The 269,627-nt window shown below is 50.0% G+C and overlaps 89 protein-coding genes across 89 annotated transcripts in view; 42 read left to right on the top strand and 47 right to left on the bottom strand.

Moving 5' to 3' along the window:
* Window positions 1–1,447, top strand: part of ABOM_001864 (bZIP transcription factor) — a gene marked incomplete at both ends in the record, with an annotated part of 1,590 nt that extends 143 nt beyond the window's left edge. The window contains 3 exons of the mRNA XM_022528994.1: window positions 1–67; window positions 130–1,294; window positions 1,347–1,447. The exon at window positions 1–67 is cut by the window's left edge and continues 143 nt beyond it. Of these exons, the coding sequence (XP_022393462.1) occupies window positions 1–67; window positions 130–1,294; window positions 1,347–1,447 (1,333 nt within the window). The remainder of the gene's footprint in view (window positions 68–129; window positions 1,295–1,346) is intronic.
* A 711-nt stretch (window positions 1,448–2,158) lies between these two features.
* ABOM_001863 (short-chain dehydrogenase/reductase) lies at window positions 2,159–3,221 on the top strand (the record flags this gene model as incomplete). The annotated part of the gene is made up of 2 exons (XM_022528993.1): window positions 2,159–2,489; window positions 2,566–3,221. The coding sequence occupies 2 exons, from the start codon at window positions 2,159–2,161 to the stop codon at window positions 3,219–3,221; spliced, it is 987 nt and encodes a 328-aa protein (XP_022393457.1).
* Window positions 3,222–3,652: 431 nt separating this feature from the next.
* On the top strand, window positions 3,653–4,015 carry ABOM_001862 (uncharacterized protein; the record flags this gene model as incomplete). Its single annotated transcript, XM_022528992.1, has 1 exon — window positions 3,653–4,015. The coding sequence occupies one exon, from the start codon at window positions 3,653–3,655 to the stop codon at window positions 4,013–4,015; it is 363 nt and encodes a 120-aa protein (XP_022393456.1).
* A 2,020-nt stretch (window positions 4,016–6,035) lies between these two features.
* Window positions 6,036–7,112, bottom strand: ABOM_001861 (uncharacterized protein; the record flags this gene model as incomplete). Its single annotated transcript, XM_022528991.1, has 3 exons — window positions 6,036–6,217; window positions 6,266–6,706; window positions 6,761–7,112. The coding sequence occupies 3 exons, from the start codon at window positions 7,110–7,112 to the stop codon at window positions 6,036–6,038; spliced, it is 975 nt and encodes a 324-aa protein (XP_022393459.1).
* Window positions 7,113–7,513: 401 nt separating this feature from the next.
* On the top strand, window positions 7,514–9,165 carry ABOM_001860 (uncharacterized protein; the record flags this gene model as incomplete). The annotated part of the gene is made up of 5 exons (XM_022528990.1): window positions 7,514–7,538; window positions 7,813–8,256; window positions 8,307–8,723; window positions 8,781–8,987; window positions 9,035–9,165. The coding sequence occupies 5 exons, from the start codon at window positions 7,514–7,516 to the stop codon at window positions 9,163–9,165; spliced, it is 1,224 nt and encodes a 407-aa protein (XP_022393458.1).
* A 2,194-nt stretch (window positions 9,166–11,359) lies between these two features.
* Window positions 11,360–12,124, top strand: ABOM_001859 (uncharacterized protein; the record flags this gene model as incomplete). Its single annotated transcript, XM_022528989.1, has 1 exon — window positions 11,360–12,124. The coding sequence occupies one exon, from the start codon at window positions 11,360–11,362 to the stop codon at window positions 12,122–12,124; it is 765 nt and encodes a 254-aa protein (XP_022393362.1).
* Window positions 12,125–12,810: 686 nt separating this feature from the next.
* Window positions 12,811–14,585, top strand: ABOM_001858 (uncharacterized protein; the record flags this gene model as incomplete). Its single annotated transcript, XM_022528988.1, has 4 exons — window positions 12,811–13,313; window positions 13,369–13,426; window positions 13,571–13,970; window positions 14,089–14,585. The coding sequence occupies 4 exons, from the start codon at window positions 12,811–12,813 to the stop codon at window positions 14,583–14,585; spliced, it is 1,458 nt and encodes a 485-aa protein (XP_022393363.1).
* Window positions 14,586–15,383: 798 nt separating this feature from the next.
* Window positions 15,384–17,142, bottom strand: ABOM_001857 (arylsulfotransferase family protein; the record flags this gene model as incomplete). Its single annotated transcript, XM_022528987.1, has 2 exons — window positions 15,384–16,417; window positions 16,470–17,142. 2 exons carry the CDS (start codon window positions 17,140–17,142, stop codon window positions 15,384–15,386), a joined length of 1,707 nt encoding a protein of 568 aa, XP_022393358.1.
* Window positions 17,143–19,712: 2,570 nt separating this feature from the next.
* Window positions 19,713–20,747, top strand: ABOM_001856 (period circadian protein; the record flags this gene model as incomplete). Its single annotated transcript, XM_022528986.1, has 3 exons — window positions 19,713–19,884; window positions 19,949–20,266; window positions 20,326–20,747. 3 exons carry the CDS (start codon window positions 19,713–19,715, stop codon window positions 20,745–20,747), a joined length of 912 nt encoding a protein of 303 aa, XP_022393359.1.
* Window positions 20,748–21,856: 1,109 nt separating this feature from the next.
* ABOM_001855 (uncharacterized protein) lies at window positions 21,857–22,108 on the bottom strand (the record flags this gene model as incomplete). Its single annotated transcript, XM_022528985.1, has 1 exon — window positions 21,857–22,108. The coding sequence occupies one exon, from the start codon at window positions 22,106–22,108 to the stop codon at window positions 21,857–21,859; it is 252 nt and encodes an 83-aa protein (XP_022393360.1).
* Window positions 22,109–23,077: 969 nt separating this feature from the next.
* On the top strand, window positions 23,078–23,829 carry ABOM_001854 (uncharacterized protein; the record flags this gene model as incomplete). Its single annotated transcript, XM_022528984.1, has 2 exons — window positions 23,078–23,088; window positions 23,148–23,829. The coding sequence occupies 2 exons, from the start codon at window positions 23,078–23,080 to the stop codon at window positions 23,827–23,829; spliced, it is 693 nt and encodes a 230-aa protein (XP_022393361.1).
* Window positions 23,830–24,228: 399 nt separating this feature from the next.
* ABOM_001853 (uncharacterized protein) lies at window positions 24,229–25,011 on the bottom strand (the record flags this gene model as incomplete). Its single annotated transcript, XM_022528983.1, has 1 exon — window positions 24,229–25,011. One exon carries the CDS (start codon window positions 25,009–25,011, stop codon window positions 24,229–24,231), a length of 783 nt encoding a protein of 260 aa, XP_022393354.1.
* Window positions 25,012–25,416: 405 nt separating this feature from the next.
* On the bottom strand, window positions 25,417–27,042 carry ABOM_001852 (uncharacterized protein; the record flags this gene model as incomplete). The annotated part of the gene is made up of 4 exons (XM_022528982.1): window positions 25,417–25,570; window positions 25,639–26,075; window positions 26,129–26,522; window positions 26,624–27,042. The coding sequence occupies 4 exons, from the start codon at window positions 27,040–27,042 to the stop codon at window positions 25,417–25,419; spliced, it is 1,404 nt and encodes a 467-aa protein (XP_022393355.1).
* A 297-nt stretch (window positions 27,043–27,339) lies between these two features.
* On the top strand, window positions 27,340–28,974 carry ABOM_001851 (carotenoid oxygenase family protein; the record flags this gene model as incomplete). Its single annotated transcript, XM_022528981.1, has 1 exon — window positions 27,340–28,974. One exon carries the CDS (start codon window positions 27,340–27,342, stop codon window positions 28,972–28,974), a length of 1,635 nt encoding a protein of 544 aa, XP_022393356.1.
* Window positions 28,975–30,180: 1,206 nt separating this feature from the next.
* Window positions 30,181–32,534, bottom strand: ABOM_001850 (flavin-containing monooxygenase; the record flags this gene model as incomplete). The annotated part of the gene is made up of 10 exons (XM_022528980.1): window positions 30,181–30,314; window positions 30,391–30,619; window positions 30,679–30,929; window positions 30,985–31,023; window positions 31,099–31,170; window positions 31,229–31,325; window positions 31,410–31,580; window positions 31,636–31,742; window positions 31,813–31,833; window positions 31,889–32,534. 10 exons carry the CDS (start codon window positions 32,532–32,534, stop codon window positions 30,181–30,183), a joined length of 1,767 nt encoding a protein of 588 aa, XP_022393357.1.
* A 4,607-nt stretch (window positions 32,535–37,141) lies between these two features.
* Window positions 37,142–37,590, top strand: ABOM_001849 (alpha/beta hydrolase; the record flags this gene model as incomplete). Its single annotated transcript, XM_022528979.1, has 2 exons — window positions 37,142–37,219; window positions 37,264–37,590. 2 exons carry the CDS (start codon window positions 37,142–37,144, stop codon window positions 37,588–37,590), a joined length of 405 nt encoding a protein of 134 aa, XP_022393453.1.
* Window positions 37,591–37,679: 89 nt separating this feature from the next.
* ABOM_001848 (uncharacterized protein) lies at window positions 37,680–39,597 on the top strand (the record flags this gene model as incomplete). The annotated part of the gene is made up of 2 exons (XM_022528978.1): window positions 37,680–38,227; window positions 39,171–39,597. Coding segments are annotated over 2 exons (975 nt in total), but the record flags the coding sequence as incomplete, so codon positions are not given.
* Window positions 39,598–40,551: 954 nt separating this feature from the next.
* ABOM_001847 (ceramidase) lies at window positions 40,552–41,733 on the bottom strand (the record flags this gene model as incomplete). The annotated part of the gene is made up of 7 exons (XM_022528977.1): window positions 40,552–40,720; window positions 40,787–40,904; window positions 40,955–41,236; window positions 41,299–41,439; window positions 41,492–41,552; window positions 41,608–41,620; window positions 41,681–41,733. 7 exons carry the CDS (start codon window positions 41,731–41,733, stop codon window positions 40,552–40,554), a joined length of 837 nt encoding a protein of 278 aa, XP_022393451.1.
* A 1,828-nt stretch (window positions 41,734–43,561) lies between these two features.
* ABOM_001846 (amino acid transporter) lies at window positions 43,562–44,020 on the top strand (the record flags this gene model as incomplete). Its single annotated transcript, XM_022528976.1, has 4 exons — window positions 43,562–43,721; window positions 43,774–43,839; window positions 43,894–43,940; window positions 43,997–44,020. The coding sequence occupies 4 exons, from the start codon at window positions 43,562–43,564 to the stop codon at window positions 44,018–44,020; spliced, it is 297 nt and encodes a 98-aa protein (XP_022393450.1).
* A 2,387-nt stretch (window positions 44,021–46,407) lies between these two features.
* On the top strand, window positions 46,408–48,155 carry ABOM_001845 (putative amino acid transporter; the record flags this gene model as incomplete). Its single annotated transcript, XM_022528975.1, has 6 exons — window positions 46,408–46,601; window positions 46,742–46,831; window positions 46,888–46,970; window positions 47,043–47,286; window positions 47,343–47,496; window positions 47,547–48,155. 6 exons carry the CDS (start codon window positions 46,408–46,410, stop codon window positions 48,153–48,155), a joined length of 1,374 nt encoding a protein of 457 aa, XP_022393426.1.
* Window positions 48,156–49,166: 1,011 nt separating this feature from the next.
* ABOM_001844 (MFS transporter) lies at window positions 49,167–50,759 on the top strand (the record flags this gene model as incomplete). The annotated part of the gene is made up of 1 exon (XM_022528974.1): window positions 49,167–50,759. One exon carries the CDS (start codon window positions 49,167–49,169, stop codon window positions 50,757–50,759), a length of 1,593 nt encoding a protein of 530 aa, XP_022393449.1.
* A 3,503-nt stretch (window positions 50,760–54,262) lies between these two features.
* Window positions 54,263–55,954, bottom strand: ABOM_001843 (cytochrome P450; the record flags this gene model as incomplete). The annotated part of the gene is made up of 5 exons (XM_022528973.1): window positions 54,263–54,681; window positions 54,738–55,275; window positions 55,337–55,518; window positions 55,566–55,811; window positions 55,867–55,954. 5 exons carry the CDS (start codon window positions 55,952–55,954, stop codon window positions 54,263–54,265), a joined length of 1,473 nt encoding a protein of 490 aa, XP_022393448.1.
* Window positions 55,955–56,826: 872 nt separating this feature from the next.
* Window positions 56,827–58,763, bottom strand: ABOM_001842 (fungal specific transcription factor domain-containing protein; the record flags this gene model as incomplete). Its single annotated transcript, XM_022528972.1, has 4 exons — window positions 56,827–57,072; window positions 57,131–57,479; window positions 57,538–58,004; window positions 58,053–58,763. 4 exons carry the CDS (start codon window positions 58,761–58,763, stop codon window positions 56,827–56,829), a joined length of 1,773 nt encoding a protein of 590 aa, XP_022393447.1.
* Window positions 58,764–60,501: 1,738 nt separating this feature from the next.
* On the top strand, window positions 60,502–62,931 carry ABOM_001841 (O-methyltransferase; the record flags this gene model as incomplete). The annotated part of the gene is made up of 6 exons (XM_022528971.1): window positions 60,502–61,492; window positions 61,875–61,970; window positions 62,028–62,291; window positions 62,344–62,507; window positions 62,566–62,800; window positions 62,849–62,931. 6 exons carry the CDS (start codon window positions 60,502–60,504, stop codon window positions 62,929–62,931), a joined length of 1,833 nt encoding a protein of 610 aa, XP_022393446.1.
* A 1,162-nt stretch (window positions 62,932–64,093) lies between these two features.
* Window positions 64,094–66,514, top strand: ABOM_001840 (S53 family peptidase; the record flags this gene model as incomplete). The annotated part of the gene is made up of 9 exons (XM_022528970.1): window positions 64,094–64,305; window positions 64,368–64,631; window positions 64,691–65,249; window positions 65,312–65,502; window positions 65,562–65,702; window positions 65,754–65,921; window positions 65,972–66,147; window positions 66,207–66,381; window positions 66,442–66,514. The coding sequence occupies 9 exons, from the start codon at window positions 64,094–64,096 to the stop codon at window positions 66,512–66,514; spliced, it is 1,959 nt and encodes a 652-aa protein (XP_022393445.1).
* A 2,855-nt stretch (window positions 66,515–69,369) lies between these two features.
* ABOM_001839 (putative integral membrane protein Pth11-like) lies at window positions 69,370–70,682 on the top strand (the record flags this gene model as incomplete). Its single annotated transcript, XM_022528969.1, has 6 exons — window positions 69,370–69,567; window positions 69,630–69,666; window positions 69,735–69,802; window positions 69,855–70,228; window positions 70,283–70,353; window positions 70,420–70,682. 6 exons carry the CDS (start codon window positions 69,370–69,372, stop codon window positions 70,680–70,682), a joined length of 1,011 nt encoding a protein of 336 aa, XP_022393443.1.
* A 565-nt stretch (window positions 70,683–71,247) lies between these two features.
* Window positions 71,248–73,175, top strand: ABOM_001838 (enoyl-CoA hydratase; the record flags this gene model as incomplete). Its single annotated transcript, XM_022528968.1, has 3 exons — window positions 71,248–71,400; window positions 71,533–71,946; window positions 72,264–73,175. 3 exons carry the CDS (start codon window positions 71,248–71,250, stop codon window positions 73,173–73,175), a joined length of 1,479 nt encoding a protein of 492 aa, XP_022393444.1.
* Window positions 73,176–73,395: 220 nt separating this feature from the next.
* On the bottom strand, window positions 73,396–74,301 carry ABOM_001837 (acyl-CoA thioesterase; the record flags this gene model as incomplete). The annotated part of the gene is made up of 1 exon (XM_022528967.1): window positions 73,396–74,301. One exon carries the CDS (start codon window positions 74,299–74,301, stop codon window positions 73,396–73,398), a length of 906 nt encoding a protein of 301 aa, XP_022393388.1.
* A 932-nt stretch (window positions 74,302–75,233) lies between these two features.
* Window positions 75,234–75,665, bottom strand: ABOM_001836 (uncharacterized protein; the record flags this gene model as incomplete). Its single annotated transcript, XM_022528966.1, has 1 exon — window positions 75,234–75,665. The coding sequence occupies one exon, from the start codon at window positions 75,663–75,665 to the stop codon at window positions 75,234–75,236; it is 432 nt and encodes a 143-aa protein (XP_022393389.1).
* A 984-nt stretch (window positions 75,666–76,649) lies between these two features.
* On the top strand, window positions 76,650–77,476 carry ABOM_001835 (uncharacterized protein; the record flags this gene model as incomplete). The annotated part of the gene is made up of 2 exons (XM_022528965.1): window positions 76,650–76,860; window positions 76,920–77,476. 2 exons carry the CDS (start codon window positions 76,650–76,652, stop codon window positions 77,474–77,476), a joined length of 768 nt encoding a protein of 255 aa, XP_022393386.1.
* Window positions 77,477–79,260: 1,784 nt separating this feature from the next.
* On the top strand, window positions 79,261–81,567 carry ABOM_001834 (uncharacterized protein; the record flags this gene model as incomplete). The annotated part of the gene is made up of 3 exons (XM_022528964.1): window positions 79,261–79,683; window positions 79,755–80,413; window positions 80,469–81,567. 3 exons carry the CDS (start codon window positions 79,261–79,263, stop codon window positions 81,565–81,567), a joined length of 2,181 nt encoding a protein of 726 aa, XP_022393387.1.
* A 341-nt stretch (window positions 81,568–81,908) lies between these two features.
* ABOM_001833 (uncharacterized protein) lies at window positions 81,909–83,868 on the bottom strand (the record flags this gene model as incomplete). Its single annotated transcript, XM_022528963.1, has 3 exons — window positions 81,909–82,525; window positions 82,593–82,732; window positions 82,799–83,868. 3 exons carry the CDS (start codon window positions 83,866–83,868, stop codon window positions 81,909–81,911), a joined length of 1,827 nt encoding a protein of 608 aa, XP_022393384.1.
* Window positions 83,869–84,691: 823 nt separating this feature from the next.
* On the top strand, window positions 84,692–86,746 carry ABOM_001832 (cytochrome P450; the record flags this gene model as incomplete). The annotated part of the gene is made up of 9 exons (XM_022528962.1): window positions 84,692–84,724; window positions 84,816–84,898; window positions 84,961–85,094; window positions 85,166–85,211; window positions 85,290–85,566; window positions 85,640–85,822; window positions 85,900–85,968; window positions 86,043–86,274; window positions 86,355–86,746. 9 exons carry the CDS (start codon window positions 84,692–84,694, stop codon window positions 86,744–86,746), a joined length of 1,449 nt encoding a protein of 482 aa, XP_022393385.1.
* A 1,137-nt stretch (window positions 86,747–87,883) lies between these two features.
* On the bottom strand, window positions 87,884–89,489 carry ABOM_001831 (putative MFS monocarboxylate transporter; the record flags this gene model as incomplete). Its single annotated transcript, XM_022528961.1, has 5 exons — window positions 87,884–88,037; window positions 88,125–88,222; window positions 88,283–89,086; window positions 89,162–89,378; window positions 89,443–89,489. 5 exons carry the CDS (start codon window positions 89,487–89,489, stop codon window positions 87,884–87,886), a joined length of 1,320 nt encoding a protein of 439 aa, XP_022393441.1.
* A 499-nt stretch (window positions 89,490–89,988) lies between these two features.
* ABOM_001830 (Zn(II)2Cys6 transcription factor domain-containing protein) lies at window positions 89,989–91,455 on the bottom strand (the record flags this gene model as incomplete). The annotated part of the gene is made up of 1 exon (XM_022528960.1): window positions 89,989–91,455. The coding sequence occupies one exon, from the start codon at window positions 91,453–91,455 to the stop codon at window positions 89,989–89,991; it is 1,467 nt and encodes a 488-aa protein (XP_022393442.1).
* A 3,672-nt stretch (window positions 91,456–95,127) lies between these two features.
* On the bottom strand, window positions 95,128–96,490 carry ABOM_001829 (metallophosphoesterase family protein; the record flags this gene model as incomplete). The annotated part of the gene is made up of 4 exons (XM_022528959.1): window positions 95,128–95,389; window positions 95,449–95,759; window positions 95,817–96,283; window positions 96,334–96,490. The coding sequence occupies 4 exons, from the start codon at window positions 96,488–96,490 to the stop codon at window positions 95,128–95,130; spliced, it is 1,197 nt and encodes a 398-aa protein (XP_022393470.1).
* A 2,488-nt stretch (window positions 96,491–98,978) lies between these two features.
* Window positions 98,979–100,316, bottom strand: ABOM_001828 (GIY-YIG nuclease family protein; the record flags this gene model as incomplete). Its single annotated transcript, XM_022528958.1, has 1 exon — window positions 98,979–100,316. One exon carries the CDS (start codon window positions 100,314–100,316, stop codon window positions 98,979–98,981), a length of 1,338 nt encoding a protein of 445 aa, XP_022393469.1.
* Window positions 100,317–103,529: 3,213 nt separating this feature from the next.
* Window positions 103,530–105,094, top strand: ABOM_001827 (MFS transporter; the record flags this gene model as incomplete). The annotated part of the gene is made up of 4 exons (XM_022528957.1): window positions 103,530–103,784; window positions 103,854–104,397; window positions 104,446–104,946; window positions 105,030–105,094. The coding sequence occupies 4 exons, from the start codon at window positions 103,530–103,532 to the stop codon at window positions 105,092–105,094; spliced, it is 1,365 nt and encodes a 454-aa protein (XP_022393474.1).
* Window positions 105,095–105,278: 184 nt separating this feature from the next.
* ABOM_001826 (choline transport protein) lies at window positions 105,279–107,337 on the bottom strand (the record flags this gene model as incomplete). Its single annotated transcript, XM_022528956.1, has 8 exons — window positions 105,279–105,764; window positions 105,811–106,140; window positions 106,239–106,636; window positions 106,705–106,787; window positions 106,834–106,923; window positions 106,982–107,005; window positions 107,076–107,146; window positions 107,218–107,337. The coding sequence occupies 8 exons, from the start codon at window positions 107,335–107,337 to the stop codon at window positions 105,279–105,281; spliced, it is 1,602 nt and encodes a 533-aa protein (XP_022393473.1).
* An 801-nt stretch (window positions 107,338–108,138) lies between these two features.
* ABOM_001825 (uncharacterized protein) lies at window positions 108,139–109,386 on the top strand (the record flags this gene model as incomplete). Its single annotated transcript, XM_022528955.1, has 4 exons — window positions 108,139–108,402; window positions 108,453–108,677; window positions 108,736–108,878; window positions 108,942–109,386. The coding sequence occupies 4 exons, from the start codon at window positions 108,139–108,141 to the stop codon at window positions 109,384–109,386; spliced, it is 1,077 nt and encodes a 358-aa protein (XP_022393476.1).
* Window positions 109,387–111,282: 1,896 nt separating this feature from the next.
* ABOM_001824 (S-(hydroxymethyl)glutathione synthase) lies at window positions 111,283–112,026 on the bottom strand (the record flags this gene model as incomplete). The annotated part of the gene is made up of 1 exon (XM_022528954.1): window positions 111,283–112,026. The coding sequence occupies one exon, from the start codon at window positions 112,024–112,026 to the stop codon at window positions 111,283–111,285; it is 744 nt and encodes a 247-aa protein (XP_022393475.1).
* Window positions 112,027–112,988: 962 nt separating this feature from the next.
* On the bottom strand, window positions 112,989–114,128 carry ABOM_001823 (putative esterase; the record flags this gene model as incomplete). Its single annotated transcript, XM_022528953.1, has 4 exons — window positions 112,989–113,171; window positions 113,234–113,425; window positions 113,527–113,747; window positions 113,780–114,128. The coding sequence occupies 4 exons, from the start codon at window positions 114,126–114,128 to the stop codon at window positions 112,989–112,991; spliced, it is 945 nt and encodes a 314-aa protein (XP_022393468.1).
* A 1,548-nt stretch (window positions 114,129–115,676) lies between these two features.
* ABOM_001822 (alcohol dehydrogenase) lies at window positions 115,677–121,587 on the top strand (the record flags this gene model as incomplete). Its single annotated transcript, XM_022528952.1, has 5 exons — window positions 115,677–115,797; window positions 115,870–115,965; window positions 116,015–116,823; window positions 116,873–117,074; window positions 118,091–121,587. The coding sequence occupies 5 exons, from the start codon at window positions 115,677–115,679 to the stop codon at window positions 121,585–121,587; spliced, it is 4,725 nt and encodes a 1,574-aa protein (XP_022393467.1).
* A 1,145-nt stretch (window positions 121,588–122,732) lies between these two features.
* Window positions 122,733–124,313, top strand: ABOM_001821 (MIP/aquaporin family protein; the record flags this gene model as incomplete). Its single annotated transcript, XM_022528951.1, has 3 exons — window positions 122,733–123,455; window positions 123,523–124,064; window positions 124,127–124,313. Coding segments are annotated over 3 exons (1,452 nt in total), but the record flags the coding sequence as incomplete, so codon positions are not given.
* Window positions 124,314–125,179: 866 nt separating this feature from the next.
* On the top strand, window positions 125,180–126,700 carry ABOM_001820 (putative pentachlorophenol 4-monooxygenase; the record flags this gene model as incomplete). The annotated part of the gene is made up of 1 exon (XM_022528950.1): window positions 125,180–126,700. The coding sequence occupies one exon, from the start codon at window positions 125,180–125,182 to the stop codon at window positions 126,698–126,700; it is 1,521 nt and encodes a 506-aa protein (XP_022393477.1).
* Window positions 126,701–127,316: 616 nt separating this feature from the next.
* Window positions 127,317–129,167, bottom strand: ABOM_001819 (Cys-Gly metallodipeptidase dug1; the record flags this gene model as incomplete). The annotated part of the gene is made up of 5 exons (XM_022528949.1): window positions 127,317–127,506; window positions 127,715–128,835; window positions 128,915–128,982; window positions 129,049–129,080; window positions 129,136–129,167. 5 exons carry the CDS (start codon window positions 129,165–129,167, stop codon window positions 127,317–127,319), a joined length of 1,443 nt encoding a protein of 480 aa, XP_022393374.1.
* Window positions 129,168–131,768: 2,601 nt separating this feature from the next.
* ABOM_001818 (GPI anchored serine-threonine rich family protein) lies at window positions 131,769–132,269 on the top strand (the record flags this gene model as incomplete). Its single annotated transcript, XM_022528948.1, has 3 exons — window positions 131,769–131,896; window positions 131,969–132,103; window positions 132,158–132,269. The coding sequence occupies 3 exons, from the start codon at window positions 131,769–131,771 to the stop codon at window positions 132,267–132,269; spliced, it is 375 nt and encodes a 124-aa protein (XP_022393375.1).
* Window positions 132,270–133,960: 1,691 nt separating this feature from the next.
* ABOM_001817 (uncharacterized protein) lies at window positions 133,961–135,146 on the bottom strand (the record flags this gene model as incomplete). The annotated part of the gene is made up of 3 exons (XM_022528947.1): window positions 133,961–134,923; window positions 135,008–135,036; window positions 135,119–135,146. 3 exons carry the CDS (start codon window positions 135,144–135,146, stop codon window positions 133,961–133,963), a joined length of 1,020 nt encoding a protein of 339 aa, XP_022393376.1.
* Window positions 135,147–135,969: 823 nt separating this feature from the next.
* On the top strand, window positions 135,970–137,739 carry ABOM_001816 (putative choline transport protein; the record flags this gene model as incomplete). The annotated part of the gene is made up of 3 exons (XM_022528946.1): window positions 135,970–136,121; window positions 136,205–136,836; window positions 136,937–137,739. 3 exons carry the CDS (start codon window positions 135,970–135,972, stop codon window positions 137,737–137,739), a joined length of 1,587 nt encoding a protein of 528 aa, XP_022393377.1.
* A 793-nt stretch (window positions 137,740–138,532) lies between these two features.
* Window positions 138,533–140,415, bottom strand: ABOM_001815 (putative AMP dependent ligase/synthetase; the record flags this gene model as incomplete). The annotated part of the gene is made up of 3 exons (XM_022528945.1): window positions 138,533–139,704; window positions 139,764–140,031; window positions 140,092–140,415. 3 exons carry the CDS (start codon window positions 140,413–140,415, stop codon window positions 138,533–138,535), a joined length of 1,764 nt encoding a protein of 587 aa, XP_022393378.1.
* Window positions 140,416–141,527: 1,112 nt separating this feature from the next.
* On the bottom strand, window positions 141,528–142,202 carry ABOM_001814 (GMC family oxidoreductase; the record flags this gene model as incomplete). The annotated part of the gene is made up of 1 exon (XM_022528944.1): window positions 141,528–142,202. One exon carries the CDS (start codon window positions 142,200–142,202, stop codon window positions 141,528–141,530), a length of 675 nt encoding a protein of 224 aa, XP_022393379.1.
* A 1,024-nt stretch (window positions 142,203–143,226) lies between these two features.
* Window positions 143,227–143,599, bottom strand: ABOM_001813 (uncharacterized protein; the record flags this gene model as incomplete). Its single annotated transcript, XM_022528943.1, has 2 exons — window positions 143,227–143,475; window positions 143,537–143,599. 2 exons carry the CDS (start codon window positions 143,597–143,599, stop codon window positions 143,227–143,229), a joined length of 312 nt encoding a protein of 103 aa, XP_022393380.1.
* Window positions 143,600–145,129: 1,530 nt separating this feature from the next.
* Window positions 145,130–147,202, bottom strand: ABOM_001812 (ADP-ribosylation factor; the record flags this gene model as incomplete). Its single annotated transcript, XM_022528942.1, has 4 exons — window positions 145,130–146,045; window positions 146,122–146,833; window positions 146,938–147,147; window positions 147,196–147,202. The coding sequence occupies 4 exons, from the start codon at window positions 147,200–147,202 to the stop codon at window positions 145,130–145,132; spliced, it is 1,845 nt and encodes a 614-aa protein (XP_022393381.1).
* Window positions 147,203–147,951: 749 nt separating this feature from the next.
* ABOM_001811 (hydantoinase/oxoprolinase) lies at window positions 147,952–151,071 on the bottom strand (the record flags this gene model as incomplete). Its single annotated transcript, XM_022528941.1, has 3 exons — window positions 147,952–150,338; window positions 150,406–150,972; window positions 151,035–151,071. 3 exons carry the CDS (start codon window positions 151,069–151,071, stop codon window positions 147,952–147,954), a joined length of 2,991 nt encoding a protein of 996 aa, XP_022393382.1.
* A 428-nt stretch (window positions 151,072–151,499) lies between these two features.
* Window positions 151,500–151,939, bottom strand: ABOM_001810 (thioredoxin family protein; the record flags this gene model as incomplete). The annotated part of the gene is made up of 3 exons (XM_022528940.1): window positions 151,500–151,676; window positions 151,729–151,788; window positions 151,838–151,939. 3 exons carry the CDS (start codon window positions 151,937–151,939, stop codon window positions 151,500–151,502), a joined length of 339 nt encoding a protein of 112 aa, XP_022393383.1.
* A 543-nt stretch (window positions 151,940–152,482) lies between these two features.
* Window positions 152,483–156,589, bottom strand: ABOM_001809 (allantoin permease; the record flags this gene model as incomplete). The annotated part of the gene is made up of 5 exons (XM_022528939.1): window positions 152,483–152,904; window positions 152,963–153,634; window positions 153,691–154,125; window positions 154,186–154,296; window positions 154,852–156,589. 5 exons carry the CDS (start codon window positions 156,587–156,589, stop codon window positions 152,483–152,485), a joined length of 3,378 nt encoding a protein of 1,125 aa, XP_022393464.1.
* A 1,121-nt stretch (window positions 156,590–157,710) lies between these two features.
* On the top strand, window positions 157,711–158,615 carry ABOM_001808 (peroxidase family protein; the record flags this gene model as incomplete). Its single annotated transcript, XM_022528938.1, has 4 exons — window positions 157,711–157,798; window positions 157,849–158,086; window positions 158,157–158,428; window positions 158,485–158,615. 4 exons carry the CDS (start codon window positions 157,711–157,713, stop codon window positions 158,613–158,615), a joined length of 729 nt encoding a protein of 242 aa, XP_022393463.1.
* A 474-nt stretch (window positions 158,616–159,089) lies between these two features.
* ABOM_001807 (SGNH/GDSL hydrolase family protein) lies at window positions 159,090–159,740 on the bottom strand (the record flags this gene model as incomplete). The annotated part of the gene is made up of 1 exon (XM_022528937.1): window positions 159,090–159,740. One exon carries the CDS (start codon window positions 159,738–159,740, stop codon window positions 159,090–159,092), a length of 651 nt encoding a protein of 216 aa, XP_022393406.1.
* A 457-nt stretch (window positions 159,741–160,197) lies between these two features.
* Window positions 160,198–162,502, bottom strand: ABOM_001806 (uncharacterized protein; the record flags this gene model as incomplete). The annotated part of the gene is made up of 5 exons (XM_022528936.1): window positions 160,198–160,812; window positions 160,866–161,384; window positions 161,445–162,171; window positions 162,233–162,361; window positions 162,423–162,502. 5 exons carry the CDS (start codon window positions 162,500–162,502, stop codon window positions 160,198–160,200), a joined length of 2,070 nt encoding a protein of 689 aa, XP_022393397.1.
* Window positions 162,503–162,767: 265 nt separating this feature from the next.
* ABOM_001805 (uncharacterized protein) lies at window positions 162,768–164,012 on the top strand (the record flags this gene model as incomplete). The annotated part of the gene is made up of 1 exon (XM_022528935.1): window positions 162,768–164,012. One exon carries the CDS (start codon window positions 162,768–162,770, stop codon window positions 164,010–164,012), a length of 1,245 nt encoding a protein of 414 aa, XP_022393405.1.
* A 1,344-nt stretch (window positions 164,013–165,356) lies between these two features.
* Window positions 165,357–166,825, bottom strand: ABOM_001804 (uncharacterized protein; the record flags this gene model as incomplete). Its single annotated transcript, XM_022528934.1, has 2 exons — window positions 165,357–166,087; window positions 166,141–166,825. The coding sequence occupies 2 exons, from the start codon at window positions 166,823–166,825 to the stop codon at window positions 165,357–165,359; spliced, it is 1,416 nt and encodes a 471-aa protein (XP_022393404.1).
* A 2,827-nt stretch (window positions 166,826–169,652) lies between these two features.
* Window positions 169,653–170,606, bottom strand: ABOM_001803 (uncharacterized protein; the record flags this gene model as incomplete). Its single annotated transcript, XM_022528933.1, has 1 exon — window positions 169,653–170,606. The coding sequence occupies one exon, from the start codon at window positions 170,604–170,606 to the stop codon at window positions 169,653–169,655; it is 954 nt and encodes a 317-aa protein (XP_022393430.1).
* Window positions 170,607–173,703: 3,097 nt separating this feature from the next.
* Window positions 173,704–176,035, top strand: ABOM_001802 (facilitated glucose transporter; the record flags this gene model as incomplete). Its single annotated transcript, XM_022528932.1, has 10 exons — window positions 173,704–173,835; window positions 173,900–174,276; window positions 174,332–174,588; window positions 174,640–175,020; window positions 175,068–175,225; window positions 175,280–175,374; window positions 175,432–175,565; window positions 175,621–175,680; window positions 175,736–175,828; window positions 175,881–176,035. The coding sequence occupies 10 exons, from the start codon at window positions 173,704–173,706 to the stop codon at window positions 176,033–176,035; spliced, it is 1,842 nt and encodes a 613-aa protein (XP_022393429.1).
* Window positions 176,036–176,965: 930 nt separating this feature from the next.
* Window positions 176,966–178,135, top strand: ABOM_001801 (glycoside hydrolase family 16 protein; the record flags this gene model as incomplete). Its single annotated transcript, XM_022528931.1, has 2 exons — window positions 176,966–177,768; window positions 177,835–178,135. The coding sequence occupies 2 exons, from the start codon at window positions 176,966–176,968 to the stop codon at window positions 178,133–178,135; spliced, it is 1,104 nt and encodes a 367-aa protein (XP_022393428.1).
* A 958-nt stretch (window positions 178,136–179,093) lies between these two features.
* Window positions 179,094–179,588, top strand: ABOM_001800 (uncharacterized protein; the record flags this gene model as incomplete). The annotated part of the gene is made up of 1 exon (XM_022528930.1): window positions 179,094–179,588. The coding sequence occupies one exon, from the start codon at window positions 179,094–179,096 to the stop codon at window positions 179,586–179,588; it is 495 nt and encodes a 164-aa protein (XP_022393427.1).
* Window positions 179,589–184,880: 5,292 nt separating this feature from the next.
* Window positions 184,881–185,939, top strand: ABOM_001799 (sterol desaturase family protein; the record flags this gene model as incomplete). The annotated part of the gene is made up of 1 exon (XM_022528929.1): window positions 184,881–185,939. One exon carries the CDS (start codon window positions 184,881–184,883, stop codon window positions 185,937–185,939), a length of 1,059 nt encoding a protein of 352 aa, XP_022393480.1.
* Window positions 185,940–187,288: 1,349 nt separating this feature from the next.
* ABOM_001798 (uncharacterized protein) lies at window positions 187,289–189,297 on the top strand (the record flags this gene model as incomplete). The annotated part of the gene is made up of 4 exons (XM_022528928.1): window positions 187,289–187,383; window positions 187,468–187,873; window positions 187,931–188,312; window positions 188,363–189,297. The coding sequence occupies 4 exons, from the start codon at window positions 187,289–187,291 to the stop codon at window positions 189,295–189,297; spliced, it is 1,818 nt and encodes a 605-aa protein (XP_022393479.1).
* A 637-nt stretch (window positions 189,298–189,934) lies between these two features.
* ABOM_001797 (allantoin catabolism protein) lies at window positions 189,935–190,771 on the bottom strand (the record flags this gene model as incomplete). The annotated part of the gene is made up of 1 exon (XM_022528927.1): window positions 189,935–190,771. The coding sequence occupies one exon, from the start codon at window positions 190,769–190,771 to the stop codon at window positions 189,935–189,937; it is 837 nt and encodes a 278-aa protein (XP_022393487.1).
* A 497-nt stretch (window positions 190,772–191,268) lies between these two features.
* Window positions 191,269–193,212, bottom strand: ABOM_001796 (siderophore iron transporter; the record flags this gene model as incomplete). Its single annotated transcript, XM_022528926.1, has 1 exon — window positions 191,269–193,212. One exon carries the CDS (start codon window positions 193,210–193,212, stop codon window positions 191,269–191,271), a length of 1,944 nt encoding a protein of 647 aa, XP_022393486.1.
* Window positions 193,213–194,141: 929 nt separating this feature from the next.
* On the bottom strand, window positions 194,142–194,561 carry ABOM_001795 (uncharacterized protein; the record flags this gene model as incomplete). The annotated part of the gene is made up of 1 exon (XM_022528925.1): window positions 194,142–194,561. The coding sequence occupies one exon, from the start codon at window positions 194,559–194,561 to the stop codon at window positions 194,142–194,144; it is 420 nt and encodes a 139-aa protein (XP_022393403.1).
* Window positions 194,562–195,412: 851 nt separating this feature from the next.
* ABOM_001794 (uncharacterized protein) lies at window positions 195,413–195,901 on the bottom strand (the record flags this gene model as incomplete). Its single annotated transcript, XM_022528924.1, has 1 exon — window positions 195,413–195,901. The coding sequence occupies one exon, from the start codon at window positions 195,899–195,901 to the stop codon at window positions 195,413–195,415; it is 489 nt and encodes a 162-aa protein (XP_022393402.1).
* A 1,565-nt stretch (window positions 195,902–197,466) lies between these two features.
* Window positions 197,467–199,002, bottom strand: ABOM_001793 (sugar transporter; the record flags this gene model as incomplete). Its single annotated transcript, XM_022528923.1, has 1 exon — window positions 197,467–199,002. One exon carries the CDS (start codon window positions 199,000–199,002, stop codon window positions 197,467–197,469), a length of 1,536 nt encoding a protein of 511 aa, XP_022393401.1.
* Window positions 199,003–201,051: 2,049 nt separating this feature from the next.
* ABOM_001792 (metallophosphoesterase family protein) lies at window positions 201,052–202,056 on the bottom strand (the record flags this gene model as incomplete). The annotated part of the gene is made up of 1 exon (XM_022528922.1): window positions 201,052–202,056. The coding sequence occupies one exon, from the start codon at window positions 202,054–202,056 to the stop codon at window positions 201,052–201,054; it is 1,005 nt and encodes a 334-aa protein (XP_022393485.1).
* Window positions 202,057–202,777: 721 nt separating this feature from the next.
* Window positions 202,778–204,356, bottom strand: ABOM_001791 (class I SAM-dependent methyltransferase; the record flags this gene model as incomplete). Its single annotated transcript, XM_022528921.1, has 4 exons — window positions 202,778–203,104; window positions 203,157–204,044; window positions 204,099–204,239; window positions 204,315–204,356. 4 exons carry the CDS (start codon window positions 204,354–204,356, stop codon window positions 202,778–202,780), a joined length of 1,398 nt encoding a protein of 465 aa, XP_022393400.1.
* A 375-nt stretch (window positions 204,357–204,731) lies between these two features.
* ABOM_001790 (cytochrome P450) lies at window positions 204,732–206,413 on the top strand (the record flags this gene model as incomplete). Its single annotated transcript, XM_022528920.1, has 3 exons — window positions 204,732–204,848; window positions 204,907–205,380; window positions 205,442–206,413. The coding sequence occupies 3 exons, from the start codon at window positions 204,732–204,734 to the stop codon at window positions 206,411–206,413; spliced, it is 1,563 nt and encodes a 520-aa protein (XP_022393399.1).
* A 1,097-nt stretch (window positions 206,414–207,510) lies between these two features.
* On the top strand, window positions 207,511–208,875 carry ABOM_001789 (FAD dependent oxidoreductase; the record flags this gene model as incomplete). Its single annotated transcript, XM_022528919.1, has 1 exon — window positions 207,511–208,875. The coding sequence occupies one exon, from the start codon at window positions 207,511–207,513 to the stop codon at window positions 208,873–208,875; it is 1,365 nt and encodes a 454-aa protein (XP_022393483.1).
* Window positions 208,876–209,730: 855 nt separating this feature from the next.
* Window positions 209,731–211,106, bottom strand: ABOM_001788 (tryptophan dimethylallyltransferase; the record flags this gene model as incomplete). The annotated part of the gene is made up of 2 exons (XM_022528918.1): window positions 209,731–209,896; window positions 209,953–211,106. 2 exons carry the CDS (start codon window positions 211,104–211,106, stop codon window positions 209,731–209,733), a joined length of 1,320 nt encoding a protein of 439 aa, XP_022393484.1.
* A 970-nt stretch (window positions 211,107–212,076) lies between these two features.
* Window positions 212,077–223,796, top strand: ABOM_001787 (polyketide synthase-nonribosomal peptide synthetase hybrid; the record flags this gene model as incomplete). The annotated part of the gene is made up of 2 exons (XM_022528917.1): window positions 212,077–212,971; window positions 213,031–223,796. The coding sequence occupies 2 exons, from the start codon at window positions 212,077–212,079 to the stop codon at window positions 223,794–223,796; spliced, it is 11,661 nt and encodes a 3,886-aa protein (XP_022393481.1).
* A 588-nt stretch (window positions 223,797–224,384) lies between these two features.
* Window positions 224,385–225,823, bottom strand: ABOM_001786 (uncharacterized protein; the record flags this gene model as incomplete). The annotated part of the gene is made up of 5 exons (XM_022528916.1): window positions 224,385–224,486; window positions 224,570–224,870; window positions 224,948–225,017; window positions 225,081–225,471; window positions 225,533–225,823. 5 exons carry the CDS (start codon window positions 225,821–225,823, stop codon window positions 224,385–224,387), a joined length of 1,155 nt encoding a protein of 384 aa, XP_022393482.1.
* Window positions 225,824–227,087: 1,264 nt separating this feature from the next.
* Window positions 227,088–228,514, bottom strand: ABOM_001785 (MCT family MFS transporter; the record flags this gene model as incomplete). The annotated part of the gene is made up of 3 exons (XM_022528915.1): window positions 227,088–227,848; window positions 227,904–228,277; window positions 228,333–228,514. The coding sequence occupies 3 exons, from the start codon at window positions 228,512–228,514 to the stop codon at window positions 227,088–227,090; spliced, it is 1,317 nt and encodes a 438-aa protein (XP_022393395.1).
* Window positions 228,515–229,768: 1,254 nt separating this feature from the next.
* Window positions 229,769–230,847, bottom strand: ABOM_001784 (MDR family NADPH-dependent oxidoreductase; the record flags this gene model as incomplete). Its single annotated transcript, XM_022528914.1, has 2 exons — window positions 229,769–230,532; window positions 230,592–230,847. 2 exons carry the CDS (start codon window positions 230,845–230,847, stop codon window positions 229,769–229,771), a joined length of 1,020 nt encoding a protein of 339 aa, XP_022393396.1.
* A 1,430-nt stretch (window positions 230,848–232,277) lies between these two features.
* On the top strand, window positions 232,278–238,613 carry sidE (nonribosomal peptide synthase SidE; the record flags this gene model as incomplete). Its single annotated transcript, XM_022528913.1, has 1 exon — window positions 232,278–238,613. One exon carries the CDS (start codon window positions 232,278–232,280, stop codon window positions 238,611–238,613), a length of 6,336 nt encoding a protein of 2,111 aa, XP_022393391.1.
* Window positions 238,614–239,483: 870 nt separating this feature from the next.
* ABOM_001782 (transient receptor potential ion channel family protein) lies at window positions 239,484–241,463 on the top strand (the record flags this gene model as incomplete). The annotated part of the gene is made up of 2 exons (XM_022528912.1): window positions 239,484–239,859; window positions 239,932–241,463. 2 exons carry the CDS (start codon window positions 239,484–239,486, stop codon window positions 241,461–241,463), a joined length of 1,908 nt encoding a protein of 635 aa, XP_022393392.1.
* Window positions 241,464–242,807: 1,344 nt separating this feature from the next.
* On the bottom strand, window positions 242,808–248,045 carry ABOM_001781 (uncharacterized protein; the record flags this gene model as incomplete). Its single annotated transcript, XM_022528911.1, has 18 exons — window positions 242,808–242,957; window positions 243,013–243,321; window positions 243,384–244,176; window positions 244,225–244,371; window positions 244,438–244,551; window positions 244,609–244,790; window positions 244,842–244,916; window positions 244,966–245,111; window positions 245,170–245,288; window positions 245,345–245,377; window positions 245,436–245,614; window positions 245,686–245,829; window positions 245,885–245,934; window positions 246,010–246,458; window positions 246,508–246,712; window positions 246,774–247,501; window positions 247,561–247,652; window positions 247,719–248,045. The coding sequence occupies 18 exons, from the start codon at window positions 248,043–248,045 to the stop codon at window positions 242,808–242,810; spliced, it is 4,242 nt and encodes a 1,413-aa protein (XP_022393393.1).
* A 3,700-nt stretch (window positions 248,046–251,745) lies between these two features.
* Window positions 251,746–252,279, top strand: ABOM_001780 (cupin domain-containing protein; the record flags this gene model as incomplete). Its single annotated transcript, XM_022528910.1, has 1 exon — window positions 251,746–252,279. One exon carries the CDS (start codon window positions 251,746–251,748, stop codon window positions 252,277–252,279), a length of 534 nt encoding a protein of 177 aa, XP_022393394.1.
* A 1,997-nt stretch (window positions 252,280–254,276) lies between these two features.
* Window positions 254,277–256,445, top strand: ABOM_001779 (fungal specific transcription factor domain-containing protein; the record flags this gene model as incomplete). The annotated part of the gene is made up of 5 exons (XM_022528909.1): window positions 254,277–254,341; window positions 254,404–254,767; window positions 255,374–255,859; window positions 255,924–256,138; window positions 256,202–256,445. 5 exons carry the CDS (start codon window positions 254,277–254,279, stop codon window positions 256,443–256,445), a joined length of 1,374 nt encoding a protein of 457 aa, XP_022393472.1.
* An 857-nt stretch (window positions 256,446–257,302) lies between these two features.
* ABOM_001778 (uncharacterized protein) lies at window positions 257,303–259,124 on the bottom strand (the record flags this gene model as incomplete). The annotated part of the gene is made up of 3 exons (XM_022528908.1): window positions 257,303–258,313; window positions 258,410–258,798; window positions 259,004–259,124. 3 exons carry the CDS (start codon window positions 259,122–259,124, stop codon window positions 257,303–257,305), a joined length of 1,521 nt encoding a protein of 506 aa, XP_022393471.1.
* Window positions 259,125–259,298: 174 nt separating this feature from the next.
* ABOM_001777 (uncharacterized protein) lies at window positions 259,299–260,814 on the bottom strand (the record flags this gene model as incomplete). Its single annotated transcript, XM_022528907.1, has 4 exons — window positions 259,299–259,386; window positions 259,439–259,764; window positions 259,818–260,537; window positions 260,620–260,814. The coding sequence occupies 4 exons, from the start codon at window positions 260,812–260,814 to the stop codon at window positions 259,299–259,301; spliced, it is 1,329 nt and encodes a 442-aa protein (XP_022393466.1).
* Window positions 260,815–262,958: 2,144 nt separating this feature from the next.
* On the bottom strand, window positions 262,959–266,054 carry ABOM_001776 (uncharacterized protein; the record flags this gene model as incomplete). Its single annotated transcript, XM_022528906.1, has 3 exons — window positions 262,959–265,078; window positions 265,133–265,675; window positions 265,739–266,054. Coding segments are annotated over 3 exons (2,979 nt in total), but the record flags the coding sequence as incomplete, so codon positions are not given.
* Window positions 266,055–269,627: the final 3,573 nt, after the last annotated feature.

The following is a 269,627-nucleotide window of genomic DNA, read 5'->3' as shown; positions in this document are numbered from 1 at the left end:
ACAGTCGGCGAACCGAGTGAGAAAACGCGGTAGACCGAGGATAGCCTCTGGCAATACCTCTCCTAGTGTAATAAATACTCTTGCTCTGTGGCGAATCATTCTTTGGGGCAATGGCTAATACTAGAGTAGGACCGTCGGGCTCAGATCCGGGCCGCACAAAGGACTTACCGACTGAAGAAAGAAGCCATGTTTCAGGACCTGAAAACACGGGTGTCGGAACTTGAAGAAAGCATGGCCAGGATATCTCAATCGCTATCCACATTCTACCACATGGCCATTCAGTCTGATCTCAATCTCACTCATCCTTATCTCTTCCAGCAACTCAACTGCACCGTCTCCCAGGTAAAGCGTGAAGGCAAATCATCAAGTGATAGCGCGTTATCACTTCATCATATAGAACTCGCTGCTTTATCATCGGCAAAGGCAGCCAACGACGCGTGTACCTTTGGATACACGATGAATATGAACCCCGGGGGCAGTGGAGCGTTCTACAAGCCACCAGGAAGTGACCGCATTCGAGTATCACCTTCTGCCAGATATGCGAATCGCTCATATTTGGGAAATCTCCCGAGAGACATCGAAAGACCATTAAACGGCAGCGCTAGTTTCACATACAGTTATAACGAATCGACCTTCGCTCGTCGACTCCACCGATACTGCATAGAGTACGCCTACCAATTGTTCACCGATCCGCGAACGGACCCCCAGGACATCTATCGTGTCTTCCGCCTCGTGACTTGCCTGCGTCAAGAGGATAAAATGGCCCGCTGTCTTGCTTCCCTCCTCAGTGCAGGCCCAAAGGATCCCCTGGAAAGACCAAAGGTGCCTTTCTACTGCATTGGTGGTGCCGGCACGCATTACCCACAGATGCAGCCTGATGGAAAGCCTCTGTATCCCGAGAATATGAGACTTCCGGGCCGAGTCCTTGGCTCGATTCCGGGCAGCGCTCAGGAGATGGACAATAAGCCGTCATCGGAGAAGAGACAGGAACTTCTTAAGATATATGGGCTGGATGGTACCTGGCTTGATTGCCGTGATGTCCAGGGCTATCTCGAAGAAAAGGGGTTCTGTCTCGATGATTCTCCGTGTATCTTCGCCACTCCGACGTCTGAGAATCGGGAGAATACTCCAAAGGCTGCACCGAATCAATCGAAGGACATTCCTATGGACTTGGATGATCATCGTGAGCTCAAATCGCCTCCCCTACGCAATTTCGATGAGCGCAATTCTGAGAAAACAGCCAGCGCGACAGGACAAGCGACCTGGGTCCTCAACATTGAAGAATTCGTCCAGGGTAAGTGCTCCGAATCATAATATTCGAAGCTTGAGATGCTAATATGTACTAGCGCTTTTGAAGAAGATGGTTATTCTGGGACGAGCCCCCGGCTTCCGACTGACTGACGTCGAAGCAGCCTTCAAATCAGCAGCAAATGTATCGTCGAGCTAAGCTTGCTTAGCTTGCGATCTAAAAGCCCGGGATTTTCAGGACACAATTGTCCATTTTTGGTGTTCTTTTCTCTCGCCCTTATTTTTGATCACCAATTTTCACATGTCTGGGGATAGGCTTTCTTATCAACGCCCGTGATAACAAGGCGAAAATCTCCAATGGCTGAGGAAGAAGCATCTTTTTAATCATAATGCTAATTCAATTTAACGGTATCATGTATGAATGATTGAATGAAATGGATGACGGGGTTTACAAGCATGGGTTCCCAGAATGAAAGTGTATTCTTGCTTCACAGTGCCAATCGTCCCTCTGACAACCAAATTGTTCGGCAACAAGCTAAATTGGCAGCAATCCGTTGCTTATATCAATGGCTGGAGCTGACAGGGAAAATCAGATCGTCTTCTCAGTAATGCCTGGCCTGAATGAAGAATAATTGTTCACTAGGGTATGAGAGTCGTGTGACTCGTCGGCACGGGCTCCCATTGGCTGACTCGACCTGCAGACTACTACTAGTATGATGCAATGCCGCAGTCCCAATGCGGCATTCGGACTTCAACGTCACCGAACGCCGACCTGTCGCCATTCTTCCTATTTAATCACAGCTGGATTACTGCGGTCATCATCAGCCGGAAGAATTTCTCAGGGTTCACTCGGGTTGTTATACTCGTCGTATCGGCGCTTCCACTCCAGACTCTTGAGCTCTCAGCCACCATGGTGGGCATCAACGACGTCCGCAAATCCAACGCTGCTCTCCACGCCCGCGATGGAGACTTCGTCGCGGTTTTCGTGGGAGGAACCAGTGGAATCGGAGAAGCAACAGCCAAGGAGCTAGCTAAGGCGATCAAAAAGCCGACAATCCACCTCGTGGGACGGAATCAAGCCGCCGGATCGAAGATATTGGAGGAACTTAAAGCAGCCAATCCCGATGGGACCTTCCACTTTATCCAGTCGGACGTATCACTTCTCCGGAACGTAGACGAAGTGTGTTCGGAAATCAAGCAGAAGGAAAAGGCGATCGATCTATTATTCCTCTCGACGGGACGTCTGGCAACCTCGAAACAAAGCAAGTAGAACCACGCATTCCATCATCGGAGGACCTAGCACTGACTGTGAAGTAGACACCACCGAGGGCCTCGAGAACAACCATGCCCTCCGCTACTACTCCCGGATGCGCTTCGTCCACAACCTCATCCCGCTGCTTGGCGCATCCAATGGCCCAGCCCGCGTCGTGAGCGTCCTAGCCGCCGGCCAGGAAGGCAAAATTGAAGAAGATAACTTCGACCTTCAGAAGTCGTGGTCCTTCATGAAATCCAACACGTATGCCGCCACCATGAATTCCCTCGCGGTAGAGCACCTGGCCACCCTGTACCCGTCCATCAGCTTCGTTCACGTATTCCCCGGCATCGTCCGCACCCCTCTCATGAACAAGACCCTCGGCTGGATCGCAGGCCCCATCGTTACCTTCCTATCGCGACCGATGTCGATTTCTCCGCAGGAGAGTGGTGAGCGGCACGTGTTCATCTCAACCTCCGCTGCCTACCCACCCGCGACGCCTGAGGACCCGGCCCATGCGGGCGTGCCGCTTGTGGAGGGGGTGAAGACAAGCGTCGCGTCGACTGGGAAAATCGGCGGAGGATCGTATATCCTCAACTATGATGGGGCCAATGCAGCACAAGAGAAGATCATGAGCGGATATCGAGCGGAGGACTTCCCGAAGAAGCTCTGGGCTCATACTCTGGAGACGTTCAAGAAGGTGTTTGATCCGGCGCAGTAAATGTTCATATTCATGGTTCAATACTTAATTAAGTACATAATGTTTTGTCTACCAGACTGTCCAGAAAACCAAAGGGGGCACGATTAGTAACCCAAGTCTTCCTACCCGCAATCAACACTATCATCTATGCAAACAGCCTCCGGCTTCATTCCGCCGGGACCCAAATAGACCCGCCAAGAGGATCGACATATACTCACGGAACGGAAGGTCCTTCGCCCAGGTGGAGTAGAATGACGTCATTTCCCATGCCCAGTGGAGGCTTCATCTTTCTGGAACACTGCCACATTAGTACACATATAACTCAACAGACGCCAAATTTCTTCAGAAATATACAAACCTCTACAAAGGTCCTCCTAAAGGAATTCCATCTAATGCCCTCAAACATAACCAAGGCCCTCTAAATCTACATCCCAGATCACAGACCAAGAAAAATGGGCTGGAACCTAGATTACAGCGCTATAACCCCAGGCCCAGGGGGCACAGTCATGCTGGGCGAGAAAGGCGGTGCCGAGGCCGTTGCGCGCCGGGTGAACGAGCGTCGAGCCCGAGAACGGGAGCTCGCCTTGCAGGAAGGCAGATTGGCGGACGATGCCATGTCGGAGACGACGCTTGTTCCTCAGCCAGAGTCCATCGGTAGTGGTGTGAAACTGGGGTCTAGCGGCCACGAAATGGTGCCGGGTGGCGAGGAAATGGCAAAGACTGTGACTGAGGGCGGTGCTGGGGAGGTTGGCGGCGAGAAGAAGAGTGGGTTTCGGGCCAGGTGGAGGGAGTTTAGGGAGAGGAATTTGCCGTGAGGGTTGGCTTTTGTTGGTTGAATTGTTCTTTGGTAATATCGTACTTTGCTTATTGGGTTGGTTGGGCTTTTTGTTTAGGCTGTTATTGCTAGGTATATTACTTGTATCGGATTATTCTGTGGAATTATGCTCTTTGATAACGGAGGAAGCCAGATGGGTTAGGAGGGCAGGATTAGTGGGATAATACCAACAAAGGTTACCGGTAGTCGCTCGGGCAAGTATGAGAAGGAAGTCGGATCGAGTTGACAACAAGGTATGAGCCTGACGGTGAGACTACCTTGCGAGATGCGAAGCCAAGTAATCCGGAAAGCAACGTAAACACCAGTTCGGAGTACCTTTACAAAGCCAATAATGCTAGACAGGCTGGAACTTACCTTTTCCATTGTGATACTAACAAAGCCAGCAGATCAAGTGTGGATGTTTCCACTTACTATCAAAGAAGCACTTTAATAGACAACGGTATAACCCGTTAACATGAAACGTTCCCTTCGGCTTCTGGTCTCAAACATGGACTGTTCCCAATGATCCCATTACAGGATGTATGCATATACTACATATGCCAGATAAACTGCCTCAGGAGCCAATTGCTATAAATGGAGGGATAGCTGTCACTTTCTTCATTCACATCTGTCTTCTCTATCACATCAGATTGACTTCTTTGGTGGTCTTTCCTACTATTGCATATCAAAGACAACAACCGCATTACCTTTCCAAGACCTAGACTAACTACAGACAGGCATGGCGGCGCATTCACAAATACCATTGTTCCCCGCATGTTTTCCAAATTCGATACCATCTGATTCCGCCCTGGCAGAAACATTTTGGGCCGTGCAATATCTCAATAATTGGTTTTCAAGCATCTCTGCGGCAGAGATTCTGAATTCAGCAGAGGATCCCAATACACTACGGTGGGACACTGTATACCATCTGTGTGTCAATTCCAGTAAGGAGGTGGTATTACGACTTCTGAGACTCGGGCTTCCCTATTCCGTGCCCTGGGATGCAAGAACTCTATTTCATGCCGCTGTCCGGAGACAAGATAACGACCCCGAGATACTAGATCACCTACTAGCCTACCTACCCCAGGACCAATATCTTCTGGCTTTTCGGCCGGATGAAAATGGACAAACGCCTCTACAATTCGCCTTGAACCAGCCCCACCTTGGTGAAAAGGAGGAGAGGCTCTTGAGGTGGGCACTCCATGCTAGGAGCCTGGGGTGGGATATGGACTACACTAGAACACTCACTATTGCTGCGCGGAATGGGCACATTGTGGCCGTCAAACTTCTCCTCGACAGTTTGCCTCATAGCAGGGATGGTATGAACAAAGATCCATTAATTTCGGGTTTTCAATACATGACAGAAGTGATTGACAACGACGCACATTTTGCAAATGGATGCGAGATAGTCAAACTGCTCGTCCGGTATGAACGTGCATTACGCTTGAACTGGACAGTGGCATAGGCCTTCGAGATGCAAGTTGTTAGTCTTTCAAGCTATGTATATAGGTAGACTTACTGTTTGACTCGGTGCTATAAATACAAATACCATAGACTTGACTGATGCAGTTGTCCAATGCGCTCTTTTATCTAGGATAATACTGCTTTCGCATATACGCTATATGCTTCAGACCCAACAGCTATTGGGTGAGTAACTGGTTCATATCTAATCACAGCTTTTCTGCGTATTGATCTATATCTAACCGCCAAACAGCGATAGAGGCTATAGACGATGTACCATATTATGTCTGTGGTGATTTGTTATGCTCTTCGACAGCCAATGAGATACGGCAATTTCCATTTTATTGTTATGACGCCAGGAGTGTGGGTCCATTACAGCATTTCTTAGCATATGGCAACTTGACATAAGAGAGGATGTGGATCTAGCCGCGGGGGCGACCATATTGGCATTGCATTGTTCATAAGTTGAATATATCAGAAAACTCGAGCAATAGAACATCGTATATCTTACTACATTGTCTACTCTGGTTTCCCCCACCGTGAAGCAGCTATGGAGCCGCCTACGGCCGCTGACTGAAATCATACGAGTTTCCAAATCCCCTATTCAAATACCGCGACATCGCCTCCGACTCCGCAACCCAGTCAACAGGAGTCTCAAGGCCCGTTTCATTCTCCACCAGGGACTTCAAATCCTCTGCAAATTCCAACCGCATGGGGTTTCGATACCACGGCGCGAAATGAACTACGATCATTAGCCACGATCGCTCTTCAATGGACATGTGAGACTTACTCATCGCCAACATGACCCTAACCTCATCAGTTTGATTTCCTATTCCCGCATGCCACAGCCTCAAGTCCCTCAGGACCAACGCACCCTTAGGAACAACAGGCTGACACGGCGGCCGGATCATCCTTCGCTTCTCTAGGATATCCAGTTGAATTCGCCCGCTTGCTCGCTCACCGTGCGTCCCTTCCTGGACGTGCAGTCCCGAATCGGTGTGTGTTCCCAGCCATATCTCTGTCGACCCATTTTCGGGAGTCATAGTTATCAGTGGGATGTTTACGACGTAGGCGAACGGGTGCGTGGGGTGGGCGAAATCCGCGTCAGAGTGGACTGGCTGAGACATGGGCGGGTTTTCAGCTGTAGGTGGCATAGCTGAGTTTCCAGAACAGAAGGTCCATTTTGGACGGGGCCCTAGTGCCGTTGAGGTTATTTGGGTAGCAATGGGATCTGGGCCTTCATTAGTACGCATTGTCCATTCAGTAGAGCATCGGGCACACGTACTGAGGAAGATATCAGAGTCAAGGTATTTCCGAATAGGCGGAGGATCCTGCTGGATATTCCCGGGATTGTAGTTGAAGGGGCTGTTTTCTTTATTCCGCAGTGTCCATGCATCCTCGACCATTTTGTGGTTTAGTCGGTCTAGGGCATCGTGGGGCACGACGTTCTCCACTACAACTAAGCCGTCGTGGTGGAGACTTCGGATTGCGATCTCCAAATTCTGCGGAGAAAGCTGGCGGTTCTTGATTTCTGTCTGTGAGGGGGAGATGCTCGTTGGGAAACCTGATGTGTTGCGATGTTGAGTGCAGAACCTCGCAGGCCTGCACACTCTAGTGATTGGGGTGATGCGTTGCATGTTCGTATGACGAAGGGGCTAGTATGGTGTGTTGTTAATTAGATGTGGTCTATTGTATGGCTGAGTAGATAAGTACAGTGGAATATATTCTCGTTGCATCTTTCAGGGCTAGAGAGTGTTTTTTATACTCTTGTCTACCAGGGTGTTCCGATGCATTGTCGACGATCAACGCTCGGCTTTCGCACTTCGCATTTCGTTTTTGGGTGGGTCTGGAGTTCCGTGTACCCCGGATGGTAGTGCGTGAGCTTATTTTAGTTTACGTGCGGCCGGCCCATCAGCACAGTGGTTATAAAGGTCCTGTGGCAATAGGAAGATCCACTTCGTGACGCATTTAGCGATGGGCTTGCATTCCGGCGAGGACTCGAGGATAATGCGAGCTCCAACCAGTTCGCTACTCCATCATGCCCCGACCCTTTCTAACAAACAGTAGGTCTAGCCCATTCTCTCGGAGCTGCCCCAGTACGCTAATGCAGTGCCACAATTCCTCCTTTGCTAGGATGGTACACTAGACCCCACTTGGATCCAATCTGGCTCTGATAAAGCTTTCTATTAACATAAGATAGTCAGCAATGCAGATCCAGAAAGATTAAATGTGAGCCTGACGAATCAGTTCCAATAGATCTGCAGGTTAATCTACATAACAGGTGATGGACATCGACCTGTGTGTTTTCGCTGCCAAAAAGCTTCTCGAGATTGCCAGTGGAGCAACCGCTCCGCAAGAGAACAACAGTCCAGATCGCCCACTACCCCAGATCAAAGCTTAACCACCAGTCGCGATCCGCCGAGTACATATCGACGAAAGATCCTGGAAAGGCACTCCGAGATCCCCAAATTGCCGCAATATTCCGTTACTACATCGAGCATCTGGCCGGATGGTATGACCTCAACGACGTAAAAAGACATTTCGGTGACATAGTCCCTTCTTGTGCGCGCAAAAACTCGCTCCTTCTCAGCGCCATTCTAGCCTTTGCCGCGGCGAGTCAGAGTTCGAGCTTCCTTAAGAAAGACCTCTGGGACGTGGCAGAGTCATATCACCTTGAGAGTGTCCAGGCCCTGCTACAGCTTACGGAAGATCCAGATGAATTCCGGACCGGCGAGACACTTGCCGCTATTTGTCTTCTGCGATCTTATGAGATCATATCCCGTGCGCATCTCCCCGGTCTTGTTTGTAGTGTGTGTGCTAACATGGAGTAGAAAATGTCAGCTGTCAGAATCATCTTCAGGGGTCATACTCCTTGTTAGCAAGTCGGCCTGCTGGGCTTGAAACGGGGTTACTCGGTGCCGGCTTCTGGAGTTACCTGCGAGAAGATATTACCGTGGCGCTTATAGAGAAGCGAAGTCTTATGATAGAGCTCTCTCAGGAACAGCTCCCTCCATCAATCGAGGGTGAGGATGACCTTGCTAACAGGATAACGTACTTACTGGGCAAAGTTATCAACCGATGCCTCGATCAAGATGCGTCGCCGTTAGAGCAGCACGAGTGGCGCTCGCTCAGCGACGACCTCGATACATGGCGTGCATCTCTACCTGCTTCATTCGAGCCTATTAGTAGTCCGGGGCTATACGGACAAAGCAGCTTCCCGGGTATATGGACCGTCAGTGGATGGCATGGTATAGACACTTGATGATACTCGTTCAGGTATGGAATATGTGAGCTGACAATATCAGCCTCGAGCCTGCAATACTACCACACGGCCCTGGCCATCCTGAGCGTTGCTGAGCCGATGCAGACAACAATGAATACACTCCAACAAATTGACCGAATGAATGACTTTGAGAAGAAGCTCGACCATCATGCAGTCCAAGTCTCCGCTCTTGCGATATTCAGCAATTCCGCGCCCGTGTGGGTCAATTCGTTTGGCCCGATTTCGTTCTGTTAGTCCTGTGCACAGAACCGCTGAGGTTATTACTAACTGGAACAGGCGGACCGTGGTTGAGAGATTCACAGAGAGTTCACGAATTAATCGAGGAGACACGAAAATGGGGAAGCAAGACCGGCTGGCCTGTGATGAGTATAGTAAAGTCGCTCGCGCGATCGAGGACTCGAGGGTGAAGATATGGCATTAGTAACCATGGGTCGTGTAGGGCTTATCCGAAAATGGAACCAATAAAAAGGGCTTGTGGTTTAGTGGTATAACGCTCCATTCGCATTGGAGAGGTCCCGGTTTCGATTACCGGCGAGTCCACGATTTTTGCTTCCGACTCTGTATGTCTTTTTGTCTTTTTTCGAATTATACATATATGAGCAGGTCAATTATTCATGCTTAGCTTTTTATTTTAACATTTTAACGACTATTTATAGTAGGATCTTTATCGAAATTCTAGCTCGAGGGCTTGGAGTGTTGGTATGGCTGGATACCATCGGTCTTGTACGCAGGAATCTATTCGTATTACCCGTCAGAAATATATAACCACAAGCTGCAGTCATGATGAGCTCTCAACTCACCAATTGGTCGACAACATTCTCTATAATGTCCACGCAGACTCTGGACACAATGTATTCCAGTTCGTTCTGGTACCCTAATTAATAATAGTAGTAAAGAAATGTGCACTAATTTCCGACCGATTTGGTCGAAGGTTGAAGTACCTGCTGGTGATTCTCTGCATGAGTCTGCGGCTTTTAGCCCAAGCCTCATGTAGCCATTATTGCGTCCGTTTCACAACAAGTGGTCCCGTAACTCAGTCGGTTAGAGTGCTGAGCTAATAACTCAGAAGTCGAGAGTTCGAGCCTCTCCGGGACCAGCTTTTTTTGTGTGTATTACACCACTGTAATCATTGGGCAATTCTTTTTGCTAGGTGGGGCCAATATCCCTTGCGAAATATCCACCGCCATAGTCATCGTGCTGAGCATCCAAGAATGGGGGGATCTACAATCTCTGTACGGAGACTAGAGTGTATATTATCATAGGACTTGCACCCATGGATCACTCACTATCCCAACTAATGGCATGTTCAAAAGCAACTGTAGTGTTTCTTATGTTGTTGCACTCTCTGCAGGCTTGGATCCTGAGTCACCCGCATCACTGCCAGTCTAAAGGGATCTAGTATGTACTGTACCCATGTCCGCAGGCTGACAGTGCCTTCATGCTCTTCATTGTCCCTACACCGGCCTTCCATACTTACACTTGTTTATTCTTGGAATCATGGCGAAGCACATCTAATCACTTGCCAGTGCCGTAAGTTGTAACAGGACTTGCTGCCAGTAGTAGTTGACACGACAAAGTTGGGTCACGTGTGCTTCTTACTAGGCATGATTTAGCTACGTGGCATTCGAAACAACGAGATCGAGTAATAATAGAGAATACAGAGTTGTAATGCCGTGATCTCACGATGCGTCTTTGACTGCATTCAGACATTCCAAAAACCCCTACTCTAACCTTTCAAGAGAGTGATGTTGAAGCGAATCTCCGATTAGCTGTACATTGAGCCCAGTGGTTGATAAAATAAAATAGAAATGAATTATTTCATCAAGGGCGCGTGGTTTAGTGGTATAACGCCTGATTTGCATTCAGGAGGTCCCGGTTTCGATTACCGGCGTGTCCATTTTTTGATATTTTTATATCCGCCTCCTGATAAGGAGATAACCGTTCTTGCAACCCAAAGGATTGCATCTTTTTGCTTTTGCTGGATTTTGTGCCGAAGAAAACAGCACAAACATTTATACATTGAATTAACAATAGAAATCATCGCAAAGAAGCAAAACAAATAATGAATAAGTCGTAGCTATGTATGGACCTACTCCATAGCCTCATGTTTCGCCTAGATCTTTTTGAACAATACACCCGAAACTCGAATCTAATGCACCCCTGTCAAACCGATGTCGTTGGACCAGTAACCGCAGAGCCAATTCGAGCCAGGCGGGATTATAGTGGGCTATATATCTGACCGTGCTGTCGCTATAGGGCCACTGAAGGTCCTTGCATTATCTTACGCTACCAAGAAAACCAAACAAAGACAGAGCTTCGTCAAAGTAGTGTTGGCGGTTACCGAGTATACCAAGTACGTGGTGTGACGATTTGGCCTTTGTTCAAGCCAACCCCATGAATTGGTTTGTGAAAATGGGTGAGCTTTTGCACAAGGGCTTGGTCTTATAAAGGGCTCTTTACTAGAGCATCTTGCTTGCTGTCGATAACATGCACAAACCGAAAGACGTGAAGCAAAGCAACATAACAAATAGCACAATTTCCCCTTGAGAAAAAGTTTTGAAACTAACCCTTCGACGAAAAGAATTGCATCCCAACACCAAAATGCCAGCCAAGCGCATGTTGAGGGCCCCTTTCGTCTCAAGTCACGAGGCTACTCTAGGCAGCCTGATCACCAGCATCAAGGAGCCTAAACTGGGCGCTCAAGTGTGTCCCTGGCCTCTGGGAAAAATCGAGGACTACGCCGTCAGATCTGTACCCGACATGTATGCCGTTACTCAGCCCGCAAAAGAACCAGGTCTCTCTGCTTCGATTTCCCGTCTATTCAAGACCGGCGGCTCTGCAGGTAGCAATGATATGCCTCCAACCGGCGGGAAGATATACACGCTCAAAAAGCCGAGGGAGCTTTTTCACAATCTCAGCGGAGAAAAGGTCGTGCGAAAATGGCTGCAACATCGGATTGCCGAAAAAGTGGATGTGTACATGCTGGAGGGGCTTGCTACGTTAGAAGGATGTTCTTCGGTCTGCTACATGAATAGTGAGAATAGCTATCCCGCGCAGGGAGAACTGATCTGCGCAATACGTGTTTTGAAGGTTGTTTTCAAGCCTTTCAGGACGAAAAGTATTGATTATGCGCGGTTGGAGAAGGACAGCACTTGGGTGGTGTTCTCGGACGGCAAGCCGTTGCGGCCTCCAGCAGCGGAATGGGTCGAAGTGTCGTCGGACGGAAAGCAGAGCAGCCTAGGGGACCAGAATCAACAGGCTGTGGGAGAAAATGGGCACGGTGGGGTGTTTACCTTCGATGAGGTCCGTATTGAGCAGGCCAGGGGTCCGCGTGACGAGGTGAGTTGGTTCTCGGATGATTCTTAATAGTCTTTTCATCTTCAGTTTCGTGACGGGCTTTGTTTAATGCATACGCTGGGATTTCTCTTGTCTCAAGCCATGGCTGTCCCCTCCTTTATGATGTAGTGCACAGGGATGGCTTATCCCCTATTCTTCCAGTTGACTCAATCAATCTGAATATGCCCCAGGAAGTCTAACTTGATCATTAAGTCGGGTTTAGTACGTCTCATAGTTACCTTAGGAGTGCTTGAGGCAGAATTCTTTAGCAGGTCTAGTCGTCTAGGTTTAGGAGGCAAGTGAAGTCTATAGGATGCAGTCGCTGGAAATCGAAATAGAGTATACATTTTTCTCTTTTCACAAGGATCTGCAGCAATTGAGGCGATGAGATAAGACTAGAGAAGACGGAAGTATTACCCCGGCGATCGTCACCAACGAGCTAGCGGCAAGACCAAGACTTCTCTGCACACCAAATGTGAGCTACCCGGTTTAGTACCAGAGGGGCGATGAGTCAGGAAGAACAGTGCCTACTGCTCCACAGACAACGAAGCCCGAGCGTCCCTATTGGCACAGCAGCACGAGGCTGAGCTTCAGCTAGCCACAGCCTCGTCGCTCCGCGGCCAGCACCCCAATATATCGACCCGCACAACGGCATCTGGCAAACCATCACGGTTGCTTTTAACTGTTTCTTTTTACGATCAAGTCGTCAATAAAAGATGGAAGGGATTGGAACCGCATCTGCGATCTTACAACTATCCGGGACAGCAGCCAAGGCGTCTTTGCAGCTTTACGAAATCATCGTGACAATTCGAGATGCCCCGCGCGAGCTTTGTGTCCTTGGAGATGATGTGGAGGCCCTGAGCACTCTTCTGTCCAACCTGCAACGATCTTTGGAGTCTCCTCAGACGCAAAGCGCCGTGGACCAAGACCCTGAAATTCGGAAGGGCATGGATAGCCTTCAAGGCCTCATTAAAAGATGTGAGAAGACGTGCCAACAAGTAAAAGAATATCTGGGCTCGTGCATTCGGAATGAAAAACCCGACAAAGCCTCAATTAAGGGTAAGGATGGAGATGGTAGTGCAATTGCTGAGCCTCTACCCTCGATGGGATCGATTAACAGGGTTGCGTGGCTCTTCAAGCGAAAGGATGTCTTCATCCGGGTGTCTGAGCTACAACGCACAAAACAGCTTTTTTCTGACGCCATGGGCACCCTCACATTGTACGTCTTTCAGTCGCATCGTTCACTATACGAGTTTCAGCCTGACAGTTGATAGGCTTGTTACTCTGAGGATATCAGGGATATCTGCCGGCCCTGATGATTCAGCCCTTCCTGTTTGTTCAAATAGATGTCCATTCGATGACGACGCAGGATCAGCAATAGTCCGCTGGGCGACAACGGTCCAAACTCCGCGGCTGTAAATAGACAGCACAAGCACTTCCCCGACTCACACTCTATCGCGACCGGCGACGCCCAAGCCGGTCGATCCTGAGCTCGCGCAGGAGCTCTTCGAAGTAGTTAAACGCGGGTCCATTCGCCTTGTGGAGCTCCTACTGGATCGGGTTGATATTAACACTCGGCGGCCTCGGGATGGCCGTACCGCACTCTCATTCGCCGCCGAGCTGGGAAATGTAAAGATGACGAAGTTTCTGCTGGACCACGGTGCCCGAGTCGACATTCGCCAGTACACTCGTAGCTGTGCAGACAGCAAGGGCCCGACTTTCGTTGGCGGGCGCACCCCACTACACTGGGCAGCGGACTCGGGGACCTCGGCAAAGGGCGAGATCATTAAGCTCTTGCTGGACCATGGGGCCAATCCAAACGCCGCCACTAGTGCAGGCCGACCGGCACTGCAATTTGTGTGCATACAAGGTGATTGTAAGTCAGCCAGAATCCTCCTGGATAGAGGCGCGGATGTAAACTTCAGAAGCTTCCATCATGTACGTTACTCGTACCCCCCCCCCAGAAAAGTTTGATGCATCTGACCTCCTTATAGGTTGGTGCGCTGTGAATGAAGCTGCACATCATAATCACACTGAACTACTGAAGGTCCTCCTGGAGTACAAGCCGTTGCTTGACGTCAATGTTGATCTCAAAGGCGATCGAAAGGCGCCTCTACACAGTGCTGTCTCCAACCGCAATGCTGAGTTGATGAAACTGCTACTCCAGAATGGCGCTGATCCAGATATCGGCATGTTCGAAGATAACACCCCTTTGCATCTTGCTGCCGCTATGGGCTGGTTGGAAGGTATCAATATACTCCTGGATTGGAACGCCTCAGTCGATGTTCAGGATGCCTTTCTCTTTGAAACGCCTCTACACAAGGCGGCACGAAACCGGAAGGTGAAAATATGCCAAGTTCTGTGTCAACGTGGTGCCAACCCAGCAGTTGAGAATATCGACGGGTTGGATTATCAGGCTATTTTGAACTGCACGCAGCGGTACCCTGACGACTGGAAGGTGAACCCGGACAAGGTTTATTTCATGTCTTGATGGACATGTCCTGTTGTGAGCCGAAGGTGCATCTTTGAATATGAGAACCCTATATTGGTTCATCGTACTATTCACATTGCATGATGTGACTCGTATGGAAGAACTGGCCCCCTTTAGGTATGAACCTAGGCGGATTCCTTGTATCTCATTTGTCAGGTAATATCGACAACTGAACTTTCAAGAAGGAAGACCAAGAAAAGGCACGGAAGTATAGCTACATTGATGAAGTGGCCAATCGGAGTGACGGGTATACACGGTGGTTCTGTGATACTGATAGGCCGAAGCTGGCTCAGGCTCTGCCCGAGGACTATGCAAAACAGGGGCTATCTGGATATGCTACGAGTCATGTAAACGCCGCCGGGCATAAGTCCATCCTTTGTGGTCGTCATGGCAGGCGAGCCACCAAGCCGACCTGGATGCCAGGGGACTTGAGGAATCTGAGAGAAGATGAGAGAAGGTCAGGGGGGGCCTCACTTTTCCGGCACGACTCTCACCTTTGTGCTTTAAGGCTAGTTGCAATTATTAGAAACAAGTACTTGACCCCTTGACAGCCTATTGCGGAGTCTTGGGGCCTGCTTGGAATGGGAATTATTTGCGGGGTTTGCCAAAGACCCCATTACTGATTCTACTTAATAAGTGACATGGTACATAGTAAAAGCTTGTTTTATACCTATGAGATAGCGACTAGGTACTGGAAGCATGAGTATGCCTTTATCGGACAGCAAGAACTATGACGTATGGCAGATGGAGAATCATGTTCCCGAAGAGTCACTTAAGGGAACGTTATGGAGTGGTGGTTTAATCCAGATGAAAGCGATCGACCTTCAGGATCATGTACTCCTCCCAGCGACTCGTTTGACCCAAGTAGACCTGAGGCTGCATCTTGTCCAGAAGCGAAACTGGCGAGGATGCATCAGATCCTTTGACTGGAGGCAAAATCTCAGCCTGTGTCTTTACAATACCGGTGGAAGTCAGGATCCGACCGTTAGCTCCGATGGCTTCCGCAGACACCGTATGAACAGTGCCGGCCTTGAGGGAAAAGGAGGTCTCGAAACCAGTACGCTTGGCTTCACCAAGGTATTGCCGCGAGCCATAGTCATCTGTAACTTGGTAAAAGCGCCAGACCTTGGTTTCGGTATCTCCATTCCAAGAAACGTACACAGTAGTACCCTGATCATTCTCGAGAGAAACAATGGCAGGCGTTTCGTTCGGAAGACCGGTCCAGTTATACCGGAAGCCACGGTAGTTCTCAACGCCCAAGCCCAGGAAACCCGAGTCCATGTAGGTATGGAAGATAGGGGTACCGTCAGGACGAAACTCGGTGAGAGCACCTTCGGAGCCCCAGTTAACGAGAACGTTGCCGTTGGGGAGGAGTTGAGTACTCCCCTGAGACTTGGACAAGAGGCCATCGGGAGGCTGGAATGCTTGGACAATCGTAGCCTTCCAGGTAGCGGTGTTGACCTCGATGATTTTGCCCTGGGAGAAGGGATGGGTGTGGACTTCGCTACCACGGCCGTTCTCAGTCCCGTGCGCAGAGTTGTCATACAGTGAGATGACCTCTTTATCACCGTCCCGAGAGACAAAGCGCGCGTGATGCTGGAAGCAGAATTTTACATTGGGCCCAAGATCGAAGTCGGACTTGACACCACCAAGGCGCCAGATAACCTCGCCAGTGGAGCCGTTGATTTTGTGGACTGCGCAGGCATCGCGGGCGGAAATGAGATAGTTGCCCTCCACATCTTTGTCGACGGAGTTGATGTGGAAGTAATCCCACGCATCCGACGAGTTGTAACCGGAGCCGGCTTGCCCGGGATTGATGGGGAGGATGGCCTCTGTAGTAATTTAGTTACTTGTCGCTGCTCGGAAGACAGACATAGCACTCACCGTCAGGAAGCACATGATCCAAACTAGACCACTCGAAGAGAAGCTCCCCAGTTTCTATGTCGAGCTCTATGCCAACTTTAGTTTCACGCTCAACGGATATGGGATACTGGTGGTTACCTTGGATGATAGCATCGACAATCCACTGTTGCTCAGGGCTTGCACCCCATCGAGTGAGATCCTTTGGGACGGGCTGGTAAATCTGAATGAGAGCGGTTTCCTCATTGATGATGTGGAATTCGTGCTTGTCAGTCAGCTTGTGGTTCCCGGCACGCAGCTCACGAATGGTCTCGTAATGCTGATCCAAGATAGTAGTATGGCCATGACCATGGCCGTAGCCCGCATTGTGATCTCCCTCAAAGCTGAAGAGGATATCTTTGCCCTTCCAGCGGGCCTTTTGGAAGTTCGTCGCCCAGATAGAGTAATACCCATAACCCGACCAAATCAACTCCCCGTCATCACGAAAGATGTAGGGAGCTGCCTGACGAGGGCCATGCATTTCCCCGGCCTCATCCGCGAAGCCTGCGAAGGGAGCAATAAAGAGATATCCCTGTTCCACATCGGGTGCTGCCGGAATGGTGATGTTTAGTCTGGGAGGCGCCAGATCAGGACGCGACTTGAATTGCCAGTCGGCAGCCGCAAGGGGCAGCAACGCAGTAAGCCAGAGCGAGCGCATGATGCGTGCTGAGAGCACAATGATCAGCCTCGGGTCGATTCATTTTGCTCAAGGATGGGTACATTAACCTTTGCTAAAGCCTCTGCACTGAGTAAATGTCTAGATCCAATATCCTGATATTGTGACCAGTTCTAGGGTTGTCCGTGTGTGAGCTGTTACAAAGAAAAGGAAGTTGATGTGGTCTGGGTGTACAGCGTTCTTTATACTGTGTAGTGGCGATTGATGATGGCACTGTTGTCGGTTCTTGCGTGATCCTGCCCCGCACCCGTCCCAACGGCCATGTAGAATACGTTGACTTCCTGCAATATCATTTCGGTTACGACCGCAGAAGCTCAGTCCTTACAGGCCAATTTAACGAGATTCTGTCGATTCTTACCCGATTCGGTGCCCGCCGTCTGCCAAGTGAACACAATTCACCGTCTAACTTTGTTCTCGCCCTGGGCTTTCTGATCGCTCGATTTACCAGGCATAGTAAACCTATGCCAATTCTATGAGCAATATGTATGAAGCTTGAATTAAGAATATGTTAAACCGATTGCGTGATCCTAAAAGTGTCTGTGCTTGATGGGGTGGAAACTGGATACGAGGCACTACCAAGATTCGTACTTTAGAAGAGGGTTGAACAGATACTTCATGAGTTCAGCGCTTCATGTGGCTGTCGCTGAAGCAGCTTCGCTCAATTGAGAGAATGGGTATGCCAAGCGTACTTGGAGTTAACCTTGTATGATGGCACTAGCCATTTATCTGATCTTTTCACTCACGCGTAGCACATACAACCATATGGCGTGGGGTTAGGCTCCCCACCAGCCCAAGGGACTCATAATTGTGGGACCGACCAGAAGTCAACCTGTGCTAGGGGAATGTTGTCAATCTATAGGTGGGAATCTTTTGTTTCAAGATGTGTAGGTGAAATTGTGAGGCCATACCATACTCGTTAAAGAGCATTCCAGTGTTTTATATATCAATAACCCCGAGGAGTTATCCATTGGTCTGAGATGACAGCATGCGCGCTCAACAAGCGGGTAAGGGGATTGCCCAAGCTCCCAAGGAGGGCTTGAGGGATCTTCTTCACTGTCTTAAACGCGGGTCTGGAGTCTGATCCAGGACGGTTTGAACGGGAAGCTGATATTTTTTTGTCATGGGATTGATGGTAGATAGTAGTTGTGTTGAATTGATTTGCGTACCTCGCTCTCAAATCGACCCAAGCACAGATCACAAGACGGGCATTCTTAAATGACAATACGTTTTCAGCTTTAAGCTCTACAGGTAGCAAGGCTGAGGCTATTCAACTATTTTATTATGCAGAACGGTCAAATGTGAGAACAGAGGTGAGTACTTGGACCGACATAGGCATTGGCGAATTGAGTAAAGCTCCATATAATTGCTTTTACAGTTAAGTTTTCAGCATAGCTATTGTGGGGGTCATACTATAACATCCATCTACTCTACTGCGTATGGAGTTATGGCTGAGAAAGCTTTCAGCCACTCGTGGCATATGACATCATACCTCGCGGTCTTGATACCCGGAACATAGCTATCCCGGAGCCCAGATAACAATATAGCCCTTCAATTGATAAGTGCTAAGTATAGATACGTGCGCAAACGGTTGGAAAATCGCCTGAGGGAATCGGGTTTTAGAAAACATAAACGGCTAAAGCTCAAAGCCTCGACCATTCTGTGATGATTGTGGCGTCAATGGGGATGGTAAGTGCATACTGATATGGACTGAGGTCATGATCAGCAGTTGATCGACCAGGATTACGACAGGATGACCTTCAGAAGGGTGTTTGACTGCGTTTGAGAGGCTAATAATAGCCATTGATAACCTTCGAGGACTCGGAAGTAACGACTCACGAGCTACTCCTGTCACGGTTCATGAGAGCTTTGAGAAGGTATGCGAACCATGACGATTGGTGTGCAACCTGTTCCCGACATGTTGACATTCTTTCACTTTCAATAGGACAGTGAAGCTCGACGGTACACACGGTACGGACTCGAGGAGGACGTGCACAGCCTGTCAAATCCATCACTAGTAGTCTAGAATAGTGCTGCCTGATTGGACATGCTCTCCATGTTGTAATTCCACTGGCGGCTGAAGAACCCAGCACTTTCCTTGAGATATGCTGAACCAAGGTCCCCGAAAGCCAATGACCTCAGCCATGCGCTGCGCAAAACCTGTTGGGGACGAAGAAGCTCCGTGGGATGAATACGTGGAAAAGCGGGATGGCGTCATAGGGCGGCCCCACCAGCCACAGAGCAGCGCGAGCGCCACACGCGCCCCACATCCAAGACGGTATGATCTAATCAAGTATCCTTTTAACAATGCCCTAGATTCACCTTATTCATGGCTACCCCAGACCAGCTACCATCATCCTACGTCATATGGATGTATAAACCGCCTCCAGGAACAAAGAAGAGAAGGTATATAAGCTACTACTCAACCCAGCCTGACTGAGTTTGATCAGAGATACCCCAACAGACTACAATCATCTTGACAATACTCCAACACAACACAACATCACAGCGGACACTCGTCTTTCAATCCCAATACCATTACCAAATCACACACAATGTCTGGAATGTTGCACAAAGTTAAGGAGGCTGTTACTGGCCATCACGACTCGACCTCCAACACCACCCATACCAGCACCGGCACCACCGAGAACTACAAATCCTCCAACCACGGCCCTCACAGCTCCAACATCGCCAACAAGCTTGACCCTCGTGTCGATAGCGACCGTGGTAAGTCAATTTTAGCTCTTCAACATAGCTGTATTTCCATAGAAGACTGACCGCCTTTTCATAGACAACCGTGCTGGTCATCACACTACTACAACTACTGGCCCCGGTGGCACGGCTACCACCCACTCCAGCACCCATGGTCCTCAGCAAGCTCCCGTTGGCGCTGCTGGCGGCGTAGATGCTCCATTCGGCACAACTGGACATACTGGTTCCCACTCTACCAATGCTGGCCCCCACAGCTCCAACATCGCCAATAAAGTTGATCCCCGCGTCGACTCCGACAGAGACAACCGCGCTCGTCACGAAGCTCTGGGCGGTGCTCATGGCCCTCATTCGTCCAACATGGCCAACAAGGTCGACCCCCTTGTTGACAGTGACCGAGGTAAGTGACTTCTCTCTCTCCCACGGGATTATCATATATCTAGACTAAAACATCATCAGACAACCGCGCCGCCGGTCTTGGAGCTACTGGCACCATGGGTACTCCTGGTGCCTACACCTCTGGAGCCAACCACGGTTACGGCACTGGCACTGGCACTGGCACTGGCGCTGGTATTGGCACTGGCACTGGTATTGGCACTGGCACTGGTATTGGCACTGGCACCGGCCTTGGCCACCATGGTACTACTACCTCCACCGCTGGTCCTCACAGTTCCAACCTCGCCAACAAGGCCGATCCCCGTGTTGATTCCGACATGGACAACCGTGCCCGCCACCAGGGTCTTGCCAGCAGCAGCTACAACACCCCTGGCGGTAGCGCCACTGCGGGGCCCCATAGTTCCAACCTTGCCAACAAGCTTGACCCTCGCGTCGACTCCGACTTGGATAACCGCCACAACGTTGGTACCCAGCGCCATATCTAAGATGGTAGCACGGGCTTTGTCACGAGAGATGTTTATGATTCGAGCGAAATAGTACCCTTCCTGTCCCTTTCGAGATAAATTTGCTCTGGCGACGTTTTCATGTGATGTACTTTTATTCAAGTTGCTATGATCGTAATATGATCAACATTGATATGATATCTAATGCACCTCCACTCAAACTCGTAGTAATTCTTAGTGAAATGAGTATGCGACAGACCAGTATCCAGGGATGGGATGTAGACTATGGATCATCCCTAAATGGAGTTCAGGAAATGTCTTGGCTCTGAAATTACCAACAGCACTATACTGCACGAGGAGCAGTGCCGTGGCGTGTCTAGTGACCGTTGTACGAAAACGAATGGCCACGCCTAGGCCGTGTGATAGCATTGCTGCTGTCAGATTCCCCACCATCACCTGGTCCCACTGGTTCTGAGCTCGGCGCTTATATTGTCCAATCCAAACAACGATACCACCAATGGGGCACTGTTGGTAAGCATAAGGGGACTGGGATGGATGATTCCATTGATGGGCATTATCCCGAAGTCCCCTCTTAGCTGCAGTGAGCACGTAGTATTTGCTGCATGAGGCACAGTGGAACGCAGAGCAATCACATATGTGATCGTCTAATTCTAAGCACACTTTCCTAGGTGGGTACCACCAAGTGCTTTCTGATTGTCCACTGCGAAAATCATTTCTTACTTCGAGACTTGGGCTACAGGTGGTGGCTTTGCCATATCATTTACCTCCTACTGTTATCTATGGTTTACTCTATTTTATTACTGGGCGGCATCATAGGTTGAGACGAGGGCGAATCTTGAGCTGCCTGTTTCTACCCGTGTCGTTACTAACTCATCAGCTTGCCTTTAAAGGCAGCGTAGTACAGTACATAGTTCCCGAGCCCGTATCTCAACTAAAATCATGAATGTAGACAGCAAGCCTCATTCTTAACAAACCCGGACCCCGTAGTTACGTAGTCTGTAAGTTACACACATGAGCAAATCCGAGCCAAAACAACAGCGATACAACCGGGGCACGAACAGCCCTAAGTGTAACAAGGCCCATGCAAGAAACTGGCCCTCAAAAGTGGATATTGCACTCACCAGAACTTCCTATTCCTCAGCGGGTGGCGCGGGAACACCCTTCACGGGGATCCTGATAGCTCCGTCGTCCCGCTTCTCCGGCTCAGGGACACCCTTTACGGGAATACGGATGGCACCGTCACCGCGTTTCTCAGGTTCCGGAACACCCTTCACGGGGATTCTGATCGAGCCGTCGTCTGGTGAGCGGGCAGACAGAGGGATCGCCGATGCGAAGGCGGCGAAGATAGTGATGCCTTGGAGGATAGTAGAAGAGAGCTTCATTGTGTTCGCCCCGAGAGATATAGCAATGGTAAATGACTTGGAGAGAAATGGAGATCGGGTTGGAGACTTTCAAGGAATAGCGAGGACTATGTATATACTCTAGCTTTCGCCGTCCCAGTATCCGATATCCCTGTTTAGCGTAGTTACTCGGATGGAAATCCGGACCTTCCGGGCCTCTTCGTGCAGCGAGTCTGGCGGAACTGCTGTATGTCTTAGATGAATCAGAGATTATTCTCAATGCCCCTCCTTCTTGGAAAATGAGGGGTAGTACTGTAGAATGGTACAATCCCTGATAGGCATAGCCTTTGAGAAGAATGTGATCCAGTATGCCTGTGATAATGTACCTTTACCAAAAAGGATATACGTACACTTGTACTAGGTGGGAACTAGTAAATAATCTCACAAAGAGGATATGCATGCATCTCAAAAAGGAGCTTGTATAGCGACCAAGACCAGATATACTGAGACGCAAATGCGGGTGTACGAAAAAGGGATATGTTCTTGTACCAAAATGGATGCGGCGCAGATAGAGTACAGATTCTGGGCTCATCTAAACCAATAATGACGTGCTCCATACCTCTTCTAGCGCGTATCTCTAATTCCAAATATATTGTTAGGGTGGGATTGACAAGGATCTCGGACTCATGAATGGTGGATGATAAAACCAACGGGCGAGTCATCGAGAGTAACGGAAGAGAGCGCTTACGATGCCAAAGAGGGAAAGGAGGATGCACTGCACAGAGGGGAAGCCCTTCTGTCCGGTTTGGCTTATCTGTCGGCTGATGTCGGTGTGGAGTACGGTTCTCTACTGTTGCAGTCCGGAGGAAGTAGCCTGTAGAGCAGTGTGTCTTTAAAACAGATCGGGCGTTCTTTGCCTTCGCCTTCTTTCTTGGTTGTATAGGAACTTTGAGACATATCGGAAAATCCCCATACTTCATTCCTCTTCAGCGAAGACTGTGGCATTGGAAAATGGGCTTCGAGTACGAAAGGTAATAAGCCCTCAACAGCTGCATATTCAAATGCTTATGTCCTAGAAAAGGATCGACAGCAACGGCTCAGATCCTGAGCTCTCCACATCCAAAGATGCCCACGAGGACGAGACCTTGTTGCAAAGTAGCAATAAAGAACAACCCAAAGCTAGTCAAAATATCTTCGTCAGAGGAATCAAGCGACTACTATCATCTCCTAAAACTCGTATCGCTCGAGATGTCCTCATCGGCCTGCTCGCTCTATGGGGTTTAATCAGCATCGCTCACAGTATCGCGCTTGCAGCACGCCGTCACGCGCCACGAAAGCACTGTTATTGCGGCAACTCCACGGCGGAAGCGATGTCCCTTGGCTGCAAATTTGACTCGCTAGCAGCAGCCTGGTTGCCCCCCTACTGCCGCGATGACGAATTAACAGCCGAGTTCGAGAGATCGGGCCCTGGGCCGAATGGAAGCTGGGATTATTTTGCCGACGACTATCACAAGATACCTATGACCATCAAGGAGGTCGCGGCCCTTGGAGATAACCAGAGTGCGAAGGTGATGATGACACGGGAGTGGCATGTGGTACATTGTCTTTTCTACTGGAGAAAGCAGTTCCGGGTGCGGTTTAGGGAGGCGCAAGGCGGCATTATAGAGCCGAGCTTTGATAGCGAGACTCATATTAATCATTGTATTTCGGTTATCTTGGAGGATAGTTGGGGGACTGAGGCGAGGATTGCGCTGGATTCTTGAGCATCATTTATCTTGAGTCGGATAGCGAGACTAGCGATAGCCAAGTCACATCGGATTGATGCAGTAGGTATTCGCATGCTATGGGGGTGGAGAACGAAGACCCAAGGTGTTTTTTTCTTACTTTTGCATATCTCTAGACAGGGTAGTCCTATGAGAACAGGAATATAAACTAGTCCGTGAATATAAAAATGATTCCAAAAGTTGAATTGGAAGTTTCCCTCACAACCTGGCCGCGTCTCACACCTTGCACACCTTGCACACCTCCGTCAACATTCAAGTACCATCCAATCAGTCTCTCCAAACCTTGAACCGTAACTCGCCTAATGTAAAACCCCTATCTCAATGCCAACAATCGTCTATCTGTACACTGTACCCCCCGTAAAGTCCCGTCCACAGGGCCTATTCTATGACCATCTTTCGGGGACGGCGTTGAATCCACCACTCTACAAACACCAGGTTCGGAATCCAACAAGTAAAAGCTGTCGCAGTGAGCGCACCGGCCGCCGAATTTCCCAGGAAGATATACAAGGGCAGTTGCCAGCGGAGCATGACCGCCGCATAAGTGAGGGCGAAATTGCGCAGCATCCATTCTTGATGCGCCACCCACTTCCTCTCTCTGGCGGCCTGCAGCCCGAATGCGGCCGTCACCAGCCATACAATGGCCAGGACAGCGAAACCGTAGTCGCCAACTGGATAGGCGAGCGAATCCAAAGACACGGACAGGCCTCCGATTCCGCCGGCTGCGATGGCCGCCACGTAGACACGGCCCACCCATCTGTGGACAATTTTGGGCTGTTTGTTGTATAGAATGAGGAACTGGAACGGGCCCGTGGCCATCGATACTAGACCGCCAATGATGTGAGACCAACCAGAGAGGCTGGAGAGAATACGTTGTTTCACCAGGGGGTTTCCTGGTGGGGTGCCGACGATGAAATAGAATGCGTACGCGGCGGTTAGAATAGCAGCAACGGCCATGATCCGCCACTGACGAGAGGGAAGAGAAGTAGTGACACGCTGTTGCTGGGAGGCTTGATAGTCTCTGCTGGCCGCGTTATCAGGCACATCATGATTGACCTTATGTGGAGGACGATATCGCAACACGGAGGTATGGGAGGCGGCAGGTTGAGCAGTCTCGTAAGTGGACACCGTCGATGATGCTGGTTTCAGATCGATGGATGGCATTGTGAACTGACAGAGCTCATATGATTGAGGGATTCAAGAAAAATGGCCTCAATTTGAGGTGGATTATTTAAACTAATTCCGGCTGAGCAGAGCTTGACTTCGGGTTCCGACAGCGGCGGCACTCCGGGTTCCGTCTTCGTTGCAGTGGATTCGATCATATTTTCGCCATGCATATCTGCATAACTCGTCCACCGCTACTGGACGTTCAATTACGGCACCCGACGCAGCCGTACCCATGATCTTTTGCGGCTGTTGTACTATCCGGCGATTTTACACTATGAGGGCTGAATAGAATCGTATCACGGCTGAAGCAAGGGGACTAAAAGTTTCGGGTCTTGGTCCAATACCTGGAGGCTGGGAAGCCGACCTCTGATATCAGAGATTGCCCGAAGCCGCGCGAGAAGTTCAACGCCAGGATTCCTTCCAAGTAATAGTGCGAGTCTGCAGGAACTCATTGAATCCGTCACTTCCACCAAACCGACCATACCCACTCTTCTTCCATCCACCATGAGGCAGTGTCAGTTCATCGTGTACCGTCATCGAGTTGATATGAACAGCTCTGTTCCCATACAACACTCATGTCAGCAGAGAAACAATCAACGGGTGGGTGATCGAGCAATGACGAACCCTGACTCAATGGATCGTGCAATATTCATCCAACGGGCCCAGTTTCCCGTAAATACGGCTCCTGTCAACCCATATTCCGTATCATTGGCAAGAGTAATAGCATCTTCGTCCGTGTCGACAACTGTGAGCGTCGCAATAGGACCGAATGACTCTGTAGCGTACAGGTCGGCACTTTCAGGGATATTTTCAAGGATGAAAACGGGCATGGCTGAGAGAGCAGGCTGAATGGAGTTCACGTCGCCGACAAGTGCGGTGGCTCCCTTGGCGAGTGCATCAGAAACAAGGCCGTGGCATCGATTCACGGCCTCTGGTGCGACCAGGGTGATCGTATCCGTTCCGTACATCTCCGCTGCGGTGCGCTTGAGAACAGAGCGGAAGCGATCAATGACAGATCGCTGCACGATAATGCGCTCGGATGACATGCAAATTTGTCCGGACTGATCAATGTGAGACGGTGCCCGAGGGAGGAATATAGAGGGGAAGGACGCACATTCATAAAAGCCCCCAAAACACAGTTCCTAGCCGCATCTTCCAAGTCCGCGTCATCGAGAATAATCACTGGCGCTTTCCCGCCCAACTCTAGTAGAACGGGTTTGATATATCGTGCAGCAGTAGCAGCCAGGAGGCTGCCAACGTGTGTGCTCCCCGTGAAGGTAATCTTTCCAACAGCAGGGTCTGCAATGAGCTTCTCTGTCACCACGGAAGCATCCTGCCGGCGATGAAAGAGTGTATTCAAGCAGCCTGCGGGCAGACCAGCTTGGCGATAAATATCCGTAATTGCCCAAAAACATTTTGGAGAGAGTTCCGAGCCTTTGAGGATCACCGAGTTTCCGGCTGCCAGAGGTAGAGCGATTGCCCGGTTGGCGAGATGAAATGGTGCATTCCTGGTTGTTATGCATCGGTTAGCCCTCTGGCACAAAGCTTGTGACAGGGGAGGAAGGAAAGGTTACCATGGCACAACAGACAGTATAACCCCATACGGGACCTTCTCAATAAGGCTGCGCCAGCCGGGTCTAGTACCGTCGGAGACACATTTTCGATCGTTGTGACCCGTCCAGCAACGCCGCGGAGGAAGTCCACCGTCCCGGACAAGGCCATCTCTGCAAAAGAACGTGCCGCGCCGGTTTCCTCCATCTGGTAGCCCAGCAGCTCTTCCTTTCGGGAGTGCAGCAAGTCGGCAGCTTTGAACAGCAATTTCTGCCGATCGTACGCCGTCCAGCCCTTCCATTTTAGATATGCAAGCCGTGCGGATGTGGTGGCCTTGTCCACATCCTGAAGGGATGCGCTACTGCATTCGTACAGCTTCTCTCCCGTTCCCGGATTCGTGACTGGGAAGGTCGTGGAAGTTTGGATGTCCTCATTGTTGATGACGAGTGGAATAACCTGGCGAGTAGCGGAAGACATCGTGTAGGGCTCCCTGCGTTCGATGATACCTCAGGCTGGCAACCACGCTGATGGGTCCTTTGTATGCACCATGGAACCCGATTCAATCGAGTGTTCGGTCCCCCTCATCGATCTGGTTCAACGGGCTAACCGAGGCAGAGTGAAAGACCGATGAGTGGCCCGTTCCGTATCACATCGGGTTCCGATATGAGTCCCATTGTCATGTCTATAACCCAGCGACAATCATCCAGTCTCGCTGCTACCATTTCCAATACGATCAGCGCACCTCCACAAGTGATCTCCACAATCAGCACAATCATGGCTCACTCCAGTTTGAGAGGCGAGCCCGTCTATACGAATGGGGTCAAGGTAGGAGACCGGATCGAGTTCCCCAAGACCCCTGCATTCAGCAACTTCGCCGCTCCAGCCCGGTTCGAGGGTCAGATCATGGAGCTCGAGGTCGAGGGGACCATCCCCGGCGCCGTGGAGGGAACGTATTACCACGTCTCGATGGACCATCGCTTCCCACCCAAGTTCCAAGACGACATTCTCTTCAATGGTGACGGCTGCGTAGCGGCATTCCGCATCAGCGAAGGCCACTGTGACTGGAAGCGACGGTTTGTTCAGACAGACCGCTACCATGTCGAGACTGCTGCCCGCAAGAGTCTTTTTGGGCGGTACCGAAACCCGTATACGGACGATGAATCCGTGCAGGGCGTCATCCGGACAGCTGCAAATACAAACGTGGTCTTCTGGCGCGGCGTAATCCTGGCTTGTAAAGAGGACGGACCACCCTTTGCGTTAGACCCGGAGACGTTGGAGACGATCGGCCGGTATGACTTCGACGGCCAGGTCCTTGCGCCGACCTTTACGGCACACCCGAAGATCGACCCCAAGACGCAGTCAATGCTCACCTTCGCATACGAGGCCGGTGGTAATGGCAATGATGGGTCGAGGGAGATTGCTTTCTACGAGATCGACGCAGATGGTCGGAAGACGGAGGAGGTCTGGTTCGAGGCCCCTTACTGCGGTTTTATCCATGATTTTGGCTTTACCGACAACTTTATTATCCTGCCTCTCACCCCGCTTAAAATGGATCTCGACCGACTGAAGAAGGGTGGTGCCCACTGGGCCTGGGATCCGTCCGAGTACCATTATTTCGGGATCGCTCCTCGCCATGGGGCCAAGAAGGAGGATATGGTCTGGATCCGCCACCCGAATGCCTTCCAGGGCCATGTCGCCGGCCACTACGAGAAGGACGGGAAGTTGATCTTCGACCTGACCATGGCCAACGGCAACCTGTTCTGGTGGTTCCCCCCCGAGGGGAAAGACCCTGAGCCGCCGAGCGCTCGCAGCGCCGTGTCCTCACCTATGACGCGGTATATCTTCGACATCAAAGATATGTACAACATCACTGAGATCATGCCTGCGTTCCAATGCCCGACTTCGGCTGAGTTTTCCCGAATCGACGATCGGTTTCTAGGCCAGTACTACAAGAATTTCTGGGTCTTGGGGATCGATATGGCAAGATCGTACGATTTAGAGAGATGCGGACTTACTCCTTCCGGCCGTTTTAACCTCCTCGTGCACTACAATTGGGAGACCGCGAAGGAAACCATCTTCTGGCCTGGCCCTACCACTGTGTTCCAAGAACCCTGTTTTGTGCCAGAGTCAGACGATGCCCCGGAAGGAGAAGGGTACCTGGTTGTCGTGGTGAATCGGATGGACGTTAAGTTGAACGAACTATGGATTTTCGAGGCCCAGGCAATTCAAAAGGGCCCTATTGCGAAGGTCAAATTGCCCCTTCGGCCTGGAGTTGCGTTTCATGGGAACTTCGTCGACGCTCGTGATATCAAGGAATTTGCACGGCGAAGAGCTGCTGGAGGGGATCTCGGCCCAGCCACTGCGGCTCGACAGCCTCTTCCATGGCAAACTCTTGCTGGCCAGCCGTAGTGGATATATGAAGGGGATCTGCTTGCACGATTTCGGACACATTCACCCTATCTATTACAAGGCAGATGCATCTCATATCTCTAACCACGAATGAATAATATTTCTTTTTGTTGAACCACTGACCATACCACTTCGTAGTCACTGGTTAACCGAGAGACTAGCAAGACCATTCTGGTACCTGGTACAAAGAATGCTTAACCTGCAGGGTAGTCTTGCCACGGAATAAACATTTGGCTATCTTACGTGTTTCATGTATCCCATGGAGAGCAGTAATGCAGAAGATTAATCGGTCACTTTTCTAGATTTTGTATTAAACCCCAACGGGGATTGCAGAGTTGGTGATTCGACTATTCTTACCCTAGTAGTGGTTGCTATACGTATATGAGGAGATTTTGCTAAAAGATAGGTGGCACTAAATTGACTATATAACAATAGTTGGACCTGCCCGAGCAGCTTCAATCGACCGAATCTGCCGATTCTCATCCAACAAATAGAGGATGATATACTCCCCACGGAGCTTCTGTCCAATCTTGACTGGAGGCATGCTGAGGTAACCCTGTATTCAACCATCCAAATAGTTAGTTATTTTCAGATGAATGACGGCGATGCGAATCCCCAGTGAAGCGGCACTACTTACATCATTGAGATCATGCAGGGGGCTGAACTCTGCAGTTGCGCGAATTGCGAATCCCTCCTCACTGAGGATGATGTTGCTGGCAACTACCGTTTCAGTGACGTTCTGCCGCTGAACATGAAACCAATCCACAATACTCTTGGGAGACTTGATCTGGATTTCCTTGTTGAGGACCATCGTTATGTTCGGGGAGTAGAACGAAGAGAAGTTTTCATAGTCAGTGTTGCTGAAGAACTGGAGGTATTGGGCGACATCATCTTTGGAGTCAATGGATCGTGACATGTTTGTTAGGTTGGGAATGATGGGGAGGCTCGTGAATGGGCTCGTTTGAGGTCGAGAAGAAGGAACTAAGTAGAGGGGTTTCTTATTAGGGCTGTAGATTCCCAGGTCAGTGGGCATATGGGATTTATTTATCCTCCTCACTTCCCCGGTCATATCTAGGCCTATAGGTTACAGTCTATATCTTCGGGTTCCGAAAATCAACCGAGGTTATCAGTTTGTAAATGACTTGAATTCCATGTAGGTAACATACGCCCCACCACGAAGAAGGCTGTAGGTAAAAAAGTTTACAGTTAGACATTCAGACGTGATTGAGAATAAATCTCGAATGGCGCTCCCACAGCTGCCGCTTTGATCTGCAACGCGATGAAGCGAGAGTAATAGCGTGCTACGGCCAGAGTACCACCATGAAACCAGAGAGTGGGATCTACACGGTTAAATCCAATTTATCAAAAAAAAAGCTCACTAGGCCACCGGTGTAAAAGAGGTAAGGGAAAACTTACGACCACATAATTTGAAGGCACCCCGGACTTCCCCCTCATCATCAAAGCCCCAGAAATCCTCCAGCTTGTCGACAATCGCGGAACCGAAGACATCCTTCATCTGGACTTTCAAGTTGCTTTGGAACCCAGTGGCGAATACAATCACGTCTGCGTCGAGTTGTGTCCCGTCGTTGAATAAAAGGCCGGTCTCAGTATAACTCACTGGCAGTGCGTCGGATTTAACCTTGATCTATTCCAAAAATAGGGTGAGCTGGAGCCATCCAGATAGGAAGGGGGAGAGAGACATACAAGACCACGGGCAATTTTCTCCGAACACCCGACATCCATGTAGTGCCCCCCAAACCGTTCAAAGAGCTGGTAAACGATATCACCGTAACGGATGGTCCTGAATCCAGCCCGCTCAAGTGCATCAAACCGCTCCGGCTCTTGTTGAGCAGCCGCGTGGAGCACCTTTTGGTTGATGAGCCGGCTCACGGCAAATGGTTGGGAGCTTCCAACCATGTCGGCCAAATCAGTCGGGGTCGAAGCGTTATATGTTCCTGGCGAGGTTAGTAAGGTAAGCTCCGTTTACCTTGAAGTAGGAGTGATGCGTACGATTTAGAATCTTCGTGTAGTATTCCGCGGGCAAGACGTCTATTTGTGACATGCTTGAGCGCTTGTGCCTATACATCTATAGGACTCGGTGTTTTCTGGAGTAAACGAACTTACACGTAGGAGACCTCTGTAGCATTGTCACAGACGCCAACTTTGCGTCTACCATATCCTCTGCGACGTCATGGCCTGCAGGATGTTAGGGGGTTGCGATGATCCTCTTCGGTTCCAGATCAAGGGCTTGTACCGGTATTTGCAGTGCCAATAACTACACCCTTGAGCCCGGTCCATTCTTTTGAATCGGCATATGCTCCAGAATGAACGGTGATCCCTTGGAATTTGTCCTACAGTGGTGTGTAAGCAGGACAATAAACCGACTCGGGAGGAACGTATGAGGTTAAACAAAAGGGACCATAGGAGCAACACACTCGATTCGAATAAGTGGGGATAAATGGCTGCTGGCATCCAGCTCCAATGGCGACCACCAGAAATCGACTGCGTAAGATCAACTCCTGGTTCGAATGTTCCAGTGCCAGGCTCCAGAGCTGTTCCTGTTCATCCCATGATGCCGAAACGAGCTTGGTAGATAGCCATATATCCTATGGATCCAGGGTTAATTTGAATAGCAGATATTAGCGTGTCCAGCCAACGTACGATCCCAAACCTGGCGGTCCATTCTCGATATCCACCCGCTAGATCATCCTTTGTTAGGAACTCTGGATATCTATCTCCAGGGAATGTGCGGTCGAACGGGAGATGGGCTATCTAGTGTAAGCACGAACACAAGATGTCTGACATCTGGAGTCCTGCAGATGCTTGTAGTTATCATACCGTATTCTCTCGTTGTATGCACTAAAAATGCTTAGCAAGGTGATGCGCAGTATGAATTGGAAGGGGCGATAAATACGTTTCGCGGAATTATACCGAGATTTCCAGTTCTGCCCTACCTCGGCATTCTGTTCAACCACGACGCAGCGAACGCCTAACGCTTTGAGTCTCCCCGCTGTACTCAGACCGGCTTGGCCAGCTCCTATCACGGCACATTCGATCGTCGTAGAAAATGGGGAAGTTGCCTGATACATGGTAGGATCCGCAGGTTCCAAGAAATCCACATTTCTTTCCCCGGATAGTTGGTCGAGTACCGTACGAATCGCCCATATTTTCCACTCACCGTTGGTGTTGGGAACAAGAGATAGAATCGCAATACACGAAGAGGCAGGAACCGCATCGGTCTGAAACGAGTAGAAAGTGTCTACCCACTGTGTATCGCTCTCAATTCGGACCACGCGGCAGAGCTCCGGTTTCGCTTTGAAGGAGTGGGCGCGGGCCCTGGAGATATTGTCCTTCCAGGCCAGTAAGACATTCGAGGTATAGAAGGTACGAAGCGTGCCGGTTAACGCTAGCAAATCCCTCCATACCGGCTTCGCGGCGAGGTCATCATGCATCAAAATCGGTAGCCGACTCTCGAATTGAATGGCGATTGCTGCAGGATTGACAGAGCTCTCCACAGTGCTCTGTGGTAGCTCACATGGGAGTTCTTCCAGTCTTGACATTGTTGTATTAGTTTTCGATGTGACTCACGAGCCATAGCCTGAAGCCGTGGCGTATAAAGCCACACAAGCTGACACTACCCAACCTGTCCCATGTGTAGTGGGCCGCGAGCGGGTTCCGACGCCCAACCTGTCCCTTGAATAGAGGAAAAGGGGCGGGCTACGAGGCCCACTTTTGAGGGCTTGGCCCGACCGAGGGAAATCACCACCAGAGAAATCCTTGCCATCGGGTGCCGCGGGTGTTAGGGACTCCTTGGACAAGTGGTCACGGAAGACATCTTGTTCCGAGTCAAAGTATATAACCATGTAGAGGCTTGCCGGGGCTATGGAGTGAGATACAATTCCACAGAAAGCTCATCCCTCATCCCGCTGAGCACGAGTAGCAGATCTCACGACCAACCGCGAAATGGCATACATTCCTCTCGGAACAAAAGCGATTCGCTCGCTCAAGGACTTTGAAGACTATATCGAAGGCTTCAACACGGATGATTTCGAACGTTACTGTGCCTACTATTCTAAGGATGTCGAGGTAAATCAAAGATCCCAGCATGGATTCTTATTAGGAAACTTGCTCAACACCAAGATGTTCAGATGAGATTAAAAGCCCTGAAAGATCAGACTTTCATGGGATACTACACCTGGGTCAGACCGCTCCATGAGAAGGTCAACGAGACGCTTGTTCTCCAAAAGGTTGCGCTTGATGTCGACGGGGGATATGTGGCTGCTGAGTATTATACTCAGTTCTATGGCAAGTCTGGATTCCAGTCGGAGAATTTTCTGGGCAGATGGGGCCCTATATCTGAGACCTCTGGTCCTGTGGTGAAGATGGTGGCCTGGTATAAGCTGGATGCAAGCGGCAATATCTGCGCGCTCGAGGTGGATTCGAATCTCCTCCATGCGGCCCCAGGGACTTCGGAGAGAGCCAATGTTCATTAGATGTAGTAGCTAGGCTTTCAGTTCAGAGAGCCTGTCAAGCACCATAAGATCAGTTGATGGAGACTCCCCGGTTCCCAAAGTGGAGGTTTCCAGGGCCGACGCCGTGTGCAGTTTACTTCGCAGCCCTCGGCCTCTAAAAAGCCTCCTCTGCCCGTTCTTGCTCCTTCCTTGGAGACCTATAGAAAGATTAAAGTAATGTCTATATATTCTTCTTGATTCCTACTTCCTCTGCGTACACGTTGTCTCGTCTTAGGTATACGCAGTCAAACAGTAGAGACGCAGCTCTTCAGTTTAAGTCAGTATTAAAGTGACCTGGAATGTGATTATGTGTACCTAGAGACACTATCGTATCAGAGATGCCGTGATCCCTGTATGGTATCATGATAGAACAGGGTACATTAACATGCAATGGATATATCGAAGGGGTGGAGGAGAATTACATCATGATCTACATTTCCTTGTGTTCTGTGTGGTTCAAGCTACAATAATGCGGGGAGTCACATGATTGCTCGGGTTCCGACTGGAATCGCCTCTGCAGAATATCACACAATCTCAAGCATGCGAACGCATTTCGTAGACCATACCATCGTTACAACCCCTACAGCCCTTACGTCCCTTATGGCCCTTACCACGCCTACAGCACGCCCAGCACTGTCAGTCCAATCAACAAAAGTAACACCCGGACAACAACAACCATCCCTTGTGGGTGCCATATCCAATGCCCCCGGAGCCACGAAAACGACAGTTGCTCAGCTGTGATACTTGTCGCTCCAGTAAGACACGAGTACGATTTGTTGGAGGCCGAAGAATCCAAGAGATACCGTTCTAATTGGACATGGCTAGTGTATCCGACTCAGCCTCGATGAGAGCTGTGAACGATGCAGCCGAGTGGGTCACCGTTGTAGGACAACTGGAGAAAAGTCTGGGCGACCGTATTATCAGACCTCCAAAGAACAGTACGAATTGATGACAGCGATCGTCCGACATTTTTTCCCGGAGACCTCGCTGGATACGGAGGGCTTACGAGACGTCGTTGCAAACCTGAACCACCAACCGGCCCCCAGCCAGGAGAGGAGTCAACTTCAAATTCCCCCTACAGACCATGATGACTCGGTCCCCGACGCGCAATTGACGCCAGTCACTTTGACTCAAGATGACCACCGGTCACCAGACTCGCCGAGAGCACACAATGATACTGAAGCTCAACCTGAAGGTAAGAGCCTTGATCCCTTCGGACTTCACGTACTGCACAAGCGACAACCCTCTCTCGTCTTCAACATGATAAACATTTATCCCACACGTCTTATGGATCATGTTGACATCTCTGTTGCACAGCTTATTCTAGACCCCGGTCCAACTGGGCCAGCTTTTATATACAGATTCGATCCAGACTGGCAGATTCGCGCCGAGAATTTCACTGTATCCAGTATGCAATGACATATAACCCCGAACAACACGCATCGCTACTCGGATGTCTTGATGGGCTTCCAACTCGTCAAGAGGCGGAGCAGGTCATGTTGAAGTTCTTCACAGAAATCAACTGTGTTACTTACATTTTAAATATTGACCAAATGCGCGGTTATCTAGATCTTCTCTATACACGACGCTCTAACCCTAGAACCGTGGAAGTTACCATTACATATCTGGTACTATTTTTAGGAACCGACAAAGCCGGGTATTTGGAAAAAGCTATGGCTCTATATGAGCGGGCATCCGAGGAAGATGGGCTCGAACCGGTTCAGGCTGCAATGCTAATGGTTTGAAACCCTTACATCTCTTCTCCTCCCCACCCCGGTTAATTGAAAATGAGTAGGCTTTCAGTCAGCAACGATCGGGCCGCCGTGTTAGTGCATGGTTAGCTGCCGGCAACGCCATCCGCCTCGCATTTGCCCTGGGCCTTCATCACGATGAATCGATAATCCCGGAAGCCTCCCTCTTCGAGGTTGAAAACCGGCGGCGGACTCTGTGGTCTCTCATCGAGGTCGAGAGTTTGTTATCTGGTTCCCTTGGAAAGGCCCCTTTTGTGGAGGCCCAGTTGATCAAGTCTCCATTACCATCTACGACGGTAGGGTTCCTCTATCATCTCACACAGTTTCATTCAAGACTAAAGATAAACTTACACCACCTGCAGGTCTTGTGCTTTGATCCTGCTAGCCCCCCAGGCTATGCTGCGGTGTCGTCGCATCTTGGAAGCATCGCAAATAAAGTAATGCACCACGTCTCTATGGAGACGAGACGTTGTAATCAAGCCAATTCTGGATGCGATCTGCTGTTAGAACAGCTCCACAGCTGGATGGCTTTATGCCCTCGCCATCTTCTAGTCACCGCTTCCACACCACCGCAACATCTTCGCGCACTATATCTCCTTGCTATTCGCTACAATTATCTCATTCTTCTTCTTACACGCCAACATCTTCTCTTGCATACTCCACCCTCTCATCCTCCATGTGAAGTCTCGGCCTCCCTAAGTGAGTGCGACCGCGCAAATAAAGAGTGCATTAAACTACTCCAAGAGATGGCTCGACACCAACTTATATGTGTGAACGTCTGGCTTGATCATCTTTACATTCTCTCCACCGGTCTGATTCTACTCCTACGCGGACTCAGGGACCCCTCCTTGCAGCTTATAAGCGAGGTAGAGGCATTTCTGCCGATTATATCCATGGTTATAGGTACCGAGATGGGAAGCCATGGTCTCCAGTCCATGCAGATGCTGTTGCAGGATCTGAAGAATTTGAACGTGCCACGCTTGTAAGTGTTATAGAGCTCACACATTGCATCTGTGAAGGCTAAACCTGGTTCCAGGAACGGCGAGCATGGTGATACAACACACCGTCACGTATCCGATAGTCAGTTTGACGCCGCTTTGGCGAGTCTCGTCAATGATGTGTGGCCGATGGACTTGTTGCTGCAGGCAAGCGGTCTGGATTAGGGGCTGGACAGTATAATGCGGAGCAACTACTCGCTTCTCAAGCTCCTGACACCGTTTCAGGTGTCGGACTCGCCTTTTTTATAATAGTTCCGAATGTTAGCCTGTATAAAAGTCAACGCGTGGAACGTGTATCTATTCAAACAGCCACCATATCATCAAAATGATCTACATCTTGCCAAAAAGTTAATATGTATCTCCACAAAGACCTTGACTCACTATCTTCGCGTGTAGAAAACAGATAAAAATTAAAGAAAGAAGTAGACAAGGTGATACTCACAGGATCTACTGATCCTGGCAGTGCCTCAATCATTAGAGGCACCAGATTATGCTCCACTAATATAACTAAATTGTCATTTCCAGGTTCGTATAAGGACGAGGTGTCTTACACACCTCGATCGATAGATTCAATCGAACAGACCGGGTTTTGGCGGATGGTGATTGCTTCCAAGTTCAATCGGGTGAACGGAGGAGTAATGAATTATGGCATGTGGTTCGCATACTGCGTAGGACCTTGACTGCCGCGGTCTAGTCAAATAGCAATCTAGTACGGAGTACTTCGAGTCGTAATCTCCACTAGCTCCGGCGTGACGGGTTCCGTATAGTCCTGGGATCGGAACCCAGTTCGGAATGCGGGCAGTGTCTTAACATTGGCACATATTGAATTGTCACCGTCTTGATTCCTGCTTGGACCACATGCCCAAGAAGTATTGCACAATGAGGAAGTCCGAATTTATTTTCAAAAATGACCCGAGTGGGCAACCGATTAGATGTGATGTGTTTGATTCTCATCCTGAGCAGCACCAAGGCCAACGGCCACTGGGTAAGTGTAGCCCGCCATCAACCGTGACACCAAACTGTAAATAGAGAAGGAAAACCGCTAATGTAGCTATCACCTTCTTGATAGCTCTTATGATCCATGGCGGCGGCTTCGTGATAGGGTCCAAGGCTTTAATTCCTCCCTTTCAGATCGGAAAATTAGTCGATGAAGGCTTTGTTGTCGTTTGCCCAGACTATCGACTGTGTCCAACAATCAATGTGCATGATGGCCCCCTGGCCGACGTGAGAGATGCATATAGCTGGATTCAGGAGGAACTTCCACGTCTCGTCCCCGACGTGCTGATCGACCGTCAGCGAATTGTCGCGATAGGGTATTCCGCTGGGGGTACCCTGGCGTTGTTACTAGTCAGTTGAGACGGCTCTCCCCTCGCCCGTCATGAATGTATACATAAATAAAAGGACTGACGAGCGTACCCGGAGTATTTGCATCTTCCAAGGCAACTATGCCCATACCCCCCATTGCCATTGTCGACTTCTACGCTCCGCTCGACTTACTCCATCCATTCTGGCATAGCCCCCTTCCCATGTTAGCCAAGTTGCCAGAATTCGATACTGAGTTCCTCTCTACCATCTACAACCAGGATCCCCCACCCTCTGCCACCCTCTTCTCCTTAGAGAATGGAGATAAATCAGCAAACACCGGCCTCCTGCCCTTCGACTTCTCGCAGGTCCGAAATGCATGGCTTTTCCACTCGCTAAAGCATGGGTCTCACATGAAAGCCGTGGTAGGGGATGGTGACTATACGCGAGTGGATCCATTGAGACTTCTAAGTCCGTCCTTTCCGCCCACCTGCTTCGTACATGGGACGGCGGACACGATGGTCGATGTACAGTTCTCGGAGCAGGCCTTCAGTACGTTGAAGACACTAGGGGTGGCGACAGAGATCCACATTGCAAACGGCGAGAATCATGGGTTTGATAAGAGGGTTGATGAAACGCATGCGAGCTACCTGCCAGTCGCAGCGGCGATTCGTTTTGCTGTGGATTATGCGTACGCGCGCCGATAGACTACATACTGGCGAGAGGGAATTGAATAAAACCTGCTCGAAGCATCTTATGTGACTCACGTGGCAACTTAAGGAATAATAAGGGCATTGCTGTGAAAGGCAAGGCTAGGACTATTCTCTGAGATGATTCAGTAATATTTGCAGGGCCTAATATGGGCCATGCTCTTAAAGAATGTATTCATAAGCACTAACGAACATGTTGCCCTAGTGTCGCATCTAGAAGCTAGTTGAGTGGCTAGGGGAGGGGCGGGAATGCCTTCAAGCAAAGACTATGAGCGAATTTGACTTGCCCCAGTGAGTTTGTGCGTGCCTGTCTCACCCAAAATATGGTCTCCACCACTTAGAATTTGGATTTTGGAGTAGTCCATGAACTTGACATAGCACATGAAGAAATGCCCAACAAACCACGCTTAGAAGATTCAGTGCAATAGCGCAGCACTAGATCACCTTGGGTCATTACCACTAGTACCTTAGTCTCTATTTTACTTCATAGCCCCCGTACACTTGTATGCTGGGATAGACAAGTGTTTATCAGAAAACTAGTGAACTATACACAGGAACTATGCGCCATTTTCTCCAAACCCTCACAGTCCAGTGATATCAAAACAGCCGAAGAGATTATGCTTATCAATAGTTATCACACCAGCTAGCATCTGTCAGTGAAAAATCACTCAATAGTCTGTGAAATACTTACGTTGGCTGAACGTCCTTTCCCGTGGATCATTCATACCAGGACTCTGCTCTCTTGGTGGGGTCTTTTGGCAAAGACAAGTAATCAAGAAAGACCCCAAATCCCCAGTTTTGTAGTATTCACAGCTATGACAACCTCCATTTGTTATTCCTTGCCCACTAAGGATTGTCAGTTGTCGTCGGACGGAACTAACCGGCCGCAGCGAAGAACGATACATACTACTTTTGAGCGATTAGGGACCCTCCGTTCCGTGAATCCCACCCAAGACAAAAGTCCAAAGCAATTGTTGTATGGCGTCCGCCGCACTGTCCCGATAAGTATGGTTTTGGAGACCCTGGTCTTGGGCTGCGTCGTCGGGGACTGCGTAGTGTAGGCGTTCCTGGTGATCCTGGCGTCCATGGTCCTCCTGGCGTCGGTGGTGTCCCTGTCTGTGGTGATCCTGGCATCCATGGTGATCCCGGCGTCTGTGGTCCTCCTGGTGTTTGTGGCGATCCTGGCGTCCATTCTAATCCTGGTGTCTGTGGCGATCCTGGCGTCCAAGGTCCTCCTGGTGTCTGTGGTGTCCCTGGTGCTTCCGAGAGTTGGAGATTCACAGTGCCAGGCGTTCCCTGTCTCATTTGTGGTCTGACTACTATCGTATCTTGGGAACCGATTGAAGATCCCCGGTCAGAATAAGATTGATAGGGGGGCTGCTGGTTGGAGGGAGGAACCGTGCGGCGGTCGTCGTTGATTATCTTAAGCGAATTGCATCTTACGTGGATATCCTCTGTATCGAATTTCTTTGGATCAGGCTGGGGTAGGCCTTGGCTAGAAGCTAAGGCTGAGAGGTGCAAAAGCACAATCAAAATCAAATACATTTTTCAGGGTAAAGAACGAAAAATGGAAGCCAAACCAACAGGGGAAAAATACCATGGGAATCATCCTTCCCGGGACCCGCGCATGCTATTTATGAAATCAGATATAGTATCATTATATTAATAGATAGGAGGAGCACCCCACTCGACGCTTGCGTCTTTTCCCTCGGATACTATCATAAATGAAGATCTGCCTCTCTTCTTTGTCCAACCGCCCTGGGGCGCTGGGCAACGGTTTAGTGTCCAAGAAATACTCAAGTGCGATGGAACGCCAAGAAGAGTCCAAGGCTCAAACAATGGATCACTATCCTAAAAGGTAACGTTACATAGCAGGGGAAGATATAGGATGGCGTAATTCTCTTTGTCGGGGCGTGGTCGGGTGTATGAACAGGCTTCATAGAGCTATCAAAACGCACCCTCTAGTTATAGTACCGACTTTATAGTTCAGTAACACCTAAGTAACTTTACCAAAGTGAGTAGCATGTTACATAAATCGGAAACTCGCTAGGTATGTGGTTGTCACTGTACACGTACGTAGTACATATCAAGCGCCGTTGCACAAAGAGCAACCTTTTCAAACCCTTACTTCTCTCTTGAACTGTGGTTATAGTACATTCCGTTAATCCAACTTATCAATGCCTGGACCGTCTAAGTAATATAGTTCTCGGTTGGCTGTACCCTCTCCTCACCATCAGACGTGCTTATCTTATTCTCCTTCGGCAGCCGTCCATAACCTCGTCTAACACGGGTAGCTTCTAACCGACTAATTGCCCTTCTTCCCGGTTGAGCCCGCTCTTGCTGCCACCACCCTCGCGACAACAGGAAGGGGCCAGGCCAGGTGTTCTGTGGAGTCCTTGCGCACTTCTCCAGATGTCAAGAGGTCGATAATCGCAACAGCAATATAGCCGCCAATGGCAGTGAAGACGTGCCACCTGTACTCTTACTGTCAGCGGTGCGAGTAGTAGAGCGAGGACAAGAATGTTAAAGTATGTGCATACCATCCATGCAATTCGAACAAAAACGCCAAAGGCAAACCAACAGCTTGCCTTGTGCTGGTCAGAATCCGACAGGCCCAATCATCAATCAACCACACCAGGTAACCGAAGATGAAACTCGCTGGAATGGGTCAACAGTTGCCCAAAGGTCTCGCTGGTCGAACGACTTACCGCATCCAAAGAGCGCCACGCTTTGAAAGTTCTTCCGGGTTACCGGATCGGGGATTTGTCGCGGAATAATCTTGAGCGTACGTGTCGCGATCAAATAGACTGCCGTGCCGAAGGTGACAGCGTGGAGAAGGAATTCATCCATCACCATGTGGACGACCATCACGACGGTGAATAGAATAGAGAGAATAATGCCCACCATGCGGGTGTGCTCCGGGCTGGTCTGGAAAGAGAGGATGCGATACAGGAGGGGCGTTGTCAACAGATGCATGGACAATTCATCCGCTGGGGGTTCAGCCACGTGAGAAACACTATCGGAGCAATGGAGGATATGGAGCGACACATACACATTTGGGTGTGATATTTCAGGGTCATATGGTAGCCGGCCGAGCAGACTCCTACTCCCATCAACCCGAAATACGGAATCGAGCGGGAACCGGCGTGCGGCTTCTGACGGAGCTTGGATAGGCCATAGATCCCATAAACAACTGGAGAAAGAGGTCAATTACAGGCTTTACGGCTAGGCCTTGACGAACGCACTGTATACGAAGCTGCTCAGGGTATTGATAAACTCCGCGATGTACCGGGTGATTACATAGTCCTATGAAGAACCGGCGGTTAGACCGGTTTTACTGGGATTGCTTTGCAGTACGTACTTCTTCGCAAAAGCTGGAATTGATGATAAGTCACTGGCACTCTCGACACATCACAATGAAATTCAAAACATACTTGAGGTAAGAGGTTTGGGGGCCCCAGAACGGTGCCAGGGTTGAGTGCTCCATCGTGGAAAAGTATGTTGACGAGTTGGAAGTTGCGGAACGAAGGGGCGAAATAAGTGGAACTTGGTTGCAGTCGGAGATAACTGGATTTAATGGATTTAATGGATTAAATTATTTATCCGAGACCCACCAGAGATATGACCCGCTTTAGCCAGGGAGAATGGAATGAGATGCGCATCTTGGTACGTGGGAAGAGCCATGAGGAGGTAGCACCTTTATCTACTATCATCATTCATATATAAGAAGTTGGTTAATGTTAGGGTAGGTAGCATGTCAGCTGATCACGGTGGAGACGATCGTCAATCCATCATGTAGGTCGGTTATGGCCCCTCTTAGGGACTTTGATGCTGGTCAACGTTGTACTCTTGCCCTATGTTAGCAGACAAACGTTTGGGAGATACTTCAATAACAGCCTTGGGAGCATAACCAGCAATTTCAAAATTCGAGACGAACCCTTCGGCCGTTGGGAGGTGGATCTATGTATCTCACGAATATTAACTGGGTGCAAGAACACGATCAAAGCGATGAAACCGAGAGAAGTCAACGGGCAACTAGTGGATGTTGTCTCCTGTGACCTCCTAACGAACAATTGTGCTGATAATTGTTGGCCTTTCACAATGAGCAAGTGAAAGTTCTAAACCGAGCATGAAACTGCTTAAATGGAACGATGAGGGCCCGGGAGGTAGAAGTAGAGAGAGGTGTTTGGATTCACTCCTGCTTAGAATAGAGGGAAATGGGTATTCTTAGAAACTTGTCAGGGAACGTTGTCGCTAAAATGCCGATCTTACCTGCTGCTGGCGTTGTTCGCCGTTGTTCCTGCTACGGAGTGGGTCCCGCCCCTTCGTAAAGATGTAGCGTCAGACGCCGGGTGAGATGATCCAACAGCTACCTCAAATTTGCCGAGGGGCTTTGGTGATCTTGACAGGAAAGCTTAGTTAGTGCTTATTGCTTATTCGCAGGGCGCAGTCTCGCGTGTAAGCATGTCCATTCTTCTGTCGCGGCACAATTCCCACGTGGTATCTTTCTATGTCTCATCGCTCTTCTACTCGGATTGGAACGTTATTTTCCGATTCTGGTTGTAAGTTCTGAGGAAGATACCAAGCTTGTCTCGGCGCATTCGGGGCAAGCTCTTGGACTGTGAGTAATTATAACAGATAGTACTATACTAGACTGTGTACAACTGTAGCTTCGCAGTGAAACGTAGCATGATACTCAGCTCCACATAAACGTGAGATACTAAGTGCCTTTCACGCGAAAAGCAATCCTAGCCCCCAAGAACCGGCGCAGCTAGCTAAGCTGCCCAACATGTTGGAAAGTACAATGACCGCGAAGTGTCAGAGTGATGGCTATGTTCGCGGCAGCACGAACCTCGTAGCTCGAACATTCTCGTAGAGTATGGCTTGATACACCAATTAGTCTGCTCAGACTGAGAGCCCTAGCCCCAGAGATCCCTTGACTTGCTACATTCTATAACCGCCAAGAATAAGCTGACAGGGGACAGGGGCGAAACATCTTATTGAGATAGACTATCATGCAAGGTGAGATTCTGCAATCCAAAATTAACATGGCCAGTATACAGAATCTCACATTGCAGGACATACAACGTTCATTGACTCTGGAAGAAGTACAATCTTCATACATCCTGCAAGGCACGAAAAGTCTATATAAGGACCTTAATCGTCGTCTCTAATCACATCTTCATCAGCACAACAACACAACAACACAACACAACAAAGCAAACAACGCTACAGCACTACAGCCTCCAAACAACAACAACAACACCACCATTCAAACAATCTCTTTAAACCAACTCTTCTACTTCACTATCAAAATGCAGTTCCTCATTGTCGCCGCTTCTTTCCTCGCTGTTGCCACCGCCATCCCGGCTTCCAACGGCATCTCTGCCACCAACATCCAGAGCGCTGCTGATATCAACAACATCGCCTCTGCCTGGACCAAGGCCAAGGAAGATGATGGATGCAGCTGGCTCGGTAAGTAACTCTTGAAGGCTTCACTAAGACACCTAACTGACTCTTTCCAAAGCTTGCATCAGCTCCGTCGTTGGACAGAGCGCCACTTGCGCCGCTGCCGCTGCCGAGCTTGCTCTCAGTAAGACTCTTTGCATCCAATACCTTGGGATTCTTCACTGACTGGATACTCTAGACCCCATTGCCGATGTTGCCTGTGTCGCAGGACTTGGCACCATGACTGTAAGTTTTACATCATTCTTCTATCCAATGATGATTCCATACTAATCATGGAACAGGTTGCTTGCAAGCCTTGTGTCTAAGCTACTGCTGGTCAGTGCTTTGGCAATGCCACCATCAAGCTAAGGGAGAGGATTGTGAAGGGGGACGTACAGAACGATGGGAAAACAATTATATCAATTTGCTGTTTATTTTCCTTTGTTTGCTACTTAGACCATCTGCTTTTCAATTTCCTTGTCTATTTCCTTATATATCTGCATGTATGTTTGTTTGTTGACTCTCTTGTTTGCATATCAATTGAAGAATTTCAGGCCTGAAACACTCATTACAACCGTAGCTGATTGAGCTTAGAGTAAAATATGCAAAGTAACCAAAAGAATCAGTTTAATCGTGGAATGTTTGGCGTTCTTCTCTATATTTATATACTGATGGTTTGGCACAGTATCAGTGTGTTGATGAATCAGCGTGATGTATCTATAAAATTGAGATTCCAACTCTGTAGACTATGTGCAGATTCCTTCATGCTTATAAATAGCGTCAAGATATGTACTCATTGAAAGCCCGCTTTTAATACGATCTCTATTCAACCTTTCAATGATCCCATGGCAAATCGAATAACAATCGGTTGAACTGTCATGCCTCGCTCGAGCCATTTGCCGAAAAAACCTCGAACCCTCTAAGAAACAGCGCTACTATCCACATAGTTTATATTGTAAGTACCTTTCCACATATAATACTACGTATAAAACCCCCCAAAAATATTAGAAAAATAGTCCACTGCAATAAATATTATTAGTAGTTTTTAAGAAAATGTCGAGAGGCTTTTGCGTGGATTCCAAATCCAAAATAAACTAACCGATCGAAAAGTTGCTGTGGAAATATATATACACATCGAATAGCATCCCTACCACACACGAACTATTATACGCAGTTGCCACGTAGGCATTATTGATAGCTTTAAAATTCTCAGAAAATTCCCAAAGATACAAGAGCCATCCGGATATTATTCAAAAATTTCTATAAGATTTTATATTCGATCGTTAGCAAGTTAGGGGACTCTGCTGCTCTACAATCTAGAAGAGACCGATTCGACCGAAAGGCTGTCCCCCAGGGGGTTGAACCCCAAATATTATTAACCATCGTCGGCCCTAAGCCCTAAGCCAACCTAGCCTATATAAGCCTACGTAGTATAGACTCTTTTCAATTCTTGGCGCCAAGTTTGAAGTGGACGCTTGCTAGGTAATCTCTCATTAGTGCTACGCCCCTCGAAACGGGTGGAGTGACCGAGTGTGATTCAATCGGTCACGTCGCCTGATGCTATGATTCCATTGTGAGCAATACAGCTCTTTCCTGGCTAGTAACAGATAAACGAAGGCTGAAAATGAGAAAGGAAAGGAAAGAAAGAAAGAAAATTTAAGACAAGGAAAATGGTAGGAAAAAGGGGACATTCAAATACCAGGAAAACCAGAAGACCTGGAGGATTGGGTTGAGATGATTATCCTAAGCTAAGACCTACCTGCGAATAAAACCTGCCATTGATCCTCTATCCATGACTGGTGTGTCAGCACTATGCATAAACATGAACGGACTTCAGAGGGAAATTATTCCAGGCTGGAATGGCAGGGATGCTGAAATGTCAATGCGACCCTGCCCCCGTTTCGGAGATTGACATGAGAGCCCATGTGAGATTAATCTATTGTTTCGATTATACCCCTCAACCAGAGCCTGGGTGACCCAAAACGGGAAACGTACAGATGATATAGAGCTTCCTATTTGTCAATTCGTGTAGAGCATAATTCAAGTGGCTTGAAATAACCGACATACAAGGTTTAGCGGTTGGAAATGTGTAAGGAAGCGACTGCGTCCTTTCAGTTTCAATTATTTAATATCGCTGCCGATCATGTATAATAAAGGTTAGGCCTAGAGTCTGGGATCGGGATTTACTTCAAAAAGCCCTATACTGGGCCAAATATAAGTGATGAGTAACCCATATGAAAGAATAAAATTACTTCGGAGGGCCATGCATATTGGTGCATTCCTTGTGGATCTACTGGATAAGCCGTTGTAGATGGCCTTGCCAGGATTGATAAAGACGGACTCTGCCCCGACCGCAAGGTTTCATCGTCCACACTGGATCCCTGATACCATGCGTCAATCTAAGAGTACTCTCTCCAGGGATAGACTCCCCAGTCGGTTTAACTATCGAGTTGGGTTACAATAGGTCTCAATGTGGGACGAAAGCGGAGGGAGTGCACAGAGGGCTTCTTCCTTGTTGTTGATTTTTTGTACGACAGGGAATCTTCTTGAACACCTGAAATCATCTATCTTCCTCCGCTACAGACTCCTGTACTTATATGTGTCTCAAACTCTGACTTGGAGCGTTTTTTAATTGAATCAAGCCCCCTTCGTATATGCATATTTGCAAGTTGCAGCTCTTCATTTCGGAGCCACTGGAACTGCTTCCATCGCCATGACGTCCTATGACTTGAAGCAATTAACACGTCCCCGGTCATATGAGCTTGAGGAACGCTCATCATATCAAAATGCGGATGACATCCATTTGACCCGTTTAGGAAAGCGTCCAGTCTTGAAGCGAAACTTTGGGGTGATGTCGATGCTGGGATTCAGCTGCACCATTCTGATCACATGGGAGTCTGTAACGACGTAGGGTTCTACCACATCACCTGCCTTTTGTGGTTCTATCAGCTGAAAGATCGTGCCCTGAATAGGCTATTTCTCCAAAATTTCCAAAAGTAAATGAGATCCTGTCTATCAAGCTACAGCCCAGACTGATCAAAAGTTAGCGGTGGTCCTGCTGGCAGTGTCTATGGGTACATATTCGTCTGGGTTGGTATCGCTGCGACATTTGTAGTAATCTCGGAGCTTGTGTCGATGTAAGGAGTTATGGAATGACATTAGAGAAACATCCTGCTAAAGGAGAACCGATCAGGGCACCAACATCAGGAGGACAGTACCACTGGTGCTCAATGCTCGCACCTCAATCCGCAATGAGAATTTTCAGCTACATCACAGGTGAGTGGAATTGTGGATGGTCACGAAATTATTTCTACGCGAATCAGTGGCTTTAACTAAAGATACCCCAAGGCTGGCTTACGGTAATCGGCTGGCAGGCAACTTATGCGACCGTCTGCTACCTGGGTGGCAACTATATCGAGACGCTGGTGACGCTCACTAATCCATCCTACGAGCCTAAAATATGGCGGCAGGTGTTGATCGGTTATGCGATTGCACTTTTCGGTTTCATCATCAACATTGCTGGAGGAAAGGTATTGCCGCGATTTGAAGGTGCAATTCTAGTCCTCCATATTTTGGGCTTCTTTGCTATTCTGTAAGTAGAAATCCCCCACCCCATCAATAAGTCAGGCTTTCTGCTTATCCAGGAAGAATTCCGATGGTCTACATGGCCAACCATAATACCGCCGAGCTAGTTTTCACCCAGTTTCTGAATGAAGGTCAATGGCCCTCTCAGGGTCTTTCGTTCTTTGTTGGCCTGATTGGACCTGTCTTTGCTTTTGCAGGGGGTGATGCTGCAGTACATGTACGAACAGGGTCTAAACATCGACGGATCCGAGAGTTAACACGTTCCAGCTATCTGAAGAAATCACTAATGCCACAGTGGCTGTGCCCTTGTCGTTAATGCTCACGGTGCTAATCAATGGCACCCTTGGCTTCAGCATGCTAATCGCATTGCTCTTTTGCGTCGAGGATATCACGGGAGCTCTCGAGGCCCGAGTCCCCTTCCTGACTATATTCCACCAGGCCACGGGGTCGGTAGCGGGCACGGCCGCTGCAGGCGCCATTATCGTTGCAATGGGTAGTTGCTCCTCGGCCGGTATGCTGGCCTCGACATCACGGCAATTCTGGTCCTTTGCGCGTGACCGGGGTATCCCTGGATGGCGAGTGTGGACGAAGGTCACTGCTCGTACCGCAATTCCAGCATACGCAGTCACACTAACCACCGCCATTACCTGGCTTCTGAGCCTTATTGGTATTGGCTCTGACCTGGCATTCAATGACTTGATGTCCTTATCCACCTCGGGCTTGTTCTCATCATATCTGGTTGTGGCCGGCCTTTTGCTCTGGCGACGCTGTACGGGTGGAATCAGTGGGTCCACGAGTGAACATACTATGATCAATACAGCCGGAGCCAGCTTGTCTGGGGTCCTTTTCATGTCCCGGGGGTTTGGGGCATCCTGATCAACATCTTTGCCGTGGTCTTTATGACCATTGCAGTCTTCTTCAGCTTCTGGCCACCCATGAATAATGTATCGGCCGAATCAATGAACTACAGTGTCGTGGGGATTGGGGGTGTTATTCTGTTGAGTCTGTTCTATTATCTTGTCCGAGCGAGGAAGGTATACAAGGGACCCGTGGTGGAGCTTCAAATCGGTCGATAGTTGTACTCGACGTGTCAATGATGATATCATAACCAAAGAAACTGGTTCGTACGGATCTAATTTCCGTAGAGGGGAGCGGAAATGTGAACCGCCTTGCGTCTTTCTATTCACCTCATCGGGGTTTCTTTCGCTCTCCTAGTCATAGCTACGGATCATTCTATAGCTAGCTACACGTGAACCCTAGTTGAGTTGATGAGCGGTCGAGAACCGGAAAAACAAAATGAAAAAAAGAATTGGATACACGGTTTTCCACGTACGAGAGAAAAGGTAACATACATGAAATATATCGATGCAAGCTTTAAGCAGATGTATCATGCTCGAACGCGTTGTTGAATTACTATTAGTAATAGGTATGTACGGAGTGTGCTCGTAGTGTTTGGTGTGATATATCAATCCCTGTTCTGGGATGATGTAGCCAATATGTTTGGAATGATTTATTCGTCACTGCATCCCCAGACCGCCCCGTGCGCACGGTCCATTGCTGGTCTGCTTTTGAGTAAAGAAAAGAGCACTCGGGATTGTGTGCCGAGTGCTGACGGAACCACGGAGTTAAGGTGATTTGATGACACGACCATCCTTGCCATATACGACGAGAAGACGTCTATGAATATCGGCCGTAGGGCGCGAGTTCGGTCCTCTGGCCAATGATAGACGATAGGGCAAGTCGAGGGCCCCTCCCTGATGGCTGCCTTGGCAGATTACCTGGATGTAATGCTCGCTATATAACCAACATGATTTCCACCGTGGTTCTTCGGTGTGGCATCAGGAGGGTTTGCAACAGAGTGCATTCATTTGGCTAATTGCACAGACCATGGGAATGGACCCAGAGAACCAGTCGGAATGGGCCAAGCCAGATTGTGAACGACACATACCATTTTGGCGCCAAGTGGTAGATCAAGGGGCCATTACTCGGGATGTTCTGCATCACACTTACCCTGGATCAGGCACGGAAACAGATCCCTTCCTGGTCTCCTGGCTGCCGAATGATCCCAGAAACCCCATGCTCTTTACTACCTTCAAGAAAGTCAGCATTACGGTCGTCGTCTCTACAGCAACATTGGCCGTTGCCCTCGCTTCCTCAGCATATTCCGGATCAACGCCACAAGTGATGGAAGGGTTGGGTGTCGGCACGGAAGTTGCAACGCTTGGACTATCGCTTTTTGTGATCGGCTTTGCACTCGGGCCACTGGTCTGGGCCCCGCTCAGCGAGTTCATTGGTCGACAATATCCTTTTATCGTCTCATTTGGCGCGATGACGGCCTTTCTGGCGGGATGTGCCGGTGCACAGAATATACAGACTTTGTTGGTCCTGCGTTTTCTAGCCGGCACCGCGGGATCATCGCCCCTGACGAACGCGGGGGGTGTGATTAGCGATATGTTTCGAGCTGAGCAACGGGGGCTGGCTCTATGCCTCTTTGCTGCAGCGCCCTTCATGGGGCCTGCCCTTGGACCGGTGATTGGCGGTTTTCTGGGCATGAATGCTGGATGGAAATGGGTGGAAGGCCTCCTGGCTGCCCTCTCAGGAGTCTTGTGGATTCTGATGACTTGCTTCGTTCCTGAAACCTACGCGCCGGTTCTTCTGCGCCAACGAGCAAAGCGTCTTTCACAGAAAACCGGCATGGTTTATCGATCAAAGCTGGACGTCGAGAATGAAGGCGCCGTGTCGTTGAAACGCATGTTTGCCACCTCGTTATTGCGACCGTGGGTCCTACTATTTCGAGAACCCATTGTATTTATGTTATCTATATACATTGCTATCATTTATGGCGCGCTCTTCATGATGTTCGCCGCGTTTCCTATTGTGTACCAACGTGGCCGGGGATGGAACCAAGGCGTGGGAGGACTCGCCTTCATGGGCATTGCCGTGGGTATGATTGTCGGAACGAGCTACGCAATTCCCGACAATAAGCGATACATGAGAACAGTCCAAAGACATGGAGGGTTCGCGCCTCCCGAGTCACGCCTGCCGCCGGTGATGTTATCTGCCGTGTGCATTCCTGTCAGCCTCTTCTGGTTCGCGTGGACCAACTCTCCCTCCATTCACTGGATGGCCAGTATAGCAGCCGGCGTTCCGTTCGGCGCTGGGATCGTTCTCTTATACCTAGGCATCATGGGCTATCTTATCGATTCATATACCATTTCCGCGGCATCGGTCTTGGCGGCTAATGCTGTGCTGCGATCTCTGTTTGGAGGAATATTTCCGCTCTTCACGACTTATATGTATGAAGGGTTAGGGATCCATTGGGCGTCCTCAATCCCCGCCTTTCTTACGGTCGCATGCATGCCTTTTCCATTTATTTTCTACCGGTATGGGAAAGCGATTCGCAAGCGATGTCCATATGCAGCGCAGTCGGAAGCATACATGCGCAAGTTACAGGAGGCGGCGCAACAAAGCGACCAGTAGAGTCGGCACTTGGACCTTATAGACCGGGACATTCCAGCCAATAGCCGAAATATGACGACGCCTGGGGAGAAAATGGGCACGGCCATGGCACTATCATAAATTAAAAGTCGGGGTTCCTGATCAACCCCACAGGAGTGAAGAAACGCCATGCGGGGCTCCGACACAGGAGACCAAATTATAGATTATAGACCACATTATAGATTATAGACCAACTTAGCGCAAGCCGATTGTCCTCTGATCGGCACATTCATAACCACTCGGGGTAATTTACCGTGAGAACCATCCTGAACTAGAACGGACGTCGTCTGATGCGTGCTCTCCCCACCGGAGAGCCAAGAACCGCAGGGAAGCTATAAATGCCCCCCCCCCGGGTCTTCGGTATAGAGCATGATGCGCAGGGACAACTAGCAAAAATGAACTGTGTGAAAGGCCTGGCTTGGGCCAGCTTGTTTTTGCAGGCCGCAGGGCTGGATGCAGATGCCATTACCGCTCAGTATTTCGGCAATGATGCACCGTGGTATCGCGACCGGATCCCGCTCTTCGAGTCCAGTGCGTCCGACATCCAGGATGTTTATTATTACCGGTGGAATATCTTCCGTGCCCACCAGCGTGATTTGGGTGCCGATGGGTACATCTCAACCGAGTTTCTGAATGATGTCAGCTGGCAGACTCAGCCCTCAGCGTTGCTGATTGATGCCGCGAATTTCCATCTGCGTGAAGGCCGTTGGTGCCGTGATCGTCGCTTTAAGAGCGATTATGCAAGCTTTCTCTATGGCCCGTACAGGAACCCGTACCAGTTCTCCGAGAGTATGGCCGACGGTGTGTGGCAGGGCTATCTGGTCGACGGAGTCGCAGACGATGCTACCACCCACTTGGATACCATGCAGGAGGTCTTCAAGGGATGGAATACCACCACCATGACAACGGGAGGATACGACACCTCTAAAGCCCTGTACTGGATACAACCACTCACCGATGCGACGGAGTACACGATTGCTAGCATCGACGCATCCGGCGGCGCGGATGGCTTCACAGGAGGGAATGCCTTCCGGCCCAGCATCAATAGCTACCAATATGCAAACGCGTTGGCCATTGCCAGCCTGGCGACCTTACTGGGCCAGGAGGATGTGTCCAACGAGTATCAGCAGCAGGCCACCGACATCAAGAACACCGTACAGGACACATTGTGGAATAGCACCTTCGAGCACTTCATCGATAGGTACAAAGTGGACAATGAGTATGTGACATACTGGGACTTCATTCGAGGCCGTGAGCTGGTGGGCTATGTTCCCTGGGCGCACGACCTGCCAGACGACACCGAGGATTTCGCTCAAGCATGGAAGCATCTCTTGGATAGCGAAAAGTTCGCGGGCGCGCACGGCCTACGCACCAACGAGCCGAGCTATGAATACTACATGAAACAATACCGTTATGAAGGCGATCAACGCGAGTGCCAGTGGAACGGACCTGCCTGGCCTTACCAGACCACCCAGGTCCTATCGGCCCTTGCTAACTTGCTCGACCACTACAACACGTCCGCTGCTGCCAACCTTGTGACAAAGACCGACTACACCAACCTGCTCCAACAGTATGCTCAATTACATTACAACCCCGATCAAGGTGGTGTCCTAAACCTGGAAGAAGACTATGATGCCGATACAGGCAGTCCGATCGTCGGATTAGCGCGCTCCCCGCACTACTTCCATTCTGGCTATGTTGACCTCGTCCTCTCCGGACTTGTTGGCATCCGTCCTCGCGCTGACGACGTGCTTGAGGTGAACCCGCTGGCGGACCCAGCAGTCGTGTCATACTTCCGCGCCGAGCGCATTCTCTACCATGGCCACGAGATCGCCGTCCAGTGGGATGCCAGTGGAGATCACTACGGCACCTCCGGGTTAGTGGTCGAGGTTGACGGCAAAGTTGTCTCCACGGCGCCAAGCTTGACCCGTATTACTACAAGCATCACCCGAGAAACTCCGCCGGCAATCAACCGCCCTATAGCTGTCTCCGTGCAACAGAATTCAACTCTATATCCCCTAGGCAGTGTCTCGGTCACCGATGCAGACACCGATGCCGTCCACGCCGCTATCGACGGTAGAGTGTGGTTCTTCCCAGAGTCTGACGTCGCCAACGGTTGGGATACACCCGCTGGAGATGGCAGCGAGCTATGGTACCAGATCAGCTTCGAATCCTCAACCCAGACTGCCAGCGCAGAGATTGCCTTTTTTGCTAATAGCACGCAAGGCTTTGATGCTCCTGAGACATACAGCATTCAGGTGAATATCTCCGGCGAGTGGTCGGAGGTGTCTGGTGCGAATTATAGTTCCCCGGTTGCGAACGGAATTACCCGGGCTACCTGGGACGGTGTCGACACGGACCAGATCCGACTTGTTTTTGTGCCACCAGAGGAGCAGAAGGTTCGACTGGTGGAGTTCAAGGTTTTCGGTGAGGTTGTCAGCGATAATTAGGTGTCCAGCTTGGTCTCGCTTTGTGTGTCCTCCTCTTCGTTAGCATATTATATGTCCTGTGTTTTAGTAATCTGTGTTTGTATCCATTGGTATTCTGAGAGAGCAAGATCCTGTATAATTTGTAGTTATTTGTATGCAGTACTTTTGTCTGGAGTCGAGTAGTCGCTTATAGATTGCCTTAATGGGCCATATCTCCAGGTGATAGCTGACTGTACTGGAGATGTAGCGTGGCTGTCAACTTCCCAAATGTTACTGCGTATATTCGGCCGGCCTATACAACCATAGAAAAACTTCCGGAAATCTTTCCTTTTGGTTAACGGCAAGCCGATAGTCCGTCATTGGTCTCTCTACAGGGTAAAGAATAACCCCGGATATTGGAAAGATGGCTACGATCAATGGTCCAGGCACGGTCTTGTCATCTGCCGTAAACTTCATCCGGCCCCATTACTGGACCAAGTGCGAGTCATGTTTCCATCACCCCAATGTCTGTGCTACATTTCATTGCAGTCTGCAGCATGATAAGACCAAAACCCATTCCCCGCTGTGGAGCTGGTACCCAGTGTTAGATTGTCAATCACTCAATTAGGGCATCATCGGGATGCCGAAACCCGACCGAAAACAGCCCAGGGCCGTGATATCAACTCGCATCAACTCCACAGCTCCACAGCTCCATCCTCGTAGCCCTAGCACATCTAGATCGCCATGTATAGTGCTAGTTTTTCGAATTAAACATCCGTCGAATGAACGGGATCTCTCGGCTTTGCTTGTGTTAAGCTTTGTGCCAAGTGATCTTTCCCTGGGACAGGCCTCGAGAGGCTGAACTACTTGCGGCAGGGAGCAAGGTGCCAGGATCATGTGCGACTGCTATCTATGATGAGGGTAGAATTGTAAATAGCTCCTATAGTTTTCTGGAGTTTATGTTCATGTGTAGATCATGATCTGCATTTGGTCTTGAATGCACCTTTTCTTGCTGCGTGGACTTGTCTACCTCCCTTGCAGTATTCGATATTAAAGTAAAGAACCACAGAAAATAGTTTAAACAGGCACCATGGCCACCTTCGTTCCATGCTTACTTGCCAATGTAAGTGCGAGACGTTCCTGCCACGGCTCCGGGTCCCGATTGGTGATCTCCTTGAACGACTGCACAATTCTTACGATCGTGTAAGAGGCCTCAGTCAGGGCGAACTGCTGTCCGAGGCAAATGCGAGGGCCCCCGTTAAAAGGTACAAAAGCCCAACCGGGTCGTATGGTCTCCCATCGTTCCGGCCGGAACTCCTCTGCGTCGGGGCCGAATATATCATGGCGTCGATGCATCACGTATACGTCGTAGGCGACTCTTTGGCCTTTGGCGACAAACACGGGCGATTTCCCGTCTGGTCCTCCGCCGACGGGGAGGAAGGTGTCTTCGTTCGCTGTGCGGCTGTTGGATGGGACCACGGGGTACAGGCGTAACGCTATAGGTTGTCAGTATTGTCAGGATCCGGGGAGTATTGCACAGTACTGCACATACTCTCATTAATGATCCAGGAGAGGTATTTCAACTGTTTCAGCTCCTCAAATGATGGGTATTTCCCGTCGAGTGTCGCCACCTCGCTCCGCAGGATTTCCCAGATATCGGGACGCCGTGCGAGGTGATAGAATACCATGCTTAGGAGACTGGCGGTCGTGTCTCTCCCTGCGAGGAGGATATTCAAGACCTGGTCGGTGATGTCGGTAGGATTGTCTGTTTCCTTGGCGAGCTCTTGGAGAAATACATATCGCGATGGTGAGTTAGTTGTATCGCCCGCATGTTTCTCGGCGTCAAGCGAGCGTCGGTATTCTATGGCTTTTTTCACAAAGTTACCGACATATGCTCTCGCTTCTCTGGCAGACTCCCTGAGCTGGGGTCTGAAAACCAGTCGGTCGAAAGGCGCGATAGCCACGCTGAAGGCTATTCCATCTTGGGCGACGTTGAAGTGGTAGGCAAAACTAGTCGATTCTGCGGAAGATCCAGGGCGTAGAGACTCAACAGACTCTCCGAACAGAAACTCGGTCGCTGTATCAAGTGTCTAGAGGATGTACTATTAGACATGGCACTGGGGCATTCTTAACGCGGGTATCCTTCCATACCAGCTTGAAAAAGAGGTCCTGAAGGTCCACCGTTGAACCATCTCGAGGAATCTGACTGATCAGCCTCTGAATGTGTCTCTCATATAAATCGGTCGCCGCGATCTGCGTCCGAGTGAAACTGGGTCTCAGCAGAGTCCGCGAATGTTCCCACTGTGGCCCATCGGATGCGAAAATACCATCGCCTAAGAGCGGATGGAACGTTCTCCGTCTTTTCTCCCCCAGGTCGAACTGCTTAACTTCACCGCCAGGATCGTTTTGATGTTTTCCGGCTCAACGGTGCATATGTTATCGTCACCCAGAACTGAGCTCGCGAAGGTGTTCCCATAACGTCGATATTTCTCTAACGCCCATTCCAGAAAGCAGTCCTCACGAAACACTCGAAGCATAGATCGCACTTCATCCAGACCCAGCACCGGATCTTTATGGTACTCTCGTGCGGGGGGCAAGCAACCGTGTAGTTGTTTGAATCGTCGCACTATGGAAGTGCTGGCATCAGCGGGGTCTTACATGGTCAGCGGGGCTGTACAAACCTTGGACGAGTCTAGCGATCTTGCGGGCAAGATAGAAGCCCGCAAGTAATAGGGAGAGATATGTAACAAAACCCAGGGAAACGGCCATGGTGAATCTCCTGGTTTCCGTGGATTTGGGTCGCACAATGTTGGACCCGGATTACCTAGAAGCAAGACAAGGCACCAGCGTTATATATCGACGATGGCTTACGTGCTGAGATAAGCTCCCCGTGGGGGCCCTTACATGGCGCAACTTGCATTCTCGTACGTATGAGAGCAGTGCGTGATGACGCTTACCCCCGACCTCCGAAGCGTTGTAGACCACCAAGAGCCAAGCCGGGATCTCCAGGATTACTTCCTTTTGGAATTATGGGGATTAAATGACTGGCTGTGTCCTTTTAAAGGTGGGGCTCAGAGGACCGGAGATCGGTACCTAACACATCTAGACACATCATCACAACCAATGTTGGTGGTTAAGATTCGACACTCAAGGTTGATGGTGGCGCAGGAGCGGGAAGTTGACGCCTAAGGCAATTAGGATGCACGATGACTGGTGGGATTCTGCCGGTGAAATCCTTCAACAGGCAGGCGGAGGCGGCTGGGAGCAGAGACGGTGAGGACTTGTGGGTTTTGTCCAAGGCCGAACCCCGACAGCAAAATGGACGCCTGAGGCATCGACGTGGAACAAGCAGCCGTGACATGAACGGTGTTCGTGGATCTACATCAATACACAATCACGATGTCTGCCTTCGACTTGATTCCCATAAAATATCCATTATATGTCGACAGCTCGGAGCTAACTAGGCCAATCCATATACAGATCACATATCGTGAAAGCCATTGCAGTAGGCAACTCTACGCCATGTCGAAGCGGAGCTTCGTGGTGAGTCGTAGTCTCGGGGTGTAGACCCAGCCAGCAAACGCCAGTACAGTGCCCAACCTCTCGGGCCGGGCCAGCCAGCTGATATCACGTCGCCGATATTATGTTGGAGGTGTCGGCATGATCCCACCAAAAGTAGAGGCATCGTCAGGAGAATCAAAGCCGGTCGAGATAACCGACCCGAACAACGTCCGCAGATCAATACCGGGCAACAGAGGGTCGCTACCAAAGTCGAAACTGGCATCCATTGCAGGATAGTATAGAAGGTCTGCTGGCTCACCGGCGCTCTCTGTGTGCTTGTACGGTTCGAGCTCCCCGCTGAGTTCAACATTAGGTCGATGATCATCCTAGATGGGTCCAATGGTCACCAGATTAGATCAATTAATGAGGAAGGTAGGTACTTACAGAAATGTTCCCTTCCATTACGACTGGCATTTGCGTGTCCCTCGCGGCGTCTGATCCTGTCCTGATATGACCACGGTAAGTTCTTTGCGTCGGGGTAAGCGGGGCCTCCATCATGTCTCCGGGACCGCGTCCACCGTTGACATCTTTGACGTGCTGTCGTGCTATATGGGCAAACTCCGAGACCAATGAGCAGGGTAATGAGCCATTTGATGCATGCTCGACAAGAGCGAAGTGCCCCGAAACAATATCAAGCATTGCCAAATTGGTCTTTGTCTCCGAGTGTGTGGGGTTGTGGACTACAAAGTCGAAAAGGATGAAGAGGGCTACAAGTGGCATTATGGCAAGGATACTGTATCAATTGTCAGATTTGGCAAAGGACCATAGAACGACGGAGGCTATTCACTTACAACAGTGGTGTATGGGGTGCCTTGTCAATATACTGAGTCAGCTCAATTATCCGTCGGGCAGAAGCCATCAAACTTCGTCTGCTGTGTTCTTGTCGCTCACTGTCGTCGGAGCCGATCTGCAAAGTGAGCCGCGCCAAAGCAATAGCCATACTGTGGTAGGAGTAGTGGGTCTGGAGAGCGACCGTTTTAGACACAGGATCGACGAAGGTCTGTGGAGGACAAGATTCTCCCGGTCGAAACCCGTCCGGCACGGTCAGTCGCCATTTCTCCAGGCGCCCCTGGACATAATCAATCATTGTGTGGTATGTTTCTGTGGAATTCTGAGTGGCACTAATGGAGAACAGAAGCTCATATGCTTGTGACGTTATCCTGGCAAACCGGATGCTGGACAAAAACCAGTTATAGCTCCCAAAGCTTGCCTCTGGTGTTTCTGGGATTGAACACCCTACGTTATAATCTGCGATCAACTATCGCAGCGTTAGAGCTGGTTCCTGCCTAGTGAATTGTAGGCTTACCGAGTTCTCCCTGTTTAGAAATGCTAACTGCTTTTCCATACCGTAGATGACCCAAAATGTTCGTAGACACCACACTTGCTGCTCGGTGCTGCAGATGGCTCGGTGATATCGGAGGGCATGCGCCATCCGCGCCGCTTCCATGATTAGAATTTCGTCAATCTGCAAACAACAGGTGTTCATGGCAAAGATGGACATAGCGGTCAACGCTTGTAGGTTAAGCAACGATTCTCGTGGCACGAGGATGTCGGCCATCAGACCTAGTGACATTTGGAAGAACTTCCATGCTTTGCCCTTTCCGGGGTCAAAGGATCCACCATCATGGTACTGACATCCCAATGCAAGTACTGCGTGATACAGAGCAGAGAATGCGGGAGTTGTTTCCAACGTCTGTGCGAGGTGCGTCGAGAACGCTGTCTCCTCGAAACTTTGTCGGTCAAGGAACGGGTACATGGGATGGATACGCATGAAGTAAACTATCAAGATGTTAGACTGGGTCTGGACATAAAGAATTCCTGGATCACAACCATCCACATAGACCCGCGTCAATTCCCCCGAGATACGTGTGGAGCTCAGTGGCTTTTTGAATGTAACCGGGGAAATGGATGTTGCTCCGCGTGCTGTAACACGGTCCTCAATGATTGCTTCAATACAATCGACTAATTCTTTCAGGCGAGAATTCCCCAGTTTCTGTGTCAGCGATTGGATCTTCATATCGGAAAAGAAAGCCAGATTCGAGCTGCACACTATAATTTCGGTCAGGTTTGTCTTCACAAAAAACAGCTTGTTGTTTGAGTCATGCCTTCATTTTCCTGCGACTACACGCTTAGGGCTCAGTTACGATCATGATATCCCGGTTGAAGATTTCTTACCCTTAGCACATGGATTTCATCTTGAGACACACCCCGGAGGGGTTGGCTATCCAATAGCTGGTCCACAAATAATGGTGCTAAGACTGGTTTAGTCTGTCCATCATTGTGTTCCCTGCTACCATGGGCCAGATTTAGTAGCGACGGCTCGCCTACTCCACCATTCATTAGACAGACTATCACGCGCCCGGCATGCTATGGAACCTACGGGCTGCTGTTTGGAGCCGAGACTTGAACCTGCGCCTGGCTTGTTTGAACTCACAACGTTCATCGCGCTTCTAGAAGCCAGGTGATCCGATTAGTACGTTTTAGCAGGGGCATAATGACTAGGATCCTGCCTACAATGCAATGCATGCATCTGGAAGGGTCCTCCGGGGAGGCTTCCACGGTGTCAGTTCTAGGTCTAGGTGTCGTAGAACTGGACAGAAGGCTCACCGATGCACCGTACTTTACGAGCCCTGCACGGTTCGCAGGACTTACAGACCCGGTTCTGATACATCATCGCCTGCTGGTTGGTTCACCTGTTACGCCTTTGACGAGAAGCAAAAGAGACTATTCGGTGCACCACTGAAGAATCACCGAGATATTCTTAAGGTCAAAAATGAGGAGTCCCGTCGGTAGCATTATGCCCAGAACAATTCGGTGTTCGAAGGTCAGCTTCTCGGCTCTCGGTGCTTGGCGGTGGGGACGCGAAAATCCTCGATTGGAAAGGCATCACTCCATTGACCGCCTCCTTGTTCCGCCTTCCTGTATAAGTGATTGACCGGCAGAATGGAGACAGTTATCGTTAGAATTGGGCTTTATCACTAGGACTTCAAGTCTGGCAGAAACCTCCTTGAGCGCGATTTCGATAGACTGCGAAGGGCCCCTATCTGACACCCTAATCACTGAAGCATAAAAAGTGATTTTCTAAATCAAAAAGCGTTATTCTTCTTTTCTTACTTTGTCCTTGTCGTATGGTGGGTGCCAACAACGTCATTGACAATACATATAGTTGGAATGAAAGCAGTCATTGATTCCATGGTATATTGCCTCCCCAAATTCCAAAGAAACTTCGCTAGAATTATTCTACCGAGGGAAACAGGGAAATGCACCCTTGAACATTACTCAGCGTCGTATACCGTCACTGCGTTCCGAATCTCACTCGATTCCATGGACAAGGCCAACTTACTTTTGCATGTCCGTCAACGCGATTTGCGGGACGCACTCTGGATCAACCACTCGCTTGTGACGATCGAACCTAACCGGGTCCGCGAGGCCTGGATTGAAGGTCCACTTGATCAGGCGATTAGTACCAAAGATAGCACATCCTGCTGTGACCTCTAGGATGTGTCGATCGTGAATCAGTCCACATGAATTCAAATCAGACATCTAGCCCTGGGACCCAGAAGCATTTGGCGTCGGGCCAAATTCCCACAGGCAAAGAACACCTTATGGGCCTAGACCAAGACGGATAGATATAAGTAGGTATGGCTCTCCCATCCTTTCAGATAGGGTTCAGGTTCCCCGATGTATCTTGGATCTCTGACCTAGCAAACTTTCACATTCAATAAAGCCCTCCAAAACCATCGACTCCTCTGACAATGCCCGTCGAGAACTACGGCGTATGGAAGGCAAAGCCTGTCCGCTTCACTTACGAAACCGATGCAGATGACCATGTGTCTCCTCATCTCTCGCTGTTCTTTACTACCAGTGACAATAGTCGGGGGGAAGGCCGCGCAGCAATCAACATCAAGTCTGGGGACAAAAGTGACTCTCGGTTAGTGTTTTGGTTGGTCAAAAACTTCGAGAACTTTCAAAATGAACGACTTCGGGAATTGAAACCCGGCTTTCATCAGCTGGAAGGCACCATGGAGCAAGCCCCCAACGGCCTCGCCTTGGACTATATTAGAGGTAATCTGTTCCACCGAGAAACAGGCAGACTCCTGCCCCATGACGTTCCTGGACCCGATAATGATATATTGGATGAACTGATCCCGGTGCTGGATAGTGCGGTCGACCACGACAGCGTGATTTACATGTTTGGATCGCATTTCAGCAATGGCAACGGGATCCACAATATTCACATGAACCAGGGAAGCCCGAGGAAGTGGAAAGGTGACAATGGGATCTATCAGGATGGGGGGATCCTGCTGGACTTTGGGGATTACTGGATGGGGGTATTCATCGGGTTCGCGTCTCAGGCCGTGCATACCGATGCCGAAGGTCAACCTACTCCTGCACGTGGGTATCTTAGCTGGAACGAGCTCTTAAACCCTGAAATCCCAGGGGAGCAACGACAAAGGCGCGATGTCCATGACCGGACCGTGACCATCAGCGAGGCCATGATCCGTCATCATGGTTCAGACCCGAAAACCAAATCCGACTCGATCGTCACTCTCACGAACCGCGCGGACGCGCCCGTGATCCTGAATGGCTGGAGCGTTCGGAATCACAAGGGCGAAAATGAATACCTGCCTGACGGTGCCGTCTTGCGTCGCAGGCGTCGCCAGAGTTTCCAGCTGCACAACTGTGCGCTTTCCGACGAGGGCGGTACAATCACGCTGCTGAATGAGCAGGGACTCAAGGTGGATGGTGTGCGATATACGGCCGCACAAACCAGACCTGGCCATGTTGTGTCATTTTAGGTCGACGGGTATGTAGGCAGATGCTATTTTCTTTAGTTTTCCTTGCTTTTATTTGATTTTGATTTTTATTTTTTTTGATTTTTATTTTTTGTTTTCTTCCCTGACATAGCAATATTGCATGGCTGTTGTTTGAGGCACAGAATGTAGGCCCGGTTGGTTTTTTTTTTTTTTTTTTTTTTTTCAGTGGACATGCTATAGTTGTATTAGCCTCATTGTTATAAATTATTATCTCAGATATGATCTTCCTTTGCTGCGAACACATTCGCCCTAAGGCTTAGCGTTCCTAGTACACTCAGGTTGCCGTGGTCTTCACTGAACCCCAAGCCAAGATGGTCCGATATGGAAATCCAACCATCCGAGAGATTATGTTCGGGATCCGCGGAATCCGGGGAGGGTTTTCCGTCCAGGAGCCACACATATAAGAAGTAATAGCAGACAACCTATAGGAGAAGAAGCGTAGTACTAATTATTATACGCGGGAGATCCGATTGGTGTGCCTGAACCCCCATCTTTACGCTCTCTCTATCAAGGCCGCATTAGTCGCGTCACCATGGTCCCGCACCGGTATTATCCCACCGGGATACATCTACCACACTTTGCCGCCAATGAGACTCCGGTTCTCTCCTTAATCGCCCAATTTGGCTTCCTATGGGCCGCAGTCTTGGGGATAGCCTTTCTCATCATACGACGGGTGCGACCGAAGGCAAGTCGGGCCGATCGATTGGCCTTTGTGTGGATGTGCTTGAGTAGGTTCCATGGCCCTCTTATTGAGATGTCCAACTAAAACAATCTATGTAGCGGGGTTCATTCACTTATTCTTTGAGTCCTATTTTGTCGTTCATCATGAGACCCTGGCCGGCTCACAGGAACTGTTCGGTCAGCTCTGGAAGGAGTACTCTCTGTCGGACTCCCGCTATCTGACTTCGGACGCATTCCTCGTCACTATGGAGGCCGTCACTGCTGTAAGTGACCTGGTTCTGCCAATGGCAATGAGCAGATGCTAACAGTCCCGCCAAACAGTTCTGCTGGGGGCCCCTGGCCTTCTTTATTGCCTACTGCATCGCAGTGCAGCATCCTGCACGTCATGCCCTCCAGCTACTGCTCTCCGTCGGCCAGGTGTACGGCGACGTCCTCTACTACGCCACGAGTCTGTTTGACCTTTACTTCCGCGGAGAAAGCTTCTGTCGGCCCGAGGGTTACTACTTCTGGTTTTATTACTTTTTCTTCAACTTCATCTGGATGGTTGTTGGCTCTTGTGAGTAGAGGTCCAGTGGGTGAACAGGATATGGCTGACTCCTCCTAGATTACGTGAAACAAAGTGTGGGGGAGATATACAGAGCGTGCAAGAAAGTGCAGGAGTTGGATTCATCGCGCAAAAGAAATTAATTCGGGGCGACGATATTTAATCCGTCGATCTTCTCCGGAACAGGAAGACCCTGTGGTTGGATCCGTGAAGAGTATACCCTAGAGTTTCTCCACCAAAAGGTTGTTCGGATTACTATGTATGATGGTAGATCATTTATCACCTTAGATTTCAGTGGCATAATGCATGTTTATTCGTTAGGTCTTGCCAATCTATTGGTTCTTCGAATATCCAAGCACCCGGACTCCGGAGAGTGCATAAAATGATGGACGGTTAATCGTCCCGCTTCAATCCTCCGGTCTTCTGCCGACAGAATCGGACAACATCCCCGGGGGATAGAGCACGTATAGGACGCTGGGAGATTCCGATCCCCAGCCGTCATGAGACGATCTGCTGGTCTGTCTTTCAGGGGAAGATGATATTTCAGAAACGGTGATCGGCCCGACCGGAGCCAGGCTATTGTAACCGGGCTATGCTATCAGGCTGAAATTATGCGGAGCTTGTGCCGGTTAAGCTTGGAATGCCTAGAAAAACAAGCTCTTAATGGTTGAAGATAGCGATCCAGGATGTCCGCGCTATGCCATTCAAGTGGGGCCTTTCATGATATGCCACCATTCATCGGCCTGGGACGTCGACGAGCCAATTTATGGCTTCCCGTCTTGCACATGTTTTTCTGCTGCAGCCTACAGCGAGGACAGGTCTCGATGGATAACAACTGTCTCATGGATCATGGAATCACTAGTCGGATAGGGACGCATTCCTCGCTCTCCAATCTTTCTCGCCCCGAAACCGTTTGGATCGTCAGGGGCGGTGCAAAGAAGCAATTTGAGATTGCCAATCGTAGACTAGAGCTCAGCACCGACTGTCAGCGAGGGAGTCCCGTTGGCTTCACTGAGCATGTCACTGGCCGAGAGGGGAAAAGCGACTCAGCGTCTTCAGCTTTCGATGGGAGCATGGATCCTCCTCTGCCACTGAGACAAGCCTCGCAAGCAGCGACTCCACAAGGCGGAGCTCCGTCGGGGAATCGCACTAAACTAGCCGTAAGCTATATCGGGGGCCATCATGGTAGCATTACTATACACAAGGGAGTGAGGAATCTATAAAGGTATGCACCCGCCATGATGTCTCCGAGATCATTCTTCAGGCTTCTCTGGCTGTAGAAACATCGGATATCAGGTCGACACAATGCGGCCCTTGTCTCATCTTTCTTTGTTCAACGGGCTCCTGCTCGGCCTGTCCGCCCTCTCGGCTGCGACCTCAGTAGTCCACGAGAGACGCGAAGTAACATCCTCGCACTGGGTCAAGCGGGCGCGTGTGAGCCCATCTGACAAACATGTGGTCCGCATCGGCTTGGCCCAGAGTAGCCTCGAAGAGGCTCACGACCTGCTGATGGATGTGTGAGTGAACGGCTGGGCTCTCGCTTGTTAATGTTCTACTCTCCTCTGACGCGCGATTTTAGCTCAAACCCCAGCTCTCCCAACTATGCCAGGTTCTACTCGGCAGATGAAGTCGCTGCCAAGTTCGCGCCGTCGACAGAAACAGTCAACGAGGTCCAGAACTGGCTCACCGAAAAGGGAATCAATGCCAGCCGCATCGCTCAAACCAAGAACCACGGCTGGCTCGTGTTCCACGCGACGTCCAAGGAGATCGAGGACTTGTTCGACACCACCTACTATGAGTACCACAATAAGAAAACTGGAAAGAAAGTAATTGCTTGTGAGAAGTAAGATTTACACTTCGGAAAGCCGTCCCAAGAAGTCGTGACTAACACACAGTATGCAGGTACCATGTCCCAGCGTCAGTGCAAAAGCATATCGACTATGTGCATCCTGGTGTCAATCTGAACCCATCTTCGGGCAAATCCTCTAGTATCCGTAGAAGGGGTTCGGCCGATAGAAAGACAAAGCTCCCTGCTCATGGAGGACGCCCTATTCACCAACGCGATCTCAAAGGCCTCAATGTCACTCACTGCGATCAGTCAATTACGCCAGACTGCATTCGGGCATTGTATAAGATTCCCTCAGCGCGTGCGGCACCTCATCCAAATAACTCTTTGGGCATTTTCGAGGAAGGGGACTACTATGCGCAGGAGGACCTTGACCTGTTCTTCAAGACATTTGCCACAAATATCCCTGGAGGCACCCACCCGATCCCCGCGTTCATCGATGGCGCGGAGGCACCGGTCCCCGTCGGGAGGGCCGGTGGGGAGTCTGATCTCGACTTCGAACTGGCATATCCCATCGTGCATCCGCAAAGTATCACATTATACCAGACCGATGATGCAAACTGGGCTAGCAATACCACGGGATTCCTCAATACTTTCTTGGACGCACTTGATGGCGTGAGTTGAAGCTGAGCCACCGTATGACCCGAACAGCACCGCTAATGTGACGAAATATATAGTCTTACTGCACCTACTGCGCGTACGGTGAATGTGGCAATGACCCATCTCTGGACCCTGTTTATCCCGACCCCGGTGGCTACGATGGACAGCTTATGTGTGGCGTGTTCAAGCCCACTAATGTCATCAGTGTTTCGTACGGCGAACAGGAGAATGACCTTCCCGCAAATTACCAGCAGAGGCAATGCATGGAGTAAGTCATAAATACTGCTTTCGACGCAGGTGCTCTATTGAACGCTAACCATCCCCCAGGTTCCTGAAGCTGGGCCTGCAAGGAGTCTCAGTGCTCTTTGCCTCTGGTGATAACGGGGTTGCAGGGCCTCCGGGCGATGGTGGCAGCTTGAATGGCTGCCTGAACAACGGAACAGTTTTCAGCCCTGCATTCCCTAACAGGTAAACAGACATCGACTGCCGCTTGCAGGCTTCATGCACTAACGAATCCAGCTGTCCTTATATCACCAACGTTGGTGCTACCAAGGTCTACCCGGGATACACTGTTTCCCAGCCCGAGAGCGCTGTATACGATCCGGATGGTTTGTACAGTTATGCTTCAGGTGGTGGTTTCAGTAACATCTATCCCATCCCGGACTACCAAGCGGACGCCGTAGCCACGTGCGTTGTCTGAACCATGATAGCATGTCTTTCACTGACGTTGAATGCAGGTACTTCAAGGACCACAATCCTCCCTATCCGTACTACGAAGGCGCCGAAAACCTGGGCAAGAATGGGGGTCTGTACAATCGTGTGGGCAGAGGCTATCCGGATGTAGCCGCTAATGGCGACAACATTGCCGTATTCAATGGCGGCGAGTTAGGTTCGTCGGGCGGAACCAGTGCTAGTATGTTCCCTTTTATCCCCTCACTCCTGCAGCTACTCACCAGACGTCTGTTCTCCTAGGCACTCCGATCTTTGCTGCCATCGTCAACCGCATTATCGACGAGCGTCTTGCCGTCGGCAAGGGTCCGGTCGGCTTTATCAATCCGGTCCTCTACAAGAATCCCTCCGTGCTGAATGATATCACCAATGGTACCAATCCCGGATGTGGAACAGACGGTTTCGCCACTGCACCTGGGTAAGTAGTTCCATCCCTGACTCTGTTCCATTGCCAGCTTGCTGACACAGAACGTCTCAGATGGGATCCTGCCACTGGTCTGGGAACACCCAACTATCCAAAGATGTTGAAGTTATGGCTTGATCTCCCTTAGGTGATAGATTGAACACTTACCTCCACGATATCGCCAGAGCTGGAACGATAAAGTGATGTTTGGGAAGGCCCTCTGAAAGAGATCCAGATTGATTTGTGTTTATGCTTCTATCTGTTAATATTGATAACGTTAACGCGAAAACCCACGGACCACCGGTTCAAGCGGCATGTTACTACCTCGTAGCATGAGGAGAATTTGTGGGCTTGTCAGTCATACCCCCCGTAGGAAGTCTTCGCTACACATCTATCACCGCTTGAGGAGTAGCAAATAGCGACCGAGTGCACCCTGTCAGACCAAGAATTGGAATCAGCAGATATGATCATTGTCTAGTGGTTGGTAGAACACCGCACACGCTAGATTCAATTGTATTCAGTAGTTCATTTGACGCATGGTCCATGATGGACCATTAAAGGAACCCACCGACGTCCACGACGCATATTTCGCAACCCTGTACCCGTTTCCAGCACACCCAAACCTATTAATAGTCGAAAGGTTCATTATTCCCTAAACACATTCCCTGTTTACCGCTTTCGCTACTTGGTAAGTCGATATGACAGCCCCTGAGCAGCAGAGCACCGCCCAGAACCAGGAACGCCATTGCTAGTTACCGAGTCGATCAAGACCAATGTCAGAGAGGTCTGAAACCCTGCCACCTCAGCTGGGTCGATCGCAAATCCTTCCCAGGCATTAGACTCATTTCGGTTTGACACCAATCAGTCTTACACGTTATACAAGTGCAATGATTGGGCATACGAGTAATGCGACTGTGTACTGTATCTCAGTCGACTGGAGAACTCACCCGTCACAATGTCTTTGATCGTCGGGAAGCATCTCACTCGCACAATCACACCGTTTCGGTACTGATCACCTCCTATGTTGGTGGGCAGTGGCTCAGCAACAGTCCCATCGAAGCGATATTTGGAATTCACGGGAGTCATGAGAGAAGACATACCTATTACTGATAACGGGGGGCGTCGTGAGAGTGAAGAGCAAGATACATTGCCAGTGGAGGCAAGCATGAGTCGGTAGGAGCCTAGCTACCTGGAGACAGAACGAGGAAACCAAAGATGTATTCCGGTTCCTAGGCATCTCCCACGGGGGTGTCACGCAGTGTGTGCCTGAAGTTGTGCAGGAAGTTCCTGGTGACATGCGACCTCTCAGATTGAAGACTAGGCCTGCTGCCAAGGGATAGCCTCCCTGTCGGTACTGCCTCCTAGCGGTCTAGCCGATGCGAGCGTCACTAGAAAGGAGAGTGTCTCAGAGCAACCCTTGCCAGTTTTGGTAGTGTTTAGGATTTCATTGCCCAGGCTGGTAACAAATAAGGTCGGTAAGGGACGATATCTCATCCAATGGCCGCCATTATTGGCACTGAAACCAATGGTGCCCAAGGGCCCTGCAATTGAGTGTGCTTGAGCGGGAACCTGCGCATCAACGGCGCAGGGGGCAGCCTCCACCTACTAGCTCTATTTCCTTTGATAGTTCGGTCGGTTATGTCTCTGACCCCTTGAGCGATTGCCGAGCCCATATCGACTGGTTTCCCGTAGTGGGGGCTTGGCGCATCCCGGTACCATGTCTTGGAGCTGAGGCCAATTCAGATATCATGAACCCTGGATATTCTGGAGGGGTTGAACACAATATGGTACCTATCCTGGGCCCACACAGCAAAATGGACAGTGAAATAAGGAATGAAGACGATCAATGGTGCTCCAGTGGACTAAAGTTCACAGGGATGTGTCCCTGACTCGATGTTTCCTATTCCACAACAGCATCGCGTGAGATAGACCATTGACTTAAGGGGGAACAAGGCTGGAGGAAGTGAGCAGATGTTCTCTCGTTCCTAGTGTCAAACCTAGGGACGCAAGGGGGAAAGTCAAAGATTCGTATGCGCATGCGAAAGATGCGATCTGTCAGTTAGACGCAAAATTTCCCGACCGAAAACAAAAGGACATTGTTTTGCCATTTCGGAATTAGGTTACCGTCCGCCTTCCTGCGGCGCTCTGATTGGCGGGTATGCGTATCTGACGTAAGGGGATTCTTGAGGTCTGACCCCCAGCCCTAATCCCCATCCCTGCTGAAACGAACTTCAGCACATTCTCTATTGCGATCTGTCGAAGACCGCTCACATCAACGGATACATGGAGCGAACATCCAGGGACGTCTGCGGCAGCTTTGGACAGAGCGCACCGTTTCACAACGCTGCGCAGTGGGTTTTACGCGTGTTGGTGGACACCGAGGATAAGACCAACGGGATCTATCTGGTGGGAAAAAGTTGATGTATCCAACCGCCGCCGTTCTTTGCTCAAAGCTTATCGGGGATATAACTCCATCCAACGCAAGGTTGATACCTGTCAAGGCTGGAAGGGCCTTGGAAGGCATTCGATACCTTTGATCCTTGTCTCTGATTCCCTCCGCTGCGCTGGACGCCCCACCGCGCTCGTCCTCGCGAGGGATGTCTGCCACTGTCTGGACATGGATACCCCTCATGAGAACCACATGGCCAGTAAACGATGTTGATCGATGCACGTAAATGGATCCTGCTGGGCTCGGCCTATCTATTGTTCACGCTATTTATTCGGCGTTCAATGTGATGAATCGGCGCTCCCTCCCCACATTGATCTTTTGACTTTTATTTTTGGACGCCCTGGACGTGAAGAACCTGACACATACGGGGAGTCGATGCGCGAACTCCCTGTCCCACTGCGAACGCAGGTAGTATTTATTAACCCTTCGGCTGGCCGCGCGAGACGGTGATTCCAAATACTCGAAGCCACAACCTTCATCCTCCTGCCGTTGGGATTGCTGCCAGCGTATGCTTTGCTTGGGCTCCTATTGCAGTCTTGGACAGATTACCTGTCATGTCTCAGCAGCCAATGTCCGATGATGGCGTGCCAGGGGATTTCGAACACCCCAATCAGAATCTACGCCGGTCCATCATTATCACACTTTACTTTGCCTTCATCCTGTCCACAGCTGCCGTCGCTCTCCGGCTGCTAGCGAGGAAGATGAATGGCACCCGGTTGTACCTGGATGATTATCTGATTCTCATCGCTCTTGTATGCAGAAGGACCTTCTAGAAGCTGCTTTACCAGGCTCCTCGCTAATCGTTTTTTCGTAGCTTTTCAAATATGGATGCTCCATTGGCGTTGCGATCCGTAGGTGGCCCCGTTGATGCCATCCCTTCCTCGATCTGCACGTGTTTAGGTGGCTAATGCGATGCCAGTGCTTTTCAACGGGCTGGGATCCCACATCACAATGATTCCCCAGAAGAATCTCACCGTCTATCTGAAGGTTTGCGGCTCCAGTTTTCTTTGCATCCTGATCCACTTACTCATTCCATCAGATTGGATGGTCCAATCCCTTGGTGTATACCAGCTGCATCGCCTTTATTAAATTATCCATCCTCGCACTTTACAAGCGTTTATTCTCCACTCCGCGTATGATCCTGGCCGCCAATATCGTCGCCGGGTTTGTCATCCTATGGGCCCTGAGTGTTTGTGTGGTGGGGGTCATGTTGTGCCTTCCGGTCAACAAGTTTTGGGATCCAACGGTGCCAGGATCCTGTCTCGACTCCGCCCAGTATTACTATGGCCAGCAAATCCCCAACATTCTGACCGATGCCGTTCTTCTCGTGATGCCTTTGAAATTCGTGTGGGCACTGCCGATCTCCAAGACCCAGAGACTGCTGCTCTCAGGAGTGTTTGTCACTGGCGGCTTGTAAGTACTCTTTGCCCTGCCCAGAAATCAACAGCTAACTCTCATATTGCTCAGAACCCTGATTTTTGATATCGTCCGTCTTGTTGCCATGATCAACCTGACACGCTCTGGTCCTGACGTTACTTGTGAGTATCCGCCGCGATACCAGTGGTCTTGTCTACCTGGACCCTTGCTAACCGCTCGAGCGCTAGATAACCAAGTCCCGGTCGTGGTGTGGACATGCATTGAAGCAACGGTCGGGATTATCGCCGCCTGTCTTCCTAACATGAGGCCGCTCTTCAAACTCAGTCGCGGCAGTTTCTGGTCCCAGCTGCGATCTGGCACGGGCCATTCGAAGCAGCCGCTCAACCCGTCCCAGGAACTGTCGATGCAAAGCAGCAACTATGACCCTTACTTTACCCAGACTAACATCTATGCTCGACACAGTGTCTCCATTCACTATAGCAAGCCTTGAGTGTAACTGTCTTTCATATCTTTCTTTTGTTCGTCATTTTGACTGCAACAGCCCTTTGCCAGTCAGGCAATAGCCTTTTACAAAACCCTGAACATAACGTTTTTTAATTGTGTATAAATTCGTTGTCGCGAGACACAACCCCAGGAAGGATCTCTCTTGTATGTACATAGCCATAGTGAGCCACATATATTCCTTTCTTTGTCAACACTCTTGTGTCTGGGCTCGTTTTCTCCGCTGGTAGTTTCCACGGCTGGGAAACCCTACATGACCATATGAACCGGTGGTTCCCAGGAGCTCACAGGAGAAACACGACGATGTCATGCAGGATAAAAATAGACTGCTTGTTGCATAAAATAGCAAACGCCACGAACCCCGGAGATTATTTATTACGTGTCATTTTGTTGAGGCGGATCGCGTACGTCTTGCCATGTCACTTGAATGTCAATTAAGTAGCAGAAGATATAAAAAAGCTAGAAAACGAGGAGATCCCAAGCGAAGATCATTAAGGGAATTCACCCTATTTATTTACCACTGTCTAATTGCTTGTAGCATACACCACTAAAACATGGCCGCCAAAAAAAGTCCCCATAATGCTGAGCGACGCCGACTCCATCCCGCTCAACTAAACCAGCGGCCAAGAAGCTGGCAAGATAGTCGACCAACCCTCGGGCTTCTTCATGGAACTCGCCAAATCACTCCAGAGGCTGCGCGACGCCGGGTACGAAGTTACTTTCGCGTCGCCCAAGGGCCAAGACCCCAAGCCCGACCCCAACAGTGAATCAAATCTCTCGTGTTCGCGGGCAACTTCTACGAACGCCGGCGCGAGAACTAACTGATTGATCGCATGAAGCGGGAGAACAGATTCAGCCATCCGCGGACCTTCAGCTTTATCAGCGATGCGGAGTTGGATTCCTTTGCGGGCGTGTCCATCCCCGGTAGACATGCGCCGCTGAGAGATCTCGGTCAGGATCTGCATCTTGATTGCATCTTGCGATACTTCCATGCCAGGAGTCGTCCCGCAGCTGCTATTTGTCATGGGCCGTTTGCGTTCTTGAGTGCCACGTTTGCTGGCGAGGGCGACTTTGCATGTAAGGGGTACCGGATCACCTCCTGGAGTGATGTCGAGGAGATGATGGAGACCATGATGGGTGGGGAGATTGAGAAGGTGGAGTGTGATCTTTGGAATGAAGGCGCCATTTTGGTCGAAGGCGCGAATCCTACGGCTGCGAACGCTTTAGGAGACCAGCTTCTGCAAATGTTGAGTGTACATTGAGTCGCCGAGTGGCAGTAATGGTAGAGAGAGCTGTATAACAGTATGATGGAATGAATTACGCTGATATTTATGTGATCTAACCCGTCGATTCCCGTCTCAAATGGAACTCAAGGAACAGGGGTCCGAATAGCCCGACGGAACATATAATAGCTTCAATAGATTTATCCTTGTAATTTCCGCTTGACTTCGCTCCACCTTGACCTTGACCTGCGGGGTGGTCGACAACCGGGCCGAGGTTGAAGGCATCCACACGTGGGCTTATATTATAATCTTCCGCCTGTATATTCCCACTGGCTAGACTTGGATAGCCCTGCGATCAACATCCTTCAACAATGCAAGCAAAATCCTTCAAGACGATATTCTACCAGAAGTCCCCGGACGGTAAGATCGCATACATAACCCTGAACCGTCCCGACCGATTCAATGCAATTGACCAGCACCTGCCAAGAGATCTCCGGGATGCAGTCAGACGGGCCAACGCAGACCCTACCGTACACTGTATCATCCTCAAAGGGAACGGGCCCGGATTCTGCGGGGGCTATGATCTCGACATCTACGCGCAAAATGCGCAGCGTGGCGAGACGCATGGCTCACAGGATCTGTCGAAGGGATACGACCCATTAGTTGACTACGCGATGATGAAGGAGAACACCGACTGTTTCTCGGAACTGTTCCATAGCCACAAACCGACCATCGCCCAGGTGCACGGCGCTGCGGTGGCGGGCGGGAGTGATATCGCCCTGTGCTGTGACCTGGTCATCATGGCGACTAATGCGCGCATCGGGTATCCGCCGAGTCGCGTCTGGGGTTGCCCAACTACTGCCATGTGGGCGTACCGCATCGGAGTCGAGAAGGCCAAGCGGATGCTCTTCACCGGTGACTTGGTCAGCGGCGCTGAAGCGGCGGAGATGGGCCTGGTCCTGAAAGCGGTGCCTGAGGAGCAGTTGGAGGAAACAGTACTGTTGCTGGCAAACCGCATTGCGTCGGTCCCGCAAAACCAACTCTGGATGCAGAAACAGGTCATCAATGGCCTTATCGATGGTCCTCTTCTCAGAAGCCAGAAACTGGCTACGATATTCGATGGCATCACCCGCAACTCCCCGGAAGGTGTTGCGTTCCAGGAACTGAGCAAAGATAAAGGATTCAAGGCTGCCATAAAGGAACGCGATAGCCCGGCGAGGTCGGAAAGGTATCAGAAGGTGTGGAAGAGTGTGCTATAGCGAGCCTGATGAGTATAGTGCAGTATGTTGGAACTAAATCTGTGTTATATTGTGGGTCACTGCTTTGTCATTTTGATGTCTGAGCTAGGAGCAACCTGAGTCTTTCTATTTCCCTGCGGTGTCTATATACAGCAAAACTATTCTATGAATAAAGTTCATAAAATCTCAAAAGATAACAAAGCTAGACCTAGAGAGCTGATGATCGACGGTGAGTCTGCCGTTAAATGCGTGGATGGAAATCAGCCTTCGGGCGAAGAAGAGTTTGCTGCGTCATGCTGGCAATCAGACGACCATTCTCATCCCATACGCGTCCTTCGCTAAAGGCTCGAGCATTCCCAGCCACTGATGTTGTTGCTTCCGTCAGATGCCATTGTCGCATATCGATGTCATGCGTGAACAATCGAAGAGAAAAGTCCAGAGTCGCGCAAGCACTGGCATCGGTGAGCGCATAACCACTGTGATTTGCGGGTATATAAGCCAGGCCTTTGTCCATGTAAAACGCCAATGCTGATACATGTTCAGCTTCACTCCCCAGCGGCGCCTGTGTGCGGAACCTTTCCGCCGAAAACCTAGAGGGTGCAGAGGAAGGGCCTTTGTGCCCGTCTTCCTTGTGCTTGCTGGCCGCAGCGGTAGCCGGTTGCATATCCAGAAAGCGCTCGAGGTTCCGGTATAGCCCATGTTCCTTTGGCGTCTGCGGAGATATGGTTGAGATACCGGTGTTGGTAAGTGGCAGCTTTGTCTGTGGAAGTGTAGAATAGGTCACCATGGATCGTGGCTCTTCAATATGGAAATCCGCGGAAGCAATGAAGCACAACTGGATCGATGCACCGTCTCCTTCCTGGCTCACTCGGATAACGCGGGTCTGAAAGGTACGCGTATCCCTGACTCTTTCCACCTGGCAAATGAGCCTGCGATCTGTCCTCGCGGCGCGGATGAAGTGCCCACAGATTGAGTATAAGTGGAATAAAGGTTGCACCGTTTGATAAGCGGCATTGACCGCCACAGCCAGTGTATTTCCTCCGTATGCATATGAAGCCAGAGCGCCCATTCTAGTTGGGGGCATTACCGACCCATACGAGTCAGTCCCCAGTGGCTCTACGGCTACTTGCCGATCTAGAGTGACCATTGCGGTGTTAATTGGTAGGGAATAAAAGGCAAGAATCAGGCGACAAGATATAAGGGGGTACAAGGAGGGATTAGGCCGGTGGAAACGTTAGTCAGAGCGGTTATTCTAGTATGAGCTCCGGGTGCATGTTTTATAATGTCACAGTGGATAACAGGCTCGATATCCCGAGGTAAGGGCCCAGGTAGACCCATAAATTCTTGGCTCCCATCTTCGATATGGACCTCTAAGCCAATATGGTACGCCACCGTCTCATTTACATGGACGCAATTGTGGTCAGACTTGGTCAGATCCAACTCATCGCATTAGGAATCTGTACAGCTACAGCTCTGGGCTACTGCCTTCGTGAACAGAACGTGTCGACATATGAAACCCATATGTACCTGGGCAAATATAGTCTTGGTTTACTTTCAAGGAGTGCAGAAGCAGGTATTGTATCTATTCTTCTCTTGCCGAGGACACGTGTGGGGCATTCATCCCCGGCAGCGACCGAGATATTGTAATCTGGGGTCGAATGCTCGTGCAAATTCCCCGTGAAGTTCAATCTGCCCCTATGGCCCGATGGTAAGATTCGGGAAACCGAAACAGTAGCCTACAGGTAGGGGATGGGTTATAATATATACTGACTGTGGAACTGCAGCGTGCCATGTTATTGAAGGTGGTGGCGACCAGACAACTGATCATGAATTAGTTTCCTATGCCTAGTTGTATGCTGGAGATGACGGGATGTGTAGTTCCATTCCTATAGAAAACTAAAATAATGTAACACCATCGACGTTGGTTATCGTGTCGTAGCTATTACTCGATCCAACGCCTGACAATTTGGATAACCTCCGCAATATTGCCTTGACCACACGAATCCAGTAGGTTTACCCTCCATTCAACAGACCAATAGACCCATGACAAGAGCTGCATACTGCCTGCTTGTCCATTACTCAAAAAGATCCTTCCGATCTGCCACCAGCATATGCCTGATAGCTGAAAACCGCCAACGCAACCCCGGCAAAGAAATCCGTGAAAATGGTTATAAACCAGAACCATGGAATCTGGGGTACGCCGCCAACGAAGTGGCCTGGTGTGCGAATGCCAAGCGTTGCATGGCAAGCTAAGTATGGAATAGAGCTGCGAACGTGGCCAGCTTGATACAGGTAGTAGCCACGGATGCCGCAGAGAGTCTGCAAGGGAAAGAGAATTGCGATGCCGATGCGATATGCGTCGGGTGTGGGATAGATACCCGGCACGGGAGGGTAGTCTTCGGCGCGAATGTAGTTGTGGGCGTAGTGGATGGTGGTCGTGAGAATGAGGCAGCTCAGGAGTATTCTCAACTGGCGGAGTTGAGCCGGCGGAGGTGGGCGTTGAGTTCTCATGGTTATACTAGGCTTTCGTCCACGTCTACTAGAACGCATGACACTGGGGACAGCAGTGTATTTATATACCCTTGATGACCCCATTAGAAAATGCTAACAATTCGTGATAATGTAATCATTGTCTGCTTGATGAAGCGATACAATCGCCATATGCAAAGTTGCTATACAACTACCACCCGAGGTTTGAGTCAGTGATTACATTATGAAGCAGCAATCGAGCTGGCGATGAGTACCGGATCGTGTACATAAGAGGCTGATCATTTCAAGCCTGAAGCCCGAATACGATTACTTTCGTGAGAACGCTATCCCTCTTCTCTTTACCGAACGGTCCTTTATACTGGCTTGAACCCGTAGACGATCATGTTGATGCCATAACAATGAAAAAGATTATGTCAGATACCGCTAGGCCGTGGCCCAAGGCTTCTAGAATCTCATTTCAATGAGCACCTGCACTGGGTCGTCAATGCCATATCCACCACTCCTCGGTGTACTGCGATGGATAACCGTCCACGACAGACAGCGTCAGCCCTTGGCTGCATAAGTCTAGACCTCGCCCAATGATATACTGAGGCACTCGAAGCCCTTCAAATTGCAACCTATCATGGTGGGTCCACTAATTAAGATCATCACCGATCTAACTATATGAAGAATAGGTTTGTTCATGGCAACAGCCTCCAAGTGCCGCTACGGTTGGGCCGATAACCCTGACTTGACCATTAGGCTGCGGTTCCTTACCTTTTCCAGCATAGCATCATGGTCCATCGTTGAATCCTCAAGCCTCAGAGGTGAGCATTGATCCCTCAGGGTCCACTCCATTGCCCTGAGCAATTGCAGAATGAATTTTGGCCCCCAATTCATGCTCGAGCCTCAGCCTCTCCGACGGTAAATACTTCTCAGCCGCAGTCCCGCTCTGTCAATCAGAAAAGCTCTCCCGCAAAGCAAAACGCAGACCCATCCGTGCGAAGACAGGACCGATTCTCCACCATGGCTTCAGATACAAGGCGGTGCTACTTCCCGGACGGAAGCGACGCGCCTGGTAACGTTCCCTGCAAATCCGACACAAACACCCACTGCTGTGGACAGTCAGACATCTGTCTGGACAACGGGCTGTGCCTTAATGTGGGCCACCAGCCCTACGTGCTCTCTCGTGGAGCCTGCACAAATGAAAATTGGAACGGATGTAGCCCCATTTGCAGTAAGTAGTTTTTCCTCCATGGCCAACGACATGTTGGTTGACGGGTATGATTCTTGTAGCAAAAGCCACCCCCTCTATAGGCGCCTCCATTACCAACGTCGGCTTCTCATCCGGTAAGGCTACATATTGCTGCGGTAGCCCAAGGACAAATGGATCCACGGTCGTTTGTCTCGCCAGTGAGTCGGACAATAATAGCAACGTCCCATTCTCTATCCAAGACGGCAATCCCATCCTGAGCGCTGGAATGCTCCAAAACATCACGACACTAGACGCCCCCGACTCGTCTTCATCAGACCACAACTCCAACTCCAATTCCTCTACGGCCACACCTGCGACCTGTCCATCTTCCCATGACACCGCGATCGGAGCGGGGGTGGGTGTCCCACTGGGTGCGATCGCTATACTGTTGCTGATTTGGGCACTGCTGGAGCGGAGGAGGGCCAACCGAGCCTTACAGCACATGCAACCGGTGGCATTTGAAGGGGGTCACAGTGCCTTTGGACACGCTCCTGCTGCTCCATATATGAACATCACCGACATGACTGGGCCTCCGCCGGTGGAGTTGGAACACCGTCAACCGGTCTCTGAGCTGATGGGCAAGGATGCGCGGAGATGAATAGGGACAGGTCGTTCGTGGATGAAGATGTACATCAAGATACCCATATACACTAGTGTTTTGTTCCATAGCCAGAGGGCAATTAATATCATAATATGTCACTATGCCTGCGAATATCGGGCCCAGTACCGTTTGAGAACTATATGAGACCATTGTGCATCATCCCATGGGTTTATTAATGGGAACTCACCTACGAAACGGGGCTCGATCAAGAATCAGAGAGTGGTTGACAGTTCCGGATCCAATGGCCACTGGTAGGCCGATCAGGCATGAAGGGGTAGTCGGCACGGGTTCTGTGCATTTCGTGCATTCTTGGCTTTTGGAATCAGCATGCTATCTGCCTATTATCGAGGGTAGAAAGCCAGACGTCGTCGCTTCAACTGCAGGTTTCGCGCAAACTTGTCCCTCTCGGCTGTGGTGTGCACGATCTCAACCACGCCAGCAGATACCATGGGAAGTCTAGAAGCAAGTCCCGAGGTTCGAGTATAGCGGCGCGACTTTTTGTCGATCATTCAAATTTATCCTCTGGCTGCTCGGGAACCTCTGCCGGTGTGGTTATTATTATTTCTCTGCCAATAGCGTCGTTAGTCACCACGCTTGAATATTATGTGAAACGCATGATGGCCCTTGGTTTCAACGTTTCAGGCTCTCGATAAGAGACGGGGTTCCAAGCCAACTAGCGCATGAGGCTACACAGTCATCATACACTTGCATAGGCGGCCAACAGGCGTAAGATTCCTGGAGGTATGCTGAGATTCGTATTAATTGGCACATATATACCTGCTCATGAAACAAGCCAGTACATACGACCACAGGGTGTGGAGACCAGGGCTTCCCGTCCGCTCAGCCGTACTTAAGCCATATATTGAACGCGGCCGACTGGAAAACAAGCCCTTTAGAAGTTGCTGCTTTATAGATAAGTGTTGCTAAGTCGCAGAGTAAGTATAGATAATTTAAATAAAACTGTCCAGACCGCGGGTAAGATAAACCGGATAAATAAATAGATAAGCTAGACAATCCAATAGAATTTTATAAAGTTAAATAGAGATACTTTATCTAGTTATCTTATGTCTTTTTATTTGTTCTTCTCTTCGAGATACTCACTCCTAAGAAACAGCTTCAAGTATAATTCTATACAGAAAATGAACTATATTATATAATAAAGACTCAGTACTATCTGAGGAAAGGCAGAGAAAGATGAATCAGCTCTGTAAATTTAATAAATTATATAGTTTTATCAGAGAGTATCAGCAAAAATACAAAAAAGGAGAATACAATATACCAATAATACTATAAAAGAGAGCTTTAGCTACCAATAAAAGATATAACAGAGCTATTGAAAATTGAAAAATATAAATAGTAAAAATATTCTGTTACCGTATCTAAGAGATATTTCTAATTTAAATTGAGATAGAGAATAATCTAACATAAATCTGAAGATAGATATTTTTTACAACTGCTGTTGCTTATGTCAGTTCGATCAAGGAATAACAAGGGTTTTGGCAAACTGAAGGAGTCTGTTATAGGACGCAAGTCATTTTTGGGAATCTTATTTTTGCGTTTTTAAGTGAGTATTCCTTTTAGATATTTCGAAGGCTTCAAATGTTGCGTGAGGTGGTAGGTACATAAATACTACTCCGTACATGCCACCGAGATTCTTGTTCCGCCTCCCTGATCGGGTTAGTGGTTAGTGGGAATCAGGAATCGCGTCTTTCAGGGAATACGGACTCGTGCCCATCTCGTTGCTGTGCCAAAGAGGTATTTCATCCACAGAACTGCCCCCGATGGATCCAATTCAGCCCAATGGTCATCAAGCTCGCCGCAAACGCCAGAACCCGGTATCGTGTCGTTTGTGCCGGCTGAAGAAGCTCAAGTGTAACCGCCAACGACCTTGTTCCAACTGCTCCGCCCGTGGCGTCGGCTGTGAATATTTTGCACGAAACCCTGGTTCCACATCCACGGACTGCACGGACCGAAGAGAAGCTGTACCCGCAGCAGCTGAAAGCGCGGGGTTACAAGCTCGCCTGGAAAGGCTTGAGGAGGCGGTGTTTGGCAAGCAGGATGACAGACCCTCTGTGCCTACTGCAATGGTACCATCAACTCGTGGCGCATTGACTACCACGGTTATACCAGGGTTCGCTTTCAACGAGGAGCATGAAGTGACATCTAGATGGCTTGAAGGCATCGGCACGCTTGAGAACCCGATTGTAAGATTATCTACAACTGTTAAGACAGTCAATGCCTACTGCGCTGACCCTGCATCTAATCCGGCCGCCAGTTTAGAGCGTATGTAGTCAACATACCATTCAAAGTTGGACCTATAAGCCAGCTACTTGAGAATGTGTCAGCGACGCGGAATGAGGCAGCACCTTGGCCACCCAGTGTTCAGCTGCCTACCAAAGATGAGGCCATGACACTGTCCCAATACTTTCTGGACAATGTCCAGTACCTCCATCCCGTCTTCCAGCCTCATTCCCTGCAGCATGTGATAGACGCTGTGTATATGCACCCGGATACACCGGTTCAAAGCAAAGTGGCAGATGTCGCGCTGCTGCTCAGCATACTTGCTAGTGCCAGCCATCTATGGAGACCACAGAGAAGCAAATGCCTGGTCTTCTTATCTGCGACAGAAGCTGCATCCATGTCCTTGATCTGGAGCAATGCAGCGCTGGATATTCTGGAGTACTCGAAGCGAACTACTGCTGCCTCGATTGAAGTTCTCCAGGCCACGATCGTTATCTCCTACGTTATCTACAATTCCCAAGGGTTCTCCCCCATGTTCCGTTCACTTCATAGCAACATGATTATGATGGCCCGAGATCTTTCTTTACACAAGACTGATAGTCCCCGAAGAAAAGGAGAGACAGATCCACCGCCAAGTCAGATTGAAGCTGACGTAAAGAGAAGGTTATGGTGGCACATTGCTGCCACAGACTGGTAAGGTGCAGTCGTTACTGATCAGCTTTTCTGCTAATGCTAAAGCGCGAGAAAGGTTACTGGCATTCACCCCCGGCCCACAGGAGGGCACCTATTCAATTCAGCTATCACAGATGCATGTGGATCAGCCGCATTATCCCGAGAGCTGTGATCATGATGCTGGGAATGTTTCACTACTATCTACCTCCTACTTCCTTCAGCGTGTTCGGCTAGCAGAAATCTGTCGTGCGGTGGTTGACTCCTTGTCCCCCTTTAAAATGATCGAGAATGCGAACTACGAGCAGATTATCTTCTTGGACGGCAAATTCGAGGACTTGATCAGAAGCCTGCCGGCCTTTTTTCGGCTAGACCAGGGGAGCGAACTCTTGTATACCGCGCCCCAGCTTACCCTCCAGCGCTATCTGATCCACCTTGGGATCTATACCAGACGCAGCAGACTTCACCAGCATTTCGTGGTAGCGGGGTTCACCGATCCCAAATATACGTTTTCCAGAAATGCTTGCCTAAACTCCTCCCGCGCGGTTCTGCAGATCTGCTACAAGCTGGAGGAAAAGAAGGATGACCTCGAGTTGATCCCCGCCAGGCTGGCAACCGTGGTGCACCACGTCTTCATGGCCACTGTTGTGCTGGTGATGGACCTCTGCTCCAACAAAGTGGAAGGTTTCGAGGAACAGCGGCAAGCCGAAGTCACCCGAGCATGCAGGATGCTCGACAGCTTGAAACAAGACTCCGCCATGGCCGCGAAACTGGCCCACCTCCTCATGGAAATCCTGCAGAAACACAAAGAAAGGCTACAACAAAGCCAGTCCTCGACTGTGCCTCTCACGGTGGTGGTACCACCTACTGACAGCAGAATCAGTCAAGTATCCCCGGATCCGTCAAGCGACTTCCATAGGTCTTTGTCTAACACTATCGGCCAATATACATCAGCAACTACTGCCAGTGGTGGCGGCCAACAGCCAGCAGCCCGAACGGAACACCACCACCAACAACAACAACAACAACTATATGTCGAGGACTGGGAATTTGATGCCATGATGCAGCAATACATCGATTTGGGCCAAAACATAGATGGGCCTTCTTGGGGTTCTCTTTTCGATGATCTGGATTCTCACCATATGACGGATGCCGGGGGCACTGTTTTTTATGGCTAATTGGGAAGGCTCTTGTTTGCAAAGGGGGGCCTGGTTGCTAAAGCAAAGAGGAGACAATCCCAGTGGATGGCTTGTAGTCATCGTGTTCCAAGTTCGGTGGTACACTGGTAAGAACTGAGTATTGCTCTATTGTTGCATTTTTTTCACTGTCTTCACTTGGTCTGTTCAGATCAACTGAAAATATCTTTGGTTCTTTGAGTCTGGAACCTCCAAACCATAAAAAGAGCAAAGGCTCTAAATAAGATGGCTTTAGATCATAGCACAAACGTGCTCTCTATATATAATTTCACTATGTACAGGTTCCCCACGCATAACTAATGGTTCCTGCTTCTGGGACCATATCAGTGAATCCTTTCCAATGGGGCCGAAATCGGCAGCGTGTCCTTTGCCGTCGAAACCAATTCTGCAATCCGGCCCTTGGTCTCCGTGAAAGCATGCTGCCAGGCAAACATGTGCAATGAATCGCCTGCAGTACCCATCGCGTCTGCTTCTTGGTCGGAAATGCTCCACTGCTCTGCTAACCCAGGGAAGACCCGTTCCATCTGCGCTGCAACCTCGTCCCGCTCATCGGCAACGTTAATACTATTTTTGGAACTGTTCAGATCAAACGTATAGTGCCTGTGTCTCGCAAAAAAGGACAGTGTTAGTCGATCGTGATCATGAACCAAAAATTTGGCAATGTGCGCGTCGTTGTCGTCGCAGTCGTGTTCCTCATGTCGCTGGCGAGTGCTTGAGGCCGTCATGTAATCATCATAGGAGCCCTCTATGCTGTTTCCCATGATGATGACGTGCGGAAGGTGTTGATCTTCATGCTGCTGGAGCCACTCCTTGCTGATCCTCTCAATTTTCCATGTCACTTTCTGCTTGAGGGGTAGGCGCTGTGGTGGGAATCCATCTCGGTCCGTTGCATTCGTGCTTTTGAGCCTGAGCGTGGCGAAGAAAAAGTTGGAGTGGTAACCTGAAAGTCATCAGCTTTCTTCTTGATTCCCTTTACTTCTTGGATCAACTTTGCTGGAAATTTTTACCGCTATCACAGAAATGCCGATCAACCAGAATTAAAGGATCGCCGTCTTTCCCCCATAGCTCTCTCATGGCCAAATAACCGACATATGTCGGGATGCAGGTTAGGTTGGTTGAAGAGGTCCGGATGGTACGCATCATCAAACTATAAGGATATTAGTTTCTTTAGCCTTTCCTGCCATGCAATGGGGCTTTGTATCGGGAGGCTTACCTATCAATTCCAGGTGAGGCTGATGATGCCTTTGCAATATCATACAGCCATGCACAACTCAATTTCGATACCCAGCTCTGCAAGAGCCCAAACTCCAGCTCGATTCGGCGAGTGGCTTTGGAATACTTGTAGTGGAAGAGACTATAGTCCCACACATCGCGCACCATTTCGTCACCTGCCTGGGTCGCTGCTTCAGGGTCGATGCGCGCCCCCACGACGTGCTGGAACCGACGAAAGCCCTTGTACTTGGAAAGAACAAAACAGTAGGTGATGAATCGGACCATCGTCCATGCGTCTAGTGGATTCCATTCAATCCCATCCACTCCGTCGTTGGACGATGCTGTGGATGCACATGACGGTGGGACCCTTTCCGCTGTTGGTCTGACGTCGGTATCATCCACAATCACTATGTCCATGTCTTCGTGGTGAGCAATAGAGCTGTTCAGTACTGCTGGATCATTGCAAATTTGCCACAAGGCATTCTCCTGGCACTTAGTGACCAGCTGCTCCTGCTGCCCCTCCTCGATCAAATCCCAGCCGTTTAGACAGCCTTTGTGAGTCCGTGGCTTTTTTACCTGGGATATTGGATAGATAGCCGTAATGGAACTCAAGATTTCCTGTTCATCCCATCCCAAGTGGCGGAGTAACCCGTCTGGACTATCCTTCTTGGGACCAATGCCCAGTTTCTCCGGGTGAATGCGCTCGATCGTGAGCTTGGCCAGCATCTCCCGTGCTCCATCACGCACGTCGGTGAGCCGTTCGATGTATTTATCGAGCCAGGACGCTTCTTTGTCACTGCTGCTCAAGGCCCAGTACCTATGCTTCTTGGTCAAGTCGAGGAGCATTCCAGCTCGCAGCTGGCAGGAGGTGTCACCGACATGAGCGTCAAACGCGGTGAACCCAGCGTTATCAACATATGCATCCTCGGCAAATATTAGACGGCGATAAAGCGTCAAGGCGTCGATGGCGTCGGAGGATGCGCGAACTATGTCCGTGTACATTGTCCCATAACAATTTCGCGGGCGAAGGCCTTTGGGTGCCGCTGTTGCAGGAAAGAGAAAACATGCCATTTTCTTTTAATAGAGAAGTTGTGCTTCGAAGAATTTTCGTAATAAATTTACTTTGAGCGGATTGCTTCAGATGAGTTGCTTTGACTGATTCTATATGGAACCTAGTGCTGGACCTCCTGCCTCGATATATAGACAGAAGCATCAACCGGACTCCCTTCATTTTATTCCTTTTTCACCAGATCTATTGGAGTAATCGGATACTACATCTGGAGATAATTGTGCCTGTACTGGGTCAGCGACGGACCGACCCATCATCCCCGCCATTGCCACCAACTGATCCCCACTAAACAAGGCACGGACGGTGTAACTATCAAGACCGACAAGATCACCGAGGTCAACCGAGTATACCAGTTTAGTGGATAACAACTGCGCGCGGAATTCTTCGGAATTTTTCGGTGGTGTGTGCACACTCCGAATTCACTCGCGGTGAGGGAGCCATCAAAATCTACCCCAACGTGTAGAATTCCATATGAAACTCGGAAAACATTGTTCTCGAGTGGAGTCATGTAGAGATGTGATACTCAGCTCTAAGGTCTTTACGCGCGTCTTCTTGATGGCGAATTCCCATAGTATCGTACTGCTGTATATGCGGGAAAACTCGGAGATTAGGGCAGCGTGAGTATGCTCCGATGGGGAGTATGAAAATATTCTTTGAGAAAATCTCTCTCTCTCTCTTTGGTAGTAAAATCAGCCCAATAAAAGAGACCCGGAATTCCGCGGTATATATCGAGTCTTTGAACTCACTTGGGTTATACACGCTTACAGCGCCCCCCTTCGTGAAAAAACTTTTCCTTGCAGAAATTTCCTTCATTAGCTCCAGACAATGGGTTCTATGTTCAGCGCGACGGTTTTTGTTGTATTGCTCGCTATTTACACAAGATATTGTAGAAATGCAAGTGGTTCGAACTGCTCCTCAAGAAAGCGGGCACTGACTCGCGCCAATACAGATCAGCAATGACTTCAAAGACAGTCAAGGTCTCAAAATCAAGCAACTGAAGAAGGATACTCGGTATCGACGGTTCTCGCATGGGTAGGTAATTAAACGCAGAAAAGACGATTTGAGATTCGACATTAAGGAAGAACCTCATGCAGTCATCAACTGTCCCAGGAAGGCCGCAAACTCGCGGGCGAAGAGCCATACTTAATCCAGAATGGATGGTGGACTCGCGAGCTGGTAATTACACACCCGGATCACTTGCGAGAGTTCTATCGAAAGGATGCCAAAGGTATTTCTTGCTTCCCACTCGAACAATCCTCTTGTATGTAAATATCCATCCTAATCTGCTATTTTTCCCAGATCACAAGAAGCCAATCAACATGAATCTCGGCGATTATTTTGGACGGTGAATATAGCCACCCCCAGTCTTGAAAACCTCTTTATTTGTGGGCAATGGCAGCTGACAACTATCCATCTTCAAAAGACTTCTTGGTCAATGCCTGGGTCTTCAAGGAGGGCAACAATGGGCCGTGATGCGCGCTCACTTCGAGCCCGAATTCTCCCATCTGGCAAGCGTGAACATGGCAGATATATTCGCGATGGAGATCGAGAGGTGGGCCCTTGGGCTGTCAAAGGGCCGTGATCTTCATCAACAAGAGGCCACCCTGGGATCATTTCATCGGAATCCCACTGACGCTTGTCGGTATCTGCCTTTTCGCTTGACGGGGTTGACAGTATATGGAGACGCGCTCGACGCGGAGGTGGGTATATTCCCTACCTAGGATAGAACCAAAAGGATGGACGTTGTTGCAGCTGACTGACTCGCACTACTAGACATACCAAGATCTTGTGCATTTGAATGATCTCCATGAACAGGTGATGCTTGATGCTTTCTTCGGCAGACTCACCGTCTCGAAAATCTTTAATATCCTTCCCACGCAGTCGAGACGTCGTCTGGACACATTCAAAGCGACGTGGGAAAAGCTGAATCTCGATATTATTGCGAAAGCAAGAACGGTATGGGAGAGACGGAGCCCTGGTAGTTGTTGTCATGAAGAGAGAGAGAGAATGTGTAGCTCACATCGAGCATATAGAAGAAGCTTCACTGCCCGGCTGAGCGTATTTACAAAGGTGTTGAGTCTGGAAAGATGTCAAAATTTGAGGTTCGTTTTTCTAGCAACACCCCCACCTTTTCTTTCGGGTATGTGTGGCTGAACCAAAAATGAATACACCGCAGTTCCTAGAAACGATGAACGAGTTGTTATTTACAAACATCGATGTGACCTCGACTGTTATTGCATGTCTCCTCATCAACATCGCGGCCAATCAATCGTTCCAGTCATCCCTGAGAGAGGAAATCACCGCAAAGCAAAGCCAACCATCCTATAATCTAAGCGATTATGTGTTGGAGAAGGATACCCTTCTTCATTATGCCGCAATGGAATCTGTTCGCATGAGTCCGGCGCTATGTAAGTTCAACGCCCCTAAATCGCTTTTATTCGTGGCAAGCAATTCCTTTCCACTAACAAACAAACCTCTGGGACGAAAGGGTTTTCCCTGCCCGAAAAGACAGCAGCCGAAAAGATCATTGGAGGCTATCGAATCCCCGCCCAGACGCCCGCGGTCATCGACTGGAAACGCCTCAACACCACGCCGGCCATCTGGGGCTCCGATGGGGAACGCTTTCGCCCCGAGCGTTTCGCCGACGTCTCGCCCATGGCATATCGATACGGCTTGCTGCGCTTCGGGATCGGCCGCGGGCGGTGTCTCGGGAAGAACATTGCTGACATGATGCTCAAGATGGTGACCGTGGCCATCGTGCAGCGGTATTTCATGACTCCTGCTGGTAAAGAGAAAGGCACCAGACAGGACCGGTTCACGGTGACATCGGAGGGGGAGATTGAGTTTACTCCGATTCGCTCTCCAACTGCGTGTGCATGATTGATGTTCTAGTTGCTTTGTTGAGCAGAATAGATTTCATGGATGTAAATCATCAGTAATTCCGGGATGTCCTTGATGTCTAGAAGATACAGCTACTCCCTGCATGGGAAGTTCGGTGGCTAGGAATCTAGTATATGCTGATTTCGTGGCTGGTCACCGAAGAAGTGGATAGAGACTGGCATATCTACCTAGCTGGACTCAAAGTTTGCCATGAGTTCTTCAGCTCACGTAGCTTTTGTTGACACGAAAGGAGTGGTAGCTACAGGAGAAAGTATGAGGCTAAAGTATTGCTTGAATTATTACTATCTAGGCTATGTGGTTGGAGGTGACTAAGGGGAAGTAAACGTTGTGTATAGTAACTTAATGTGGTCTGCTCATGTAGGCATGCCTACTAGGAGTAGGTGCTCTAACAGTTTTCTATGCCGGTATTTTAAATACCTATCCCGATAGCTCCATATCACTCCATGACAATACTATTACAAGCTTGCTGCCTGTTGCTTCCTTTGTGTCTCTAATGGTCAAAACATAGTCTATAATCGGATATGGGAGAACACGGAAAAACACGGAAGAACGGGCCACAGCAGGCCGGCCCGATATTGATCTTCTCAGATCAAACAGGAAGACTAACCTCATACAACTGGGAGGGGGGGGGGTGGCGATATTTAGTATGACGTGATATAATTGACCTCATTCCGCTTCAGACAAACCTTCCAATATCGATACTGCTTGGTATACCAGTCCAAGATGATGCTGGGAGATACATAATTAGTGGGTTCAGGTTACTTTGATATCATTCTAACATACTAACCTGAGCCCCACATTAAGTTTACGCCCGGTCATTTTCAAGACAACCAAGTACACATGATTAAGCATGAAACGGAAAACTGGAGCCATTGATTTACTGGATCTGGTTGTGATCGTCTCCTTGAATATTCTATACGTTTAAGGGAAGAAAGAAAAACAAGATGAGAAAACAAAAGGAAGAATGGGAGAGAAAGAGAGGGGGCCGGCTGAACAGTCTCTTTCCAGGGTCATTAGACTTTTTGGCCCTAAAGAAAAGGCGGCAGAAAGGCAACTAAAACAGTTTGGAAGCATTTGAGTTCTGAGCTGGACTGGTGTGAGGGGAGCGAAGAAAAATCATTGCCGTGCAAATACTCTCCTCTCCATCTTGAACCGTGCCACAAAGATGAGAATGCCGCCCACAACAAGGGATGCCCCGGCATACATTGACAAGGCAAGATATCCGTAAGATTCGACCAGCTGGCCACTAATGGGGGTACCAAACAAAGCTCTGTGATTTTAGAAATGGGTGTAATTTAGCAATAGGACTGTTGAAAGAAGGAATTACAGGTAGAAGAGGAGAAGCAGCGAAACTCACGTCAAAGCAACTGATCCCATGAGAAGTCCTACTGCTGTACCATGGAGCTCGTGTGGTGCCAGGTGAGCTGCACAAGCGGATTGCAGACTCATAATAGCCTGCGAGTTAGGATTAGCAAAATTCGAAGCGTTGTGGTTTGGGGGAGAGGGGATGCGTACACCGGACGTAAGTCCATATGCTAGACACCATACAACAAGCCCCCCGGAGCTCTTTGCTGCGGTCCAGCAAAGCGCAGTGGCTCCAGATAGCAGAGCTGCTGTACCACAGAGATTGAAATGCCCATAGCGATCTGCCAAAATCCCCGGGAGAATTCTGCCAAAGAGGGATGCCGCATTGACAATAGAAACTAAGTAAAACGCGAAACTGGTGGAATGGCCCAGGCTCTGCGCGTAGGAGGTTGCATAGAAGAATGGACTGAACATACCCAGGTAGGAAATGGAAAGCCCCGAGCAGAGCACCATGAAGGTGGTGTTTTTAAGAAGCGAAACGAGACCCTGTTTGTGTGCATTGGCTTCCTCTTGTAGGACCTCGTGAGTTCCATCTACCTCGTGTCTTTTATTCCTTTCCTCTTCGTCAGTCAACATATGATGATGGTGATCATCATCGGCTTTCTTCGCTGGTGGGGTGACGGTCAAGACCGCGAGAACGAGGAGTGGGAGCATAATAAACCCGACGATGCGAATCGTCCAGCCAAAGGTCACACCATCCTTATTAAGGAGCTCATTCAGCACAATCGGCCAGACCACACCCCCGGCGGACGATCCTCCTACTGTCACCCCCATGGCTAGCCCTTTGTTCTTGTGAAAATACCGAGAGACCGTCGCGATCGCCGGACAGAAGAGACAAGACATACTGGTGCCCAGAAGCACGGCCTGCGCAAGAAAGAATTGATAATACTGCTGACAAAGTGAAGTCATGAAGACGGCCACAAGCATTGCCAGGCCGCCGAATATGAGAAGTACCTAGAGTCCATCTCCTTTAGCCGTCGTCTGTTTTATCTGTTTTCGGAGGATAAATGCGTAGGTGGTTTTACATACTGTCGGTCCAACACGATCAACCAAAACACCAGCGATAGGAGCACCAGAAAAGAGCGCAAAAGTAGAGAAGGAACCGATCCATGAGATGTCGAAGCTAGAGTGGCTACTCAGTTGATGTGATTCATAGTAGTCCTGGAAAACACCAAAGGCATTGATAAATCCAACACTGCAAAAGAAAGTGAAGAAGGCGCCTATTACCGTCAGCCATGCTCGGAATCTATTGTTTTGTCAGTACGCATCTTTGTGGGAATAATAACTAGAAGAAACGGTATGCGACTGACGTGTGTTCAGAGCCGCTGGAAGCCGTAGGAGTTTGAATTTGGCCCATATTCAGAGGGTTTATCGATTACTTTACACTCTGCATGACAATGATCAGAAAAGCATGAGCCGATAAGCCTTTTTAATAAATGACCTTCTCACTGTATATGAACAAATCTTTCGGTTATGGGTATGGTATCAATTACAAGGTCCATGGAGGTCACCCGGAGATTTTATGGAAAGTCCGCGGAGCATAGTGGGAACTTACTACGTGTGCCCCGAGAATCCATGGAGCTTCGAATACGAAGATCATCAAGTCTCCACATGTGCAGATTCTTTCCAACCTGGTAAAGTTTCCATAGTACTCCGTACATAGGGCAGCTGGCAGCTTGATTACGCGCTGCACTAAGGTCATTGGAACCATAGAGAGGTCGGAAAAGCGTGCTTCAATCATGCCATCGACCAAAGCGATTTCGAGTATCATTGTAAGACAAGTACCTCATAAACAACAATGCTGCTATTTTACTACTAAAGTAGAGGCCTGCAGTTTATCTGGTAGGATATCTCTTCTATAAGCCCATCCTTTCACGAAGCAATACCTTAAGATAATGGCCATACTGTAGTACGCTCCTCAACTCTCTCTGGCTGCCAATCCTCAATGTGCGAGATATATCTTCCTTCAAACCTGCCCTGACCATTTCTATTTGTCGAGTCAGCCCGCCTAGATGGGATTTCAGATCCGCTCCGAGCGGCTGCTGCTGCTGTGCCTCTTCTAATGAATTGTTTTCTTTCTCAAAAGGTGAGGTCTCAGGGTCATGCAGATTAGCGAATGAAACGATATCCTCCACGGCCTGAAACTCGTCCAGAAGCATTTGCACGGTTATATAAACTCTACTGCAAGCTTCAAAAGTACTAGTCGGTGCTAAGAGCTCCCCTGGTTGTAGTAGCTCTGCTTCCCCTAGGTCGTGAGATGGTGCATGGCGAGAGGAGGCGACAGATTCCGGTAATCGTTTGAGGACATTGTGGATCTGGCTGAATACGATTGTGTATAGTTTCGCGAGAGACGCGTAACCGGTCAACATTAGCAGATTGGTTGCCAAGTCCGGCATCTTTGTGAAAATTGACTTGGAATCGAGAACTTCTGACGGTGCTTGTTGACCTCGAGGTACGCTAAAGAGATCCATGCTTTCCGGACACACGGGGTATGTCGACGTGGAGAAAGAAGAGGTGGGTCGGAGTTGTTGTTGTCTGTCTTGGACCGACAACTTTGGCTGCCACAAGTGTCGTAGTTCAGCTGCAAGTCTTCGCGTCAACCCCAAAACTGGGCCAACGGGATACTTGTCGGAGGCTTCTTCGGCACCACCGAGGCTCGGAAGGCGTGAGTCGCCTTTAAGTAAAACGGTTTGCTCATGAATTTCAGTCACGAGCACAGAGGCATCCAGGAATTGAGAAGAGTTACTCCCTTCATCGGTGGAGGAGTCTTGAGGCTCGGAGGATCCTCGCACCCAAAGTGGTGACCTGTAGGTGCTCTCGGCTGTTAAAGGCAAGGCGGACATGTCAAATTGATTTGCGAGCAGATGCTGTTGAAAGAATTTCTCCTCGTCCTTGGAGAAAGAGCTGATATGAGTATGGAGAATATGATCGTCCACGGGCGGTAACTCCACCCCATATATGTGTTCTCCAGAGGGGCTCAAGGTTGTGAGGTCCATGGAGGAGCCGGGGAGTAGTTCGGATGGTATCAAAGCACGTCCAGTCCCCGCCGGTTGCTGCGGGTCACCTGGTATCTCGAACCTCTGCGATGGTGTGTTGTTCCTGGTACATTCTTTGTTTGATCGCCGTGTGCTACTGTTACCCTTGCGCGTTTGCGCGCGGCGACTAAACACGCATTCTAATCTCGCCCGAATACATCGCTCACATTGCTGGCCCGCGGTCCGTGATTGTTCTGGTGTGGAGATGACGCAGGCTAATTTTTTCGCCCGGCAACGATCGCAAGAGGCTCTGAATGACTCTTGTGTGTGAGGAAGTTGGCATGCCATGATTGTGGGCAGGATCTGCTAATCTCTGGGCCGTCCTACACTGCTCGCCAGCCATGGTGGGCTTATGTATCGATTCCCTTGAGGCTCTTCAGTACCATCGGACAGGGATCTGATAACCCTAAGTGCCGCCAAGCCCAATCAGTTTGTCGCTCCCAGACAGGGTCCACGAGGCTCCAATTGGCTATGTGCCAGCGGCGTGGTCACCTTTTGGAGTGGGACACCGGGATATGTCATTGGGCAGTCTTCTTAAGCGTGCCTCTGTTGTTGGATCTTTTATCTCTTTGGCTGCTCTGAAATCCTCGGTCGTGCTGGCGGAGACCATTTGCATCGGTTTAGCCGACCGCGCGATACTTCAATCTGTCGTAGGTGGGTTACATTCACTGAGCATAAGAAGGCCAAACGTATCGATTTTACTGTAAACTAACAGGAAGGCTACGGGATGGCAACAACACATTATGATATTACTGAGTCAACCGTATGCCATTTGTCCAGCTATATACGGTATATATGCTAATGACTGTCTAGGTCGTTACTTGATTGTTTCGTGACAACGAGGATATTATCAACTGCTCGGAACCAATGAGCCCACCTAAATCACCCCCCCCCCCCCCCCCCCCGCAAGCTCAACGCTTCACACAAATACGACAAACCGCGGTTCCCCTCAAGTCCTAAATGCCAGGCACCTGGTGAAGGGGTACGTGGGCGAGTGAGCGTGGGCCGTGGCCGGAATCAGTGGGCCGGCGACACATTTCCAGCGTCATCAGGAAGCTCGGGTCTAAAACTAGAAATTCACAGTAGGAACTGCCGGAATATCCTGGGTCGCCCAAGACATCAGATGCCCCTTACCCCTCTCCTCCGTGTTATTGCAGGGTTGTGTAGTTTGGCTGAGCTAAGCGCTGCGCTACCTAATAAGGAACTGGAATTAGTGTACAAATTAGTACTTTTGTTCTACCAATCATTCATTAAGACGACTATTGACTGCTCGCCCTTCTCGTCCACCTTTCCATTCTGTCCAAATGATCCATCCCATCGCCACTGTGGATAATTCACGCTTGCCCGGAAGCAATGCCATAAACCTGCTGCTGCTGTATCAAGCGGGGAGACGAGCCAGAATAATAGATCGGGAACGGACACCAGCTCTAGAGCCGACTCCGACACTGAACCTGGCGTCGATTCGGACAACGATACTTCGTCGGGCCGTGAGAACGACAATTATACAGATGACACCAGAACCTGATGATGCGAGTAGACGAGAGAGGTGGAAGCGGTGGTGGACCAACGCTCCCAGAAATCTCTATGGACGAGCTAATAAACGACCATATACTGCTGTAAGGGAAATGAACTATGGGTCCTCATTGGACTTGTAATAGACGGGCCCCATGGCGGCGCTGTGTGCTGCCAGGAAACAAGATTTGATTCTGTTTATCGGTAGTGCCTCTGATTGCGGTACGGGAAGAATGGCCGGAGACTGAAGGGTGTCAAGAAAGCCAGCTCATTGGAATCCCAGATATGCGAAAGGTCTTTTCTGTTTAATTTTAGGTCTAATGTTTCGGAAACGAGCACCGTGGCTGAAAATCCCTTCGATACGTAGAGGCTACCACGAATACAATAGGCTACATTTCAAAGTTATACAATTGAACACGAAACTGGTGGCAACACCCCTCTTTTTGTTTCCTAAACTCTACAGTGGAGATAGTACAGACCTAAGGAGATGGCCATCAAAGCAGAAAGTGGGCAGTCATGCGTTAGGAAGGCTGCAACCTCAGGACAAGCCTCACTTATCTGATATTGATTGGTATTCTAACTTGCTAATTCCAGCCTCCGAAGTCCCAAGAGAGAGATTGAGGAAGATTAATAGTGGACCAATAGCAGAACTGCGATGCCAGACACTTGTGTTAGGTGTTACATAGAAAGAGGCAGTGAATAGGAGCGAGCGGTAGCGTTGAGGAATAGCACTGTTATCAACATAATATATTGAGAACCGCTAGATAAAATAAGCCGCCAGTATAGAAAATATACAGTATCTGTCGGATTGTAGTTTTAAGTCTGTAACCATATTATAACAGTAACAACTATTATTAGATAAGCAATAGATCAATACTTGTTCATTGACCGCAGACTGTACCGTGGATGTCCAAGCCTCCGTAACGGGCTACGGGAGCGTCGGGGCTCTGATGGAGACCGTCCGGAACGCTGCTGGGGTAGAGAAATCGAGGGGTGCAGCTTCTTCGGCGTTGTGTAGTAGGTAGCTGGAAGCGTGCCTTTCCTTCTGCCTGGAAACTTGGCCGCGATCTCATTCTATGTATAACCTTTCTTCCTTAACTGCAGAAGGTATTACTTCTGTTCAGATAAAAGGGGACCAGCGGTCGCGGCAGAACGGTCCAGTTTCTGCTTATTTGTGCTAGTATTTGCACCAGGAATGGGTTTTGGAGGTGACGCTTTGATGGGTCCGTGGACGAGCGTAAGAAGTTGAATAACTTGACTATCGAACACACGAAAGGTGGACTTGCCGAAGCGGGTGGGAAAGTCTGTATGCCAAAGGTCGATGGAAAGAACCGTTCCATTCAAATTCCACGGGCCTCCAGTGACTGGGGGATGGTGACAACTCGAAACTGGGGTGGAGACAATATTTCTCTCAGTCTCAACAGAAGGGCTGGCTATCTTGGAAGGACGAGGGTTCCGGGTCTCTATATGAGAGCATACATAGTTCTTTCGTGGACCTTGAACGCTGCCTAAGGGCAGTTCCGTGGGATTGGTGGGAAAATCGCTACTGGCATCATGAGTAAAACTTGGCTGTTGGCTTGACTGTGGTAGAGGATTACAAGTCACACCGGCTGCCACCCAAGAAAAGGCAACATCCGACACGTGGAGAGTTTCTGCACAGATTGGCGTAATCTTATACAATCCGGATGAGCCAGTACCTGGGTATCGGGTTCGCAAGGGTTTTCTGACGCGGCCACACTTAACGCCTTCTCAACATCGTTCGGTGCCTCTCCAGGGCTAGGTGGCAGGGTCTATTGAGGCAACCCTCTCACAGTGGATCCGTTAAGGGCGTACGGACACACCTATACCATACGCTACGTCTTTATTGAGGACTACTACACAACCGCCAGGACAATGCCATGTACGATTAAGACATATACTCTTTTGCACATCTTCTTACCTCTAAACAAGTGACCATATCCCTAGGTTCATTGGGTTGTACTCTTGAATCTGTTCTTCCACAATGTCAATTTCCATTCATCCCCACCGGGATCATCCCTTCCCAACTTAACAAATACTCTGTCTCAGATTGACTGTCACTCCAACACCTCCTGCTAAGCCCAATTACACTATTCTACTGTGCGTACATGGCATATGTTTCCTACCCAGTGGCCATGTATATACAACGGCAGGAACAGCCACAATAGCTGTCAGGAACGCAAGAAATACACTGCTATCCGGTAACAAGTGCCCTGGCGTGGCTCTCGGAATGTGCACTGTATGCATCTGTCCCACTCGTCTATATGATGTAACCCACAAGTTACCGACACAGATGACTACAACAGCATGTGCAAGTTGCCCTTTTGGTAGGAGCTGTAGGAATACTCGACAAGATTATTCCACGAAGCCGTGGCAAGTAATGAGTTTGTTGTTGGTGTCCGGAAAGAGACTTGTCAATCTGCCCTTATTTCACGTATAAGTTGTCGTGACGGAGGGATACCAATCCTCTCCATAAGTAGAGTTAAGGTTGACTTTGCCAGAGACGGACCCATCTTCCAACCGAACCCATGTCAAGATCTGTTTTTCCAGAGTCGTCTCGTCCAACAGGATCTGTCGTGATCCCCGAGTCCACGACCCGTATCCTCCATACCCACTATGACGCCCGAAACACAGGTTCAACCCGTTACCAGTCAGATTCATACCGGGAAGCTTCGAGTCCCATTTAAAGCACCTTTTCATTTTCTTTTAGCATGGACGAACGGAGAAGGCAGAAAGCAGGCCGCCACTTACCAGTCATCACCATGATCATGGCCACTGAACGTCGCCAGGAGACCCTCCGTGTTCAGCATTGCCTCCATGAATGGAATGTCTTGACCGGCGTAGCTGAACACAGTTCCCGAAACCTCTCCCTGCCCGCTTGCCTCACCCTGTTGGTCTAAAGGATTATCGTCGTTGATGCCCGGCTCATAGTTCGCGTTGACCCCTTGCTTCTGAAAGGCAAGCATTGCGTTGACGGGAATGTGGTAAAATGCAATTGAAGGAATCACTCTGCCATACTTCTTTCTAAGCTCTGTGTTGGTTTGTATGAACCATTCAACCACCTAAGACTACCTAGTTAAAGGATATTAAGCCACAAGAGAATAAGGCGTATGACTAACCGACTCATCAACCCAACAAGGCTGCGGAACTTGACTCCCATTCTTTAGCTGCTGGTAATAGTTCCCACCACGGCTATCGAAGAACCACAGGATAAGGGCTGGGGTGTCTTTAGATGAGTCCGACGGGTAAACGGGCAGGTAATAGTTGGATACACCAGCAAGCGCTCCCGAGACCATACTTTTTGTCAGGCTATTGGAGTAGGTCTTCTCTCGCTCCAGGATAGCACTGCGGGACAGGTTATAATCGCTGTCATGGTTACCGTAGGTAGAAGCCCAGAGGAGCTGGCGATCCACGAGAGGCGCTACAAGCTCATCGATATAGTTGGTCGCATTGGACAAAAAAGTGTTCTCTCCGGTGATGAGATCGCCATTGAGAATGACCAACTGTGGGCTTTCGTTGTCGAGGACGGTGTTGATCACAACCTTGGTCTCAGCGTCTTGCGTTGGTCCCCAGGCGGTGGCCTCCGCTAAACCTAGTTAGCGGTGCTGTCGTATTGAAACCGAAGAATTAGCTCACCTTCGCCGTAGTGTAAGTCCTCAAAGATAGATAGCTGGAAAGTTCCATTCTTTGTGAACTGAAGGCGTTTCTCCGTGGCTGTTCTCCGGTTTGCCTGGGGGAGCGCAGAGGCACCTAGGGCTAAGCTCAGGGCTACCAGAACAATGCAACGAACCATGATTATTACTATAACATTTGCGCTTCGGATGTGAACCTCAGGGCTTGACCAGGAAACGTGGTAGTATTATATAGCTCAACTATCAGTTGCGTGGTTTGCAAACCGTCCGGTAAACATTCGCCTATGAAGCCCGCACACTGCCTGTGTTGGGGGAAATTGTATTGATACTGATTAAGCGAGTCCGCATTTGCGTCTCTGCGTTGAACACGTTGTGGCATTCCTTTCCATGACAGGCTATAGCAGACAAGCTGCAGTGGGGCCCTTAATTCCCGCCGTTCCTGCAGCGGAGATTCCAAGCGCCGCCACACAACCACATCATTGCCGATTGGGGCTATAGAAATATTCATCAAGAGACCAAACATTTCTAATGGCGATTTGATTGGCATATGAAAAGTTGAACTCCTAAGTGCTTCCGAATGTCTTCTATACGACGCAGCAGTCAAGGCAGGAAAGGTTAAGACCCACCGGAAGTCTCCATATAAAACGCGTCACCTCCGACCAAGCCTTTTTCTTTCTCTATCTACTATCTATTTCTTCATCAAATATCTCCTAGAATGCCTCTAATGGTGATAAGCCCAGATCGGATAAAAAATCCTGAATTAAACCCCTACCCTAGGGATATTCTATGTGGTCTATGCCATCCAGGGGTCTCTATAGCGAACATTGGGGAAATGCATTTAACATCTACATCAACTGTTTAGGTAGAATACAGCCGAGCAAAAAACGCCCCGAAATAAGTAGAACTAAAGTGTTGAGCAGTGACAGCCGATCATCTGTCTAGACAAGTGCTCGTTTTAATTAAAAAACGGAAAATTTCAGACGTAGTGCTGTAGACTGAATCAACTGGGCAGGAAGTGGAAAAAAGAAGCATACTAATACTACTCTAACCAGCAAGTCCAAAGGTGTATCTATTATGATCTGAGTAGTGTAACTGCTAGTGCTTTGAAGTAGCTTTTGCTCTGATATTAATATTGTAGTGCGTGGTTTTGACTCCCAACAACATAGCTGCTCTAGAAAAGCTGTCTCAAGATCCTGGAAGATCCTAGCTATTCGATCCGGGAACCTGACTTAGAATTTATGCATCGGAGCACAGCCAGTAGAAAGCAGACGAGGTAATTGAAAGGTATCCACTATATCCGATCCGGGATTCATGGGATTGATCGCTGTCTTCGGAGCCTTAATATACATACCTAAATGGAAACTCAGGAAAGCGCTGAAACAATTCAGTGTTGAATAATAGCAATGGCGAAGCTCTATCCGAGGGTCAGTTAGCAGACCTAACTTCCGGTCCATTAATTCTGCTACTTGTTTCCAGCCAGAACTCTATGCATTTCTCAATGTTCCTGACCGTGAGATTAGCTCTTCTCAATCTGCATCACAATTATCATCGTACCCACCACGTTTAGTTACTGCTGGTTCTTCGATCATATCATTTACCCCCCGCAAAGTCTTTCGCCAACACCAATGAAGCATGGTTCTGGGGTTATTCTAGCAAGAATGAGGTTTGCTCAGAGTGGTAGACAAGAAAGCAGAAGTTGAAGGATATTCCATGCCTTTTTTGTGCGGCGAATGGAGGTTACTCAAGTAGATTGAAGATAAAGGTCGAAAATGTTCCACGTGCTCGTGAGGACTTTCAGATATCTAGGCACCTGGCCATCCAGTTCGGGGATATCACCCGTCCCTGAGAGGAGTGGGGCTTCGGGGACGAAATGGGCTTTGGTGGGAGGAAATGGGCTTTGGTGGGAGGAAAGATCCCCAGCCTCCTCTGATCTGGGGCTTGGGGACAGGACGAGTTAACTCCAACTAGGCACGGGCTTTTGCAGGTTGCGGTGCGGCCGGATCCAGACCCTTGTTCGTATCGCGCAACACTAGCGAGTCAGAACCAGCGCTATGATGAGAGAGGTCACCATTAGCGTGCGAGACAAGGCTGTATTGTGGAGACAGTGCCTGACAGGGATTTGTTTCCTTCTCGCCGAGTTTTCCTTCTTGGTCTTAGACTGACGAGGTCTGCTGATCACAGCTCTCGCTGCCATTATGCTGCGTTTAGATGCATAAAAGTTATACACAAGCGGAAGTCTAAAGTGGTGGAATAATGAGCATCTACGCTCATTGCAACCAATTACACCCTCGCCAAAGCTTCATAACTACACTCATCTATGTCGGCTTCGCACACCAGGCTCGCCAGCTTTGACAAGATTGATTGCATCCGCATTACATACTCCCCCTGCAAGATGCCATGCCGTAACTGAACTACGCGTTATTCGTCCCCGGAACCAGAATAGGTTCTTCAGCGTTATACTATAGATGGGGCCCTGTTAGATAAAACCGGAACTTGAGCAGAAAAGGATTCCATTCATATACCACAGTCAGGCTTTAACGTGCAACAAAAATCAACAATGCATAAATCGAAGCAAGCAGCAAAGTTATAAACGATGCCAAATAGCCTAAAGATAGCGAGAGGGTGTCATCAGAGTCAAAGCAAAAGAAATCAACGAAGTGTCATGTTCTCAAGAATATCCGCCAATCCATTCTCATCCTCAATAGTTTTCTTCGGCGTGACCTTCACCGGCGAGGCAGGATATGCGCCGGGGACGTGAGGAAAGAGGACGCGGCCTTTGTGTGTCGACATACTCTCGACGGGGGTCCAGTATTCCTCCGGGTAAACGGAGGGCGATCCAGCCGGTATGATTAAACGCTCTCCCAAGACGGGCTTTCCGTTTCGTGAGCGTGCAATTGGGGTTGGGGTGGGAGGATCGATGTAATCATCATCGGGCATTCCAGATGCAGAGCTTGAAGGAGAAAGTCCAGGCACCGATTCTATATCGTCCTCGAGGTTGAGTTCCTCCAAAGCCACGATAGCATTGTTGACAACGGGCTTGCCTGGCGTATTTGGCATGGAATGTAATACTGGGTTCTCCCAGAATTGAACCCATTCTTGAGCCCATTTGTACCATCTGTCTGGATCTGAAGAGAAGCCAGGAGATGGAATACGCACATTAACTCGCTTCTCGGGGTCCTGGAAGCCCAATGAAAACCGGCACCAAACTTTAACACGTTGGTAAAGCTCATCGAGGTCAGCTTTGAACCATTCTGTGTGAGTGGTGTTGCACTGGCCACATTTATGTTTGTACCGATCCTGAGTCAGCTCGCACTGTATCACCCTTTCGAATAGGTCCGCGTTTGGACAATAGATGGACCGACGTTCCGTAACATTAGGATAGCACTTCTCATGTTCACGAGCCCTTCGTGAGAGATTGGAAGAGTACCCAAGCTTGCACATGCCTTTCGCATCTTCGCACTCAAAGATATATAGATGGTCTCTCTTCTCCTTGTTACTGTCCGTGGTGGATTTTGTACTTATCTTGCGGTCAGCCATCTGATCGAGTTTGTCCGCGACGTATTTGTCCATATTGGCAGATTTATATGGCGTGAATACCAACTTGGAACTCCCCTCGTCCTCCTTCGACTGTGCATTGAAATTTCTCGCCGGTGTTGCTGGACTAACAGCCGGACTATTTTGCATCTTAAGCTCAGAGTTCCACTGGCGAATGGCATCTTCTATGGCTCCAGCTATTCTTTTTTTTTGAATCCCGCAGATAGTAAGCTCAGCCAATTTCTTTAGCTTAGTTTCTCTCTCGTCATCATCAATCCCGGTTCTGTAGCTGTCTTGAAGCTCCTTGTGAAGTTTCTTAATCGCAGTGATCGAGGGTCTCGGGTTCGACCTGCAGCGATCTTTTCCATTTATCTTGTATGCGGCACACTGGCCAGTATATTCGCCGGGCAATAAATGATCAAATGGAATGAAATAGGTCTGTTTTGTCGCCATATCGACCTACCTTGGCTGAACATATGGAACTTTGTCCTGTAGACGATGGGGGCCTGGAGTCCACATTGCTTATTATATGGCGCTCAGTCCCTAAATTAGAAGCAGTCCCGGGGATCCGAGAGCAAGAACAAATTGCGCCCTGCAACCCCTGCGCCACCGTCTCTAACGAACCCCTCTCAATTTTGCGAAAGGATTGCTACCCCAGCTTGGGTGGAGCCTACGAGTCAGGTCTAGTTCCAAGAAAAATGACTAGCCCGGGGAACGAGCGAGCTGATCGGCGGCCCGTCCCAGCAGCGTAATGCGTACGAGTTCCTCCGTACTTTTGCTCTCAGGGGCTGGGATTCCCGGTCGAACCCATATTCAATTGGATGAGCAACATTTCGCGTGCGTCGGTTCCTGCAGCTCTGCTCTCAATGGTAACTACTACTAGTAGCGGACTATTTAAAACATGAGGCAGGTGCGCCAGCAGTGAGAATCTTACCTGTCTAACTACAGTGAGCCATATCCCCGCCACTCTCCTACTGCGCAGTACGGAGTTTGCCCAAAGTCTTTCCTGCTTCGCGCTGTCTCTCCTGTATCCCTGTCTCTGGAAGATGGAGTGTTTCTAGCCTCTCTCTTTACCTTGGCCTTTACTAGAATGGTACGGGTTCCCCGCCGGACCCGCCCCGAACCCGCCCCGAACCCGCGGATTTCCGGACTCGATCTCTGATCCTGGACACTCTTTCCGTGGCAGAATGGAGTTTTATATCATTTATTGTGTCGTGCTACTACTTCGCTTTGGACTTTACACAATTTGAGACAATCCAGCGATAAATTCTATATCTGCTATTCCAGGAGTTAGGGCAACTGTTAAGTAATAGCTAGGTGAAGAGCTAGACGAAAACTCCGTCTCCCGGTATTTCAACCTAGACCTAGCGCTAGTCCCACTCATATTTCACCAACAAGGCTATGAGAACCTGGAAAAATACACCCTGGTTTAAACACTCGGTCGTTTATCACGCAACTCTTCAAGCCACACCATGCTCTTTGCTTTCCCTGGGGCTATATTATCTACTGCACTGTCTATACTGCTGGGTCTGTCAAGTTATAGCCTCTTGCAATAGTTCAGCTGAACCGCTCTATACGGTATGAAATTGAGCAGAGTCTCTGTCAGAATTTGGAATAATATAATTTGCCGCCGATCTAACTAGCTGCAAACAATCCCTGCAAGTCGGCCTGTGCAGTGTTCAGCTCTTTCTCCAGCCTGGTTACTGCCCTAGCGCCTACCATCGTTACTGTAGTGAGAGTTGAATAGAACCTGCGAGGCAGAACACCATTCTTTTAGCAGGCGGTCTATCGATCGGCCACTAAAGCGTAGCTTTGAGATGCCACTTAAACCAATCAATTTTCCTGACTGCCTCCAGGAGCAGTAACTACTATCTGATACTGCTCGCTCCACTTCCAACTTGTGCACTGCTAGACTCCCCTGTTCCTTGATCACGACAATGTCAGTAACTATTTACTCCAAGGTGGTTGAGCTGGGCGGTTTGATCCCCAGAGTTGTGGACCCTGAACGCGAAGGTATATACTATGTACCCTGTTCCACTGATGTCTTCTGGTGACATGTCATCTAAGATGAGGATGTAGAGAGACTCATTCCCTGGGTTTTTGAACATTCGGATATTGTAGATGAGGATCGCATACTTAGTGGGCCAGACGAAAACTACAAATTCTACCAATTCTTTTATCACCTATATTCCTACCGATGCGAGCTACAAGAAAACGCCTTTGATAATATAAGGATCTCGAATATCTTCGTACCCAGCCAAACAATCACCTTGCCCACAAAGAGCTGGCGTATATCTGGCAGAGAGCAATCGAAATATCTTGTACATGACCGGTGCATAATATCCAGCTTGCTAATAGAGACTATCTATTGCAATCTCGATACTGTCAAGAAGCAGGATTCCCAGAATTGGGTACGTCCCTTATCTTCTTTTACACCTAGCGTTCCTAATCTCCCTAGGTTTACTACCCATGGACGCGACTTGAGATATACGATTGGCGGTAAACGATTGGCCACCAGAGCAGAGGGTGCCGCTATTGTTGGACCAAGAACTCAATATCTACCAATACTCTCTTTTACTGGGGTACTTATACAATAATATGTTTGAGTAGGAGTCTGCTGATACTACTTGGTGGTTTACAGGGCAGACTTGGAGAGACCTTTTGATAGAAACTTTCAGTGCGATGTTGGGACAGCTTACTAAAGATCTTAGTATCCTGGATACCGATTTCCAAGACCAGGAGGCTTTTATACCTGGCTTCTAAGGTCCTTATCTCCATATTGCTCGCGGGTTCTTTACGAAAGATCTCATCTCCAGAGTCTATGCACAAGGATATTTCGATCAGGAACCTATTAGTCTAAAGTTTACGCGGAGTTATAACTTATTCCTCAAAGAGGACTGGCTTGAAGCGACACGTGCACTAACCAGGTTGCTTCGATATCTGCTCAGTGGAACGGCGAGAGTTGGGGCTATACAAAATTATGTCAAGTAAAGACGCAGCCCCAATGTTCAAACTTTCGTTCGCACCAAGACCATTCTATCGATAGTCTGCACTCTTTTATTTTATCCAAGTTTAACTTAATTCACTAGGTCACTAAAAGAAGTCAGACCAAGTTGGTAATTTAAGCTCAGCGGATCTGAGCTTAGACTCGCGCTACGTATTCTCCATGAAATGTGCCTGATCTAGACGAAGTTATAGTCTTTGTAATGTCATGGCATGAATGGAACGGTCAACCATTCCACGGATATACGCAATACCTCATCTTGAGTAAATCTTCGTGATCGTTTGGTAGTGTGAACTCCGCTTATTACACGGATGTCATTGACAACCCCGAAGTAGATAATCGATACTTACGGAATACTTCAAATTGGATATCTCGGTGTCTTCCGGGTGATATACGGCCCGGCACCATGTGGACCATACCCGTACATATCGAAGTCTCTAATGCAGTGGCCAATCCAATGGCCTCGGTACTCATTTCGGCAGACGTTTTTCGGTGCCAAGATCGACTTGGCTTCAGTTGGTGCCTCCACGCCGACCCACATCAGCAAGGGGAGGCCACTATTTAATTGCCAATGGGCTTCCAAGAGCTAAACCGTGCCTGAGCACGGTTGGTAGCAGGTCAGGGGGTTCATATAGCCGTGACGTGACGGAATTGTGCCCAAAATGGTCTCGGGATCATCCGACGCTCAAGCAGCGACTTTCAAGAGTAGCACCGAGGTTAGAACCACCATTGCTGACTCGGAAAACCCAAAGAAATGGCCGAAAGAGAAAAAATGGACTATCACCGTTGTTGCCTCACTCATGACATTCTCCGTCACGTTTGCGAGTAGTATCTTCAGCACCGCGGAAAAGCAAACGGCGGCAGAGTTCCAGGTGTCGCACGAAGTGACGATATTAGGTCTTAGCTTGTTTATGTTGGTGAGTGATCTGACTCTGAAAACGACAAGGATAATTCACTTCGGATGATTGGCTAATGAATCGACGTAGGGATATTGTTTTGGACCGCTGCTATGGGGCCCACTATCCGAAAGCCATGGACGTAGATTACCCTTGATGCTGGGTGTGATCGTCTTCTGTATCTTTCAAGTACCCGTAGCTGTGGCCCAGAACGTGCAAACCATTATAATCTGCCGCTTCATTGGTGGTCTGTTTGCCTGCTCGCCTCTGTCAATTGTCGGAGCCACTCTTGCGGATATCTGGGATCCGGTGGAACGTGGAATTGCTGCGTGTATATACTCTGGGGCGACATTCTCTGGACCCGTTCTGGGCCCGATTGTGGGCGGCTTCGTCGTGAACAGCTATCTCGGCTGGCGATGGACAGCTTGGCTGACTCTGATCCAAGGGGTCTTTTTCTGGGTCCTTGGCATGATTTTTGTGCCTGAAACTCACGCTCCGACATTGTTGCGTCGGTTCCAGGCTCGTGAGTGCGGTTCTGGCGCAAGAGAAGAACTAGGGCAATCAAGTACCACATCGCCCGTAAGCCACATGAACTGGAGGGAATTTATGACAAAATACTTGGCGCGACCACTTGGTAAGGTCATTGTGATTGAGTGCCACCATTTCACTAATAAATGAGTAGTTATGTTGGCCTCCGAGCCCATCCTGCTGTTAACAACCCTGTATATGTCCCTCGTCTACGGGACGTTGTATCTCTTTTTTGAAGCGTATCCCATCTCGTTTCAGGACCAGCGCGGATGGAATGCCGGTGTAGGAGCACTGCCTTTCCTGAGCATTAGCGCAGGTGTCGTCTGCGGCAATCTGACCATCGCAGCAACAACTATCCTCCGTCTTAAACGCAAATACAATGAAGGCGGCGGTAAAGTCGCACCGGAGGAGCGCCTGATCCCCATGATGGCCGGTGCCGTCGTTTTACCACCAGGACTATTCTGGTTTGCATGGACCAGCAGCCCTCACATCACTTGGATACCTCAGGTCCTGGCTGGGATTCCGATTGGCATGGGTATTCAGGTCATATATACGATGGGCCTCAACTACATTCTGGACGTGTACACCCCCTACGCTGCCAGCGCTGTCTCGGCAAACACCTTTGTGCGATCCATGGCTGCGGCAGGTTCCCACTGTTCGCCACCCCAATGTATAACCGTCTGGGAATTGATTGGGCGACCTCGCTGTTGGGCTTCGTGTCGGTGCTCATGATGCCAGTACCAATATTGTTCTATGTCTATGGGGAACGACTAAGGAAGCTAGGCCGGTATAGTGTCACGTAAATGAGTCGCGCATGGTTTCCATATATAACCAAATCGGACGTTCCCTGTAACTTTGCAATTTCGACTTTCTAGCTCCAGCAACTGAGAAGATTCTTTTCTGCGGTCACCCCTAGAGGCCACCGCAATCTAACGCCTATATACAACATGCTACTCCACAAAACACAGCGGCACACAGCAACCAACGCTATATCTCCACCACGGGCCCGGAGTACACCCTCCTAGCACGAACGAAATAGTATAAAAGGCTGAGGATAATCGTCCCTCCCGTACCGACCACGCTGTAGTTCATCGACTGCACATCTGCGTGGTTGTTTGGAGGCCAGAAGCTGAAGAAAGTGGCAATGAACATGTAGATTAACGAGAAGGCATTCAGCACGATCCCCCATATACCCTGAACATGGAATGGGCCCCAGACCAGCTGCGCTCCTGCCGTGTTGATCTTGATCTCTGAGCCCCGGCTCCCGTTGTTTCTGGTCATGATTCCGCCAGTGCAACGCCGGTAGAGGAGTAGACCGGCAACAGCCATGTAGGATAAGTACAGGCCGGATGTCGACATCGATACCAAACTATTGAATGCCACGTCGGAGCCAATGTTGATGAGATTGAGAAGGAGCGAGATGGTCGTGGTGAAAACGACGGTGTATGTTGGTATTGCGGTGCGCGTTGTGACCTGGACTAATTAGTGCTGTCGTGTGGATTGGTCTCTAGCCACCTACTTGACTCCATATTTGCCAGCCAGGGATTCCTCGGTCACGCGAAAAGGACCAGAATTGGCGCGAAGCGGACGCAAGCATGCCCACTGAGGTACAGAAGCATAACACAATGATTATAGAAGCCATAACGACTGTCCCTGGGATGGACTCCGTTGCTTGCAGGAAAATGCCGACAAAGGGTAATCCCGTGGGATCATTCAGTGCTTTATCGATGTCGCCGAGGCAAAAGAGCAAGGCGAGAAGCATGGCAAAACCAAGGGTTCCGTTGATCATGACAGTGAGCATCAACGACCAGGGCACATAGGTAGGGGCGTTGGAGATCTCTTCTGCCATCTAATAGCGAATAAATTAGCCGTTTTCTTTATATCTGCGAAGCTCAGAGGTCTCGAGTACTCTGACAGGGATATCCAACTCCGGAATAGGTGACGTACATGAACAGCGGCATCGCCACCGGCAAAGGCAAACACAGGACCTATTAATCCAATGAAGAACGAGAGGCCCTGGGTTGGCCATTGTCCTTCATTTATAAAATGAGTAAAGACCTCCTTGGCGCTTTTATGGTCGGCCATATAGGTTAGGGGAATCAAGATCGCAAAGAACCCAAGAATGTGGAGAATTAGAATCGTCCCTTCGAACCGTGGTAGAAGCTTGCCTCCCACACAGTTGATGGCCAGACCGATCAATGCGGTTGCATAAGAGTATAAAGTCATATGCCATGCTTGCGGGACGTAGTTAGAATGCGTCAGGGAGATCATTGCTGCGATATAAGTTCCATTAAGGTAAATAGCCGTTGCATAAGTAGCCTGCCATCCGATCACAGTGAGCCAACCTACCATGCTTTGTCAGTATCTCCACCCTCTCGCCTTAGGTCTAGGCCTCGCAGGGAATAGGACTCACCCGTGATATAACTGGAGAGTTTCATGGCCGACGGAGGTGCCAACATCGAACACCAGTGGTACTGTCCACCGGCTGTTGGAGCCCTATCAAGTGGTCAACAAGGGTTTGAGATCTGGATCGATGTCTTACATTGAAACGAGCTCTGATAGTACAACGAAGGTTGCTGTGACACCAACCCACACAAAAAGGAAGGCATAAACCGACCCAGCCGGGCCGCCACTACAATTATGTCAGTATCACGCCGATCCTCTGGCTTGTAATATGGATTACCACATACTTTTGGAAGGCTTGTATGAATAACCTATAATGGATCCTGATATTAGCCACAACAGACCACAAAAGATTGATTGTGGATGCAGACAGTAACATACGCTGTTATACCCTCCCAGGTGATGAGAATCGTACAACTGAACCCCAGGATTGACATCAAACCAAAGTTTCTCTAGACCAAGCCATGAAATATCAGATGAACTGCGACCGATTTTGGTTCGGGAGAAGATGGGCAAGACTTACCCTTAGGACAGCGCGCTTGCCAATGCGTGCCAGGTTGATATCATCCAAGTTCTCCTGGGATGAGCCATCTATTTCGTGTAGTGCTGCAGGCGGAGCCTGTTTCAGCTCCTGGTGAGCCATGGTGGAGATAACCCGGAGGTTGGGGTTTAGTAAAGTAGAACAGAAGTTATTGAAAAGTGAAAGGTTATAGCATGACCAAGATAGGACTGCAATAGGAAGAGATATTTGAGCTTCCACTGTCAAATTCCCGGTGCCGACAGAGAGAAGACTATGTACATACAGGGGTGGAAATTTCTTCGGCGCCCTTTCTCTCAAATAGAACTGCCCGCAGCACAGAGAGGACTAGACTCCATGCTTCGGTTACAAGCGATGATACGCCAAGTAAACTGTTTGATTGACTTTGATACCCTGGAGGAGGGGAATCTATACATATGGACTGATTTGTTACGACATCGCAGGGGTTCGAGTCAAGGGCGTCTTTAGCTGCATATCCGTTCCCTGGGTCAGCCCAATCACATCACTACTCCCTAATAGCGGTACAACATGGAACTTGCCTAGATTGCCCAGGCGGCCTCGGATAATCTTGTAAAGGTCTTAGATCCTTGTGTTTCTAGGGCGCTCATCAATTAACGTTCTGACTAGACAAGGTGCTGTTGCCGTCCCGCGCCGACAACCCCTGGTAAAAAAATATAGTGGCCTCCCATGGGCCGGCCTACTGCCGTCTTCGATCGTTTGTCCCTGATCCAGGTAATTTCCACCTTCATTAAAGCTGTTCACCATGGCAGTGGTACGGTGTCGCTGGTGGGATGGTTAACGAGGTTACGAGGCGTGGTTACCTCTGCTCCGAGGGCGTCGTAATAAGTCCCTTGTCAACGTCTCGCATTTCGTTGATGTGCTGCCTTTCTCCCCTTTGCATGCGCAATGGGTCGGCTTGCGAAAGACAACTGGAAGCCCACGGTCAATGTCGTGACCTGGTTTCTCATGACTACGGCCATCCTCTGCGTTCTCACCCGGCTGGGCACTAAGTACTGGATCTTCCGACGGTGGACGACAGACGACTACCTCAGTATCGTCTCAGTAGTCCTCTGCGCGGCGCAGTCTCTGGCTATGTCAATGGCCACAGCCCATGGATATGGCGAGCATTATGACGGATTATCAGGGGCAGCCATGGACAACATCATGAAGGTGAGTTGTACTTGCTCCTCGATTTCGAGGCATCACTCATATCTTATAAGTCACAATACACTGCAGCTATTCTCTTTATCACGACTATGTGTGTTTCGAAATTAGCCCTTATCCACTTCATCTGGAGCGTGACACCAGCTACATCCGACCGTCGCATTGCCATCGGGCTAGAAATTTTCACGATCCTGTGGGCTGCAACAAGTGTTATCGCTTCTATCTTCCAGTGCACGCCGCCTCAAACATGGGACTATCTGAGTGGGCAATGCTTCAACCTTGTATACTATGATCTTCTCCACGAAGCTCCAAGAATACTGCTAACAATGGGAGGCGTAGCGCGCGTGGTGGAACTATCTTGGAGCGGCGAACATCCTGTCCGAGTCGGGAATCATCATCCAGGCCCTTCTGATTATTGTTGGGATCCAGGCAAACTGGACGAAAAAAGGAACTTTGGCTACCATCTTTGGGCTTCGTATATTGTGAGTATCACCGAGCAATATATACTACCTCTACTACTATGGGCCGCTGATGGAACACTCGAGTGTGATCGCCGCCATCATCGCTCAGCTTATCTATGTCAACAAAACAATTAATTCCAAGGATCCTACGTTCGATACCTGGTCGGCTACTGTATCGACGCAAATAGTTCAGTGTTTGAGTGTGGTAACTGCCTGCTCTCCACAATTCAAACCGTTCATGGATAGCTTGCGCTCCACGGGCATGCGCATTGACGGATTGACCAGTTACAATATGGCATCGACGAAGCGACATGGATTATCCTCATTGCGTTATCAATCGACATTTCACGACAGTGAGGTTCACGAGCTTACTTCCGTACGCCCTGTCAAGGACACATATGAGACAACCGTTACCGCGTCCGGAGCGATCTCCGACGGCGACGCAGAGAGTCAGTCCAGCGAAACTCATATCATTCGGGAGGTCAGGGCCTTCACAGTGACCGAATCCGTGCGCGATCGTCATGATTAGCTGTGCTGCGTGCGAAGGCAGTCCACAAATGGATCCCATCATTTTAGCTATCGTTCTGTGGGCCACTACGTGTTAGTGCTCCCTCGGTCGGTTTTCCGGCCACCAAGAATAAATTAATACTTCATCTGGGTGATTATCGTAGCCAGGGTATTATATTCATTATTAGCCAAAGATGAACGCCGCCTTCTTGGCGTTTCACGTAGCATTCATTCATATTCTTCCTTCCACCCGCCGTACTTGGCGTACTTTCGTACTTGATCTCGACGGGACTCTAGGTTGGATCCATTACGGGCTGTGCACGCAGTATGGCTTCAGTGCACCGCATGTTTTGTGAACAATATACTCTAATCGAGGTTGGGCGATGACTCTAAGAAAAGGCAAGGCTTAAGACATCATACGGTTCGCAGAGCGAGGGACATCCACGTCCTCTGGTTTGGTAGAGCAGGGGTCAACGTGGCACGGCTTCTATGGTAGCGGTTCAACATAGGTTACAACAACAAATATTTATCGTCGGCACGGCCCGACAGTCTCAATCGACCGTAGGCCGCTCAATGTTACATAGACCACGGTCAGATCTTTACGCCAAGTACCGTGTGTCCCCGATCCCTGTCCCTGGAAGAGCAGGGGGTGCGTTAGACACGGGCCAGGGAGCCGATGCGTCTGGATGGTAACGTGGCGAGAAATAACATGTAGTGAGGTTCGTAGTTCACTCATGGGATGAAGGTACACTTTTCTCGGTATTCCCAGTGATATACATGCAACTGAAGCTAAGTAGTCAGTCAAAATAAACGCGCGCTGTTGTTCAGCCTTCTGCGGATCTATAGACCTAGAGCGCAGCCTATGTCAAATTGCGTGGATTACCAGGGAGGGAAATAGAAATATGACAGGATGGAGGCTAGTATAGGAGTTGCCAATAAGAAAAGGAATTCAATATAGAATTGAACGCAAAGATAGAACTTCGTCGACTGGTAGGGCAGCATCCTCTCAACTTGGCACCCCTTTGGGAGGTGCTCTCAATTGATCGCTCTGTATTATGATTTCAAATAAGCACGTGCCATTCATCAATCGGCCGGATGGTGTAGTTGGTTATCACGTATCGTTAACACCGATAAGGTCCTGGGATCGAGCCCCAGTCTGGTCATTGTTTTTTGTCCGATCTCTCTTCGCCTCTGGCCTTTCTTTTTTCCTTCCTTTTATTTTTATGTCTGTTCATCCTGATTCTAGTTCGAATTAAGCCATGGGGTTGCTTCTCTACATTGATCGTTGCCGTGGTTGTGAGGTCTATCCTAGATACGCTACTCGGTTGGTGTCGCGGATATATATCTTGAACGCTTAGCGCCCTGTTGTAGGGCTATTACTGTAGTATTTCCCCGGTTATATATGTACATACTATCTTATTTATTAGCTAATTTACTATATTCACAATATAACTCCTTTTCAATAAGGCCTATTTCTGCATTCTTCCAAGCGTAGAACCTCTTCTTCCAGCACGACGAGTCTCTCTTAATACATTTCCAACTTTGGTCATATTCAAGTCATGTATTTCGTAACCGACTCACTTGGCCGATTACGTGGCTGATCGAAATCAGTAATACAAAGCTAGGTAGCATACTGTATACATTAAATGACCTTCGTCCTGCCAGCACTACGTACATGCCAAGCCTAAGTGCCTGGACCAACGTAGCTTTGGTACTTTGACTACAAGTGCTGCCGCTGTGCATTCATATTGCTACTCTACGGCGAGTGCTACCCTAGTGTTACATAGCTTAATTCGGATGTTCAAAGAGTCAATAGCGCCATGAGGTGGCTCTAGTCCAGCCTGCACAGCATAGCCCTGATAGATTCATGGGAAAAGTGTAACTTTTGTCTGATGGTCGGTGGACCGCTAGATACATTTTATGCCCCAAAATTGAATCCCGCCTTCTGTGCGCTAAAGGTTGCGATCAGGTCCATCAGCGCTGGTGACAAAACGTCGTACGTCTCCAACCCAAGTCCTTTGAACCGTGCCCGGACATCATCCATACCCTTGGGGTTGAAGCCCTGCTCAATGATAGATGACACGAAGCCGGCAAACTGCGGCTCTTGCCATCCTTCCTCGTTGGAGAGCTCCACATGCACAAAGTCCAGCCCTTTGAAGGGATGGTCCTTTTCGATCCGGCCGTACAGGTGCACACCGCAGTCCTTACAGGCGTGGCGCTGGATCGCAGCCGATTCGTCGACAATCGTGAGCTTGGATTCGTTGGCGGTGACCGAGAGGTTTTCGCGTGGTATCACGCCAACAATGGAGAAGAGCGCTCCAGACGGTTTCCAGCACTTGGAGCAGCCGCAGGCATGGTTGTGGGCGACATTGCTCTTCAGGGAGACTGCGACTCGGTTCGAAGAGCAGCGACAGTACAGCGTTCCGCCGCCAAAGTTCTGGCGTCCTTTGACGATTCCATTGTCGATGAGCGGGTGGAGAGACATGGCCGTGGTAATTGTGATAACGGTAGTGGTTGAAACGAGAATTGCACTGCTCGAGCTTGGTGTGTGAGAATATGCTTCCGAGCTCGAGATCTCGATGCTCTTATATGCCTGCCAGGTCGCAAACTCTGAGGTGTCGATTCTCCGCGTGAGGGGTGGTAGACTGCCACAAGAAGCCATGATTCCGTCATCGACTGCGCGAGTCCCTCTCCCAGAGACGAGGCCTCCCTCTGTTCTCCCTCTTCCGTTCCCCTTCTTTTCCTCTCTTTTTTTTTGTTGGCGATAGACTGATGGCCTCATGCCCCCTCATCCCCCTCACCAGCCCCTCACCATCTCCTTGTCACCCATAGTCCATGGCCTAGATTTGTAATGTAGTGGCACTCGAGGCGCTCCAGCGTTGGCACTGTGGTGACTCACTTGAGGGCAATGTAACTTGCATGAGGGTTGAAAGAGAGTTCTGACTCGAAAAATCCCTCCCCGACACCCAAATTGGGCAATTCGTCTTTTAATGGGGGAGTTGAGCTCAGCCAGATTGTCGTTTCAGCGGATTGCATCTGCACCGAACGCGGGAAGGGCTATCCATGGTGGTCCTGCCTGCTGATTGGTCAGGTAGTACTGCCATTTTGGTCGAGGACGATTGGCCCCACCGGAGAATCAATGGTGGGTTACATTTACACCGTACAGCGTACGTCTGAAAAGTGCTATCACTCCACCTGTTCTACTAGTAGAGACATTCGAATTGACACAGGGCCTGGCCAATTATGCTTGCCGGCCCATGTGTTATGGATTCTAGCGGCTTATGTTGAACCCATCGAGGCGCCTTGGAATAACAACTTTATTTGCTCTATTTATGGAAACCATGCTGAAGAGGGTCCATTGAATAACTCTATACACTTATAGAGATATAATCTACGGGAAATTATTAAGAAATGCCATAGTTACTTCTACCAGGATTCGTATTGTGTAGCCTTTGGGACAGCTAGGAACAGGGTGTTTGCTGTTGATTTCCCTTCGTTGCCTGGATACCTTACTTTTGGTGGCTTAGACAGAAAGAAACAAGGGAAAGAAACATGGGAGATGAAAGGACAAGCGAGGCCACCAGGTAGAGCACGTTAAAATCAAGGACCACTCTCGGTTGTATTCTATACAAGGTATTGTGCCGCATGCGCAATGTGGTCATCCGAGAATGACGCCATGGTGTAGTAGCTATGGTCGTAGTCTGGTTGATAGCGTATCTGTAGACCTTTAACGCCAGCTTCGGTGACGGCTTGCTCGAAGTTTTCGGGGAGAAGTTGGCCTTGCTTGTAGAAATTGTCGCCAGTACCCTTGACGGACATGAGTCTCTGAATGTAGGACGTAGGGGATACGGGAGGGGGAGGGCACAAACCACGTCGATCAGCATCTTCAAGGGACCTTTCCATCCTTTCACCAACTCGGTAGAATCATATTCTTTCCATAAGTCCGGGTGATTCTCTCCGAGATAGCCTGAGAAGGCCTTTTGGCCCCAAGGGCAGTTGATGGGGTTACAAATCGGTGCAAAGGCCGAGACTGATCGGTATTTTCCGGGGTTGCGAAGGTACTTTCTACTGTTAGGGCAACTTCTCCAAAAAATCAAGAAAAAGGAAAGAAGAAGTGCGCCTGCGATATCAACACCGCGAAGCACACGAATTCGAGACATACCAGCATTAAAGCTCCGTGGCCGCCCATACTGTGACCCGTGATACTGACCCTCTCGGGATCCAGCTGGGGAAATTGTTGGAAAACTACATTGGGTAGCTCCTCTTTCACGTACGTGTACATCTTGTACGCTTCATGGTAAGGCTTCTGGGTCGCGTCTACGTAGAACCCGGCACCTGTCCCGAAGTCCCAGCTATCGTTCTCTCCTGGGATGTTCAGGCCCCCTATAAAGTGTCAGTTATTTCATGACTCTCACCCTGAGGCTCAATTTCAAATGACGGCTCGAGCATCAGGAAGGGCATCGAGAAATAGCAGCGCGGGAAGGACAGAGGAGTCGTACGAGGACTGGTATCGGGATATAGCACAGCGATTCCATTCTTGCTGGCCCCGTGCTGGAAGAACCCTTTCTCAGAGCAGTTATCGGCGGTACATGTCAGGCCAGAGAGATAGATCAGGACAGGAATTCTCCTCGGCGGATCCTCGAAAGCCTGCGGTGGAAGATAGAGATTGAAAGCCATCTCACACCTGGTTGAAGTGGCCTTGTGACTAAGCTTCAGAAGCTTGCCGCCAAAGGAGGCGATGACTGCGTTTGTGGTAACGGCCATTGTCTACTGCGAAGAGGTTGTTTTGTATTCCTGATACCTTGCAGGGGTGTAGGACCGACGAGTGCGTATCCGTGTCTTGAACGAAGTAACGAGGGGAGGGGTTGTTTTAAGACAATCCAAAGTAATTGTGGTCGTAGGATGGGATCTACCCTAGTGACTCAAAAGGATGTTATTTACTGGATATGACTGGCCCAGATCACACCCACTACGTACTTCTAAAGTGAATGCGACCACCTAGCCCTACGATATGGTATGAATGTAGTTGCCAAGCTAAGATTACCTGATGTTGCCTCGGACCCTGGGTAGATCCCTATCGATGTTACTGCCAGTAAGCTAACCAAAGTCTTCCTCTCTAGGAAACCCTTGGCCGCTTGGCAATCATTTAGGATGCTGTGTAATTTCCACATTGATGAGCCGTCAATGTCAGTAGCCATTGGCCAATTACTCTTTCCTCAATCAGCCTGGGATACTTCTCACTGAGACAGCAGTCGAGACCCTTGACCCACGTCAGAGACGATTGATCAGCGGCCAGATCGGCAGGAATGATCCACAGGTGTCGTATCTGGCGTGCCGCATCATAAAGTTCTATTTTGTGGGGCTGCCAGACCCTACTTGGTTGGTTCCACTGGGGGGCAGAAGTTTCTTGCTCACGCCAGTTTCGTAAGCAAAGTCTGATTCTTCTCGGGAGCAGTGGTTGGTATAATCAACCCATGGATCTTGAGCGGAAGCACTGCGGGGAAACGTCATTTTGCTCCTAGCTTTGACCGCTGCATCATAGGTAATGTACTAGTAATTTTCTCCCGCCAGACAACAGCTATGACAACACCGTCATCAAGTCTCAGTCCGGTGCCAAAAGAAGTGCAGAGTCAGATGTAGTCGACCTTCCCGGCGGAACCGAGAACCCGACAAAAAGACCACACTTATCGATCGATGCACCTTCGGAAAGACAGCCTTTCCAGTTCGGTGATCGCGGGTTGTGTCGGTGTGCCCTATTGATGTTCTAGGCCATTAGACCAAGTGAATAGGATACCCAGGATGGTTCGTATATTCGAGAGCGGTGGTGTTTCTTATTAGTATAACCTCCCATAGGCTCTGAGCCCCATCCCGGTACATCATACATGAGAAGACCGTGATGACAACGATATAAACGTTTATTATATAGCTATTCCTTAATACATAGAGAAAGGTGGTGAATCATGCTGTACCCAAATAGGTTCAACCTGATAAGTACTAGCAAAGACAAATCTGTATAAATGGGTTCTAGTTGGCTGAGACATAGTCTGTCCACCAGAAGAAGGATACTTTGTCCGGCCATCATGATGTAGACATTCTGTCATATCGACCTACATCGAGCAAAGTAAATAGTAATAAGAACGTCTTCGAAGATCAACGAACGCATCACAGTGACGTCTGACGCGCGTGGTACTAGTGCTATGTGAGTGGCGCTTATCTATAAAATCTACCCTCTATCACAGATGAGGGAAGAGATCCTCAAACCAATACCATTCTCATTCTCTTCACATCTGGGTTACTACATCCACCGCAACAATGTCTAGCGCAAAGCCCGCTCTCACCACGGACATCAGCAACTATGGTGATACTGGCCACGGAGACCCCAGCCAGACAATGAAAGCCTTGACGTGGCAAGGAAAGAATCAAGTGAAGCTCGGTAAGTGAATTATCAAACAACTTATTGGTCGTTTTAAGTGAAAAGATACTGACCATCTTCATCTGACTCCAGTGGAAACGGCTCGGCCAACCATCGTGGATGACGACGATGTGATTCTGAGGGTAACGGGAAGTACCATTTGTGGAAGCGACCTTCATCTCCTTCATTGTACGTGATTTGCTATCAGGCTTAGCGGCAGTGCTGATCTCTTCCATAGCGGCCATACCGGAAATGCACAAAGGCGACATTCTGGGGCATGAGTTCTGTGGGATTGTGGAGAAAGTCGGTCCCAAAGTCAAGAAGCGAAAGATTGGCGAGCGAGCGGTTGCTTCCTTCCAGATTGCCTGTGGGTCATGTTACTACTGCGAAAAGAAACTGTCCTCGTTGTGCGAAAGAACCAATGGCAGTGAGAGCGAAAAGGCACTTTATGGCCGCCGAACGGCCGGGATGTTTGGATATTCACACTTCACCGGAGGCTTTGCAGGGGGACAGGCGGAGTTTGTACGGGTTCCCTTTGGGGACGTGAATCTGCTGCCGTTGCCAGATGATGTCCCGGATGAGCAAGGACTCTATCTCTCCGACGTATTGGCCACGTCCTGGAATGCGGTCGTTGATACCGGGGTTAAACAAGGAGACACCGTTGCCATCTGGGGAGCAGGTCCTATTGGGCAGATGGCAGCGGAGTTTGCGGTTGTGAACGGGGCCAGCCGAATCATCATGATTGACGGCGGAGAGGGAAGATGGCGGCTCGATTTTATGAAGACGAAGGTTCCGAATTTGGAGACGATTGACTTCACCCGACTTCCGCGCGGAGAAACAGTGGTATCCATGTTGAAACAAATGTGCGAGGGGCGCGGTCCAGACATTGCCATTGAGTGTGCCGCTGGCGAGTATGCCAAAGGGTTAGGCCACGCCATCCAGCGGACATTAGGCATGGAGAACGACACGTCGGAGCTCTTGAACGAGATGATTGAATCAGTGAGAGGCTTCGGGTGTTGTGGGGTCACTGGTATATATACCGGCTATGTATGTGATGACCTTTGATCTCATTGTCAATCACTAACCTTTGGCCTAGTGCAATCACTTCAATATTGGGTCCTTGATGGAGACGGGGATTCACCTCAATGGAAACGGTCAAGCGCCCGTGCATAAGTACTGGAATGAACTGCTCGCCTTGATCCAAAAAGGGACAATCTGTCCATTGGATATGGTCACTCATCGCTTTGATCTCAACGATATGGAGAAGGTCTATGACTTATTCAACCGTCGTGCAGACGGTATGCAGAAGGTTTTTATTCAAACCCAGTTTTCAGCTCCCAGGGATCCCGCTTCACCCGCTTTGACGGTATTTTGATGGTCTCCCTACAGGGAACAAAATGATGTTGATTGCCGTAGAGTGCTGTATCTGAAAAGAAATATGCAACTGCTATTTCACAGGAATAGATACCGAGGAATTCGCTGTCAATACTTCTGTGGTATGATGTGATGTATCTTTATATACGTTTTGGAGCGAGCGTACAGAGTCATGGATAATTTATATAGGCATTCTTCATCATGAGACTGGATTCGGTCAAATACATATCATGCAAATATCTCGAGTTTAGATGCGATGGAGTAGGAATAAGAGTCATAATGACTAAGCTGTATAAGCCAAAAGATGCATAAATACTAGTCAGTTGAGGTTGGGCGTAGCTGAAGCCAAGCATTAACGTCTCCACCTTAGATGAGAAGATTTGGAACTCCAATAAAATGACTGTATAGAGTATGCTAAAGCCCAAATCCAAGACAAGCGCCGAATGTAATTAACTAGTGGTGATCTCCAACACCAATCAAAGATATGCGATAGGGCTACCATGTTCTCTGTACACTCCACCTTGAGCAGGCAGCCACAGTTTGTGGCGACATAAGTAAAACGATTCTCACCGGTGGGGCTGAGCGCTTGATTTCTCCCCTGGCACGAGAACGCTGTCATGTCGCGTCGTTATTCCAGCTACTGAGATGGTAACTGTGTCAGGTCGTGTTCAACCTCATACGGGATGACGATTCGTTGCAAAGGTACCATTTCGGGCAGAAAAACGGCAAATGAGCTTGCAATGGGGCATAACAACGCTGGCATGGAAGAGACGGTCAGGTACGAATCCCATAACAAGTTCAATACATTCAGCATGGACTAGAATATGCGTAGGATGGCCCTTCCGATCGGCAACAGCCGATAGAACAGAACCGGTATGGGATCCACGAGATGCGTGGAGGCCTGTACCTTTACGAGCACCATACCTTCTCACACTGGCAGGTTTCTTGCTGCTGATAGCAATCGCTCTGGAGGTTTGTCGTCGGTACAATGATGGAATTGGCTGGCTCGTGCGCTACAAGGATGCCAGCGACCTCCCCACGACGGTGTCAGTTGCCTACATCATTGTTCCAACAGTCATAGCGCTGATCGCCGTGAACCTATGGGAATTCAGTTCCTGTGATGTACTGCGACTGGAGCCTTACTTTCAGCTGGCCAAGCCGCGGGGTGCCTCAGCTAGAGTACTTTTCACAAACTACAGCTTTTGCTACGGTATCACTGCGCCCATAACCGCTGCCCGCAACCGCCACTGGATTGTTCTTTGCGTGTCGCTCATGTCATTGGTCCTCCGGATGCTCCTACCCTCCTTATTTGCTGGGCTAATAGTGATGAGCGAGCTGAACCTAACTGAGCCCAAGATAATAGAAACATGGCCGGCCCTTGTCGATTTGCAAACGCAAGAGGCATTGATAGCAGCGGAAGGATCTGGCCGTAGCGAGTTCACGCAAGAGGCCGATCTTCTGCTTCTTCGATCACCCCACTACGCAGCGGCACCGATTTCAATGCCTGTGGACGACGAGAATGATACATCTATGTTACGCTTGAACCAAACGATATATTGGGCAAATCTGACTTGTGTGGTCACGCCTCTACAGGGGACCCTCTCCACGACGCACCCTAGAAACTATACGAGTCTAGATGGCGAACAGACAATTTCATGGAATATGCGCGGTATATCTATTCAAACTCCGAGCGACAGTGACAGCGCTTCAGGTTGCTCGATTAACTTCGCACTCGACAGTGTTGCTCCCACCGACACGGATCGTTTTCAGCTTCGCTATTGGGAGCCGGGTCAATCTATCCGGAATTTGAATGCTACTTCTGCATTCGCTGGCAGTGGCTGCGGTTCGCCCACCTTGTATGGCATAATAAGCGAAGGGAGTGTTTTGAAAAATGGGTCCATAACGACTTCAAGTGCCACAGCGTTTGCTTGTGTGGCCACTTATCATTATGCAGAAGCGGAGGTCCTCATCGCCACAAACACGTCAATCGTTGCAGCCCAGATCCAACCGGGCACAGTCAACAGTCTCCGTCCGTCTGAGTTCAGTATCGACAGATTTGAGGATCAAGTCCGCGTCGGGCCTCGCGCGGCGAGTATCGAAAGGACTGCCCGCACTATCAGCTCGTCCAGCGTCTTGGAGACAGGGTCCCCATCCAACTTCATAGAACTCGAACAGTATCAGCAACAGCTGCGGAACACATGGAATCATCGCTTCCTCATCACAATGAACAAAATGTTCAATCCCACAAGTCCTACAACGATCCATGCAGAACAGCAGAGTGTCTCAGTGATCCTCCAAATGTTGCGCGACCCGGCTATTCATGCGGAAACCATGCTCTGTGCCGCGTCTATCTTGCTCTCCTTGCTCGCCTTTGTCTACATGTGGCGCCCTAACTTTCTTCAAAGCGACCCGGGGTCAATTGCTGCGCAGTGCGCCATCGTTGCGGATCTGTTCAGTCCAACGATTGCACTAGCTCGGCCTGATACAGATTTCCATCGAGCCACCACCCGGCAGCTTCTCCAATGGGCTAAGGGGCTATGGTGCCGATGGAGCGGAGGGCCTAAAGAACGCAGGTTGGAAATTGTGTCGCTTGATGGAAATCCAGTGCCTCTTTCCACCCGCGAGTTTCGGAGAAAGAAGGATCTTATGCCACATTTTCTCAGACTACCGTGGTTTTTCATTGAGTGTTTATCGCTGGCATTTGTGCTCGCTTTATTTGCGTTATCTCTTCGCTACCTTCGTCTGGACGACCCTAACTACATGACCTGGCCCCTGCTAGTGTTGTATACTTCGATGCTCTTTGTCCCCACCATAGTTGCCTCCATGATCAGTGGGCTTCTAGCATCCGTGCTTCGCCACCTCAGCGTCCTAGAGCCGTGGACTCAGCTACAGAAGGGACCGGTGACAGCAAAGCAATCGCTCTTGATGAACTATGGTTGTCAAACTGCGTTTGCGGTGCTTTGGAAATGCGCGCGCCGAGGCCCTCGCCTCCTGGTGATCGTCGCCCTGGCATGCATTCTGGACCTGCTCTTGACTGTTATCAGCGGTGGTCTGTTTGAGCCACAATTGAGGCAACATTTGACTGCTGCTCCTGGTTTATATGCGACCTATAACTTGTCCACGCTTTCAAGACAATCACATAGCCCCGTCATGGATAGCTACACTGTTATTCCCAGCAGTAGCACGATAGATGCCCCTTTCCTACCATGGACTACCTCAAACCACTCATTTGTGCCAATTTTTATTGCTGAGCCGGAAAGCGATCGTACTTCTTATACAGCTTTGACTCCTGGTATCGGTGTCGATCTGATATGTGAAGGCCTTCCCCGTAGCGATTCATGGATCGATCGTAATTCTGGGAAGTCGTACTGGGAATTTAGACCGTTCAATGGTAGCACGGAATCTACCTGCTCGGTAGAGGCTCCATGGGCAGCCTCTGATTACCCCGAGAGGTTTATTCATTATCTGGCGCCGACGGGGTCATCCGCGTCGACGGAATGCGAGACGTCCACACTCGTAGTTCTTACGCGCTGGAATACAACGACAGGAGCATCGCCACACACCGACAACACAGTCGCATTGCACTGCCAGCCGACAATTGAGGTTCAAAACTTCATAGTCCAGTTCGACCACTCTGGTCACATAGAGTCTTACGAGGCGGTGCCCGGAAGCTCGATCACTGACTATGCATTTTATCAGAATGCGTCTGATATTCTGGGCCAATTCAACCGGGAATTTACGGAGTCACTTCAAACACTGCCTGCTCATCCAAACTCGTCATTCTACCAATACGACTGGCCAGGGGTTTTGACGGCACGCACAATTGATAAGCTGAAGCCCAACTCGGGCTCTGTGGACCCTGCACTTCTGATCAATGCTGTCCAGCTTACCTACTGCACAGTCTTCAGTACCTACTTTACTCTCTGGCGAGATTTGTATCTGCAGCGGTTGCCCCAGTCTCATTCCGTCGCCATCGATGGGACAGTTACTCAAGGCATGTGGGGTCTACTGCCATCAACTCCGTCAATTCTCACTGTTATCATCCTTGTATCGCTGGATGTTCTGCTGATGGTTGGGGTATTCGTCGCCTACCGTGGGCAATTCAGTGGACCGCGCATTCCCAAATCCATTGGGTCGCTCATCCCGTGGATTGCACATAGCCAGATGATGCGTGATTTCGAGGGCGCCCATGTGTGGTCTGAAGTACAGCAGCGGGAACACTTGGAGCAAATCGGTCGGACGTATAGCTTGGGAACCTTTCTGCGCCCGGATGGTGTGAGCAGGATGGCGGTTGATTACAAGGATGACGAGCAAGCATACGAGTTGCATGATATGCCGTCCTCGGCGATGGTAGCAGTGGAATCAACTGCCCTAGAGCTACCACCGGGTCGACAGCCACATCGTACGCCGCAGAGTGGACCTGTGGACCACGCATAATAGGGTGTAGGATGTCGAATTTTATTTCTGTACAGCAGCCACGGCCCCGCCATCTCCTCCCCGGCTGGTTGCTCTTCGATTAATTTATCTATGTTTATCAATAGTGGTGTCTGGATTGTCTATACGTTCTCTTCATACTAGTGTAATAAAAGATACCCCATTCATAACCATGCTCATTTGACTACTAAAATACGATGACGTAACCACAGTGCAATCGCCTTGCATGCAAGAGTTCTAGAAAGAGGATACACTTGCGTACACGATGTGAACTGCCAGGATCGGTGACTGACGTTGGGGTTTGAAGCCCTGAATAGGATAAGCTTGACAATTCCGCCTGATACAGCAGTAGTGATTGGCTGGAAAGACAGCCGACTGGTTCCAGAGGTAGCGATCGTCAGTGGATCCTTAGGGCTAAATAGGATATTTTTACGTCGTGATTTCCAAACTTATTCAAGCTCAAGGGAGGGTTATCTATGGGAAGAGTCGATGCCATGGAACCCTTACGAAGATGCGTGACGTTCACCGTTCATCAACAGGGGTTAACGGGTTCTAGAGGTCAGGATTGCGTGTCCTATGGTCGGGTTCCTTGGAAACCCTGGTGTACCTTCTGGATTCTACTGCCAATCCAGATGAGAACCCGAGATATCATTGATGAACATTCTAGAGCCTAGATACTGTCCAGGAGAGCTGCTCGATATGTTAGAAATGGCTATGGAAGAGTAGAGGTCACGGTTTGCTGGTTGCCAAGAAGAAAATGAAGTTTTTCTTTTGTAAGGGTTTGGGGCAGCTCGTGACATCATGGATCCGCCGGCGGTTGTTTGCCACGCGACTCTCTGATGATAACCAGGGAACATCAATCACGATTAGATCACTCAATGGAATCGGAGGCATACTATGTCAGAAGGGTTGCTCTTGGATATCATGACCCACCACTGCCAGTTCATAGAAAAGGAAGGAGGGGGAGCCAAGTTCAACTTGGCCAACGGTACTCCGTATCAACGTTGATGTTATGATATAATCCTTTTTATACACCGAGCTAGCCTTTCATTCTATTCCCTGTTTATATATTGTAGTTCTATCTTTTCTACTTCATTCCTTCCATCCCCCCTCTTGTCCCTAGCTTTCTAATCTCGACGCTCTGAAGATCCGAGATGCCGGAGGAGCAGGATCTGGCTGATGCCCGCCAGGTTAGAAGTAATGACCTGAATACCACTCAGAAACATGGAACCCAGCCATCGAGGGCCAATGAACAACCAAACAACATGAGACAAGACAAACAGCGACCACCACTGCAGTATCGGAGCACCGGATCACAGCGACCGTCCCGATACTCTCAACTGAGACGACGACAAACAAACCAGACCAGTCGCACGAACCAAACGATCCCTTCTCTTGCAGGCCCACGAGAAACCGACCCCAACTCAACTTACGTTCACCCAGAGTATCATGACATGAATCCCAACTACGGGAAGGCCAATGAAGAGCCGGTTTGGGGTTTAGCAAAACCCCTTCCGCGTGTTGTCCGACCAGGCATGCGTCGCCATGATGGCGGTGGGACATCGTCCGCCTACCCAACAGGACAAAAGGGAGAGTCAGAACCAGTGCCCGAGTTGGAGGTGACTCCCGATCAGGCAGACGAGCAAGGAAATGCTGACCAAGCGGTCTCGAGTCCTCGGTCGGGGGCCCAGGATGACACAATGCTGCACCAGGAGATGTCCAATGTGGACCCCCCCGACCGTGTGCCACGTCCAGTAGAAGACGAGGTGACAGAGGATGGGAGCAAGCCGTACGGGGGCCAGTCAGAGCATTTCAACAAGTGGTCTATGGTGCGGCATAAACTGCGGGAGCCTTTTGCTGAATGGCTAGGGGTAAGAAGACATCCTACCGATTCCGAACATTTCTTCACAAATAGTATACTGACGAAAGAGTGGGTAGACCACCGTGGCGATGCTAATCGGATTATGTGCCACTCTGGCAATTTCCACTGGGGGAAATGATGCAGGTAACAGACTCGCTCTTTACTGGGCGTGGGGCCTGGCTATTACCGTGGGGATCTACATTGCTGGTGGCGTCAGCGGTGGACATCTCAATCCGGCTATTTCTATTGCCTTATGGATTTATCGAGGGTTTCCCGGTCGGCGATGTATCTATTATGTGATTGCCCAGATTCTGGGGGCTCTCACGGCCGGTGGGCTGGCGTATTGCATATACCGCGACTCGATTTTCCACAGCGGTTCCAACAGCGGCTCCGGCATCACAATGGGAGCGACTGGTCTAGGGTTCTATACCGAGCCCTTGACGTACGTGCGCAATGTGACGGCCTTCTTCAACGAATTTGTCGCTGCCGCTATTCTAATCTGCACAATCTTTGCAATGGGGGACGACAGCAATGCTCCGCCTGGTGCGGGTATGCACTCATTCATCATTGGCCTCTTGATCTTTGTTTTAACCATCGGGTTTGGTTACAATACTGGGGGGTGTGTTTTTTCCACCTTGTCTGAAAGTTGTTTGAGAGTTGGACTCACTAATGAACTCCCAGATGTTTCAACCCTGCCAGAGACCTTGGTCCTCGCCTGGTAGCCCTGATGGCAGGATACGGTGGAAGCACGTTCACCGAAAGAGGGGGGTGGTGGTTTTGGGGTGCTTGGCTGGCTACCATATCTGGTGCCTGGTCGGGGGTGCAGTGTATGATGTTTTCATCTTCGTTGGTGGGGAGTCTCCGATAAACTATCCTCGTACTCGTCGCCGGAGATCCAAGCTGAAGAAGGAAGCGAAGTGGAGGAGAAGGCTCAACCTGGGGCGTCAACGGCTTCCCAGTATTGAAGAAGCAATCAAAGAGCTGGAGGAATGAAGCTTAGATTCATGCATATGTACATAGGAATATAGAAAGAACGTCTTCTAATCTGGCCCACTATAGTCTTAGAACCCTGGTGTGTCTGGCTTGACATGGTACTGCTCCATCGGTAGGGATTCTTTTGAAGCCCTACATGTAGAAATTCAATATACTACGTCATGCTATAATTGGGCTTCCCGGAAGATGTGACTCTGGTCATCCCTTGCCACATGGCTGTTTGCACGGTCCACTTGGCCAATATTTACACGAGGGCTATTGCCATCTTATTGATGGTATAAGATTTCCGCACAGCAATCAGCCGCCGTTGGCCACTGGCACTGTCTCGATCTTTTTTGTCCTTTCATCGCCATCTAGATAATTTAGCCCTCTCCATGACAGACTTGATGGTGTTCTGTGTCAGTGTTATATCAAGTTCTGCCACCTTGGACTTGTGAGACTGAGTCAAGCTAACCGGTGTCCGACCAAGATAGCGGATGTTCAAGATTGTGCGTGGGATTTATTGTCCGAGCAATATCTCCACAGCAACACTGCCTCCCTGATGCAAGCTCTTCTGGGTTATGGCCTGGCAAAAGAGTTATCGGGGGATTTGCTCATGCAAGCTGTCGGTATTCGACAGCCCGAGCGGAAGTTAGTAAACCCCGAGTTGGTTTACTTAAAACAGCTCGTGAACGGCTTCTTTTGCGACCCAGCACGATCACTTTGGAAACCCAAAATCAACTTTCGGTGGAGTTTCTAATAATGGACAAGACTTGGGAAGTTATTATTGCTGGTGCTGGGCCAGTAGGCCTTTTTATCGCATGTGAATTGGCCACAGCTGGCGTGTCGGTACTTGTATTGGAACGAGACACACAGCCAGAGTCGCCTTGGAAGGAGGGATTACTTGGTCATCGTGGTCTCTACATCCCATCAATTGAGGCATTTTATCGGCGTGGCATGTTACAAGAGATTTTCGGTGACGAGAAGCGCCCGATGCATTTCGCGAAGACTCAAGGCTTCCAGTTCGGGGGACATTTTGCGGGCTTGGTGCTCAATGCTAACAACATTGACTTTTCACACTGGCCGTATCACTTGCCAGGGCCGTCCTTTCTGCCTGGTCCAACCTCTATTGGACGTCTCGAGGCTGTGTTGTCGAAACGTGCAGAGACACTTGGTGTACAAATCCTTAGAGGCATGGCAGTCTCCCACCTGACCGATGAAGGCGACTCCGTGAAGGTATGGGCCGGCAACAAGTCCTTTACGGCACAATGGCTCGTCGGATGCGACGGTGGACGCAGCACAATTCGCAAAACTGCTGGGTTTGAATTTGTCGGGACAGAAGCGCAGTTCACTGGTTATATTGCGGCGTGTGGTCTCGACCAGCCAGAATTATTGCAGCCGGGATTTACGCACACAGATTCGGGGATGTATATAGTTAGCGGGCCTGAACATCTGCTTGTTATCGATTTCGATAGGGGCTTCGACCGGTCTCAACTCATTACACGGGAACACTTTCAAGAAGTACTCCGACGGGTGTCGGGTACAGATATAGTTGTCAAAGCACTTCACCTAGCCTCCTCATTCACTGATCGCTCAAAGCAAACCACAGAGTATCGCAAAGGACGCATCCTTTTGGCTGGCGATAGTGCCCACATCCACTCCCCATTGGGCGCGCAAGGATTGAGCACAGGGATTAGCGATGCAATGAATCTCGGCTGGAAGCTTGCGGCTACCGTTAAAGGGGTTGCATCTCCTGGTCTGCTCGACACTTACTACCAAGAGCGGCATCCAGAGGCCGCACGCGTGCTAGAGTGGACTCGCGCTCAAGTGGCGACATTACGCCCTGATCCTTATGGCCAGGCCATCGCGAATACCATGCAGGACATGATTAATACACAAGATGGGGCTACTTACTTCGCGGACCGCATCTGGGGACTTTCCCTGCGCTACGACCTGAGCGATGCACATCGACTGGTGGGATGTAGCGCCCCTGACTTTGAATTCGATGATGGACTGCGACTTGGAGCTAAGTTAGAGAAAGGATCCTTCTTGGTTATTGACTTTGAGAGCAACAGCCAGGTGGCAGAGTTTGTGAAGTCTTTGCAGCCCTTACAGTTCATGATCGAATACTGTGGATACAGTGCAAAGGAGACATTCGGGCTCAAGGTATTACTGTTACGACCTGATGGTGTCGTCGCATGGGTGGCGACGGATGAGATTGAGGTCAAAAGACTACAGGCTGCATTGTCTCGTTGGGTAAGTGTGGCTGTAAAGAAGGCGTGAATAAAGCATATTGTATGTTACATCTAAATAATATATCTGGAGTACTGTCCTTTGCAGACTGAGACGAAGTGCAAGGTGTAGGGTCACCGCTGATTTCATTTTATCCCAACCAATAGTAGCTAGTGATAAGGTATATCACAATGATAGAAATTGCAGAGAAACATTAGATCCCCCATTTCATTCATATTGGCAAGCTGCTTGTAGTCACATACGGGCGCCAAGTTTCGGCTCTGTCTCGGAACTGACGATGCCAGCATCATCATGTTGATCACAGGAGATGAGATTGATAATAATTGCAGCTTTTGAAGGCTACAGCGGGAAAATAATGAGAGATTACCGACATCTGGGGTCTACTGTACTATGCCTTCTCCCTAACGTGGGTTGGGGAAGGTCGTTTGCGAAAAAAGTGTTACCAGAAGCCCCCTTCCTGCTCGCATGTTGTAACCCTACTAGGATTGCTATTTCTTCAATTGAAGTGAAACTAAAAGCGTTGAACATAAATAATCTCGTAGAAATAACATGCAAACTCAAACACTCTTGGAGAGACCAGGAGGGAAACATAGACACTCTCAATTTCAAACATTTCAAGATTGGAAGAGATAGGAATGGGACACGACTAACCCTCAATACTTTTCTCTGCAAAATAATGAAGGTAGGCGCCCAACACTTTAACACCATTCTGATAGTTTTTAACCTTCATGTTCTCGTCCGGACCATGTGCACCATCGCTCGAGGTGCCTATTGGAAGCAGCATCAGGCTTTTGTCGCTACCTAGCCCTTTCTGGATATCCAATGCAACAGGAATACTGTACAACAGTTAGCGCCCTAGACGTGTGCCAGTATGAAGGAGCTGTGAAGGAGCTATCTTCTAAAGTAGCTCTTGAAGAAAAGGAGATATGTAGCGAGGACGATATGATTAGTGTGTCAAGAACAGCAGGGTTGACTGAGCATTTCTAGAGCTTGCAGGCAGAAGAGCATGACATCCTCTCAAAGTAAAGATCATGATCTACTAACCTTCCACCTTCTCGTGTCAGGTCTGGGGTCACATTGTCCCAAACCTTTTGTGTGGCTAATTCAGCGGCTTTGAAATTCTTAACCTCCGGGTCGGTGCGCCACCATTCGCCGCTATCAGTCATTTTGATGTCTAAGTGATTCTTGCTATTTAGCTGTTCGAATACCCCTTTGAGATAGTTCGTCACCAGCTCTGAGACTTGCCCTGTTGTCATACTTGGCACGGTGCGAATGGAAAACTTTCCAGTCACCCAGGGAGGGATGGAGGTCACAGTCTCAGGACCATTGGCTGAACCGTCGAAACCGTGGATAGACAGAGACGGGTACCTCCGTCGAGCCATGAGTGTTCGCTTAGGGTCGTTGTAGATGCCGTAGTCGGTGTTGGGGCCAATTGAATTGTTGAAATCCTGCATAGTGAAGTCGATAGTATCGTACGTCTTTTCCTCCTCTTCCGTTAGAGGCTCGATGTCTTCCTGGATTCCAGGGACTAGTATATTACCCTGGGAGTCAACCAGCTTCGAAAGGAGAATGACCAAATCGGTCAATGGCTCATAGACAATGCCCCCAAACAATCCACTGTGTAACTGAGTTGGTGGACCAGAAATCGTGATTTTGAAATAGTTAATTCCTCGTAGTCCATAGGTCAAGCAGGGTTTCTTAGTGCCAAGCCAATAGTTGTCTGAGATACAGCTAGCATCGACATGTTCGAAAACCTTCCTCCCATCTTCACTTGCAAGATATTCCGCGAGTCCAGTAGAACCAGACTCCTCCATCCCTTCAAAGCAAAAACGTAAGTTGACTGGAACATCGACCCCTGCGTTCTGGTGTGCCTCAATAACATTGACCCAGGCCACGACGGGACCCTTGTCATCGGTCGTACCACGTCCATAGTATCGCTCATCGTCCCCAGTCCCGGCTTGGGTAAGCTCAAATGGCTCATAGTGCCAGGTTTGTCCTGTAACAGGCTGAACATCGTAGTGACCATAAATTAAGATAGTTGGCTTTGTTTGGTCTGGAGACTTTGGATAATGGGCAATGATAACGGGTGGTAGATTGTTGGGCAGGGGCTTTGGTTCCGCCTGTGCCCCAAGGGCATTGAGCTCGTCTGCTAGAAACTTCGCCATCTAGGGTGCCAGGAAGCCTTTGTCAGTATCATACCATACATAACGACCTAGATGGATGCGGCCATTGGAGTAAACTTACCTTGGTCAGTTCATCCTTCTTATCAGCCTCTGATGAAACCGATTTGATGTGAATAGCCTTTCCCAGCCCTATAATCGCCCATGTCAATCACATCGCTATGGACATATTGCAGTCGGGGGTAAGTCAGCTCTTACTCTCTTTAAAGGATGAAGAAAGTTCGTCAGCTCTGTACTTTGCATCAGTCGGGTGATAACCGTGAATAGTTCATTGATTTGACATACGAATCGAAGAATTTGTCCAAATCGGAAGCCATTTTTCGTAGTTTTGAAATGCTTCTGCCTTAGCGTGGTCCGGGCGTGAGAAGAACGAAGATATGGCCTTCAGATGTATGTGTGGAAAACACATGAAGATACTTATTGTAGGCGTGCCCTAACGACAGCGAGTGTGGTGCTCTGTCCCTTCGACCCAGCACACCATTGCAATGCAATGCCGGAAAATACATCAAGCTTCTGACATCAGAATTCGAGGGTTATGATCGCGATGCTACAGAGCTCTGCTACCTCAGCCGTTTTCAGTCTCGGTGAACTGTTATAATTAATGACATGCTCTTATTCTACCTTCAGCTCCTCTTTCGCTGAACCATGGAAAGCAAGAACTAAATTGAAACGATTGATCAGCTCTCTGACTGAGTGACCCGCCTTTTCTCTCTCCTCATATGGACGGCCTATGTGAGCTATTGTAGTGTAGATAGTATTATATGACGTGGTGTTGACAATCATCGGTCGTAGCATCCGCATCGAATGATTCTACTCCGTCGTGATGCAACATAGAGCTATATCAACAGAGCCCTAGGTGATATGTATGGTGTTCATAACGCAATTGGGAGGTTATTAAGCATAATGCATGTCAGTACTTATTTATCAGACAGCATTGGTCCAGTAATGTGTATAGTAGAGCATGCTGATCAGGTATATACCTACATAGACGGTCTACTGGCACTCATTGGAGATCATTATACGTCTAGTGCGCTCCAGATCCTGAGCGTAAGAAAACAGCTTAACCTAGCCGAAGTGTTTGACAATCAGCTTCTGTGATATTATGTTTGTGTGTAAGAAAGACCGTATTATCTGTATCATCGTGGCAGATGTCGAGCCCAAGCAATAAAACCTGAGAATACAACAGCACACTCTTTAGCTATGTCAGTGTACTGAACCACAGAGGAAGCAGTCCGGCTCTTGGGAAGATTAATTTTGCGACTTGCCAGACATGCTCCTGTTCCTATACATACTATCTTGTGCATTGGCATATTAAGCATCAAATATAAGCGCCCCAGCAGATAACATATCCAGGGGTGAGAATATATTATATGTCGTAATATTGTCCTTCTACACAAGGTGCCTTTCGAAACTAGCACAAGCTCTTGTTGTTTACCATTCACACTCCCTCACTCCAAAGCTGGCTCATTTTAACATAAGACTAATCCATAACAGCAATTGTAGAAGGGGATAGCGTGCCAAAGTGTGTGACTTATCATGACAACCTTCAGATGGCCGACGAGATCTATAGCTGTACCATGATGTTATGAAGAATATAGCTCAAACACTTCAGCTAGAGTACGAGGCCTTGAGTGATCAAGATCGGAATAAGTAAAACCGAAGACCGAATATGTAATCTTTTCAGCCGCCTTCTTTTGAAACACAATCCAATGTGTCCCGTTCATTTCACTAAGTTGAGGATTGTCAGGGTACCGCAAAAGTAAGAAAAGAAAAATGAAATATTCATTTACCCGGATAGGTACAGACCACTGCAGCCTTGACGAAGGGGTATAATCCATGAACTCCAGGTCGTGCACCCTGAACGCAGTCGACGTCAGACCAGCGGCCATAGCGCGCCCAGTTGTTTCCTTACCTCGTTTCTCCGTGAGGTCGCCTCGCTACATGGTTCCTTGACGTGTAAAGCTGCCGCCATCGGACTAACCTCTACCTGCACAACGAGTATACGTGTCATCCAGCTTAGTACGAGATCACTTGAGACATTGAACCAAAAACTGCACCATGTTGAATCCTTAGAAGGGTAGCTTTTGACAGTAGCTCGGTGTCCGATAATTCCTTTCCGCGGCATAGACATTTGCGTACAGTTCAAGTTCGGACAACAGCGCATGCAAGTAAGCTTTACCTTACGGGGTTTGACCCAAGGCGGACATGGTCGAGTATAAAATTATTTTCGGCAGCTCAAACATCAAAGTTCCGGAGGCCGGGGAGTTTGGTAACACAGAGATCTGCACTTCAATCTATATATGTTTCCTCTGCAATGGAAAATTTCGATTGAGTCGTGCGGTGGGATAGAATGTGAACAACTTTGATCTCCAACTGTATACATCCTTGAAGGCTGAGACCAGCAAGACAAGATACTTGGTCATTTATCGATAGCAATGCAACTACATCTGCAAGGACGGTGAGCGACTGCACACCCCAACAGGAGTTATTACGCTACTCATCTCGTTTATCGGCGAACAATATAGTGCGAGTGACCCTTTTGGCAATCAATTGCTTCGAGTTGCGTACGGAAGAGCGTCACTACAATTTGCAATTCGACGAGATACAGGTGAGCGCTCTTTGATCATGGCATGAAGATGTACAGTAGATACTGGATTTGCATAGACATTCTTGGACCTCAGTTCTCTCGGCTACCGGATGAATGGAATGTACCTTCGGTGATAATCCAGATTCCAAGGGAAACAGCTTGAAAGATGAGACACAAGTCAGTATACTCGTTTCCAGAGGATGGATATATATTGCCGTTCTGCTCTGCTCCGTTTCCTGCCTCATCACTAGCAACAAACACATCTTGCCAGCACTTCGCAACCTCGAACCATTTTCGTGAAAGCACACAGATTCACCCAATCGCCACCAAAATGCGGTTCCTTCTCGCTTGTCTCGCAGCTCTTGCGTCTTCCGTCGCAGCCTATGAGGTCAGCAGTCCGATGACGGGTGATCGAATCTTCCTTCAGGCGGGAACGACAATTACATGGAGCGCTGTCAAGTAAGTCATAAGCCGTCTATTTTCTATCATCGAGAACAATGAAAGTGACCTGATATGCTGTGTGTGATCTAGCACTGATGATCTGTCCTTTGATCTCTGGCTGGTCAATATGCGACACTTCCCCAACTATGCAAGGCGTATCGACCAAGGTATCAACAGGGATGCCCAATCATACCGAGTTCAGGGTGTGAGCGGTGTTCCAGCAAAGTATGTACACGTTCTATCACTGTAACTTCAGGATCAGTTCACTAATTCCAATAGCGATGGCTATCAATTCAACTTCGTCAGACGCAACGCCGATGAGACGGAAGCCAAGGGGCGCCCACTGGCTCAGTCAAAGGACTTCATCGTTACCGGGGCAGGCATCATTTGATTCAGCTTCCGTTGATGGATCTTCGAGGCCCAGCCTCTTTTCTGGGAGCTATGCTTGGACGCTTGATCTTGTGTTGTTCGTTGATAGTACTGTTTTTCTCGTCCATTACAATTGTGTCTGGCCTGTGGTTCCGCGTCCTTGGAAGCATAGGTCGCGGTGGATAGAGAGGAGCATTTTTGTGCTGTCTAGCAGTGGTTGGGATCTTTCGGGTTTAATTTTGACGCAGATCGTATGCTAACTGAATATGATCTGGTTTTTATTGGACACGGCTGCTTTATGTAGTTTCTAAGCCACATTTACAACGTCAGCCTAGCTTTCGTTCGCGTGTGCTGGCTGAAGACTATTCCGACCACGTCGATCATTCTCCCGATTACATTTACTTTAGAAGTAATGTTAGGACAGTATTTCCCTTCGCGCACCATATATTCCGGTTAAAGGGTGAATTGAAATTGGTGGTCGCGACATCGGTAATGGTGCTCACGGTCGCACCGGCCAGAAAAACAAAGTAAAGATATTAGGTCAATACTGGCTTCTCACGTAATGTTCTTCATTGGTTCGAAGGTACATTAGCTATTAAAAGCTTATGCAAGTTATGAGCCAGGGTAGATTCGAATTCCCTGCTAGGAGTGGGAACAGTCGAGCGTGGCTGTACCGAGTTAGACTTCCTGGATGTGACTTTTATGGCGGGCGCGTGGGGGATCGACACACACGCTCACAGGGTATATGTGTCTCGCGCCATGAGTACGGCACATGGCGTAAAGCTACCCATGGCCACGCCAGGATACCCATGAGTGAGCTGTATATCTGCAGTTGACAATTAGGTTATGGCGTCTTACGCGTACGAGGTGCGATTGTTGCCGGCGCGAAGGACTTCGCGTGAACAGAGACTCGAAAGCCCTTGTACCCTAAGTTGCCGAAACCGGAGCACTAGTGGTTTAGCCCCCATCCAGAAAACCAAGCGCCAAAGTCTAAGTAAATGAATGGCATGATAGCATTGCGTTATTAGTGCTGTGTCCATCGAACCGGCCGCGTTTAGCTCTTAATCGGTTCGGGAAACAGGGACTAGAAGCCAAAAGAGCGTGATGTCAAGGAACACTAGAGGCGGTCTAGTTACTAGTAGATGCGTACCAGCGGTAGAAAAATTATTGGAATTTGAGACACTGAACGCAGGGGATTCATTAAAGGAACCGCTTTAGCTCACGGTGTCAGGGCAGGAACCCTAAAACGCGGCCTCGGGGATCGGGCCAACCCGCGCCGCCCAAGTGTTAAACCCTTTCAACCCAAAGTTCTCCATAATCGGCTCCACTTGGTGGGTGAAAAGGAAAGAGATCCGGTGGCCTCTGGCCATCCAGACCATGAATTAATTTTGTTCTGACACTGGTGGCCGGCCCCACCCGATGGATAGACATTTGGAAAGCAAATTTCAAAGGTGAGAGACATTAACTGGTCGGATAAATCGTGCCCCACGGTGAAGTGGCTCGGCCCATGTCCGGTCCAAGACTCATGGTTGATTATTATTGTCGGTTGATTACGATCATCTTTGATACCGAGTCGTTGATCTTGGTTTTAACTTTTTTTTCTTCTTTTTGGTGTGGGGTTTCCTTGCTGCCTAGCTGTCTGGCTGAGAGGTATAGAGTTATCATCCCATATGATCAGGAGAAAGAAAAGTAAAGCACTCGGAGTGCTAGACGTTATTTCATTGCATCATAGCTTTCTTCGATATTGTAGTCCACCTTACGCCAGATCTCCAATTGCCCTTCCGGTTGAGGGTCACGAACGGGCAAATTGATCGCCTCCTGACTGGTTGATGTAGAGATTACATGAGAAGAGGATTCCCCATGGCCCTTGGGTTGCCACCATCGTTTGGAATGCATGTATTTCGGATCGGGCGGAGGCTTTGTGGAGCTGGTCCCCCTGGAAAGGACACCGGAGGGATGTGATGGATGTCCCTGCTTCGTCGCGTATCGACTATGATATTGTGTCAAGACATTGCCGAAGACCTTGCGCAGGAGGGGCCACCAGCACATAAGGTTGGCCACGTAGATGGCGGTGCTGGCTTCGCGAATATACCAGATCTGATAGATCGTCGTGAGCGGCGAGTGGAAATTAAAATATTTGTTCAGGATGGCGGCGATCATCACGAAAATTCCCAGCCCGAGGACACTGATGAGGAGAATCTTCTTGCGAAGCGACATCTGCGTCCCTTTCAGTAGAGGAATCGGGATGATCAACATACACGCATCCGACGAAAGGTTGAATACCGCTTGCGTGATGGAATAATGTTGATATGTTGCGCACTGTGGGTTCTGAGGTGGAACAGCCCAATATTCGGAAAACGGTCGACAATACACGGCGAAGTAGGTAATCTCAATCACAATGAAGCCGAGCAGGACATAACCGGCGAGGAGCTTAACGAAGAGATGCCAGCTCAGCAGCTTCGTTAGCTTCCAATACATGGCAACAAGACATGTTTTAACACCCCACGTCGACAAGAGCATGCATTGTTCCAGGCCTATCACGATTTTGCTGCCATATACTCGATTCGCCACATCCTTGGGGTCTGCCAGTATCTGTGGGAGTTGTTCGGAGGGGAAAAGGTTGGTGTTGTAATGGGAAGAAATATTGATGAGGACCAGGAGTGTCGTGTAAATACCCTAACGAGTCAGCCGAGTCGCCCGAACCCTCTCTGGCTTTGTATACGAGTCGTCGAACTAGTAGAAAACGGATGAAACACGTACGAAGGTGACACTCATAATATAGTCATCCACTACGATGTTGTTAGTATTTTGGGTAAAGAGTACTCAATGGTCCGAATACTGGCGGCATCCAGTGGATTGGAGGCCTCATACGCACCTTGAAGATTTCGGATGCCTCCATTGGATATGCTTCGAGCCGTACTATTTATTCTTCTCAGCTCCTGATATGTTTGAAAAAGGGCAGACACCAATCGCCCTACAGTCTCCCGATCCAGATCACCACAGCTATACTCCAGAAGACCACTGCTTCTACCAAGAGCTGGTGAGGAGTGGGTGAAACATCTCCCATAGTAGATCGGATGCGATCTCTAGGTATGTGTCGAGGAACCAGCAGCGATCGGACACGCACGAAGTCTTGAACGGCAGCGGGTTAGTGGCGCTCCCTGGGTCTATAAGCTAAAAACCCCGTACATGTTCATATTTTCAAGTTGCTAGACCCCGACGCTTCGGTACTCCAATCAACAGGCGAGCTCATGTTCCAGAAATGGGGCCTCTCACTTGGAGATATTAATGCCGTACCGGAATCCCGGCCTGCAGATTGGTCATGTTTTCAGGATTCATATCCTTGCTCGGTCTGCTGAAGGAAAGCAAGCCCGAGACGCTAAATCTCCATGCGACCGAATGAACAGTGACAGCCAGACTGAACCACCGTGCTTAGCGTGGTGGGGGTCAAACGAGCTGCGGCGTGCGCCTAGCGTATCTGCACCAATTCGATAGAGATGCATATCGACCCGCCCTCGCACCTCCCTGCAACTATCGGAAATTTACGCAATGTTTTTCTATTCTTCCCCTGCCTCGCAGTTTGGTTCCTCAAATTCCTGGTCGGCCTCTTTTTCTTTTTCTTTTTCCTTTTTTTTGTGTTTTTGTCCGCTTACCTGCTGTAATTGGAACTTCCCATTGTTGACTCGCCATCCTTGTATTAATTCGATCTCGGTGGCCTAAAAATGGAGCAGGCTCCAGACAGCGCTAGTCGCACCAGTAAGGGAAATATCCAGGTTGATGAAGCTCGCCTTGAGGCGGCCTTGGGCCATAAACAGGAATTAGTTCGTGGGTTCGGATTGTTTAGTTTGACCAGCCTGGGAATTATTATTGCCAAGTATGTGTGTGCACTGGGTTTCCTGCCGTCCTCTGGTTATCCTGACGTCGCCGATACTAATTAAGATGACCAATTGCCAATAGCTCCTGGGCGGCTACTGGAGGGACTATTGTGACTGCACTGTATAATGGCGGCCCTATGGCCGTCTTATATGGACTTATCCTGGTCACTGTCTTTTACGCATTCATCTCCGCATCCCTCTCGGAGCTGGCCTCTGCAATTCCCTCGGCGGGTGGTGTCTATCATTGGTCATCCGTTGTGGCAGGCAGGTATGGTCGTGCTGCAGGCTTTTTCACGGGTTACCTCAATGCTTGTGCCTGGTTGCTATCTGCAGCTTCGATGAGCTCAGTCCTGGGGAATGAGGCAGTTGCCATGTATCTCCTACGACATCCGGGCGTAGAATGGCACAGCTGGCAGCCCTTCATTGTCTTCCTAATTGTACTGTGGATGTGCTGTGCGATTGTATGTTTGGGAAACCGGTACCTTCCGCTCATCAACCGGATCTCGTTGGTGCTGTCCATGGGTGGTTTGTTTATAACCATCGTCGTGCTGGCCGTGATGCCGCGTGGCCGCCGCGCCAGCAATGCCGAAGTCTGGAGAATCTACTACAACGAGACTGGCGGCTGGTCCGACGGCATTTGCTTTCTGTCTGGGCTGTTAAATGCTGCCTTTGCGGTCGGGACTCCAGACTGTATCAGCCACCTTTCCGAAGAGGGTATGTAGATATGTTCTGGTTGCTTCCTCTCCTTTATGGTTCCTTATCACGTTTGCTTCTCTGATCCCAGCTGGTCCATACTAACACGCCCGACCTTCAGTTCCCCAACCAGAGAGAAAAGTCCCACAGGGCATTATGCTGCAGCTTCTGACAGCCTTTCTCACCGCGTTCGTCTATCTCATTGCGCTGTTCTACGGGATCAATGATATTGACGCCGTTTTCAACACCAACGTCAATTATTTTCCTGTCGCCGAGATCTATCTGCAGGCAACTGGTTCTACAGCGGGGGCAGTCGGCCTTATTGCCCTGCTTTTCATAGCCACGTTTCCCACGCTGGTGGGAACCCTTACAACCGGTGGCCGGATGTGGTGGTCCCTTGCGCGCGACAATGCCACCCCCTTTCCCTCATTCTTTGGCCAAGTTCACCCCACGCTGGATTGCCCGGTCAATGCCACAGTAGCCATGGCAGTGATGGTTTCCTGTCTCGGTTGTGTCTACGTCGGTAGCACCACTGCATTCCAAGCGTTGATCTCGTCATTTATTGTTCTGAGCACCCTATCCTATGCTGGTGCTATTGTTCCGCATGTGCTATCCCGGCGCCGAAGTGTTGTCCTCGGGCCCTTTGCGATGCCACACAAGATTGGGTATGTGGTCAATATCCTCGCGGTCCTCTACATCGCCGTCACAGTGGTGTTCTTCTGCTTCCCCTTTACCTTGCCGGTGACTGTGCAGAATATGAACTACACAAGTGTTATTACCGTCGGTCTTATGACCCTTGTTGGCATCTGGTGGCTGTTCCAGGGTATGCGGACCTATAAGGGGCCTACCTATAGTCGGGAGGCGGCTGAACGGTTGGCTATTGGGAAACAAGAGTCTTTGGCTGAGATGAGAGGTATGACTTGAATGTAATGTATCATATAAACGCATAGCAATGAAGCTTTCTATTATTGAAGTCACGAAGGGCAGAACCGAATACAAGCCCTAAGCATCTATAGTTGGTTAGGATTTACAGGTATAGTGAGATATAACGCAGCCACTGATCTATCCAACACCGACATCAGGAATCCTCACATCGTGAAGTTGGTACTATACACAGACGACGGCTTGCAGTCCCTTGAAGGCGGAAGTAGAGTTACCTTTATTTGTTGAGAATCTGGGTTGCTAGTGATTCATTCGACCTGCAGTTTACTTGGGGCCGGAAATGAGATATCAATCTTTTGTAGAGCAACGTTAGATAGCCGGCCGTCGGCCTTCCTCCGTAATGGGTGTCCAGGTCTGCTGGGTGGCTTTAAGGGAACAACTATTTGTAAAAAAAATACATGTCACTTCTCATGGAATTAGGTATCAGAACCTATCGATGGTTGTATGTGGACCATGTCCAGATCCTTGCTGGTCGCAAAGGTGTAACATCTCACTACAGCAAATAGGCTATCAGTGTTGATGATTTCAACTGCCTTAATTGCATTATTGTCCTGACCTGAAGGCTATCTAGGAAAGGAAAGCAGGTGCGCACGGAAAGATGAGGAAAAGGAGAGAGAAAGATCAATGGAAGCCCTGCAGCTCAGGCTAACCAGCTGCCTCAGACCAATCCCCGCGTAATAGCGATGGTCATCTTCGTAAGGATGCTTGGTGTCCGGACCAATACTATGAATATCTGATTTTACCAATGCCTTCGTTTCATCGACCCAGAAAGTTCTCAAAACGCACTGGTTGTGCTGTTCTCGTCCACAATGTTATCGCGGAAAACCGCATCAATCGCGGCCGTGTAAAGAGCCTCGGACTTCTTGCGTGAAATGGTGCCTTTTGGAGTTCTTGCAAACCCCACAGCAGGATCTGTCAGGAGGATACGAGATCGAGAGACCTTGCCGTGGGTGGGTGCAGCGGCATTTGCTTCTTCCACCGCGGCCCATATCTTGTCGATAAATTCATCTTTACTCACACCATTCAAGGGCTGTGCGGGTTCAATTATGAGGACCACCGCTGGGCGGGCGTTTCCAACGACCAGCGTGCCCGCCACATTAGGATCTCCTTGTAGAGCCGTCTCCATGGGAACAGGAAACACCTTTGCGCTAGTGCCGAGCGCGATGAGATCGTCAGTGCGAGAATGGAATTGCCACAGCCCTGTCTTAGTCGGATGAGGAGTGAAGAGATCCTTCGTACGCCATATCTTCACATCCGGGAATGTATGCGAAAGAGTGCGCCGACCACGGAACTTCTCATGCTGACACAGCACCAGCTCATAGAGGCCGGAGCCTTCCTCCACCTCCTGCATATCGCACTCTTCGGCGGGATTGGGCTCCAGGTACTGCCATTCTCCGGGCTGGGGAACAAGCATCTGGATCTGGCCGCTCTCAATAGAGCCGTACATTTGGCAAAGGTCAGTTAATTCGCTGAGCTTCTGCCCGACACTCGGTGCTAGAGGCCCCCCTCCAAACAGCACAAAGTTGAGACCTTCTGCCTTTTTGGACGCATCTGGGTCGCATGTCCACCACTGCTCGATAGTAGATGGAGGAATATAAAGGGCTTGGACTCTCGTGTGCTTCGTAATAGCGCTCACTAAGTGACCGCTGGGTGGCATGGTTGAAGGACCGAAAACAGCAGTAGCCGTCGTGGAGAAGACGGGGATAACCATGAATGCCATTGTGCCCGCCAGCTTCTCTTCATTAGCTATTTGATAGCGAAAGGCAATCAGAACCAAGAGGAGATTTCTTACATGGAACGGGGGGAAGCAGCAATAGAATCGCCCGGGTGGGGAGAAATCAAACTGTTTTGCATTCTGTGGCCGACGCCCTTCTGGGACAGGGACATTTCGGTCGGAATCAGTACAGGAAAATGCAGCATGTGTATAGGAGACAATCTTTGGGAGTCCTGGATTTCCGACCCAAGTCAGAAACCATCTAGAAGGCTTTGCGGGCGGGTGATCATACCTGTGGACCCAGACGTGTGCATAGCAAGACATCTTTCATCCTTGACATCTGCAAACACGACATCATAGGGGTATGGATGGGATTGGCCACCCAGTACTTCCTCCAGGGATGGTACCGGCATATAGGTTATCAAAGCGGCAGAGTCAAGCTGTTGAATGCCTTTGACCACTGGCTCCATTAAATCCGCGTGGAGAAGAAGCATCACTTTCCCCTCACACAGCAAATGCAAGTTCTGATCAGGTGGGTTCCGTGGTGATATCCAAAATGTCTAGGAAGTCACGAAGTCAGCTGAATGCCAGGTATCAAGGGGAATTTCCGGATTCGTCACCGTCCATCCAGCCTTGATTGCTGCAAAGAGGAGAACAGGATATCGGATATCTGGTACTCCGAGATACGCGAGAATTTTCTTTTCTTTAGGCACACTTTTGGAATGGTCATCCAGCCACCAGGCCATGAAATCGACCGCGGTTGCCATCGTCTTCATGTCGACATCTCGAAACCCATCTGCCACATTTTGGGTTCTTGGCATGGAATTGAACACGCGACTGGGATTTTCATGGGCATGATAGTCGACAACGTGGGGCAGCAGTCTCTGGCCTCTGAATTCTTCTGCCCCTCGACGCCATATCTCGTTGTGGTTGGGAACGGACATGATAGGGGAAGCTGGAATATACAACGAAAATTTTGTTCCAAAAAGTATGGACGAAATGAAGGATTGGATTATAGGTAGCGACGAGAGGCTCCCTGTTATATTTGCCAGGTATCAACCATACTATGCCACGAGGGAGATATCGGCCTGAATTCCACATGGTACTACTATAATACAGGGATTATTGTAATATTGATTTGTTCTACCGTCCAATCGAGCAGGGTAAAACGATAACCCCTCCAAGAGACAAAGACATTGGAGACGGTGGCGTACGCCTGTATCAGACAGCTTGCATTAGCCATAAGGCGAAAATATCTTCCACGACCAACAGGATAGTGGAGAAGATGGCGTAAGCTTACACCCTTTATTTGCTAGTTAGCTCATTATCAGTCTCGAGGCTGCCTACCCCAGGGTATAGCCGCCGAGGTTGGAGGGCTTCGGCCGGGACCTGCTTGAATCCCTGCTCCAGACTTATTACGAACCCCACTTTACGAAGTAGATAGATGATAGTTTGTCGGCCATTACGATTCCAGGAACGGAGTGAGATGAAGGTACCTCCATCAGGTGCCTGGAGTTGTTGGCCAAGAGGTCTGCGAGTTACCCGCGGTGCCGTCTATCAATATCTAGGCCTTCTTAGTTTATACAGGCCAATCCTCCCCATTACCTAAAGCTTGTATTAAAATTATGAACAGATTTCAATTCTCAGTAACTATCGGTAGATTTGAAAGATTACAAATAGACATATAGACAGTCACATCCTTCTCCAAGAAACATTAAAACATTCGACGTCAAGTCTCCTAGAAAGATATTAAAAGACCTCCCTTAAGGTCTCTTAGCCCGAATCTACTCCTATCCTAAATTGCGACGAGTCTCTCGGATCGCCGGTCTACTCTGGTTCTGGTGTCAAATGGACATTTAATGGATGCCTTGTGGGAGCGACGGCTGTGTCACTGTGTGCCGTCGAAACCATGCTCAATTTTGATTTATACGTGAAGTATTTCTTGATAACTACATAGAATATGCAAGGTAGGTGCGTTCTAGTATGATGATTCGACTCTTGATGCCTCGGCCCAGGATAGACGTTATATTCTACCTGGTAGGCACGCACTGGTTCTTTAGCCATCAGCCTTGATGATATCTGCGGCTCGTTTAGCCACGGCATACACCGCACTCATGATGTTGCCCACGGTGATCAATGGCAGGATACTAGCGTCACAGATCCGCAAATTTGTCGTGCCATGTACCCTCAGCTTTTCATCAACCACGCCCCCTTTTTCCTGTGGGAGCATAGCCGCGGTGCCGCAAGGATGATACGTGCTCGTCGCGTTATCACGTAAATATTTCTTTGCAGATTCAAGATTGGTGAGGAACGCGTCGGGATGGTTCCGGCGCCCGTCTGGCTTTAGAAACTGTGACAGAGGCTCCGCCTTGTGAAGTTTCTCCATATCTACCGGATTGCGTGCCATGATTTCCAGATCCAAGGGGTGTGAAAAGTAGTGGGGATCAACAGTCTGCTTATCCTCCACGTTAGCAGCCGAGGTATGGACGCTGCCACGAGAAAAGGGTATCCCCTGGATAACTCCAAAGCTGATGAAGTGGCCCGGTAGAAGTTTTCCACCAACAAAAGTCGTACCGGTCTCGTGCAGATTGGCCTGGCAAAGGAACATAAATTGGGAGCAGGTGGGAGAATCGGGCTGTTCGAAGACATCGCGGATAACCTGGTGTCGATCGTCATTGGCTGAGAATGCGGTCCATAAGATCTTTGATGCACTTGTCGTTTCTGGCGCCATTTTTGTCCAAACAGGGCATAAAAGCATTTGACTGGACACCTCCAAGTGTCAATGGGCCAGTATTGTGTTCGAAGTATAGCTTCATAGCTTCCTGCGTTGCCTTTGGCTCTTGGCGCATTAGGGCGTCTCCCGTCACCACCCCATCAACAACCTCATAGCCAATACTCTAAGCAGGTGTAAGTCTCTCTGCAAGCCAAGGCAAAGGGAATAACAACATGCTCATCCAGTGCAATTAGTGGAGAGTTGCTATGAAAGGCCCTTGGAATGGATACCGGAGCGCTGGAGCACCCAGCCTGAATTAGTCAAAGACTCTCGATCATTTCTTCCATTCGCTCAAGGTATGTACGTACAGGCCTTTCTATTGGGGCTTCAGACGCTGATTATCGACAAGTCGCTACACGTGCTTAGGCAAGGAAGTCGCCATGTCCGAGATGGCCACGGTCATTGCAGTTCTGGTTTCAGTATATCGCATCAGCTTCCCGCCTGGTAACGGAATGAGTCAAGAACGAGTGGAGAGGTTGATGAAAGATCAATTCACCGCCACGCCGGGTGATTTGCACCTTGTATTTACGGAGCGAGAGCTGAGTAGCAGGTGATTTGTACTGTAGCTCCCAGTTTTACTTCTCGTCTCCCTGGCCAGGTCCTGTTCCACCCTGACCCCTTATGAGCTGGTACCCCGGGGCGGCTGGACGTCCGCAGGTCCGGGTGGAAAGGCAGCCGTTCCTGGCGCCAGAGGCTGTCATTTTCGGTGTCGATTTCACATATTCTCAGATTCTTGTTGTAATAAACCTATCAGAATACTTTGAGTTTCCTAGAACCCCTTCGTAGATCTGGCAATCGTTTGCCCGCTTTCCGCCCCTCCAATGTTGTCAGTTTCCCCCCATTCTTCCTATATAAGACAAAGCCTTTGTGTACTTATAAGTGAGTGCGATATTATCTTCGTCTTGTTATAAATTATGGCGCTCTCCAACTGTTTCCTTCGACACCATTGACACCGTTTCCTCCGATACCATTGGCCCCTCTCCTAGTTTGGCTGCTGGCATAGAACTGACTGGGCGTCCGGCGGTCCTGCTATATTGGACTGGGTACTCGTGAAGTGCTGATTCTCGTCTTGGCATTGTGGGTCAAAATAAATGGTGCACTCGATACCCGACGCTACTTGGATGGATCCCACCTCAGGAGGCATAGTGTTGGGATCGATAGCGTCACACTCTTCTATAGAACTGATTTGCTGCGACGGCCCTGCAAATCCAGGATCAAGATAAATAATAGCCTGCTTAAAGCAAGTTAGATACCCACTCGTCTCCCTCTTCGAGAGATGATAAATGACGTACAATAGAAGATTGAGCGGCTACAGCACTGGCAAAGGCAGCGGAGAGGAGCCGAGTGAACTGCATAGTGGCACTATGTGCTATTCTGCCTACTTTGCGTGCTTGTTGGTGCTGAACTTAGAGGAAATACGGCTGTGTGTATGTGTTATTTCGCTCTCAAAATGATATGTTTGGAATCCGCTTGAATATAAGCATTATAGTCTCACGTGCGTTTCTGGAGCACAATAGCTAAAAGGCTAGGTGTGATTTAATCAGTATCGATTCGGGTAGTGGCGATATTGATTGTGAGGAATAGCATCTTAGAAGGGGGGCCATGGTCATATTATATATCTTGTAAACTAAATAGGGTATCAGTGTCAAACTATGCATGGCTTGACGGACTTCGAATAATTCGACCCTATCTCTCCTCCTCGTATTCACCATCCCTTGCTCAGGGTTATGTCCGTATCGATGATCCCTTGCGACCGAGACCCACTTTAGACTCTGCCGTGAGCAATCATGGGGAGAGTGTTGGATGATCATTGCCATGCTGAATCTATTCAGGTAGGCATTATTGATTGACGCGTGAAGAGGAGCCTCTGTAAAGTTGGAAGATCGATTCCACGACATTAAGTATCGTGGTTCGATTGGCTTTCGGCAGATCTCGGAAGGCAGCGCTTGGATCAATACATTCAACCTCTTGTTTTCATTCGCTCCTGAGGTGATATGATATATCCTCGTCCTGCATTGAGTTTGGTTGTTATGCGGTCACCAACAAATCACCAAGGAGATGTGCGGAGTGGAGGAAAAAAAAGGCAACCTGCACACATTTTCTGGATAATATATCCATCGCCTCTGATTCCAATAGAGTACTGAATGCCTATCTAGAACAGGCACCGCGAATCCGTACTAAGTTAGGAGGAAATTCCAACAAGAAAAAGGGGGTCTGAGGTGTCACCTGAATGCAGTTATAAAAGGGCTGGTCCCCAGTGTGGTTGTTGAACGCCATCCGCATTTCTTCGTCTAGAGATCAGCATGAGACTTTCTACCCTGATAGTGTGTGCCTTCGGTGCAGTTGTGCTTGCCCGTCCAACTAAGATAATGGACTTGGAATCACGAGATGATTGCGTGGTAAGGTGACTTCAGAACTCCCAAATCTCATCTGACATTTTGTTTAGACCTGCGCTAAATATTGTGATGATCCTTCGAATGCGTCGGCTGTATGAATCCTCTATCCTATGAACGGGAATTCTTTTTCTGCGTAATCAGATGCTGATTAATATTAGCTTGGCGCAAGCTGCTATATCGTCAAATGCGGCATAAAATGTTTGGTCGGTTAAGGAAGTGAACTGGATTTTTCGTTCCAACGGGGGCTTGCTACATTCTCTTGCACAGAGACAGGATGTTAGATTCCACAGGCCAAGTCCAGGGCAATATTGATTTTCTGTTGTCGATTTACAGCATGTATGCTTGGCGTTGTCTCCGAAAGGACGTGTGATAACAAGAACCCTATGTTGTTCTAGTACAGTATTATCTTCCCCATCTTACAATATCGATCATCCTAGTTCAGGGCTTCTTCATGTCTTCCTTTGGCAGCGTACGCGTTCGTCATATTACTCAGTCAGATATTTGCCATGCCTTCTGATCATCAAAACCACCCGTTTCATGGTCTAGACGGTCATCGTCACATGAAAGAAAAGCCTCAATGTCGACTCTCTGCTCTCTCATCCCAGGCGATTCTACACTTTCCGCGTGTGTAGCCAACAATACATGCTCCAGCGCTTCTGAGTCCGAATCTAGTGCCTCTTTTGCTATTCCTCTCATTATCGCCTCGACCTCATTATTATGGGCCGATATGCTGATAACATTTGGCAACGCGCGTCTGTCCGGACCAACATACTGAACTCGAGCCGCGAGACCATCCCATGTTCTTTGGATGTAGTATCTCTTCCATGATGTTGGCGTGAGGCCGAAAAGGGCTACGAAACCGTCAAAGCTCAATTGTGACGGTAGAATTCCTCTACTGTCTGCCTGGGGTATCTCCAATGACTGTAGACATGTGCGGACCATGTGCAACCAGAACCGGGCTTGCGTTTCGGAATATGGTGGTGTTGCTGTGTTTATAGCCCGTAGACGGGTAGTCGTTGATTGAAGTGTGACAAGCGCCTGTTGTATGGCATCTTCGTCGTACGATTCTGCGATCTGTTCGCACTGACGGATGAATACAAAAGCGAATCGTATCAGTCTAGCGGGATCTCCTTGTTTCGTAGAGTAAATAGCAGGCTTGTCAAGAAGGGATGTCACGACGGGCAATGGCTGATGATCAGGAGGGGTCCATGAATCCCATGCCCGCGGGCTAAAAAGATGCTTTGTGCTATAATACAAACTCCAGAGACGGGGTTTCATCACGGATGGTGTATAGAACAAAACTTTGTAGAAGTCGGTCCACAACGGATCTCCACCAAGTTTCTTTGTGATCCTGTAATTTCTGATGGCGATCTGCAACTGTAAAATCCAGAAAATAGTCATCGTACTGTTGATAAACTCTTAGTATATTGTCCGTTTCCAGGGCATAAACAAAAGGAACTTCTGTGCGGGAGAGAGCTTACCGATGTACCCTATTTCCAAATTTCTCTGGCTGGCTGTTTCGCAATCGCCTCAAATGGGCCAGTATGACATCAGCCATAGCAAATGTACTTTGTCTTCGTTTCATATACTCCAAAACTACAATGTAGGTGACCTTCAGGTGGGCATGATGATCCCACACTGGTATATCTCCAGTAACAAATGAGTCCCAAAAGGCCTGGGCATTAACAAGATCCTGTGATGCTCGTTTGTCGATAGGCTCGCTCTGACTCGGACTGGATACTGTGTCCTCTGGTATGTCTGGAGCAATCTCTGTCCCAGGATCCCGCTTGGAGTCAGCCCTCGGTTGAGGCTGGGGTTTCGGTCGAGTCCGCAAAAGAAGATCTGCAGATGAACGAAGTTGGCGGAGGATTTCCAGCACCCCTTCTCCCGTTTTGGCACTGAGCCTGTGATCTAGAATCCTCCAGGAGCGTTGATCCCCGTATTTGACCATCTCCTTCTGATACTTCTTTCGCAGGCCATCGACAATTTCTGAGGCGCTTTCTAGGGGAAGCGTGTCTTGTTTGTTTAGGACAATCCATAGATGTCTACAACCATGCTTCTGCAGAAAGTCGAGAAAGTATTGAAAATCATAGATGGGTTTCGGCTGTTGCGGATCGCAGTTGTGGATAAAGAGAGCAATGTCTGCCTCCCGAAAGTACCTGTGGATCAATTGCTCGCGCGACCTCCTAGACACTATAGCTTGTCATTGATATGCCAGTAAATATGGAGGGTAGAAATAAGAAATGGCATAAGAGTACAATGCAGAACAGGCACACTGTCACTGTGGGCTCACTCACTGGACATGTCCCAGATTGTCCATTTATACTTGTTCGGGTATTCGACGGTCTCGACATTGAAGCCGATTGTCGGAATGGTATTAACCAACTCTCCTAGCTTCATCTGATAAAGAAGAGTAGTCTTGCCACAATCATAGTCACCGAGCAAATTAACTCTAAATTCTAGGGTCCTGAAGGGCCACATAACCCAGTCAACAATAGCTTCAGGGACTGGCCATCAGCATGCGATATAGTACACCTGCACTTCAGGGAACCTACAAGCCATCTTGCCTCCATTCAAATACTGATTTGCACACTGCGGAACATTAGGGGTAATGCGCCTGTATAACAGAAACGTAATCTGGAGCTTGAAGGTGACTGATATAAAGGATGGTTATTGCTGCCTGTCTTGCGTTGAATACGAGAGATCTGCAATGTGTCCCGCTTGTGAGCCAAGGCATAAACCGTAGATCGAGTATACGGCCCACGATGAGACATAGAACGTTTAGGCAGAATAGGTCGATCTGTGTCTACAGCTCGGACTCGCTTCATGAAAGATACATTGGACTTCAAATATATATATCGATAGGGGCAACATCGCACACATTCGGAATCATCTTCACCGACCTTACCCTTAACTGTAAATATCTACCGGAAATCCTAAAGAGCCATTATGTATATTTCACCTTCCCGGTCTCGTATTTAGTTCAGTCCTATTTTTTTAACTTATTCTTTGTTTCGTGACAGTTTGCCTTGGACTGGGTCATGTGAGGAGTCTTGTCCAATGTTTGGAGGGTTGAGAATATTTGTAATGTTTGGCACTGACATCTTCGGATCAATATCCGCCCGAGCAGTTCTGTACGGAGTACTCCGTAATTCTCTCCATTCTCCACTTCGATCTTCTCGGGTGGATTCTCTCCTTCTCACGTCTATGGTCCATATCGTCTTTATGTGGGGAAATTGTCGTACACAGAGTTGAAAGTATTCATTAACGCTAATATTCACAATTCTATAGGATGATTTGCGGTGCGCGGGCTAATTACCCTCCTTGAACTCATCAATCACACTCCTAGGCTGGAAATACTCGCCCAATGGCTCATATGCGAAATCATATCCATAGCCCTTCGGTCCACCGATCTCGAGACCCCGTTCCGTCTGGGACCAATGTGGAGAGCAGGCCAATCCCAGCACCACCACCTGGTAGCCATACCGGTACTCCGGCACCCCGATTGGCTTGCCGGATTCCTTGTCCAAGATGCAAATGAGGTCCGGCACGCTGGCAATGATCTTCTTCGAGCCGTCGGTGGCATGATGCTCTGCGTAGATATTCTCATTTTTGAACGGGATGCGGATGTGCCCGCCTTGCGCAACCGCAGAGGAGCAATTCTGATTAGCGGTCTGGTCGTCATCCTCGGCGGGGACTTCGGTGATGATGAGCTCGCCGTATGAATGTCCTTTGTATACTGTTTGCTCGATTCCAGAGATCTTGCCTCGGAATAGGACCTTGGCGGACTGGGGGCCTCCGGCTTCAGCAATGATGGCTTCTGGCACGGTGAGAAGCGTACTATATTGAGCAGCTTGGGCAATGGCTCTGCCGATTCTCCATGATAGTGATACCGTATTCAAAATGGCGAATTCCCTCACAGCCGCACCATTTGTCGGGCGAGCTGATAGGCCAACTAAAGAGCCCATTTCGGTCAAGGCAGCACGGAGCACGCGGTCGACCATCTCATCATCACCCGCTCGGGGCATGATGACAGACCTTCCATCGCCGGAGTCAATTGCACAGGGAGTGAGCTCCCCCGGCCGATACACGGCCATTGTAGTCTGCCAGATCATGGGATTGGCGCGGCCCATAAAGTCCGCGTCGATAACGGGGCGGTCGTAGAACCGATCCGAACCCCATTGAAAGGCTTCGAGACCATTGGACCCTCCGATTTCGAGGCCCATCACGGCATCGAAGGACTTGTGACCCATGTAGTGCATGAGCTGGCCGATGGCATCCACCGTTTCATGGGCTTGGAGTCGCTCCACAGTCGTTGCTGGTGATCCCATGCGCCCTCCCCAGTAGACTAGTGCATCGTCCGGCAGGACAGAATGATCAATACACCGGATTTTGTACCCTTGACGGATCATTTCTTGTAGTTGAATGCGGCCAGCGTCTGGACTTCCGCCGCCGCCGCAGCCGAGGACATACGCTCCGTCTGCGATGTAGTTCAGGTCGGTTTCTGTCAGGAGCCACTCGTGCCAGCCAGCCTTCTCGTCGAAGACAACATTCGGCCTGTAGGTAAGATGATCAACGGGATCAACGTCCGGCACTTGAAGGTGTTCCACAGTCCTGGGGCTCTCAACTATCGTATCCTCCTCCACGGGGCCCTCTTCATTGTCAACAAACATGTTCATTGACCTCTCGATATCCAAATCTCCAATCGCCTTGACGACAGTTCTCAACTGATTAGAAATATACGGAATGGGCATGGACTCCACCTCAGCAATAAAGACGCTCTTTTCAACAGCGCCAGCTTGAATAGCTCGTTCAATGGCAGCTTTCTTAGCGTCTTCCACAGCGTCCGTGATGGACTGATTTGCGATGCTAGTTATTTTATCTACCGTTCCACCGACCTTGGCGCATGCTGCTCCCACAGCGTTCGCTACATCAAAGAACGGCGGGTTGATGAGTTTGGAGGCACCCTCTAGCTCTGCAGGGGCCAGTACGGCACCTCCTCCGACAAGGAGCACTGGCAATGGCTCCGGCGAGGTCTTCATGAGGTCAATTGACCGCTCCAAGATCTGCTTGATCCGTGCCTGTGACGCAGATACCAACTCAGGGGCCAGATGTTTCACGGACTCCGCACTACCTACGACACACTGACCACCGGCAACAGCAATATCCGTTGCGGTCAGAGTCTCTCCGCCAAACACAAACCCCTCAGAGAGCAGTCTATGCCCAACGGAGTCTGGACCAACAGTGACAGGCCCTGTCTTTGCGCCGTTCTGCTCATCACGGACAATGGATCCTCCGCCCAGTCCGACAGAGTACAAATGGGGCATGGAATAGTTCACCTTGATTCCCGCTGCTTTCACATAAGCCGAAGCTTGACGTGGCAGCCCAGACGGAAGCAAAACCCCCACATCGGTCGTGGTGCCACCGATATCAACGACAATGGTGGACTTATTAGCCAGATCCTCTCCAGCTAGATATGCGGCGCCGCGCATGGAGTTCGTAGCACCGGAGTTAAACGTTCGGATGGGTGTCTTAGCTGCACTAGTCGCGTCTATGATGGTGCCATCATTCTGTGTGAGAAACAGCGGACACTGCAGATGAAGGGATTTCATCGCACCGCGGAAGCGTCGGATGGTTTGGCGTGCGTATCTCAAGATGGCGCCGTTGAGGATAGCGGCATTTTCCCGTTCCAAGAAACCTATACCGTGTTCGTTAGCATTCCCCTCGCTGGCCCGATTTGTGACCGGGCAGCGTGTCCAACATACCGATATTGGCAATTTCCTTCGAACACACGACGTCCGCCCCCGGAATCTCGCGGGTAATGATCTCCCGCACTGTTTCCTCCTGCTGGAACACCTCATCAATGGGCGAGTAAACACCCGCCACGACGACGGTCGTTAAACCCAGCGCCTTGATGTTCTCACACTCCCGAACGACCTGCGATTCGACGACCGGCGCCTCCTGAGACCCGTCAATATGGAGACCACCATCGATGTACCCGACATATCCATTGATGAGACTGGCCAGTCCAGCTGGCCACTCGGAAAACGGCTTCACATCGCGCAGGAACGACTTTGACAATCGGATAATCGCAACCTTGCTTAGACGGCGGGGGTCTTGCTCCAGCACGGAGTTCAGGAAGGCAGTTGTGCCAATAGTAACGGACGCCACATTTTCCGGAGCGACTTGGGAGTCCCGGAGGACCGTGTTAATAGCTTCTTGGATGCCCGAGGTGACGTCGGGGGACGTTGGGGCCTTGTGAGATGAAAGAATACCACGAGAGGATGCGTCTCGCTGTCCCAGGTCAATTAGCACCGCGTCGGTGTTTGTTCCTAACGGACGTGAGCGGATCCTGCATGAATATACAAGGCAGTGTACGAAGCTGCTGTCTTACCACCGACGTCCACGCCGATCCGCACTGACTGCACCATGCTACAAAATCTACCCAATACGGTAGCTTAACTCTCTAGCGATTGAGTAGATCACTAAGCTCCGACTGCAGCGCACTCTCGCAGTGTTGCCACCTATTATATCGTTAGTCAGCGTACGATGCCGATTGTAATGCGTTGATCGCGCAACTTGGGCCTTGCCGCTATCTCAACGTCCCCGGAAGGAAATGTCGCCGAGGATCGGGAGAGTCGCCCTAAAAAGTCCCACAATCCCGATGGTTTAATTCTTCTGCGTCCCAGGAAAAGCAAACACGACAAGCCCCTAAGCGCAGTAGCCTTGGATTACCTGCAGAAATAATCCCTGTCAATTTTAATCTGGCATGCATCACATTGGATATTCAAAGACCAAAAATGCACTAAATTCAATACAATGCTCCCAAGCGGATAGATAACATGAACCACATTAAAACTCAAGCCACCACCGTCTTCAGGTAATACTCCAACGACTCCAACGGCTTTCTAGAAGGAGGATTTGGCACTCGGTCTCGCCAGATCTCTTCGCCATCTTTGTACACGACCAACGTTGGCCACCAGGTGACCTCCGCTCTCTTCTGCACTTCGGATCCGACTTCGTCGAAGCCGTTGACCTGTAGCCTTTCCATTAGACATGGCAGACATAGCATGATTGCGGCGGTATACCTTGTAGAAGCGTACGCTGCTTTGGTCGTCGGCGATCTTGCTGTATAAAGGTGCGATTACCTTCCGGACCGATTAGCATCCTGAACGTCCAGAGGTCGGAGGTTCTTACATGACAAGGACCGCAGTGAGGAGCGTAAAAGTCCAAGACCGCAAGACCTGGCTTCGCCAGCTCGGCCTCGTACTCAGCAAGAGAGTGGATTTCGGCAATCATGATGGTTGTTGTGGTAAATAATCGTGATATCTAGATCGATGACAGGAGTTCGCCCGGTAGGACTGATTATATATGTGGAGACCCTTCGACCGTTACGCCACCATCGCCAATGGCAAGTTGCCCTAGTCTGGCCCTATCCAAGATCTTCTCACATATCCTGATCACTCTGCTTGGTCTTAATCCAAGAAACAGGCCCATGGGCCCACTAAGAAACGCTAGAATCCCAACCGAAGCAGTGGTGGATCCATCTCGGTGAAGTCGGGAAGTTAGCCTAACCATCAACTGGTACATCTGTGCCGCAACTGCCGTCTGGTTGCCAGATGTATACGTACTACACGGTCGGGGATGTTCTGCAAAAAGGAAGGACACCGGGTGTCAAATCACATTATGACATGTATTAAGCGGGAGTTATTAATTACTACAAAGAATGAAAAATTTTTTCTTGGAGCAGGGAGACGAGGCCCATCCGTTACCAGGTCGGGACAACCAAAGGTACCCCCCGGTTCAACCCACAACATTCGCCATGGGAGGACCAGAGCCAGTCTACCGATGTCCGCCCTTCTCCATCGCGGTGATGGTCTCGCTCTGCATCTCGTCCGACCGCTCGCTATACATTGGGTCTTGAAATTCCGGCTCATCCACCGCCCCAATACCCGCCGGGGGACTGAGATAGCAGAGACCAGCATGCAGCACGAACGACGCAAAGAATCCCGCGATGGGCCACAGGTAGAATGTATACGTCAAGCCAATCGGGATGCCTGTGTTGTGTGGATTTAATGCGGCGAGACCAGGGATACTGGGCGCAAATCCAACCAACCAGGCCGTGAACGCACGCCAGTTGAAGCCGCCCTCGAACCAGTAGATGCTGCTCGCATCGGCGCGGTAGAGGTCGGACAGCTTCAGCTTTTGCTTGCGAACGACGTAGTAGTCGGCGACCATGGTGCCCATGAGTGGGAACAGGATGACTAGCCGCGGTTAGCGTGGGATGGACTCAAGGGGTGTATCACGCCCGAGAAAACTCACCTCCGAAGCTGTTCAGCGTGTTGGTGAAAATGGCCCCGTTGGCGATGATCTGCCACGGGTTGATCACCACGGAAATTGCAGCTAACAGGTACGATCCACGACGGATGTTGAAGTACCGGGGGTACAGGCCGGCGATGTCCATGCCGCCTGAGACGCCGTTCTCGATGGAGTTCATGGCCATGATGCTCGATGTTAACCCGAACGCGACGAAGAATGCCGCCGCTCGCATGGCCGGGTTATGGTACTGATTGTCCAGCCACATTTGCAGAATATTGGGTGGATTCCACAGACCCAGTTCGTTCACGTCGCCGTACATCTTCGCCGCAGCAGCCGTGCCAAAAATTCCCAGGATGGGAACAACGTTCCCGGATATCAGGAACGAGAAGAGCTGGCCTTTGACCTGAGCCCCCGGTCGTCGGGCGAAACGCGAGAAATCGCTGTGACTCGCCATGCCGACCGCGTTGCCAGAGAACACGACGGCGAAACCGTGGATGAAGGTCCATCCCAGGTTGTCTGTTCGCTGGGACGTTTGGAGGGTTCCCAGGGAGCCACCCCGGGCACCGGCAATGAGGCCGATCGCCAGTCCCAGAATGACGAGTAAGTTGATACTGGCGATAAGCTTAAAGGGCTTCTTCAGCTTGTCCGGGGGCACCCACAAGAGTGCGAGCGAGACTGTCCCTCGTCAGATCCCCATGTTGCGGGCGCGAATAAGAGGAAGGCACACTAACTGATATTAAAGATGACATATCCGACGAACTGCTTGGTGGTCATATGCGTCGACTCCGGCAGTGTGTTCTCCATATGATGGTAGCCGGAAAAGATCGTCGACAGGATAATCGCCACCAGCTGGCCGCCCGTAAACGCCTGGACACCATACCAAATAATGCAGAGGAAAATGCGCAGAATGACCGGCACATACGATCCCCACATTCCAAACACGGACCGGGAGTTGACCGTGAAGCCAATGTGCCAGACTCCACCGGGCCATCCGACGCAGAACACCACGGCGGTCTGGAGGAATTTCGTAATGATGTTGCAGAGAATGGATTGCCAGACATTCAGACCGAGGCTGAGGAGCGACGAGGTGATTTGCCAGCCGAACGTGGTGAAGAAGACGGTGCTCCATAGATAGAGAAAGTCCCAGCTGGACCAGGTCGTACGATCTGTGCTTGAGGGTTAGAAGCCGTATCGACCCTTGTTCGCATCTCCAACGTTAAGCGTACCTGCAGGCAAAGGAATCAGATCCCTGTTTCTCCACTGATCGGGGTCGCCGCTGAGTTGCAGCGTGCGGTGCAGCCTGCTGCTGCGCCGGAGAAGCGACCCATGCTGTGCCTCTTGTTTTTAATTAATAATAGTTTTATTTAGCTCGTCCTCATGCCACTTTTATTCCCCACCCCGGTTGTCCCCTTGAATCACTCGATTACTTCAATCGCGATGACTTTATATGGCCCCGTTGAAGTGCCGGCGAGCTTGGCTTCCCGTTCATACGTGGCTTCGATCACGTCTTCGACTGGCGGGGATTGTTGAGGATGGGAAAGGGAGAGACGGTCTGGCTAGGCTGCTAAAGTTGCTAAAACTACTAAAGTTACGCGACGCTGTTGATCGCTTTAACGGGTAACGTCCCCGACGTCCTGGTTTTCCGGTCTTTTCACAAAAGTCCTGGCACAATATGGCACAATATGGCACGGTCCCAATGGTTTTCTGAGGGCTGAAGATTGCATCGAGTACTTCTGGGATCGCTCGATCGGATTGCATTTGAATTCTAATTTCTTACGTCTATTTTTCTTACCTAATCTGCATGGTTAGTTAGTTAATATCCATCACGCTAACTAACTAACAAAAAGTCCCCACAGGCACTAAAGTCTCTCTAGTGCCACTCTTTCGTCAACCGGCCATATCGCGATTCACATGTAATAACCCTTGAACCCCCTCAAAGTCGATATTACAAGTCCAGCCGTCATCCTCCGGTAAGGTCTGTGTCGTTGTCTGCACCTTCAAGACCTCGCTGGCCACCTTCTGCAGCTCCTGCAGCGCGGATTGCCCTAAGGGCCAATGTTTACTGAACGACTTCAACACCCCGATCGCCAAGTACATGGAGTCATAGCACTCCGTGATGTCGATATTCTCGTCTTGACTCCGCTTGGATAATGCCGACAGCTGCACGATCGCGGCGCTCAGCAGCGCACAGATAAACAGCGGCGTGTGTTTGATCACCGGCAGCCGCAAGGCCGCCAGGTTGAAGATCCACTTGGACGCGACAATCGCTTTCAGCCCGTGCAGACGTTGGGACGTCGTCGGCGACACATGGGGTTCGTTCTGCGCGCACGCGATGTCCGGATTCGGGAGCATGGAGATGAGATCGCTGCGCGGGAAATGCAAGAACATGCTGGCGTATTGCACGATCATGTACGCCTGGAAGAGCATCTCGTCGCCTTTGCCGTCCGGTTGCAGGATATCTCCCTTCCCGTCCGGGAGATGATGGATCCAGCCGGCGATGGCGTGGTCCACGGCGTGGACCTGCGACGGACGCATGTTGGAGTCAGGCTCGGTCAGGGTGAGCACGTTCACGAAGATGCGAACGGCCTCGATGCGATATGAGTACGAGGAGAACTCGACACTGTTGGGGTTGAAGATCCTCTTGTCAAACTGGGTCAGTGACACGAGGTTGGAGGGGTCGGGGATGGTGAGATTCTCATAGTCGGTCTCCTCGCAGGGGAGGAGGACGTCGGAGAAATAGGTCGCGCGTGTGAATCGCTGATGTCGGTAGAGACCGGAGAGAATGCCTTCGCTGAAGACAAGCTCCCACCAGGTCCGCCGCAGGCTCTCCTCGAGCATGTGGTTCTGGTTCCCATGCTGCACGGCGAAGCTGGCGCAGTCCATGCCGAGTTGAATGGCCAGGTCGGTTGCCGCTTGGAAGATCGTGAACGAGTCCATGAGTTCGTATCGCGCGTGGATCGCCAGGGCGCAGATCAAGCGGGCCTGGACCATCTCCGGCGTCTGCGGGCTATTACTGCTCATGATGGCCTGGATGGTTTCCTCTCGCGTCTGCCAATCGACCGGGGACGATGCATAGTGGCTGCCGACAAACTGCACCGCCGCCTGCAGATAGTCCGGGTACCCCTGCGTGGCGTACAGGGAGTGCGGGAGGAGGATGGGATGCGCGGGGTGAAAGTTGCTGAAGTAGTAGTTGACCAGGCGTTCATTGTAATGGAGGCGAGATGAGGTGGTGGCCGCGGTGGTGAAGCTGGTCAACGGGGAGGTCGTCGAGGCCGGACCAGGAGCGAGGTTCACCGGCTGCGACACCTCCCCTGGTGCCGGGGTGTCAGCGAGTGAGAGAGGCAGAGCGGTATTCGGAGTAGCAGGGAGAAAGGAGGATCGGGGGGTCTGGATGGCAAAAGTCGAGATATGCTGAGAGACCGAGTCCAGCTCGGGTCGGTTTTTGGGCGGGCGCTGGCCACGCCGCGAGGGGATGTACGTGCAGCTAGACCCCGCGGACAAGCACCGCGAGCACTGGGGATAGCCGGAATTGCATTTCAGACGTTTTTGTCGACATTGCGTACAGGCCACTGCGGCCCGTGCGGGATGGTGGACCGCAGGTGATGCTGGTTGAGCGGGTGAATCTGTCATGGTTTGTGGGAAGCTGTGGGAACGTTCCGGTCGGGGAAGTGGAGGAGGTCGGCGTTGTCCCTTCACCACGATGGCGTGTGCGGACTGGGTAAAACTCGGTTTTCTTTCGTATCGCCTGGGCCGATAATATTAGCCCCATCTCGTCCATCTTCACGACACTAGTGTCTTCATAGCGCAGGAACTAGTCGCAGTCTGGTAAGGTGGATGTAACCAAAGCCTGAGGGATTGTCAGAGATTACCCCCGTCGATCAAAGGACAGACATCAGACACGGTTGACAAAGGCAGTAGAAGAGCAAGCAATACAAAGAGCGAACGACAAGCACCTTGTTTCTGAATGGCTTTGTCGATCTCATGAACCTCGGTACTCTGATGTGGCAGGGCTTGGCATCCTCTTAGGGCATCCGGCATCACCGGATCTGAACGTGGCAATACTATCCATGTTAATACAGAGTCTGGAGCAAACAAGATCCATGAGATGTGCTCGTACCTGAGCTGTCCAATTAAGAAATAGTAAAAAGATCCCAAGGTCTCCGAGTGGTCGCTGAGAATATCCTGGTACGTCGGTCTTGGCACGAGTTGCTCCAAAAGATGCGTTGTAGATATTACCGCCCGACGTTAGTTACTTCCATATCAATATTGGTCAGATAGTTTGCTGGTCGCCGCTAGGGATGCCAAAGATGTGCGGTAGGAACAAGCTTAGCTTGCTTTTATGACGTTTGATCAGTTATCTTGCATCGCAATGGAAACCCACAAACCATATGCGTGACCCAGTCTGAATACCGGCTCACCGTTATGACAGCATATCCTGCAGTACTTTGTGGCATATGTGCATTGGAGGCTGGCGATCAAGGAGCAATGTGACAGCCAGGGTCGATATTGCATCTGCGTGGGTCCAGATTCCTGCTTTCTTTTTTTGTCCTTGTGACAAATCTCAACAATGCGGTGCTTGCAGGATTATTGCATATTCCAAGAATGTGCCTTTCCTCCTTACTGCATGCATAGGCCAATGAGATAGGCTGAATATGTCAACTGCTCCCATTCCCGGTTCTGCGGCTGGGAATATATATCTACGTGTAAAGTCCGCCCAAACATTGCGGCGAAAGACCACACACAACATCAAGATGAGGTTGTTTCTCCTAGCGTTCTCTGCGGCGCTTGCCAGCGCTATACCCCAAGAAATACCTTGGTCACCCCCTGGACCGGACGACGGTAAGCTCAGGTGTAGTAGATGGCTACGATTCTAGGCTAAAGACCAACAGTGCGCAGTCCGTGTCCCGTGCTGAATGCACTTGCTAATCATAACATCCTCCAACACGACGGGAAAGATATTACGCAGCAAGATACATTTCGCGCAATGGACGCGTTGCATGTAGATAAAGGGCTTTCCGACATACTTTTCGCCGCAGCATTGAAGACGAACCTGACCCCCAATGCCACTACATTTTCTCTTAACGATTTGGATCATCACAACATCATCGAGCATGATGGCAGTCTGAGGTATGTGAGGATCCTGCGTGAACACCATCGCCCAACCTAATGAGGAACCATAACCATCGGACGATTTTAGCCGCGGAGACTTCTACTTCGGAGACAACCATTCCTTCAACCAGACCCTCTTCGACCAAGCAAAGTCCTACTGGACCCAACCTTTAATCGACCTGCATTCAGGAGCGAGAGCCCGTCTCGCACGGATAAACACGTCCAAGGCCACCAACCCTACATTTGACCTCTCGGGATCACGCCTGCGTTTCAGCTATGCACAGACAGCCACATATATCCTTGTGTTCGGGGACAAGGTCTCGGCAACTGCCAACACATCTTGGATTGAGTATCTTTTCGGTATGTATTCGACGTCCTTCAGAATCTTGCTCACATCTAATATATCTTTTGCTTAGAAAAGGAACGTCTTCCCGTCGAGCTTGGGTGGGAAAGGAGGGAAACCCTTATAACGACAACCGACCTTGATAATATGATCGAGAGGTTTATGGAAGCTACTCGGGAAGTTGAGAACTCACAGGAGGCATGAGGAAGGGAAATAAATGACGGTCGCAAATAGTTGAATTGGAATGAGAGGCATATACGGTATTGATTGTCGTTCGATTGGAATCGCAAGGTCGTGTTTATAGGTTTGGCGATTCTGACATTTTCCTGGTATACATGACATGGTATCAGCTCGGACGGCTCCGGGCGCCCGGTGTTGGTTCACACATACTTGATCAGACGGGCATGTTTGCGTATCTTGTCCCAAATATCTCCAATCTAATACCTCGGAGGTGATTTTGTAGTCTGATCCTGTCTTTGGATATGGACCCCTCATAGGGTATTCTCATTTCCACATGGCAGAGACGTCTAGAATGTCCGCTCCTCGATTGATTACTTTAATGTGGAACGATTTTTGTCGCGCACTCGACCAGACAGTCCGGACTGTAGTCTAGCTAGTTGTAACAGATACAACTAAGACTTCATGCAAACAGTTGAATCACAAAGATGCTCTGGTAAACTACACTCCAGTGCCATTCGGCCCCACTACCAAGCCCTTCTGCAGGGCCCTCTGGATCCCATTAAACCAAAGCATGGCCAATGTGTCGTATCCCTGGTCATTAGGGTGAATGCCATCAACCAGACTCTCAACGCGAGGCCCATCATTATAAAGGTCCACAAGAACAATCCTCCGCTGCAAGGTCGCCTTCTGCTCGGCCAGAGTGCGGAACCGGTCATTGACGTGCATGACTCGCTCGTTCACCTGCTTATCCGAGTTGACCAGGAGAGTAGAGAGAAGGACGGTCGAGTTCGGCGACACATGCCAGATATACTCCAACAGATTGTTCATTCGTTCCCCCGCCTGGTCGACTCTAAAGGCCTGGATACAGTCATTGGAGCCCGCGTTGACGGTTAATAGATTGGGCATCAAACGCCCGACCGACTTCATAGCCTTGTTTGTGATCTCGTCGATTCTGTTTCCGCGCCACCCCTCATGGTCGTTATTGGGCATTGAGCCTGTCCTGCGCGATCCGACCATGCAGACTTCAAAGTTCTGCGCTTGAAGAAGCTCAAGCAGTGCTTTTCTGTACCCCGTGCCGTGGGACGAGCCAACTCCTTTGGTCACCGATCCGCCCAGTGGCATTAGGCGCAGTGGTACGCGGGCAGACATGACGGCCGAAGAGCGAGATGCTTCTGCTGGAAATGATCATAGAAATTTGATGTGTGTACAAGTCAGGGAAAAGAAAGGAGAAAGGAGAAAGAACGCTTGGAAGCCAGATGAGATTGAAATAAAACGGGTTCGGCGAATCGCTTAGCGGCCGAGCCCGCATAGAGAAGTATAGTGTCATAAATCGATTTATGATCTATGAAATTACCATTCCTTTATATGGGGTTTAACCGGTATGCTCCGTATTAACCACATATTTTTAACCCATCTACATACACCGGTGCAACAACTGCTACGTGATACAGATGGTAGGGCTACCATCGACCATATGGCGGCCGTGGCATTAGAGGCTGCACTGACTAGCGGCTAGAGCAAAGAACATTGTGTTCCGTGGAGTTTGCGGATGGCTTGCATCAATGCTAAAGTTTCGTTTCTTCGGTGACGTTAAGACACTCATATATCAACCTACATTGCCGAAGTCAGGCCCGTAGCGCCCCGGCGACCAACTGTCTCTGATAGCGTCTTCGAGAAACTGCACATCGAGCGCCGGCTGAGATAGGAGCTGTTGAAGCGATGAATCGGTCTGCAGGAGACCACCGCGCGGCATAGCCGGGGCTAGCTGAGATGGTGACGGTGCCGCATTTCCGGGTACACTAGAGCTCTCAGACAGCATCATGCGCTTTGCATGCGCTGTCAGGGCAGCCTCAATGACCTCAACGTGGTGGCAATATTCCTGGGCGACACAATTCCCGGCGTCTTTCAGCTCAGCCAAAAGCCGTGAAGCTTCTTCAAACGAGTCGCGGTCGCCCTGGTTATCCTGTCCCTCCAGAATGCTCGAAATAGCCAGGATGGTCAGGGATGAAAACAGATAACGCGTGAAGAAGCAATCAAAAGTGACAAACAGGCCGTCGATCCAGGACTGGGATAGGAGCTGGACAGAGTGCCGTGCACACCGAATGCAGGCTTCTGATAATGCCGAGGCACTGGTGGGGAGCTCAGATGTTGCCCATGATGAGTCGGTGACCTGCATTCGCAGGCTGTGTAAAAGCACTGGACGAGTGGCAAGAATGACGCACTACAAAATCTCAGCAAAAGAGGAGTAGATTGATAGAATAGGGGAGAACATACCTGGTAGAAGGACAAGTGAAGCGAGACAGTTTTCAAATCATTTACAGCGCCCGGCGTATGGTCGACCTGCAGGCGAGGCGGTAGCTGCTCAACCCAGGCCAGTAGATCCTGCAGTACCTGGTGCACTCGGGCTGCAATTTGTATGTCTTGTCGTTGGGATCGGAAGCTATAGATCGATTGGACAACGCCAGTCAGAAGACGGGCCAGCTGGATGCTGGCCGAATGGTACACACAATCCGAGTCCTCGTCAAGGAGCGAGCCAGTCAAATGTGAGCCTGGAATATCCACTTCGACATCCTCATCCTGGATCGCCACTGGGTGGCCGAGCTGAGCGGCCCACATGCGATCGAACATGTACGCCGTCCAGAATAATCGCTGTCGATGCCCCCGGGCGCTCATATCGGACAACTGGGGCCCTGGGATGTTCAGATGGAGGCCCGTCACAATAGCGGAGCGCATGGCTATCCCAGACAGGACGTACGCGCTGTACCTTCGGTTAAGGGCTAATGAGTAGATAGACTTAGAAGTCGGCAGGTGTTAGCTAGCAGCCGACCAGATACGGATCAGACAAGTACTTACAAGGAGAAGTAGGGTTTCAATTGTCTCCATGTCTGGTCGTTCATTCAGGTAGCCCAGCATCTTAGATGCCTGGGCAAAGTACGACATGCCCGGGTAGCCCTGTGTCGCGGCAGCGCGCGTTGCATACAGCTCCCCAAGGGCGAAGAGTGCCCAACACTTGCAGTAGAGAGCGGGACCAGCCGCTGCAGGATCCAGAAATATCCGGGCTAGGCCCTCGCGAGCCACGTCGCGAGAGACCATATAAGGGCAGCGGCTAATGTACTTCAAGGCTGCCTCAACGAGGAAGCGGGCGCGGGAATGACCAGGCCACGGTACGGTAGATTCAACAAGAGCCATCAACGCTTTGTCGTTGGCGTAATCAAGACGAAGCAGATGTGAGGGCTGGGGAGCATGCGGGTCGGAAATGACCTGGCGAAATCGAGTTGCGAACACAGTGTCGGCGGTCTCGCTGTTGAGGATGGGAGTGCGAAAGATGTTACTATTGTCAAACCACGGGCTGTCATTCGCATTTGATTGCACGTTTGTCCTTCGGTCGATCTGCACGTCTGCCTCTTCAGTCGGTACCGGAGGCGTTGGCTCTTGTTGTCTCTCCTCCAGCCCCGACAGCCTTGACACTGGACATTGCGGTACATCAGATGTTTGGCCTAGTGACCGGCTATTCTGCAACGGTGAAGACTTGAGTTGTCGCTTCAGGTGATTGATCTCTTTGTAGAGTCCATCAATGAAACTATACCATATCTGTTAGTGATGAGTGCCACTAACAGAGGAAGGGGCTACTACAGGAGTACCTTTGAGGAACCTTGACCGTTCGATTCCGCCGTGGATACGAGCAGTCCGTCCCTTGTTCGGCCAGGGCACAGCTTTGGCATGGCTGGCTGCCTGAGCATTTGATCTTCTTGGCGTGGCAGCGGTGGCAACTGTCGTGTGTCAGCATAAGGATGCAGCCTCCCACAACCCATTCTCGCTCGTGGGCCTCACGCGATGACTTTGTTCGATGAAAAGGGGTGTTTGAGCTTCGCCGAATGGGCTCTCGGAGAATCTGGTGTAGTCTGCTCCATGACTCGAGCTCGAGTGATGCTGAGAACCTCATCCAAGGTGGGCCGGCGAAGGTAAAGAAGCCGGAAGCCGGGGGAAATTGTGGGTCTTTTAAATGGGTCTTTCTCGGTCTTCAGTCATAGTCCCGAGGATTCAAATACCTTATATCAGTATTGATCTATGCACGTCGAAAAGAGTCGTATCAACGGGGGTATAAATCACCTCTACCAAGGTAGTAAGTAGAAGGTCTGTGCCTGTTCAACCTCACTATTATATTTGTACTCCAAAATGGCCTTCTTCCACCACGCTAACGCCTCCCGCTTCAGTATCCAGGCTCAAACGGAGGCCGCTACTTGCATGAAGAATCTCTCCAACTGGACACCTGCTCTCGCTGAGATTCGCACATGGCCTGAATATTTGCCACAGCCGCTCCGGACACTCCCCGGTTTGGCGCACAAACTGGGGATCAACCAGCTATTTGTCAAGGATGAAAGTAAGCGCTTTGGTGCAGATGTTGGCTCTTTCAAGGCCCTGGGCGCCCCGTATGCTGTCTACCAGATCCTGGCAGACGAGGTTTTTGCAAAGACAGGGACTCGGCCTTCATCGGCCGAGCTGCGCACTCCCACATATCACGACATTACCAAGCGTGTAACGGTGTGCGTTGCGACCGATGGTAACCAGGGCCGTGGGCTGGCATATGGCGCCCAGGTCTTTGGTTGCCGGTGCGTTGACTATATCCACAGCCACGTCAGCGAAGGCCGTGCAGACAAGATGAAAGAGCTGGGTGCAGTAGTAATTCGGGTTGACGGGGAGTACGAAGCCTCTGTTTCTCGGGCGAAGGAGGACGCTCGCATGAATGGCTGGTTTTTTGTGAGCAGCACATCCTGGTCCGACTTTGATAATGATATTCCACAGCATGTTATGAATGCCTACATGGTCGTCCTGGAGGAGGCAGTGAGCGCGATTCCCATGTTAGACCGTATTACCCACGTCCTTGTATGCGGTGGTGTTGGGAGTATTGCTGCAGCCATTTTCCAGGGTTTCTACACTCGCATTCGTGGCAATCGCTTATCCAACGCGCCACGTTTTATTGTCGTTGAGCCATGCGAGGCAGACTGCCTCCTGCAGAGCGCAAAGGCCGGCGAGGTACGCAAATCGGAAGGGTCGCTTCACACACTCATGGCCGGTCTGGCCTGTCGCGCGCCTTCGCCGGCCGCATGGAAAGTGCTTCACTGGCTTGCGAGCGACTTTGTCGCGGTCCCGGATACGGTGGCGGTAGACGGTATGAAGACATTAGCCAGTAGCTGTGAGGGCGACATTCCTGTGGTATGCGGCGAGTCTTCCGCGGCCAGTATGGGTGTCTTGCTTGCATCCAGCACGGACCCGACTGTGCGTAAGAAGCTCGGGTTAGATGCGAACAGTCAGGTCTTGCTGTTCGCATTGGAGGGCGCCACAGATCCCCAGATATTTGCGTCGCTAGTTGGCACGTCGCCAGCGGCGGTATTTAAGGCCCAGGAACGCTTCGCGGTCTAGTTTATCTGTTCGGGCAATAGTTGTATATAATGCATAGCGACGTATGTTATGACACTTCTCTAAGAAATCATTCGTCTCTTGTCGAGTCCGTTAACCTGATCGACCCAATCTAGCCATGCCGGGCAGTAATTACGCAGGAAATAGTAAAACGCTAGAGTATCATTAAGAATAAGGACCTATATTCATGAACCTTCTCCGGGGTACCTGGCCTGTGCACTAACTGCAATCTAGTGTATGAATCATTTGGTGAGCTCGGCGTTCCGTTGACGACCCCGAAACCACATCCGGACGCTAGCTTTAACGCCGAAACAAACGATAATCAAGAGCCCAGCGACTGCTCAACCCAACCTGTTTCGGGGGCCTGTACCCCCTCCCCTTAACATAGTACATGCGTCTAGGATTTCCAAGTCTTGTTGGTGTGCTGATCCCTGGCGCTGGTTCCTACTTACATCGTCTATACTTCGGGGGTCGTCGGCATTGACCCTACAAACCAGCATTCAATTTTCAGAACGACACGAGACCAAACCCTACCTTCAGTTGTGTAATTGCTTTTGCTGTGAAGAAGAGGTCCGGTATCATGGTAGGTACTATGCTCCAGCAGCATCTCCCACGTTCTGGACGGTGCTGGGAGCTCCGTTGGAAGGATTGTAAGTCCATTCATAGGAATGAAAACACGTTCTTCAGAGCTAATGAAGAGAGAAAGTTTAAAGTCCCCATTTTCATTGATAGAATGACAAACTATGCTTCTATCAACAAATGATGCCTTACTGTATTTGATCGGGGGATCCTGCCGGTAAGGTCTCCACCGTCACATCACCCTCTGTCTTGCAATATCATGCTAAGAGATATCTCTCCTTTCTCCGGTACAGCCGTGGAAACTAAGGTCATGGCTGATTTACAGAGTCAATAAAGAACATTTAAGATAGCATCAGAATACAACCGGATTTACAAGGCTACTTAGAAGAAAGACTGATGATATATGGCCATGTGGGTATTGCAGGAAATACATAGAGACAGGCCTATGTTGAGGTGCTCTAGTTCATATCATGCATTATGAATAGCATCATTAAAGAAACATGTATGGGCATAGATGCTAAGCAAACAGTCACTCCAACATTTCACATTTCAAATGGCCAGTTATGGATCAGGCAACGCGTACGGGATGACATTATGGTGGATCTAGGCCTTAGAAACTAAACCTCGTGCGTACGCGGCAATGGGATACACACGATTGAACTACAATTTATTGAGTACTTCTTTTTTTCCTCTGGGAACAACAAAAAGGTATATCTCTCTATGACAAAATGAATCCTGAACGGTTGAACTAGACATAACTGATAGTGGCTACTTCAGGAGCTCCTCCATCCTCAATCCTAGCTCGTGGCTCACGGTCTCTAGACTTTGCTGTTGAACATCGACGTACCACTGATCAAGGCCCGAAACCTTCATACCAAGAGCTCGCTCAAAGCCCTCTTGATCTGGTAAAGAGTTATGTAGGCATAGTAATCCATCGGATTGATTGTCGGCTTGGAGGTTCGACTGGAAGATTCCAGCCGCGGAAAAAGGCAGAAAGTCTTCGTATGTCAGAGGCAACGCTTCCAGCACCCCATCAGCAATGAGCCTTCCCAATAACGAACCATGACTTGCATCTTTATCAAAGGTTGCCTCAGGTTTGATGTTTCTCGCAACACGAAATTCAACGTATATAAGTCCCTGACTTCGGAGCTCGGTCCAGGTGTCGGGATATCGCTGGAAGACTTGAAGGATGAGAGCATCAGCCTCCTCGGAACTGACACCAGCTGATTTGTCTTGACTGTCGCGCAGAAGCCTATCATACAGGGCCTGGCCCTTGGGTGTCACGGCGGCGCCGCGTTGCTCAATTTCTCCAAATCGCGCCCTGTGGCTGGCTTTGACTAGCTTGTCCTGGGGCTGGGCTGTACTCCCCCTGAAATGGACTGTCTCGTCTAGAGCGAGGAAGCTCGTCTGCCGTAGCAAAATGGGACAATCCCGAGCCGGTGGTCCCTCGATATGCGCTTTGACAGCCATGCCGGCCGCCCTCATTGCTGACTGGACGGCTGTGATGTCCAACGTCCGTGGTGTGAGATGATTGATGTGGGCACTCTGGAACGATGCAATATCAGCCAGGATCGGATGCTCGGCCTCAGGATCTTGTATTCATCGAATGTGGCCGCTGCGATGGACTGCCAACTAAATGTGGGCAAAGCCTCTATGATAAAGGTCTTGGATTGGTCCTCAGTCAGTCGCCCGTCCTGTGCTTCAGCAACAGCGAGTATTTGAATCAATGCGTCGCTGAAGATGTTCCGTTTGTCCAGCAACTGCATTGAGAGTTGACGCGCCTGCTCCGAGGCAAGCAGCTCAGGCCGCAGGAGAGTAGTGAACACCCGAAAGGGGTTGCGGTCGAGAGCGGCGAGCGTCATTGGGCGAAAGCACGTCGCATGCATAGGTAAGCCAGCCATAGAGAGGTCATAGTATCCGATTGGATGCATTCCTAAGACGGTAAAGATTCTCTTCATGATGCGGAGCTCGTGCGCTGTGCCCAGACGAATCGCACCGTGTCGCTCCAGGGTTAAGCGCTCAGAACTGGCTGAGATGCCAGCTGCATCACCGGGTTGGCCGTTCTCGTTGATTCCCCGTAGAACTCGCATGTTGACGTCGCGTACTATCTCAATCAAGTCGCCGTACAACGGCACCTCTGTGCGATACATAGTCGACATGGCCGTAGCAAACCGAGTGCGTAGGACATCACTGTCAACGTACATCGCAGCACGCGTTTCGGCCGCGATTAAAGTCATGATGCTAGAAGATGAGACAGACGACAATCACGCAGTCAAGAACTGCTGGCGTGTTGGCGTAGTTCGAGTATACAGTGACCGAGCCACGTGTCCCTAGGACTCCTTATATTAATCAAAGCGAGCAACCCAGGGTTTACCGACAAACTGCATGTAGATTCTGTCATCATTGGTCGTTGGATCATGAATTGGCCAAGAAACGTTGCACGGCGCCCTGCCTTTCCGCCGACGGCCGCCACGACCTTTGCCGAGAGCGTGAATGAGACAACCGTTTACATATTTTCAAAGTGGAATAGAAGCCTCATGGTGGCTTTGTGGAGAATTTTGAAACCCCTCCTTACTCTCTGAGTGCTGAAGCCAAGGCGAAGCTTTATCCGTGAAGGCTAACCTAGCATATGTTTGAAGACATCTCCAGAATTTCAGCAAGTCTATTACCAGTATCAACCCCATTCAAGATCAGTTGGCTGTTTAATAGAGCTGCGGTAATCTCCTTCTGGCGCTCTATCTTTCGCCTCTAGATTACAAAGACGTTACTATCTCCTGCATCCGTTCTTTCGCCATTAGGGCCGTTATAATATATAGAATGATTCTTCAGATATCTAAGCTGTCTGTATCCGGCTATTGTCATCCTATAATATTATGCCTTGTGTGTCCACCCTCGATGGGTGCGCTGGGCAGGCATCTGTGGCAACTACCAGGCGGCAACAAGCCAGACGTTCCAGGAGATGGGAGACAGCACCACGAAAGAGAGATGAGATGGATTGACATTGCTCCCAGCATGTTGAGTCCGCCTTATCGAATCAATCATATTAAAGCAGCACAAAGACGGCGACACGGCCGTCGTCCGGCACTGATCAACATTTAAACTCATGCTGTTCACCGTCTCCGGTGCTCTTGTATATAAGAATGACTGGAGTTGTACGGAGGAAAATGGCGGAAAATATTGATTCTAGATGCGGCTCAAGTGAGTAAACTTTTCCTTTCTTCTGGGCGTTCGTTCATCTATCCATCTGCACACAGATGGCTATTCAACGTAGACACTGTGGGATTAATCTCCAGCGAAACCCTAACAATGCCGCATGATACAGCCACTACCACGTATGCCTCCGGAGTACGCAAGGGTTTCGAAGGTTTATCGACCGACAAATCTCCTTTGATTGGCGGAGAAGGTAGTCTGTAAGATTCGGCTGAAGATTCCACTGGAAACCGCTCATCTTGAAAAATCCTGTGCCCACCAACTATAATATCGATCGATCGATGCCACTCTGTGGCCTGCAGTTCCACCCCGGCCAGAGAGTTTCTGATAAGATCAATACGTACCGCCCTTTTTGGCCCACCTGTATTTTAGTGAGAGGATCACGCTAATCCTTCTCCTAATTCTCCGGCCCTCTTGGATGAAAACCAGTACTCCAACCCTAACATGTTTGATGGCTTCCGTTATTATCGATTAAGACAAAATGTTGGACACAGCGAGATCCATAAATTGATATCAACCAGTCCACTTGACCTGAACATTGAGGATGGTCATCACGCTTGGTAAGAGGTGCTTTAGCAGCCGAGACTCAGTATCGTTAACGCATCCTCCAGCCCTGGGCGGTACATGGTGGCGGATATGATTCGTCTGGTCTTGGCCCAAATGCTCATTCACTATGACTTGGCCATTAAAGATCATGGACCGCGGCCGCGAAACCAAACATCGAAAGCATTTCTATGGCCTAATATGAAGGCAGAGATCATGTTGCGGCTCCGTTGTAGTTAAGTGCTCCTGCTATGCTCGGTGCTAGTTCAGTAAAATTGATTGTGGAGATTCGAAAGTCCATCGGAAACAGGAAACGCTGAATAAGGGCATGTTGATCACGAAACTAAGTGACAGAGTCCAGCAGTCGAGGGTAGGATTGTGAATCTAGATTGCATTTGGTAGTTCTTAGATTGACCACACCAAGTCTCAGGCATTGCCGTCGTACTTTGCAAGATATGATTGTATGACTACTAAACACATACACCGAACTTCGCCAGCCATCAAGGATTTCTGCCCAGAATTTGGGAGAAGAGACCAGCACCTCAATTCAAACTTTAGGAATATTTTGGCCTTTTTCACGGGTCAGTCAAAATGTGAATTAAATTTCGCTTTCGGTATAAGATCTTAGTGGTATCGGTTTAGAAGGGTTTGAAAGGCAGAGATACATAAATGAAATCTACCTGGCAAGGCGAGGAGGTCTGAATACTACTGGATCAGATAAGACTAGACCCATGTGCTATACACCATATATCATAATATCAAGGGAGAAGGGAAAGAAGCAGAGGGAGGAAGACGGCGGCGCCAGAGCTGCGATCTATGACGGGGGTACTAAATGATCACTGAAAGTCAGTGCAATACAGGGAGGTTGCAAAGAAGCCATACTAAAGATTCCAACGGAGCACAGGGAAGTCAGTCACGCTCTAGGGTTCGGCTTTCCAGCCTTTGTAAATGTTCCTCTCTTGCTTTCTCTTTTTTCACCCTTGATAGCTAGAAGTGGGTAGTTTTACCGTCACAGTATTCGGCGTAAGGCTTTTACGCCGGTGACTGGTGGAAATTCCCCAAGGAGGTTACTTGATGGAGAGAGGCCATAGCCAACAATACCCTTATATTGAATAGAAAGCCAGAAAGCCATTAGGGTGGGTTCTGGCACTGAAGATTATATACATCCACTGGCCGTCTTAATTATCCTTGGGTTCAATCCTTCTCTGAGATTCTAGCATTTTTGAATATATCGACATTCTCCCTTTGGTCCTGCGACGCCCGTGTTCAAGATGGACTCAGCAGTCAAACCATACCTGTCGTATCCTTCCTCTATAGTTGGATCCGAACCACCTGCCCACCATACACAGATCCATTCACCGTGCCCCCTCGAGTTGTGACATAGAGGGTCTTGCCATCCTGTGTGATTGACAGCGATGTCGGTCCCACCACCGTCGTATGATCGTCCCCGCCGCCAACAATAATATTTTGCTCGCCATCCAGTGAAACTTGGGCGACGGCAGTATCCGGCTGGGCCAGGTAGGCGACATCAAGATCGTCCAGGACCACGAAATCGTCCCAGTTATATGAATCTGCATCATTCAGCGTCGCAATCACCTCGATGTCACCGGTCTTCTGTCCAGCGTCATCAATGGGTACCCGCGCAAAGATCTCTCTTGCGGTATTCGTAAAGTACATATAACCGCCCACAATCTTCAGCCCGTTCACTCCAATCGGGGTGGATGCATTGGAAGGTGCAGTAAGCAAGGGATCGGTGAAGGCAATTTCTGCGGCCCCGGTGTCTGTGTCGACGCGGAATACAGCCCCGAGCCGTGCGTCCCCGGCCAGGACCACATGCGGATGTGCTGGTAAGGCGGCCATGCCGTTCAACATAATGGCATGGGGCAGCCGAGAGACTACCTGTATACTCGGATTGGTGGGGCTGGCGCTGAAATCCACGGTGTATATCGTCTCGTTGGTGTAGCTGTAGCTGCCTCGAATGCCACCTATGACGGCAAACTTGTCGCTGTCGATCGCGGCAATGCCGCAGAGGGCGGTCGCTCCGGGGAGTGCCGCGACGAGTTCCGCTTGAGGATTGGGCCGGGAGGGGTTGAGGGTGTAGAGACGACCTTGATCGAAGGTGGTGAGAAGAAGGCTGCCATCGGGCCGGAGGGCGCTATTCTCGATCGCAACTGCGGAGGAGAAATTGAATAGTTGTTTTGTTTCAAGCGCTCCGACTAGACCTGCTATGATAGCAGGAATGGCTAGAGGAAAGAAGAAACGCATGGTTCCGCTGGGTAGGAATCAAGGACTGCTGTCACGACTAATCGTTATTCAGTATATCGTGCCCAACACCGCTCATGTTGGAATAAATCCCATCGCCTTCTGCAGATGATGAGGGATCTCGGAGATTATGGCAAGGTCGGCTTCAGCACCCTAATCTGGTAAAGATCTCTCGTCGGAAATAACGCTCTGTCGATCTTGGCATGATCCAGATTGATTGTTAAATGAATCTCCACAATTCCTCATCCTCTCAACCGTCCACCTGGGCAGCACCCCAAGACTGATTGCCCCCGTGCTCAGTCGAAGGATGACATGGCACGGATTAGATAGCTAAACATCGGCAGCGATTGAAAACATTAACACAGTGAGTCATGCTAGGAAGCTGAACTATCGAAATACTTTGTAAAGGTGAGTTGAGCGAGGACGGATATATATACCTCCCAGCAACCGTGGCTGTTAGTACCCGACATATAGACACCGTGCACATCGAATAAAGCATTTCTGATAACACAAGGAAAGTGAGTTTTAAAATGATGGAGGGGCCTTGACATTAAACTAGGCCCTGATGTTGCTTCTCGACTGGAAAACTATGCCTGGCCTGGATTGATACTCTGGATAGTGACCCCTTTGCATGCTTTCGCTGGGTCGATAATTGTCCGGGCAACGAGATGCGAGATCTGATCATCCAGAACGTGACGGCAGCCTGAGGCATGCAGGTCACATGATGTGATCGTGATCGCGATCGCTCACTCAAGCAGGAAGGCGCGCTGTAAGTTCATCGGCACTTCATGAACTCTGCGCATCATCTATTCCTTCGTTGATTACCCAATCTTGGATGAGTATCTCATAGCTCGGAAACTCCAGCGCAATGGCGCAATGGCAATCCACGATATATACAACGAATCTCTTGGCGCCCCCCTCGCTGAGAAGCCCGAAGTAAACTACGGCACCGCACCTCTTGTTAGTGTGCGAGCTTACTAAAGGGCATATTTATCTGACGATACAGGCACCCGGACATGGCAGGTGCCCTGATCAACTACAAAACACTTGATATAGGCATCCACGAAGGCAGGGTTGCCTACATTTGTAGTGCTCCGTTCCACGACTTTTGTCCAATACCTCTAACGCTCGTACGAATAGCAAAAGCCGAATTTCCGAGCGAATGCAAATGCAAGGAAATCTGCGACAGCTACTCGACAGGTGTGAGCGACAAGTGCAACTGGATTATGAGGGATTTCGAGACCTCTTTGCCACCAGTCGAGTCAGCGACGTCTTATCTCATGGCGCGTGGTCCGTACCGCGGCGGGCTAACTTGAGTCGCGACATGGCATTCTGATACGAGATCTCGCCTCTAGCAATCCAAACATACTGTTAGACAGTATTTGGGAAGCCTAGTGCCCGCATATCTGCATGGTGATCGTACGAGACCGCATAAACGATGCAACGATTTTGTCGAGCTCGCTAGCCATTTTGCAAGAAAGAGTAAATGTTGTGTGGGCTAGGCCTGAGTTCAAGAGAAATCAACGCCCCATGACCTGGGGAAAAGCAGGTCTTTCGATGCTATCTTCCCATACGCGAACGAGGGGCCAAACTATTGCTGTCGGATAAAAGGTCCAGACTACCAACAAAGAAAAGAAAAAAAAAATAAGGAGAAAGTACCCGCCGTGGAAGTCATGGCGTCTGGGTCGCTGCGCCCCATTTTTGTTTGTCTAAGGATGATTTGAATTTTTCTATGCTTCACCGGGATGTAGGGACCGGAATTCCTTTTCGCATCGGCCTGACTCACTGTTACAAACGGGAGAGGCAAGGAATCCGGAAGAGGCCTAAGAACGGTGCAAAGGATTAGGATCAAACCAACTCCGTGCATGCCTTGGCTAGTTGTGTTATTATCCACTGCACCCCAGTTTCCTTTGGCTAATTCCGAACTGGCTAAGGCCATTAAGGATACTGATCGGCAAAAGCAAAACTTGGGCAAACAAGGTGTGACCCTCGGCGAAACACCAGGCTGACAGAAGGAATCCAACAAGGGTAGCACTGACGCACCCACTAGTCTCCGACAAGGCGCCCTGTTCGGATCCATGGGTGAGCTTTATAAAGGCTGGTTCCGACAATGATCGGCTTGTCATGCATCAGTCTTCCCATGGGAGACAGTATTCCATAGACAAAGGAAACAGACAAAAGAAAAAGGTTGTCTGAAAGCGTGCCCTGCTCATCACAAAGACCATGGAGAAAAATACCATATCCTTGGCACAATTTTGATTTTTCTGGTAGGTTCGAAAGACTCTTTGGTACTGGCGAGTTCGCGTGGCATTTAGGTTGGCAAACCCAAGTGCAGGAAGGTTGCCAAGCAGCTAATCAAAGTTGCTGAGGCCATCCCGAAGACACCAGTAGAGAACAAAGCCGCGTTGGTGGCTGCGCTAGTCTCCCGCATCAGGGAAATGCCCGGGGAATCGCATTTCTGATTAGTGGAAGGACCGTCTCTCACCTAAGATCAAGAGAGGCATGGTCTGATTCGGGATTGGACCTTTCATAGGCTCCCTCCCCCGGAAGCCACATTGATCACAAAGGTTGCATTCAGGGCGGCTGGTGGCGGCCGGCTGTCGGATTCGGTGCTGCCGCTCGTATCACGATTCCCGTGAGAATCAGAAGGTAGGTTTCCGGCGCTCTAACCATCTCCCGACTGCTAAGAAACAATTTGGTTTGCTTGGAGGGCACTATTGGTAACCAAGACCATGACAAGACATTGCCAGGACACCCCGCAAGTCTTATGTGAGTCTTGATTCTAGGGCTTGTTTTCTTTCACCTCCGCTTTGACCGCCTTCCCGGTGGGTCAAGTTCGCAACCACGCGACCAGTCACCACCCGCAGCGTACCCTAATTTGCTGTCTGGATGACCCGCCGAGCCACGACGCTAGGATCTCTCCCCACGGGGCGCTGGCAGTATCGCGCCATGACCGGTTGCAGGATTTAAAGATTTAAGGTCATCCCCACGGGGGGAGGGAGCTCGTCGACCCCGCGAGATAAAAGCCAGGAAGGAGTCCGGAGGGGACTCATCCACGTCGCATCGCTCTCAAGCTCTACCTGAACCCCCAACAACCACCATGGACGAAAAGACATCCATCGGTGTGACGGCTCACAATGAGACCCTGAATCAGGCCACCAAGCCAGGACTGGCGGACCCCGCTGACCGCCGCGAGTCTTTCGCTCTCAATCTCGTTGAGAACCCGCTGACGGTGAGATTGGCCGCTTGATGATGGCTAGGTCCATCGCTGATGCTGACGTGGTTTCCCCTCACAGCGCAGCTCTCCGGAGCAAGTTGTGCACAATGCCCGAGCGTTTGCCGAGTCGCACCAGATGGCTGAACACGCAGATCTGTTCGGCCGCGCCGCGTTGGTCGCGCGCGACCCCCAGCGCTTCGAGATGATTACCGATCTCAACGAGGAGGAGCGCACCGCCCTCGCCTACGAGCGCGATCATAAATGGCACGGGCCTTTTATGCTCTGGTACTCGATTGCCTTGTGCGCCGTCGGAGCCGCCACCCAAGGATGGGATCAGACGGGATCCAACGGTGCCAACCTGTCTTTTCCGCAGGAATTTGGCCTGACCGGAGAAGGGAGAAATGAATGGATCGTGGGAATTATCAATGCCATCATTTTCTTGACGGCAGGTCTCATGTGAGTGTGTGAGAAAGGATGATACGGTTGGCCTTCTGACTGACCCGGGGCATAGTGGTGCTTTTATCGTTGATCCACTGAACCACTACTTGGGCCGACGCGGCGAGATTTTTGTCACGGCTTGCTGTCTCACGGCCACTCCCATCGGGTCGGCCTTCGCCAAATCATGGCAAGGGCTTTTCGCGGCACGATTCGTCATGGGTATTGGCATCGGTGCAAAGAACGCTACAGTGCCCATCTACTCCGCCGAGATGGCTCCAGCGCGAATTCGAGGTGCCCTCGTCATGTTCTGGCAGCTGTGGGTGGTAGCGGGTAAGTGATTTTCGGTCGCCTGTCTCCCAACATGGCTAATGGTCGCTGCAGGTATTTTCTTGGGCTTCTGCGCCAACGTGATTGTGAAAGACACGGGAGATATCTCTTGGCGTCTCCAACTCGGCTCGGCATTCATCCCATCCTTCATCCTCGGCGCGGGTATATATTTCTGCCCCGAGTCCCCTCGTTGGCTCATGAAACATGGGAAGCTTGCGGCCGGATACCATTCCATGCTGCGCTTGCGAGCTCATCCCATCATTGCTGCCCGGGACTACTATTATTCGTGGATTATCTACGAAGAGGAGCTGAAGGAGGCTCGCGGCGCCGGCTACTTCTCCCGTATGTGGGACTGTTTCGCCGTGCCGCGGATTCGGCGCGCTAACTATGGTGCCTCGACCGTCATGATCGCTCAACAGATGTGCGGCATCAACAGTAAGTCGCCCTTCGGTTGGTCGATGGTTCATCCTAACCCGTGGCAGTCATCTCTTTCTACAGCTCAACGATCTTCGAAAGGGTCGGCTACACCCCTACCCAGGCCTTATACGCGTCTCTCGGCTATGGGGCCATTCAAGTCGTATCCACTATCCCTACTCTCTTTCTCATCGACACCAAAGGTCGACGAACCCTGACATTGGCTGTGAGTGATCCCCACCCTGGTTCAAGGCCATAGCTGACTGTCCTACCCATGAAGACCTTCCCCTTCATGTGCATCTTCTTATTAGCCGGTGGTCTGTCGCTTCTGAAAGACGAAGGTAGCAGAGGGTCTCAAATCGGACCCGTTGTCCTGTACGTTTGTACTCTACGTTTGCCAATGTGAATTTAGGCTAATTATGGCTCGACTAGGTTTGTCTACCTGTTCACGATCTGCTACTCATTGGGTGAAGGGCCCGTCGCTTTCCAGTACTCTGCCGAGGTGTTTCCCACCATTCAACGAGAGCAAGGAATGGCCTGGGCCGTGTGCATCAACAACACCTTTGGTGAGCGTTTCCGGCCTCCACTGTACCGCAGTCCTGCTAACGAAGACATGTGTAGCTGGCATCCTCAGTCTCACCTTCCCTCGAATGCAGACCGTCATGACTCCCACTGGCGCTTGTAAGTGAACATTCCTGGACTCTGCCGATAGGCTATATGCTGACTTTTGCTCCAGTTGGGTTCTATGCTGGACTCAACCTTCTCGCGTGGTTTATGATCTTCTGCTTCGTCCGGGAGACGAAGCAGCTGACGCTGGAGGAGTTGGATCGTAAGTGACCTCTCGCTCGGCTTCCTCTAGCCTTCACTAACCTGTTTTGCAGAGGTCTTCTCGGTCCCAACAAAGGACTTCATTCACCACGAGTTGACCGTGTGGCTTCCTTATTTTATCAAGCGGCACATTTTCCGTCGGAATATCGAGAAGCCACCGCCCATTATCGCGGCAGCGGAAGGATCTGTGGGTATTCGGGCGGCATAATCTTTCTCGGCCACTCGTTGAATGACATATCGTGATGAATCATATGGTAGAGGCAGGGGGGTGGGATCACAGTAATAAAGGAGGATGAAATCTGGCACTTGCCAAAGGAAGTGTGAGCACAGGATACATTAGAGACGGGTAATATGAAAGTCCATTGGTTCGGCCATCTGCATGCGTAGTGTGTTGCCTCTGTAGGGATTTTCTCGTTGCTAGAGATTGTTGGATCTTAACTCCGAGCTCACGGGATTCTCCCGAGTCAGTCGATGTCGCACCTTACCGGAACAGGCTAGACTCGCTTTATCCGAATGCCGACAAGCTTTTGGCCACTAGGCTCAGCTGGGACTAGCGGCGTCGTACGCCTGGATCCACTTGTTTTGTGCCATTGAAATTTGGTGGGTTTCGACCAGGCAGCAGCCCACACAGAAGACTTCCCTCCTCCTTCACAACGAACCGTGGAGAGGAAACAGACATCACAGTTGCGACATGTTGAAAGCATTCTGCTCGCCAGCGACGTGGGGAGGGAACCTCGCCACAATGACCTCTCTCGTCTGTCCGCGCGCCTGAGAGCTTGAAGTCGTGCGAGTTCTCCTATCCCGTTATAAATAGCCTCGTGGGCTCCACGCGTGAAAAGCCGATAGTTCGGCACCCACTAGAGTGTGTCGGAGAAGTGCACGTAGCCTGATTGGCGATGGGTTTCTTCTTTCCCCCCCTTTTGCGGTTCCTCAGGGAATAGTGCGCCGTTACCACGCTTGCCTCCTGGCGTATATCCCCAGCATGGCCGCCTCCTCGTCATACACCATGAACCCTTTCCCCCAACTCCTACTCCGCTGACAGGACTTGCGCCGTACCACTACATCTGGACCAGGCCGTGTTCCCCTATTCACCTACGGACGGGACACCCAGCCGCGCCACAAAGACAGCACCGTTTTCATGCGCCCCTTGCGGTATGTCGGCATCCTGAGTGCCCTGGCCAGGATTGCGATTGCCGACGACCAAACCGAATGCAACCCATTGAACAATACATGTCCCGCCGACCCGGCGTTGGGCACGGAGCACACCTGGTGGTTTAACTCCACACTGGATGAGAAGCTGTGGAATATGACCACCGGGGTCCCGACATATACTTCGGAAGGGGCGGAGTTTTCGATCAAGACCGAAAATGGGTCGACTTTGTTACAGTCCAACTTCTACATTTTCTTCGGGGTCATGGAGGCGCACGTCAAGATGGCTAAGGGCGCCGGCATCATCAGCAGTGTGATTCTCCAGTCGGACGACTTGGACGAGATCGATTGGGAGTGGGTTGGATACAACACCAGTTCGGTGCAATCCGACTTCTTTGGCAAGGGTAATACGACCACGAGTGACCGCGGCGGGTTCCATGCTGTGGCCAACGCCGATACCGAGTTCCACAACTACACCTCGTACTGGGACAAGGACCGCCTGGAATGGTGGATTGATAACGAATTGGTGCGCACGGTCAACTACTCGGAACCCCTGACCGTCTACGGCAAGAACTATCCACAAACCCCCTGTCGAGTCAAAGTAAGCAATTGGCCGGTGGGAATTGCCTCCCAGTCGATTGGAAATATCGAGTGGGGCGGCGGTCTGGTGAACTGGACCAATCTCCCCTTCACAATGACGGTGCAGCGGATTCGCGTCCAGGACTTTCACTCGGGTAAAGAGTATACATATTCGGGACACTCGGGCTCATACGACAGTATCAATGTCGTCAGGTATGATCTCCTTCATGCTTCCTTGTGATAGCCTTGGCGGGCGAAGATGACTGATCGACACTGCAGCGGCAACTCAACCGCCAAAACGGAGATCAACAAGAAGCCGACCAAGACCCTGGCTCAAAAATGGGATGACTTGGGCAAGGCGGCCCATATCGGCGTGTACTGCGGGGCTGCTGCTGCTGGAGTGCTTATCGTGGCCGCATTCGCAATGTGGTGCGTCCGGCAACGTCGAAAAGGTCGCCTCGAGCGCGGCCTCGCCGAAGGTCCGCCGACTACGTCAAAGCCAATCGAGATGGAAGACTACAAGAAACGATGGAGACAAAGCGACTGGGCGCATCGTGGCTATCAAGCCGTGGATCAATAGATTGTGTAGCTCTCGAACGGATTGTATTTCCAACGCTGAAGCAATATAATAGCGACAGTTACTATGTCATACGTACGCCTTTATGAGCATAGAAAGGTGAAGATAGAGCCCTGGTCCTCTCGATTCCTAACAGCCTGGATACGGGATATCACCCGGATCAAAGTCTGACAAGCTTTCTGGTGATCAAGTCCTGTCTTGGTTGGCAGACGGCCAGCGTTGATGCCCCAGAACTCGCGTATGGATTACGAGATGAGGTTTCTTCTTGAGGTAAGTGCCCAGGTAACAACGTCTTGTTTTATATGGAACGTAGTGCTTCTGTACGGTGTTTGGGGAGGTGGAGGCCTGCTCCAAGCACTGTAGCCAAGAATTGCTAGGTACCTTTACGATAACTGGCCTCGTGGGGATTGCCTTCGAGGAGCAGCCGTTGGACGCCAGACCGCAAGTTGCTCTGTATGCCTGAGGTTTGGCTTGACTTATCTGATCGCCTCCAGGTGGACCTTCCCCACATATCCAGCTCATATGGGAGATATTCAAGCCACGAGAAGACTGTTTCAAGGTCTTCGGAGCACATGCCTTGTAGATCGGCAAGATCACTAATCCTAACGCCCCGACACGCGTCGTAAAACCCCCCTGGCGAACGTATCATTGGGGCTTTAATAATCCTCCGGCCCCCAGAGAAACTGGCGAGCAATTTGGGGACTTCCCCGGCGGATCACTAATCCTCGGGTAGGACGAATCCTGATAACAATCCTGCATACCTCGGTGAGTAGCTAATCACTAGAAAGACAAAGCGACACATGTACCGAAACCTCGGGGTTGGCTATAGGAATGACATCGAAAGGGACTTACGGCACTGCAAGGTCGAAAGAGCAAACCTTTTTAAACCCCTTCCTGAACACTGAGTTACGGGACATTGTCATTCCCTACCATTGAACCACGCGATATTCACACAACCACAATGGCACCGATGAACTACCAAGTGTTGATTACCGGAGAGCAGGACACCAAGACTGCTCAGAAACGACGAAATGTCTATCTCCGACCCTTCCTCCTCTTCTGGCTCAATTCTCTTTTTGCGGAGGTCATTTTCTTGGCAGTTGGTATTTTCATCATGACGGGTACTCGAGACCTTCTGTACAAAGTCTTATGGACGCTGGTTTTCTGTCCACTTGGAATGGGCGGCGCGATGGGAGGGCTTATCAACTGCTTCATTGTCGACCACTACTATGGCAAAAAAGCGGCACATTTTACGGGAATTCTGTCGCTCCTGATACTGAGTAGTTGCAACTATCTGTGCTACAATCTCGATCGACATTTCGGCTGGTTCGGCGCGACTGAACATCCACTATGGTTCCACTGGCGTTACCCCATGATTTGGGTGGTTGGGTACTTCAACGGGCTGCTGTTGTTCACCGACCGGGGACAGGAGCGATTGGCTAGGCTTGGGCTTTGAGGTGTCCAGTATTAGGGGACAAGGCGGGCAGGCATTCGTGGTTCTCCTACATGTGGGACTAGGTCACCTTGATTGACTCCCGGCACAGCTTCCTGTCAGGTACGCGTCATCGACGTGAGACTGACTCCCGCAGTTATGGCTAGGATTGGGGATTGGATATACGACTATGCATGCCGTATGTTGTCATCTGATTGTTTTGTAGATGTATATAGATTTTTGTTAAAAGTCTTTATTCTATTTCTGCCGGTCTGCATTTGAGGAGTACGTATAACCTGCTGATAGCCCAACACATTGGATGCCTAGGGGGAGCTTTAGCGTTAGTAGCAGATTTTTATCCTATGTTATTACCACGCAATGATACCGGCTGAGTTGTATCTCCTTGAAATGTAATATGCTTTATAGACTCTCAAAGACCATTGGGAGAATTGTGTGCTAAGCGTCCCATCGATGGCCGGCATGAGGAGATGGGCAGTCTGCCCTCAGTAAATGATTATTGCCATGTCTTCAAAGTATTCCCGGGCCTCGTCTAGGTCCTACAGCCATGGTTAGTGGCTTTCTCCTCACGTCTGTGTTATTGTAACAAGGGAACGGAGGCTTAGAGGAGCAAGGAAGTGCAGCTCCACCGACCAAGACCTTCATTCGATGATCATCAGTTGCCTTCCAGTTGGAAAGCTTGCCCGCATCAAGGAATATGATCGAGAGATAAGCAGGCCGCCACCTACTCTGGCTGAGTCCATGTACCTCGCAGGAAATGCTTGAAAATCACCAATGCAGGCACTATAGGGTCGTTCCATACGGTATCTCTAGTGAGAAAAACCCCTCGTTGCGAGACGACTTTCTATTGTAAAACCGGACTGCACAGTCGTGGCTTCATGAAGCAGTATAGCCTTGTATAATCGACGCCGATTTATTATCGGCCCGCACGCCTTGTAAACTATAATACGCCGCAGCAGATATCAAGGAAGAACATGCAGCTCTCAGACCTATCGTTTCATGGAGGAATCAACGTCAGAGACTACGCTCCCCCACATGTTCATAGTGGAGGGTTGCATATCGCCCCCAAAAGAACCGTGCACGATCCATTCCCCTCATGGAGGATGCAGATCTTCAGCTCTTCACTCTTCACAATGGCTTGACATCTACCAATAACGTTCTCCACAGCGTCGCTTCGGGAAGCGGGTCGTTGGTCGTCTCCACTGTGACAACAGCCGGCAAATCTCAGGTTACGTGGTGACCATTCATTCGTGTTTTTGCTTCGCAGGGGAAAAATGGGTCCCCAAGCCTGGCCGTCAAGGATATTTTAGTAATGAATATGTAGGTTGTTGCATACACTAGCACACTGCCGATCATACTATGACGACGGACCTGGGTCATGGCGTCCAAACAATGCAGGCCTGCCTATCATAGCGTTCGTAGATTGTGAATAACCGTACGCCTAACCAAGGAACTTGCAGGATCGGCAAGCCAGTTTAGGTTGGAAAGTGAATATAAACATCTTTTACCTGGCGCGGTTTGTAGAAGGCACATTATCTCTACGCAGTAGAATAGAAACGAACGAGCATGATGTGTCAAACCTTAATCTGTCGACCAGCCCTCATTGGGGAACGATCATTACAGTATGTGATTGACATGTTGGTCTTGGCCAGCGCCTAGGCAAGTGTCGATCTGAAAACAGTGGATTATGTCTGACGTGCGTGTCTGTATTTCATGTAATTTTCGGTCGAAGCCATTATTGTCCATAGCTTTGCGTTTTCCTGCTTCGCCGGCGCAGCCAGAACGACTGCCATAATGAGGAGAAACAGTGGCGCTGCTCGAGAAAGCTACGGGCTTCAACTAATGTTTACTACTGCTTGCTCACTCTTGGATGGGTACAAACACCATTATGCTATAATTATTCAGGTTGATATGTGTAATAACATGTAATCGAGGTGGCTAATATCCACCCGGTCCTTGAGGGAACGGGAGGGATGTAGTTACTTAGAAAATGAAGGCAGCTGAACTATGAGTGCTTGATGTAGTAGGATATGCGCTGGGATGACCCAATTATGAATCGCAGACCCATGCTTCAGATCTAGACGGGTCGAATGTGACATTTGCTTCTGGTAAAACCGGTTCGATCAAGACCGCCTCTCTATCATTAGTCCTCGCCTCTAGTTGTCAGGGTGAAAGTCCCATCAGTAGTGGGGTTCTGTAGAGTATCTTGATTGTCGAGGCATTTGAGATTCAGGGCTTATCGAGGGGGTAGTAGCTGAACGCCTCAGTAGGAGTTTCCATACATTTGTAGGAACAGGTTTGGCCCATTCCCACTAGTTTTTGAAATACTACAGACTTGTCGCCACGGGACGTACCCTATCATCTATTCATGCTTGGATGTTGCTTGACCTAGAGGGTGTTACTACACCATACAGGTGCTCAGATGTAAATATAGATGTCTGTAAGACCACAATTCGTCACAATGACAGCTAGAGATGTGAAAATTAGTAGGGCATAGCTACCTTCGATTGGAGCCAGGTTTACGCTTCTTCCTTGGTTGACCCCTTCGGATTGAGGTCGGAGCTGCTCACAGGGCAGACTGGGTCTTGGGTGTGGGTTGAGCTATCCAGTAGCGCTTGGTGTCATTGCCAATCGGGCCTGAAGTTTTGATCTACTACTGTAAGCTGGACAAGCAATCAATTAACCTAACCTCGTATATCTAATGTTATACGCCGTGCTTACGTGTCGATCTTCTAATGTCCACCGGGTAAGCTGCGTATACCTGACTACATGATATACTGAATGTTGTCATAGCCCATCGTCCCACCTGCCTTGAAAGCGGGCAGATGCAGTAACCCTAATGAAGTACAGACATGATTTGAGGCAATTTCACAATAGCTGGGACAGCCAAGGAAGGGCCCAAAGCTAGATCTGCAGTCTAAGCCGACAATCAAGAAACTACAATGCCAGCTGAAAGCTCAGTTCCACACGTATGAGGGGAAGAAATCATGAATATCTCCATCCTCAGTGCTTCCCCGCAGTGGCAGGCCAGGTATAAATATAGGTCTTTAAGCTGGATCAGAGTCCCTCATCGACTACCTGAACTACATTCAATCTTCATTATTATCACACTCATCTCTCCAATTCATCCAATTGTTGCTAGGCTTTACGAACCATACCACTGCGATTTTGTCCCCCAGAAGGAAATACCAATCTCCGCACACGTCGTCCCCCATTCGCCTCCCGGAAAATAATCTGATAGAGGTACGTCAAGTATACTCCTCGCACAAGACGTTCGGCTAACAAATTAGACTTATCATCATGAAGCTCTCACTTGTTGCTCTGGCTATGACTGCAGTAACTGCCATGGCGCAGCAGCCAGGAACGGAACCTCCGGTGCAGGCCAGTAGTTGCTGCAGTAACTGTGCTGCACAGTGCGCAGTGGCTTGGCTTAATGGCCCAGCGGCTTATGCGATCTGTGTTGGGGTTTGCTGCGGAGCCGGCTGCAAATAATACGCCTTCCCTATATTGTCCCCAACGGGGCCAGGTGAATCTCCGGGAAGCAGCTTGGTCGACCATGGGAAATAACTGGACGTATGCGATGTGATCTGCTGCGGCCTATGGAAATGTGTACGAAAGGCAGGCACATCGGCAATTCTGCTCGGTTAATGTTTGTACATATGGTGTGGCCTACGCTTCATTGACACAAGTTTGAATTAGAGTCATGTCTTCTACATGTAAATGAATGACTCGGCCACTTATTTGCGTATTCCCAGCTCACGCTATGTAATAGGTAGATGATTTCAGCTTCTCCTCTATGGCATATATTCGTTCGTATCAGGCTCAGAGAGCTGGAATATCCACAATGAAAAGAGGAATCAACTCCTCCCAACGGAGACCATGAAGTGTAGGTCTTTTAGAGAGAAAATTAAGCAGTGAGGCCGCGGGCTTCTGCTCACTTAGTATGAATCCCCGTTGCGTTAGAATATACCCTCCTGCCAGGAAATAGAAAAAGACTGTACGGAATATGAACACGGAGTTATACGGCCGCCCGAACCGGCTTCGGGACAGTTTTATGTATCGGTCACATTTAAGATGCACGCGCGACCATCTGATGACAATAGTTTAGCCAAGGCCAGACGCAGATTCTTATCTGTAATCTCAAATGGCTACTGTCCACCCTGAGTGATCCTCGTGTCAGAATTAGGCTCTAGATGATGCCAGTTACGGAGACACAACGCAATCCTTCAGAATTGCTGCGACATAGTAATGTTTGACAAATATCTACTGGGAGAGGGATGGGATAGAGTGCTGTCAACCAGGCAACTGATTCCGAGATGTCGATATCAGTATATGCTAGGGGCTTTAGACCATGACCTTCAATGAAAATAGTTCCTCGAAAGTTATGCTCCAGACCCAGTCAAGATGTCCTGTATTCTCCCAAACTTGCAATGAGAGTGATGGCCTTCTACCATTCGGGACCACCTGCAACAAGGGATCTCAAAGGAGAACAGGTGATAAACTAGTTTAACATGATACGATGGACACTCGAAGAAATCTGCACTACGTTAACGTTTCTGGGTCTTCTCTGGACATCCCGGGCAAAGCGTATCGTCGTCCCGCCGTAGGGACATGCAAGGCAGCCCTATCTTAAACCAAGAGCGGTGATGTGCTTTGTCGCGGAAGCACCAACCCCTCGTTTGCCAAGCCAAATGTTTTCCTCTGAAGAAAGAGCGGCTGAGATGCGTGAGGATGAACCTATTCAAGATGGGTCATGATTCATTTTGGGAATTAGATGCGAGACCACTAAACCCTGGAAGGTAGACCAGACTAAGTGCTAGTTTTGCCCCAATAGAGGCCAATAGAATCCATGTGCTTGCAGTAGTAAGCCTACCGAAGCAGGGTCCACCCCAATATGTCTAATTCTGTGTTGCAACAATCGTATCCTGGACGGGTCTTTTGATATTAGAGGTCAAAGAATGGAATAGGATTTCCCCCGCTTTGGTGATCGCCCAAAGCAACCGGGGACCGAGGCAGATGCTCACCACCACACAGAGCCAGTGACAGACACTTGTTCTTCCCCAACAGCACCCTAGATGACATTCTGGGGGCGCATCGATGGAGCCAAAACCGTTGAATGACCAAACACCTAGAACTGGTGAGCTGGAGGGGCTGATGACCGTCGATCTCACATGATATACCCATCGCACATGGTACCGAGCGACTGTGGCCGACGCCAGGCATATAAGATTGAAGGCGATGTAGATCTGGCTCCCTGAACTTCGTCTCTTGTCCCAAGAAAGAACACGGCAGTGAACTATGGAGACTCAGACGACTTCGAAAGGCAATCCCCGCGATTCTATGGTGTCGACCTGGCGCGATGGTGACCGATCGCAATGGACACCCTCCCACTGGCTGCTGGACCTGCTGGGCACACGCCTCACTCCCCGCGATGGAAAAGTACCAGTCTATTCCAAGACGGACAAGATCCCATCCGTACGAGAATGGACTGTCCACCTGTGGATTCTGCTACACGCCCTGATTCCGCACGTTCTTCAACAAACATACATGACCTATACCGGCCGCACCCTCCACCCTATCGCCGCCTTTTGCTTGTATAGCACGACCTTCTATGGGACTGGCATCCATCTTACGCAAACCATTCGCCGCCTCGGTCAGGTCTACGGCTTCTTGGACGGGGATAAGCATGGGCGAGATGACATCCCTGATGTTGGCGTGGAAAGAGTTGCGGCGGAACTGCTTTCCGTACCCACACTTCGGCTGGCCATGTCTGTCTACCTATCTTATCGACCGGAGGAGCGCCCGTTATCTTTCCACGGGGGCTGGCTCGCGTTGGAGATCGGACTCTACAGCATCACGGTGGACTTTTGGTTCTACTGGTACCACCGTTTGATGCACTCGGTGCCTGTGCTGTGGAGATTCCATCGCACACACCACCTAACGAAACACCCCCACCCGCTACTGGGTGCGTATGCGGACCATGAGCAAGAGTTTATGGATATAATAGGCATCCCACTACTTGCGTATGGCACTCTAAAGCTGATGGGGTTGTCCATGTCCTTTTACGAATGGTACATCTGCTATCAGTATGTCGTCTTCTCTGAGATCATCGGACATAGCGGTCTCCGGATCCACGGCAGCACGCCCTCTACTATCAATTGGTTGCTCGAGATCTTTGATGCAGAGTTGGTAATCGAAGACCATGACCTACACCACCGATATGGATGGAGAAAGAGCCACAACTACGGCAAGCAGACTCGGGTCTGGGACCGCATTTTCGGCACCTGCCGTGAACGCATCGAAGGTCATAAGGACAACATCGACTATGTAAACCGTGTTACATTCCCACTGTTTTGAAGATCGAGATTTGACAGGGCCGGAAGGGAGATGAATGTTGTTGTCACGGAGCCGAGAGGAACAGATAAACTACACCGTTCAGTGCATATCACATTTTCAATATAGTATGCTAAATTTAGGACTCGCCGGTGGGTTTAAAGAAAGGAATTTTATAGCGTACTTATGTAGTCCAGGGAGGTGGCACTGGAGCTTTGGTCGTAATCTCCTATTCAGTGAGTTCACTGTCTCTACGGCTTACCCAAGGAAGTTAGAGTTATGTTGGCATGCCATTAGAGGCCATCAGATAGTGTCTAATGCCCTTCGTGAGGCCTCAGGTCTCAGTTGTCCTGAGCATTTGGCCCACGCTGACCAGTTTACTAGTCATCAGAGGGTATAGAACCGAGGTGCCGCGCGCTGGACCTCTGTCACGGGCATCTAACCGTGGTATTGTTCGACAACACTTGCCTCGTTATTGAGTGTCTTTAGAATACCCAGCTCCTGCCCAGCAATTCTAGAAAAGCTCAACTGGGCGCTGCCATGATCGGCGTGGTTGGCTATGATCGAACTGCCAATGGAGGGCGAAGATTTGCCGTATTGCCCACTTCCAGATTTCGAGGACTTAGCACACTGGACATTGTTGGTTACCACAGATCTTCCCAGTGGGTAACAATAGCTAATAGATCACAGCTCACCCCATTATCTGGGATAGCTAGTCTTCCGGTGGTGGTTTCCCTGACCAGAGAACCTCTGAAAAACTCGGTATACTAACGATGCCACAAGCCTTGAGTACATAGGGTTGTAAAACCTTCATAATCATTCAATAATTGGATATATCACCGCATAAGAGACGTATCACTTGTATCCCCGCGTTATAATATCATGTAACCCTTCCAGCACGGCTACCTCGTAAGTCACAATATTTCTAGCAACACAATACCTTACCAGGAATAGGGCTGTGTTAACGTCTATATTTTGTATTGAATACGCAAATTTCGGCATCACCTAGTGCTCGAGGCCTACAGCTAAAAGGGTCTTAATAAGGACGAAATTTGTTCGGATGATTTCTGGCTGCTAGACTACGTAGTCTAAATGTTGATTTTCAGATCGGGTAGATAGATGGCTATCATAGTATTCCCGTGCTAGCGGCTCCAGCTCAAACGACCGTTAATGATCCCAAGATTGGTGTTCGACTGGACCACGCGTAGAGAGACTCTCTTTCTGAAAACGAGGGCCTGTGGTCACCTGATCGCATACTCCGCACCTTAGGCACCACATTGTGGCTATACGTTCCCACTTCATGTGGCTGAGACAGGGGTACGTGGCTCATCCTTCATCTATCAAATTGTCCCCGAAGTACAACCAGTCCTGTCATGAATAGACGCACAAATGGCCCTGCAAAGAACCAAGCAGTCTCACATCGTTCACAGGTTCTAGGTACTCATCATGTAGGTGAGTTCCAGGTTGTGTAGATGTTTTGGTATTGTTCTTCAATCACAATACAAGACCTTGGCAATCGCCTGCTGATACTAGTAGTGGCTGATTGATGTAGGCTACACCGACGAACACCATTACGGGCCATCAGACAGAGGTCAACGGCTCCCCCTCCGTCAAACAGAAATGGGAGTATTTCAACAAGGCTGAATGGCTGGAACCACAATGACGAGTTCTTCCGTTTCACTCGCGCCCGATTTCTTCGCGACGAGCCACGCCAGCTTTCCCACAGATACGTTCCATTCAACCTTGACGAGCTCGGGCAAGTAGCCATTCGTGCCGCCCAGGGTGCTAGTAAGGGAGCCCGGCGATGCGTGAATATTGAGAAATTGGCCGATGGGATGCACAATAAGGCTGTCCGCTTTACGATGGATAATGGTTTTCAAGCGGTGGGCAAAGTACCCAATCCAAATGCCGGGAAGCCGCATTTCACGACGGCCTCGGAGGTTGCCACAATGGATTTTGTATTACGATCTACCCCTGGATGTTGGTGCACGAGCACGATGCTGATTCTAGACTAGATGAGAAATATAATGGGGATACCGGTGCCAAAGGTATATTCTTGGAGCTCCACAGCTGACAATGCAGTGGGGGCGGAGTATATTCTCATGGAGAACGTACGTGGCGTCCAACTGGGTACGCTTTGGGATCAACTCGACGTCGAAATCAAGATGAAGGTGCTGAAAAAGGTAACGTCATACCAAGAAACATGGGCACGTACCTGTTTCTCGCAATATGGCAGTTTGTACTATAAACAAGACCTCGCATCTTCGGCTCCCTGTGTCAAATACACCGATCATAATGGCGGGACTGTGGTGGACAACCGCTTTGCAATTGGTCCATCCGTAAGCAGACAAAACAACGACGACGGCAGGATCGACATGGACGTTGATAGAGGTCCTTGTACGCCGTGTGCCCTCCACGATGTCGATCCCACACTCACTCTTCCATAGGGAACACGGCAGAAGACTATGAGCGCGCCACGGGTTTCCGCGAATTACATGGCATCAGAAATGTATCACGGCTTCCAGGATCCCCGATTGCCATCTATTATTCCGGGACATACCAACCGTCCAGAGACAAAAAGACCCTTGCGGTGGAAAGTTACCTGAAATTGCTGAAGTTCCTGCTCCCAGAGAAGTCTCTACAAACCTCCCATATCTGGCACAACGATTTGCATACAGAGAATATCCTGGTCAATCCAATGGATCCGTCGGAGATCTATGGAATTATTGACTGGCAATCTACTGAATTAGCACCGTTGTATGATCATACTCTGGAACCCTATATTCTTGATTATGATGGCCCACCCCTGGATGGGTTGATGGAACGACCCAAACTTGCGGATATTCGTGCACTCTTTCACGATGAGCCCGAGCCCATAGCCAACCGTAAGGCGAACGCATTATTCATTGACATGTCCCTAGTTTCTTTATACAGACACCTGATACGCCAGAAGATCCCGCAACTGTTCAAGGCCCTTGAGTTTCGTGAAACCATGTGCTTTCAATTGCTTCTCTTCGCACGTAACCTTCTGGTCGATGGCGAAGCAACTTATTTAGCCCTTTTGGCAGATCAGCAGCGAGAGAATTGGAGAGATATTCCGATAATACACCACGGACACGAACCCTCACCCATATGTTTCTCGGCGGACATGCTACAGAGAATCGACATAGACCATACCGACACCAATTCCGCCGTTGCGCTGATGCGAGAAGCTCACGAGATGATAGGCAACCGGTTCTTTTGCGCGTCGGGATTGGTAAGCCATGAAGAGTTCCGCGAGGCTCAGCAGATTATTCCTCGCGCCAAGGCAGAGTTTATCCACAAGCATGCACGCAACGCAGAAGAAGCTCTCGAGTTAGAACATGCCTGGCCGTTCCAATAAATTCTTCTACATCGATAGTGGAGCCCTTCTCAACTGTCACCTAGCAACGGTATTTCCTAGGACATCTGATCGTCAGATCATCTAGAATATCACCCCACAAGCAAACATAGCAACGCTACAAGAATGAAATGATATGTATCTGAAAGGCACTACTCCTATGCTTATCTTCTAACATATATCGCCATGGGATCTGCTGGGCCTGTTGTACAACTCCTTGGTATAAATAGTGGTGTACTCTCCCTCATGTGCCCTCTCATCTTTCCTCCGTTTTGACGAGTCCATCTTCGACACGCCGACCTCGACTGAGAAAAGTATCTCAACTACGTTCTGCTCCGGGGATAGGTGGCAGTCTTGCTTTTTGCCGTGATCGCGGTCTTCTCTGGTGGACATTTTTCTATATGGTTTGTGGTATCTGATTATGTACATAAATCATCACTGTTCATGGATCCCCCACCCCATGTGGCTGATAGACCCGTGTGGTGGCAGTTGTGGATCGGGTCTGGTCTTTCCAAATTCATGATTGGATTTCTGACTGGCTGATTGGTTGTTCGCAACCTCGGCTCCCCCGCATTTTCCTCTCCCGGTCCGGATGGCCGTTATTCCGGTCCGGCCCCCGTTTGTGCACGCACTGGGTGGTCTATCGCGAGAGCTTCATGTGGCGATTGACGTCCTTGTAGAGCAGGTAGCGGAATTTGCCTGGGCCACCGGCGTAGCAGGCCTGGGGACAGAAGGCACGCAACCACATGAAGTCGCCCGCTTCGACCTCGACCCAGTCCTGGTTGAGACGGTAGACGGCCTTGCCTTCGAGGACATACAGGCCATGTTCCATGACGTGAGTTTCCGCGAAGGGGATGACACCGCCGGGCTCGAAGGTGACGATGGTGACATGCATGTCGTGCCGCAGGTCGGTTGGGTCGACAAAGCGCGTGGTGGCCCAGGCATTGTTGGTGTTTGGCATCGCGGTGGGCACGATGTCCTTCTCGTTGAGGAACAGTGGGTCGGGCGTGTCGAGTCCGGCCACGGATTCATACGCCTTGCGGATCCAATGGAAGCGCGCCGTCGCCACGCCAGTGTTGCGCAGGGTCCATCCGCTTTTCGGAGGCAGATACGCATATCCCCCCTCCGTCAGCGTGTGCGTCTCGCCGGCCAAGGTGACGCTGACTTGGCCTTCCACGACAAACAGCACCCCTTCGGCGCTCTCGTCGAGCTCGGCGCGGTCACTGCCACCCCCCGGCTGCACTTCCATGATGTATTGCGAGAAGGTCTCGGCAAAGCCCGACAACGGACGGGCGATCACCCACAGCCGCGTCTGCTCCCAGAAGGGCAGGAAACTGGTGACGATGTCGCTGAAGGTGCCTTTGGGGATGACGGTATAGGCTTCGGTGAACATGGCACGGTCGGTCAGAAGCTGCGTCTGGGGCGGCAGTCCGCCGGTGGGGGCATAGTATGCACTGATGTTCTTGTCGTTGCCCATGGTTGGCAGAGGTTTCGCTGTACGTGGCCCGGTATACGTTTTAGATCCAATCAATCTCCAGACAGAATAAAATGCGACGAATGTCAGTGCAGGGAAAAGGGTCGCAGTCTTAAATACAGCGCCCTGTCCGGCGTTGACCGATCTCGGGTCAGGCCGACGGTCGCAGCCGCGAGTGGATCGAACCTCGCGGGATTTCGCCGATATCTCAGGCGGGGAACGTTACTTATCTTTGTTTCAGTGTGATTCTGGTTGGTCATAGCTGTGGATTATACGGGGTTGGACAGATTGTTCGCTCGCTCTGCACTGTGGGATATTTTATGATAATAATGAGTTGTTGGTTTGGAGTCCTGCCCTAGTCTTCCTCACCCCCCCTCCCGGCTTCCACACCCTACAGAGATATATATCTACACCCCACCTGGAAATGGAAATGATCACTTTTACAACCACCCCTTTTCGTGGCGTTGCTCACGGAAAGCCAGGGTTAGAGACAACCTGCACTACGTCTCTTGACAGTAAATAGACTTAAGCCGAGCCCAGAAGCGTCCTTCCTCCTTCCCACGAGTCGGGAGTTCGACTGGTTTGCCATCGAGCCCTACATTGGTCACGGCGTTCTGCTGCTTGCCAAGATAATAATCTACAGAATGGGAGATGTCAGCATGCATACCGTCTGGGGAATGATGGAAGACCAGGACAATATTACCAGGCATCAGAAAAGAGCAGATGATAGAGAGCGTCGAGATGGCGGCGGCGACAATGAAAATGATGCCGTTGGTACGCGCATACGCTCGGATTGCCCCCTCCCGAATGGGATCGTCCAGGGCATACTGGGTGTGAAGAATACTCACTGAACTATAGATTTCCTGGAGCGTACGGTCTGGTGTGTCCGGCAGTTCCTGGCGCATGAACCCCAGCATCCGATCCGTCCAGATCGCGGAGGCAATGGCATACCCAGCGGCACTACCGAGGTACGTCCAAAGGAAATAGGCCGCGATGATCGATGCCATGTCATCATGAGGAACCGAGGCCATGGCTCCGATTCGGGACCCAAGGGCAGTCAAAGCGCTGGTGCCCAGGAGGACTTGTGAGATGGCGAGCGCAGCTGTGCTTTGTGTACTGCGCTGGTGGCTTGTGAGACAGGCCGTGTAGCCCACGACCTTCAGCACGGCTCCAACAATCATCTGGGTTCGATAACGGTGGTATCGGACCTGGAGGAAACCGCCCACCAGGCTAAAGACAGTGATGGCAAGGTTCCGGGCGCCGGTGAAGACCGTCCAAGTGTAGTTGTCCCAGTCTTTGATGATATAAATGTACGATGAGAAGTAGTTGCTTCCGAGTGTGGTCGTCATTTGGTCGAAAAGGTTAGCGCCCAGGGCAGCCAGGAAGACTTTGTTGGCGATGATGCGCTTCGTCATAATCGGCCTCGGCGCGATGTAAATCTCAAAGGCAACAAACAGTGCGAGAGTGACGAAGCCAGCAACTTCCATGGCAATCATGCTGCAGTTTTTCCAGCCGCTCTCGGCAGCCTCGGCGAGTGATAGAGGGAGAAGAATGAGCGAGAAGGAGAACCCGAGCAACACAAGGCCGGGAATATCGATTGCAACCACACATTGCCAGGCAGTCTGCAGCGTGCTCACTTGTCTTTTCTCGGGCGGACCACTCTCCATTCGTCTCATTCTGCGAGCTCTCTGCTGCGTCCCGTATAATGCGATGATCGCTGGGATGAGCAGAACCGGGACCATAATAGCGAACATGCCCAGACCCCATCTCCACTGCTCTGGCACAAATGCATCCACGATGAAACCATTGGTGAAAGTCGTCACGAGGTAGGGAGCGATGATCATGCTGGTCCAGAAGCCACGCCACTGTAGGGTCGTCAAGTCCCCCACAATGATTTGGCAGAGGATGTTGAGGCCCGCCTTGCCAACCGCAGTGAGGGCAACGCCAACGGTGTAGGCGACAAAGTTCGTGCAGCTGGCCGCCACAGCGTATCCGATCACATAGAATACGAGAGAGATGATGTAGCTGGTCGGACGCGACAGGACGTCGGCCAGCTTGCCAATCACGGGCTTAGCGATACCATTAATCACCGTACTGGCGGTGTTCACCGCGCCAAGCTGGGCGTGCATGCTGAAGGAGGAGGCCGCAATCAGAGTAAATTGTTGGGTAACCCCCTCATCCATGGCATAGACAAACATGGTGAGACCGAGAGAGAGGATAATGACTGCCAGCAATAAGCGACCGGTTAGGCCAGTATGGTAGAAGACTTTGTTAAAGCCTTCTACGCTGTTGAAACCTGCATCGTCATTGATTGGGGTCTGCTCATCGCGCTTCATGAGGTCGAGATCTTTCCCCTGGTGGACGCAGGTGGGAGAGGTCTCGATGGTACCAGTCTCCGGTACCATCGGCTGAAGGGATGATGATATTCGAGGGTTATCATCCATGGATGTGGCCCTGAGCACGGAAAGATAGAGAGGAAATGGTCGACTTGGAGATTTCGGCACGATTCATACATAGATCAGGAGCCGGCGCTGGTCACTGCAACGGCGGACTACTCGGCCTTTGCATTTTGTGACAACGTAGCAACTGAGTCAATCAGAGATGGATCGGAAACTCTTGTGCAGTGGCAAGCTGATATGTTAGGCGCGTGTGTGTACCTTGATGGAAAGCTCGGCAAACAGGGCTGTTTTTCGGTGGACCCGGCGAAGTTCTTCAATGGCCGGCCAATCCAACGTCCGCATTTCAACTTTTTTTTGGCCTTCACGAGGGTATTCACGGTTGTTCGCGCGGGGAAACATCTATTTTCTAATCTATTAGTAACAAACAGTCCGTTCGCTTGAGCAAAGGAGAGCTTGCCATCGTTGGAACCACTGTGACCACTGCAAATCTAGGTATAGTTTGACCCGGTGAAGATTTCCTTGGTTGTCTACATCGATCCATGATCCTGAGTGTATTGCAATTCCAGTGAGTTGCTAGACAATATCCTGCGAAGAGCGGTATGAACTGACTTACCATGGATAATGATGGTAGAAAGCAGCATCTGGGCGCTCTCAGTGTTTCCCCACCCTACATCCCAATAATATTACGTACGAATATTCCAGGGTGACTCCCGGAACTCACCGACCCACGGCCCATCCAGCTGTATAGGAAGCGGCGCTAGTCTGATAAGATAATTGATGTACCGCTGCCAGCTCGCGTCAGACCAGATATTATCTCAGCTCAGATCAGACCACGCTTCCACCGTGTAACAATGCCCGTACCAGAAAGCACCGGCCTCTACCCTGTCAGTAAACGGCAACACCAGTTTGGCTCCGTAAAGAAAGAAAGTGATCTGACCGGGATGTGTCGGGGATATCTCTCTTCGACCGGGGGATTAACGAAATCCGTACAACTCAGGAACCTGACTGGGAACGCCCCATGTCACGATCCTTTTAAGGGTCTCTTGAAAGAGCCGCAGGTCATGCCCGGGCACTTGAAAATCAACAATGAGCTGTCGTTCTGTGCCGAGGGTGCTGGCTATAATGTCGGAGAAATTGAAAGTTCCTTGGTTTCCTGAGAAGGTAATCTGCTCCAGCCCTCCGTATACTGTCTCTCCGGATCCAAGGGTTATACAGTAGCTGTTGGAGAAGTAATCATCAGTTCTGCGATCACCGTTCCATGGATCTTCTGCGAGTAGGTCGCGCTGGAAGATCACCGCCAAACCTGAACCATCAGGGCGTTCGGAAAATCCTGCCTCGAGAACTTGGTAGTCCTCGTCCGCCAAACCACCCGCAGCTTGGGCAGTTATTTTCATTGTAACGCGTTGCTGTTTCTCAGGACTGAGCCCTGAACTGGTTGTTTAGCTCTACGGGCAGCGCTGGACAGTGGTTGTTATATAAAGAGTTATCAGCGAACGGGTAGCATGGGGTTGGGTGGGTTGATGAGCCGTTGGACCTGTAGAACTTGGAATAGTCAACAGAACACGAATCAGACTTTGGCTATTGCTAAGGAATGACGCTATACTAAATCCGGTATTTGTATTCCTCTGAGGCAGGAACTTCCCTATGGGGAACTCGGCGCAATGAGCAGACATGCTGGAGCGGAATATATATGAGGCCAATCAAGATAGTTAGAGCTATACGACGGAAACTGACAAGAATATGGGGTGAGGGCCCAACAAGGGGGTACTCAGATATTGAAATGACCAATTATCAACAAAGGTGCTGAAGTTCAGTGTGAATAGTTCAACAGCCACCCGACTCTTCCTGGCGAGCCAGGCGACGGATATAGAGAGCTATCAAAGTAATTGTCGTTCGATGATACAAAAGGTTTATCGTGGTGTTAAAAGGAGAGATATAGCACAAAGCTATGGTTATTTGTAATCGTATTCAAGGCATACAGCCAACAAGCTGGGCGCAGGCCAGTATAAGTGCGAATATCAACATGTGCAGGCAGATTGCTCGAATCCGACAAAGCCAACCCCAGACTGCCACATTCCCGTTATATCGCTACTCCTTCCATCATCGTAATCTTGCCGTGTAGTGTCAGACTACAGAGGTTTGCCATGCGGTGTCCGTGATGAGTAGGGAAGAATTGGCAAGTACGGGCTATAATAAATAGTCAGTGAGTGTTCCATTCGCTTATAAGAGATAGCACCTACTTCTCTTAGTTTTTCGAGGGACAGTTGTTAAGGGCCACACAGCCAGACTCTCTTGTGACCAAAGCTGCTCTCTTTTCGGGACAGGTGTTCAGGATGATACAACCAGCCTCTCGCTCGGACAGGCCATGGAAAAGCTCCCGCTTTTCAGGACACGTTCCAAGAATGATACAGCCCGTCTCCCTTTCCGAGAGACCGGCAACCTCTTCTCTCTTTCCAGGGCAGTTGTTCAGCGCTACACAGCCAGACTCTCTCTTTTCAGGACAAGTACCCAGAATGATACACCCTGCTTCCCTCTCAGAGAGTCCTGCAAGTGCTTCCCTCTTTTCCGGGCAGTTGTTCAGGATGATGCAGCCAGCTTCCTTCTCCGAGATGCCTTCCAGAAGTTCCCTCTTACCAGGGCAATTGTTCAGAGCAACACAACCGGACTCCCTCTTGTCTGCTGGCAGAGCAGCAATAAGGGGGGTCACCACTGCAAGAAGTGCAAGAAGACGCATAGTGACGTGGACGTAAGTGGGATATGATGAGGTTACAGAAGGAAAAGTGCTTTGGCAGCTGGTCTGTCTGGTGTATGACAATGCCCCCAGTGGGCAATTTATATGTAGAAGAGAACGCTAGTTCAGTACTCGACTCTGCTTGCTGATAGCTGAAGGATGCAAATAAGGTTCTAACAAGCCCTGCCAAGCACTCGAAGCTAATCTCCGCATTTCACGTCAACTACAATTGGACCAATTTGGTGAAAATGAGCCCTAAGCCTATGATTCTGAGGCCGAAGGAGCATGGTAACAAGCCACGTGGTTCCCCATGCGTGCGGGACCATAGACTCTGGTAGCGGCGTGTAAAAACCTTTGCTTGGACAACATGATGAATCGGACTTTATTGTTCACCCGCCTCCGCGGTGATCATCATTGTTGACCGGAAAGGATTCATCTATTTGCCGGTGGACTGAGCGACGGATGTAACAGCGGCACAACCTATTGCTGTGTATCGATCCTGTTGGTAAATACTCGTAATGTGAGCAATGCCTCGACCGGGCTCAGTTGCGCAGCAGGCGAGTAACGCCCTATTACCTGTCTCCGGAATGTCGTTTGACCCCGATAGGAAGATACTATAGATAGTGAAGTCGTGACAAACCCACCACAAGCTTCCCAATGGATGCATTGCACAGTCATCCGAGCAGCCCCAATCATTAATAGACAGTAAGCGCTAGTCTAGCAGGATGTGTATCACTCATCAAGCCATTCTATTGCACCTGTCAACATACAGCTCATGCCGGAAGGCGTCTCCCGGGCCAACATTGAGCATCGACACGATCCGAAGTATGTATATTGAGGAGGCGACCTTCAAAATCCCTGTCCTGGGTAATCAAAGAACTCCAGTGCTTCCTTCCACGATCGTACCCTCACATATTATCTGATTGAGAATATGCCGTCTGGGCATTCTGACGAAGTTGGTGTCGAGCCAGCAGTCACGATGGCGAAGTTGTATATACGATACAATATGTGCAACCGCATAAACAAAATGCAACAGATATTCATAACGGTGAAAGAAAAGCTAAGGGACAAAAGTGAAAGGCAAGGAGGAGATTAAGAGTAGGGAGGGGAGCTGAGACAAAGTTGTATTGAGCATGTTCCAATTCTATATCAAACATAGACCCATGTTTAGTTGAACCATTGCTGGACTCGGTATCAACTTTCTCAGAACCCGTGCATAAACAGTAGCCAAATCACTTGAAGCGAATCAGAAGTTTGTTGTGCCTGGAATTCTACGGTAGGATTGTAAATGAACAGCCGGCCGAAAGGATTCACACCGTCAGGTCCATCATGTCTTTAGCTGATTCGGTGTTGTTGGTATAGACACTAAGTAGGAATTTCGTTTCCGCTGGTGTCTTGCCATGAAGACTACACATGTACATATATCAAAAGAGCTTAAACAAAAAGCAGAAAGAGAAAGTAGGTAAACATGAAGTTACAAGATCAAATTGAATAAAATAAATGGTTTAGGATATATCATTCTTCGTCACGCCACCGCTCCTATTAGGCTGGGTGGCTGCTATCATAATTCATACCGTCTCAATCTGCTCATCTTCGGTGCCCTTCTTCTTCAAATCCGCTCCATCATCCTCAGGGATAACATACGTCGCCCACTCGCGAACGGGAACCCGATCCTGGAAGAGCCTCTCAATATCCGCATTGCTGCGCCCTGCGGTCTCACCAACACAGAACCACGAGTATGCCAGCAAGAACAGCGATGTACCTCCGTAGACAAATCCAATCATCGGGCCTAGGTTTGCCGTATAGTACATGTAGGGGCTGGTGAAGACCATGAGCCAGACGGTGATGAAGAACACGCCCATAGCGCACGAGGTGATCTTGTTTCGGTTTCGGCCGACGGACATCTCCGAGGCGATGGAGTAGGAGAGGGTTCCGATGGAGAAGTTGTAGAAGATGATGTTGACGTACGCCAGGACGACGATGCCAATGCCAATGCCACGGCTGAGCGTGCCATCAGCGGCCTTGGTGGTCCCGAGACCCCCGACGGTGAGTAGGGAGATAAACATCCCGCATGAGCACACGAGGAGGTTCGTACGGCGCTTGATCCGGTTCCCAAAGACGACGGAGACACCGACAGTGATGATCTGCAGGACATAAATGATTGTGTTGATGGTGAAGGGGTCTGCAACACCGATGGATTGTGCGAACACAACGCCGTAGGTGTACCAAAACTGGATCCCGTTGATCTGTTGGACGAACATGACACCACAGGCGTAGAACAGCTTACGGCGCTCGACAGGATCGGTCAAGAGGGAAGCCCAGGTGGCGTCCTTGGCCATTTCCTGTTCCTTTTGGACTGCGTCCTCGATGGCTTGGATATCCGCGGACGGGTCGTAGTCCGGCATGCTGCGGTTGATCTTGCGGAGGGATTTGATCGCTTGCTCGCGCTTGCCCTTGGACATGTACCAGACTGGGCTTTCCGGGGTGAACGGGAGGCAGAGGAGCATGATACCGGGGAGCACGACGAGGAGGCACATGGGGATACGGTAGGACTGGGAGCTTTGGATGCCCTGTGTGCCTTGGTTGACGCAGGCTCCGACCAGTTGAGAGATGGACTGCATGAATTGAAAAGACATGAGCGCTGGGCCTCGGATGGCGGATGGTGCCACCTCTCCGATGTAGATCAGGCAGGTGGCCGTGAACTGCCCGACACCGAGACCGATCAGGACCCGGCTGACGTAGAAGACTGGATGCGAGCCAAATGAGCAGGCCTGCACGATGGCTCCGGCAACGATACAGAGCGAGGCAGACAGAAACACGGCACGCCGGCCGAAAAAGTCATTGATGGGAGCGGCGGCGAGTGCACCGGCAAGTTCTCCCACGTAGATGATACTCGCAGACAAGGACAGGAACGTTGTTCCAAGCGAGAAGGAGCCGTCTGAGCCTTCCTCTCCGTAGTCCTTCGCAAACCATGTCATACCCTGAACACCCGTATAGTAGATGGTATCATAGCCATAGCAAAGGGCACCAATCGCAGCCACCAGGCAGAAAGCGATGGCCCGTCGATTCGACTTCCAGTCGATGTTGAGTTGAAGGCCTGCCATGTTCGGCAAGACCAGAAGGTGCTGTAGAGTCGGGAGGCCTGGGACAAAGGGAGCAGACAGTAGGATGGAGAGACACAGAGGCCAACAGAAACTCGCATCAGGTCCGGCCAAACTGATCGGGTTGATATGGCACCCTTTATACCTTCTCTTGCTGGGGAGAAAAGTTTAACATGGCCGGGGTAAGCCCTCCACGGGGTGTGCAGACAGCATCCTGCATCAGGGCATGGGAGAGCATCCCCAAATTTCCCCCACTTCGCACGACTCCGGGGCTCTGAGCTCCAGTCAACGTTTGGGCCAAGACATCCCGGTTTTCTCTTCTCCTGGAAACCTAAGTGCAACCCACATGCCGATCTTGCCTATCACGGAATGATTCAAGACGCCCACACCGTCGATCGGGCAGGATTCCCGAATTTCAACAAGGTAGGCCTACTTTCCGAAGAAACAACAGGCAAATAGCCATCCAACAAGCGGAGGACAGGAGACCGGGCCGGCACAGCAGCATGGTTCAAAAATCCCGAGTCACTCCGCCAAGCCATGCCCAGCACCGTACGGGATTCCGCCGAGCACGGCAAACCGTATAAATTCAGTGATTCTCCAGCCGAACGACGGATTGAGACCAGGAAAAGCTTCGTCTTCATCTGGCAGAGCAAGTTACTTGCAATACTGTCGGTATCTCGTCTCAGCTTCGTTGGGACTTGAAGAGGTGCATATCCCACCTGTACAAAAGTCAACTCTGTCCAGAACTTCGGTCCCCGCTGCCAAGAGTCGGCGCCGTGTGCGCACTCAGGGCTCATTTGCCAGTCCTTCTCCAGTTTCTCCGAGGATGGCCCGGGGGGCGAATATCTCTGGCGAGTCTCTCCTGGCCCACCCCGGCTGGGCACCCCCGTAAATTCACCTCTCCAGGTTCACTAGCCAGATGTGATCCACTTCGCGCAGCCATGACCCGTGGGGGTGCTCGTGTGCTACACCTGAGGAGGCAAATATTCGTTCTTGGCGACCAGACTCAGACTCTGGAAATGCCCCTCTGAGCCTCTCCTTAACTAGTCGTTGTAAATCCCTCAGGGTGTCCCAGAGTCTGTCCAGAGCGAACTCGCTCGGGCCCCTGCGCGAATGCTTCCGGACAAAGATTTCTACAGTGTGGTTGGTATCTCCCTCTATTAGGAAAATTAGAGCACACATCTGGCCAGTGTTCCACGGTCCACAGAACTCTGTGAACCGTGAAGTGGGGTTCGAAAACAGAACGGGGGATAAATCTCGCCCAGCTTGAGAGTTTTATACTAGCGCCTCTAGCGCGCGTCAGGATATCCTCAGTGTTGCTCACGGTTCGACCGCTGGGGAGTGATAACAGGTCAATGGGTTGTACATCCTCAAGCTGCAGCGCTTTGCCGGGTGCTTTGTCTTACATATAAATCGCGGAGCACTTCCGGTTGCAGCAATTATGATTCTCAAAGTCTCCCTGCATTGATAGTTGCCAGTGTCTATTGGTAACACGATCAGATTAAGAAAATGTCTTCTCCCGTTTTTACAGGCCCAACAGCTCAGGAACATAGCAGAAGTTTGCCGCCAACCCCCAGCGCGCCGTTTTGGTAATTGCCCGGACGCTCTTTGGTAAACTTTCTATTATCCTCCAGTGTCTGTTGGAATCGCTTCCCCGTCGGCGAAAGAAGCGATATCTACAGCTGACCCCGGCAAGCCCGCGGAGCCCATTCTCCCACCACCGCCTTCAGGTGCAGAGGGCCTTCGATCACTGAGTCTAGTAAGAAGCCATGAGCAGCCAAATTGCATAACGGGGGAAGTGGTAGGTGGACCCGCGCCCGTTCTCAGTAGTTGTTGCGAATCTATGCATACTGGAGATAACGAAACAAGTTCGCGCTTTTTCTTGTGTCTGATAAAAGTTGAACGGCAGAGAATATAATGGAGGCGTCGAATAATTGTCGTATTAGCGCGGCCGCCAGTTCACTTGGCTTGCTCGGCTTGACAGGGCATACATTGTCTTGAACTGGCATAGTTGCAAGCCACACTAGGCCAGTCCAGTCACATGGCGACTGCTTATGCTGTTGGGGTAACAGGCGTGTCAGCACATTTGACCTGCACTACCTGATGTTGAAATCCCCTATCGGTCGACTCAATGACCAGTGCACTTAGATGGTAGCCATATAGACATGCGGAATCCAGTCCGATTGCATGCCTGCCCAGCTGCAGACGGCGTTTTGCATCGTGCCCGAATATCACCGTCGTTCGGGTTGTCAGCTGGTCCTGCCAGCGATCCCAGTGGGTAGCCCAACCTTCTTCTCCGGATGCTTCAGCTGGTACGAAGGTCTCTTCATCGCCCGGCAGGTGAGAGAGGCTGCGCATGTGCATTACAGCGTGGGAATCTTGCTTCTCAAGCGGGACGCCGGGGGTGAGACCAGCATGTACGACAACTAGACTGTCATTTAAGGATGACGTTGGATGATACGGCAGCTTGATGCGCAAGATTAATGGAAGAGCGGCGAGCCAGTCGAGCTGGCGTGCCGACAGTGAGCGGGCTGTGCGGTACGTTGTTGCGCTGTGTCTTGTGTGAGGACTACCTATGGGAGATGCGCTTGTTTCAGGGCCGTCGGAAGCGACAGTCTCGTTAGGTGAATCAACCCCCAAGTTCCCCGGTAGCTGTGCGGCACCGGTGGATACGCCTCCAGCATGTATTGCGTTGTCTCCTTTTGTGTTGATTTCCACGGCAGCATCGAGAACTGCATTGTCGTGGTTGCCTCGCACTGCGCTGGCGCCTAGCTTCACGGCTAGGTCGATGACACCAGGGCTGTCCGGCCCTTTGTTGGTCAGATCACCCACTAGGATCAGATGATCCCCTTTGCCCTGATCGAAGCGGACCTCTTCCAGGAGTGCCTCCAGAGACCGTCTCATGCCGTGTACATCCCCGACGATGACTAATCGTCGCGCACCCGATCCCGGTTCATTTTGTGCGGGCGAAACGAGTTGCGGAGTGAGACTCTCGGGCAGGTCAGATATGAACGTGGTGATGGGGAAAATCTTATCGGCATCTGGTGCAGCCGTCATGGTTGTCGTTGTTCTGCCTCGTCCTCAGGGCAGCGGGCCAAAGGGAACAAAATGCATGCCGGAGTTGGGGAAAAAGTGGCCAGATTGCGCTATGGACCGATCGGGTCAAGCGCATTCCACTGGCAGCGGATCGTTCCGAATTCGAGCATCGACAAGAGACCGCCTCTCCAGACCTCCAGTGCGTATAAAGACGTCGATGTGGTGTTCTGTCAATCGCTGGCGGCTCTTCCTGGTGGCCCATGTTCCTACCCAGAATGCCGCGGAGAGAGCGTCGGAGATGCTGATTGGTATGACGGGCACGTTAGACAGGTGAATACACTTCCCTGAGCTTTGCTGTGGGGGGTCATACTGATGCAATGGCAGATGGGTAAGTGGCTTAGGGTTGAGTCTCCCGCCGTGGGTATGTTGAGGGGGATGGCACGTATGACATTAGGAATGTGCCACCGTACTTTATTTATTTCACCCCGTTAGGACGCACTTGCTTAGTCTGCTGCTGGGATCACTCCTGGCCAGCGAATGAAAAGCTATAGAATAACTAGCAAACAAAGAAAGGAGAGAAAGGAAGCCGAAGAACAAGATCTCACGAGGCAACGGGGCGCCACATTAGCCCGATTTGCTCGACTATTAAAACGCTGTAACCTTCTGGAGGAACCCTATTCGACTAGAGGGCTAAAACTAACACGAACAAGAAACATGAAGTAAACCGGCGATTACATCTTGCTTACGCTCTTTCAAAACGAACGGCCAATCCATCTACCGCCTCCCCAAGGGTTGGGTGATCATATAACGGGAATCGCTCCATGAGAACCTGCTTCCAACCCTTAGGCACACCAAACTCCGCCAGAGTCGAGGTATGATTGAAATTACTACATAATGCACCGTTCTGTTGCTTCATATTTTCAATGTATGCCTCACTGAGATCCTCATGGATGGCCGTCACCGACCTCTGCGCAACCATGAACATGCGAGCTAAACACGCAGTCAAGTGGACCGGGTCCAGGAATTGAAATGCCGCGAAACACACGACATGATCGAATTCAGGCATACCCTAGTTGTCAATCAGTACCCATGCCATGGACGGAAACATATGTCGCGCAAACCAGGGAACTTGCCATGATGAGTTCATCCATCGGCCCGATCAATATCGGCTTCTCGTAGTGATCCTGAATGTATGAGGATCGAGTCATCCCCTCGGAGACGTCTATGCCGGTGATTTTTGCGGACACACCGAGCTCATGCAGAGTGGCGCCAAATTCACCGTTTCCACACGCGAGGTCGAGGACTGTTCCGGAGAAATCGTAGTCTCGGCTCAGGTCTTCCTGCATTCGACTCAGCCCGGTGTTGGCTCGAGCGGAAGGGTAGCGAGGAGCAAAGCTATCATAAACCCCCGCCAGGTGTTGATTCCGGTCGCTGTCCTGGCCAGAGCGAATCTGTTTGCTCGTGATAAGCATGTCCAATAATGCCATATGCCCTCCAGGGAACTCCTCACAGATCACCACGTCCTCGTATGTCGTGTACCTTCCTCCGTGAAATGCGCGAGGTGTGCGAACGAGACCCTCCAGGTAGATACGGCCAAACTCTGCCTTTGGCAAAACCTCTACTCGCACGAAGCCACCGCTAGACACCTTCAACATATCCAACGTAATCGACTTCAGCATAGACTGCAGAGGGTCTTCCCTAATCCAGGTAAAGTCTGCCGGGCCAGTGTGTAAATCTTCTCGATCATGGCACACGGAGGTAGCGCATTGGCTGGGAGTAAAAACCAAGGCTTCTCGGCCCATCTCCATGGCCAGGCAAATCCACTTCTGACCCTTGAGATGTTCCGGACTCAATTCATGAGCTTGTACTGGGATCCGCAAACAACGACTTTCTTCTCGCGTGTCGCTGCTGTAAAGGAGGTATGGGCGGTTGAGAAATGTGATATCTTTCGCCTCGAGATATCTCGTGATGGCGGCCACTCTTAAAACATCGTCGTCCGATTCTGCCACCTATTCAAAGCTGATAAGCGAGACGTTCGCTTCACGGTACTGTACTGTGCCAACCATATGGTTCAGAAACATGCCATATCCATCGTTGCTGACTTTGTCGATCTCCGCCTCGGCCTTGCTTTTACTGATGTAAAGGATCTCCAATTGATGACGAGTTCGAGACAAGTAGCGACTGGGATTGACAACACATGGACCCTGGTCAAGTAGAACAATGAGCTTGTGTCCAGAAGTTCAGAGGGTAAGGGAATAGCTGTCGATGGTATCACGTACCTCTACAGCATCTCCTCGTAAGATCAGAATCCCTATCTTCATCGTGTGGGGCGGGCCTAATGGCAGGTGCAGAGCCGTAGGTGTATTGAATCTATAAAAGCGCCGTGAAAGCAGACATTCGACAGAAATGGCGATCCCCCCAGACCAAAGGACAGATGAATCAGACGGTCAACAAAGTCTACAAGATCAGGGGCAGTGTGAGCGCAGGAGGGACAATTGCTGTGCACGCATGACAGGCTAGCAAGCATCTCATCCATGAGCTATGGTTACTCTGCCTGTCTAGGTTGCGTGGCTGCCCCCTCTCGTGCAACTTGGGGGCAAACTCCACAACACATAAGATTTGCTCTCAATCTTCTCGCTAGGACGACCTTCTCATAGTTTGGATTCACGCCTTACTCTCCGCCTGAATCCAGCAAAATGAGCCACTTTGTTAGTGAGATCGTTCGTTACGCACTCTACAATTCCAGCCGCGCTGCTGCGGACAGTCTCTCACTCCGCAAGGCTACGACAACGGCTTTGTTGATGGGGGTCACGGTGGGTAACCCGTATCAACCTCGCTATATACATATTTCAAACTGATTGAGCTAGACAGTACTGCATTATGATCGGCATCTACCGCCTCACACTCCATCCGCTCGCAAAGTATCCCGGCCCTAAACTAGCAGCAGTGACGCGTCTGTGGCACTCGTACCATCTATGCAGGGGAGACATTGTTTCAGCCCTTGCGCGAGCACACGAAATACATGGACCAGTCTTGCGGATTGCGCCAGATGAGGTGCTCTTTACCTCAAGTCGCGCATGGGACGACATCTACGGTGCGCGGCCAGGGAAGCCCGAGATGGAGAAGGATACCCCCCTCTACAAAGGCCCCACTGCGCCACATTCAATCGTGACGGTGGATGGCGAGCTTCATCGCTTGTACCGCCGTCTGCTGGTCAGGGGGTTCTCGGCTACTGCGTTGCGAGAGCAGGAGCCAGTGATCCAACGCAACATCAATCTACTGATAGAGAAGCTGCATGAAGAAGTAACAGCCGGAAAGACACCTGAAATGACGGCTTGGTTCAACGTAAGCCACTGCAGCTCCCTCGCTGAGAAAGGTCCGGAGCTGACCCCGGGTATTGCTCTAGTATGCGACATTCGACCTGATCGGGGAGCTTGCATTTGGCGAAACCTACGGGTGCCTCGAGAACTCACACTACCACCCTTGGGTGGAAATGATTCTGGAGGTGATGAAACTACGCGCTGTGACACATGCTGTGGGGTACTATCCATGGATATTCCATCTCCTGATGTGCTTCGTCCCCAGGTCCCTGCGTGAGAAATTCGTCACACACCGCAAGTGCACCCATGACAAGGTGCAGCGTCGAATGGAACGAAAGATCCATTACAAGGACCTGGCCACCGACCTGTTCGATCCACAAAACGGGCTGGAACGATACCAGATCGATGGGATCTGCTCCACCCTCATCATCGCCGGCAGCGAAACGACATCCACTGCTCTGAGTGCCACGCTGTACTTCCTGACGCAGAACGAAAATGCCAAGCGCAGAGTGATTGGAGAGATCCGGAGCAGATTCAACCGCGTTGGAGATATGAACTCGATCCGCGTGAATCAGCTGCAGTATCTGAGCGCATGCATCAACGAGGCGCTACGGATCTTCCCTCCCGGTCCGGCTGTCTTTCCACGCCGTGTCCCTCAGGGTGGCGATTTCATCGACGGGCATTGGATCCCTGGTGGTACCCAAGTGGGGATTGCGCACTTTTGCATCAATCGAAGCCGCCGAAACTTCATCGACCCAGACAAATTCATCCCGGAACGATGGCTCGGGGATGTCGCGTACCAGACCGACGATCGCCACGCCATGCAAGCGTTCAGCTACGGTCCTCGTAACTGCATCGCTCATAATCTCGCCCATTTGGAGATGCGCCTGGTCCTGGCTCGGCTGATCTGGGAGTTTGATTGGGAACTAACCCCTGGATCGGAGGGGTGGGAAGATGCGTTGGTCTTCAATGTCTGGAGGACCAAGCCGTTGAAGATTAAATTTACCCCGGTCATACGCTGCGGTCCGAGAGAGAGGATAGAGGTGAAGGCAGCCTGACCGTCTGTGCAGATAGCGTTTTCTCAGTCGTCAGATCGTGTCGCGTTCGCCTTGTGTCTCCCTGATCACAGTTTGATAGCTGTTGCGAAGATTGCATATTCCATTAGATACTTTACATATTCTCCTACTTTTGGATTTCCCTTTGTACACCTAACGGGCTCCCCATCAGGTCCCTCTAGAGCGCGGAAGGACGCAGGAAAGACATGGAATATCCCTGCCACGCTAGTGGATCGAAGGAGATCTCACCAGTAAATCGCCGGGCCTTGATGGTCCGTGCTGAAGATCAGTAGAGAAAACGAGGGGATTCTTCAGGCATCATATGGCGAGAGCGTTGGGAATCCAACTGCTGGTGGGCTGAACGTAGCAACCTTGGCTATCATGCATGACAGGGGCGATAATTGAACGCTCCAATTCGGCATCCAGCTATGCAGAGGTAAAGGCGATATCGGTGGCTGGCTGGGTCAGACCTCACTAGGCAACAATCAATACCCTTCGTCGCTCAGATGCGATGCTACCTGGCAGGCGAACACCGGCGTGCCAGACTAGCGAATGTGACACCCAGCAATTGACTGAACGGCGCCGAGAGCACGGAAATGCAATCCTATCGACACGCACTTGTCATACCCAGGCACGCCTACCGGGGCAGGGTGCCAGTTTCTATGCATGTCTTACTGCCTTTATTCAAGGTGACTGCAGGTCTAGACCTTCATGGCCAGTCATGCCATCAACTAGAGTTTGATGGACGCCCAGTTTCTCAGCTGGAACTACTGTTCAATACGGCTGACCAAGGGCAAACCGTGCGCAGTAGTAGGTGGTCTCAGAGCAATAATACATTGGAGCAAGGGCACCTCTTCACCGGTGCAATATGATCTCCAGAGGTCGTGATGAGCGCATGCAGGCGCTGCCCTCGATTCCCAGGATCTTGCGGGTTGAGAATCACAATCAAGCAAGGCTCAAGGAGAGCAGTTCTGTGAGCCAACTTCATACGCAACAGTGTGCAAACAATTGTGTGACTATCGGTTACTTTTAAATCGGTGGGATTTGCTCATTGGACTGTATTCGGTCATCTTCTCCTTACCTTTCGGGCATTCTCGAAGATGGCTGCTCGGATTGCGAGCTTCCTTGGTATTTCCAGTGTCGCCTGTCTTAGTTCGGCGAATGGCATCGTCGCCCACGACACCATCTCTCGCGATGTAATCATCCTGGGTGGTGGCAGCTCGGGGACCTATGCCGCCATTCGTCTCAAAGATCAAGGCAAGACCGTTGCTGTCGTTGAACGCAACGACTATTTGGGAGGTCACTGTGAAACCTACTACACCGAAGATACTACACCTTTGAATTATGGTGTGGAGGGATTCTTCAACACGACCGTGACTCGGAACTATCTTGAACGGCTTCAGGTGCCCTATGGACGCCGCAGCCCTGCTCCTGCGCACGAAGTTTACGTGAATTGGAACACCGGGACAAGGACAGAATATCCTCCGGGCCAGCTCCAGGATAGGGAAGCATTCGCAAAATGGGTCGATGTCATCTCCCAGTTTGGCTTCTTGGATGAGGGCGTGTACCGAATCCCCGAACCGGTGCCGGAGGACCTCATCAGCCCTTTCCCGGATTTTGTAAGGAAGTACCACCTGGAGGATGCCGTGTTCGCCCTTTTCTCTCATACTTCTGGTGACGTCTTCGAAATGATCGCCCTCTACGTCATCCAGTATATTGGAGTCCCCCACACCGCTGCCTTGAATGAAGGCTACATCCGGCCCCTTGAGGGCATAGCCGCTCTGTACAAGAGCGCTGGCAAAGAGCTCGGCAACGACGTCTTCTTGAAAACGACTCCCAAGACAGTTCACCGCTCCGAAGATGGCGTCGAAGTCACCGTGCGCAGTGCTGACGGGACCACGACGCTGCTGCAGGGAAAGCAACTGCTAGTCACCATTCCGCCCCTGCTGCCCAACCTCCACAGCTTTCAGCTCAGCGAGCAAGAATCCCGCATGTTCTCCAAGTGGCAGTATCACCAGTACTGGGCCGCCCTGGTCAATAACACTGGTCTCCCCGACGATGTGAACTTGGTCCACGTCGATACAGAGCGCCTGTACGGTGTCCCCGAGGAGCCCTTCATCTGGCGCCTGGATAACCATTGGGCCCCAGGCTACCACAACGTCAAAATGGTCGGTGGGTCCGACTTCGGAGAGGCTGAGGCGAAGGCGCACATGTATGAGAAGTTCGAGCTTCTTCATGCGGCGGGAACATACTCTACGCACAAGCCCGAGATCATCAAGTTCGGAAACCACACCCCTGTTACCATGTTCGTTTCGGCAGAGGAGATTCGCGGAGGATTCTATCGGCAGCTGTATGATCTCCAGGGGCTGAACAGCACGTTCTGGACGGGCTCCACTTGGGCATCAGATTATTCGACCTTGATTTGGGGGTATACAGATGAAGTTCTCGACCAGATGGCTGCTTAGTCCCTATTATGGGCATCTGTGTGCCCCTTGACCCCTTGATCCTTTGCAATTCTACAACGGGGGTCGCACTCTGATAGCTGTGCATTAACGTCGTCTGGCGGCACTGCAAGTAACTAGAGCTCCTGAGTTCAGTATTGATTATATCGGCCTGCATATTTATGAGCAACATTTGCTTTGCAGATTGAATTTGCAAGGTGTACCGATACCAAATAGTTATAATGATTGAACTTACTCAAATATTCAGTTCTACCTACATCCAAAGCTTCGATCAAACGCCTATTTTACACCACTACAACTTGGTATGTTTCATGACAAGTTTTCCAGCACCTTTCCATAGTATAATTAGATAGTCCACCATTGATGTTATTATCTAGTCCTTGGCCCCTATATAGAATTATTTTAACCCCTTTGACTTCTAGACTTTGACATGGACAAGATTATATACGGTCCCCCAGTACCTTGAATTATATATCTTTGACATTCTGCTATCACTTACTGTTATACGACATTTAATGAGATTCTATAATAAAATCATTTAAAGTGAACGTTATTACTGCAAAGTCTGGAATTAAATCATATAAGGGAAAAGGACTTGAAATATATTGAGTTTCGGCGTAAGATGGGGAGACAGAAAGTTGGAAACTTTTGATGGGGACTGGCCAGCGTGGCAACAAGGGCTGCGGAAGTGGAGACAGAGAGAAAAGCCAGGGTGGAAGGAACAACATCGGCCGGATGTCCTCGTTTCTACACAGCAACCACGTCCAGGATAAAACAAATAATCTGCGGCTAGGAGACCCTGACTTGAACACGAACAAGTGACACATTGCAATGTGTGCATCCGCATGGATGGGTAAGCTAGTCTTCCAGATTCTGCCCCTCATGGCACATCGTCAGCCCCTGGGCAGCAACGCTGAAAGCCTCGAAGGTGTGAAGGTAGACACTCATGTACGGCTTCTTTCCCTTGTACGAGAATGAGATCCACGCTTGCAGGTGATTTGCAGTACACAGATCGACATCCGGACTGTAGGCGAAGATTAGCCCCACTCATCATTTCATTCGGGAGATGTCAAGACGTACTAGTACGATGCCAAATCGGACGGATAGCTTTCAGCCAAGCCACCCCACCCTCGGCTCTCAAAGAAGGTGGCCAGTCCCTGCGCGATAGCGTTGTCGTTCTGACCAAAAGCAGGGAAATAGATCTGGGGCTCGGGAAGTGGGCTTGTCGGAGACAAGGTAAAGTTGATAATGAAAGGAAGTTGTTCCTGCGGTGAGGTACGAGGCTCGTAAAAGCAGTCCGGGAGTGGACATAGGCCCTCTGTGATGGGCAGTAGCTGCCACAGCTCTTGGAGGGCATCCAGGCCTTCCAGGGTCTCTGGATCGTTCCGTCGCCCGTTCAGAGTCCAAATCCCTTCAATGGAAGCCAGGCTCAGCTGGCGTTCCATGCAGTAGACTTTGATCCGAGACTCGGATGGCTTCACTAAATCACAGGAGAGAAAGTGGCCGATGAGGGTGGGAGCCCGCTCAGCCATAAACTGCTCGAGAGTTGCCAGTGGGCCGGCAATTTTACCACCCTGGCCGGTGGCCTTGATGGCATCAAACATGAGACTCTCTTTCGGCGTGCCGGTCGCGATAGACTTGATTCGGGGGTAGATGTAGGTCTTCAAGACAATATCGCCCGACGGCTCCAGATCGGCTGCTAGCTTGTTCTGTGTCTTGAAGACTGGGACTTGGATACTTCCATCACGCAGAGTCTGAGCCTCCTCGTCGGAAACGACCAGCGCTTTGGTAAAATGATCAAACAATTCTAGATCAAGGCCTGAAACCAGGGCCCTAAGGGTCTGGAGAACAGGCCGGATGGCTGCGGTGTTGAATGGGTCCTCGTGCGTGCCCGTTAGGGGACCGAGGGGCTCGAAGGCGAACCGCAGTAGCGATTTCGAGTAATTGAAGCTTAACTCGAACGGAAGTCCGAAGCGCGTCAGATGACTCTTCCAGTGCATGGGCTGACCTTTCTCAGGATACGGACCCAACGCCGGGATGATGACCTCGCGGTGGATGCAGAGAAACTTGTACTGTGCGTGAACATCATAGCCGGCCCCCGCCATCATGGCGGCAAACATCGGCGCGGTGCTATACCACCATTTTGCCTGGTCCCTGTTCGAGAGGTTCAGGGCTTCGCTGAGCACGCGGAAGGGCTTTGGCAGCTGTGCTGCTGATGTCCTGGAGATTTCCATCGTTCAGTGTTCCAGTTCCTGGTGTGCAGTATCGATACAAAGTCAAATGACGTGAGGAGTTCAAGGAATACTACCCTACCTTTTCTGTTCAGACCATAGCATGATATTCATGATCTTGGGGGGGCATCGCCCTCACTGGGCGTTTGCGATGGCGACCGCATGACGCACGCTATACGAGCCAGTACTCAATGAATGCAGTGCCAAGGTCCGTCTAGCAGGCTACTCTAGCTGTCTGTCTCGTAAGCCCACTAAGACATGCATTGGAAACCGTGGGCTGGCTGAAGACGACATTCCATCCGCGCAAGCATTCAAGGATTAGAGCGATTCCCTCTCCGCCAGGGTGTGATGACTTCGGTGTTGTTGTGGGGCGATTGTCTTGGACCCTTGACACAATTCAGTAGATGTACTGATAGCAAAAGCAAAACGTACAGTTCACTCTCTACTGCAGGATGTCACGGTGCATGTGATGAACCTAGGCCAAGTCTTTCACAATGACAAGTAGTGAGATATTGGTCGCCAAGACCTAGAATCATATCTACCGGCATCGGCACGATGCAACATCCTGCAATGGCCGGCGTCCAACCGATTGAGCCTAAATGGCAGATCGGACAAGTATGGCAATCGAACGAGCTGAACCAGCAATGATTAAATAGGAAATTGGTTCAGCTGAATGGCGCCCATAATACGAACTTTTTCATAAGCGATTCAAAGCGCCACGCACCCACGACAGTTACGGCCAGTAGGCTGAGGGTACACAATGGATCAGTCCGTCAAGCGCAAGGTCGTAAGAAGTGTTGGTGAATTGGGCTGAATGTGGTGATGATAGAATAAAGGTCGAAGGTTCCATGTATGTACATTACTTGGTCTTGCTGTAGTTGTTCAGGCATTTCCGTTGCGAAGCCCGCCGCCCCTGTCCCATCTCCTCGCTGGAACGCTTTCTTTTGTCAATGCTAAGTCCTATCTCGTCGCCATGAAAACGCCAATTGCTGTTGTTGGGACCGCGTGCCGATTCCCAGGCGATGTAGCATCGCCCTCGCAACTATGGGAACTATTGTCCAACCCAAAGGATGTCCTGAAGGATCTAGATCCCAAACGATTAAACCTCTCCAGCTTCTATCATCACGATGGCGAGCACCATGGGGCTACTGGTGTCCCAAATAAGTCATACATACTGGAGGACGATGTCTATTGCTTCGATGCAGCCTTCTTCAACATCAGTGCCGCGGAGGCAGAGGCAATGGATCCACAACAACGGCTCTTACTTGAGACGACATACGAGGCGCTGGAAGCTGCGGGATATACATTGAAACAGCTGCGCGGCTCAAACACATCCGTCTTTATTGGTGCGATGACCTCAGACTACCATGACATTCAAGCTCGGGATTTGGACACAATCAGCCGATGGCATGCAACAGGCACATCTCCCAGCATTCTCTCAAATCGTGTCTCGTATTTCTTTGACCTGAGAGGGCCATCAATGACTATCAACACTGCATGCTCCAGCTCACTGGTGGCATTGCACCAAGCGGTCAACAGTCTGCGAAATGGTGATTGCACTATTGCTATTGTAGGCGGTGTCAATCTCTTGCTCGACCCTGAAGTCTATATCAGCCATTCCAACCTACATATGCTGTCCCCAACATCAAGATGTCGGATGTGGGATAAGGATGCTGACGGCTACGCTCGGGGCGAGGGGTGCGCCTCAGTCGTAATCAAGACCCTGGATCAGGCGCTGCAGGATGGTGACGATATAGAGTGCATCATTCGGGAGACTGCGGTCAACTCGGACGGCAGATCTGCGGGAATCACAATGCCCAATCCGGAGGCCCAGGCCACATTGATACGCCAGACCTATGAACACAGTGGTTTGGATCCTGTTCGGGACCGTTGCCAATATTTCGAATGCCATGGGACTGGTACACAGCTGGTGATCCCGTCGAGGCACAGGCAATCCAGCAGACGTTCTACCCGCAGACCGTCGTTTTCAGTCCAAACGACAAGCTCTATGTGGGGAGCATCAAGACTCTTATCGGCCACCTGGAAGGCTGTGCAGGTCTCGCCGGCGTGATGAAGGCTATAATGTGCCTCAAGAACCAGATCATCACACCAAACATGCTTTTCGACGATCTCAATCCGAATATCACCCCATTCTATGACCATCTGGAAGTTCCTACAAGGACTCTGCCATGGCCACCTGTTGCTCCTGGCTGTCCACTGAGGGTGAGTGTGAACTCCTTTGGTTTCGGAGGGACCAACGCCCATGCCATCATTGAGAGCTACGTACCCCGCCAATCGAAAAGCCAAGTCAGTTGCTGCAAAGAGCCGGCCGTTAAGAAGTATGTATCCGCCGGGCCATTCGTGTTCTCGGCACACACTCAAGATTCCCTACACTCGCACATTGAGCAAATAGCCCGATATGTGAGAAAAAATGAAGCATTGGGCCTAGGTGATTTAGCCTGGAGCTTAGCCAAAAGAACCGTCTTACCCTTCAAGGCCTCAATGACAGCCTTAGACAGAGGGGAGTTTCTTTGTAAGATAGACACGCTGAGCCAGGAGTACAAAGACGACAAACGGGGTGAACAAAGCCACTTGCAATGGAGGCATTCGCCCGAGCCAGAGAAGATTATGGCCATTTTCACAGGGCAAGGCGCACAATGGGCTGGAATGGGGCGTCAACTGCTATGTGCGTCTCCCATCTTCAGGCAGTCTATCGAGCAGTGTGAGCGTGCTCTCGCACGTCTTCCTGACGGCCCCTGCTGGTCCCTGCACGAAGAACTTCTGGCAGACGAAGCTTCGTCAAGCATCTCTAATCCTGCAGTAAGTCAGCCGGTAACAACTGCAATTGAGATAGCTGTCTATGATCTCCTGTGTGCATGTGGAATCAATGTCGATGCAGTCGTGGGCCACTCATCCGGCGAAATAGTGGCTGCGTATGCGCTCGGTATTATCTCGGCAGAGGATTCCATGAAGATAGCCTATTATCGTGGAATGCACAGCAAGCCAGTGAAACTAGGAGGTATGCTAGCCGTTGGTCTTTCCTTTCATGAAGCCAGTGAATTGTGCTCTCAGCCGGCATTATCGGGTAGGATCGTGGTAGGAGCGAGCAACGGGCCTGTGAGCACAACCTTATCAGGCGACTATGATGCGATACTCGAGGCAAAGGCACTCCTTGACCATAAGAAAATATTCGCAAGAACGTTGCAGGTTGACGTTGCGTACCACTCACATCATATGGTGCCATGTGCTACCACATATCTTGAGTCATTGACGGCATGTAATATCCAAGTGGGAACACCCAGGAGTGGCTGCACATGGATCTCAAGCGTCACAGGAAGCAGTGCAATAACAAAAGGGGATATTCAAGCGTTCTCTGCGACTTACTGGGTTGAGAACATGGTCAAACCTGTCCTATTTTCGCAGGCAGTGGAGAGGTCACACAGTGGCTGTCATAACATTGGTGCGTGTATCGAGATCGGACCTCATCCAGCTCTCCGTGGGCCAGTTTTGGATACATTGAGATCAAAAGGAAGTTCGAACGTTCTTTATACTTCGTTGCTTCACAGAGGACACAATGATCTCAAGGCTGCATCATGCGCCGTCGGCTACCTTTGGGAACGTATGCCTGAACGTGTGGACATTGGGAGGTTCCTCCAAAGTCTTAGCAATCAACCCCTACAACTAATGAAGGGATTACCAGCTTACACCTGGGACCATACGAGGAGATACTGGAGAGAGTCTCGCGTGTCGCGCACATACCGTCTCGAAGGCACACAACTGCACCCGCTACTGGGCCGGCGATCTGCTACTAAATTCCCGAACGAGATGTCTTGGAGGAACATCCTGCACCTAAAAGAGATGCCATGGGCTCAAGGGCATAGGAAAAAGGGCCAGGTAGTGCTTTCGACTGCTTTTTACCTTTCTTCTCTATTAGCGGCTGCTAGCTCTGCGGCTATGTGCCAGTGCCTTGTGTTGGTTGAGGTCGAGAATTTAGTTACCATGGAATGTCTGACTTTGCAAGAGCATGGCGACGGCATAGAATACATCACAACGCTACGAATCCGCGCCGAACATTCCGAGACACCTTCGGACGCCAAACTCGATGCCGAAGGATCCTGTCATGCCAGCCTTAGCGACGGATCAGTGTTAACGAAGCTATGCACTGCACGTCTAACACTCCATGTCAGACAAGCCAACCGTCCTAATTGTGACCAGTTACCCCCAAGGGAACAGCAGAATCCCCTACTCACGCCTATAAATGTTGCTGATCTGTACGACTCATTTGAACAGGTTGGCACTGACTATTCCGGACCCTTTCGAAGCATAATCTCGATCCAGCGGTCTCTCGGCAGAGCCACGGCTTGTGCGGCTTGGCCAGCAGATACAACTTTTTTGGGGTCACTACTTCACCCGGCTATACCAGAGACATCATTCCAGACAATAACGTGCGCCTTTGCCTCACCATGGAGCAAGGCATTGTGCACCTCATTCCATGCAAAGGAGATTCGTCGCGCCCTCGTGCAACCTTACTTTGCTCTGAAGAGCCCTTCATGCTTAATCGACGCTTTTGTGACTACAGTGGACAATTGTGGAGTGAAAGGCGATGTATCGTTGTACGACCCGGATGGAAACGCCATGATACAAATCGAGGGTTTGGTCATGGAAAGTGCCCCTCAACCCCATGTTTCAGCCGGCCGTAGCCTGTACTCGCACATGGTGTGGGAGAGCGACCCTTTTGGCTATTCATTAACGTCCTCATATAATACCCAAGATGAGATGATGGCGTGGAGAAACGCAGCGGATATCGTCGTCTGGTATCATTTCCGAAGACTGGTGGATGAGATCGATCCACTCGAGTCTGCTGGGCTTCTACCTCATCACCAACTTTTGTATCGTGAGATTAGCCGCATTGCTGATGATGGCAAGGGCTCTGAGAACTACCTTCCTCAGCCCGATGATGGCCCGATGTCAGAAGAGAGTTTGCTGGCAATGATCGACGGATATGCGGGGGTTGTCGATCTTCATTCATTGCACTCACTCGGCATGGCCTTACCAGCAATTCTACGAGGGGAGAACGACCCTTTTGACATATCGAACGGAGGCAGCATCCTCGAGCGCCTATCCCACGCTTCCGGGATGTTTTCTGCATTGAAGACAGATCTTTGCTGCATCGTCAAGCGTATTGGACACAAGCATCCCCACATGGATGTCTTGGAGCTTCACGTTGGCACTGGTGTGATCACTCAGCAGATATTAGAAGCTCTTGATGATAAATATAGTTCCTATGGCCTGAGCAGCGCGACCCCAATATCACTCGAGCAGACGGTGGCCAGGCTGTCAACTCAGCACCGCAACCTATATTCCAAGGTCGTTGATCTTACTACGGCGGAGGATGGTGAACATGGCAGCGACAAGTATGACATGGTCATTGCTGCCAACCCCTTCCACGCAACTGATGCATCTGCCAGCCTGTTGGAAACTTGCCGCGCAATACTAAAGCCTGGTGGCTACCTTGTATTTGTTAGACTGAGCGGGCGAATGCCAATGTCGTTGTTGTGCGTCTGTGGGCTGCTTCCCCGGTGGTGGCAAGGATACAATCACGATGCCCAGACTTGGTCGGACATGTCAACCGTTAAATGCAACGCGCAACTCCGCTCTAAGGGTTTCTCTGGGATCGATCACATCTTCCATGGCTCGACGCACCCAAATGAGGATGGTCTTTCAGTCATTGTCACTCAGGCAGTGAACGATACAGTCCTGATGCTTCGAGAGCCGATGAATTCAACCGGGCTGGCGCCACTGACGGAGACTGTGGCCCTCATTGGGGGCAAGACACTATTGGTAGCACGCCTTCTCCAGAGTATTCAAAGGATTCTCGCTGCATCAGGTTCCACCACAACAGCAATAGTGGAAAACATAGGCCAGCTGGACCTGGATGATTTCACGAACAAATATGCAATCATCTCCCTGCTGGAGCTTGACGAGCCTTTCTTCGCCCAAGGAATCTTCCACGAGAGGGTCCTCAATTTCAAAAAGCTTGTGGCAAGGTCGAAGCACGTCCTCTGGTTGACATCTTCACAGATGCCAAGCATAACTGTTGCTCTTGGGAGAGCAATGAGATTGGAAAAGGGAAACAATACCAATCTTCAATTCCTCCAGTTGTCTAGTATGGAGAACATTTCGCCTGCCACTGTAGTGGAGATTTTCTTGCGCCTCACATGGTCTAGTGTCCCTATGTTGACGGACGGGCAAATGCTTTGGACAAACGAATCCGAGCTACAGTGGGATGGATGCGCGCTGCGCATTCCACGACTGGTTTGGGACCCAAGACGAAACCAGAGGTACAATTCCAGACACCAAGAAACTCATCCAAAAGCATGCCTCTCACAGACATCAGTGATTCTCCCGCGAGAGATGTTGGAAACCTCGGTAGCCGTTCAAGTCAAATATTCCTGCCTCATTTGTACGGATGCCTATCTGTGGTTTGGTACACGTGTCGATGGACGGGGAAATGCAATCGGCATTTCTGATCATATTTCATCTGTCGTGCAGGCAAGGCCTGAACATGTTCACAGTCCTGTCGATGAAGATGGTTTAAGCCCGGACACATTGCGAGTTACTGCTAGCTTGATTCTAGCATACCTTCTTTTGAAGTCTCGACATGGCCCAATTCTTCTCTATGAACCAGATAATTTACTTGCTGTGGCTGTCGAGCAAGCGCGTGGCCCTGAGCACACCATCTACTGCATCACTTCAAAGTGTAACCATATCGTCAATGGGTGGATCGCAGTCCACCCTTACGCATCGCGACGTATGGTTGAACGATTATTGCCGCGAGAAGTGTCCGCCTTTGTCGATTTTTCTGCTTCTGATAATCATGTAGTGACCGTACTTCGCAAGATATATTCTCAAACTCAGATCCAGCCGGCAGAACTATATCGTCGTGTGTTTCTTGAAAGTCCTGGCCAACTTATCGCGGATACCTATATTCGAGCATGTACCAGCCTGTCGACTCTTCCACTGGCAGTTACCCCTTCGGCGGAGGCCTCACCAAACAACCCCCTGGTCACTTATCCGAAATTGGTGGACTGGACAGGCTCTCCTCCAATACCGAGCCATGGTGAAATGCTCCGGACCGCAAACCTGTTCTCCCCGAGCGGAACCTACTGGATGATTGACATGGCAACCCCACTGGGATTGTCGATTCTGACATGGATGGCGAGCAACGGGGCACGGACGTTTGTTCTTTCCAGCTGGAATCCACACGTGCACGAGGCTTGGTTGGAGGAGATGTCTCGTCTAGGAGCTACTGTGAAACCCTTGAAGATGGATCCTCTCAACAAAAAGTCCATTTTGTCAGCTTTCACTCAAATCAAGCAGACTTTGCCACCTATTGTAGGTGTCTGCTATGCTCCCGTAGCTATATCCGACAAAGGGTTTGCGTTTACTGCCCATGATGAGGGTGGTCTTGTCACGAATGCTACGATCAATGCAGCAAAGTATCTCGACGAGCTATTCCCGACACCAACACTAAACTTCTTCGTGATTTTGACTTCTCTTGTCTCTGTTCTTGGAACTCCAAAGCAGGTAGCATATCATGCCTCAGCACAGTTTATGACTGGTCTCATTCACCAGCGTAGGTGGAAAGGCCTGGCAGGGTCCGTATTGGCCCTCGGTATGGTTGTCGATGCGGAATACTTTGTCAAGCAAGGCAGGGAGGTGATCCAGCGCATGATGCACCATGGATACGCGCCTCTATCTGAGTCCGATGTACATCATGCTTTTGGTGAAGCGGTAGCTGCTGGACCACCTGAGGCCGAGGGGAATCCGGAGATATTCTTTGGTCTACAAATGATCGATTCGCATATTGATCGGAGCGGAGAATTGTCGTGTCGCTCAAGCCACCTTCTTTCTCACTTCACCACCAAAGACTTTGAAGCCAAACCAGGACAAGATACTGAACAGGTAGATTCGTCATCACTCCGTCTTCCTAGCCAGGAGTCGGAGAAATTAGAGCCAAGACGAAGTACATATGACACGTTGCTCGCGCGTTTTTCGAACCGGGTCAAGTCAATTCTTCGGCTTCCCGATCAAACATTGGACCTCCACGCCCCACTTCTGGACCTAGGCTGTGATTCCCTTTTGGCTGTGGATCTTCAGATCTGGATGGTCAAGGAGTTCGATATCGAGATGACCCCCATGGGTGTACTCCTAGACACTGTCGCAGGGCTGTGCGAGAAAGCCGTCTGCCGGCCTGGCACTCCCGGCCCAGTGCCACAGGAGGAAGATTTACCTGCCAAAGAGAGTGATAACGTAGATCTTATGACAACTGCATCGAGCTCGGAACACAACAGCTCAGTTCAAGACCTGCCACTCGATACCAGTAATTCGGAGTCATCCTGTGTCCTATGTCCTTCTGACTCCGGCTTTGAACGGGAACAAGACGTCTTCGAATCAAGGTTCACACGACTTGAGAAGATGTCTCCACATCAGTCGCAGATCTGGTTCGCGGGCCACTGGATGAAGGACCCTACTCAGTATAACGTCGTTATCTCGTACAAAGCTCAGGGGAGCTTTCTAGTCGACAAGTTCAAAGGTGCCTTGGATAAGGCAGTCTCCCGGCACGAATCGCTACGGACTGCCTTCTTTTCAGACCCTAATAATGGTGACCTCGTTCAGGGTGTCCTAAAAACCCAACCACCTTTCTTTGAGCACGTAATGGCTGTAAGCGCCGCCTCTGTGGCACAGGAGTTTGACCGGCTGGCGTCTTACCAGTGGCGGCTGGATCTTGGTGAAGTCATCCGAGTTGCAGTGGTGTCTATTGGGCAGGACCAACACACCGTCATCTTTGGATACCATCACATTGTTATGGACGGGGCTAGTTGGTCTACCTTTCTACATGATTTAAGGCGTTTTTATGAGCAGAGCCCACCACATGAAGTTGCGCAATACGTTGACTATTCTCTGATGCTGAATCGTGACATCGATAATGGAGCCTTCGCAAAAGAGCTAGAGTACTGGAAGTCCGAGCTTTCACCACCGCCAGAAGTGATACCTGTCCTCCCTGTCGCCAAGGAGAAGACCCGTACGGCAACAAATAATTTCAAGATCCACAAAGTGACGCGGTATGTAAGCGTTGGAGTCGCAGACAGGATCAAAAAAGCTAGTCGCAGTCTTCGAGGCACACCCTTTCATTTCTACCTAGCAACATTGCAGGTCCTCCTCGCTGGACTGCTGAAGATCGAGAATCTCTGTATCGGAATGAGCGACGCCAATCGCAAACACCAGCAGTTCATCGGCACAGTTGGCTATTTTCTGAACATGTTGCCTCTGAGATTTCACGTCCAACAAACGGACAGCTTTGCCAATATATTCCAAAAGACATCTTCGAAGGTCCTGACCGCCTTGTCGCACTCCTCAATTCCCTCCAACTTGGTTGTGGACGCACTGAATCTCCCGCGCGTATTGAGTGTAACGCCTCTCTTCCAGGTTGCTATAAACTACCGCGTAGGGGAGATCACCAGGATGTCAGTGGACGACTTTGACCTCAATTACGATCGGAGTGTGATGGGCAATGCACCGTACGATGTCTCCTTCCATGTCACACCATGTGTGAACGGCACCTCTATTGTGGAAGTGAACTGTCGGGACTATTTGTACTCGCCCGAAGCCACGGAATCCATCATGGATGAGTATATCCGGCTGCTTGATCTCATGTCTTCTGATCCTTCACTTTCCGTTCGGAGCAGTCTTGCCCCATCCTCCTCTGTGAATGAGGACGGTCTCTCGATTCAACGTGGGCCGAGGATGTCTCATGGCTGGCCATCGACTTTGCCGGAGCGGTTCCAGGATATAACTGATCGATATGGAGATAAAGTCGCCGTTTCGGATCCCAGTGGTGATTTCAGCTATTTGCAACTGTACGCGCAAAGTACCCATATTGGGGAAGCTCTCCTCCATAGAGGAATCCGATCTGGAGACACAGTCGCAGTCTTGTGCCACCCGTCCATTAATTCGGTGGCGAGCATGTTAGCGGTTCTTCGCATCGGTGCGGTTTATGTGCCCCTCGACCTGAGCCTTCCTACTGCAAGGCACAAAGCTATGATCTTGGCTTCCCCTGTTACAGGACTAGTTTGCCTCTCCTCTACCGCTGGGAAAGCCTCAGAATTAGAAGTTTCAACCGTTATCAACATCTCCGAGATTCCCGACATTCAAACTCCATCCATACCTTTCACAAGCGGTTCAAAGGGTGACTGTTTGTCGATTTTACTCTACACAAGCGGCTCGACAGGCCAGCCTAAGGGCGTCCGTTTGCCCCAGAGGGGATTCATCAACTACCTTGCCGCCAAGAGGAAAGCGCTCGGCCTTGACAGCTCGACGGTCGTCCTGCAACAGAGCTCACTGGGATTCGACATGGGACTTGCACAGACTCTCAATGCTGTGATGAACGGAGGAAGGCTTGTCATCGTACCCCAGGAAGTACGTGGAGATTCAATTGAAATTGCAAGAATCATTCGCGACCACAAAGTAACTTTCACGCTAGCCACTCCGTCAGAATACCTCGTCATGCTTCAACATGGTCGTGAATATCTCAGCCATCACGCTGGATGGCGCCACGCCTGTCTAGGTGGTGAGCCTTTCACGGACCAGCTCAAGCGAGAGTTTGCGCGGCTGGGAAAGAATTGTCCTATGGTGCAGGACTCCTACGGTGTGACCGAGATTTCCGCATGTACAACCTTCGAGACGATGTCTGCCTCGCAGCTCGAAGGGGCACGGAGCGTTGGAAGAACAATTCCAAACACTTCTCTGTACATCGTGGACGCGGAATGCAACCTTGTTGCCATTGGAGAGCCTGGGGAAATCTGTATCAGTGGCACTGGTGTTGCATTGGGGTACCTGAATGAGGAGCAGACAAGGTTGAAATTCGTGGAAGATCCATTTGCTCTTCCAGCTGATGTGGCCAGAGGATGGACTCGAATGTACCGTACCGGCGACAAAGCCAAACTACTTAAGGATGGCTCTCTGGTCCTCCTGGGCCGAATGGATGGGGACACAGAGATCAAGCTTCGAGGACTTCGTATAGATCTCGAAGACGTGGCTTCTACTATGCTAAACTGCCACCCGAATCTGCTCTCATCGGCCATCGTGTGTGTCAAAGACCAGGGTGTTTCAGAGATCCTCGTCGCCTTTGTGGCCCTGATGCCGGGACAGACTGCTACCGACGTCGAGCTGCAATACCTCGCCAGTAATCTCCCTTTACCACAGTATATGCGCCCTTCCACAGTGATTTGCCTAGACGAATTACCCCGAAACTCGAATGGAAAGATTGATCGGAAAAAGATAGATGGCATGCCATGGGTGGCGCCAGCTACCACGGGTCAACCATCGAAACGGCTTACGTTGGGCGAGGGTGAGCTTAAGCTTCTTTGGCAGGTTTTGCTGCCTGGTAAGCACATCCAACCGGAGTCTGACTTTTTTCTTCTCGGTGGAAATTCCACGTTGCTGGTCAGGTTACAAGGCGCAATTCGCACCTCCATTGGCATCTCACTGACCCTCCGGGAACTGTATGGCGCCTGCACGCTGGCACAGATGGCGCTCAAGGTTGACGCTCGAAAAGCTGACGCACCATCAATGTCGATCAATTGGCTCGCAGAAACATCAATACCGCAAAATATCCTCGATTGTGCCCCCTCAACGCCGAAAGGCTTGCTACCTAAACGTCACAAAAGATCGGGTTGGCAGATCCTCCTTACTGGCTCGACAAGCTTCCTTGGGAGAGTCCTGGTGCAGGTTCTCCTCCAGGTGCACAAAGTGGACAGAGTGCATTGTATTGCCGTGGAAAAGGAGCAAGAGCACGTCCTTCCCAGTAGCGAAAAGGTATCGCTCTACTATGGAACCCTTCTCGATCCAATGCTCGGTCTTTCTACCCCGGAATGGGCGTCCCTGCAGTGCTGTATCGATGTTGTGATCCATGGTGGCTCGAACGGCCACTGTCTTAACACCTACAACTCCTTGAAAGCACCGAACCTGGGCTCAACCCATCGCCTCGCCCAATTTGCCCTGCAGTCACACATCCCCTTGCACTATATCTCTTCCGGGAGGGTCATACTGCAGTCCGGACAGACTTCCCTCGGGCCTACGTCACTGTCTTTTCACCCTCCTCCGCTCGACGGGTCTGACGGTCTCACGGCCACGAAATGGGCAAGCGAGGTCTTCCTCGAGCGTTTCGCCGCGCAAACCGGTGTGAGTATTAGTATCCACCGTCCCTGCACACCGATCGGCGATCAAGCTCCAGCCCAGGACGCACTAAACTCTCTCCTACGCTACTCTGTCATTCTCGGTGCGACACCTCGCCTTACCAGAATGGAAGGATACTTGGACTTTCAGAAGGTCGAGATCATTGCGGATGAGATCTCCACACTAGTGATGTCTAGGCTCACCACGCATTCGAATGCACCATCATCTCGAACATCCGAAGTGTGCTTTTTCCACCACTCAAGCAATATCCAGGTGCCCGTGAAGAACTTCAAAGAGTATATGGAGAAAGTGCACAGTCGGCCGTTCCAAGAAATGAGTTTGCAAGAATGGAGCTCTCTGGCATTGGACCAGGGGATTGAGCCATTAATTCCTAGCTTCTTGGAGGCCGTGGACGATAACGAGGAAACTCTGCGATACCCTTATTTGGGTCAATAATCATCCGCTATCGGTCTTTAGAGTAATATCTGGTGTGGGAATCAACTCTACGTGTCAGATGCTATGAAATCTGTACTATTAAAGTCCAAGTAAATGGAGATGAATTTGTAGGGGAAATACATGGCACTAAGTGTGACGTCCATGGTAACGCTGCTCCATGGCAACAAGATTTACAATCCCCCGGAGAGCAGGAGAGGATCTGGGGTTAGCCTGGGAAAGGCTAAGAATGGCAGAGAACTCTTGTAGCTCAAAGGCTGGCCGGGAAAAGGGGTTCTCACTTCACATACGGGCACACAGACCGATCAGCGCTGTGATCACAGCTATGCCTACAGAATTAGTACTCTGCGGAAGCGAAGGATGGAGATGCAGGGAAATTGCCACAATATTGTCAGAATACGGGAAGAGCTAAAAATAAGCGATGTCTTCTAACATTGCTGCACGCTTTAATCCACGAATGGTAGGGCTTTGAGCCACTCCCTACATTCTTCATCATCCCTGGCTCCACGGTCCAAGAACCTTTTCACGCCTTCATCTAGAGCTCTGCTAGACTTTTCATAATCTATGTCCCTAAACCTACCATCTCAATGTTTAAAAACAGCCAGTGTCGCCCACCAATACATCCATGAGCTCAACCCCTTGGGCCCATAGCGCGCCATCCTGATCCTGCTGCTGGATTTCTTCGTCCGAGAACTGTAATGGGAACGGCGTACCAGGAGAGCTGCCATGCCTCCCCACGCCCACAATACATGCCCATTCTTCTGGACATCTCTTACCAGGCTGTTGTGAAGCGGCTTGTAGTCCATCAAGACTAATCCCGGAACGACTCTGACTTGGTGCCGGAGAGTATTCTGGTTCTGTATCACTTGAAAGATGGTTTCGCTGACCTGAAGACACCGAACCAAGTAGAGGTTGTGCAGCGTCTGTGCTCTATGGAGTGCCTTTGCCTTCCGCTGTTCATCTAGATCTATGGAGTCAAAGTTTGGTGGTAAAGGGACCTTCCCCAAATCTTCAGGAACTGGGCCATTGTAATCGAGAAACGCCGGGCGCCCAACCTGCATAAACAGCGGCCAAGCACTGACAGATTGCCAATCAGTAATTCCCACAATACAGCTTGGGCTCCATAGAACAGCCCTTCGGGCATTAAGGGATACCGGAGACCTGCCTTTGCAGTTGCAATTTCCCTCCGCGCAATCGCCGTCATAACTTGTGTGACTGTTGACCCTAAAGGTCGTGCAAGGATAAGCACAGAATAATAGTATCATACCAGTTTGGTGACGAACTTACATGGACCGCGGTCAATATTCAGCGCGCCTCTCCCGAAGTCAAAGAAAGAACGGTGGTTAATCGGTCCAATGCCATACGTTTTGCTCCGCACTTCGTTCCCAATTGAATCAAAATATAGAGCCGACGTAGAATCGGAGTTGTCGGGAAGGTCGTCTTGATAGTGCAAGGACCCGAACTTACAGAATCTTGTAGCTGCGAGGCGCCTTTCAATATCAACAACTTGATCCAGGATTTGGACTTTCTGCTTTTCTTTAATGATGTCCCATACGTCGGTTAGTAACACGCCGGCCTGCTTCTCCATGAGGATATATTCTGCGCCGAGGGGGTTCTCTGATGCTCGAGAACTCCACGCGTACACTCTCGGAACAGGAAGGCTCGGAGCATTCCTCAACTAGCAAGTTGAGTACCGACATCCAAAAAGAAATCGTAATACAAAAGAAAACCTGCCGTACAAAGTCCATAGTTGCAACCTCACTGGCGGTCGTGAAGTGTGGTCTGCCTGCATTGGGATTTGGAAGCATCGCAATGACCATGCGTCCATCGTCCATGGTAAGCTGGAATACTTTGTTATATTGGCCCTCCGAGATCTTTAACACTTGGGTGCATGATCTCGATCCGACCGCCGAGGCAGCGAGTTGTAGAAGGGTTGAAAGATCGAATGTAACATAGCGACAGGCAAGTTGCTGCCCGCTCGTTCCAAAGCCAACGACCTGACGTAAACCGATTGAGCGCCACAAGGCCATGCCTTGAATCTGCGATACCCTCGGTCTCATTCATGTTAAACTTGCTGGAAGAAAAGGGAGCTCCTGGGAGTGTATCGTGAGGGCTACCACGGCGGAAAGGGGTGACCCTTGGACTTCTTCCCAGCAAGCAGCCTCGGAGGGCCTTCATATCCAGTGATTGAGAAAGGTGGGGAGATCTATCATCTCGTTGTTATTCAGCAAGAGCGTGTCGTGACTCGTGCTCGTGAAACACGGTTGAAGTTGCGGCCTTCGTGGCAGTCGGCGCCGTCTCAAACTACCAGCGCTAGCCCTGGTTAGCCATCCAGCGCGCAAGCCAGCCACCAGTCCCAAGTTATGAACTTGCGAACGACTCGATTGACGACTGAGTATATGAGATGTTCCCAGTAGGTATGAGCTTATGTACTTAAACATGCGCTCTCATGTGTGAACTTGATCTGCCGGATCTGAGGTTTTGCCTTCCGGTGTGGTTGTGATATATATATATTTGCACGGTTTCCCATGGTATAGTTCTCTTGATCGTATCGACGAGTTATCTTCATTCTGTGCTGTTGATTCTGTTACCTTGGATCCTATTGATTGTCTGTCGTTTCCTTTACTACTCCATATGATTCCATGTTTCCTACATATGGTCTATCTCTGTACTGCTTACCCTTATACACGAGACGATGGCAGATGAGGTGCCAAGAACGGCCCAAAGTGACGCTATTTTCATGGCCAGGCCTCCCGCCACTCACGCAGAGTGTTTTGTCCACGCACTCCCCCACCGCGACTACGTTTCCGTCGTGATTGCTGGCCTTCATAGCACACATGAAGACTTACTATCCAGGTGTCTTACTTTCTTTTTTTCTTGTTCCAGTAATGCTAATTTGACAAGCGGCAAGCCGTGTCCATTCCTTCAGTCTCCTCGGGGGATGGCGTCAACGTTTACCTAAGATGAGATGTCGCAGAATAGATGTGGATCGATGGCTATACATCCAAAGTGGTGCGTGCACATAAAAATACGAAACATTGACCGACCAAGGGGACGTTAATAGCAGATAAAGAGTGCATCCTACTGGTACGCGGGCATACAGCCATCGATATCGTATAGATGATGGGATTCATCGCAGTCTATGAGCTTCACCAACTTGCGGGAAGGTCCACTCTCAATCATATACAAACCATTTTCTCCATTTCACTTGAGGAGAAGATGGTAGCTTTTCACCAACCGTTCACCACCGTCCCCCGAATCCAACCGTGCACGATCACTAGAACCTGGACCGAACTAATACTTTCCTTTCTCACCATCGGTCCACTTCAGCATCCTCAACCAGATGAACGCCGCGGCGCCGGCCGTCACCATGACCGCGCTGAACAGCTCTGCCTTCCAAAACACGCCCTTCTCCACATCTAGCAGCGCCCCGGCAATGGGGTTCCCAATCAACAGTCCCAATCCCGCAAACGTGAAGCACATGCCCATTCGCGTCCCGACGACATTCATATTCGGACTCAGACGCGCCACAATCGTCGGGGGCAACGAGACAATCGCCCCCGAGAAAAACCCATACAGACACGCAAACACGATCGTCCCCCCGATGTTCTTGATCCCGATCCAGGCGTACGCGAGGATGGCCGCACTCAGGCCCATGGGGATGATGGTGTTGAGGGAGCCAATGCGGTCGGCCACCAGCCCGGGGGTAATCCGACCGAACACAGACGTGGCGTTGAGGATGGCGATGATGTAAAAGGCCAGGTCGTCGGTGGAGTGGACGACGCTGGACATGTAGGTGGGGAGATAGAAGAACGGGAAGTACAGGCCGACGAAGGCGAAGAACAGACCGAAGCTGAAGATGAGGAAGGGGGCTTCCTGGAAGGCGGACAGGTCCAGGAGGGATCGGGTTTGCTTGGGAGGGGGGAGTCGCAGGCGCATCACCGCCAGCGAGACGCACAGCCCACCGAGGGCGATGAAGCCGATGATCCGGGTGGTCCAGCCGAAGCCGAGGGGACCGAGGAGTTTGTGGAAGATGATGGGGTATATCACGGATCCTCGTATCGGTGTCAGTCCGTGCCGTTCAGAGAGGGCGGAGGGTGAGGGACATACCAATGCTACCTCCCGACGCCGTGATGCCCGTCGCCACGGCTCGCCGCGTCGTAAAGTATGTGGCCACGATGGCGATACTGGGCAGGAAGAGAAAGGCGCAGCCGATCCCGACAGCAATTCCATGGGCCAGAAAGATTTGGTAGTACTTGGTGGACAGGGAAGTCATCATCAGACCGAACACGACCAGGAATGAGCCCAGAGCGATCATGGTCTTGAGGTACCCCTTGTCAAAAAAGGGACCCGCAACGACTCCAACCAGGAACAAGAGAAAGCCCTGGACAGTGCCAATCCAGGAGATGGACGAGGGAGAATGACCCCGCAACAGATCGGTTTCATAGTAGGTCTGGTACACGCCAAAGGTGTTCACCACGCCCCTAGAAGATCGGTGATTGAGCACAAGAATCCGACGGGAATATGGCCAGGTCTTACCAGGAGTTGAAGAAGAGGAAAAAGGCCCCGACCACTTGGAGCCATGCTACCAGCCCTCCATTGGGAGGCGGCGGAGGCGCCGGTGTCTCCTGCACTGGGATGACCTTCTCATGATCGACCTCAACAGGGAGCGTGGAGGGAGGAGACGACCCTCCACTATGATTATCCGGAGTAACAGTCATGATGAGGTGGGAAATGAATCCTTAACGGAGGAAGAGAAAGGCACGCCAACGCTAGTTTCAGAGAGTCATTTCCTTCGAAGGGACAACCCCAGCAGCCCTCTATATGCTTCGCCAACGAACACAAGGAGTGCCAGTGTGATACAACCAGCGACGTGATTAATAATGTAATGGTGCGATCTGCCGGTTACTGGGCGCTACTGCGGAATGATGCGATAATACTCGTGTATTATTATCGAGCTTCTATTTATTTCCATGCAGGCATGCAGCTCGTATTCCCCAGGCCCCTGCGTGAGATTGGCTCACAGGCGACGCCTTCACTCGTGTTCGGCCCGCTCGATCAGGCTAAGATGCAACCCAAGCAAGATCCGGCCAAGTCGGCGCCACCCGCAGGGTTAAGATCCTGCGCAATCCTTCGCGCGCTGGTCGTTCAATCATTCTCCCCGGTGGCTGCACAGGTGCCTTGACCAGTCCGTCAACACCCGGGGAGAAATCCTGCAGGCATCTTCCTAACGGGGCTATCGTGGATTTCCGTTACTGTACCGTTGACATAATCCGGCGCCGGAAATGAGAACCACGGCAGATGCCAGAGACTACGCGCCAAGGCTCAGCCACAGCCAGCCTGGGTTAGGTATGCTGATCCTCGAGTTCACCAGGAATGTGCGACCCATCGGCTGGCGGGGGAAGATCTATGCGGGTGAGGTCCAGCCCTGAATCGTTTCCCTGTGGGGTGTGGCCCATACCGAGTGGCCGTGATGCATGAGTCGTGCGGTGATGTCGCTCCGCACGTGTTGCTCTGTAAGGAGATGGGAACCAGCTGCCTCACTCGCCCTGAGGATCGGAGGGGAAACCACTAATCACCTCGATATTGGGTCGTATATTAAGACGTGAGTGGGCGAATCATCCAAACACACTGCAGTGGGTCGGCAAGCTGCTCGACAATTGCGGCAAAGGCTTGTTAAGGCTTAGCGGTAGGTCGTGTCGCTATGGCCTCCGCGCCGATCACATCGGCCCGGTCGACGGGAGTTGTATGATCCCTCTGATGCACGATGCATCAACAGTCGAGGATAATCCGCTCACAAGCAGAAGACATCGCAAAGCAGGGAACACTGGACCAACCGTAGCTGGAAATTCTGTCGATGTGGTCAATAGTTACAACAACACTACTGAAAATAGACCAGCAGATGCCATCCATAAGTGTATAACGTGCATTCATCTAGCTTCAACGATAAAACGATTGGACATGTTTCGCCCCAACTACTGTTCAAATACGAGGATCTTCTTGTGTTCACCTACATCCCCCCTCTCATGACGCTCGAGCACCTCCTGCAACGTGCGTTCGAGACCCTCGTCGCCGCGCTTCCACCGAACATACTCCAGGGCCGGCGCCTTCAGCGTCCCGTCCTTGAACAATCGCCCAAACCATTCCATTAGCGCCGTCTGTTGAGACGAGGATCGTCGGCCTAGACAATCGCTCAACCGAAAGGCCTTGAGCGTGATATTGCGCTGCCACAAGAACTGCCGCAGGCTGCCATCCGTGCCCGACGGCGCTACTCCCAGGAAGCCAGCAGTGACTAGCGTGGCCCCAGGAGCTAGAACGGATGCCATCAACCGCGCGAGGGCGTCATCGGACACAAAGTCGATCGCGAGATTGATCCGCTTGCCGGCAAGCAGCTCCGGGCCGGTGGCTTGAAGTTCGTCAACGGTCAGGACAATAGATGCGCCATGCGACCGCAGCGACCGTTTCGTGCGCTCGAGCTCATCCGCGGTGCCGCGACGGCGAATCACGCTGATGACGTTGGCCCCCTGCAGGTGCGCGAGTTGACTCACGAAATGGGTCACCGTGCCTGTCGCCGCGTTCTGGATGATCCAGTCGCCGGGCTCGATGGTGGCATAATCCCGCAGCAAGAAGTAGGCAGGTGCGACGCCCATGCGGAGGATGCAGGCGAGTCGAGGATCCACCACCGAGGGAACGCACAGTACATCGTTCTCGTCCAAGACGGCGTGCGTTCGCCAGGACCCTTGGCAATGGGTCCGGATGATGACCGTATCCCCGATGCGGACCTGGGTCACTGCGGACCCTGTCTGGACGATGCGGCTGCGCCATCGGAGCCAGGAATGGGCCGTTGCTCGCCGTTGGCGAGAGTAACATTGTTTTGTGGCTTCACAGGGTACTTGCCATGTAGCACAAGAAAGTCCAAAGGATTGACGGGGGCGGCAAGCAACTCCACGATCACCTGGCTAGGACCGCAGTCGGTAGGCGTGGGAATCGAATGAAGACGGATCTCTTTCAGGGGTTCCGTAGCACCGTGGGCAAAGACGAGAGATTCGGCCATGATGTAACGTGAATAAACGATAGAACTTGGCCCTTAGAGTTGATTGGCTGTAAAAGCGAAGTCGATGGTGATGCTAGCCGATGTCGAGTGTTTGAAAGGCCATTTATAGCCAATTTCGACACACAGATCCTGTCGGAACCATCATCCTCGAAGCCTGGACTTGGGCGAGACTCTCAGAATTTTTTCCGAATTACTAGTCGCCGTAGGATCAGAGTCTCCCGGTTTAGCGCTGCGCCACGTCTTCACCTAGAGAAACCAAGCATATTCCTCTTGTGCGAAGGGATCAGATCCCGCCTTAGGGCGAGCTTGTCCAAACCTTGCATAAATCGTATTGACCTCGCATTATCCGTACTGTTTCTAGTTTAGTGAACGGCAATGGGAGAGGCAAAACCCCACTACACATGGCTGCAGGACGTTCTCTCGGTGGCGCGTTCGTGTCTGCAGGCACCGCAGATCGAATACGAGGCTACCCTGCAAGCCACCAGATGCACGTAAGACGATGGCTCACAGCAAGCGTGATACTATGCCACATGGGTGGAAACGTGACAATGCACCCCTTGCGCAATTTCTGCAGGCTGACTTTATCCCTTCATCCGCGGTCGAATCTACCATGGAACTTTCATGACTCCGTTCCGGTGCACAACTTCCTAGGCCTGCTTTATTGTGGAAGATGAGGCTATTCCCTGATAGGCTATGTGTCAGTGACTTCACCAAGGATCGGGATCCTGAAGAGTCTGCATGGTACGTGCGAGATATCGTCATCGGCAGTATGTCGGTTCACGGAGCCACTCTGGAATCCGACAGGTATGCAATTCTATACGAGGATGAACAATGCAATGCCATTGATCTGCTCAGATGTAACTAAAAATTCCGCGAGCTTCTCGTATTCCTCCCTCGTGCTTGAGGCAGGGACGGCGGAATGTCGGAGAGCAACCACCCCGGCCAGCATATGCAGACACCACGACGCTCTGGTGCGATGCAGCCATCCATTGCATAATGTGTTCGAGGAGAAGTCGTACATGTACATTTTTACAATTTATGGCTAGCAAGGTAATCCTTAGCCGAGGGTGGAGTCTCCCCGCGCTCCTCGCGCTGATTGCTGCACAAACGAGTGAATGTCGAGTTTCATGATCGAAGGGCGAAGACACGGACTTGTCCGCATTCTGGGAAAGGGTCAGCAGGAAAGAGGCTCACTGTAGGCATCAATCTTGGATTCGGCCCCGAAGATGCTGTTGCTACCGGAGATGGCGTTTGACGAAGTTTGAATTGGGATTTTCATGGAGCCTTCTTGGGAACTAGACATAAATAGCTTCGTATAACCCTCCAAACGATCATGGAAATCCAGAAAAGGCCAGATGAAGAAGTATCACTAGAACGTATCATTCATACAATCGTTTTTCCTTTCTTGGTGACATTGCCACGCTGTCAAAATGGCTCCTGTTGCTCTTCGAGATGTTGTGGAAAGCCCTGAGCTGCAGGGCTCCCAGATCGTCTCAACCAAAGCTCGCTCATACCCTCTTCTTACCCCTCCATCCCCTCCCTGCCTCGTTACAGACTATATCAGATACCAAGTCGAGTCACACCCTGAGGCCCCCGCGGTCCAATGCGAGCGAGAGCAGCCCTACAGTTATGCCCAACTTTGGGAGCTCGTCGCGCACATTGCAGCAGTGGCTCAATTCCGCCCTGGTTGCATAATACCCCTGTGTATGGACCTGTCAGTCGAGTTTGTCGCTACGGTGTTGGCCATCCTCTGGTCCGGAGCTGCGTATGTCATTCTCGACCCGGAAGGCTCTGCGCAACGGAACCGTATCATTACGACGGATTGCGGCACCGAGGCTGTTGTCGTCCATGAAAAGTATGCTTCTCTGTTTGATAACAGTATCACCATCGAGAGCATCCAATCGAGTACACGGGCCCATGTGCAACATGACCTTCCTTCGATTAGTCCATCCGACCTGGCCTACCTGATCTATACATCAGGCTCAACCGGCATCCCCAAGGGCGTGCTTCTCAGCCATCGTGCTGTCTCCCATGGCATTGACCAATTCCAGCTCAATGGTCGCAACCGATGGCTGCTCTTTTACAACCCTATCTTCTCCGCAGCTCAAAGAACAATTCTTGCTACCCTGGCCAAGGGTGCCTGTCTTTGCCTCGCCAGAAGGGATCGACTCGCGACTGCTTTACCCGAAGTGTTGACGAACCTTCAGATCGACGCCTTAGGTATCACTCCCTCCGCCCTCGCCTTGTTGTCTCCAGACGAGACACCCAACTCCCTCCAACAGATCACCACCGTTGGCGAGCCCCTCAGCCAGGCCCTTGTCGACACCTGGGCAGACAAAGTTCATCTGCGGGTGTCGTATGGACTGAGCGAGTGTGCTCAACTGAACTTCTCCCGTCAACTCAAAACAGGTGATAACCCCCGCAACCCTGGTCTCCCAACAGACACTACCACGGCCATTGTCCTGGAGCCCGGCACCATGAAGGCTCTTCCGCCCAATGAGCCAGGCGAGCTCTGTTTATATGGTCCTCAGATTGCACATGGCTACCACCAACGCCAGAAGGAAACCCAAGCTGCCTTTGTCAAGGCACCAGAGGGCAAGCCCGGCACGATGATGTTTCGCACTGGCGATTTGGCCGCCAAGCGTGCGGATGGAACCTTTGAAATCCTGGGTCGTATTGATCACCAGGTTAAAATCCATGGCCAGAGAGTGGAGCCTGAGGAAGTGGCTGCTAAACTGGCCTCGGTAGCGGGGGCGGTCCGCTTAGTCTGTGTGGGATGTTACATCAACGGCCGCATGTCGCTTGTGGCTGCTGTTATCCCTTCACCCGAGTCGGACTGGGGCAGGCTCGTGCAGGATCTGCGCAATCATGCGCGCCAGTCCTTCCCACCGTATATGGTTCCCAGCTATTGGCTGTCGTGCACTGAATTGCCCGTCAACCAAAACGGAAAGGTGGATTTCCGAGCCATTCAGCAACTTGCTCAATGCACAGAGGTCAGCCAGATGTTAGGCCATGGCGCTTCACCGGGAAGTGGCACGGCGACTCGCATGAGTGAGCTTGCCTCGGAGATTGCACAGGTTTGGGCAGGCGTGCTGAATATGCCCGCATCCTCTATCATACCTACAGATTCGTTCGTGGCATTGGGAGGAACTTCCATTGATGCGATTCGAGCGGTTCGAGAGCTGAAGCAACGCGGGATTCATGTCGAGTTGGCGGACATGCTTCAAGCACAGACAGTCGAGGAAACTGCCGATACTGCCCAGATAGACTCGACTATAACTCGAGTTAGCCATGAGTCGTCTGAGCCTTTTGCATACATCTTCGATCCAGTGTTGAAGGGAAGCCTCCTCGCCGACCGCCATGTTGTCGATGCCTATCCTGTCACAGCGCTGCAAGAAGGCATCCTGGCCAGCACGCTCCAGGGGAACCAAGACTATCTCTACCAACGCATCTTTGACATTCGTCATCTCGACCCCGTAAGGTTACAGTTGGCTTTCCAAGTCATCTTCTGGCGCACCGGACTGCTTAAATCTACATTCGTCACCGCCGCCAAGGGTTTCGTTCAGGTCTTCCGTAATGACTTCAATCTACCTTGGTCGGAAGTCTCCATGGGTCTGGCAGAATATCTCGATCAGGACAAGCAGAGAGGCGTCGCTTTAGCAGAGCCATTCATGCGTGTTGCTGTCCTAGACGGAAGCATTCTCGTCGTCTCAGTTCATCATGCACTTTTCGACTTCTGGTCACACAGGTTCCTTTTCGATGATGTCGCTAGTGTGTACTACGGTCGTCGTCCCGAGAAGCGCCCAGAGTGGAAGTCTTTCGTAGCGCTTCTGCACGCACGAGACACTAAGCCGTCCCAGGACTTCTGGAGAGAGCACCTCAGCGAGGCGGTTCCAACAATTCTCAATTATGCTCCCGTGCAAACAACAACTTCGGTCAGGCGCATTGTTAGCCAGGAGGTCAAGGGTGCATCATCAGCTTTGCGTGCGCCTTTGAGTGCAATCATCCATGCAGCCTGGGCTCTCGTTCTCTCATCCCACATCGCTTCAAAGTCCGTCACAATGGCAACTGCTGTTTCCGGTCGCGAGTTACCTGTTCTCGGTGTTGAAGCCATGAATGGACCCACGCTGGCTGTCATTCCCTATGCGGTCGCAATTGATCCGGAGCTGACACTTCAGCAGTTAGTGCAGTCCGTCAACACCAGTCTCTGGAAGGCCATCAAGCACTCCCAGTTCGGAGTACGGAATGCCCTGGCTGCTGCTGAGCGCCAGAACACTAGTCTTTTCGACACCATGGTCAATATCCTCGCCAGCGACACGGCTAAGAATGATATTTCCAAGGAGGTGTTCCAGCTCTATGGTCCACGACCAGTATGGAGAACTGAGTACACAACATTGAATGTTGAGGAGGGAGTTGCAGGTCTGGACATTACGCTCACATCGCCAATGGACGCACGTCGTTTGGAGTTTATCCTCGATCAGTTGTGCATGGCGTTGGAGGCCATTGCATCCAATCCGCGACAGACCGTCAACGAAACAAATCTGGTCAGCGAGACAGAACTACAACTCATGCTCCAGTCACATAACGCCTTGCCTGACGCGAGTCACACGTTGCACGGCCAATTCGAAGGCACGGTCCGTCGGTACTCTGATCGGGTTGCCATCAACTACCAGAATGAGCTGTTCCTTACGTACGATGAGCTGAACACTCAGGCAAATCGCATGGCAAACTATCTTTCCGAGCGCGGGGTTGTGCCGGGTGACATTGTTCCTCTTCTCTTGGAGAAATCGCCACTGATGATCAAGACTATTCTCGCATTGTTCAAGCTCGGCGCTGCCTATGTGCCTTTGAGCCCTGAGAATCCTTTGGAAAGGAACGCGTACATCGCTCGCGACGTCAGCGCCAAGTTCGTCCTCACGGAGAAGGAATACGAGTCGTATTTCGCCTCGGAAAGTGACATTCCTTGCATCCTCGTGGATCAGGCCAGACTCCGCGCGTATTGTCCCGAGCCACAACACATCATTGTCTCTCCGGATGCCCTTGCCTACCTACTCTACACCTCGGGAAGTACCGGTCTTCCAAAGGGTGTCATGGTCACACATGGCGCCTGTGCAGCTGCCATGCAATCGATTATCGAATTCGAGCATCGACAGGGCCAGGAATCAAGGATGCTGCAGTTCTCTAACTACGTCTTTGATGTCTCGCTGTATGACTTCTTCGTATCACTGCACAGCGGCGGGACTCTGTGCCTTGCCCCCTCAGACCGCCTGTTGAACAACCTGGCCGAGGTTATCAACGAGATGAACGTCAACCATGTTTTCCTGACTCCCACTGTGGCTCGTCTGATGAGTCCAAACGATGTCCCGAATCTGGAATCCATGACTGTTGGCGGTGAGCAGCTAACCCGTGACGTGGTGACAACGTGGGCATCTCGCGTGAAACTTCGCAATGGCTATGGTCCCACCGAGGCCTCTGTCTTGGTGACGATGAAGGACGTCGATGCTGACACAATCGGAGGTAATATTGGCAAGCCCCTCGCGTCTGTGGGTTCCATCATCCTGGAAGCAGATGGTGTTCGCCCACTCCCTTACGGTGCTGTCGGAGAGCTCTGCTTCTATGGGCCACAGCTTGCGCAGGGGTATTTCAAGAAACCTGATATTACCAGTGCCGCATTTATCGAGAGTGACGTGCTCAAGGGGCAACGCTTATACCGAAGTGGTGACTTGGCCCGGTATCTGCCCAGTGGAGATATTGAGTGTTTGGGCCGCAAAGACGACCAGGTCAAAATTAACGGACATCGAATTGAACTGGGGGAGATCGAACAGGCGTTCTTAAGAACGGGTGAGGTTAAGGACTGTGTGTTGGCCGTCTGGAAGCAGAACAGCACCGCCCATCTTGCTGCGATGACCGTTTTCGATGGCGCTGTGGCTGAAAAACCGGGCGAGATTCTTCCACTAGAAGGCTTTGTTGAGAATGTGCAGCGTCTTCGAGCTAAGCTCACTGGGCTGACTCCATACATGATTCCAAAGGCAATTGTCCCTCTATCATCGCTACCAAGACTGCCCTCCGGCAAGGCCAACCGCAAGCAGCTCAAGGCGTTGCTGCAGTCACTGAGCCAGGGTGAACTGACTAAGCTTTCTTTTGACAAGGTCGGCCATTCGCAGTCAAAGGGTGCAGTTATCCCCTTAGTATCTCAGACACAAAGGCTAATGCAACAAGCATGGATTGACACCCTACAGCTTCCCGATGACCAATTTGGTTTGGAAGCCGACTTCCTCAGCCTCGGCGGGGATTCTATTGCGGCCATCAATCTCGTCAGCCACCTTCGCCGCAAGCAGCTCAAGATCTCTGTGCGGGATGTGCTCAAATACCCTGCCCTTGGGGCTATGGCTGACCAGCTGAAGGGCGAGTCGGATGATGCACAGCAAATTAAACAGCAGACGTTCACTTCTCCGTCGGAGGTTGATGCTGCGATATCTGCCACTGGTCTGCAGCCGACTGAATATGAGTACATCTATCCTTGCCCTCCAGGACAGGCCGAGTTCCTGACCCAAGGTGCTCACCCCGAGGCACTGTGGAGCCTGATGACAGTCCGAAAGGTCGGCACCGACTTTGACCCAAGACAGTGGATTGATCTAGTTCGACAGCTCACAGCGACCAATGACATTCTGCGCACGACCTTTACTCGCTGTCACGGAAAGTGGTATGGTGTTGTGCTCCGTGATGCCACCCCCGTGGTCGAGATCTATGAAAATGTCAGCGATGAGGAGCAGAGAATCCAAATCATTAAGTCTCTTGACCATCATCGCTTTGCGTTTGGCCAACCGTTTATTCGCTACGCCATTCTCCGCTTGTCGACGGGTGAGACAGAAATCGTCACGAAGCTTGACCATGGCCTATACGACGGAACGCTTCTTCGCATCTTTGGCGAACACTTTGAGGCTTACCAACGTAATGCGGCCTTGGAACGCTTCACCTCCTTCAAAGAATTTGCAATCCACATTTGGCAGATGGACAAGTCCCGCACGCTGTCGTTCTGGAAGGAATCCGCGAAACGCCCCATTGCCTTCGAATTTCCCAGCGGCAGTGCCAACGAGCCACGCATCAACTCCGTCCATGTACATACCATCAACCTTGAATTTGATGCATTCGCCAAGTCCACCGGTGCCACTGTCTCCATCATCTTCCAGTCGATCTTCCAGCTCTGGCTGGCGCTGCGCAGCAACCAACGCGACGTGGCCTTCGATTACCTCTACACAGGGCGCAACATTGATCTTGCTGACCCTCAAACCATCAACGGTACCTGTGCAAACTTCCTTCCCCTGCGGTCGGGGGTTGATCCGTCTATGCCCGTGTCCGAATTCCTTCGTCAGACCCAGGATGAATTCTGGCAGTACACCGAGAATAGCACAGTGGGGATGGACGAGATTCACGAAGCCTGTGAAACTACACGGGAAGGATTCTCCAATAAGGCCCTCTTCCTCTTCCAGCCATTTGAACCGGTCATTGCGACAGAGAAGCAGTATCAGAAGTGGATTGTTATGGCCAAGTCCCAGGTGACAATGCCACAACCATACGCCGTAGTATTTGAGGTGGTGAAAACCGCGGATGTGAATGAGTACAAGCTGAAGTTTGCGTTTGACCAGCGTGTTTATGCGAAGGAACAAGTCCAACATGAGACGCAGGTGATTGAGAAGATGTTGGCGAAGGTTATGGAGGATGCAGAGGCGTCTGTCGGTGATGTTTTGGCATCCCTGCGGTCTTAACTTGTCTCCATTGAGTATCTGGAAAATCAAAATTATTCCTCTCCCATTTTCTGGTATAGCGTACGTGGAATGGCCTTGGCTGCTTTGACTTTGTAGAGCCACCAGTAAGAGCAGCTTGTCGATACAGCTAGATGAAGATCGTGCCGCTGCTACTAGTACTCGTAGTAGTAGTAGACCACGGGAGTAGCGGGACTCGGCGAAAGGTTGACCCACTGCGGACTTGGTCGGAGTTTTGCTCGTCAAGGTTGCGACCGCCGGGTGTTATTGGGTGCGGGTGGACTTCGTCGGTGATTTTCTCGGCCGACTTGCCGACATCTGATCTTCCGCCCCACCATCACAATCTATACGACAGCGTCTACTCCGTACAGTCCCGGAGCACTGCTCGTAGTACTACAGTGAAGGGTTCCCCGCCCCGTGCAGCACCGCCACGTTTTCTGGGTATCTGTTGCATAGAGGAGTAGCTGGGAGCGAACCCAGCGAATAATATTGGACAATGGCGAACCTTCAATTTGCGATGGCTTACCCATTGTGGATGCTGACCATGTTGGCTCGTCTACCGGATATCTCTCAACGCAACCCGTCCCAGAAGTCAGAAGACATCTTTGAGTACTCATTGCGCGCGCTCTACCAATACGGTCCCGTTGTGGCAGTGTCGAAGCTGGCCTAGAAACTGGATGCATTGACTTAGGTGGGTATGTCTAGCGACGCTGCCTATATCCCTGTATCTCTCATCCTTAGCGCCTGGCTTCTCCGGAGAACGTTCACTCGGCGGTCATCGCCTTCTCATCTTTCTTTTTGCTACAAACATCAGATGTTACCAGTGACTTACCACGGTCCATACGCTGCCTGCCACTTATTTCTGGCCTAAAGATGCCGGTCCGGAGACGCCTAAGCAGGGGCATTCTTGGTGTTCTCTACGCTGCTCAATTCATACAAGCCCTCCAAATACTTGAGTCGACTGCCCTCGTTCCATGCTCCGATGATAGTGTTATCAACACCAACTTGTTTAAGATGGCGTTGACACCTGGGAATAACAGTGTTATGATCGAGTTTGACGGCGAGATTACCTTCTCGGGGATGGTCATGTTGGATGTTGACGTGCTGGCCTACGGGTACAGCTTCCTGACCATGCGAATAGATCTATGCGACTATGATTTGTCTGGATTCTGTCCCATGATATCACAAAACCTGACAGTGCCGTCTGCAGTTTTGACCTTGTCGGATGATATTATATCAGGAATTCCCGGTAAGTTTGAACTCCTTCCGATTGACCAGTGACCTTCGATTGCATATCCATTGACACAAGTCCCTTTGATAGGTATCGCCTATACCTTCCCTGATCTCGATGCCGTTGTTAGAGTCAACATGATATCCAACTCGACGAATACAAGCGTCACTTGTGTTGAGGCCAGTGTGGTCAACAGCAGTACAGTCTACCAAGCCGCGGTTGGCTGGACACTTGCCGTTATCACCGGACTGGGCCTCTTTGCGAGCATAATCCTCTCAGTGCTTGGCTATCTCAGCATCTCAACCCAGATTTCATTCCGCACAGCCCTACTTCTGAGCTTCATGCAAAGTCAAGCGATGGTTGGCCTCACCGCGATGGAGTTCAAGCCAATGATCCAAAATTGGACACAAGACTTCCAATGGACCATGAGTATAGTGCATACAGACTTTCTGGACACAATCACCACGTGGTTCCAGCGGTCCACAGGAGGAACACCTTCAACTTTACGTTCTGAAGCTGGTACTATTTCGATCGGCCTCCTGAAACGTTCAGATGAAGTGCTGGTAGGGAGAAGCATGTCAGCATCGGCTAGTGGAGCAGAGGTGCTCCTCCGTGGCATCATTCGCATGGGATACCGTGCAGGCCTGGAGTCCACCAACATCTTTATGACCGGACATCTGGTCTTTCATTTTATTGCCATTGTTATGCTCCTGGCTCTCATCGCTCTCAAGTTCGGTCTGTCTGCATTTCTGAAGAAGACCCAGGGCAAACGGTCCGGCTATAGCTTGGCTCCCCTGGCTGACTGGCAGCAATTTATGCGAGGCGGCCTTGGCCGAATTGCGTATCTGGGTTACCCGCAAATATGTGTGTTTGGCATGTGGGAAATATATCAGCAGGACTCGGCGGCCGAGATCCTGCTTGCGATTACGCTATGGCTCGCCACGACTGTGATTCTTGGTCATGCAACTTTCAGGGTGCTCCAACATGCACGCGCAACGAAAGGGTTAAATGAAACTTTGGCATGCTCGCTCCATTTTGATTCACGCTGCATGGCACAGTGGGGCTACCTGTATGCCCATTACAGGGCCCACGCATTCTACTTCATCATCCCGCTGCTACTGTACACATTCTTAAAAGGTATCACTATTGCATTCGCCCAACAAAACCCTCTAGCGCAGGCTATAGTTCTTCTCATCTTGGAGGCTGGATTTCTGATTGGTACTGCAATTGTCCGGCCGTATGTAGATAAGAAGGCCAATGCCTTCGCCATCGCTGCGGCCGCCATCAATCTTGCCAATGCCATCTTCTGCCTGATCTTTACCAATATCTTTGATCAGCCGGATCTCATGACTGGCATTGTGGCCCTCCTCTTCTTCTTCCTCAATGCGATATTTACCCTCGTCCTCGTGATCTTCCTACTCATAGGCCTTTTCTACGCCTGTCGGCTTAAGGATCCAACTGCGGATAGCTGGCGTTCCTATCATAACCGTATCTCCTTGCAATCTATGAGGCGGTTGCTTCGACGCGAAAGCCGACAGACACTTGAGCTAGTTCCCCTCACAGAAGGGACCACATCTACAAAGTCCCACCGCCAGCAGCGCCCGAATTCACCTTCAAGTTAGATTCCGCCCGCTTGATCGTGTATATAGCGAATATAACCTATTCCTCTGTTCCAATATGATCCATCAAATGTTTATCTTTAGACCTGGTCTTGATCAGTTTCGGGCCAATTTTGATCCTCAACGCTTCATAGGCACTACTATCGCCCCCATCCCAAAACCAATGGGGTTTCATAACTCCATGTGTTGGGTAAATAGAACGACACTGAGAGGTTACAGTCTATCATACATACCGAGAATTTGCCTACAAAACAAAACATGGAAGCATTGGAGGTTAAACCATGATGGTCTTCTTGTCAAGTATGGAGTTCATACGTATCTTCCTGACCATTTTTAACAGAAAACACAGAAATGGCAAGCTCTTTCACCAGGAGTATACCTGTTGCAGACTATACCATGTCCCATCCCACTCGTATAACGAATTAGTCAACGCGTTGCATTTTCCGTGGGAGGAGACGGATGCCTTCGTGCAAGATCTGGCGCAGACTGGAGAATGCCAATCCTCCACAGGGGACGCAGCGACGAGGTGAGACCGTGTCAAGTGGTGCTAGCTCGTGAACCTAAACTTTGGCCCAGATCTGTTAGCCCCCAGGCCATTCGGGATTATTGATCCCAAATTATATAATCTTTTAGTTAGAGTAGTATAATCTAACTCCTGTACTCTAGCTATAATCTAATTTAACGGATCTTAATTAAATTAAGATATAAAATTTCTGAATCAATCTAGATATAGTAAAATTAAAATTAATTTATAATTAGTAATATAAATGATAATAGAATAATATTCTCTATATTTACTATAAAATTTAAAATAATCCTATATTTATCCAGCCCTCTAGTGTTCCCACGTAAGGTCTAACCTGTCACGAATAGCAAACATCGGCTCATAAGGCGACGTTGGCATGTTACGAAAAGGAGTTCCTTCAGCTAGGCTAGGAGACGCAAAGCTAATGCCAGAGGCCGTTTTAAATGGCGGAAATTCTGCGTAAGGAGTTGATCATCACTGCTGATGGAGAGATATATTTAAGCTTCATTGGGTCCATGTTGTGTAAAGTCAATCTAATAGAGACCTTGGTGTTTTGTACGAAGACTCGATTATAAATAAGATAAATCACGATTGACATACTACTTGTCTATATATCAACATATTAATTCCAATTAAATTTTGAAGTCCACCGTCTGTGTGAAGCTTAAATCACAGTTTGCGCCCCACGAGGTAGGAAGCAGATGATGAAGGCAGGGAAGACGCGCCTAAAATGAGAAGTGAAAGAAAATATAAAAGAAGGAGAGAAGAAACTATATCCACAGCAAATGAACATGAAGATGTGGCAGTGTGCGTCCTGGTGTTCAACCGCGCATCAAGGATTGGACCACATCATCAGGACTCGAAGCCTCCGAATAGGGCTTTCCCTCATGGTAGTCCCAAGGGGTGTACACATAGTCCTCTGGCCACCCCGCCTGGCGCCCGCAAACATACTTGACTTTCTCTAATACGCACTACACAAGAATGTCAGAGACCATTAAATGGAAGAATGGATGGGAGGAATCATACCTGGGACCATTTGGTATAGTCAAGGCATTCTGTAGGTTCGATGGTTCCGCCTGTGAAGTCACAGACTGGCAGGCTCCACCTCATCATTTGCCACGCAGGAATGTCAGCCCCAGATGTTTGGGGAATCCAACTGAAGTATGAGCCTGGGTCCATCGCAGAAATCCACTCGTTTGTTGTCTTTTGAATCAGATAGGCGGATCGAGCGACGTCATGGCCGTTGAATCCGTATTCGGACTGCAGTTCGGCAATCCCTTTCGGGGGCCGGATTTTGGGCGTATGAGCCGAGTTGCGTAGTTCGTCCTTGATTAGCTGCTAATGATTTAGTACTATAGTCCAACAAGTTTCCGGTCGCCATTTGGAGAGGACCATACCAGGAGGAAGGCACTGCCATCTGGGTTGCAGTACTTGAAATCTGTGCTGTCTTGATTCTCATCGATGTCGCCGTTCTTGTCACAAGGGTGGTATGCCGAACCATCTCGAGTGAAAATAGAATCATTATCGATTTTGACAACAATGACTAGATCCTTTTTCCACAGCATATTAATCAACGGCGCAGCAGCAAGCTTCCTAAGTTCCTCGCTTTTCGGCATCACTGGACTATCCTTGTTGAGGCTGTCAATACCCGCGAAATACCCGCTTTGCAATATGCGCGGTACAGAAGTGGGTAGGGTGACCCAATTAGGGTCAGCTGGGGGTGTAGTCAGAAAGAGTTTCTTGTAAAAAGCATCTAGACTGTTTGTAACCGCAGTCTTGATGTCGTCCGCTTTATCGCCTAGCTCCGCATACGTGTTGAACCGAATAGAGTCTCCAGTGGTTTCATCGAGCGTCGTCACGGCGGCGGCCCCAAACGTTGCTACCCCCGCAGGTATGCCTGCCAGAGAGTTTTCGAAGAATCCGGCAATGATACTTGCCACACCAGCTGCAAGAGTTAGGCCGGCGTCGGGACCAAGATCGCTCTTCGAGTCACCGGAATGTGAGTATCTGGTTACCATGCTGGCGGTTTTGAAGCTCATGCTGTTCCAAACTTCCCCCATGACGGTGTGCACAATCCCAAGGTACCTTGCCAAATTACGGACGGCATGCAGAGCCTGGACTCGGTACATGCGGCCATCTCGGCAAAAGTCCGAGTTGCTCAGGTTATCCACGGTACATTTCTCCCGGGGGCTAGCACATATGTTAGTAGCAGCGAGGATATTTGGCGGGCCAACCTACTTTACACAATCCCATACGTATTTCCCGTCATTTTTAAGCCCCTGGTAGGCGGAAAGGGCGAGGGATATGCCACCAGCCCCCCCTTCGCCACCGGGCCACTTAAAGTCACTGTTCGGATCGAGAGCAAGCTTCTGGTACCAACCAGCTCTGTTTAGACCAAACTGTTAGCTTAAACAATTGATTCCAAGTGTAGTCAAAGCCCTAGAAACATACGTGGTAATAAGCCAAGACCCCGCATCCATCTTGTTCCACAGCTCTTTATCCAATTGATTCATGTCACCGCATATGGCGTCTTCGCGAGCCTTATCATCGAGGGGCCAATGTTCACTGCGTCAATGGATCAGACTTTGGCCTCAGCCTGCAGGGCAAGTAATAGAAACATACTAATAGCCTTTAGGCGGTTCATCACCCGCATTGCCAGTCGGAGTCGGGGTGATTGGCGGCTTGCCAGTAGGAGTAGGCTGATCAGGGGGGTTGTATGGAGGTAGTCCAGGCTCCTTGGATGGGTCACCATCGTCTACAGCGCTGCTATCACTTCCAGGACAGGTATTGAACCATGTGTACGCCTAAACCAATCAGTTTCCCACGCTATCAAACCGGTATGCCAGAGAGCTCACGATGTTAGTGCGTGGTATGACATTGTGCATATCAGCTCGACCCAATCCACCAAGATTGGGGAAGAATAGATTTGCCTGTACAAAGTTAATCAGTTTATACAGAACTAATGAGCATGCCACTCACCCCTCTATCTGATCCTTGATATCGCGGGCCATCCAGGAGCTCCCACTTCCAACTGGATCCCGCGGTAGGAATTGGGCCTTTGTTGATCCAAACCAATGTATTGCCATTGAACTTGTCGACCCACAGGAAGTCAACACGACGATCACCTTGGATACAGTAAGCCTGCGTGATATAATAAAATGCTAATAGAATACTAGCACATACCGTCTACATCGGCCCAGCGATGATTGGCGCGGTCGTATCCCTGAGGGCGTTTAACTTGGCCCTGGGACTGGAAGTTATTGATACCCTTGTTTAACCATCCAACGGTTCGTCCATTCGGTCTGGTTAGTAGCAGTCAGTATCGCGACAATCTGAATAGGGGTATAATAAAACCTACTCCATGCACAGGTAATCTGCGCGACTGTCACCACTGATTAGAGTCAGTATTATTCTGGTCGGTGGATCGTAAGAGTATAGGTAAGACAGACTCCAAATCAGCTATCCTTACGCCAATATCATAAAGCCCTACTCCCCATCCTTCAGTACATTTCACGTTTCCGCTAATGATCCCTTTATATGTAAGGAAGCCACCCTTAATATCATCGTTCCAATTGTTGATCCACACCTCTGCCGTACCAGTCTCACGGTTGACAGCCCATATGTCGCACTGTAAATTATCCACGATAAGTATTAGCTATAACAGTTTATCAAGCGTCAGGTTATATTCTTTTTGAGTACCTTGCCGTCACCATCGAAATCAGCCAGATGAATACTCTTGCGTTCTCTTCCAATATTGAAGATTTCCGGGCCCTCCGGGACCCAGACGGGGGGCTTATGGATATTGCCATAGAGTAAGCCGCGTCCTGTAGGGGAAACCCAGATCTAGAAAGGAGTTAATACCGCTTGGACACACCGAAGGATAACAATATAGACGTACATAATCATCTGCACCAGTGCCACGCCAGTCACAGTAGAAATCGCCGTCGGCTGTTTGGTCATGTCAACGAGAGAAATGTCAAGGTATAGAAACAGCAAACCAAGGAAGGGGGACAGCAAACTCACCCTTTAGAGTAGTTCCACCCCTGCCTGTATTCTTCCATACATGGGTGTAGTGGTTGTAAGTCTTCGCATTCTTCATAGACTCTATCCACACGTAATCGGCACCACCTCCTGGATAAACCTGGCCGAACTTAATCCGGTCTCTGGCTCCCTTAATACCCATACCCGCGTGGGTAACACCAATTCGTCGCCATTCTGGGGCCAGACTACCCTTGCCAGAGCCACGCTGATTAATATATGTAGTAACCTTACCTTCTTCATCTAGCCAAAGCCAGTCGGACCGGAAGTCACCATTGATATCAACCAGACGGACACCTCTCAGATCGCCCATACCTTTACCAGTAAAGACGACCCCCAGGTTTTGCCAATAGCCACCAAACTCCTTTGTTGGGGCGTCCTTCTGGCCTCCATTTCTCCAACACTGAATATCACCGTTGTTCTTGGCCAGACAGCTAGTCGAGATGTTAGTCTTTGTTCCATATCCAAGTAAAGCAAACTTACTAATCAAGACGGCCATCGCCGTCAATATCACCGAGTCGTACGTTGGCTTGATTCAGATCTCCCCCAGGTGCAGCCCTGACCAGCCCAATAGACTTGAATTGAGGAGGGCTGCCGCCTTGGTTCATTGATGCATACATTGCACCTTCTCTACTGATACAGATGAAATCATCCAACCCATCATTATTCAAATCACCCCAATGTACACCTGATCCCACCGTTAAATTAAGAACCGAGAGAAGATCAATAATCGACAAGGGCTTACTCACCTCGGGCAAGACAATTATCCTTCACATCGATTTTCACGGGATTTCCGAATTTGCCGTTACCATTATTGGGATACATCCAAGTACCCAGACCGTCTCGAGTCCATACAAGCTCATCGAGAGCTCCCTCACGGTGAGCACCTCCCTGGTTAACCAGCTGGGCATAATTAACCCCGGGATGGGTATCTTCCTTCGAATTCGTGATCCCAATCTGTTTAATTTGTCCCATATGCTGGGAACTATGCTTATAGTCACCGTCATCCCAGCCACTCCCCCGTTGAGTTTTTACCTTCCCTCCGCTGTTTCCACTGCCGAACTTTTTCTCGCAGGTTGTATCGGCCCAGTCACTCTCTCCAATATCCTTAGGCTTTTGTAAAAGTCCTCGGGATTCTGCTTCCTGAATTGCAGCCCACCATACAGAGGCCATCTTTTTATATCCTTCATCGGTGGGGTGAGTCCCGTCGACTAGCTCTGACACTTGAATAAAACCATCACTCATCTCTGCCAAGACCAGACGGTCGCCTTCTTTAATACGCGTAGCTGCAATATTCCGATATTGCTCATTAATATTCAACACGTTGACCTGTGCCTTGTCGTCCTTATTGGGTAGCAGTGTTGAGAGAATAATGGTGGTTCCCGGAATTGCATCATAGAGACGAGTGAGCATTTTATTCATCCTTTCTCCCGCTGACTCAGGGTGGACAGGCTTAACAGCATCATTCGTGCCCGCACTGCGACAGCATACGATCAGTATACAGTGAGTATTAATCATGGAAGAGGTGAATCATACTTAATAAGAATAAGATTAGGGGCCTTGGGAATGGTCTTTTCAGCCTCTTGGGCGACCTCGTCAATGATCCAGCCGGAATGCCCTTCATTGTCCTAACCGCGTTACATGTCAGCTTCATAGACGAGTTTGTACGCCCAAACCTTTGACGACCTGCTTACATTGTCCTTCATATCGCCACTCTTGAGCGAGCCAACCATATTCACCTCCCATCCAGCAGATCGGAGTTGTTGGCGCAGCACTTTACGGTACCCATTTTTATCCGATGACTTGAGACCTGTGGTGATCGAAGCCCCGAGAGGCATGATCCGTAAGGGAAAGGGTTTCCCATCACGACTCCCGAGCCGGGAGCCAAGATCAGAGGACCTGTGTAGGTGAGTGTGTTGATGGCCATGATGGCCAGAAGGAATCGCCGACGTCAGAGCAAGCAGTGACAGACCGATGATGAGCAGATGTAGCATCCAGCTCACTCCAAGCCGGACCCCCATGATGATTATCGGGTGGGACAGTAGCCTCGAGGAAGAAGGCACAGAAGTAGGCGATTGTTGCCGTTCGCCTGCGTTATTTATATTTTTTGACTCCTTCTGCCATTACGCCCTAAGAGGAGGCAAGCACAGGGACCACTTCCCCTTCTTAGCCCTTTTGTCTCATCGTTTCAATTACACATCAATTGCACCCGGTGGGGTTTGTCTTGGCATTCGCCGATTTTTATTACGCCAAGAGAGCTCTTAGCTCTTGCTCTTGCTCTGTGTTCTCGTTTGTGAGTATCCGTGATGTTTTAGACCTACGCCGATGGTATGTTGAGGTAAGGACTATATGGCAGCAATAAGGACCAACAGGCTTGGCTTGAGGTCTAAACCGAAGTGGCATGGAGCTTGTTGCATAGTGGAGATGCCAAGAGCTCACGCTCCACGCGACCAACAATCCCCAAAGGGCCAAAGGTCATTCCCGATTCGCCGAATAATCGTGTCGTCTCGAAGTCTCAAGGGATGGACTGTGTCCCTGGTGAGACAGTTTCCACTTCTCATCATCTCATCGGCGGCATCCACCGCTGGCCCCCAACCGCCAAGCCAGCCCTAATGGCATATGTGTGGTTGCCATTCGCGTGTACCTGACATGGCGAGGTTACGGTGGGCTCGCTCCACAAAATTAGAGCCCTTGGCAGACGAACTACATCTCACTAATCCCCCTCCTAAACAGGTTTTTTCTTTACGACTACCGTCGTGGAAGTTCCCTTAACAAATCCCCATTCATTGACTGCAATAGTGATCAGATCCGACGTGGTGATGAATATCACTCCTCTCTGAGAGTAAATGCAGCGGCTTTACCATAGTAGTTACAACGTATGCGGTGTCTCTACCATACAATCATACAATTATACTTTTTTATTGATTGCTGAATCATATTTAGTCCACTGTCCTTATCACGATATCGTTGGAATTAAATTCCCGGCTGCTTTTATTATTACCCGCTTGGGTTGATGATGACCTTGCCCGGCAATGCGCTATATATAATCACACGACAACAAAAACCATGCAAGTACAATGTTTCCAGAATTTTATAAAGCATCACAAAGACTACGATCAATAGAATCAAGGAAGGAGCTAAGACTTTGATAGGCATCATCATGGTAAATGGCCCAATGGGGCATGCCGCATGCCGCTGTTAGATATAGGATGCTAAGTTAGGCTTCGTGTGCTAAGGGCCCTTTTGATACTCCGTAGTCCCTGCATGCATCTATCATTCACATGATTAGTGGGCCAGGACAAGGTGCTAAATGCCAAGCGCCATGGGCGTTCCCCATCTAATCAGGCCACATGGAGAAGCAACAAACTGGGCACCCAAGGTCTTCATCTCCAATTGGCACATGGCGGGTACTTCCACAACGTGGGACCGAAAGCTCTCGGCATTCGGGATTCAGGATCGCCTCGAGTAAGCTAATTCCGAGACTTGGCAATGCCTGGTGAGGCTGACTTGAGGATCAAGTAGCCATCATGCATCGGTCAATCATATGCCTGGTGCAACCTCGACAAAAAGCCCCGTGGAAGCCCCGTATAAGCGTGATGCAGTGCCAGGTGGAAACCTGTAAAATAGAGCCATTGCTGTCGCATTTGACTGCTTTTTCTATGTGGTATGAATGAAAGTGGTTGAACCACGTTGTCCGCAGCCCATATTGCCTCGTTGCAACCACGAAAATTGAGGATGCCGAAGACCCGTCGCAATGACACGCTGCTACTCAGGGGTTTTGGTGGGGACATAGGTTGTTTGGCGACCTAGTCCAGGCTGTATCATCTGGCTGCTCATTAAAGTGGATGGGACGGAAGGAGAAAATATCGAAAATCGCCCCCAAAAATAGCAAGACATGGTGTGGGTCGAAACCAAAAAACCAACGGATCCTCTTCGACTTGATTTGTGGGCCCTAAAATGAGGGTTGCAGCCAAGTCCATTAGTTGAATCGGGCCTGGGAAGAAATATTCCATACGAGAGCGCATATTTTAGTGAAATTAGGTTTCCCGGAGAATGGTTTTGCATAACGGTCAACATTATGAATGCATCAATTATGCATACCGGTTAATCTTGTTGGTAGACTTCGCATAACTCCCTCCAGGTGAATGCCGGATTTCGGATGATAAAATTGGGTCACATCGACTACCTGTGTGTGATATCAAAATAGCTTTTAGTTTGAACGCAGCCTCTGGAAAGGCATGTCTCAACCGTCCAGGGGGGTTTGTGTTATGAGCAGAGGCGTGCCTGTGCCCCTCTAGGTCTGAACTATATAGGTTGATAGTAGGGAATGTCTCGTTGGTGAGATACAAAAGACGTTTGCCGACATCAGAGTGTTGTAGACGCTAGAAAGCATTATCTTCGCAATACATTGTTTAAATAAGTATTACTCAGAAGCCTTTGAGAACATTTACCTGGTATATTTATATAAGCCCTGGCAATATCAGCAGAGAAGTCTCCAGCCCTAGTATTGAGATCGGGCCTTTGTAATCAATGTCGTGAAAGGCTTGGGAGAAATCAAGGCAAAATGTTTCGATACGATTGCGGAATAGCACACGACACACTTCCCCACCAATGTGCGTGTCGACTATGTCGAAAGCGAGTCCAAGGCCATGAGTACAAGTTGCGGGCTGGTGCTCGCTTTTCGTGAGGACTGTTGTGCACCACAATCTCTGCCGAAATGTACTGTACCCAAACATTTCGGGAAGTTTGAAAAATGCTAAAACCCGCGGTGAACCTTTCTCCCGTGAGCTACTTTACTGAAGGCCATGAAGATACAAGGCAGATTAAGTTGATCTTTCGAGCAACGGAACAGGTATAAGGGTAGATCAGGCTTTGCTGACTCCGGGTACGGAAGAAGTGTAGATAGTGCTGTAGAGGGAGACGATAAAGGCGATGCAGAACAAGACCTACCCACGGCACCAGGATGGCCATTCTTTGGGGTTGGTGGTATCTCCAGCTTTGAACCTGACCTCGAAGTTGGCTTCGTCTTGGTCACCATGGCCTTCTTTCTCATTCCCTGTCTCGAGACCACGAGGGAGGATGCCTCGAACAGCTTCACCTTGACCCTCCACACTCGACATGGTAAGTGGGTGGCGTGGGCCAGACGCTAGGATAGTGGAGATCTCTTTCAGTGTCCATGCTTAGTATACAAAGCTCGTGCCCTGACCCCAATGCTAACTGCATCCAAAGCCAAGAACCAATCACATACTTGCCAGTTGACATGGATACAAACCGGATGAAAACCACCCGTGGTTAGTTTTTGATTGGCTCAAGCACAAAGTCTTTCCTCGTTAGCTCCCGTCTTTGGACGGCCGGGCGTTCCTGTTCTCTCGTCCTTGGAGCCTTTTATTCCCACGTCAGATCGTCTCAACCTAATCAGAGAGAACGACCCCGTTAAACTCTTGCTCCCTTGCTATTTTCGATCCCTTCAGCCTCGCTCTCTTTTTCAAGTCGGCCCCCGAGAGCTTCTGACATATCCGCAGTCTCGTCAAACTAAAACTAAATTCTTGGGGCTGAACAAGTCCTGGTATAAGACCACGACGAAATGTAAGTTACAGGAAACACGCGAGACAATATCCACAGTGTTTCTAGAACCCCACCAAAGTCAAAGCCAAGAAAACAAAAATGGTGTTTAAAAAGCTAATTCTACTTGCCTCCCTTACAGTCAGTTGTCTTGCAGCTATGTCGACTCCGGAGCCACTTCCCAACCCACAGCGTGTTATTACCGACACCGATCTGGGGAGCGGCATCTCGCACTTCAATACGACTCTGGACGAAAGCCTTGTGGTCAAGCAGGATCTCGGAGGTTCCTTGTTCCGTTTGGGCTATATCACCGACAAGACCCCCAACACGCTCGATGGCACCGATCTCACCAACTACATTGAGTACCTGGAGAATGCCAGCGTGCCTCCCGTCACCCTTCCCGACGGCCGTGGCATGGTGTGGTACATCGACACACCGCCTGGTAAGGGCAGTCCTTTCCACCGCACCCTCAGTTTCGATGTTGTTATCCAGGTCGCGGGCGAGATGGAAGTGACGCTTGAATCTGGAGAGAAGCGCATCCAGAAGCCGGGTGATATGCTTATCCAGCGCGCTACGGCTCACACTTGGAGAAATGCCAGCAAGGACAAGTGGGCACGCATGGTTGGTGTCATGTACTCAAGCAACCCTGTCGTACTCAAGAATGGCACCGAACTTGGTCCTACTGGAATTTAGTCGTTCTCTTAGCAATAGTATCATGCATCAAAGCACCAATCTTCGTGATATGTACACCCGTTGTTTTTTGTCTCAATATATTGACATAGCCATAATCAAGCAACCAAGATGATACTATCTAAAAATCCATTTCTCCGATCTCTAATTCGTATATCTCTAGGTTGTATCTGCGTTTCGTCATTCAACAATACCTTATCTGTCAATGGCCTCTAGTAGTTGCAACACTGGTATCAGGTAGATTGCAAGGTCTCGTTCCAATCGAACATGCTGATTATGTTCCATCTGCTACATCTCATCCAACATTCAAGCTAGTTGGCGTAACATTCGACGATACATGGGCCGTATCAGGGTGGCTCCCTGTTGGCCGTCAAGAGTAAACCGTCCGAGAGCCATGGGAGGGAGATCCTCAAGGGCTGCAGTTAGAGAGGCGTTAAAAGGAGCCACAACAAGGACACGAGGTTGTGCAACGTTTTGCGGCGCGCTCTCAGTGTTGCTGTCCCTACTGCTCCGGCTATACCCCTCATGCGCCACAAGGGAGGTGACGGCCGGCTCAGTGACATTATTGCTCAGAAACCCAATTACATTCTCAATCATGTGAAATACGCGGTGTATGTGGGTTTCCAATCAAGGTCGGCATGTCTTGACGCGTTCCCAGAAAGCCATGCCTTGGCTAAACAGCCGAAAACTGGCTTCCACACCCGACTTGTCATTAATTGGCAGCGCGTGAAGTTCCAGTGGGCTGCTGTCCACGCAGAAACATGACGATTTCGATCTCTGATTTGACAAGCGTGACTGCCGGCGACTATTGTACGTTGCACTTCTTGATGCATCCATTTCGGATGGCAGGATCCGTCAAGCACGGTTTGAATAAATTGGTAAGAGAAGGAAACGAAGGACAATTATGCTGACGCCACCGGAAAAACAGAACTTTACTGAACATGCAAATACTAATTAGATATGGCTATACCTGTCTCCTACAATGCACCGTGTGACTACGTTCCTTGCGCAAGAATTTGGGCTATCACCTCATAGCATAAGTCCTAAAGGAACATAAGACAATACTACTATTGATTATAGGTAAATGGCTCAGCCGAGAGAAATACTGACATTATCCACGGCCGAGAAGCGAATACGGGGCTGAAGTGCGACCATTGGCCACAAATCATCTTATTGGTATCATTTAATTAGACTATCTACTAGCTCTAAGTACGACTAATTATTAGGATAACCTCTTCTACTATGTCTAATCGTGCCATTCCCTACAGCATGGCGGAGCATGCTGACGAGATGTAGATGTAGGTTCATCAAACTGGCTGTTTGTCCACTTATCAAGCTGCTGTACGGCGGACTAAATCGAGGTTCCGGACAATGTAAGATTTCACACCGAAATATTTTTGTTTTACATAAAGCCACGCACTTTCTAAATCTACTACTAGTACCGGCCCCTAAAAATATTATTAGGGCTCACAAATATAACTGCTACTCCTGAAATACTAGTATTATACTAGGATCCGAGAGAATCTAAAGGTCTAGCACTGATATCTTCTAACAGGGTGCTGGTGGTCTCCAAGAATTAAAGAAATAGAATTGACAGTAAAAAGACTTTTCGGGCAGTAAAAAGGCGGTAAATAGCTCGGAATCGGACTAGTTAATAATCCAGAGCTTTATCCTATATATAAGAATTATAATTGGTTGATCAGTAAAGTGGAGCTCTATAAATAGATATAATTGCTCAATAGAATAGTGCTTTGGTATTGGTAAAGCTGGTAATATTTTATATTGTCCGAAATCTCGATTTAGTCCGCCGTCCCTAAAGAGCCGCTACAAGCGCCAAGACGCCCACGACAACGTCTATACTTTCCCCCCTCTTCACCCTCCGTCCCCCGCCGGCGTTCCTTTCGGACTCTTCTTCCACACCCACGTACATCGAGAGATAGAGTCTTGAAAGAAATGAGTGCCATACAGAATATCTCGGTAAGTTGCCTCTGCTGGCATTGATGCCTGACTCGACCCACCCCTCACTTCAAACCATAAATAGTGCGGTCGCTGCCAATCCAAGAAGGTAACCCGATCTAGTCTTGGCAATTCCAGCTGGACAGATTAACTAAAATAACAACCGGCTAGGTACGCTGCAATCGAGTCGCTCCACGATGTGGCAATTGTGAAGCGGCGGGAGCTGAGTGTGTCTACTTGCCTCGGAAACCCCGATCTAAGAAACAAGCGTATTTGTCTACCTAAAAGGCGGCTCGACTCCACCAGGAAACTGATAAGATATCGCAGAAACGAACCACTCGATAAACGTCTGCTTTTAGAGATTATGGACCGTCTTAAACGTCTTGAAGAACAAGTCGGTCTGGAAAACACTGCAGAGACTGAAGATAATGGTGACGATTCCATGTCAATTTCCTCTGTCGGTTCAGAGGCCGCTCGGGCAATATCCATAGACAAAGACCCGGCTCAAGTCGTCCCATCCGTGATTCGAGATATTGTCAGTCGGATCAAAGATGAAGGCAGTCGATCTATGCTTCTCTCCAACGTCTTTTGTCACCTCCGACACGTTGACTCATGCTATTTCGAAAACAATCGATGTATTAAAGCAATGACCTCTGCTATATCGGAGATTGAATCTACACAGAGTACGCAGAGCGCCCAGCCGCTTGGGGACCCGGTTATCCCAAAAGACCTAGCAAAGAAAATCATCGAAAGCAAGTGACTGCACTCCCTTATAGCTGTTGATGATCTAACATCCTTTCCAGACCACTACGGCTCTTACCAATTTCCAGGCTTCGAATTTCCTCTCGAGAAATCTTTCTTATCTTCAATCCCCGACTTAATCGAAATCCCTCACGTCCAACTAGATTGTAAATCTCAAATCATCTACTACTCTGTTCTCCTTCGGGGCATTCTTCTGGAGCCCGAACCCCATCCCAGAAGGGGCAGCATCATGCGAAATCTATATCTAAAGTGCGTTGCATTAAGTGACGACTGGATGAAGAATATCCAAGATAGCCCTGTCGACTTCTTGGCCGCATCCCTCATGGCAAGCGCATCACATATATTAGATCTCCAACTAATAAAACTAACAAACCAATAGACGTCAACAGCCCTCGAAGGCTATAACACAGATCTAGCGTGGAAGGCGTTCACCCACACATGCAGGATATCGAAGACCCTAGGCTATTTCTCCGTCGACGAAACACCAAGTGAAGGGCACAACCAACTCTCCACACCAGCTGGCACCCCACTGCACGAAGCTGAAGTCGAGCGGAATCGCAAACGCTTCGTCTTCTGGCACATCCTTCGAACAGACTGTCTTTTCCGAAAGTCATTCGGCAAGCCAACTCTCATCCCCACAGGATCGTGGAAAGTCCATTTGCCCGATCCAACAATCAATGGCGTGGACGATGAATACTCGCGCTTTATACAAATTCATTTCTTGATTTCAATGCGGCTTGGTCTTATTGTTAGGAAATATCTCGATTGGATTGATAGTGGTCCGGATCCGGACCCGATTTCGCATGATTCTATTATTCATACTTATATCGATGAGGTGCAGTCTATATTGTCGGATTGGGATACGGTGCGTTATACCCTACTCTAGCAGCATGACAGCAAATGAAATGCTGTGCTAATAGGAATAAAAGGCGGGCCTTCTTCGAACAATATCAAATCATATCGATTCCTGGCTCTGCATCGACGTGCTGGTCGGTAGCTATGAGATACTTATTGTGCTGCATCTGTCGAAGAAATGTCATCATGGTCATCTCTTACCACATCAAGCCGTTAATCTGGCTAGGAAGTCACTGAAGATCTTCCAATCGCTCCTGGGGTCCACATCGCATGCGTTCTGGGGAATCAGGTATAGAAAGCCTCACATACCCATTCACGTCATTGTTGTGTATATTATTAACCGCATGTATAGTCCTATCACGATGTACCAATTCCTCCCCTTTTTTATCCTTTGCTTAGACATCATAGAGAATCCAGACCATGAAAACCTCGATGAGGATCTCGTGTCTGTGACTTGGGTATGCGATTATGTCGAAATGGCCGCCGAGGGACGGATTGAGCTGAAGCCGGTCATTATCCTCATTAAAGCGATGGTCACTACGTGTCAACAGACAAAAATGGGCCGTCTTGTACAGTCAGGTAGTACTGGTGAATAGACAGTCCGTCGATGTCTTTACACCTTCCAGAATTTCCCTTTGAGCCCAGATAGGATATTAACAGCCATTGAGAGACACGATCTACATATATTGTAAATATGCACATCACAGCCTCGATGAAGCTAGTCCGCACTCCTGGAATCTAGCTGACTGTGTTTACTCCTATCCTGGAAGGGGGAATGGGGTGCACCTGGATCTTATTTGGGATAGGTCCTAATCCAGAAGGGGTGAAACAAGATAGTGTATTGGAATTGGGGTAGGGCCTATTTGGCGGGCGGGCGGGTTTAGGATCATTATACATTGAAATTAAACTTTCTATATAGACTGTTAATAGATCCCCCAATCAGATTTGACTCAATTTTAATCCAATTATTTACTGATATATATAATATTAGCTGTCTATTTTACAGTATGTTAATTGCTTAGGAAAAGATATTTTTATTAGTATATATTTTATTATAAAATTTAGTTAGGATTGGCTATAGCTGACAGAATTCCCCGACTATTTTATATATACTGTGTCTCTATCAGTTTAGGATTTTATCGACTAATCCAGAAAAGATGAAACAAAATAATATATTAAAATTAAACTTTCTATACAGATTGCTGATAGATTCTCTACTTAAATTTAACTCAGTTATAGCCCAGTTATATTACAGACCCTGGTCTAGTGCAGCACTGTCAGATAATATACTGACTACAATAACAATAGAAGCGGTAACTATTATTAACTGTAGAATATTATCCGAACAATAATATCTAAGTATATAAATATTATAGAATATAGAATATTATAACTATAATTATATTAAATATTTCAATATTAAAGTAAATAATAATAAAAAAATCTCTCCATATTAGTATAGTAAATCATGCTCGGTCAAGGAGAGTGCCAGGCAGGATGACAGGTTCTCGAGCTCTCCTCCATATGTGACTTCCCCATCCCAAGCATCGATTGCGGTTGCTTTCGCCTGCGAAACGCAATGATCACGGATCAACTTGTGGATGAACATGGAACTTAGTTGTGGCACATGACTATTCCATGTCTGGAGTTGCTGGAGGTCCTCAGGACTGATGTTGTTGACATCACCAACCAAGCGATTCGATGACTGGGTCACTTGTGTGAGGATGTGTGCGAAAAGGTTCAGAGTTCTCCGTAGCTGAGCCTTTGGAAATACCTTCGCATCATAGACCGCTTCTACATGAACGTAACCGTTGCTGGCTGGGGTACACAGTAGTGTCAACCCATATGTGTCCCAGACCGGTCGCGCATTGACATCTGCAAAGTCTCCAAGGATACTAGACTTTTGATGTAGTGGTACTTGCTGGATCACAAGAAGGGTTTGGAACCTGCAGGCTCTCGCAGCATCGTCTCCCAGCTGGCCAATGTGCTGCAGACCATACTGCTCAAACGGAAGTGCCGAAATCAATCGTTCTTGGAGCAACAGGAGCTCTTCCTGGAGGGAGACGTTCGGTCTCAGTTGGACTCTGAGGGGGAATGTTGTGATCGTAGGGCCTGCCATCTTATCAATTACAGGCACCGGAGCACCGCGGCCAGATACGGTCAGTCCGAATATCACGTCATTTGAGCCGGTGTACCGCGCGACGGTCAGCGCCCATGCCAGCCGGATGCTATTAAACAGAGTGATGTTAGTGCCATTGCTTAGAATCTTAACATCTGTATGCTCGAATTCGGTGGCAGTAGGGGTATATGTTGGGCAAGGTAGGGATGGAAACTGCTCGCCCTCCAAACCTAAAAACTCGGCTTTCCAGTACTTCTCAGCCTCCGATGTCGATTGCCAGAGGTAGCTCACAAATGGGCCGAATGGCCATGCAGCCAAAGAGTTTCCATGGTGAGCGAGGTCGACCTGTTCTAGGAGCAGGGAGACTGACCACGCATCATATATACAGTGGTGCAGAGTAAGAACACAGCGGCTCGGACTCTCTGATGAGCTATGAATTACCGCTAACCGTGCTAGGGGCTGACCTAGCTCCATCGGCCGAGCTTTATCTTGGCGTAGATACTCCTCTAAATCATACTGGATGGAGAAGTTGAATTCCTCACGCACAACGACTTGGAAAGCCTCCCCATCAGGGCCTTGTACGATGCGGGTCCGCAAAAGGGGATTCGCCTCAAAGGTTGCTCTCCATGCTAGTTCTAATATCGGGATAGTAACGTCGTCCAGCAGCTGATAGACCCGCTGTGAAATGTATGTGCCCGACCGCACACTACTCAGAGTGATTAAGTCCTGCTGCATAGGCGTGCTTCGGTATACATACTCAATCTGCGACTCAGATAATGCGCATTCTTTGGCGGAAAGTTCAACGATTTCCAGTTTTCTCACTTCTCCGACTATTGATTCGAACCAATTGTCATTGTTGACCCTAATGCTCGCCTGTTCTACTAGACACTAGCTTGGCTTGAGCGGACAACGCTGAGTGAGAAAAGATGTCACCGAAGGTCAGAAGAATTCCTATCTCTTCTGCTGCAGCAACAAGTTTCATAGCTGTGATTGAATCACCCCCTCTCCGGAAAAAATGATCATGTCTTCCAATACTCGTGTCTCCGAGTTCAAGAACGCGCGACCACAGCACCGCTATGCTTTGCTCCTCTTCGGTTTGAGGGCCTTCAAGTGTGATGTTTGATCCTGTACAGCAAGCGACATTTTCCGCAGTCATGTTGGATGCGACACGGTGCAGCGCCTGGCGGTCCTTTTTACCTGACCGATTCAGGGTATTTGCAGTATTGAAACAACCACCGTTGGAATCATATATCGTGGCACAGCGTCTGCTAGGCACAACTCTATCATCTTTAAATAGTCTGGGCCCTTCTCCAAGGACCCCAAGAATGCCTCATTCCCAATCGCCTGGATCGTGGGGCTCAATCCCAGAAACACTGTCAATTTTGCGTCCTTTGTGCTTGGCAATGAGACCAGGTTCACTACCACATCGTGAACCTCGGCATCAGGCATTTCTAATAGAGAGCAACTGACGTGCCATTCGACTTCCTCCACTTCCAAACGCTGGCCGTGCACTTTAACAGTGTTGTCCTTCCGGCCCAAAAACCGAACTGTCCCGTCATCTGTAAACTGAGCAAGTTCTCCGCTCTTGTAAAGCCGGCGGCCTCGATATTCCGGGCGAACCCTCTGCAGCATCGCGGAGGAACGACTCTTGTGTTTTTTTCGGTGTTGTTGACATAACCTCGTGCAATAGCTGTCCCCTCGATAACCAGCTCTCCAATGGCCCCAATTGGAACAAGCTTATCATGGTCCTGAGGGTCGACCAGCCAAATTGCAGATGCAACCCCGCGCCCAACATTCTTTAGATCCGAATCAACACCCGGATTCTTTCTCATGAACGAGATGCTAACACATTCGGATTGTCCACAGCCATATTCACGTTTACTTTGTTCGCCCATATTCGGAGACTGGCACGGGACATGGGCTCCCCAGTAAAGACCAGAGTCTGCAGATTAGGGACCTTCTCTGGACTGAGCAAAGCGGCCACAGATGGGGTTAGGTTGGCCCAATTAATGCGATATTCCATCATAAATCGTGCTATGTTGTTGACCCAATCAGGTTCAGATGGCACACAAATGCATGCTCCAAACATGAGAGTAAGTAGGACATCGCGATGAATGACAAGAAATGCATGACTGGAGAATTGGAGGACTCGGGAACGACTATCTAGGCATAACGATTGCCCTGTAGTTCTGGCCCAACTACAAAACGCTCCATGTTCCATTATAATTCCTTTCGGTTTCCCAGTGGGGCCGGGCGTGAATACCACATACAAGGGATTATCAGGACATGCAGAGATGAGATTTGACACATCTTGTTGCTCACGGAGACATTCTGCATCTTCCCCTACCGCCACAATGTTCTTCGCCAAATTCTGGGCGGCTGGAGCCAAACCAACGCTGGCGAGCACAGTCGTTGCCCGAAGTTCATCACATATGAGTTGCATTCGAGACCGAGGATAGGACGGGTCGAGAAGAACGTAGGCCCCACCTGCCTTGATAACCCCTAGAATGGCGACAATGAACCATTTTGACTTTTCAAAGTATAATGCCACAAATCTTTCCGGCGTAACCTATACTGGTTAAATGAGCTGCCAGATTAGATGAGAGCCGCTCAAGCCCAGAGTAAGTGAAATTTCCACCCGGCGCATTGACAGCCGGCTTTCCTGGGTTCTCTGGAACCCGCTGCGATATGGCGCGGTGAACACATTCATCATGCCATATCGGTAATCTTTCATTCCATTTCCGGAGGATACTCAGATCGTGATCACTACAAAGAACCAAATCTCCAATACTTGTAAAGGGCTGGTTCACGATGTCCGTTGCCGTCTTAGACACGGTGGCTGCCATGCCTTGAGCCTCGATGCCACTCAGTTTTGTTTTCCAATAGCTCAATCGAGTATTTAGCTCATTGTGCTTGTTCTCAACCGTCAAAATAATTTTAATCTGCAGTGGCCTAAGCCCAGGGCTTATGATCATTCCTCACTCGTCGTAATTGTACCCACGTTGATTGTATCGTGGCCTTCCAATGTTTGCAACTCGCACCGGGAGTCCATGTTCAGAAACAAAAGCGTGTCGCTTTCCTTAGTATCCGGAATACCGTTGTGATTCGGTCATATGTCTTCTCGTGCTTCGATACATCGATTATCGGAATATTCCGCGTGAGCCTTTCCTGGCAGACAAGCTCCTCCCAAGGCTGTCCATGTCCAGTGGTTCTATGAAGGACGCGTCGAAAGCTAACAATGTCGGAACCAGTATAACTTCCCAGCACTATGCTCCAGATGACATGCATCACTCGATTGAGAGAGATGTTATAGCCATCGCAAAAATTCGTCTAGGCGAGAAACCTTGAGGGGAACATGCTGTAGTTCATCATCAAGATTAGCTTTCAGTGCCAATGTCAACATATTTGGGACTAAAGAACGACTGACCTCAACTTGTTTATCCATTTTTGTTCTCCAAAGGAGTACAATGTATAATGTTGAGATTCTATCAAAGCCACAACATGAGCCCGAAGCCGTGGCACTGAGCTTTATATTGATATCTGCTCGTCTCTCCTCATACTTCAGCCTTTGAGTGTTCACACGGAAATTGTTTCGACAGCCATAAGATGAGTGGGGCCAAGAAGGATGGCTGCTCTTTCTCTTTGCCCAGGTACCGGTGTATCCCTTACAGTTAGTGCATACAAGCTATGCAAATAAGCTACCTCACCGCTGGTTGCCTAGGAGCGACGATGTGAAGATCCATCATAGCAGGGAAGTCCGAAATTCCGTCCACCGCAAATCCCAACGTCACAATGGTGGTTGGCTGAGGGAGGATATTTGGATTTACCGTGGGACCTGCCGATCTATCCCAAATGAGAGATTCTGTATGGTTGCTGGGCGATTAGGGCCATGTGGATGTGATAATATCGAATGTACACTGCTGAGGATTGTGGTATTGTAGTGGGTCAACCCTTATGCTTCCCCCTACCCGTCCCATGATCCTATTATATGCATATTGGAATAGATCGCCTGCTGTCGTGGTTAATTCGATGATACAAGCTCTCCATTCTGTCATTGGCCTTGCCAGCCTGCAGCGTAGGAATGCATTGGGAAACGACATTACCTAAGATTCTCACGATTTGACGTCCGTGATTCGGCATAGTAGCGGTGTAACGCCGACCGCTGCTTACAGTATGGGCACGGCACCAAAGTAATAAAACATTGGGCTTGGTTGAGTTTAACTATCCTTGTGGGCAGCTCCACCTCTCCTTTCTTTGGAAGTATGCAGTAGCATCAAAACTGTGCATGGGTGTATCACTATCCAGCTGCCGGATATCAGCATACTTGGCATCAAACCATATCCCTTGCGCCTACCATATGCATTGAGTTGCAGTATTGGGCAAGAGTTATGGCACATCAATTACTCAAAAGCAAGGTCAGATCCTTGCCTCAAAGGATCAACAATTCCATCACACACCAGTGGTGAGCAAGTGGTCCAAGTATGTATCTCCTTGCATATCCCCTTGTTCTTCCATCATGATGGCGGGTACGACATTCTCATATCTTGACCGAGTTGCTGTGGAGAGAGACTGAATATGTCGTAGAACAGTATTTCTTCTATGGTGTACATTCCGTTTCATTCGACGGCCAGATAGTGAATAGACAGACATAGGAAGGAATATCAGTTTGATATATTCTCGGGAGTCGCAGGGATCGCAATTAGACTACTGTGTACATACCTCACTCAGTCCAATGGCTCCATATAAAAGCCTATCTGGCGAATAACCCATCGATATCCTAGAATCATTATCCTAGGGGCAGAGTGGCATAACCTAGCCGCTGTAACCTAGCCATAACCCAAGCTAACCTTGCCAAGCACCAGTCTAGCTAGGCACATGTATTTTAAAATCTCAAAAATAATTATTCAAGTATCTGTAAAAGTAGAAATAATAATCAATATATGGCCGAGGATAAAAGACCAAGGTTTCGGTAAAAATCATTGGTTGACTATTAGCCAGATTTAGGCCGCCGTATGAAAGACCTGTTAGCGCCACAGAATTCCATATAGGCAGATTCCACAAGCCCCATATCCAAGCCAGGATTTTCAGATTCTCGCACTTCCAAGCACCAGGTTGTAAATGGACCAACCGCAGCAACACAATTTATACCAATATCCTTGCGCGATTGGTTGCCAGTCCACTGATCCTGCCAGGCATTGGCGGCGTTAAGTTTGGCATCCGCGGTAAAATCACACTTGTTCTTTACTTTAGCCGCATCGAACTCGAAAGGTATGGTCATCGAATCATGAGAAAAGTGAAACCGCTTATTGGACTCATCCTCAAAGAGGTCATCCCCCATGTGTCGGATGTGAACTGTAACACGCTGGCGGCCGTGGGTGTCAGGACACACCTTGGCCCCCACCAACCACAGTCGAACTTCGCTCAGGCGAACATCTGCTCGAGGCCTGCCAAATGGCATGGCTTTCGGTTGCAAAGTTATGGAAACTTTGTACACTTTTCCCTCTCCTTCTTCCTCACATTGACCCGTCTTCAACGTCTCTAGTTGCGCACTCGTAAGGCCATAGAAGAGGCCCTGCTTTGCTTCCGTATGTGGCCAGATCGAACGGACGTTACCTGCATATCGGTGGAGAATGGCTTCAAATGCATTATCGAGTTGCGTCCAATGGGAGCGCAGCTCCGTTGAGGATCGCAGGGGCCCCGGCTGGTCGAAGTTGTAAGACGTGTCCAGACCCCAGTACATGACGGCTCGACTGGCATAGTAGAGTCGCTGCATCAGCTGAAGCGCAAGTTTGTCTTTCGTTCCCCGCAGCCAAAAAGATACCGCTGGAATGGTGGGGTCCAGCTTCAATCGCTTTCCGCGCAGACTGGAAGCCTGCTCTTGGGCGTGCTTCCTGGCGCATCGTGCTTCCACGAGCAGCTGGATTGATGAATTGTACCCCACAACGGCATCGTTTCGTTTCAGAATGATGTTTTTGTACTCCTTCAAGGCCTTGTTCACGTTCTTGCGCTGATCTTCCGGAATACATTCGCTGAAGTCCTTCATCAGTTTCTCAATGTCGCTTATCTTCGCCATCACTTTCAGCGCCTTCGGATCGCTTATTGAGATTGTATTGTCATTGTTTGTTTTCAATGCGGCTTCCAGGGATTCCAAGCTACCGGTACATTCAGCAAGCTGGCGGATCACAAATTCCTCCTTGAATTCTTTCCCCTGGCCGTCGTTAATGGTGTCATGTTCAATGAATTTGTGGATGTCAGTTGCCAATTTCCATAGCTTTCCCAAGCTATCAAGGTCTGGCTTCAACGAGGTCAACGATGAGAATCCATCGATGAGAAACACTGGATCGTAAACGTGGTCAAATTTCACGTGGGCCACTTCAGTCCGCACTTTATCTCGTTTCTCCTTGAGTTCCACCGTCAGTAGACCGATCCTGACGCCCTTTTTGTAAATTTCACCATTTGGTCCCGTGAGGAGGTTAATAATCGTGCTGGCTTCTGTTTCTGTCGTTTGCATTTTCTCGATGCCATTGTCAAGAACGGCACGCAGATCGACTGACTTTTGATCAGCCTGTTGATATTCCCTTTCAAGGTTTTCGATTTCCCGGAGTACCCCGAGTCGTTTGTCGATCGAGTTGGCGTAGAAGTCATAGGATAAGCGAGGCACCCAAGACTGGCTGTGTCCGAACATGTCCTGCCCTAAGAGTAATCGGTTTCGACGGCTTCTGGCTTGGACAGCGACGGCTTTCAGCTGGGATTGGGCGTTTGTTGTGACTTGATAAGTATTCTCCAGCATATCTACCGCCTTCCACAACCCGGTAGACTCATCGGTCTTATCATCAATCGTATCAACTATGCGTAGGCGCTTGACTAAACGGTTGTATTGCCTGATCAGCTCGGTGCGCTCTGTCCACTGAGCGCTAAAGAACTGGTTGTCGATCTTGTTCAGCAGCATCTGGCATTGTTCGGGAAATATGTACGCTTGGCGGGTGTTCAGATCGTTCTTGGTCCCCTCGAAATCCAGGAATTGCTGCCATGATTCTCCCACTTTTCCTTCCTCACCTCGGGGACCAGGGTCTATTCCTGGTCCACTGATTCCTCCCGGTCCGCTTGCGCCTGTCATAGTCAAAAACGGGGGATGTTAATGTGGGAAAGACGAATATGTCTTACCTGCTTTGTTGTTTCTCAATGTCCACGTAATCCTGCGTTTCGTCTTAATGATCGCACTATCCATAGTGAGATATAGCGTGTCGAGGAGGAGGTCGAGCTGGGATCCACTGCTTGCTGATAATTCTCCCATGATCCTCGAGATCTCCTCCAGGTCTGTCGCAACATCATGTTGACTTGCTATCTGTGATAACAATTTCTTCAAACCCTTCACATTCTCTTCGGACATGACCGGAGACTTTTTCACAAGCTGCAAGTTCTTCTTGATCTGATCAAGGACTTTGGAGGTGAGGACTTTGACGTTTTCTGTCTGGCTCTTGGCAGGCATGCGCTGAATAGTATCGACAAGGCTCGACAACACCGAGCCCAGGGAATCGTAGGCGTTGAGAGTCTTCCGCTGCTCTTCATTCAGGAAATTGAACAGTGCCTCTGATAGGTCAAGCTGCAACAGGCTGGATACTTTCTCAGGCCATGGCTGCTTGTCGGTCAGATTGAAGGTCGACATCGCTTCCGCCGGCTGACTACCAACGATAATCTCGATGAGACCTGAAAAGACAGATCAGCCAGCCATCGATGCTCTGTTCTTTCGGGAGTATCATGACCTCTTACCTCCATTGCCGGCGTTTCCACCTCTGCCCCCTTTCTTTCCCTTCGCACTCGTATTCCCTCCACGCCCACCGTCTCCACCATTGGCATAGATGTCAACATTGTCCAAATCGCCTGCTGCCAGGTCTTGGACAAAAATCCAGATATTTCCCCCATTCATTCCCGGTCCCCCAATGCCTCCATCATTATCGGTCTTATTATCCCCTACCTTTCCTTTATCCCCTGACACGTCGACTGTAACTCTCTGGGAGACGAGGAGGTTGTTACAGAACAAGCCAAGGTTTTTGCCGGGGAGTCGGACGTTCCCAGTAATCTCGATCTGCTCGGCGTAAATCAAGCACGTTTCCGACGAGAACCCAAATTCCTTTGAGATCGTATATTTTTTTGTGGTGTCCAAAATGAGAGTCAGGTTGTTTTTTTCAAAGAAAACATGATCTCCATTCGGGTAAGTGTTCGTTTTTCCGGGGCCCATCGTGACCTATAATTAAACAAACAATATGCCAGAGAAGAAAGCCCCAAAAAAAAGTATAGAAATGTGCTTTCAAATATGCTTTCTGGTGCTAGGAGTGTGGTGCAATTGTCCCAAGTTAACATATTGGCAATCTGGAATTTATGGATAGTGGACGAAGTACTAAGTTCCAATATGATGATTTGTCTGTGATTTCACACACCGCTGCTTGTGCCTCCACGAATGATATCCAGAAGTGTGGCGGCTGCGATCTACGCATTGTTTGTCGCACCCGTCCCTCCGATCCCAACTTGATTCGACTCCATTTCAGCTTCAGCCACCAAAGTGTGTCGGCTACCCCTAACTGCGTTATTATTCCCCACTATGCAGCCTCAAGAACGACTATTAGCTGAATAACCGAATTGATGCTGAAGGGTGGGACTGGAGGGAATTAAACGACTACGTGTTCCCGCATTGCATTACAACTATGATGTCGATTTACGTGTGGTCAGACCTTTTATGCAATGCTGACTCTTGATATCACGCCCAGACATGCATAGCTTCACCCAACAGGGTTCTCCCTGCCCATAGGAGGACCATAGGCCTTGGTCTAGGATATGAAAACACATCTTTTTTTGTGGAGATGAAGCACGCTAGGTATGCCCGAGCCATGGTGAATGCATGCTAGCTACATATTTGTAACTCGCCTGATCATTCCGCATTGACATGTTGAATACAGAACAAGTAGCTCGCTGTATTGCTATCCCCCGGTCTGTCGACGCTAATATTCCTAGCGTGTTGTCGGGAATCTAGCGCTTTGACTAGTTGAAGAACCTCGAGATAGTTCTGATCATAGTACACCTACGTGTTAGCTAGATACGTAGAAACAGGAGGCAGCAGATATTCTAACCAATGAGACTGCTTAGCTTCGCCAAAGTGCGCCGTCCAGCTATTAGGAGTCTTAGCATGAACAGGCCGTGGTTTGTGAGTAAAAGCTGACGCGTTTTCAAAAACTGGTGAAACCCACCTTGCCATTCCATTTTTACCCTGCATATGCCACCTCATCAAGAATGCTGGGATAGTACTGGGATTGGTTATGTCTTTTCCAGCTTGCATCGCGTCTCACTCCATCGCTTCCCTCTTTCTCTGCATGGCGCGCAGATTCCGGACTTGTACTCATGGGTATCGGAGAGGCAGTGGTCTTGACATAAATATGACTACACCCTCACCTATGACTGTCAAACTACACAGCAGGATTTCTCAATCACTCGTTCCTGACACCACCATGTCGGTACAAATTCCCTTCAAGGATCTGGCTAGGGAGATGGAAAGGGGACGTACAACGAATGGTTACGACGTGCTTGTAGCATACTCGTCGACCAAACTCAATGCCTTCTTACAAGCCCGCGCTGGTCAGCTCAGCCTTAAGCCTGTGCATTTTGAGGTGGAAGGCCGCGATCGGAACGGTTCCTTCACGTTAATCGTCCATCTCGAATTGAGTGGTCCCGTTCTGGAATTCAAAGAACAGAATGTGTACCTTACGTTTGATGTTGGCGGATACACAAAGTACACGGACAAGGAGAAGGCAGAAGATTTGCCCCAAAAACTTCAGATAGTTTTGAATACCGAGCTCTGTCATATTGCTGGTAGAGTGGATGAGACAGGGCAGTTCAAAGCGACGACCAACGCCCATGGACAGCCGGTCGATTCCAAGCCTTCTGGGGAAAAGGTTGTTTTGGGACCCAATGACAACTCTGCCCGAGGCGTCTGCATTGATATGTCGAGGGTTAAAGCCAAATTCATAGCCAAGGACGATGCCGGCGATGATGCAAAGAACATGGTCAAAGAACTGAATGCTGTGAGGACAAACATTGAGAGCCATTTCATGGCAGCATCGTCCGTCGAGTACTACCTAGCTGGAGCTTCTAGAAAATCCAAGTCACATGATCTTGTGCCAGAAACATTTAACTTTTCCATTTCTGCGGGCGAGGATGAAGAGGCAGCCCTGTGTCTATGGATTGGAGTCAAGGGAGGCCTCAATAACAGCTCAAAAGATCCAAACTTTCACCCTGGTGACTATGCACGGAGCCCAATACCAACTGGGAGCACAGCGAGCATCGTTATACACCATGATCTTCTCTGGAAAAAGTTCCTACTGGTGAGTGGTCTTTCTCTCTTTGTTCTACCCTACAAGTGCTAAAAGCCCGGAATAGGAAAACCTCAAGAAGACATGTCAAGAGTTGACAGTAGAGTCCAGTACAAGTGAAGGTGAGGCCATATCAAGCAAGTTCGCACGATCTAGTCAGGGCATTGGGAATTAATTATTCGTTAGATGCCTATCGAGCAGAGTGTGACTTGAACTTTTCGGATTATTACCAGCCGCGTGAAGAATTTGGAGAGACCATTGGTTCCTTCTTAAACCCTATCAGGCACCAGAGAACGCGCAGTGAAATCAGGTTCTCAGCAAAGCGTAAAGAGAAAGAAGAGGAAGAAGAGAAAGAAAAGAAAGAAGGTAAAGAAGGTAAAGAAGGTAAAGAAGGTAAAAAGGGAGAAGAAAAAAAAGAAAAAGTGAAAAAAGGGGCTACGGTTTCGATTCATCGTGGGGTAGCGACAAGTAGCAGCCATGCCGCAGCTATTGTGTACAAAAGCGACACTCAGATCATCAAGTGGTCGGAGTATTATGATCAGGACGCCTCATGGGGAACTGTCGAAGCGACTTTTGAATGGGCGATGAGAGGAAAATGGTCGAATGCTGTCAACGACGGAGCAAACCCCAACACTATTAGTTTGGATTGGGAAAATGACAAGGAATGGTCCATCAGCGGCAGAGTGACGTCATCGAACAAGTCGATGGGTAGGTTTGGTGGGTTCCAGGAATTCCTTACCACTTCCAAGTCGTCTTACGTCCCTCCCAATGTCCTCAAAACCAACGTTCCAGTGCCCAAAATTGACATGTCTGTGTGGGACTCATTGAACTACTTCCTCACGACAAACTTGCTTTACCCGGGAAGCCAGATGTTCAAGGCGCACGAGATCGGCAAGCAAGATAGCAAGGGTCTGGCGGTTCCCTTTGATCTGATACTCACGGGTGATCTCAACACGACTGCTCAGTAACCACTTTGCTAGGTAGAATACAACTTACTAAGTGTTCTATTCTAATATAAGAGACAGATTTAGGGCAATTCTTAACCACCCAACAACACTTATATATATTTTTCTTTATATTAACCATAGGCAGGCCTAGAAATGGTCCGGTCTCGGCTAGAGTGGCATAACCTAACCATTGTAACCTAGCCATAATCTAACCTAACCGGGATTAATTAGATTAAGATATAAAATTCCTTAATCAGCTTCCAGTTAAATTAAATTAAGATTAATTAATCTCTTAACCGCAGTTAACTGTAGACTAGAATAGATTAAATTATAATAATTAGATTAATAACT

The sequence above is a fragment of the Aspergillus bombycis genome (genome assembly GCF_001792695.1).
Source record: "Aspergillus bombycis strain NRRL26010 chromosome Unknown contig00007, whole genome shotgun sequence".
NCBI classification, from domain to species: domain Eukaryota; kingdom Fungi; phylum Ascomycota; class Eurotiomycetes; order Eurotiales; family Aspergillaceae; genus Aspergillus; species Aspergillus bombycis.
Note: the sequence above shows the minus strand (reverse complement) of the source record. Positions and strands in the feature narration are given on the sequence as shown.